At 39.8% G+C, this 245,541-nt stretch overlaps 8 protein-coding genes and 1 long non-coding RNA gene across 10 annotated transcripts; 7 read left to right on the top strand and 2 right to left on the bottom strand.

The window, feature by feature from the left end:
• The first annotated feature begins 880 nt into the window (after nt 1-880).
• On the top strand, nt 881-2,219 carry LOC134214741 (uncharacterized). Its single transcript, XM_062694065.1, has 3 exons — nt 881-1,660; nt 1,741-1,890; nt 1,983-2,219. Exons 1-3 carry the CDS (start codon nt 1,606-1,608, stop codon nt 2,111-2,113), a joined length of 336 nt encoding a protein of 111 aa, XP_062550049.1. The 5' UTR covers nt 881-1,605; the 3' UTR covers nt 2,114-2,219.
• Nucleotides 2,220-2,939: 720 nt separating this feature from the next.
• LOC134210144 (aspartate--tRNA ligase, cytoplasmic) lies at nt 2,940-22,497 on the top strand. Its single transcript, XM_062686168.1, has 6 exons — nt 2,940-3,151; nt 6,008-6,116; nt 6,177-6,912; nt 21,064-21,298; nt 21,364-21,746; nt 21,811-22,497. The coding sequence occupies exons 2-6, from the start codon at nt 6,030-6,032 to the stop codon at nt 21,972-21,974; spliced, it is 1,605 nt and encodes a 534-aa protein (XP_062542152.1). The 5' UTR covers nt 2,940-3,151; nt 6,008-6,029; the 3' UTR covers nt 21,975-22,497.
• Nucleotides 22,498-24,890: 2,393 nt separating this feature from the next.
• On the bottom strand, nt 24,891-87,043 carry LOC134209090 (zinc finger protein 808-like). The gene is made up of 9 exons (XM_062685068.1): nt 86,755-87,043; nt 68,176-69,098; nt 67,910-68,117; nt 67,162-67,616; nt 54,469-54,646; nt 27,993-28,190; nt 25,925-26,892; nt 25,520-25,727; nt 24,891-25,449 (listed from the first exon to the last, which is right to left on the bottom strand). The coding sequence occupies exons 1-9, from the start codon at nt 86,905-86,907 to the stop codon at nt 25,033-25,035; spliced, it is 3,708 nt and encodes a 1,235-aa protein (XP_062541052.1). The 5' UTR covers nt 86,908-87,043; the 3' UTR covers nt 24,891-25,032.
• Nucleotides 35,663-36,758, top strand: LOC134210147 (uncharacterized). 2 transcript variants are annotated; one of them, XR_009978806.1, is made up of 3 exons: nt 35,663-35,778; nt 35,834-36,400; nt 36,466-36,758. It is a non-coding gene; the product is annotated as an uncharacterized LOC134210147 (long non-coding RNA). The 2 variants fall into 2 exon arrangements; XR_009978807.1 differs by having other exon boundaries at nt 35,670-35,778; nt 36,160-36,400.
• On the top strand, nt 43,966-46,966 carry LOC134210146 (zinc finger protein draculin-like). Its single transcript, XM_062686171.1, has 4 exons — nt 43,966-44,294; nt 44,573-45,540; nt 45,603-45,810; nt 45,867-46,966. The coding sequence occupies exons 1-4, from the start codon at nt 44,139-44,141 to the stop codon at nt 46,287-46,289; spliced, it is 1,755 nt and encodes a 584-aa protein (XP_062542155.1). The 5' UTR covers nt 43,966-44,138; the 3' UTR covers nt 46,290-46,966.
• Nucleotides 87,044-87,446: 403 nt separating the features above from the next.
• On the top strand, nt 87,447-94,073 carry LOC134210148 (zinc finger protein 62 homolog). Its single transcript, XM_062686172.1, has 4 exons — nt 87,447-87,704; nt 89,383-90,332; nt 90,388-90,595; nt 90,656-94,073. The coding sequence occupies exons 1-4, from the start codon at nt 87,552-87,554 to the stop codon at nt 91,127-91,129; spliced, it is 1,785 nt and encodes a 594-aa protein (XP_062542156.1). The 5' UTR covers nt 87,447-87,551; the 3' UTR covers nt 91,130-94,073.
• Nucleotides 94,074-94,851: 778 nt separating this feature from the next.
• Nucleotides 94,852-97,080, top strand: LOC134210174 (zinc finger and BTB domain-containing protein 14-like). Its single transcript, XM_062686196.1, has 4 exons — nt 94,852-95,175; nt 95,231-96,186; nt 96,281-96,488; nt 96,555-97,080. Exons 1-4 carry the CDS (start codon nt 95,023-95,025, stop codon nt 97,011-97,013), a joined length of 1,776 nt encoding a protein of 591 aa, XP_062542180.1. The 5' UTR covers nt 94,852-95,022; the 3' UTR covers nt 97,014-97,080.
• Nucleotides 97,081-109,408: 12,328 nt separating this feature from the next.
• LOC134210175 (WD repeat, SAM and U-box domain-containing protein 1-like) lies at nt 109,409-176,822 on the top strand. The gene is made up of 8 exons (XM_062686197.1): nt 109,409-109,855; nt 119,902-120,016; nt 147,459-147,658; nt 148,189-148,310; nt 160,972-161,061; nt 168,872-169,109; nt 169,287-169,618; nt 176,546-176,822. Exons 1-8 carry the CDS (start codon nt 109,752-109,754, stop codon nt 176,716-176,718), a joined length of 1,374 nt encoding a protein of 457 aa, XP_062542181.1. The 5' UTR covers nt 109,409-109,751; the 3' UTR covers nt 176,719-176,822.
• LOC134210173 (anaphase-promoting complex subunit 5) lies at nt 119,984-122,655 on the bottom strand. Its single transcript, XM_062686195.1, has 2 exons — nt 122,093-122,655; nt 119,984-121,985 (listed from the first exon to the last, which is right to left on the bottom strand). The coding sequence occupies exons 1-2, from the start codon at nt 122,432-122,434 to the stop codon at nt 120,105-120,107; spliced, it is 2,223 nt and encodes a 740-aa protein (XP_062542179.1). The 5' UTR covers nt 122,435-122,655; the 3' UTR covers nt 119,984-120,104.
• Nucleotides 176,823-245,541: the final 68,719 nt, after the last annotated feature.

Below are 245,541 nucleotides of genomic sequence, written 5' to 3' on the forward strand. Positions count from 1 at the left end.
TATTTATTACATCAAGCGAATTGATCAATTGCGAAATAGGCTTCTGTTGTGTATTTTTTGGCGATAATACGACTGTCGAAATAGATTAGATTACAACAGATTGAGGCAGCTCCTCCAGCTTATTGGGCCAGTCTAAACAAATGGTGCGGCATAAAGAAACAGGGTTGACTTAGCTATGGATTCCTTCGATATCATTCCGGAGTACCCTGTGATTGAACGTGATGGATTGTTGATGTCGGTAAAAGATGTGGCCGTTAGGCCAGTGTTCGCGATATCGTGCGAGTGCTGAACGGCTGGCGAACTTCACTTCGTTGAAGTGATGGTCGATGGTAATTTCTCTAGTGTTACGTCTGTTTGTCTGTGTATTCACTATTAACTATTCACGAACAAAACATTGAAACTCGCTTGAACACATCCGAAATTGTCTTAAATACGTTGATGCGAGCAAATCCCGCAGGGGATTGGCTCGGTGATTGGTTCCCAAGTTTCCTCCAAAATATTCCAAAAGTGATTTTTCCATCTCGATTGTGTCGATCCTCCTTGGTGCAGGTACCGCTGATCGAGTCGGTAGTAATGGAATGGAGTGATTTTTCCATGCACAACATGCCTACGCAAAATTGTACTTTATGTCGTATTGACGGATTGTCGGTGTATTGATGAATTATTTCGAATTAAAGTTCCAAAAAGAATTTTTGTATTTTTCAGGTATTTTTTTACGTATTTTTAGATGCACGTATTTACAATTCAACTGATTTATCGAGTTGCTCGCCCCTCGCACATACTTAATTGCATACAAACTCACACATGGATACTATGACCCACATGGATAGTATGTGTGAACACTCATGTAATGCATGCGGGCGCATGGAATATATACACTGATAAAAATATACACGTTCGATTCATGTGTTTCGGAATATGGATGATTTCAATCGGCTTACACCATCAACTCTAGTGGATTTCACATCACTGAGATGTACTTCACACACGCAGTTCAAATGCCAATGTTTATGTCGTATTCCATACTTGTTACACCACGAATTGATGTGCATACCAATGGATACTCAAAACAAATACAAATATGACCCATGTGTTTCAAAATGTATCAATTTCAATTCTACTACACCATGAAATCTAATGCATTTCATATCACTGAGATGTTCTTCACAAACTCAGTTCAAATGACAATGTTTATAGCCAATTCCATACTTGATACACCGCGATCTCATATATTTATCTAACAAATGTTATGAACTGATTCAAACAAACTTGAGTAGGCATTCGAACCATCTAATTGTGTCACTCTTTCGAAGAGAAAGCACATGTTTCGTATAAACTAACTTTTTTCAGCTGATATTTTGTAGTAATTTAATGTTTTGCTAAAATTCTGGTTAAAAACAAGAAAAATATTAGAATTAAGTCGAGACACTGTAGCCAACGAAATTCATATTGGTTACGGTGGTTGAATTTGATGGGTTAGTACTAAATTATGTTATGGCAATAAGTGAAGCCATTTAACTAAAAAGATCCAAATTACATTCTTATAAAGAATAATCTAGGTACTTGATTATTTATGAAAAGTCTTTATATTCAGCATATGTCTATATGGTAATTCATAGGCAGAAACATCGGATTAGAAAATGTGTTCCTATTGACAGAGGTAAGCTGATTCTACTTTCTCCATGAAAAATATTTTTAAAACCGTGCTTATGAAAAATATTTCCCTTTCCATATAAACAGCCCGAGTTCTGCAAAGAGAGTACACCAATATCGCAGCAATCCAACAAATCACAATTCAACAATTTTTATCAGAAGACTCGAGATCTCGGAACATCGAACAATTCAATGGTCAGAAGCTCACCGATACAATAACCACCATGTTATTACCAGGTAAGTTATTAATGAAACACGACTTTAGAAAATGCCATACTTCTATTATGTCAATAACAAGTATTTTCCTTCATTTAACATCCGTGTAACAGAATGCCTCATCAAAACGTTTAATTATTCCTTCGAAGAGACATGCATACCGGCAAGCTGGAATCAACATATCATGGCCAGCACATACTTCTTGACATTGTGGATGACAATGGAATCGATCGTAGGACAGTAATGAAGCTTTTTGGTCCACTGAAGATGGAGACGGCAAGGATCTGTTCGAGTGTAAATATGCCAACGACAATGACACATGCTATACAAACCCAATGATTCAACTTTATAAATTAGAAACTTTATTTAGCGATGGTGAAGATATTTTATACATTTGTACAAAATTTGTTTTTATTTCATTTCATCCGTCCGGAATTCGATTTACGTTAGAGAATTGAAAACCAATGAAAGATTGTTTTTTTATGTACCTCCACCGTTGATTCGTTGAATGTTATAGCAAAACAATGCTTCTTGAATTTGGTTTCGATCCGATGACAGAAATCGGATTCCGGATGGAAATTGCATTCCTGTATCATTGTAAACATATGAAAGAAAACACGAAATACATTCATTAACAAATAGAATTCAACACGATTATACATCAAATTCATTTAGAAAACAAGCGAACATGTCAAGCCATTCAATCCAAATCCATTTGTTTTACACGTTAATGCCGTGTGGATGGTTCATGGACGGATGATGAGTTTTGATTGAGCGAAGTCGTAAGTTTTACACATGACATTGATTTGTTTTGACAATTTGCGCAAATGTATGTGTAAAACACACGGTCCTCTTGTGTATTTTTTTATAGTGTATGTCGAAAATATGGAATCCATTTCGCTTCCCCCATTGCAAAAATCCATGTGTAGACTCATGAATATAATGCGGAGTTTTTTGTCAGTGTACTGTATTTTCAGTGTACACCGCTACACCGCACAGCAAAATGACCACACCCCTGCGATTGCAAAACACGCATTGATGACAGCTGACACCACTGTCACTCCTCAGCAGTGTCGTCTCCTTCGTCGTCCGGATGCAATTTTCAATCCAAATCCAAAATCCGCGACGTGTAGTTGCACAGAGGGTGCAATCCGGCCGACTTTTTTTTAATGGGAAGTGAAAAGTGATTATTATGCGATAAAAACTCCGGAAAATATCAGTTATCTGTGCACAAGTCTGAGAGGAAAGTTTGTATACTAACTGCGGATCGTTATTTATACAGGTAAATTGTAGATCTGGCCATGAGTCACGCAAACTAGGTTAAGTGTATTTTTGTAGGAAGGTGTTTTTCGTTCGCCGTCTGCTTGAACAGTCTGGCGGATTTTTCCAACCTGAAGTGCATAATTTGGATTTATGGATACTTTCACCAATGGTTTGTTATTATAATACTGATAACTAAAACCTAGAAGTTTCTTAAATAATTTTGTATGAACCAACCAATGTATATTGGAACTGGAACTTATTTTTAACATATATGCTTATACATACTAGCTTATACTTATAGTTTTAAAAATGTTATCTTTATCGCCTAATGCAAGTTATTATCTTTATCGAATGATAACATGCTTTATTATTTTACATAGATTGTATTAACTTGAAATGATGCAATGCCTAATGCAAGTTTAGAAATGCCGTAGAACCGAGTACAGGTATATGCTTTCTCTGATTAGAGTGTTCCAAACTGATAAACAATATGAAAAAAAAAACAGTTGCAAAATTTTGTAATAAAAATTTTTGTGCAATTTTTGTCCCGATAAAATAAAAAATTACAACTACAATTTTTCAAATGATAGAAATTACACTTTGTTGTTTACCGGTTTCCGTTATTGAGTTTTTAGTATATGTATTACGCTGCCGTTCTACGCATAATTGTCCCATGTTACCTTTGATGAAAAAATCCAAACTCGAATCAATTTGTCCCACTGAAATAAAAATGAAGTGATCGTTTGATAATAATGGGGATTGAAAAACGTCGTCATAAGTAGTGATCCGTATTATGTTCTGAAAAAGTATTGCCTAAGCTCGTTACATTCCAAAAATGTTGATAAAATTTTCAGATCTAATCGATCCATTGCGAGGGGACAAATTGACTGGAGTTTGGATTTTTACATCAAAGCTAACGTGGGATAATTATGCGTAGAATGGCAGTACGTATTATTGATAGAAGGCTGAGGCAATTGATTAAATTAGACGAATTGATAATATGTGTTGTGTTACTTTTATGTTAAACATTTTTTATACGTTTGCAATCAACCAACATCGAGTTGTATCTTTATCTTTACTGTCGATTGATGGTTCAAATAAAAGCCTTTTGAAAGTAATAAAATGCAAATAGGTATGTATAATATTGTTTAATGCTATTTATATTTCTAAAATCAGTACATAATTCTACGACATAATTTTTTCAAGAATGATTGTGGGGCACCCTATTGTTCATGTCATGTTCGTAGAGCTTAATCTCTGATGAGAGTTGAATCATTCCGTTCAGTTTGTACATCTGGCAACATACCAACACATCCGTATTATTATGTAAGGCTGAATACTGCTCGAGAGTAGAGATGTCGTAAAATCCCAATTAATCGATTAGTTACTAATCGATTACTCTTGATTCTTGTCGATTATTGAATCGATTAATCATTGTATAGTAATCGATTCAAAATTAATCGATTATCACAACGATGAATCGATTAATCGAAATAATCAATTAATTTTCGACATCTTTGTCGTAACATTCTGATTAATCGATTAGTAACTAATCGATTACTCACGATTCCTCTCGATTATTGAATCGATTAATCGTTGGGTAATAATCGATTCAACATTAATCGATTATCACAACGATGAATCGATTAATCGAAGTAATCGATTAATTTGCGACATCTCTACTCGAGAGCTCTTATCGTTCTTATCAAATTGTGTTATTCGTCGTTTTATTTGAAAGACCTATTATAAGAAATCAATCTAACAGCGTATTTGATGGTTATTATTTTACAATCAATAATGGTTAGGCTTCGCGTGGCAATCATTCTGTTCAGACTAGCTATGTCAAACGCTTTTCTCTCTCGTAGCACACAACGGTGAGGATTAGAAAAAGCCGGTATACTATCCCACAGAGTCATGTGTTGCGTTGTGACGCAGATGGTTTTTCTCTTTCTCCTGGCCCGCGGTGTTCTGAAAGGCTATTTATTCACTCCAAAACAAACTTTATTAGTATTAGTTTCCGGGCCCAAAGTCGTTCATTGGTAGATTCAACTAATCATGAAAATGTGTGTATGAAGATAAATATTTTTTGGTGGAGAATCTGATTATGTCCTTAATTCCAAAATGATTAATTGTTGAATTATTTAAAAAAAAAATCACCCAAATTTTATTAGTATTACAACTTGTCGCAAAACGGGCTTCGGGGCAAAATAATTTGATCCGATTCGTTTCACATCATAATTCTAAACAATGCACTGTTGGGAAAGATAACCTCACTGTAAGATGGCTTAATCCGTTTTTCTTTCGCTTCTCAAAAATTGCGTGGGAGCTACGGTGTGACTCCTTGGCTACGGCAACGAACTACACAGCCGCGTGTATTAATGAACGTTAGTACCTATATAGCGTGCTGTATCTGTTCTACAGACTAGATGGATGCTGTAAAAAATGCATTCATTCGTAGTGAAAACGACGACCCTGACAGTGAAACTGCTTGCTGTTTTGTGTGATGCCGTCATGTAGAGAATGCAGACATGTTTACCAGGCGTAATAACTGATAGGGTAAATGATCCGATAGTTGTTGGTGTGCTTAGTTGCGGTAGTGACTTCCACGCAGATTATATGAATTGAACCCAGTTTCCATTGTCGATCTTATATTAGTTTCGTTCTGTCCCACCAAACGCTTTAAAATGAAGAATAGAAATATTAATTTGTTATCAGTTCAGAAGCAGGGCACATTTCTTATCTTTTTGAAGCTGTTATGAAATAGTGGATGAGTGGCAGCATGGGTCAACTTAAAAAATATCACTAAATGCAATAAAATCGTTAATCATTAAACAAAACTTTATTATTCTGATCTGTTCTGTATTGTCTATTTTAGGAAACTAACCTAATCTGCAATAATGGTTGAAGAAACAATTAAAGAAGAGCAAGAACAGTCGAAGAAAGCTGCAAAGAAGGCAGCAAAAGATGCCGTGAAGGCCGCCAAGGTAATCATAGCAAATTAATACACCTCGATCACCAATTACATATTCGTACTCAATTTGTAGAAAGCTGAACACAAGGCGGTCGCAGCCGCCGAAAAGGGTCAGCAGGAGACGACCGGAGACGAGAGCAAAGATTACTCGGTCGGCCTGTATGGTGTGACCAAAATGATTCAGAGCACGGGCAAACACGCTGACCGAAATTTCGTAATGGTTCACGATTTGTCCGCCTGCACGAAGGACGCTCTGGTGTGGGTTCGGGGGCGAGTCCACACGTCGCGTGCTAAGGGCAAACAATGCTTCCTGGTGCTGCGACAGCAGAGCAGCACCGTTCAGTGCGTGCTGGCTGTAAACGATAGCACCGTCTCCAAGCAGATGGTTAAATTTTCAGGAAGCGTACCACGCGAAAGCATAATCGACATCAAGGCCAAAGTGGTCCAAGTGGAAAGCAAAATCGAATCCTGCACCGAACAGAACCTAGAGCTTCATGTACTGGAGATTTATCTTGTTTCGGCGGCGAAGGCTCAGCTACCGTTGCAAATCGAGGACGCAGCGCGCCCGGAGAAGTCCGACGATCCGGAAGCGTTGAAAATTCGCGTCAATCAAGATACTCGATTGGACAACCGTGTGCTTGATTTGAGAACTCCTGCCAATCAGGCTATTTTCCGTCTAGAAGCGGGCGTGTGCAAACTGTTTCGTGACATTCTGACAGACAAAGGATTTACGGAAATTCACACACCGAAGATTATTTCCGCTGCTAGCGAGGGTGGCGCCAACGTGTTTACGGTCAGCTATTTCAAGGGTAAGTCTCTAAAGACAACATTTTAATAATTGATGCTTAAGGTTCAAGTAGTATTGGACCATAGAAAGAGGTTTCCAATCAAACTATCATCAGTGGTGTGTTGTTTGTCTTTTTCCGTCTCCCGTCAAATTATAACTGTGGTATTGCAACACTGAATAACTCATAAAACACGTCGTTGTTGGTTTACTTCTTAAGGCTCAAATTACCGTCATCCAGTTATTGACGAGAAAGACAGCCACGTGCTCGTACCACCCCCCAGTAATAAAACCACCCACCGAGGAGAAAAAGCAGTCTCCAGCTGGATGGGGGAAGTATTTTTGTTTCAAAACTACATCATCCAATATCAAATACATAATTATATCCGGTGGATGCTTCATTTGGTTGTATTTCGTTTTAGTTTTCAATAAAACTGCCTTCAGCAACATTTTTTCCCAAGAGGGGAAATCGACGATTTACTCTTACGCTCTCTCATGTATAAGAGGGACCGTTGATTTCCCTGTTCTATTTCAACGATGTGAATTCTGTTATCGAAGGTCCACGATTGTCCTATGCAGACGACCTTAAAATTTATCTATAGATCCCTTCATACACAGATTGCGTACAGCTTTAACGCCAACTCGATGCCGTCGCCAACTGGTTTTCATTGAATCGGATGGTGATCAATCCTTCGATTCGCTCTTCGTAGGCTGCCCTAGAGTGACCCTTTTCGGTTACCAAGCTACGAGGGCCGCTGTCGCCTGATCAACCTCGAGAAGGGACGTCACCAGAGCATTGACCATCGCTGATGTCCTACAAGGCAGGGTTGATTCACAGGTTCTTCTTGAGCTTATTAACCTGAACGCCAGTGTTCGATTTCCATTTGTCCCGAGAGGCAATCCGGCGTAAATTTTATTCAGTTCAATCAAAGTTAATTGGCTATATTTCGGGTATTAAACCACTCGACTTGGACATTAATTTACAATGTTCTGAAAACTCATATGTGAATATGTACATTATGTGGCAGATATTGATTTAAAAATGTATTGGAGGTAACCACTTTCCGTGGTTCGGGTCGTGGGTTCGAGTTCCTTCGAAGGGAAGGTGGTTACCTCCAATACATTTTTCAAATCAATATCTTCCACATAATGTACATTAGACCTATTCATGTGTTCAAAAAGTATCAAAAATTCAACCGGTTAGGCCAGTATACAAAATTCATATGCTAAGATAGGCCTTCTGTCAAATTTTCAGCTAATTCGGATAAAATTTCGAGGTGGCTCAAGATGTTTTAGTGTTTTTGGGCTATTTTCAACTTCTTAAAAAAGCTCACAAGAGATATAAACGCCGAAATGTATCGCATCAATCTCTAAACGGAAACTTTTGGTGTGCTCTACAAGTCTTGTGAACATTGCGATTCGTTTACGTTTTGACTATGTTAAAGTGATTTTCAAGTTTTTAAGTGCACAAAAAAACACTGTTTTTCCTTAAAGTCGATGTTCTACAAAATTCTTGAATTTATTTCTAATCATTGCAAATTTATTATATTATTATTCCTCTTTTTTCCTTGGACATTTCAGTATTATAATTGCCAATGTGCGATTCATCGTTAAATTCTTAAACATCAGAAGCTGGACATCTGTCATAAATTTCAAACAATTTCTAACAAAGGGGGGTTTTGTCGTTTTCTTACGCACCATATTAGAGATGGGCAAAACAGCTCATTGCAGTGAGCGGATCTGATCCGTTCAGCTCATTGAAAAGAGTCAGCTCCTTAGATCAGCTCTTCAGTTCTTCAATGCTACATATATTAAAAAATATTTTTTAATATTATTATTTTGATTTTAATTATTGTTCAAAAATTTGAAAAATGTATGTTATTCATCATCCATTTCATCTATTTGCCTCACTTTGAAATTTTTAAAATGTTAAGCTATAGTGAGGTATTAATTTCGTTTGAAAAACCGACAATTTTGAACTAATAACATTTATTACGCTTTTTCTGTCCGTCTAGTTCTATACAAAAACTAACTCAACATTATTTTCTATTCATAATTCTAAGTTACATTTTGTTGGTTACCTTGATAACGTTTCTCAAATCGTTAATTTGAATAATTCAGTCCCTAGTCTCTGATATGTATATGAACCATATCACGTGTCATAAGTTTTCTCTTCATACTGGGTGCAGTAAATCAATGCCTTGTTTGCGCGCGCTTCTAACCATGCGTAGTTGACATTTTCATACAAGCGAGCCCATTCATCTATATTGGTTCCCGAAATGCGAGAGAACTAAAAACAAGAGAGTAAAAAATACAGAGCACGGTGCTACAAACAAACAGAGTGCACATGTAGCAGTATGCTGGCGGGAAAACCCGTCGCAAGCAAAAGATCCGCTCCGTGCAAGACACAGCTCCCAGTTCGGTTCGTTTGAACCACACGGTTCGCTAGAATCGGTCGCGACTGATCCGAATCGAGATCCGTGTCGCACGGATCTGAGCTAGTAGCTCTCGCTTCCATGTCACAGCAATTTCGAGCTGGACGACGACATGAGCGGAACTGAGAGTTGTTCGGATCTTCGGATCTTTTGCTTGGTACGGTTCGTTCGCTACTGCACTACTATGTATCTTTTGTGTGTCCGTTCGTAGCGTCGAGTATGTGGGTATGGGTTTAGAAATAGACGGCAAGCTAGATTATTTTTGCTTGTGTGTTTCTTATTCCTTTCTGCAGCAGAAATGATTTCTGTTGCTTGGCTAGAAAGTACTGTCGCTTGGCTTGATGGTGCTTGAGGTGCAAATAATAAACGATCAGCACGTGCGCGATACTGGGCTGGAGTGCTCATACAAGCTCGCTTGTGTTGTGTACCGCAAGCGCGGTATTTTCGTTCGTGTTGTACAAAATACAACAGCGCGCGTACTCGAGTGCGTATGCTCGAGGGAGTTTCTCTAAGCGCGTGGTTGACAATGATTTCATCAATTTAAAGTGAGCCGCTGAGCTGGGGTTCTTTAAAAAAGATGCATGGCTCATCAGCTCAATATAAGGAAGCGAATCTTTCGAACAGCTCCTGAGCGGAGCGCCCATCTCTACACCATATGAATAAAGAATTAGGTCGATATAAATATTTAAAAACAATATTTTGAGGGGGCAACAACAAAAAATTATGGCAATTTTGAGGATTTTCATTCTTTAACAAATCCGAGAAGTTTTATTGATTTTTTTCCATTTTAATATTTATTTTTTATGGCCTCCCTCCCCCTTGACCTTTCGGAGACCAGCAGGACATAATTTAAATTTGTTAGTAATCAAGTAATCCATGATGTGTCTCTTTTTTTTTTTTTTTTCCTCGTTTGTCGGGTGAAGATCATTGCGTCCAGATTTTAGGACTATTGTGATATACCCTTTTGCTGTGAAATACGCAAGTTATCTCAGTAACATGTTTGTCACTGAGATACATACCTTGGTATCGACTGAACTCAAGACCATCTATTATTGATGAATAGAGATCCTGAGTTACAGTATGTGACTCCCCCATTCTGGCGAGACTAGCTTTATGAAGCCAACCACGTCCTTGGGGGATAAGATCCATATGTCAGCAGACCCTAAAAAGGGCTTGCTGAGAACTTTGAACCTACGTTGGGTGAGTGCACTGCAATAGCAGAGGATGTGTTCTGATGTTTCTCTCTCCTCGTCACAGAAGCGGCAATTTGAGGTTTGGATTGCTCCGATCTTTTGTAGATGGTATCTGCAGGGGCAGTGTCCAGTTATTAGACCGGTGTAGATGTTGAGATCCCTTTTGTTGAGACCTAATAGTTGTTGGGTTTTCTTGGGGTTAATCGTTACGAGCTTTTTGGATTGGCTCGTATGGGGAAGTGCATTCCAGTTTGATGTGATTTGACTGACCATATATTTGTTCAGTTCCATTTTTACAGAGCAGTCTGAGATCCCGCAGAAGGGCTCAGGGCCAATGAACCTTTCATTAGATCCATTCCTGGCTAGCTCATCAGCAATCTCGTTTCCCTCTAGACCCGTATGTCCTGGGATCCAATATAGGTAGACTCGATTGCGTATGGATAAGTTTTTCAAAGCCAGAATGCATTCCCACACTAGCTTTGAGTTACAAGTGTAGTTATTAAGCGACTTAAGTGCCGCTTGGCTGTCAGAGAAAATACATATTTTTGCAAATCTATACTTTCTCCTCAGGCATAATAACACGCATTCTAATATTGCATATATTTCCGCCTGAAATACTGTGGGCCACTGGCCTAAGTGGACAGAAATTTTTGTTGTAGGGCCATAGATTCCGGATCCTGTCAGATTATTCATTTTCGAAGCATCTGTGAAGAAATTTATAGAGCCTGTTGGAACGTTGGTCCACCTCCTTCCACTCCTGGCGGGAAGGAATGAACACATCGTAAGGTAAGTCATAATTGACTACCGTTTCCATCCAGTCACTACAAATTCCTATTGCGGGATTTATGGCAAATTCATTTAATATGCTGAGGTGACCCGTAGAGTAGAGTGGGGCAAGAGTACGCACTTAGTTTTCAATCGATCATGTGGCCCTTATGAAGCAAGCTTCTGCATATCAAATCAGTGTCGATGATTCATATACTCTTCCCTTATGTTACCCAGCGGAAAAAATATTGAAATTATTGAGATTCGTTTTAGTAGAACCCTTATTGCAAGACAAGTGAAAAACGCACTCTTACCCCACCGGTGGGGTAAAAGTGCGCATCGGGTGGGGTAAGAGTACGCATTTATCCAATCATGTGCTTTGAGTATGTATTAACACAAATAAGAGTTAATAACATTTAATTGATGTTTAATAAGCATATATTAGGGAATGTTTAAAGATTACGTAACTCTTAAAGGGGGAGGGGGTCCTAAAAATGTGCACTTTCATACGAAAAACCATTGTTTTTTATATATACAAAAAACTACAGAGGTAAAAGTATACCAGGTTTCGTGTGGCGTAAACAAAGGCATTTTCCTTAAAGAAAGTCCACCAATCACGTAACGTACAATTTGGCTATATCATCACCCCTCGCCCCCCCCCTCCCTATCTTACACTATTTGTATGAATCCTCTAAAAATTATATAGATCGTCACACATCTCGCAACCCTCCCAGCTAAACCTTGCGTAATTTATGAATGTTTCTTTTGATTAAATGAAATTATCATTTAGATGGTGTTTAGAAATTGTGTTTTCGTACTATTTTTAGGTGTACAACTAGTCCTAATACAATTTCATTATTTCGCTTCAGTGCTTTGTTCGCTAATTCCTTTCTAACACCGAATTACTTCAACTTATCCTAAAAACTTGTGATAATTTCGAATTCTGTCCCTTTTTTCTTAGTTGTGGATCTTTACGCTTTGGAAGAAGTCTTATTTCGGCCGGAGATACGGGTTTGACGTCATAACTTGAAGATTCATATGCGTACTCTTGCCCCACCGGTTCCTGCGTACTTTTACCCCACAGTCCCAAAAATTATTCAAGTAATGGTTTTGACTTCTTGGAAAACCAACCGGATTGGTATTCTGTACCATAAAGTACTCTATACAATAGGTTATCGAAATGGTATAATGTTCACCTGATTGAAAGTATATATGGTAATGAAACACTAGTTGCGGAAATCAAATTATTTTTAGCAAAATGACAGAAAAGTTATCTAACTCCATATCTCCCTTGTTGTTTATTCAAATCGTTTACAATTACACTTGATAATAGTTGGCCAGAATACCTGTCAAACTGATGCAGTGCTGCTAGTTTATCTTTTTTTATTACTTCAAAAAATCGAAAACGTACTCTTACCCCACGCGCACTCTTGCCCCACTCTACTCTAAGGTCTCCCGACAGCAGTGTTTTTGTTCTCTTTAACCTTAGAGCACTTTTTTCCGCTTCCAGCTTTATGAATTGATCTAACCGGGGCAGGTGAAGCATTGCGTCTAGGGCCAAAGTGGGTGTACTACGAACTGCACCAGTGATGGCTATGCAAGCGGTGCGTTGGATTTTGTTGAGCTTAGCCCTTGCAGCAGCCTCATTAGTTTTAGGCCACCAGACAAGGGAAGCGTAAGTTGTCCTGGGACGGACAATGGTTTTATATATCCACATGATCATACTTGGTTTTAGGCCCCATCTTTTACCAAGGGTTTTGAACAAACCCAAAGTGTATTGAGACCTTTCTGCACAACTGATTGGAGATGAGAGTTCCAATTAAGCTTTGCGTCGAGTATGACACCTAGATATTTTACTTCACTTGAATAAACTAATTGTGTTTGATTCAAGAAAAGGGGTTTCAGTTGTACCTTTCTCCGTTTGGTGAAAGGGATAATGGAAGTTTTGTAGGATTTATGCCTAGTTGATACTTTTGACACCAGGAAAAAGTGTGATTTAGGGCAGATTGCATTCTTTCCACGATAACACTTTCGAATTTGCCTCGTACAATAATGACAACGTCATCAGCATATCCAACCACTTCGAAGCCTCTTCTCTCTAAGCTGTCTAGAAGCTCATCCACCACCAGTGACCACAACAAAGGAGAAAGCACTCCGCCTTGAGGACACCCTCTTGTTGCTTTAACAGTGATGTATGAACCGCTAAGCTCAGAGGAGATTCTCCGATTAGCTAGCATAGCATGTACCCAGGTAACAATGCATGGGTCGAATTTTCTCCTCAACATTGCTGACCCTATAGACGAATAAGAAGCGTTATCGAATGCGCCCTCAATATCAAGAAATGCTACAAGAGCAATTTCTTTTGCATTAAGTGTTTTTTCGATTTTTTAACTACCGTATGTAGTGCCGAGATCGTAGATTTTCCACTTTGATAAGCGAATTGGTTTTTTGACAAAGGCATTGCTTTCATAAATTTGTGATTTATGTACTCGCATAGTACCTTTTCCATAATTTTGAGCATTACAGAGGATAAACTTATCGGCCTGAATGCTTTGGGGTTGGTTTTATCTCTTGCCTGCCTTCGGAATGAAGACAGCCCGGATTTGACGCCAATCGTTAGGTATGTGCCCCAAAATCAGACTCGCCTTAAAAATCTCAACCAGGTGGAACCAGTGTTTTCTCCTCTTTTGGATCAACACTGGGAATATTCCATCCATGCCAGGAGACTTAAATGGCTCGAAAGATCTCACAGCCCTCTCAACCCTGGCCCGAGTGAAAGCTTCCTTTGCAACCTTTATTGCGTCTTTTTAGATCCAGAAACCCATGATTGGATCTCTTGTGGATCTGAGACAGCAATTCCAGTGCCTTGGTCGCCGATGCTCGACTCAGGGATTGAATCAGGAAGTGGATCTTTAACAATTCGCTCAGTGTATCGCTAGGCTCTACAGTGAGCGAACCATCCGTCTTTCGGAGGCTACCCACACCATTGGAGTGGTCTTTTGAAAGAGTTTTTTGGAGTCTGGCCACTGCGGTTGTATTCTCTATGCTTCAACACATTAGAATCCACGATTTCCGTTTGGCTGACCTTATTTCTTTGTTGTAGTTCGTCAGGGCCTTTCTGTATAGGCTCCAATCGCCGGTTCGCTTAGCACGGTTGAACTCACTACGCGCAGTTTTCCTAAGCTTCTCAAGAGTTTTATTCCACCATGGAACGTCTCTACTCGAACTAGTTGATTTAGTTGGACAGCTCTCTTGGTAGGCGTTAAGGATTTTGTTTTTAATGGATTCGGACGCATCTTCCAATTGTGTTATGGACTTGATGTGACTTTCTATGATGTACTCTTCGGATCGTAGGATAGCTGAGTAGGATTTCCAATCAGTTTTCTTAGGATCTTTAAACGTTTTTTCCATCGTTAGACCCCCTTCCCATTCGAAGATGATGTGTTTATGGTCTGACATTGATATTTCTTAAGAAACATGCCAGTTTTTTATTTTATCAGAGATAGACTGACTACATAGAGTCAAGTCCAAAACTTCCTGACGAATGGAGTTTTCAAACGTGGGCTTGTCACCAACATTACAAATGTCAATGTTCTTGGAAGAGAGAAACTGTAACAGGTACTCACCTCTGGTGTTTATATTGGTACTTCCCCATACGGTGTGATGTGCATTTGCGTCGCACCCTATGACGAAGGGGATGTTGTGTCGGTGGCTGTAGGCTACGAGCGCAGCTATTTCTGGAGGAGGGATTTCGTCCACGTCACCTGGGAAGTATGCCGAGACCACCAAGATCTCTCTACTCCCTCTGGCGGAAGGTACCTCCATCCTGACCGCTACGATGTCCCTTTTATGAATTCTGAAATTGGAAAGTATTTACAGTTGTTATGTAATAAAATAGCCGCTCTAGGAGAAAGCTGGCTGTCATCATATACCAACTTACATGAGTGTTGTGGAATACCTTGTATTCTGGATTTATTGACCCATGGCTCTTGAATGAGGGCCACGGTTAAATTCTCTTTGGTGAACCTCCGACAGAGCACACACGTGGCGCTCTCAGCATGGTGGAGGTTCACTTGCAGAACTTTAGTCGCCATTTCCGGGTTCCTGCTTTTTCCGGACGACGACTGTCCGGCTTTGGATGTTGCGGATCATCAGGATGTCGTTTGATGTTACAGTTTGGGTTTTTCTCTTCCTGTAGCAACCTGGCCCGCCAGTTTCGCCTCTGTGGTCAAACTGTTGCTTTTTGCACCCCTTTGCCCTGTTTAGATACCTTTGGTTTGGTACCACTAGAGCAGGGGTCGCATGTAAGCTTCGAGCTTTTCCTTTAGAGGCGGACAGACTAGCCTTTATGGTGCTTTTGGGGTGAGATTTACTAACCTCGCCCGAACCGGAGGTTTCCTTAGATTTCTCTTGGGTCGGCCTTCCAGTTAGCCGAACCTCGCTTGAACAGGAGGCCTCCTCAGATTGCTCTTGGGTCGGCCTTCCAGTCGGATTGGCGGTAGCGGCAGTCGGTTGATCTGTAATCTTCCTTAGTTGGATTTCACCAAATCGGTAGTTGAGGGTGTATTTGGACTTCTTCAACTTTTCCATCGACGCACCCTCTACTGTGAAGATCCATTCAACATGAATATCTTTCAGAATGGATCGTTTCACAATACGCCAATTAGTTGTTGTGATGTCATTTTGGCTTTCTATGAGAGCCCTTATTCGGTCGTCATCATAGCTGGAGCTTTGTGGGAAGAATGCTCGGATCATCTCTGGACGTGGAATCGCCACTTCGTCCATTGCCATCAGCTCTGCACCTTCCCAGGGTTTCATGGATGGGGATATTCTCTTTAACCACTCAGCAGTCTCTTGATCCTTACAGATTAGAACCATGTAACCGGACTTGTAGATGAGGTTGTTGAATTTGGGTTTTATTGGCTCGTTTCGCTGTTGAACTACTCTGAGCAGGAGTGTTTCTTGTAGAAGGTCTAGCTAGGCTGTAGTGAGTTGGACGGTGGGAAAGTCTTTGGGTATTATCCCGACCTTCACGCTTTTGGCCATATCACTGTAGCTGATACCAGCTGTTTTCCTCATGGGTGGGTTTTGTTGTCCAGACACGTTTTTCTGAGGCGCGCGATTTGAGGACTGTTGGGCGCGCTCTCTCGGATCTAGATGGTGCTTCACCCTTTTTTGTTTGGGGTCCTCTGTGGCGGATTTGTCTAGGTCGTTTCTCGAGCGTTTTGAGGAAGTGGGCTCGCTCTCCTTATTCAGGATTATGGACAAGGCCTCATTCCGGTCTTTTCCCTTCTCCCGGAGAGTTCTAAGCTGCTTCCTCTGCGAGCGTGTGAGTGTGGGGATTTTCTTTCTCGGAGCACCCTTGGCTTCCGTAGAACCCTTGTTATCTTCGGATCCTTTGCTACTTGCTAAAGATTTTTGGGGGTTGATGACGATCCTTATACCATCATCTTCGTTATCTTCCATGTCCAGCAGGTTGGAGTCGGTCGATGGGGGGGGTTGTAGATCTGGATCAGCTTTGTCGAAACATGTGCTGCTCCGGGAGATAGGATGATGTGTCTTAGAAACGGAAGTTTGTTATATTGTTAAATAAAATTTTCATTCCACTACCAATGTTCAAACCTATCAGACGTATTTCATTACAACAGGTTATGTGCCCAGGACAAATGTTATAACGGAAGAAGTCCTGAGGAAGAATCATTTCAAGGTAATGAATAATTTTTATGAAACTTTTGTATAAAGATGAATTCGGTCGCTGGAAGCACAGGATGGGGGGATGCTGAAGCGGTGCAGTACCATCTGGATCAAGCGCAGGAAGTACTTTTCGATTCAAGATTGGTCGTGCAGCCGGCAACAGCAACATCTATTGAGAAACTGAAGAGCCGAGAAAACTACGTACCATGGGCGTTCGCTATGAAAATGACCCTGATACGAGAAGGTTCCTGGTGTGCTGTAGAACCAAAGACAGGTCAAGTGGTCGACGAAGCTATTCAAATGCGAGCCTTGTCGACGATCTGTTTAAGTCTTGAGAAAATCAACTATAGTCTGGTTATGGATGCCAAAAATGCTCAAGAAGCCTGGATCAAATTGAAAATCCCCTTCCAAGATGATGGCATATACCTACAAGTCACAAGCTAGCTGAAATCAAATTTCCAGTACCTGACGAGTGGTTGGCTTCACTTTAGCTGATAGGATTGCCGAAGTATTATACTCCGATGGTAATGAGGTTGGAAGCGTCAGGTCAAGCTTTGAAGGCAGATGCCGTACAATCGAAAATACTGCACGATGTTAAAATGAAACAAGGTCCACGGAGCGGAAGAGATGAAGGAGCATTCTATAGTGGAGTGGAACGTGAACAACAACGACGACGGAAGAATTTTAGCTCGGAGAAAAACAAAAATGATCGCACGTGTTACAAGTTACAATTATTGTCAAAAAGTGGGACATTATGCAGCAAATTGTCCTGAAAAGCTCAATTCAAAGAGCAGCAAGGGAAGAGCTATGTGTGCGGTTCTAGCAGTTGGCAATGTAGACCAAGACGAATGGTACTTCGATTCTGGTGCCACCACGCATATGGCAAGACCTGGATGGAATCTTCAAGAGAAGCAGGAGATCTCGTGTCAAGCTGGAACTGCAAACGAGAGTAATATGACGGAAGTGATGCGACTAGGAAGGTTTTTGTTTATACATTGCAATCCAAAGATCAAGTATTTGAAGTATATGAGGTTTTCAAAGTAATGGCTGAACGATTTTTGGCTCTTCCGACATGATGCATGAAGTCGAGATGTAAAGATAATTAATGAAGGACAATTTGATGGACACATCGTTTTCGGATGTAGTGAACGAATCGGGAGAACTGACACCGGATGTAGAACAGGTTAGTGAAGTTCAGGAGATAACAAATTGCTACACGATGATTACAACTGCAGTTCGGTAAGTGATTATGAAGACGCCGTAGAAATCGCGCTCCTACCACAAATAATTAGACCAGCTTCTCCAGAGCATGAGTTTAAGCGCAGTGGTCGGGAGCACCGCCACTCAGGCAAGTACTCAGATTTCGAAACTTATAGTACGTTTACTGGCCAATTTGTATCGCTCAACAGCTAAAACCGAAAAGCTCTGGAAGTGCTAAAAACTTGAAGTTAGATGAAAATGTATCGTTGAGTGACCCAACCACTTACAAAGAAGCTTTAAGTAGACCCGATCGGGAACAATGGATACAAGCGATGACAAGACAGATACTTGACAGAGATGGTATCGTTGAAGTCCAATGAAACATGGGTGTTGGAAAATTTACCAGACGGTGGCAAAACTATCAAAAGTAAATGGGTGTTTAAGACCAAGCGCGGATTAGTTGGAAAGATTGAACGTTACAAAGCACGATTGGTAGTGAAAGGATGCTCGCAGAGACCGGTTATAGATTATGACGAAGTGTACGCCTCAGTTGTACGATACTCGACGTTACGATATCTAAAGGCATTGGCAGTGAAGTTCGGTTTAGAAATTGATCAAATGGATGCGGTAACAGCATTTTTGCAAAGTAAGATCAATGGTATGCCGGCTTCAAAGGTCACTTTACGGTTTTAAGCAATCCAGTAGAGTCTGGAATCAACAACTGGACAAAACGTTGCGCAAATTCGGATTATAGCAATCAAAGACAGATTCCTGTTTGTATTTCAAGATAAATGGCAATAAAATGTGAACGATTTTCTCTTATTTACCAATGACGCAAAAATAAAGAAAAAGTTAAAGAAATTCTTGTGCAGCGGTTTCAAATGAAAGATTTAGGCCAAGCAAGATATTGCCTAGGACTTCAAATAGAAAGAAAGAGCACGGAGAATTATTACTGGACCAACGAAAATACATTGAAGAAGTATTGCACAGATTCAATTTATCAAACAGTCATCCCGTTTCAACACCATATGAACCCAGCGATCAATGGAACCACAATCGGTAGAAGAAAAAAAATAAATGAAAAATATCCCATATAAAGAAGCTGTCGGATGTCTGCAGTACATAGCCCAAGCCACTCGTCCAGATATATGCTTATGTTATATGTTAGTCAGTTTAGCAGTGATCCTGGCTGTAAGCATTGGGAAGCCGTGAAACGAATTTTCTAGAACATTAGGATTCATCTTTCGCGTCGCCAAGGGTTTCACCGATGTTTATTGCTTGAAATCACTGTACAGTTCGCTGGTTCGATCTACGCTGGAATATTGTTCCGCTGTATGGCATCCTAATTACCAGAACGGATCAGTAAGAATTGAATCTGTTCAACGCCGCTTCATTCGTTTTGCTCTTCGGTTGCTTCCATGGCGAGCAGCCGTTATAGCAGTTAGTTGTTATAGCAGCCGTTGTCAATTAATTAATCTTGAAAGCCTACAATTGCGGAGGCACATTGCACGGGCCATGGTCGTTGCTGATACGCTCCAAGGCAGAATCGACTGCCCTGAAATTCTGGAATCAGTAAACTTGAACGTTCGACCTAGGGCACTGCGAAATAACGGAATGCTGAGGATACCTTTTCGAAGAACGAATTACGGACAACGTGGAGCGATGGTGGGTCTACAGCGGGAATTCAACGAAGTTGCCCCATGTTTTGATTTTAATCTATCCCGACAGACGATTCGTCGTAATTTTACAAGGGCTTATTCTGCCATGTTTCATAATTAACGATGATTTTATTATAATTACTTTTATTAGTATTAATTAGGATAAGCATCATTAGGACCTAAGTTGTCTGTTGATGAATCAAACAATAAAGACTAAAGAATAAAGGCAATCAACGGTAGCTTTGTCATCATGCGACGCAGAATATATGGCCGTATCGCGAACCATTCAAGAAGCACTTTGGTGGCAGACATGCTGAAGCAAATTTTTGAAAAAATTCGTATCCAGATTCTATGTGATAATCAATCTGCCATCGCCATAGCCTGTGGATATACGCCAAAACATGTGGATATACGTTACCATTTTGTTCACGAATCTATCGAAAGCGGATCAGCGACGGTCAGCTATGTAAACACTAAAGACCAAGCAGCAGATAGATTTACAAAGCCTCTCGTTCAATCTGGGATTGCTCATATGAAGCGAATCATCGGAATCAAGGATTAGGGAGGAGTGTTAGTAATCAAGTAATCCATGATGTGTCTTAGAAACGGAAATTTGTTATATTGTTAAATAAAATTTTCATTCCACTACCAATGTTCAAACTTATCAGACGTATTTCATTACAATAAAATTAAATATTTGTAACAGCCTTTTTTCATACAAAAAAAATCTGACATGGGGGAGGATGAACGAAAAAGCCAGAAAAATTGCTCATCTTGCAAGTTAATGTCTAATTTTTGATTAAATTTATTTATTTCAACATAGTACAACATTACCTACATTACTTATGATACTTTCACTATAATACTAAAAATATTTAACTTTCACATTTTTCGACGAGATTACACGTTTTATAGAAAGTGTGTTTCGGATAAGAAACAATGCTGAAAAATATTTAACCTTGCCATACTCTACCAAAATAATATTTAATCATCAAATCGAGTGACAATAACGTAGAGCCAAATTATTCCTACAACAAAGTCATAATCTCCACATTTCAATGTATACGATGCTCAAAAACGGCCCTGACCCACCTTACCCCGTGACCCATCTTGCCCCATCTTACCATACGTAATAAATGTACGACCAGAACTAAAACATATCGAATAATCTCGTTTGATATGAAACGTGTTTGCCTAATTTTAACGATTTGGCTTTGTCAATTTTCCGCAGACTCGGCATATTTGGCCCAATCTCCACAGCTCTACAAACAGATGGCGATCGCAGCCGACTTCGACAAAGTGTTCACGGTTGGCGCGGTGTTTCGCGCGGAGGATTCCAATACGCACCGGCATTTAACCGAGTTCGTTGGTCTCGATCTGGAAATGGCCTTCAAATATCACTACCATGAGGTTTTGGACACCATCGGCAACACCTTCACGGAAATATTCAAAGGACTGCGCGATAAGTACGAAGAATTTGAATATATTAAAAAAAAAAACTGGTTAATTAATTGACATTATCTATATTCAGTTACGCTCGTGAAATAACGGCTGTTGGTCAGCAGTACAACGTTGAACCTTTTAAATTTCTGGAACCTCCACTGAAGCTAGAATTCGCCGATGCTGTCACTATGTTACGGGAAGCCGGCGTCAGTATGGATGACGAAGAGGATCTTTCGACGCCAAGTGAAAAGCTGCTCGGTAGATTGGTGAAGGCAAAGTACGACACCGACTTCTACATTCTGGACAAATTCCCTCTGGCGGTGCGACCCTTCTACACGATGCCCGACCCAAACAATCCCAAGTACTCTAATTCGTATGACATGTTCATGCGAGGCGAAGAGATCCTGTCCGGTGCACAACGTATCCACGATCCGGAATATCTAGTTGAACGCGCCAAACACCACGCGATAGGTAATATTTGAAAAGTTGTCTTCCATTTGAGTCAACCAATTCATTAACAAGAATCGTTTTCCAGATATTTCAAAAATAGCCGCCTACATCGAAGCGTTCCGTTTCGGTTGTCCACCACATGCCGGCGGTGGAATCGGTATGGAGCGCGTCGTCATGCTGTACCTGGGCCTCGACAACATCCGGAAAACGTCGATGTTCCCACGCGACCCGAAACGACTTACGCCCTAAGCATGATGACTATGGCTAATATCGACAGCACAGTTCCCAGTTCATCGTTTTGTTTGTGTTCACCTATCGTTCCATTCCCCGTATAGGTATTTTGTTTTCGAAGAATTCCAGATAGTTTCAGGTTTGTTCCGCCACGTACATAGAGTGTCCGTTGGAACGTTTTTGAATGCGCGAGCGCACATCCGTTTTATTATTTATTGCTTATGAGGGAATCGAAAATGTCACAGACTGCGTCGATCACATACGAACAGTAGAATAAAAAAGACTTCAGATTTTCTTTGAAAACTGATATTTAACATCGGCTATTAGACAACAAATCAGAGGAAATCGGTACGAACTGAATGGATACTTAACCGGAACCTGAAATGCAAGAGAATGAAACAGCTTCCCTTAGAATAGTGATTGTGAGCAATAGCATGCCGGCAGAAGAGCGATCAAACTTGCAAGAACTTTTCCAATGTCTGAGGTGAACGTGATCTAAATAATAGATAATAAATGATAAATACAAAATAATTGCTACTTAGATTTTGGTGTATCGCTGCTTGAAAAGAACATCCAATTCTACTTGACATATCGGTTCAACTTGGTTACCTCTCATAAGACGTCACTTTTCCACCTTTACGTATCTTGCGTATTTCGTTCTCAACAATAAAGCATTGAAGTGTCTGTTAGGTTAGTATTAGTTCAAAGTTGTGGAATTGAAAGGAACGGTACTATCTTTTAGGCACTGCACAGCGATGCCAACGAGTGCCACTACCAGCAAGTGTCGGTTTAGAAAAATTCTGGCAGTATTCGGATGCTATAGCTATAACTATAGTTGCCAATATGGTATCAGAACGTCGGCTCCAGGGGCACGTTCACCTCAATTTGGGAGATTTGTGCCATAGCAGTCTTCAGTGAAAGGATCCGAAACAAATACCAAGACGCGGAGATTCGGTACTCTGACGGATCTAAGGCTAATGGTTCGGTGGGGATCGGTGCCTTCGGTTCAGATCTGCAGATACACCTGAGACTTCCCGACCAGTGTACGGTCTACTCAGCCGAAGCAGCGGCCTTATCCAAGGCAGCATCTGATACAAATGCGGCATCCACTTTGATTGTTTCAGACTCAGCGAGCGCCCTGTTGGCTCTGGAAACACCCAGAATAAAACACCCGTGGATCCAGGCCACACAGGAGCTCGTGCAAGCAGCTGACAGCAACATCACCTTTCTATGGGTACCCGGCCACGCCGGAATCCGCGGAAACGAGGAGGCGGATAAGCTGGTCAACCTGGGAAGAAGCAGCGCCTACCTCACGCGAGAGGTTTCTGGGCCCGATACCAGAAACAAAATAAGGAGGACAGTGAAAGATTCATGGGAAACAGAGTGGTGGGCCCACCTTAGCCCTGCGGTAAGACGCGCGGCTACAAAGCAAGACCATGCTGAGGGTGGCTGGGTTCGAGTCCCGGTGCCGGTCTAGGCAATTTTCGGATTGGAAATTGTCTCGACTTCCCTGGGCATAAAAGTATCATCGTGTTAGCCTCATGATATATGAATGCAAAAATGGTAACTTGGCTTAGAAACCTCGCAGTTAATAACTGTGGAAGTGCTTAATGAATGGGAATGTAATGCCAATAAGAAGAAGAAGAAGAAGAGTGGTGGGGAAACCGCTCCTTGTTCCTGCGGAAAATTAAGGGAGATACCAGAGCATGGGAGGATCGAGCGGACTGGAGAGAACAACGCGCATTGTCCCGGCTTCGGACGGGCCACTCCAGGCTGAGCAAGGACTTCTCCGTCTAGGGTCCATTCCACCGGATGTGTGCCCCCTCTATGAGGCCCCTAGGTCGCGTTACCCGATAGGTAGTATAAGGGATGCACTATCCAACGAACCGGCATCTGAGACAGCAACCATCCGTTTCTTGAAAGATGCAGACATCTACAAGGACATCTAACAAGAAACCCGGATCACACACATGACCCACGCTAACGAAAAAAGGACATCGATATACACTGGAAACAACGAAGTTACTACAATTGTACACCGAACAAAGCAAACGAACTAGGACAATGGCACGGAAAAAGATAAACACCTAACATGGACCCACCACGGATTAAAAGATATTGACAAGGCACGAAACCACGGACTAGCTGAAAATGATAGTGACTGACAGCGAAGGTTGAGCCCTTCTGGCCCCTCCTTTTTTTCCTCTCCTTTTTCAGAGGTGAACCAGCCAAGAGCTGAAAGCCTCTTTAATAAAGAAGAAAAAAAACTTTCATTATGCTTATAGTCAGTTTAGATTACGAGATTTATAACTTGATATAATGTTAAACGACAACTTTGACCATAAATGAATATGTACAGGATACCGATTTTCAACATGTTTGGCAAATTTTGTCTACCCCTGATTTCGTCTACTCTCGACCATATGACAGTTTTGATATGAAAGAAAGTTTTTAATTCAATAAGAATTTTTTTCAAAAATCCACAGGAAATACATATTTAGGTATGTCCTCCAAAATTATACAATTTCCTCAGGAAATTCTTTCAAGTTTTTTCAGATATTCTTTGGATTTCAACGAATGATTTCAGGGGAAATTGTTCTCATTATTACGGATAATTTTCAAAATTTTAACAAGATATCACGTGGAATTTCCAAGGAAATCATCGAAATTTTCACCAGGATTCTTTGGAATACCAACATGCAGTGTTAAAAAGTCGATAACGTGACAGATTTTAAAATGCGTCTGATGTTTTTTTTTGTAGTAAAATAGTTTAGAATAAATGAATAACTCAACACGTGATCCATACCAGATTATTTCGCATACCATATAGAAGCTTCTTTCACTACGAGTGCTACCACAACTGTTAGGTAAATAATCTCATAGAATGCTTTAAAGGATTTTTCGAATTCAGAAAATATTTGCTATAGATAAAAATTCTCATCAAAAATCATATACATTCGATTCCGATGTAAAGCAGAATATATGCAATGATGTATTTGAAACATAATTAGGCTTATATGTATATGCATATTATTTCTAGTACGTACCTATCTAATCCACATAAAACACAACAATATTAGGACTGCGATGCCGACAGTCGATTGCATTCGATCATGTGCTGTACTTTCTGCGCCTTGGAAGTGAAAGCAATGTCGCACTTGCGACACTGTACCAGACGTTTGCGAGTCTTTCTCAGCTGTCCCATCAAAACCCCAGGAATAAGCTTCACCCGAAAATTGGTCGTGAGACCATGTTTGGTCAGCATGTGCCGATTGTACTGGACATGATTCCGCAGGTCCTTGTTGCAACATAGATAATCCTCCCGGTAGGTAATACACAGATGCCCATCGAAAGTTTCCTGGTTGGGGTGTATCGAAAGGCATACCCCACATTCCAAAGGTTTGGGACTTTCGTGTCGCTGCATGTGAACATCCAGCTTCTCTTGACTGTCGTACGTAAGCAAGCAAATTGGGCACGGGAAGTTGCATTGAATCTAAAAATAGGAAAAGCAGAAAGTCGCAATGATGTTAATTTTCAAAAATAGGTAGAGCTAAAATGATTACATTATGAACACGTTCGACGTGATCCCGTAGTGTCAGTTTTTGGTCGAACCTCTTCTCACAATAATCACACGGATAACGAATGACCAAATGGACGCATTTCCGATGACTTCTAAGGGCATTAGTGGTGTTGAACCGCGCCGGACATTGATCACAACCGTATTTGCGCTCATTGGTATGAGTCTCCATGTGACGCTTCAGAACAGTAGCACTGGGAATTGAATCATAGAATTTAGTATTAGGTATACTAAAATAGTTCTATAGTTTAGCTGTTTGCAAAAATATAAAGCTGTCATATTACAGAAATACAGGCTAAAAACATTCTAAGCTTGATAGGTACCACAAAAATATATCGCAAAGCGTAGAAGAGCAAATTACATTCCGTAAATTTTATGTTTGAAAACTTACTTTCGCAGTATGGCGCTGCAAAGCTCGCACTGCTTTAGTTCGTCCGTTGAGTGCACTTTCATGTGCGCCTTCATGTAATGCGGGAATGCCGTACTATAGTCGCAGTACTCGCAAGTTTGCTTCTCCGCTTCTTGATGTCTTTCCATGTGTACCTTCAAGGAATAGGCATTTCTGAGCGAAGTACCGCATACCTCGCACATGAACTGGTTCTCCGGATGCGATGAACTATGGGTTCGCATTTGTCGCCTATTCTTGAATGTCATTCCACAGATTGTGCAAGGTAAGCAGCGGTTTTCCTTTCTCTCGTGAACTGCTTTATGACGCTCGACAGAGCGCCGTATTTTCGTTACGAATTTGCACTTCTCGCATGACCACGGTTCCGGCAACATTTTTCCAAACGGATGAATTCTTGGACGACCCGGTCCCTTACGTTCGCGATTTTTCGCTGTGCAAGACTCTTCAGTTTTTGGACATTTTGGTTTGACTTTTTTTCTTCTTGCGAGTGGTTCATCATCACTGGAGAGTTCGTTTGTTTCCGATTTTGCGTCGATTAATTCACTCAGAACTATTTCTGGAAATGGTTTTGTATCCGTTTCTGGACCATCCGGGCTATCGCTATCTGCTTCGTTGCCATGTGTATCGTCATACTCTGGCTCTGAGAACTCTATTTTTTCTACTTTTAAAACCGTTGCGTCATCCTTTGAATCGTTTAATTCCAATTCTTGAAGGATATCTTCGACATGGATCTCTAACTTACTAGAATGTGAAATGTCCCTAAATAGAATATTGAGTTCACTTTTGCTGTCTTTGAAAAGATTGATAAGCGGTTTAGAATTGGATAGTTTGACATCGACTAAAGCTTCCATCAATCTTAACGTCAGTATCATTTTGTCACGGTACGTGGCGAAGTTAGTCAGCTGTTCCAAACAAGTGTCACATATCTTTTTTGGGATGTGTTGTAATTTATCCTGGAATAAACAATTTTAAGATGTAACTCGAACTTTGGATTTGTGTTAACCTTATCTTCATTAAATATTAGACACTATAGGAATAAGTAGAAGGTGTGCTGCATATAATAGACCCTTAATTTTCTTCATGTATAAAATGATCGATGATTATAAAGTTTTCCAAGTCATTCTTAGCAAGAATTTGCACTACATATATATGGACAAATATGTTCTGCAGAATGCAGTGTAAAATCAGGACGGGCCGGTTCAAGTGAATTGAATGTGCAAACATCTCTATACAACTTAGTTGATTTGAACTCGTAATTGAAATCAAATGCAGTGGAGCAAATGTGAAGTGGAATAAGCGATGTCTTATTACGGATTTTCCACTATCCACCTCTATTCTTGTTTAACAAAATACATTTTAGGCACTTCGCTTTACGTGGAAACGGCTATAGGTAAAAAAATGTGAAGTAATCTTTGGGATTAGTAAAAGTGAATGTGGAATCCGCAATTTTGACACTTATGTGGAATTAATAAAACATCGTTCATTCCATTCTACATATGCTATATCTGGGAAAGTCGAGACAATTTTGAACCCGACCCCTTGACGAAATAGGTAATCAAATTCAGATCAAATTTCATGATATTTAGCATGGTTTCGATTTACCATTTTCATTTTGCAAGTTTTACCGCTAGGCTTAAAAAGTATACATAAATTTATGTAGCATACAATTTTTGATAAACATATTTTCATAGTAATTCGTGTGATTCTAAGTTCAGGCGGCTATTCATTATATTTTGAGTGAGTCAAGAAGTTCGTAAATTAGACATAAAATGATGAAAATATGTAGGTAAATGAACAAAACTTTTTCCAGTAAGCAACATCAAACTTGTCATCGGGAATAGATGATCCTTTCCTTCAGTACAAATCTATACACGAAAAAGGTAAAAATCTTATTCTCAAATCTAGAATTAGTATTAAGTTGTTGCAATTGTAACACAATTAATGGTTCTCCCTTAACCCAAAGAATGTTGTTATAACTACATACTAAGTTTTCGTTTATTTACCACTCATAAATTAAAAAAAAACAATTATATACCTATTCTTAGATGCTTACCTCGTTGATCCGAAAAGTAATTTCGTCCATGAATGTTTGGATTTTCAACAATCGAATAGCATCGAGACATTCATCTGTGGAATGCATTTCGGCTTCCGATCCTACCTTGAAACACAAACGGCACACATCGGGGAAATGTTCCAAATTGAGGACAGTCATTGCTGAACACCTTCTTTTGTCACAATTATTATTGATCGCACGTCACTGAAAATGTTACATTGATTCAAACTTTATTCATTACAGAAGAAATTTTACCAATTTCAGTAAGCAGTTTGTTTGAAAACATTCAGTTTCAACATCAGCAGCGACCAACAACCCGAACAACCCTGCATCAGTCCAGGGATGCCAGATTTGAAGACATGTCTTCAATTTGAAGACATTTGAATCTCTGTGAAGACATTTATTTCATGAAGACATTTTGAAGACTTTTCAAAATATTTGAAGACTTATCTTCTGATTTAAAGGTACTTGAAGACAATCAATAAGTTAGTGATGAACTTAATTTTAAAATAAAAAATCACTTAAATAAAGGAGAAAAAAGAATAAGCCAGTGAATAGAAAATATAATTTGAATACTAACTTATAAATTCTGCGACTTCTATATGCAGAGTATATAAATATTACAAAAGTTGTACATAATAATTAAATTTCGTTTTCGACGTGTCTGTTAAAAAGGACTTCGATCATTGCATCTGAACCATTGCGTTCTGAACCAACCGAACTTATTTAATCTAAACGGCAAAAAAGACAGAATTCTACAATTACTTGATTAAATCTATATTTAACTTATAAGGAGGTCCTTCGTAGCTTAGTTGGTTAAAGCACCAGTCTAGCGTACTGTAGGGTCATGGGTTCGAGTCCCATCGAAGGGAAAGTGGTTACCTCCAATACATTTTCCAAATCAATATCTTCCACATAACGTACATATTCACATATGAGTTTTCATAACATTGTAAATTAACGTCCAAGTCGGGTGGCTTAATCCCCGGAAATAGGCAATTACCTTTGATTGAACTATATTTAACTGTTGGACTAGAACCATGTTTTTTATTTCTTCATAATTCATCTGATCTTTTCGTATGGGCAAATAAAGGAATTCCTCCAAAATTTAAACGGGAGATTCGTGTCAATTTCCAAAAGATTTTGTCAAAGTTCTTACGGGGAAATCATCAGAACTACCACTACGAATTCTTTTTCATTTCCACAAGAAATTTGTCTAAATTTTCGTGGGATGTACTCCGGATTTGTATATTTCAAATTTTAGGGATGTCTCTTCGGATTTTCCATATACCACATTTTCACAGAAAGTTCTAAATTTCAACAGGAATTTTTTTTAAATTTTCTCAGTAAATTTTCTTTAGTACCCATGAAACGAACGTCGACAAGAAATTGAAATTGTTCTGGTGTTGGATGGCTATTTTTCACAATTGCCACGGTAAATAATTTGATGAATAAAATCAGAGAAATTTCATAAACAAATCCGCCAGTGTTTTTAAAGACTCAGTAGAATGTTCAGAGAACACTCGTTACACTTACACACGTTACACGTACACACGTTACACTCTCGTTGAATTCTTCCTTGAATTCCTTTGGTATATTTTCTAGAAATATCATTGGACCCATTGGATTTTTATCTGGGGATCCTTCCAAGAATTTCTCCAGTAAATCCCTCTCTGGAATTATTTCTGAAATTCCTCCAGGAATTCGTCCGCAAATTTCTTCAGATATTTTTCCGAAAATTTCTCCAGAAATTCGTTTAGAAGTATTTCTAGGAGCTTCTCCATAAGTTCGTCCAGAAATTTCTCCTCGAAGAATTCCGTCGGAAATACCTCCAGTCGTTTCTCCACAAATTGTTTCTTTCACGACTTCCTCCACCGGTTCTTCCTAGAATGCCTCTCGAAACTCCTGCCGGCATTCGTTCGGAAATTCTTCCAAAAATGCCTTCGGAAGTTTCTCCAGGAATTCCTCTTGATGATTCTCCAAGTATATTGCCGAAAGATTCTCCAATAGTACCTCTGAAATATATTCCGAAATTTCTCTGTTATTTCCTCCAGCAATTCTTTCGGAAATTCCTGCAGCAATACCTCAGGAAGTTCCTCCAAAAAGTTATCCAGAAGTTCCTCCGGAAGTTACTTCAGAAATTCAAATTATTCTTCTTCAATTCCTCCGCAAGTTCCATGCTAATGGAACAAGCATATCACCCGGAAGTTCCTTTAGAAATTTATCTGGAAGTACCTTCAGAAAATCCTTTAGATGTTCTAACAGCAATTCCTCCATACCTTTTAGGAGTTTCTTTAAGAATTCTTCCAAAAAATCCATCAGGCAGAAATTTCTTCAGAAAATCTTGTGGAAATTCTTCCGAATACCTTCAAGGAATTCTTAAGAAAGAAACTCAGAGGAATTCCACATGGAAATTCAGTTAGAAAAATCCGTTAGATTCATTAGAAAATCCAAGGGAAATTCACTGCCCTTATTCGTGAAGATTTGAAGGAATATTCTCTTGAATTCTAACAATTTGAGTGTTAATGCTACAAAAAACAAGGAGATGCTTGATATTTCAAACCTGTTGGATTTTGAAATTTCTCATTGATAATCGTAATTTTGATATTGAAGACATTTGAAGACATTTTTACTCGACTGTGAAGACATTTGAAAATATCCCCTGGCATCCCTGCATCAGTCATCATTTTACGACAGAGTTGGACTCATGCTGTTTTGATCGTAAAATAAATTAAAACTGACAGCAATTGCATGCACTGTAAAAAACGTTATGTATGTACAGTATCCCCCCGCTTATCCGGACCTAACTAATCCGATGACTCCGTTAGGTTGGTACGTGCTCAAAAGAAATTTCTTTTTCTATCTCAATCACATGTTAATTCCGTTCACTGAATCGGAAAAGTAAAGAAACGACAAAACAAAATTCTTACAACAGTATCCACATGCAGGGTTGGTCATTTCTCACACTTCTTCTTGAAATGTGTAGAGATTTTACAAATAAAGAGAAGTGTATTGATTCACACTCGAGAGCGTTCACACGTACGTGTGATTGAAGCCAAGAGAAACATGATCGATAAAGAGTGAGAATATTTTCGGTCGCGTGTGTTTTGATATTGTGTACAAAATGGTCTATGTTTAGGCGCTCACAACAGCGTATTCACATGGAAGATTTAGAATATAGCCTAAATGTATGCATTTTGGTAAACAGCAAATTACCATTTTCCTGTACTCTTTACACTTGTGGACTTGTGCGACGAAGAGTGGATACTACGCACGCTCCTTCATACAAAGATGAAGTGTATTTCTGCACAATACAGTCGGATAACAGATCGAGAAAAGAGAAGTTTTTACGCCTTCTCTTAAATACTCTTGAATACAAAACAATTGACATTTGTAAGGTTCCCACGCAAAGTAATGGGAGCTGTCACTATACTTTCGGAAAAATATTCTGCGCGATTATTCCGTAAGAGTAAAAGTGACAATTTGATCCATGCAGATCAGTTGTCAAAATTCCTCTTTGTAACAGTATACCCCCGCTGATCCGACAAATGTATGGCCGGACTATCTGAGCTCTCGTTAATCCAACTGTCAAATCCATACAAATGAACCAAAGTTCAAAACCAAAAACTAAAACAAAATCACAGCACAAATTTGAAAACTGACAGCATAATGTGTTTAAATGGGTGTTGATACTTCCCGCATAAGGTGCCCGCCAGAATAGACGCGACGTGCGATGCGACGCGACTCACGTAAAAGAATAACAATCATTATCAACAGGCTGTCAAATTGCACTGTCGCGTCGCGTCGCATCGCACGTAGCGTTTATTCTGGCTTCGCCCTAAATGTGAACCGTACATGGACCTTCGCCATTAATTTCTATAACCATTAGTAAATACATCTCAACATTGCCACAAAACGTTGTTCGCAACTATAAGTCCACACTACCATTAATAGTTTTGACATCATATGAAATGGTTATTAGCCGAATGACAATATAGGGAACGGGTTGTTAAGTTAGGTTACCATACAAAAATGACCATTTTCGCGAACAAAATTTTCGCCTCATTCTTTGACAAATGGTTGAGATACAATCCATTTTTTGAAACTCGAACCATATGACTTATGTATTTGTTACGCATAGTTGAAGTATATACAAGGGTCGAGCAGACTATCCCCCTTCCAGATTAGACAAATTGAAGAAAAAAACAAAACAAAACAACAACAATATCAAGAGTTTAGTCTTTGAAACAATATTTATTTGAACATAAATTGATTATTTTTGAAAACAAATTTAATATTCGTCCTGTGAAACATTGATTGGGAAAAGGTATTCATGCGGACTCCGTCCAGATACGAAAATAATCTCTCCTGGCAGAGCGATGGAAGCAACTGAAGATTTGCAGCACATATGATTTTTATTCAGGAATGATTATGTTAATGCATTATGGAAAGGATCATTTTCTAGAAATGCATTTAAAAAACAATGTTTAAAGTTACGCGAAACATAATTGTAGCTACTCACTGCTCATGAAGAAAACTCCGGTGTGTCTACGGTGCGCGGTGAATTTCAGCATCTTTACCTGAAATATGAAAACAAGAATAAGGTGTAAGCTAATTTTACTTTTTTTTAGTTTTTATACGATAATTACCTTTTAGCTAGTTCAGTCAATAGGTCAGCTCTTCCTCAGCACGATTTTTTTGTTTGCCAGAATAAAGCGATGCAAAGTTTACTTGCACGAATACCCCCAAACACAACTGTAACAGTTAAATTTCTTCAGATGTTAAACTATAAAATGTGTGTGATTGTGTGCGTGGTATGATGAAATTTGTTTTCAACTGAAACGATAATCAAGACAAAATTTTCAAAACGACTTATCTGCTTTTATAAACAAAGATTCAAACGACGATTTGACGAATCTGATAGCTCTCCCACGCAAACCAACACCATAAACAGGTAGCGGAAACCTTCACCTACCTATTGATGGTGTTGGTTTGCGTGGGAGAGCTATCAGATTCGTCAAATCGTCGTTTGAATCTTTGTTAACAAAAGCAGATAAGTCGTGTTGAAAATTTTGTTACATATTATGTAACCTTGTGTGGAACATATATTGAATCGTTAACATTATGTTATATATGTCACATATATGTTACTATAGTTTGACACTGAGACTGGGTTTACGTTTATATGAAGTAGATGCTAGACAGACATTTATACTGCCACGCTAAAATACAGATATCACAAATATTTAAGATGTGAGTTTAACATAGTTTAATGTTGTAACAATACAGTGAAGGGTTTTTTTTCTATGCGGGTTTTTAATCCGGAAAATTCTGAATTAGCGAGATCCGGACTAACGAGTCGTCAGACTAGCAAGGTCCGGATAAGCGGGAGGATACTGTATTAAAAAGAAAAGAGGAGTTGCCATGTTGACTTTAACGTCGCAATTCAATTCAAAATTCAAAAAGCTAATGTATTCACACCACAAACTTAAGTGATTTAAAACTTTGGTTCACCTTGATTTGCAATGAATGGGATGGTACAAAAATTCCTCAAAGCTTCAAACCCTTTCTTAAATATACTCGCATTACAAATAACTATACCCACCTGTTTCTAAAAAAAACTCACCAGATTTAAAAATATTTGTATATTGCTAAAACAAGTAATTATTTTAGCTCTATATACTTCAAGTTTAAGGTTGGAGCCTTTAGCTGAAAGCAACCGTTCGCCAATCAGCCCGTCGAATTTGACTGGCAAAATGACGAACGGACGACATGCACTTCAGCCATAGAGCAACAGACGTCGCACTTAGAGCAAAATGCAATCAAAATCAAAATCATGGAAACATTATCGCCCAAAGCTAAATACACTGTGAGTGAACAAGCGGCAATCAGATGGCGGTAGTGTGCAACCGAAAAACACAAGCAAAATCGATGGAAGCTCCATCAGTGGCCAATCGACCACCTACAAAAAAATGAATGCACCGTTGAAAAGGGGAACGATGTTACACATATCGGGACCGCTTTGCGATTTGGGCGTAACTTATTTTGTAAACAAACATTGGAAGGCGAATTCCTGCTAAAACAAGCATTTCATGAGGAAATCACGGTATGGATCCGATAGATGAAGCTTTCCTCTACCAGATAAGGGAATTAGTTTAGGATGAAAACGCTTGCATTCTCCGGAATTCATGAAGCAATGTTTGTTTACAAAATAAGTTAAGCCCAAATCGCAAATCAGTCCCGATATGTGGTCGGGGTTTTGCCAAATCGCACCAAGCTTCAACAAAAAATTAACCATTTTTCTGTCAAAGCATTCGGCCAGCAGATTTAACTGATCGCAAATAGTATCGGATATTCCTCAAACCTGAGGATATACTACAACAAATGTATGTATGAATTGATATGAAATGAGTTGCATGTTCCTTGTAGAAACAAAATATTACAGTTCATTACTCCCAAGTAACCATAAGCTTCATAAGCTTGACTTACATTAGCTTTATATTCAGTTAAAATACTGTCTTTTAAAGCTAACTAGCCTTATGTGCTAATATAATGCAAACTTAATGCTGCAAAAGGCGAAATAGCGTGCAAAAATAATGCAATGGTGAAAGCACTTATTTTGCACCTCTGATGCTATTTTAATGCAGCAAAATGATTCTGTCTCGTCTAGCGGCTCGTTTGTAGCACTGCTAATGCTATTAGGAAGCATTTGTGTTTTCCATGGTCATCATGATTTTTTTTTTATTTTAAACGTTTTCGTTTTTAGTAGAAATACAGAAGCAAAAAAATGATGTTGAAGATTTGTAAAAACCTTCGCGTCATTGGGGTTCACTATTTTTTCTCTACTTGTATACGAATTAGCTGAATCCTAAATTTTAGAAATGAAAATTCTTCGGGGCTCGAACTGAAGTCCTTATGGGCGTTTTCGTCATTCTTCACTGGAGTGCTCCTTTGCTGCCTGGGCCATACTGGATATGTATGAATGCAATGAAAAGTGATCAATATTAACTATACACTGTTAGAAAAAAGTACCTAATATTAAGTACTTTTCACTCAAATCGGGGGTTCAGTGTGAGGACCCAAAATTAGGCATTTTTTCCTTGAAATTAAGTAAAATTCACCTATTATTAAGTAAAATAAACTTAATTTTAAATACAAACTAACCAAAAGTTAGGTAAATTTCACTCAACTTTTGTAAACATGAGATTACCCAACGTTGGGTTCCCACACTTTAATGCCCTTGTTGAGTGGTTTTGCTCTTCATTTTATGACAACAAAGGGAAGAGGGAGGGAGATGCAAGAGAAAAAAAGTACCTAAAATTAGGTACTTTTTTCTAACCGTGTAGGTTCATTTCAGTCATGCTCGAATAAACAGAGGTGCCAGTATGCATGTTATTCTGACTATATAATGAACGTAAACGATTACATTACTTTGTGAACACTTATAAGAGTTGTACATATGATTACGTAAGTATAAACCCACGTGTGTTAACGTTATTATATCAGCACCCTGGTAAGCTATTTATTCATAAATTCTATCCCTATTATATTTTTAGTAAATTTCATAATTTGAATAATATTTATATAATGATTGGATTTTATACCGAATATACCGTAAAACTGGCAGCTCTGCCCTAAAAAGTCGATAAGTGAAACGTCAAATCCAACTTCATAATAAAACAATAATCGTATAATTTTGGTAGCTTTTCATATTCTTAAACTTTTGGCTCTTTATGATTTATTTCTGATTAACTTTGTGATAATTTTGATTGTTTTTGCGTTATTGGTAAGTTATTCACAACGGAATAAAATATTGTGTAATACATTTTTATTTCGTACAGGTACAATGAGTGGCCCTCCTTAGCCGTGCGGTAAGACGCGCGGCTATAAAGCAAGACCATGCTGAGGGTGGCTGGGTTCGATTCCCGGTGCTGGTCTAGGTAATTTTCGGATTGGAAATTGTCTCGACTTCCCTGGGCATAAAAGTATCATCGTGTTAGCCTCATGATATACGAATGCAAAAATGGTAACCTGGCTTAGAAACCTCGCAGTTTAATAACTGTGGAAGTGCTTAAAGAACACTAAGCTGCGAGGCGGCTCTGTCCCAGTGTGGGGATGTAATGCCAATAAGAAGAAGAAGAAGAAGAACAATGAGTGGCCTGATCAGCTTTCGCCGTAGGTTGCACTTCTGGTCGCACGAAGCGAATGGAGAACGAAAGCCTTGGTCCTGGACGTTGCGCGTGATTTGTGTAGGAAAAGAGCATATTTTTTTCAGCTCTCGAATTAAGGAAATGATGGTCCCAATCGAGGTTCCAATCATACCAGCAAATACCAAAAGGCTGAGCACCTACCGGCGTAAATTGAAACGCAACACAACAATCTTGATATAATTCGACCGCCTCGACTAAGTAAGTTTAGAATACTTTTTAACGTGTTATTGTGTTATTAAATATATTGTTTTGCATTTCCACAGACAATATGTGAGAGAAAACTTATGGCGAATTGAGTCACATATAGGGAATTATTCCCATATAATTTCCAAGATGGCAGGACTTCGACACATCTCAATTACAGACAAGAATCAAAATGTGGCGGAGCATCATCACGGGCTGTGGAAATACTTTTCTATTATGAGGATGGAAGTAAACCACAGAAGAAGGAATGATGAAATCCACAGCAGCAAAGCCGATATGAAAATCATCAGCTTCATCCTAAGCTAACAGCATATTTATGGAATGTTCAAGATAAATTGAAAGAAACCTGTGATCTGAACGAGTTTTATTATTTTTTCCGAAACTTGAAATTTATGATGAGCCAGATTTCAAAAGTGTTACCTTCCCGACTTTCCCAGTTTTTAGAAGAAGAAACTTGTGGAATTTTGGGGTGAAACTTGTGAAATTGTGGGGTGGAATTTTGCATATATTATAATGTTTTCTGCTCTTTCAAGTCCATGCTATTAATACAATTGCGACAAAGGCTGCGGCTGATTGTCAATTAGGTCCACTAAAGACACTATATACAAAGACGGGAAGTCTGATCCCTGAACAAATAAATCACCAGACAACTCTGCGTGCGCAACACTGCTGATGCTGGATATACTTTCCACATTGGCCTACACGAATTTCATAATTCAAAAATATTTGATTTGTATCGTGTTCAACCACCCAATAAAAAACCACAATTCACTATAAACATGCTTAATTGATTTTCAACCACATACGAACACTTTTTAACCTAAATTCATCAAAAAATATTCAAATAATAATATAAACAAATTGATTCGTGCCTGTTCAAATGAACCCTTGCCAAATGTTGCGCGCGATATTTTGGAATGACAGGTCTCTTGCTCGATTGGAATGACACTGACAGTAAATTTGGAATTCCAATTGGAACATTTCCCGTCTTTGTTTATAGTGTCTTTAAGGTCCACAATATCTAAAAATAGATTTGACAATTGCAGTCTTAATGCAGATTTACGGCAAATATGCCCTTGAAATGTCCAGTGCGAGGTCCAGTGTTTCAATGCACTAAATGAGCACTATAGACGAATGTAATGCTAATATTGATGCCAAATTTGTCTGTGCTACAGTGCATTAGAGATGCTAGTATAAGACATGTACGCTTCACGATTGCTATTATCAAGCTTTTATGCAGCTCAAATGCCAATATAAGGCCATTAGTATGCAGTGGATTAATGCTTACGGTTACTTGGGCTATGTCTGAAACTTGATTATGCATATGTACAACATGTGATAGATTTAGTTCGGAAAAGGTATTGGAGGGTAACCGCCCCTTCGGTGGGGTTTGATCCCACGACCCCAGTTCGCATGACAGGTGCTTTCCCTACTAAGCTACGAATGACCTCCGTCGTCCACCGCAGCTTAGCGGGTACTGATGAAACCAAATTCCCAGCACCAGGTACCAGCCGATCTCTCGCAATACATTTTCAGAACTAACTCTCTCAAATGTATTTTTATACACATGTCAACCAAGTAGGATGAGTATTTAGTATTGTCCGGCACCTACACACTTGCTTCATCAGCAACGGCGCTCAATGAAGTAGGGTTGTGTGAGGTTGTGCCAGTTTGGTCGTCAGATCCCAACCCGACCACACAAGCGAAGAGAGATCGCCACTCGAGTTCAGCACATTCAGAGTTAATTGCCTATATGCCGGGTATTAAGCCACCCGGTGTGGAAATTAATTACTATGTCTGAAACTTGCCACCGAAGGGGCGGTTACCCTCCAATACCTTTTCCGAACTAAATCTATCACATGTTGTACATATGCATAATCAAGTTTCAGACATAGTAATTAATTTCCACACCGGGTGGCTTAATACCCGGCATATAGGCAATTAACTTTGAATGTGCTGAACTCGAGTGGCGATCTCTCTTCGCTTGTGTGGTCGGGTTGGGATCTGACGACCAAACTGGCACAACCTCACACAACCCTACTTCATTGAGCGCCGTTGCTGATGAAGCAAGTGTGTAGGTGCCGGACAATACTAAATACTCATCCTACTTGGTTGACATGTGTATAAAAATACATTTGAGAGAGTTAGTTCTGAAAATGTATTGCGAGAGATCGGCTGGTACCTGGTGCTGGGAATTTGGTTTCATCAGTACCCGCTAAGCTGCGGTGGACGACGGAGGTCATTCGTAGCTTAGTAGGGAAAGCACCTGTCATGCGAACTGGGGTCGTGGGATCAAACCCCACCGAAGGGGCGGTTACCCTCCAATACCTTTTCCGAACTAAATCTATCACATGTTGTACATATGCATAATCAAGTTTCAGACATAGTAATTAATTTCCACACCGGGTGGCTTAATACCCGGCATATAGGAAATTAACTTTGAATGTGCTGATTACAGTTCAGTCAAAAAGATGCTTGGTTCGGTTTGGTAGAACCCCGACCATGTGTTAGGTGAGACATCTGTTTCTCTGTGCATCAGCCCCAAGTAACCATGAAGCTATATATGCTTGTAAAAAACACAGCCCTAAAAGTTGACTTAAAGTGGAAAAGGGCAATTATAAGATCGAATTAATGGCTCATTACTTTGACATGTTGAAATAAAGCATCAGTAATGCATCGCTGCATTTGTAATGATGATTTAGTGTATCGTTGTCTGACAGTTGATGAATAAATGCAACTTCGCATCGTTAAAACTGATCTAATGCAATTAGCATTTAGCATGCTGATTTGTGATTGATATATGTGCAATATTGTAATGCTTGGTGTTACTTGGGGCCTTCACTACATCATGATTTTTTCAAGATTGTTTGCTCACAAATAAAGATGAAAAAGATTTTTACGCCTGAAAATAAAGGTGAGGTTCGAAAAATATGTGGCAACACTGATCGATGGAGTCTATAGACTGAAATCTCACCTTCCGTGTGCCCAGCGTGTTAGGTAACAGTATTGTTGGGTAGATGATTCGTACTACAGTATACCCCCGCTGATCCGACAAATGTATGGCCGGACTATCGGGGTTTCTCTCGTTAATCCGACTGTCAAATCCATACAAATGAACCAAAACAAAATCACAGCACAAATTTGAAGAATAGGGATCCTATATTAGGAGATGTGCGAATACTTTTCTAGACGATTTAGCAACGCTGTTACTTTCGTAAACAAACGCCGCAGTGAAAAATGTTTAGGCTTGCACATGACTTTACATTCGAAGACACTTTTTGATTATTTTGTCTATCCTTTAGCAGTGCAATTTCGCTAAAATTAAAGAGCAATATGAATGAACATGATAATAAGGCATCAACTGGACTACTTTTACTTACGAAAACAAAACAAATTGTTTATTCGATAAAACATTTCATAAAATCTATTTCACCAAAATCGCAATACCATTCGATCTGCAACAATAACGATGTTCATTTGGCTCAGATTTTGACAGTTCTCAATGCTTGATTGGCTCAAGATGGCCACTTTCGCATATCTCTGAATGTAGGATCCCTAGTCCAGAACTATTTATGCGGGTTTTAGGAATGCCAGATATAGACATGTCTGTATTTATACAGACTTTTGGTCTTGCATACAGACATCATGCAGATTAGAGACATTATACAGACTTTTGATTGATGTTACAGACTTTTACAGACATTTGTTATCTTTAGAGGAAAACCGAATCAGAAAATATCATGAAAACCAGAGAATCTTCGATGATGATTTCAGTATAAATTAAAACCTAATGTTGCTTCTGAAAACATTACGTAGGGAATCCTGAGAGAACAACACTAAAGTAAATCTAATCAATTTTTCTGAGGACCCCGTAATTTCGTTCGGAATTCTTGAAGTAAGCCTGGAATATGCTTAAATGCATATTCTTTAGAATAATTGTACAAACTTCATAAAGATGTTATAAGTAATTCGAAGGTGAACTTGGACACTTGAATAGAAGAACTTGAGTTTACACGCATCCGCTGACAAAATGCTCCACAGAGTTGCTAACGTCACAGACATTGCAGATAATACAGAAAGGGCTACTGCCGAAATTATGCAAGGGCCGCCTGTGTCCGATTCGAAGCCGGGAGATGATCTGCTGTTCTTTAAAATAGGGAACCTATGTCCACGACGATGTGGTCCCTTTAATTTTCCGGAGGTAAACGGATGTAGTTGTCCAGTTTTTCCCAGTTTTCTCAAATGATTTTTTTCATGCAGGTTTTGACACCACCAAACGGGACGGATGTCCTGAAATGTTGGCCCTGATGTCCTACTTCGACAAGAAGATCCGCCTTGTTGTTGCCAGGCACTCCACAGTGCTCCAGGATCCAAGAGAAGGTCGTGTTCGAGAGCATGTTCGCTAAGATGCTTTGGATTCTGTTGTGCTTAGGCTTATCACTCTGGAATGTGGAGATGGCGCTGGCAGAGTCTAAAAGTATGAGGATGGGTCCCCTGGACGGGTAGATGATGGCACCGTGGCTGCTTCAGCCGAAAAAATGCAGCTCATATCTGGGAGGCGGTCTGAGATAGTGAAACCGGTCCCAGTGACCCCAATACCGCCTCTCCCATCCGTAAACCTGTATTCATACATAGTTATGGAATTATCTGTGGCTCAACCACCGCTCTTCTAAAAGCCACGGAATTGGCAACCCTTTTAAATTGCAAACTATTTATATTCGCCGCAGGTCGTAGTGTGTCGATTCCGGCCCCCTTCAGCTAGTAGAGGGATCTTGTATTCTCCAGCAGTGGCTGCAGCGAACGAGCTGGCTAGCGGCAAATGGCGCCAGCGTATGGTGGCAGGATGGCAGAATGCCATCCTCGGCACAGGCAGACTCGGCTGGTGTTGCGAGTTACAATTCTGAGGCGGCTCGAACGTAGGAATTGAAGGACCTCCTGTTGTTGGTTCGATGAGGATGAGACAAGGTCCAAACCACGCTGTCTCTGGTCCGACAATTTACTTAGAGTTCGCGGAAGTGCGAAAGGAAAGAGAGTCTCCGATCAATGGAGACTCCGAGAACTTCCACAATATTTTTGTTGGAGATGGGTTAGTCACCCAACTCACCAGCGAATGCAGAACCTATTATCGACTTCTGATTTACCGCTGCTGATTTACAAACCTTTCCACGGCTTTGAAGACCTCTTTTGTCAGAGACATAGGCCGGTACATTGTGACATCTCGAGAGGAAATGTTGTTTTTGTGGATGGGTACAACTAGGGTTTTCCGCCATTCATCCGGAAAGATTCGATCAGACCATGCTTGGTTGACCAACCCCAGAACCAGATTTTGGAGGAGGGAAAAGTTTTTGATGATAAAATAACCAACCATATCGAGACCTGATGATTTTCCATTACTCATTGAGAGAGTGAAGGCAGCTCTGAGGCAGAAAACGCAGAATTGAAATTGGCATTTTGTGAATCCGTGGGGACACGAAAGATGGAGAGTGGCCGCTGCATCTCAGCTGGATAATCGCTAACGGAAACTAAATGAATTACAATTACATATTTTTATTATACATTAGGTATTGCTTTTTGCATTGAAACTTTTCGTTTCGTCACTGAAACCATTGACACTTGTCTTCAGCGACTGCTTCCGCGATAGAGCATTTGCACATTTTATTCACTCATACATCTATATTGATGTCAAAATGTGCATTTGACAATTAAATTTTCAGCTAAAAGCTCTATTTTTTGACACCGATGCACTCACACAACCAATCTACATCAGTTGTCAAAAAATCAGGAGTACCAACTTGACCACTATCTCCTTGTCGCCGAGTCTGGCGCTGAGTGCTCGGCGCGGAAACCCAAAGGTTGGAATAAAATTTTGGGGCTTATGCGCAATATTAATTATTTCATGCAACGAAATCTTATTTCGAATTTCAGATTATTGAAGCCTTGATATTCGATGATATCAAAAACTCGATCAAAAATGTATGGTTTTGAGTAATTTTCTATTACCAGTATAGACGAATCCAAGTAAAAATAAGAAGAAGACACACGACGGTGTTAACTTTGACAGATCCTACAGCACAGCATAGGAAGATAATTTTTAAATGCTTATTATAAATTCTAGACAAATTGTAATTAAAATCTGATTGAGGTACGATACGGAAAAAGTTCTGAATTACATGTTCGGAAGCTTATCTCAATTTTTTGAATATTTTCCAAAAATGTATCTATCATATAGTTCGGAACTTTTTCCTTATCATACTTCAATCAGATTTTAATTACAATTTGTCTAGAATTTATAATAAGCATTTAAAAATGATCTTCCTATGCTGTGCTGTAGGATCTGTCAAAGTTAACACCGTCGTGTGTCTTCTTCTTATTTTTACTTGGATTCGTCTATACCTCTGCAGCGCCATACAGACAAATACACACGAAAAAAAAACTTCATAACGAATGTATTCGGCAAAACACATACATTTTTGCCATTGCGATTTCACAATGAAAAATATATCTGATTAGAATAAATGCCATGCGATACTGCATACGATAATCATAACATGAAACTTATACATTTCATGTCATATGTGCATATACATGATTAGGGTTGATAAATAACCTGCATACATAAATTTTATGGTCGTCATTTGAAAAACAATAACGAAACGATTAGATTCATAAATTAATTTTCAGTCCGGTGATTCCCTCGTTGTTTTCTTTCATTTTTAGGTCGCTTGATTTTTTTTTAAACACTTGTATTGTAGAATAAACATTTGCCTTTATTCAAAAGTTTTTTCATTACAGACTTATTTAAGAAAGCCTCACACCTCGGGAAATATTCCCGCCGGATTTTTGTCACCATTTGTTTAAGTGGAGCCGCGCATTTGATTTTTCGTAACCGAATCCCGAAAACATCACATAATCAGAAATACATAGGGAAAAATTCGCGGATTGAATTCCCGAGGTGTGAGATTACCATTAATTTAAAACCTCGTATATAACAAATTACAGGCCGACGCAATCACTATCGTAGATGCAGGTTGATGTTGATTTTTCCGGCGCGGGATCCTCCATCAATCACTGAAACTTGAAAATTTTATTAGCATGGTCGTGAATAATCATATAATTATGTTACGTACCTGTTTTTCTCTCGGACAGTATAAACTGAAATAATGGAAAAAAAAAATGGAAACACACGCGAGCTAAATATATTTCTAAATATATATTTCTAATGAAATGTATAAGTTTAGACTTATACATTTTTGCCATTAGGCAAAACTTATACTTTTCATATCGAAGCGAAATATGATACATGAACACGCTAAATGCATTGTATGCAAATTTGTTATGAAGATTATATCCAGTGAAATGAAATGTATATTGCTATAAATAATGAAGGATATAAATCAAATAAAATAAATAAAATAATTACTTTTTTTTACGTGCAGACATTTTACTGAGATTAACACAGACATTTAAAAATTGTATCTGACATCCCTGGCACCCGATGTGCAGATTTTGGGATCAGATTTCGCATCTTGTTTTAAAGTGTCTTTAATGCTGTCAGTGTCCCTTTTACTCTTGTTTGCAGAAACCGGGTGCTGTCAAATGGACTTGAAATTTTCAAAGTTCATAATAAAACAACTTTCTTTTATTTAATCTGGAAATAAGGGAAATAATTCTTGTTGAATGTGATATTTTTAGTATTTCCGACAAATTGAAGTGCAAGCTGTAGTTCTCAATCATGGTTATGCTCAATTTGGAACATTTCCCTGATGTATGTCGATTGTGCTTCAAACCAGGATCAAGCAGAAAGATGCATTCCACAGATGGAAGCTTTGGTGCAATCCAATTGAAAATTCAAACATTCCTGGATGAAGTTACTTACCGGATAACAGAGGTAAGTTTCTATGTATCTACTGAACATTTTAAAGAATAGAATGGAATATGTATAAGTAAAAGACTGTTCAGACTATCACCGGTATTCTTGTTACCATACGAAAGCACTTTCGAATGAAAGTTATCGATTTAAATACAATGGATTTGCTCCAAATTTCTGTCGTTCATAAACAATAAGGCGGGAACATAAGTCCGGGAATCCAACAAAAATGAAAATGATATGCAATAATATGCAGGCTTCTAACATTTTCGTCTGAATCGTATTTCTTTTTCTTCCAGGGTAAGGAACAATATGTTCCGAAGATGGTATGTGACACTTGTTTGGAACAGCTCACAAATTTTGCAGTATACCGTAACAAATTGATATTGACTTTCCGATTCATGGAAGCTTTCATAGATGCCAAACATTCCAACCCCAAGCCGCTCATCAATCTTTTTCAAGATAGCCAAAGTGAACTGAACGTACTTTTTAAGGAGCTTTCGCTTTGCAGTATGCCGGATGCACAGGTCGAAGATATTTTACAGGAGTTTAAATTGGACAATATAACGAATCGTGAAAAGGTTGTAAAGGTAGAAAAAATCGAGCCATCTGAATCTGAAGATGATGCTATGCAAGGGAACGATCCCGACAGCGATTACCAAGACGGTATTGAAAATGAAACTAAACACTTGCCGGAAATAGTTTTGACTGAGTGGATTGAAACAAAACGTGAAACAAGCGAAGTTTCCGAAGACGATGAACCACTATCAAAAAGGAGAAAAACAAAGCCTAAATGTTCAAAAACAGCGAAATCTCGGCCAGCGCCGAAACGAGAACCTAAGCCACCAGGACGGCCAAGGATTCATCCGTTTGGGAAAAAGTTGGCAGAACCATGGTCTTGTGATAAATGCAAATTCACAACTAAGTTACGGCTCTCCGTTGACCGACACAAAGAAGTTCACGAAAGAAAGGAGAACCGCAGCATTCCCTGTACTATATGTGAGCTGACGTTCAAGTCAAAAACCGAAATGCGAGCCCATAGTTCAACACACCCGGAGAACCAGTTCATGTGCGAGGTATGCGGCACTTCGCTTAGGAATGCCCATTCTTTGAAGGCACACATGGAAAGGCACAAAGTAGGGGAAAAGCAAAAATGCGAGTATTGCGACTATACCACACCCTTTCCGCATTATCTGAAGGCTCACATGAAAAGTCACACATCCGAAGCGATCAAGCGATGTGAAATCTGTGGCGCGACACTTCGAAAGTAACTAAATTCATATTTTCTTTATACGATTAGCAATTTGTAAGTTAATCATTTTTTTACAGCGGAAGTCTACTGAAACGTCACATGGAAACCCATGGTAACGAACGCAAATACCATTGTGACCAATGTCCGGCTAGATTCAATACCTCCAATGCCCTCCGAAGCCATCGCAATTGTGTTCATTTGGTCATTCGTTATCCGTGCGAATATTGCGAGAAAAGATTCGACCAGAAGTTGACTCTTCGAGATCACGTCGAACGTGTTCATAATGTAATACCTTCAGCCTTACTTAAGTAGGTACCATAATTATTATTCATTCTTTTCAGATACAATGCAATTTTCCGTGTCCCATTTGCCTACTCACATACGACACTCAAGAGAAGTTGGATGTTCACGGGCAGCGTCATGAGAACCCGAAGACTCTGGAATGCGGAGTTTGTCTCACGATACATCCCAATCAGGAAGCTTTCGACGGGCATCTGTGCATTACCTACCGAGAAGATTATACGTGTTGCAACAAGGATTTGCGAAACCACGCTCAATACAATCGGCACATGTTGACAAAACATGGCCTCAAGACTAATTTCCGGGTGAAACCCATTCCTGGAGTTCTAGTTGGACAGCTGAGGAGAACCCGGAAACGTTTATTACAGTGCCGAAAGTGCGATATTGCGTTCACTACCAAGGCACAGAAAGTACAACATATGATAGAGTGCAATGGATTGGCGGGATTGCAGCAATCCTGTTAAGAAATACCGATCTTAGTTGTTGTCAGATCCTGTAGAAGTGATACTCGGTGCGACTGTGGTAATGTTTCCGAAACTTCACGCGGCGGATATGAAATGCCGCGTTTGAAGGAATATTGCAATGCTCTTCACACGTTCCTGAAGGGAACGCTTCGTGAATTTTGAGCAAATCAGATAAGTAGAAACAATTTCAATTGAGCATTAATTTACTCTAATTTGAGCTTAACCATAAATTGTCTTCTTGAATTCAATACATAGGTATCAATTGTATATCACTTGTCAAAGAATTTGGTACCAGCCGAGTTCTATTGCCAATTAGCATATTAGATTGATAATAGGTTGCAAGTTTCTCAGATTTTAATGGTGATTCGTCATCTGGACGTTCTTTTCTTCAATTTACGAACAACACATTCCTTTGAATCAAAGGCATTGATAGAGTTACTGTTCAATTGATATGGTTTCATCATATAAATTTACTGTTCAATTTAATGTTCAAATGTATGAGGTAAAATTTGGACAACATTTGATTAGTCATTAGTAACATCGTACATGCTGTTCAGAATGATACTTTTTTGTCCAAAATGAATTTGTTTGTCCTTTATGTTAGACATTGATTGTCACATTATTTATCATTGTAAACATCATTATTTGTAAATAAATAACTATGAAATCTAATGGAACTTTATATGTATCACTTTCCTAAGCCAAACAGACCTCCCAGAGATTGTTGAAATAGGTACAATTTTGATTTTCTCAAACAACTCTTTTGGGCAGATGTATACCTAGGTGGGGTAAGATGAGGCAAGATAGACAACGGGGTAAGATTGGCCAGTGCCGTTTTCGAACATAGTATACATTTTAATGCAAAGATTGTGCCTTTGTAAGAAGAATAATTTGATTCTACTTTATTGTCACTCGATTTGAGAATACAATTTCATTTTTTAGAGGGAAGGTAAAGTATTTTTAGCTATGTTTCTTATGTAAAACACACTTCCTATAAAACGAGTAATCTCGTCGAACAATGTGAAATTTAAACATTTTTAGTATTATGTAATATAGTAAAAGTATCATTTGTAATGTAAGGAATACTGACTGCCATGAAGTAAATAAATTTGATCGGAAATTGGGCATTCGAGCATGGACATGCAAACGGGGCAAGATTGGTCAGCACATACTGAACGGCATAGTTCGTATTAAAAAATATGTTTCATTGCTGATTTAATCATTTTTAAGTTATCTTTGAGCATGTTGGTGTGATTTTTTTCATTGAAAAGGTATAATTTTTGTCTTTAGGGAAGCATTACACGGACGGCTTGTTTTCATAAGAAATTGCATATTTGAAAGCGTATTTTTTCATCAAAAGCTTGAATATCATTGTTATCTATGTGTAAAATTAATTGTAGAGCTCAAAACTGACCCAGTTTGCCCCGCTGTGTTATCTTACCCCGGCATTTTTTGATTCACAGAAAAATAGACTTTAACTTCAATGACTCAAAATAAAATAAAAGTGGATTTTTCGTTATATAATTCCCTTGGCATACATATTATGAGTCTTATTTAAAGGTCCAAAGGTTGGAAAGGTTAATTCAAATGTTTTTGTTTTGAGTGCAATGAGCGTTTGCCTTAGGCGACCCATTCTGCCACATTTTACCCTTCACGTGTTTAAGGGTATGCGATAAAACCATTTTTCCTGACGAAACGAAACGAAATTAGAAATGCTCCTGTAGGATCGAAGCGAAACGAAATTTAAATTTATTTAGGAGACCTCGGAACGAAACGGAATCCGGGTCCAATTGATTCGAAATTATACGAAACGAAACGAAATTAATGTTTTTTTTCAGCGGAATTTTTATTAACCCTTAAATTCGCAATGTTGTTTTAAAACAACAAACCGAAAATACGTTTAATGTTAATAATTTCAATGGTTATTTACGTTAAAAATATTTCCGACGATTTCTAAAAAAATCGCCTTGCGCCTTTAAGGGTTAAATAGTTTTTTGAGCATAATATAGGGTAACCGGCGGTAATGATGGCCCTGGATGTAACATTGGCTCATCATGCAAATTAATCAATATTTCAGGGATAATACGTCGATTTGTAGAGAGATATTAACCACTGCATCTTTAGAAAAGTGTATCAAACATATATCTGCTTCATAACTCTAGATTTATACACTTCTTAAACTATTAAAAGCAATTATCTTGCGTGAAAAAACACTTTGACTCGGTTTTTTAGCAGCCATGTTTCGTTGACTTATGCAGGCTGGCTGTGTTAGAGTTTTTCTTTTGCCCAATAAAAGAGTTTTCTGAATGAACATACCTGCTTTCGCACATCAGATGAATGGATAACAACCTCACCATGTCAGCTATCATTTTTATTTCACAATTTCCATTAGTATAGCGACATAATTAACCAAAACTTGTTTGGACAATACTGGGGACACCCGTAGCCAAATGGTGGCATGCGCTTTCGATTTGTAGCACTACGTTAGTATAGGTGAAACTCTGAAATCAAAACATTCTCACCAATAACCCGTACTGGAGAAAATAACCGAAAGCTGCAGATAAAATATCCGATGCTTGCGATTAGGTTGCTAAGATTTTTTGTAAAAACAGGTTAAGTTTCATTCGCAAATTACATAACGCTAAACTCAACCCACACCAAGCCTCTAGTAATGCTTCATGTATGGTAGGGTTCTAAAATTTATAAAGTCCTTAACGCTCAGACAAGAACCTTCCCACAACCTAAAACGTCATGTAGTAAATGGGCCCTCATGATGTTTTTCTCGAATCACGATATAATCGCTTCCATTCGCAGAACATACCAATAATAATTGCCTACCTTACGGCTTCCAAACACGATTCAAGCAAAAGCGATTCAAGCAAAAGCGATTCAAGCATCAACCTTTCGTGGTTCGATACACCATTTTCTTCATAATTTCGCAAATAAATGATTTAATTTGTGTAAGAATATTTATTTTTATCATCTTTCGCACGAATCCTTCAAACATTTTATCATTTAATAATGGAAAGATACAATGGATCGTATATTTCATTAGATAAACTTTACTTTCAACGTCATTTCATGGGAATAATTTAGATTTATTATTGCTTGCAAAAAGTATTTTGATCTGTTAAATGATACCGAAAAAGTATTCTTTCAACTCGGGAAGTTGAAACACGTGAGAGTTTTGAGAGGATTCACTACAGCTGATCGATATAGAGAGGAGTGGAATCAAACGCACGTACCAATCATAAAATTTCAATGCAGGCAGAGTTAAAAACAAGCATCCAATAATTGTATTTATGAATAATTGTGTAATAATTGTAGTATCCGCCCCTAGCTACACCACTGGCTGTCTGGTACAGCAGTGGCAATCGAAGAAATAAAAGATCAGTTTTATCACTGACTGCACACCCGAGCAGACGCGCGTATACTCTATCATTTCTAATATCACTTAGTCTCGATAGTAATTAGTTTATATCGTTTAAGAACCCAATCTCCCACGAGTATATTACAGTGGCGACGAGGTGGAGATTTTGTTTTCGCGTCCCGGGAAGTGCTAATTAGTGCAAGTAGTCCGGTTTCCCAGTGAAATTTTGGTGTTTTTCACTGCTGTTTGGACGAACCTGCGAGCGAGCCATTCATCCGTTTGGCGATTGATTGGTTTATTGCCTACGGAGGAGCAACAGTTTGCGCTGCGCGGTAGCAGTACCTACACTGCAGGAGTTGGTTTGTTTTGCTGTTTCACACAGGTTTGCTGCAAAGTAATATTGAAAAGTGGAAATAAACAGAGAAAATCGTGTTTTACTTTGCATGCGTTAAAGTGTTGAAATCAGTTTATGAGCCATTTTCTTGTGCCTAGCAAGCAAAGAAATTGTGTTTCATTTTGTTTCCGTACAGTGATCCGGCTTTGTGTACATAAATAATAGCTAATTAGAACTTGTTTCGTCACAGCCGAAGAGTTTGTCACGTACGAGAGTTTGTTTCAACAACAGTGTAGTGCAACGCACAGTGTATATCAGTTTGTTTGCAACTTGTTTCGCAACGCTGATACTGTTGTATTGGTTTATGCTCATGTTTAATAGCAACTACAGTTTATGCTTGTGTTGAGCAACACCATCGTTTTTGTTTGTTTGTGTTTCACGTTTGGTTTGTTTCGTTGATAAAGTTTGTCGTTGAATACGATTGATCCGAAACGGTTGAAGTTTGTTTGGTTTGACACAGAAAGCAGTTTATGTTTTGCACTGTGGAGCAAATCGTTTAAAAAGTTGAACAAAAAGGTTTACAAAATAGTTTTGAAAATTTTGTTTTAAATTTGTCAACTGTTTGTTTCGATCAAGTTTATTGGATTATTACTCTGAAAAAAAGTTTTTAGTTTTGTTTTGTGTGATAATTTAACTAATCGTTTTTCACAGTTTTCGTCGTTTTCATCGCTGTCAGTATGCCGTTAGTGAATCACGTTGAGCCGTACATACCCGGTACGATTCCGTTTAGCCAGTATCTGGAGCAGATGGACTGGATTTTCATCGATAACAAGATGTCGGATGCGAATGAACAGAAGGCATCGTTTCTGGCGGCATGCGGAAAGGACGTTTATAGCGAGTTGAAGCTTCTGTTTCCTGGAAAGGATTTGAAATTGGTGTCGTTTAAGGAGATTACCGATGCGTTGAAGAAGCGATACGACAAAACTGAAAGCGACATGATCCAGCGTTACAAGTTTTATCAACGAATGCAAGGTTCTACCGAAAGTGCGGAGGATTTCATTCTCGCGGTGAAGTTACAAGCGGAGATGTGTGAGTTTGGCGAATTTAAGGACATCGCAATCCGCGACAAGCTTGTGTGTGGCATTCGCGACCCGGATGTTCAACAACGTTTGTTTGATGAGGAAGGTCTGACGCTAGCCAAGGCGGAGAAGATCATCATCAACAGGGAGCTAGCTGGAGTGAATCGAAAGCTGGTTTCTCGAGAGTCCGGTCGTGTGAGTGTGTTGAACAGGCTTGGTAAGCGAGAAGAGCGTGTTGTTTCACGTAGTAGATCCCGTGGTAGAAGTCGTGGACCAAATAAGCGTTTTAGGAGCCGTAGTCGTTCTGGTTCGTTTGATCGTGGACATCGTTCTTCATCCCGATCGCAGAAGTTTCACTGCAGTTACTGTGGCAGAGATGGTCACACACGTCGCTTCTGCTATGACTTGAAGGATAAGGTTAAGAAATCTGTGAAGTTTGTGGATTCTCCAGCAGCAAAGCCGAAGTTGACAGAGTACCAGAAGAGTTTGCGTCGTCGGTTGAACAGATCTATCTCGGATGATGAGGAGATGGATTGTATGTTGATCTCTTCCATCGGAAAAATCAACGAACCGTGTTTCCGTACAGTTTTGGTTGAAGGAGTACGAGTAGATATGGAGATAGATTGTGGAGCTGCAGTTTCCGTCGTCAGTAGAGAGACGTACGAGGGGGAATTCGCCGATATTCCGTTGCAAAAGTGTACGAAGAAGTTGGCAGTGATCAATGGAAGTCGTTTGGTTGTTGAAGGACAGATTCCGGTAACGGTTGAGCTTAACGGACGACGAAAGGTCGTTAAACTGGTTGTTTTACGCTGTGGAAGCTCGTTTACACCGTTGTTAGGACGAGATTGGCTAGATATCTTCTTCCCTGAATGGAGGAAAACGTTTGGCAGTGATGTAAACCTGAACCAGCTGTCTTTGCCGACTTCAGAGGAACGTGTCGTGGAAGATATTAAAAGTAAGTTTGCCAATGTGTTTTGTAAATCTATGTTTACTCCCATCAAAGGTTTTGAGGCAGATCTAGTGTTGAAAAAAGGAGCAGCACCGATTTTCAAGCGTGCCTATGACGTTCCATTACGTTTAAAAGACAAAGTAGTCGAACATTTAGAGAGTTTACAGAAAGATGGCGTCATAACACCGATCGATGCAAGTGAGTGGGCATCACCGGTGATTGTTGTAGTGAAGAAGGATGGCGGAATCAGGATGGTGATCGACTGTAAGGTTTCGATCAACAAGGTGATCATTCCAAACACCTATCCGCTGCCGTTGGCACAAGATATGTTTGCTTCACTAGCTGGTGCTAAAGTGTTTTGTTCCTTGGATCTGACCGGAGCGTATACACAGTTGTTGTTGTCGGAAAAGTCGAGAAAAATTATGGTGATTAATACAATCAAAGGTTTGTTTTTGTATAATCGTTTACCACAAGGTGCTTCTTCAAGTGCTGCTATATTTCAGCGAGTCATGGATCAAGTTTTGAAAGGCATTGACGGAGTTTATTGCTACTTAGACGATGTTTTGCTAGCTGGTGAGGATTTTGAAGACTGTTTAAGAAAGCTTAATTTGGTTTTAGAGAGACTTTCTAAATTCAACATTAAAGTCAACTTGCAAAAATGCAAATGGTTTGTGACTAGTTTGCCATTTCTGGGTCACGTGTTGACTGATAAAGGTTTGTTGCCGTGTCCAGAAAAGGTGGAGACAATTCGTAGAGCCAAGGTTCCGAATAATGTCACCGAGTTGAAGGCGTTTTTGGGTTTGATAAATTACTACGGTAAGTTTATACCCAATTTATCCTCACGTTTAAGCTGCTTATATGGTTTACTCAAAAGACGTTAAGTTTGTCTGGACTGATGAGTGTCGTCATGTGTTTGAAGAAAGTACGAAAATAAGCACTCGTTGTTGTCTTCAAAACTTCTGGAGTTTTTGATCCGCAAAAGCCTGTCGTTGTTGTGACAGATGCTAGCAGTTATGGGTTAGGTGGTGTGATTGCTCACGAAATCAAAGGAGAGGAGAGGCCTATTAGTTTTACCTCTTTCAGTTTAACTAACTCGCAAAAATCCTACCCAATATTGCACTTGGAAGCGTTGGCCGTTGTGAGTACCATAAAGAAGTTCCACAAGTTTTGTTTGGAAAGAAATTCACTGTGTATACCGACCACAAACCGTTGATAGGCATATTTGGTAAAGAAGGCAAGAATTCGTTGTTCGTGACGCGTCTGCAAAGATATGTAATGGAACTAAACATATACGACTTTGACATTGTTTACAGACCGTCATCGAAAATGGGCAATGCAGATTTTTGCTCAAGGTTTCCTTTGCCTGATGAAGTGCCAGTTTCGTTGCAACGGGAGTTTATCAAGAGTTTGAACGTTTACGATGAGTTTCCTTTGGACCATGTTTTGATTGCATCTGAAACAGAGCAAGATGAGTTTATTCAAAGAATCGTTTCCTACATGAAGCATGGTTGGCCAAAGAAGTTAGAGCGTAGTTTGTTGGATGTTTATGCTCAGCATCAAGATCTTGAACTGGTCGATGGTTGTTTATTGTACCAGGATCGTGTGTTTATTCCTGCTAGTTTACAAAAGCAGATGTTGAAGTTGTTGCACAGGAATCATTCAGGAATCACCAAGATTAAGCATATGGCAAGGAGGACAGTTTACTGGTATGGCATGAACAGTGACATCGAGAGTTTCGTCATGTCATGCAGTGTTTGTTGCCAGTTGAATGCAGTTACGAAGCCAGTTTCAAATTCTAGTTGGATTCCTACTACAAAACCGTTTACACGAATTCATGCAGACTTCTTCTACTTCGACAAGAAGGTCTTCCTGGTCATTGTGGACAGTTTTTCAAAATGGATTGAAGTTGAATACATGAAGTTCGGAACAGATGCCAGGAAAGTCAAGACCAAGTTTTTGAACGTTTTCGCAAGGTTTGGGTTACCTGACGTAGTTGTTACGGATGGCGGACCACCGTTTAGCTCGAAAGAGTTGATTGATTTCTTCGAGAAACATGGAGTCAAGGTGATGAAGAGTCCACCGTATAATCCATCGAGCAATGGTCAAGCGGAACGTATGGTCAGGGTTGTGAAGGAAGGTTTGAAGAAATTTCTGTTAGATCCGGATTTGGCTGGTTTAAGTACTGAGGATATGGTGTCGTACTTCTTGTTTGGCTACCGGAATACTTGTTTGGAGGATGGATATACGTTTCCTTCCGAAAGGTTGTTTAGTTTTAAGCCGAAGACGCTGTTGGATTTACTCCATCCAAAGAATAGTTTTAAGCATCATTCGACGAAACCAAAGGAAGTGGATAAATGTATTGTAAATAGTCCTAGTCCCAAGAAACATGACTGGATTGACAAGTTGCGTTCTGGAGATATTGTTTACTATAAGAATTTCAGACCTACGGATATTCGTAGATGGTTAGAAGCCAAATTTCTCAGACGTATCTCCTCACGTGTTTTCAGGTTTCCGTTGGAGGGAGAGTTTACTCCGCTCATCGAAATCAGCTGAAGCTGGTGGGCACCCCAAAGCGCCGAGGTTTGTTCTTGGGGAGGAGCGAGAGGGTCCAGCGAAGAAAGCGTGCTAGAGAGGACGATGACGAAGACGTTAGGTTAAGCGACGACGAAGACGACTTTTATGGTTTTCCTTCGGATTCTTTCATCTACGGTGACGGGGATGGTCGTAACGGGGTCACGGGTCGTGGTCCTGAGGCGAGGTTTGGTGTTTCGCGCCGTCGAAGTGAGTCGTCAGTGGACGATGATCAGCGAGGGTCGTCGAGTTTGCCGCCTGAGCAGGTTGATCCGCAGGCTGGCCCATCGAAGCGAGTGAAGAACCGATCGTCACCATCGAAGAACCGTGTGGAAAGTGTCCGACGTTCGGAGCGACTAAAGCGTCTCAAGAAAGATGTCGAATTTAAATATTATTGAACTATTGTGTGTTTTAAAAAAGTTTAACTGCCACAGAGGCGGTCAAAAGTGGACTAGTTTATCGGTAGTCATGTTTTGCCGAGTTCAGAGTTTGTTTAGCGGCAGTTATGTTTTGCCGTTTGTTGAAATGTTTACGGCAGTCGAGTTTTGCCGATTGTTTTATGTTTAAGCAGTAGTGAAGTTTTGCTGCAATCGATTGTAAATATGTTCAAACTAAAAGGGGGAGAACTGTAGTATCCGCCCCTAGCTACACCACTGGCTGTCTGGTACAGCAGTGGCAATCGAAGAAATAAAAGATCAGTTTTATCACTGACTGCACACCCGAGCAGACGCGCGTATACTCTATCATTTCTAATATCACTTAGTCTCGATAGTAATTAGTTTATATCGTTTAAGAACCCAATCTCCCACGAGAATATTACAATAATATCAGGTAGTTGGCATAGTTACAACTGTTTATGCACAGTACAAAGCAAAGAATTGCCTAGAATAAGTTTTACAATTGGCTTTCTTCAATAGTGCGTTATGCATCATCCCCACCTAAAGCATTGTTTACGATTTGGAAAAAAGTTTCTTTGAGAGTATCGCGAGAGCGAGAGCAACACAACTGCCATGATTTCAACTAGCAGTAAATCTCAAAATTATGCGGCAGCCAATAATTAACGTATGCAATTTGTTTGATGGCACAACATGAGGGCTAGAACATGTAGCCTTTTTGCAATTGCAGTTTTTAATACAGTTTTAATTTTCTAAACTTCTTCACTTGCAAATATGGTAAATATTTGGGAAATAAATGATTCATATAATAGTATTTTCGTTAGCATGTCCTTAGTAAGCGTGCTATTGGGGGATTCTGAAACGCACTCTCACAATCAGTGTGGTAGTATTTTACATGCAACCAATAAGAATTCACGCTCAATAAAAGATGATTTGATTTTCTCTATTTGTTTGCATGCTGCCTTTATTCAACGCAAGCAAAATGACTGATACTATAAACAGCAACCCATCTTTATCTCTCGTATGTTCGAAATCAACAATCACTCGTCCCAAGTGGGCTGAAAAATTATCCACCTGATAGGGACAAGGATGCCGACATTTTGTTCATTTCTCTCGAGACTTTCGCTGGTTTTAATGAGATATTGCGGACATTCATCGTCATTTTTTGCTATTTGGCGTCAAAACCAAATGTAAGCAAGCCGGCTGGTGGAATAATTCTGGTTGGAAATGCAATATATAAATATTTATAACGATAAATGTGCTCAACCGTAGCATAATGGGCCAAGGTTTGAGCCGTTACCCCTACGTAATGCAAAAAACGAATAAAAAAATCCACGGGGAAAATAATTTTGTTTAATATTTTTAGAGTCAAATAAGGTCGATACAAATAAATTTTGAAGCGGCAAAAAAAATCGAAAAATTATAAGGATTTTCAAAACATTCTTTAACAAATCCGCAAAGGATTTTGATTTTTTTTTCATTCTTATAAGAATATATATATATATTTATATATTTATCTCTTATAACCCCCTCCCCTTTGACATTTCCGGCATCAGAAGGACAATTTTTTTATTAAATGTAACTCTTAGGCGTAAAATCAGCAGTGATTCAAATCGTTCGGGGCTGTCAGTTTGAATATGAATCTTAAACATTCATTTTCCCAGCAGCTGTTCTATATTCATTTTTTATACCAGTCAAATGTCAAAAAAATAAAACTGGTATTACGCTCCGTTCTTTTTTCTGCAGATTTGAACCACGATTGAATCACGAGATTAAAATATTTTCCAATTGTTTTGGTGTATGAATGAGTCATTTTATCTACGGATTAATCCACTTTGCAATTACGGCACCTTTCTTGGCGCCAACATGATGATTTCATTTAATTGAAAATTTGAAAAACATGGGGAACATGCTGGGGAAACCAGCGAGTTTGTTCTATTTGGCTCCAGATTCAAACTAGAATAGTGGTGGTCGAAAATTTGGAATGAAACTGAATCACTCCTGATTTCACTCTAAGAGCAAAATCAGAGCAATGCTCATTTTGAATATGAATCCGTAACATTTATTTGCCCAGCAGCTGTTCAGCATGAATCACAAGTTTCAAATATTTTGGTGTATGAATGCGTCATTTTATCTACGAATCAATCCATTTTGCAATTACGGCGCCTTTCTTGGCAGCAACATCATTATTTAATTTAATTGAAAATTTTAAAAACATGTGTTGTACACCGCTGGGGAAACCAGCGAGTTCGTTCTATGTTGTTCCAGATTCAAACTAGAATAGTGATCAAAAATTTGAAATGAAACTGAATCACTACTGATTTCATTCTACATAATTGTTACCCAAATGACATAGGGAAAATCTAGCTTAATTTTACAAAAGGACATGGGTAAGTAACAGATCATTTTGGATCTATTCACCATTTTCAAAAGTATGCCCCTTACCATAAACAACGTGAAAATACTCATCGCCTAATATTTCCAACAGACCTCAGTGAAAATTAAAAAGCTGATTTTTTAACTGCAATCAACAGATTTCATATTGATAAGATCTGTTCACCATTTTGAAAAGTATTACAGATTCAAAGTGCCACCCCTCCAATTTGCCAATTTTTGACTTTTTCATGAAGATTAATTTTTTGACTAAATTCATGAAGATTAATTTAATCAGTTAAACTATTTAAAATGGTCATTTCAACGGATTTAAGCAGTATAAAAGCTGTTGATTGCAATACAAAACCCGACTTTTTTCTTTTTTTTTTACTAAGGTGTGTTGGAAATATTAGGCGAGTAATTTTTTATACGTTGTGAGTTTTTCTATGATGAATTTTTCATCCATCACTTTTTTTTATGGAGTTTGCCTTGGAAAACAAACGAAAATCGTGACTGTTAGATGAAAACCTTTTTCCGTTTCATCACTTTTTCACAATTTCTGTGGTGGGAGTTATCCCTTAACAATAATATCCGTGGGGGGTCTCCAGTTAGCCTTGCGTGCAAAGGCGTAGGATTGCCAATCTGGAGATGGCGAGTTCGATTCTCGGTCCGGTCCAGGATGTTTTTGGGTGGGAAGGCATCGTAGGCATTAGCTTATGTAAGAGAAGCGAAAGATTAAACACAAAATATTTCATTGGAAAAATATGACCGTTTGATAAAAAAAATTACAAAAAATTAATATAATTCTTAAAATCAACTGTTAGAAATCTTTTCAGACCTTGCGAATAATGTATAAGCCTTTGTCTATTGAATATAAACTAATTTAATGCCAACAACTCGAACTCAGACATTGACGATTATTGCTAAATATTAACTGTTAAAACCAGCAGCAAGTCCAAACTAACAACAAAGTGCCCCATACGGAAAACGCACTGCACCGGCACGATCTGGATCTGAAGAATCTAGAAAATGTGACAAAATTATAGATTTCAATGATAGTCGTCATGATCTCAATCGGAAAGATATGAATCAGTTCCAGAATCCGAAATAAATGAGATATCGGATAATGCCCCAAATCTGGAGCATTCTTAAATCTGCAAAGATCTAACAATCTACTAATTCAGAAAAACTTCTGGAACGTCTCCATCTCCATTTCATTACTTTCAAACAATGGTTGTTCAAACCGAATACTTTCAAAAGACAATGGAAAACTGACAATACTAGGTAGACCAGTGAGGATTGTTTCGCTTATCGAAGAGTTTCCACAACTAGAAGAACACAAATTGAACAATCGCCTCATAAATACATTACATATTACATACTTATTTATTTATTATTATTTAATCAGACTAAGGCCGAAGTGGCCTGTGCGGTATATAAGAGTCTTCTCCATTCGGCTCGGTCCATGGCTACACGTCGCCAACCACGCAGTCTACGGAGGGTCCGCAAGTCATCTTCCACCTGATCGATCCACCTTGCCCGCTGCGCACCTCGCCTTCTTGTGCCCGTCGGATCGTTGTCGAGAACCATTTTCACCGGGTTACTGTCCGACATTCTGGCTACGTGCCCGGCCCATCGCAGTCGTCCGATTTTCGCGGTGTGAACGATGGATGGTTCTCCCAACAGCTGATGCAATTCGTGGTTCATTCGCCTCCTCCACGTACCGTCCGCCATCTGCACCCCACCATAGATGGTACGCAGCACTTTCCTTTCGAAAACTCCAAGTGCGCGTTGGTCCTCCACGAGCATCGTCCAGGTCTCGTGTCCGTAGAGGACTACCGGTCTAATTAGCGTTTTGTAGATTGTCAGTTTGGTACGGCGGCGAACTCTATTCGATCGGAGCGTCTTGCGGAGTCCAAAGTACGTACGATTTCCAGCCACTATGCGTCTCCGAATTTCTCTGCTGGTGTCATTTTCGGCAGTCACCAGTGAGCCCAAGTACACAAATTCTTCAACCACCTCGATTTCGTCACCACCGATGCAAACTCGCGGTGGGTGGCTCACATCGTCTTCTCTTGAACCTCTTCCGATCATGTACTTCGTCTTCGACGTGTTGATGACTAGTCCGATCCGCTTAGCTTCCCTCTTCAGTCTGATGTAGGCTTCCTCCATCTTCTCAAAGTTACGTGCCATAATATCTATGTCGTCGGCGAAACCAAATAGCTGGACGGACTTATTGAAAATTGTACCACTCGTGTTAATCCCTGCTCTTCGTATTACCCCTTCCAAAGCGATGTTGAATAGCAGACACGAAAGACCATCACCTTGCCGTAACCCTCTGCGGGTTTCGAAGGGACTCGAGAATGCCCCTGAAACTCGAACTACGCACATCACCCGATCCATCGTCGCTTTGATCAACCGTGTCAGTTTATCCGGAAAACCGTGTTCGTGCATTAGCTGCCATAGCTGGTCCCGATCGATTGTATCTTATGCTTTGAAGTCGATGAATAGATGATGTGTGGGCACGTTGTATTCGCGGCATTTCTGCAGTACTTGGCGAATGGCGAACACCTGGTCCGTGGTGGAGCGTTCGCCCATAAAACCCGCCTGGTACTGCCCCACGAACTCCCTTGCAGTTGGTGCTAGTCGACGGCATAAAATTTGGGAGATTACCTTGTAGGCGGCGTTCAGCAATGTGATTGCGCGGTAGTTGCTACAATCCAGCTTATCGCCCTTTTTGTAGATGGGACACACGACACCTTCCATCCACTCCTGCGGCAAAACTTCCTCCTCCCAAATCTTGGTAATGACCCAGTGCAGCGCTCTAGCCAGTGCCTCACCACCGTGTTTAAATAGCTCTCCTGGTAGTTGGTCAACCCCAGGGGCTTTGTTGTTCTTCAGCCGGCCAATCTCCTCCTGGATTTCCTGGAGATCCGGAGCCGGTAGAATTATGTCCTGCGCGCGTTCTCCCAGGTCCATCACCATACCGCCATCTTCGTCTGCCACATCGCCATTCAGGTGTTCTTCGTAGTGCTGCCGCCACCTTTGGATCACCTCACGCTCGTTCGTAAGAAGGTTCCCGTTTATATCCTTACACATATCAGGCTGTGGCACGTGGCCCTTACGTGAACGGTTTAACTTCTCATAGAACTTTCGTGTGTTATTAGCGCGGTACAGTTGCTCCGTTTCTTCACGGTCTCGATCTTCCTGCTGGCGCTTTTTCCTCCGGAAAATCGAGTTTTGTCTGTTCCGCGCCTGTTTATATCGTGCCTCGTTCGCCCTCGTGCGGTGTTGCAGCAATCTCGCCCATGCTGCATTCTTCTCTTCCACTAACTGCTCACATTCGCCGTCATACCAGTCGTTTCTCTGATCCGGGGGCACCGTGCCAAGTGCAGCGGTTGCGGTGCTACCAATGGCGGATCGAATATCTCTCCAGCCATCTTCAAGAGACGCTGCGCCTAGCTGCTCTTCCGTTGGAAGTGCCACTTCCAGCTGCTGCGCGTATTCTTGGGCTAGTCTACCATCTTGTAGCCGCCCAATGTTAAGCCGCGGCGTCCGACTTCGACCCGTGTTGTACACCGTCGAGAGTTTTGAGCGCAGGCATACTGCAACGAGGTAGTGGTCGGATTCAATATTCGCACTGCGGTAAGTGCGGACGTTCGTGATGTCGGAGAAGAATTTACCGTCGATTAGAACGTGGTCGATTTGGTTTTCCGTTTCTTGGTTAGGTGATCTCCATGTGGCCTTGTGGATATTTTTGCGGGGAAAGAAGGTGCTTCGGACTACCATTCCGCGGGAGGCTGCGAAGTTTATGCATCGTTGGCCGTTGTCATTCGATACGGTGTGCAGACTATCCGGTCCGATGACCGGTCTATACATTTCCTCCTTCCTACCTGTGCGTTCATGTCACCGATGACGATTTTGACGTCCCGCAGTGGGCATCCATCGTATGTCTGCTCCAGCTGTGCGTAGAACGCTTCTTTCTCGTCGTCGGGTCTCCCTTCGTGTGGGCAGTGCACGTTGATGATGCTATAGTTGAAGAAACGGCCTTTAATCCTCAGCTTGCACATCCTTGCGTTGATTGGCTGCCACCCAATCACGCGTTGGCGCATCTTACCCAGCACTATGAAGCCGGTTCCCAGCTCGTTGGTGGTGCCACAGCTTTGGTAGAAGGTAGCCGCTCGATGCCCGCTTTTCCACACTTTCTGTCCTGTCCAGCAAATCTCCTGCAGCGCCACGACGTCGAAGTTGCGGGGATGTAATTCATCGTAGATCATCCTGTCGCAACCTGCGAAACCTAGCGACTTGCAATTCCATGTTCCAAGCTTCCAATCGTGATCCTGTATTCGTCGCCTAGGTCTTTGCCGATTATATCGAGTCGCATTATCTCTTATATTGTTCGTAATGATTGGTTTTCTAGGCGGCTTATTGGGCCTGCGCAAACCTCCTGTCTCGTCGGAGGGCCGTCGTGTCAGGGCTGTTTAGCGTCCCACCTAACACCAGGACTTGGGCTTGTGCGCTTTGAGCGGCACACGGTCGCTTTGGTGGGGCCTACTTGCGGATACATGCAGCTTTTTATAAAGGTTTAACAGGGCCCACTGTCAAACCCCACCACATCCTAGGCAAGCCCCACAACTCGCAGATGGCCTGGGGAGGGATCGTCAAGCCCTTGGACATAGTCCCTGCTGCCCGAACATACATATTACATACACAACTTAGTTAACTTAAATAAAAATATAGCATACCAAAACGATAAGATCTACAAATTATTTTCACTTGACTGAACAATATTATTTAAATTAACAAATATGCATTACGTTTTATACTTGAACACTTCTAACAAACATCGAAGAAATTTCCAAGTGGAAAGCTAAATGCGTTTGGGAAGATCCATTAATTACGTAACGCGAAAATTGAACATTTTCAACCCCCCCTCCCCCCTATGTCACATTTTTTGTATGAATCATTCGAAAATTTTGTATGGATCGTCACACTTTGCTCAACCCCCCCTCCCCCTCTAGGCGTGACGTAGTTTGTGGACGCTCCCTTTCTGTTAAAGATACAAAATTGTATTATGTAGTGAGATTTAGTGAAAGAATTGTATAAAATTTTGAGTAGAGTTTGAATGGCTTTATTCAGCGGCGCAGCCGAATTTTTTTTATGATATGGAATTTCGTTAAAAGTATGATTTTTCTAAATTAATGATTTTGTGTGTGTTACTTCTACGTGAAGTTAAACGATTTACAATGATATGGAAATGCTAATATCATCTTCCAAACCTAGACGTACATGTTCATGATAGAATTAGAGGCGAAAGTATAGAATTGATAGTTCCGTTAGGATACGGCAGGATGAAGAATGTTTTTATAAAAGTCGATTTGAAAGCGAGCGGAGGGCAATATTTGTGGTGGCACATATCACACGACCTTCCTTCTGCCAAGCTCCCGTATGAAGGGGGAGGGAAGAATATCAGTGTGGAAGCTGATATATCTCCACTGGCAATGATGGGTTGGCACTGCACTTGTCGTAAACTGTTTAGGGAGACTCAGTTAGAGTTATATGCTACTCAGATCTAAACATACTTACAATAATTTTAGTTCGATAGTATACGGTCGAGATGCGAGTTGCCTATTGATAAGTACCGTGTGATAGACCTAGCACTAGATATAAGTTCAAATCAGTAATTTTAAGAGCACATAGTTAAGTTATTTTACCTTTACTGTATAGTTCAGTTCACTAATAGATAATAGTTGCGTAGGTTTTAATTTAATAGTAGTTTTAGATTTAGTTCAACGATTTATAGTTCGATTCAATGTCTCGTGTAGTTCGATATTCCCAACACGACTTTAGATTTCAATCATCTAACAATACCCTATTGTAATGCCCTACTCCTATCGCCTGTTTTGTTTACGTCTATCTTTCGTTCCTCAACACAATCGTTCGAGCCGTTGTATGCGATGATTTCACTCTCCATCTACGTTCGCGAGACGATGTATTTCCTCACTGATCTGATCGATGCGGTGGCAGTGGTTCTCACCGTGACAGTAGGCAATTAACTTTGTACTAGCTATTAATATCTACCAAAGATTCAAGTTATTCTGGAGGTGATTACCTCCGTTACCTCCGCTTTTTTCCAATATCTACAAAAAATGTAGGCAATTACTTTGTGTAAATATACATAACTAATGTTGTTATAATTTTTATATGAAGTAAAACTGGCTGAAGGCACATTTTTATCTAATTATAACACACGTTGTTCTAAATAACAACCATTGATAGAGTTGAGTTATAATTTTGGCTCAAAATATTTTTTTAATCAGGTCTTACATGCTCCTTTCGGTTCTGCGAATGACCTTGACATCATTGGTGTAGATCGAAGAGCAATGGAAGGGATTTTCGTGCTTTAAACGGGAAACTGAAAGAATAGGGCTGATCGTAAGCTCAGTCTAAACTAAGTAGGGTTTCTTACCCCATTCCCGGCCTAACATGCGTACGACTGCATTATTTAATTGATATTTATGACAGGAAGCAACCTTTTCTGAAATTTGTAGGCTGTATAATACTGCATTGGGGTTCACTTCTGCTTAAAAAATAGCTTTTCGTGCTAAATATCGTTCAAAGAAGCTTTTATTTGATTTAAATTAACGAGGTGCAGCACTCATTTCAGTCATAGCGATTCCCAATCCGGCATACAAAAAACCAGTTCCCGGCCTAAGCAAAATTTCACTCAATCTCTCAACGTTTTACTCTCATTCTCTCTCGGGATGGTAGAAAATGCGATGTAAACAAAAATATGCACGTTCCACGACAACAAGATGCCAGATGGTATTATTCATAATCATTTTTATTTGGTTGAGAAGATATATAAACTCATCCGAATTTCTTCCAAATACTTTAAAACAATATTTATTCCACCTTTTATTATGCATCCCATGATAAACACTCGGATCGTGATCATCTCATTCAGCCTCCGTTGAATCGCGCCGGAGTGCGCCCATTTATTTTACACACGGCGGCTATTCAGCTATGGCAACCCCATTCGGCGGCTTAAAAATCAAACAGCTCAGACTCGCACCCTGTGGAAAAGCTTATGAGCGCGCTGCTGCGCAATCTTTGCTTGCGCGTTACCACCGCGAAGATCTGAGCGTTTGAGAAGAGCGCGACAATAAAATCGAGAGAACTATAAATAACATGATAACGTCAACATATTAGACAATTTACCTATTAACGATGAAAGATCATTTTTATAATCCTGGCCTTTTGGCAGCACGGTGCGGCTAGAAGTTCTTGGGCCGAGGTGAATTTTTGTTCGGTTTGTGAATACATTTTAAAATGTATTCTACACTCTAAATAATCATCACGTCATATTCACGTGAAAAATCACGTAACTGATGTGTCTTGAACAAACGACGATTGTTACGTGATGTTAGTAATGTTCACCTGAAATTCACGTAACTTTTACTAAAAATCTTGGTGAATATGTTTGTATGTACTCGTAAACAATTAAAGTGAAATTGTGTTAGTGTGATTGCAGCTTCGATATTTGCGGAAAACTAGCATTGTAAACAATCTTCACGTCAGATTTACCTGAAAACAAATATGGTTCTCATCCACCATACTTTTCACGTGAGAGTGACTTGATACTCACGTAAGAATAAAAGACACATAACCTAAACATAATTAGAAGATTTGCAGAGGTAAGCGATATTTCATGTGCAACTAAGCGGGATTTTCCGAACCTGCATGTTCCCTCCTTGGAAAAAAATCTGCGGAAGTCGGATAAAATTTATAAGATTCGTAGAAAGTAATATGGAAGAAGATGAAGCTACATGAAGCCTATAACTACCGTTTTCGGTAGCGTTAGTAGAACATTTATATTCCAGATTTCAACTGCCAAGACTGAACTACTTTTTGCTTGATTTAACAGCGGAAAAGGCAGCAATTTTGAGAAAGAAACTAGTTTCACCCTTTTCTACAAATCTAATAAATTTTATTCGACATTTTTCAGTAACTGATTTGTTCTCCAACAGTGTTTTCCCGAAGCGCAATGGCCGAATGACAGCATTTTCTGTCTAATGATAAAAACATCATTCTGCATCAAATGCAGTTCAACGCATCAAGTGCATCAACAATGCGAAGAAGTCTCCTGTTTACGGCTGCAGGCAGTCACTATAGCTTATTTTGCATTCATTAAAAAAACAATTTTGCAATATATTTCAAACCATGTAGTGGTTACCTGATGGCATATAGCTTTTACTGAAATTTCACGTAACCAGTACGTAGAAATCACGTAAAGTTCACCTGATCAAACACGTAACTACTTTCAAACTTCACGTCATTAGTACTGGAAAATCCAGTCAGATTCACCTGATAAATCACGTAACTCAACGAGGTAAAATTTTGTTCAGGTTACATGCCATTCAGGTCACTCTTACGTGAAAAGTATGGTGGATGAGAACCACATTTGTTTTCAGGTAAATATGACATGAAGATTTTTCAGAGTGTAGTATGTTTAAATAAGTTCTAGTGAAACGAACAAATAAGAATAATTGAAGTGCGGGTGTTTAGAAATATGGTGTGGTGATTAACAGCTTCATGCAATGGTTGTATCGAGCACTGTGACGATTTTCAGGTAGGTGTTTATTCGATAATACCGTTTTGTAAAAGTGGAAAGAATCACTCCGGCTCAGTGGTGTGGCATCGGAGAGTGAAATTTTGAATTCTACATTTTTATTTTCTACAATTGAATCAATTAGGAGTAAAACAAGTGATAGAAAAGTATTGAGTATTGTGAAAAATAAATGGGAGACTTTTTAAAAATTATCAACCATAAACCTACGACTTCCAAACAGTTTAAATCATTAGTTTTCTGTGCAGTGAGCCGGGAACCGGGTCCATAGGCCCAAGTAGTGATTTACCCTATCTGGTGGCTAGCAGTGAACGGGGCAGTGCAAACAGTGTTTTTCTCGATGTGGAAATGGATGGGATGCGATTCAAGATTGTCGATGAATTAATATAGGTATCTTGTAACAATCGTTACAAACATGTGATAATGATGTAAGCCGCGAGATGAAAAGACATGTTACGACTGCAAATAGGACTTTCTACGAATTGCGTTGCCAACTAAATCTCGCAGCTTCCCGACTCGGACAAAACTAGCTCAGTACACTTCGTTAATTCATCCAGTCTAGTATCAAATTCTCGGAGTGTTTAAGGGGGTATTACTGCGTTCTATACTTGGTGGCGAATGGGGCAGGGGCATGAATCACAAGTTGTACAAAAATGCAGACATCGGCAGGCTGATCAAATACGACAGATTACAGTGAGCTGGACAAGTAGTGCGTATGCCAAAAAAAGACCAGAAAAAGTGATGTTTAGTAGAGGATCTGGAAGTGGACGTCCGCTCCGTGGTAGACCATGCCCTCGCTGGCAGTGTGCAATCGAGGAAGATGGGCAGTGGGCATGCGGTGCGCAGGTAGACGGTTCATTCGGTTTTATTCCGAACAACGCGGAGTGTGCGACTGGTGCGACTATCATAGAGGTGCAGATAGGAACGCCACTTTGCTTTCATTACCATACCAAGTCGCAGTATACTAGGTATTTTGCAGGCTGTACTATTTCGCGGTTAATGTAAATGGTATCAACCGCGAAATGGTACATGGCAAAAATGTTTACATTTTTGCCGTACAACCATTTAAAAAAGGATGTTCGGATCTCTAATAATTTTTTTTATCAAAACCGAATATTGAACGCATATCAATCACTTTTCATCAATCAATAAAATTCTCATTCATGTTTTACTAGTAATCAGTTTGCATTGTCACGTTACTTTCCGTACTAACCGATTGCGCTGCAGACGACTGGTTGCATTCGATCATATGTTGCAATTTCAATGCTCTGGAGGGAAAAGCAATGTCGCACTTGCGACACTGCTCCAACCGCTTCCGAGTGCCTCTCAAGTTCCCCAACAACATACCTGGGATGGGTTTTACCCGATCGTTGGTTTTAAGACCGTGTTTCACCCACATGTGCCGATTGTACTGCGCATGGTTGCGCAGATCCTTGTTGCAGCACTGATAGTTGTCCCGGTAAGTGATGCAAAGATGAGCATCGAAGGCTTCCTGTGTGGCGTATATCGTAAGACAGACGCTACATTCCAGTGGTTTTGGATTTTCATGTCGCTGCCGATGCTGATCTAACTTTTCCTGGCTATCGAACGTGACCACACATACATCACAAATAAACTGGCATTGAATCTAAAATAGGGTTAAATATATTAAAAATTAATTGGATGAACCATTCAAAAAAATGCCTCAATAGCTTTCTTCCTGTTAAACAAATTCGTTCACTTTTGTTCAAAATTTGTGGTTTTTGCTCTAGATCCTGGTTAGGTTATTTTAGTAAGGTTGATTCAACTATACTGTCGTATGGTCATATAGAAATGCATAAAGGCTTTTTACTGATTAAAAACATTGAACGTTTAACAGGAACGAATTTGAAGGGAACTATTGAGAGTTCGAGACACTATATTAAATCGCTGATACTTTACATGATGAACACGCTCGATGTGATCTCGCAGGATAATTTTCTGATCGAATGTCTTATCACAATATTCGCAAGGGTGGCGAATAGCTAAATGCACGCGGTTGCGATGGTTTCTGAGGGCATTGTTGGTATTGAACCGTGCTGGACATTGCTCACAGGCGTACTTCCGTTCATTGCTGTGCCCCTCCATGTGACGCTTCAGAAGACTTCCGCTGGAAAAAGAAACCAACATTAGGAACAAAATCGAACAATGCATTTATGACAACTTACGTTTTAAAAACTGCACCACATACTTCACATCGTTTTTTACCATCAACATTAGTGTGGACACTCATGTGCGCTTTCAGAGAGAGTTGAGTATGAGAAGCGTAATCGCAGTATTCACAAGCGTATTTGCGTTTATCATCATGCCGTTCCATGTGAGCTTTCAAAGAATTCGGATTTTTTAGGGAGGTGCCGCAAACTTCGCAAACGATTTGATTCTCCAGATGGTTCATGCTATGCGTCCGCAGTTCATCCTTCGTCTTAAAAACCTCTGCACATAACGAACACGAGAAGATGCGATTTTCTCGTCTCTCGTGGACAGCTTTGTGACGGTCAACTGCTATTCGATACTTGGTGGTAAACTTACACTTTCCGCACGACCAAGGTTCTTGTAGAATTTTTCCTTCGGGATGTATCCTGGGACGCCCTGGTCGTCTGGGAGCGCTGCTTTTGTTTTGACGCGAGGCCGATGTAGAAGCAGTTTTCAGTTTAGATATTTTTCTTGTCCGAAGCGGTTTATTATCGTCACTAGAAAAATCGTCTGATTCCGATTTTACCTGGCATTCATCTTCGCGTATACTGTCATAACGTGCATCGAAGGAAGTGTCTTCCTCATCTGAATCTGCATGTTCTTCTTTTTCCACTTTAATATTGCAGTTTTCGAAATTATAAGACTCAAATTCCTGTATAATGTCTTCAACCTGTGGTTCTAATTTACTGCATAAGGAAAGCTCTTTGAATAGTACGTCCAGTTCATTCTTGCTTGTTTCAAAGAGAGTAGTTATCGTTTGAGAGTTGGAATGCTTCAAATCCACTAAAGCTTCCATAAACTGGAGCGTCAGCACCAATCGATTGCGGTAAATGGCGAAGTCGGTTAACTGTGTCAAACATGCATCACACACTAACGTAGGTAGCTGTTGGGCCTTTACCTGAAAATATGGATTGATAATTAGGTGGGTTCTCTCAAAGCTAGTTTCAATCAATATTTAAAAAGAAGGCATCGTTTAGCATTGTTGGTGGTGGCTGGCCCAATTTCTACTTCCGGTCTTTTACTATACTTAGTATAGTAATAGTCAAGCATTCGTTCTACATATTACTAATATGGGGGTAAGCGTGGTCAATTGTTATAGAATTTAAAAAGAAAACGAATGCTAAGACCAAGTGCCACCGGATGACTCCAAACGGGCCAGTATAATGTGGGGTAGTCAGGGTTTAACTAAATTAGCTAATAGTATAACTTATTTTGCCACGCACCAATTTCAGTATAATTTGTTTCTACGAATCAAATTCCTAGAAGTTAGGTTTTCAGCATTACTTAGCGCAAGAGAGGGTTTTAAACTCTGCGTTAAACTGCATTTTATTCGCCGATTCGGGGCGTTATGGGCGAGTGATCAGCACTAATGGAACACATTGTTTAACGCGAATGTCAGCCGGGTTCGATCAAAAGTGTAATATTTAGAGTAATTAGTTTAATTATTTTTATTTTTTAGCATCAAACGTTAGGAGCATGTTTTAAGCGTCGCACAGCCCAGGAGAGGGTGTAAGCTCACAAAGGTATAGTGTAGGCCGTCCTCGATTGGGGTCCTGTGGGTCGCATGTAGTGGCTGTGCTCGGGGCAGTTATGTGTTGAAAGCGGTTTCGGGGCAATTAGGATTGAGTTCTAATATAAACAGATGTAGGATTGAACAAAATTATAACCTTCAGGGTTCATATTGTGGATACTATTGACAGCCAAAGCGTTGAGGATAAGCTTTTAGTTAGGAACTGAATTAATTTATCCGATTTGGAATCCTAGATGGAATAGTAGGTATATATGGACAATAATAGAAACTATATACAGTTATCGTTTTATTAAGTATTGAGGATATGTTTTAGTTAAGTTAAATATCAGATATGCATGTATGATAACCATTAATAAGACAGAATTATTAGAACTGTATTTTTGTCTTTGTAGTAAGATTAATTACTTACTAATGTTTTGCGGGCCGGCGAGTGAAAGCGGCCCAATTCTTTTATCTCCCTCTTTCCAGATGACCAATGATGAAGAAAATCTCATAGTTCCGGTATCAACAGTGGTATTCATATTCATAACAACCACCGTCAATACAGGAAGTCTGTGTTCACAACGTGATTACTTCAAGGATAATCCCAACATCTTCTGTGAATTGCAGATAAGTATTGCGTTTATATTTTAATTGCACTGAGCTCGTTCTAATCTGATCGATGAATGAATTTACTTGTCACATATTTAGATACATCGTGAATAATCAATATCATTAGTAAATTTAAATACTCCCGTAGATTAGAAAAGCAAGTGCATAAATTTATATTTTATGGCAACATATCACAACGAAACGGGACCCTTCGGAGCCTTAAGTATGATCTCGGTCCGGTTGCATCTAAGGAGATCTTAGTGCAGTGCACACCGGACGTGTTGCCCGGTAGACGTATCGCTCAGCGGTATTTAAATACAACGCAGATAGGCTATGGTCAGAGGGTGCGTTGATATTACAAGATTACAAGATTACAAGAAGGCATCGTTTAGCATTGTTAAGGTATACTTCGTTTATTGGACACTGATGATCTACTCATGTGTCGTTAGAAATTCCCGCTCAGACTGCTATCATATATCAAGGCGGTTTTAAAATAGATTTGAAATTCTAGATTTCGAATAAGGTCCAACATTATAAAAGTATGATGATTTCTGTTACAGGCTGTTCGGCGCCGCACCGTAGAGTTGCCCCCACAGACGACGACAAACTGGAACGCCACTGATTATTGATGACGTTCACAGTCAGCTAACTTGAGACAGCGGAAATAGAGCAGCGCGACACCACTCTCAAGCTATGAAAGAGCGCGAACAGGACGTTGGTTTCAGTTTCTACGCGACTACCAACCGATCAACACGCAGCAGCAAGTAGATGATCCTAAGAAGAAGAAAGTGAAATTATTAATTACAATAAACGAAAGTGAGATTGAAAGTTGAACTTCACGTTTTTCTATGTGCATTAATTCCGACCTTATCTATACAGTCCACTAACAGTCCGAGTCCGAACATAAATTGGTCCGAAACGAACTGGATCGAAGACTACTTGTGCTGTAGCCTCCATCGCGACGTGTTCGATCGTGTCCATCTCTGTGCGCAACGTGCTAAGGCGGAATCTATTCGACGCGTGTGTGTTTGTGTGCCAAAAAAGCGTTGAAAATTACTCGATAATGTCGGTTTACGGTTCTTTGGAAGGAAACGAAAACGCGAGTGACAAAGGGAGTAATGAAAATGATCGAGTTTCTGACAAATCCAACGACCAACTATTCAAGGGCTTTTCCGAGTCCGATTTAGAGGGAGCTCCAGTGTCAAGTGAACTGGCCGGAGTGTTTCGCCAGCGAGAACAAGTGAGACAACGCATTATCAGCATTCAACGTAACTTGCTTGACCAGAGATTGCCGTCACTAGGGCTGCTGACAGTTATGAAGCACAAGTTGACCGCGGCATATCAGGGATACAATGGATTTCACAGTACGGTAATGGCGCTCATCCCAGAAGCAGCAATGCACAAACAAGCAGAAGTATATCAAGATTTCGAGGATATTTTCGACCTGGTATCAACGAATGTAGAAGAGCTGATATTGGTGGCCAAAGACCGAGCCGCTCCAGCAACGACACCCCAAGTAATTGTGCAACAACAACCCCTAAAAGCACCAATCCCCACATTCGACGGCAACTACGCCAGTTGGCCGAAATTCAAGGCGATTTTTTTGGACCTGATGGCCAACTCAGGGGATACTGAGGCAATGAAATTGTATCACCTCGAAAAGGCACTCGTCGGGGAAGCGGCACCCCGGATGCCAAAGTGTTGAGTGAAGGAAATTATAAACAAGCCTGGAACATTCTCACCGACCGATTCGAAAACAAACGAGTGATTGTGGAATCCCACCTCCAGGGTTTGCAGTCGCTCAGGAGAATGACGACCGAATCGCATAAGGAGCTACGATCCCTACTGAATGAGGTAACAAGGCATGTGGAAGGCTTGCGCTATCTCAAGCAGGAGATGACTGGCGTTTCGGAACACATGGTCGTGTTTCTAATCGCAAATGCCCTCGACAAATCCACACGAAAGGCGTGGGAGTCCACACAACGAAAGGGAGAACTTCCAAAGTACGAACCGACCATCAAGTTCTTGACGTCCAGAGCTCAAATTCTGGAAAACTGCGAGATGGCATTCCAAACTCAAGCCTTGTCAACAAGCAAACCAAGGCCAACAACTAACATGACGAAACCAGTGCAGAAGAGTCATGCGGCCTCAGCCAACCCGATGGCCACCGAGATAGCCTGTGACTTTTGTGGTGGTTCCCATCGCAACTACCAGTGCTCAACTTTTACCTCTTTACCCACATCCCAGAAGAGGGAGAAGGTGCGATCCGCTGGACTTTGCTACAATTGTCTCCGGAAAGGACACCTTACCAGAAGCTGTTCTTCTTCAAAGTCGTGTCGCAAATGTAACGCTCGCCATCATACGATACTGCATGAGGATGTCGCACCACTTCGAGAACCTGTCATCCAACCCAAAGCGTCAGTAATGACCAATGCCTCAACGCGACAAGGCCCATCGATCGATGTACCGGAAACACATCTCCCGGTAGACCACCAAGTGTCTACATCCTGCTCAAGCTATTTACCTACCAGCGCGAAGACCGTACTGCTGCTCACCGCAGTGGTAGATGCCTTTGACAAGCATGGCCAACCTCATTCCTGCCGCGTCCTCCTTGATAGTGGCTCCCAAGTGAATTTTGTAACGGAGGAAATGGCCAACTGCTTGGGTGTCAAGAAGCAGCGAGCAAATGTTCCTATTACTGGGATCAACGAGTTGCGAAGCCACGCTCGCGACAAGGTGTTGGTAAAGATCCGATCCAAAGTGACTAAGTTCTACTGCAGTCTCGAGTGTCTGGTCACACCAAAGGTAACTGGAAAAATCCCAACCAGCAAAATAGACGTCAATGGATGGCGTATTCCAGAAGGAGTAGTGCTAGCCGATCCAGCGTTCCACACACCGGATAAGGTGGACATGCTGATCGGTGGAGAATTGTTTTCGACATACTGAAGCCAAGACATCTAAGCCTGTCCGACAAGTTACCGCAGCTGCGAGAAACCCACCTGGGATGGATCGTAGCAGGTGTCATCAAGGAGCCATACGTTTCCAACACGTCGATACAGCACTCCAATGTGGCAACCATAGAAAAGATTGAATCCGAAATGCAACGTTTCTGGCAAATCGAGGAGCTGCCAAATATTCCTAAACTATCCAGGGAAGAAGTAGCCTGTGAATCCCACTTTCTCTCAACCTACAAACGTAATTCGACTGGCAGATTCGTAGTGCAACAGTCGTTTAAACCAACCGTCACTCAACTGGACGACTGCCGAGACTTAGCATTGAAAAGGTTTCTGATGCTAGAAAAAAGATTACTGCGCAATCCATCTCTCCAGGCGCAGTACGTGAGTTTCATCAGAGAGTACGAAGAACTCAATCACTGCCATCAAGTGAGTGAATCGAATGACCCACCAAACCAGCAGAACTACTATCTACCGCATCATGCTGTTTTGCGCCCCTCCAGCTCAAGCACAAAATGTCGGGTGGTATTTGATGCCAGCGCTAAATCTTATCCATCCAACCTGTCTCTCAATGACGTTCTCTTTGTCGGTCCGGTGGTGCAAAGCGAATTATTCTCTATAATGCTTCGCTTCCACACTCATAAGATTGCATTCACGGCGGACATCTCCAAAATGTATCGACAGATCCTGATAACTCCAGAGCACCAACACTATCAGCGAATATTTTGGCGAGAGCAAGTATCAGATTTGTTGCGAGTACTGGAACTTGACACCGTTACGTACGGTACTGCATCGGCCCCGTACCAAGCTACGCGATGCCTCGCTCAACTGGCCGAGGAAGAAAGAGATGAATACCCAATTGCAGCTCGAATAATCACTCGCGAGGTATACATGGACGACATGCTTTCTGGTGCCGAGACGGTATCGGAAGCTATTGAAGCACAACGTCAACTGAAGCAACTGTTGGCACGCGGTGGCTTCCCAATCCACAAGTGGTGCTCCAATTCGTTGGAATTCCTCCAGCAAGTCCCACCAGAAGAACGGGAAACCCAAGTATCGAAAACAGAATATGAAGCAAACAAGACCATAAAGGTTCTGGGTCTGCTTTGGGATCCAGATGCAGATACATTACTCCTCGCCAACCAGATCGAATATACTTCGATTGCGCCGATTACCAAACGGGTAATGTATGCCGAAATCGCAAAATTTTATGATCCTCTTGGTTTGTTCTCTCCATCCATCGTCCTTGCCAAGCTACACGCACAGAATCTGTGGAAAATTAAGGTAGGATGGGACGATCAAGTCGACGAACAATGTGCACAACAATGGCAAGAACTCCAAAAGGCATTATCGTACCTTCACAAGGTTCAAGTTCCCAGATGTGTAATCAGCTCCAACGTTATGTTCTATGAATTACATGGATTTTCTGATGCTTCCTCCGTGGCGTACGGAACCTGTGTGTACATTCGAAGCATTTTTCCAGACGATGTCGCTGTTGACCAGCAAGTTCAAATTGGCCCCACTACACGACTTATCAATTCCTCGAAAGGAGTTATGCGGCGCACTTTTGCTAACGCGCTTGATGAAAAAGGTGATAGCCGAGCTCAAAATGGAATTTCAAGAAATCGTGCTGTGGTGCGACAGTACTATAGTGCTAGCCTGGATCAAGAAGCCGCTCAACGAGCTCAAGCTTTTCGTGCGAAATCGTATCACCGTGATCCAAGACGAAACCAACAATTTCCGTTGGGAATACATCAGTTCTGAAAACAACCCTGCTGACATCGTTTCACGCGGCCAAATACCAAGGGTTCTAGAAGCCAACCGACTCTGGTGGCAAGGCCCTGATTTCCTTGCCAATGGCGAATATGTGGTACTTCGTCCCGAAGCCATTCCTGATGACGACTTACCAGACATGAATGCGGTTGTTTCTGCAACGATTGTGAGTATGGAATTACTTTACTCAATATAGTAGCTTCCGAAAACTGCAACGAATCGTCGGCTACGTTTTACGGTTCGTAACCAACTGTCGCAAGAATAATGTGAATAACCGTAGAATCGGACGCATCTTGACAGTTCCCGAGATACGCTATTCAACCGAGACTATACTCAAGGTGATCCAGCATGTTCATCTAGGCGACGAGATCCAGCGTGTCATACGAAACGAGCCTTGCAAAAGGATCGGGAACCTCCGGCCAATATTTCATGATGGGCTACTTCGAGTGGGTGGTCGTCTGGATCGCTCTATACTGCCATTCGAAAGCCGTCACCCAATCATCTTGCCTGATAAGGATCCTATCGTGCGGATAATGATTCTTGAAATGCAAATCGAGTTACTTCACATCGGTTAGACAGGTCTGATAAACGCTTTGCGTCAGCGATATTGGCTGCTTAATGCTCGTTCAACTATACGACAGATTACTCGGCGATGTGTGAAATGCTTTAGAAGCAATCCAAGTGACGCGACCCAGCTAATGGGTAACCTTCCCACATCCAGAGTTGTGCCGTCACCACCTTTTGCTGTAACCGGTGTGGACTATGCCGGTCCGTTCTGGATTAAGCAAGGTTTACGACGACCCGCGCTCGTTAAGGCATACATAGCTGTATAGGGGAAAGTGGGGTAAGATGGCCATATGGGGCAAGACAGCCAACGTTAATTATGACTTAAGTGAGCATTATATTCACATTATTATTACAAGGGATGGTTCACAATAATGTAAAAGGGCTATACAACTGAAAAATGCACTTTGACAACCTCACTTGTTCTTGTAATATTGATTTGAAGATGGTTTAGTTGAAATTCGAATTTTCTTATAATTTTCTAGTTACATAATTTAACAATTGAAGCCTAAATTACTCATTTTTCAGGACAAATTGATATTTACCGAAGCTTTTATATAACTATAGCATATATACAATAATAATTTGAGGAGATTCACAGTAATTAGGTTTGATAGGATATAAATCTTTGGATATACGTCGGCTTGGGGTGGTATTGCCAACTGTATAGGAACAGGTCATCTCCAGGATTAAGAGTCGCCTAACACTTAAATGCATTTAAAAAATGATCAAAATAGTTTCTGCGTGAATCAGAGATGATTTAAAACAAAGGATATGGTTTTAACAGAAAAAATTAGTTTTAGGCAAATTCTGATATTGTCGTAGTGCCAGTTGTCAAGAAATCAACATGAAATACGACATTTTCAAACGAAGCATCATTTGAACATAATCCATAGAAGTGCAAGAAATGTGTCCCCTATTCTAAATAAATTTAGCACACTTTCGATATAGTTTTTGGTCCAGGCTCGTCTTGCCCCGAGGGGGTGGTCATATTGCCCCATATGGTAAATATAGGCATCATAAAAACAGCCTTTTTAAAACCAGTTTATAAGATACTGAAACTTTATTAATCAGTGTTTATTGATACTTATGGTAAAGACGGGTCATCATAAAGGTGTTTCATGGAGAAATCAGCAGAATTTGAAGTAGTGTCACTATTTTACAAGGGTTACCGCTTAGTATGGCCATCTTGCCCCACTTTCCCCTATGTCTGTATGGCCACCAAGGCCGTACATTTGGAGGCAGTTTCGGAGCTCAGTACCGACGCCTTTCTGGCGTGTTTGAGGAGATTCATTAGTCGCAGAGGGTGTATTCAACAATTGCACTCAGACAACGCTACCAATTTCAAGGGTGCCAACAACGAAATGCATGAGCTCTACAATCAGTTTCGTTCCCAGCAAGCAGTACAGCGTATCGAGCAGTTTTGTCATGCACGAGAAATCGAGTGGCATTTCATACCAGCTGACGCTCCTGAATTCGGAGGACTTTGGGAAGCGGCGGTTAAGTCCGCCAAGACGCATCTTAAACGCATAGTAGGTAACGTCAAGTTGACATTTGAAGAGTTCGCTACAGTACTAGCCGAAATTGAAGCCGTGCTGAATTCACGCCCGTTGTTCGTCGTATCCAATGATCCCGCCGATCCGTTGGTTATAACTCCAGCGCATTACCTTATTGGCCGTCCACTTACCGCAATGGCGGAACCATCACTGGAAGATCTAAACGCCAATCGTTTGGATAGATGGCAGCACTTGCAGCTCTTACGTGAACACTTTTGGCGTGCTTGGAGCCGAGACTATCTTAACACGCTTCAGCCGCGAAAGAAGAATCTTCGAACCATGCCAAACATCCGTACCGATATGGTAGTCCTGCTCCACGATAGGAATCAGCCTCCTCTCTACTGGAAGTAAGGGGGAATTTCGGCGGTATATCCTGGCGACGATGGACTTGTGCGAGCGGTCGATGTGGTCGCTGATGGTTCAACTTATCGACGTCCAATAACCAAAATATCCGTCCTTCCCATCGAAGACAACCACTCAGATCCAGTTCCAGTTGTTGAGGTAACTCAACCGGGGGGAAGATGTTCGGCGCCGCACCGTAGAGTTGCCCCCACAGACGACGACAAACTGGAACGCCACTGATTATTGATGACGTTCACAGTCAGCTAACTTGAGACAGCGGAAATAGAGCAGCGCGACACCACTCTCAAGCTATGAAAGAGCGCGAACAGGACGTTGGTTTCAGTTTCTACGCGACTACCAACCGATCAACACGCAGCAGCAAGTAGATGATCCTAAGAAGAAGAAAGTGAAATTATTAATTACAATAAACGAAAGTGAGATTGAAAGTTGAACTTCACGTTTTTCTATGTGCATTAATTCCGACCCTATCTATACAGTCCGCTAACAGTCCGAGTCCGAACACAGGCTTAATTCTCCTTTAAACCAGAAATCAGAAAAAAAGTGTTTCTGTTGTCCTTACTGAGTCGTGGACCTGACTCAGGGATATCCTTATAAGTACAGCGTTTGATATTTTGATTTTCATATTACAGCGTTTGGTGGGGTAATGAGAGCGCAAGTTAATCCAAAGCAGATGATAGAGAGGGTAATGCCAGAAGAGTCCTTAAAGACGACTTGAACGCCATAGGGTAAAATAAGGATGGGTTGGAGTGAGATGAGGTTCGGATTTTGAATCGACACGCTCAGTCGCTGCTGGGAACCTATTGTTCCCGAAACATCAATTTGTTCGAGAATCCGATAATGAAAGAATACGGACTGATTTTACGGTGACGACTCATAGCGCAAAACAACGGACACGAATAGGAACATGGAACGTATTAACCCTAGCCTAGCAGGGTAAATTGGCACAACTTGCCAATGATGCACGCCGCATGAAGCTTGAGATCCTGAAACTGAATGAAGTCCGTTGGCAAAACTTTAGAGAACATAGAATGCCGTCGGGACAAATTCTGCTATACTCTGCATGATACCATGGTTTACGAGGCACACTCTGCGCTTATGAAGTGGGAACCTATAAGTGAAAGGATAATCGTTACCGATGCTGCCGATCTGCAAGACAAAGAGAACTTCTACAGTCAAATCAATGCCGTCGTAGATAGAATTCCAAAGGGTGATATCAAGATCTGTGTAGGCGACTTCAATGCGAAAATCGGATCCGACAACTCGAACCATGAACGCATTATGGGACGCCATGGTCTCGGAGAAATGAGTGAACTCGGAGAGCTGTTCGCAAAATTCTGTGGTAATAACACCATGATGATCAGGCGATCGCTCTTCCCTCATCGACCGGTTCACAAGGTCACGTGGGTCTTGCGTGACGGCTTTACAGAAAATCAAATCGACCACATCTGCATCAGCCGAAAATGGAAACGGAGCCTTCTTGATGTGCGGAATAAACGCCCCGACTGGAAGATGCCACGGTGAAACGGTCCTTCGTTGAAGAACTGGAAACGCGTGCCTTCCGGAACGGTGGCAGCGTGGAGGACCAATGGACCGCCAACAAGAATGCCTCCATCGTCACCAGCGAGAATAATCTGGGCGAACTGCGCACACAGAGAAAACAATGGATCACCGATGAGACCTGGATGAAGATAAAGGAGCGAAGAGAAGCCAAAGCCTCGTGAGAGTGATCAAAAACCAGAGGAGCCAAAATCTTACCCCGTCAACAATACTCGGCTCTGGAGAAGGAAGTAAAACGCTCATGTCGACGGGTCAAGCAAGCGTGGTCGAACTCTCTGGCCGACGAAGGAGAGAGAGCCGCAGCAACCGGGTACATTCACCTCCTCTACGATATCTCACGACGCTTAAAGGCCACCTTAAACCTCGGGAAAATTTTCCGCCGGATTTTGGTCCCCGTGCATTTTAAATGGGGCCGGGATTTTGATTTTCCGTGCCCAAATCCCGAAAACATCGCATATGTAAAAATGCATGGGGAAAAAATCCACGGACCGAATTCCCGAGGTTTGAGGCTGCCTTAAGCGGGGAGAAGATGAATGCAACGATGCCTGGGAAAGACGCGAATGGTCAATTATTGACCGACGCAACTGACCAGCTGAAACGCTGGTTCGAGCTCTTCGAACAAATTTTTCAAGTGCCTGCCAGGCTACCACCACCTCGGCATGATCTGCCTACGATCCGACGTATAAAACATTGACCGAAACTCCATCAATGCTAGAAATTCAAAAAACTATACAAAACATGAAATCTAATAATGCCCCAGGGGTCGATCGCATATCAGCCGAGATGCTCAAAGCTGACCCCATGACATCCGCTCAACTACTGCATCGTTTAATTCGTAATATCTTAGTGAAGGTTCCCAAAAAGGTTGACCTGACTGTATTCGACTCTCCGGATTCCGTGCCGGAAGATCCTGTGTGGACCATATTATCACGCTTCGTATCATTCTGGAGCAGGTCAACGAATTCCAAGAGTCCCTTTACTTGGTATTCATTGACTACGAAAAAGCTTTCGATCGTCTCAATCACAAGGATATGTGGGGCGCCCTAAGACGCAAGGGGGTTCCTGAGAGGCACAGTACGAGGTCTTTTCGTGTAGAGTGCTGCACAATGGGGTCTTTCCTACCCTATACGGGTCGTAGCTGGCGCAATCGACGAGATTCTGGTAGATGCGATTGACCGTGAACCGAACCGCGGGCTGCTATGGCAGCCTATAACCATGGAGCACCTAAACGACTTAGAATTGGCTGATGACGTTGCATTCCTCGCTCAACGGCTCTCTGATATGCATAGTAAGCTCAACGACCTTGCCGAGCGCTCCTTTTCGGCAGGTTTAGTCATCAACGTCAACAAAACCAAATCGTTGGATGTAAACACGGTGACTCCTTCCAGTTTCACAGTACCCGTGCAAACAGTGGAGAATGTTGAAAGCTTCCAATATCTCGGTAGCCAAATGGCGTCAGACGGCGGTACCAAGATTGACATAGGCGCACGGACCAAGAAAGCACGGGCTGCCTTTGCGAGTTTAAGAAATATCTGGAAAAACAGGCAGATAAGTGAACGCACCAAAATACAATTTTTCAACTCTAAGGACGTTTTCACTGGTCGCGTTCTATTCCAAATTTTGACAGTAGAATAGACCAAATCTAAATTTCCCATTTTCATCGGGGCGGTCCAAATCTGTTTTTCGAACAGTTTCGTTTCAAATAAATGAATCTGTCATACACTTATGTTTCAATTTTGTTCTCATTTGGACCAGAATTCAGCCTGCGCTCCAAATTTTTCAAAACAAAAATAATACAAAGAAGAATGTTGTTTGTTTTGATTATGAAGCTTTTTAAACGTCAAATCCAGCGGTATGCCGGCACAAGGAGAAGGATTTCGCGGTAGAGATCCGGAATTCCCGCGGATCCGAAGACAATTCGCGAGTGTCGTTGCTGGAAGTGTTCGAACCGGGACTGTGTAGCAACCGGAGCAGTTCGGACGATTGTAGCGAAAACAGAAAGTCCAGCGCCTACGGCTTCGAAGAGCTGGAGTGCCAAGAGAGTGAATCTCCGACGTTACTTCCGAGAAAAATCGCTTTGTATTAACCGGAAGCGGTGGAAGAACTGCGAGTAATCAAGGTCCCGGTAGCAACTATGAGCACATACAGAATCTTATACCTTGCAACGACAACGTTATTTAAAAAGATGAAACAGTGAGAGCGTAATTTCCCAGAAACTAACGAAGAGAATACTTCCGTGATTCCGATGGAAATTTTTTGGTATTGCGACGAGATTCCTACGGAAATCATTTGGGATTCCGACGTGAATCTTTAAGGAATTAATCTTTAGGGAATTCCGATAATAGATTTTGAGGATTCTGACGGGGAGCTTCTGGGTATTTTGACGGGCGTTCTTTGGAGGAATACTTTTTCTTTGGGGAAGGGAATACATTATCATTGGGGATTCCGATAGGAATCCATTAATAATCTTTTTGGATTCCGACGGGAAACATTTAGAGATGACGACGAGAATCTTTTCTGGATTCAGACAGGAATTCTTTCGGGATTCCGAAGAGAGCCCTTTCAGGATTCCGATGGGAACCCTTTCGGGAATCCTTTTGGTATTCCAACGGAAATCCCTTTAGGATTCCGAGGGAAATTCTTTTGAGATTCAGACGGGAGACCTTTCAGGATACCGACGGGAATACTTTCGCGATTCCGGATTTTTGGGAAATCACACAAGAATTCGTTAGAATTCTGACGGAAATTATCAGAGGATTCCGACGGGAAGCTTCTGGGAATTCTCTTGGTATTCCTCCAGGAATTTCTCTTGGAATTCCTCTAGAAATGGATTTCTTCAGGAATTCCTCCTGAAGTTCCTTCACAAATTCTTCCTGCAGTTCCTACAGGAATTGCTCCTGGAGTTCCTTTAGAAAGTTCCAGGAATTCTTCCTGAAGTTCCTTCAAGAATTCCTACTGGAGTTCCTTCAGGAATTCCTCCTGGAGCTCCTTCAGAAATTTTTCCTGGAGTTTTTCCGGGGATTCTTCTTTTGAGTTCAGCCAGAAATTGCTCAGAGTTCTTCAGGAACTCCTCCTGGAGTTCCTTAAGGAATTCCTCCTAGAGTTCCTTCAGGAGTTCCTCTTGGAGTTCCGTCAGGAATTCCTCCTGGAGTTCCTTCAGGAATTCCTCCTGGAGTTCCTTCAGGAATTCCTTCAGCAGTTCCTTAAGGAATTCCTTCTGGAGTTGCTTCAGGAATTCTTCCTAGAGTTCTTCCGGGGATTCCTCATTTGAGTTCCTCCAGGTTGCTCTCTGAGTTGTTCAGGAAATCATCCTAGAATTTCTTCAGGAATTCCTCCTGGAGTTCCTTCAGGAATTCCTCCTGGAGTTCCTTCAGGAATTCCTCCTGGAGTTCCTTAAGAAATTCGTTCTGGAGTTCTTCCTGGAGTTGTTCTGGGGATTCTTCATTTGAGTTCCTCCAGGCTGCTCTCTGAGTTCCTTCAGAAATTCCTCCTGGAGTTCCTTGAGGAATTCCTCCGGGAGTTTTTTCAGGAATTCCTCCTGGAGTACTTTCAGGAATTCCTCCTGGAGTACTTTCAGGAATTCCTCCTGGGCTTGCTTCAGGAATTCCTCCTGGAGTTTCTTCAGGAATTCTTCCTGGAGTTCTTCCGGTGATTCCTCATTTGAGCTTCTCCAGAAATTGCTCTATGAGTTCTTCAGGAATTCCTCCTGAAGTTCCTTGAGGAATTCCTCCGGAAGTTTTTTCATAAATTCCTCCTGGAGTGCTTTCAGGATTTCCTCCTGGAGTTCCTTCAGGAATTCCTCCTGGAGTTCCTTCATGAATTCCTCCTGGAGTTCCTTCGAGAATTCCTCCTGGAGAAAAATTAGGAGTGGAAATTCCTCCTGGAGTTCCTTCAGGAATTACTCCTGGAGTTCCTTCAGGAATTCCTTCAGCAGTTCCTTAAGGAATTCCTTCTGGAGCTCCTTCAGGAATTCTACCTAGAGCTCTTGCGGAGATTCCTCATTTGAGTTCCTCCAGGTTGCTCTCTGAGTTCCTTAAAGAATTTCTCCGAGACTTTTTTTATAATTTCCTCCTGGAGTACTTTCAGGAATTCCTCCTGGAGTTTCTTCATGAATTCCTCCTGGAGTTTCTTCATGAATTCTTCCTGGAGTTCTTACAGTAATTCTTCCTGGAGTTGAGGACATTTGAGCTTCTCCAGGAATTGCTCCTGGAGTTCCTTTAGAAAGTTCCAGGAATTCTTCCTGGAATTCCTTCAAGAATTCCTACTGGAGTTCCTTCAGGAATTCCTACTAGAGTTCCTTCAGGAATTCCTACTGGAGTTCCTTCAGGAATTCCTACTGGAGTTCCTTCAGGAATTCCTACTGGAGTTCCTTCAGGAATTCCTACTGGAGTTCCTTCAGGAATTCCTCCTGGAGCTCCTTCAGGAATTTTCCCTGGAGTTCTTCCGGGGATTCCTCCTTTGAGTTCAGCCAGAAATTGCTGCTGGAGTTCTTCCTTGAATTACTCATAGGGTTACTCCAAGAATTGATCTCAGAGTTCTTCAGGAACTCCTCCTGGAGTTCCTTAAGGAATTCCTCCTGGAGTTCCTTCAAGAGAAAAGTTACTTAGCTCTTTTTTAGTGAAATCTCGCTTAACTTTTAAAAAGGTCCTAAGTAACATTTTTTTCATGAATTAATTTGAATAGCGCAATCAACAGAACAACATGAAAGCTTTTGATTGCAATACTCAAATTAATTCATGAAAAACATGTTACTTAGGACCTTTTGAAAAGTTAAGCGAGAAATGTTTTCACTGGAGGAATTCCTCTTGGAGTTCCTTCAGGAATTCTTCCTGGAGTTCTTACAGGAATTCTTCCTGAAGTTCCTACAGGAATTCCTCTTGGAGTTCCTACAGAAATTCCTCCTAGAGTTCCTACAGAAATTTCTCCTGGAGTTCCTGTAGGAATTTCCCTTGGCGTTCCTTCTAGAATGCTTCCAGCAGTTCATCCAAATGTTCCTCTTGAAGTTTTTTTGACCTGAACGAGCTCCATAAGAAACTCTTAGAGGAATTCCCGGAGGAACTCCAGGAGGAGTTTTCGGAGTAACTCCAGGAGGGATTCCCAGAGGAACGCCAAGATTAACTCCAGGTCAAATTCCCGGATTACCGTCAAGAGATATTCCCGAAAGAACTTCAGAAGAAACCTGAACAAACTCCAGGAGAAATTTCCAGAGAAATTTGAGGAATTGGAGTAACTGAAGAAGGAAATCCCGTGAGAACTTCAGGAGAATTGCCCGGAGGAATTCCAAGAACAATTCCCGGAGAAACTCCACGAAAAATTCCCGGATTATCTCCACGAGGGATTCCCGGAAAAACTCCAGAAGGAATTCACGAAGGAGCTCCAAGTGGGATTTCCGGAGAAACTCTTAGAGGAATTCCCGGAGGAGTTTCCGGAGGAACGCCAAGATTAACTCCAGGTAAAATTCCCGGATTACCTTCAAGAGATATTCCCGGAGGAACTCCTGGAGATACCTGATCAAACTCCAGGAGAAATTTCCAGATGAATTTTTGAAGTAACTGAAGGAAGAGCTCCGGGAAGAATTCTTAGACCAACTCCAGGAGTAATTCCCGGAGGATTTCCTAGAAGAATCCCCGGTGGAATTTCAGGAGGAATTCCCGGAGTACTTCTAGGAAGATTTCCTGGAGTAACTTCTGGAGGAATTATCAAAGCAACTTAAGGAGGAATTCTCGGTGGAACTCCATGAGAAACCTGAAGGAATTCCCGACTGAACTTCAAGAGAAATTCCCAGCGGTCTATTCAATATATGTTGCTTCGCCTTGGTTGTGGTTTTTTGTTTTTTTTTTGTTTCTCGGAAGCATGAGAACAAAAACATTCATTTTAAAACAACACCGGTGAAAATGGCAAATATTTGGTTTATTTTTGATGGTCTATATTTTTGAAACTGTCATAAAATTAGACCAAAAAAATAGAGCAGCGGTGAAAACGTCCTAACGTGAAATCTGTGCTGTTATACGCTCGCGAAACATGGTGTATATCAGTGGAGAACACTCAACGGCTGCAGCTGTTCAACAACAGATGCCTGCGGTATATAATTCGGGCCTGGTGGCCTCACAACTGGATCTCAAACAACGAGCTCCATCGTCGTTGTCACCAGAGGCCGATAGCGACAGAAATTCAGAATCGGAAGTGGGGCTGGGTCGGCCACACTCTACGTAGGGGCGGAAACGAAATCTGTTAACAAGCATTAGACTGGAACCCCAGCGGGACATCTCAGTAGAGGCAGACCCAGAGGATCATGGCGGCGAAGCCTCAATAAAGAAATAAAAGAAGTCGACCGAAATCCAACCTGGCAACAGGTTAAAGTGATAGCTGGACATCGGTCAGGATGGAGATCTTTCAAGTCGGCCCTTTGCACCACCGAAGGTGTACAGAACCCATAAATAAGCTCAGTCGCTGCGCGAACCAAACTAGTGTGTTATAAAAGCAATCACGCTATTACACCCAGCATTGCAACGCGTAGGACCTGCCAGAATACAGTCCTTTTGTCAGGTAAGATACGAATGTCATGCCATCTTAGAAAGATGAGCCGAGCCCTAAATTGTAAGCCCTTCCCGATTCATGTAAATCAAGCAAATTTGAACCGATCGAGGTTAACTACCAGATTTGGAAGGGTGCTATTATATTAGTACCGTGCACGCACCATACTTTGCGCAGTCATGTAGACTGATAGGCAAAAGCATTTAAACACATTTCAAAACAAATTTAACCCTAATGTGGTCAACAGAAAACAGACGTGAATGGCAGAAAAGGTACCTGTGTACCCAGATATTGACATTTTCATAACGTTTACAATTAATTTTCAACCTATTTCAATAATTCAGGCCATTTTGGAGAAGGGAACTTATAATTTTTGTCCGCTGCCGAGGTTTACAGCTTTTTGTGCAGATTCATGCCGGATTACCTAATAGCCGAAATGTAGGCAATTTACTGAAAAAGTAAAATTTCAGCACTACCCAACGAAACCGAATTTTTCAACAGTGAAATGCCATTTTGTTAAGAAAATTATTTTGAGCTTTTTAGCGGAATGACTTCACTTGTCATAAGACGAGTTTGTACAATCCCATTGAATTCCACCACTTAATTGTACCTTGACAGATACGTATTTCGACCTCAACAGTAAGTATTCAGTGTCTCGTACTTGACTCGACAAGTGAAATGCGTTGAATCAATTCTTGATTGAAATCTTAGAGAATTTACTGATCGATTCATACCAAAATCTCCAGAATCCGTTCAAAACCGCTGAGCTATTGGCTTTTACATTATACGTCAAAAGAGGATTCGCTGCTTCCATCAGTGGTGTTGGATTGCGAAGGTGGGCTCTAAATTAGACCTCCAGTGACGTGGGGAGCTCTTGTTTACGAAACCAGATTCGCCCTTGAAATGTTGGTGCCGAAATATGTACGAGAAAGGCAAAAAATATTGTTAATTTCAATTTTATCGATCAATATTGTTATAAAAATAAATCAAGCGTCAAGTAAATTAATGTTTCTTAAACTATATTTTGGCCATTTTCGACTTGCATTTGCGCATAGTGCACTGCTGTTTTTATGAACAGATTTTCTAATAGAAACTCAATCCTCGTTAGTTAACATTAAGTTAGTTCCTTACCTCAGATAACCGGTACGTAACATCGTCCAGGAAGGATTTAATTTGCATCTGAATCGTTCTAAACTGCTGATCGATTGATTGAAATCCACTTAAAGCCGGCTTCAAACACAGCCGACACACATTAGGAAAATGTTCCAAATTGAATACAGTCATGTTTGAACGGTAAGTTAGTACAATTTTCTTCAATAAACAATTAGTTAATAACAATTAAAACCGATTTATTCCATGAAGAACTTTTACGATGAACCACTGTTTTTAGACGCCATGGCGTTCAGTTTGTAAACAAAACTGACAGCATCTCTCGTGTAACTTTCCAAAAGGACGTCATCTCCGCATCATTTGGCTCGCAACGCAACGCCGGGTAATCCATTATTGCCCCTTCAGTTCTGGACTACATATTTGAGACGTACATAATCTGAACTGACCATTTTGTCATTCGCGAAGTCGAAGCAAATTCTGCTCTGCTCTCCTATGGGAAACCCCATTGCTATCTGTCAGAATTTAAGTGAAACTGGCCGCCATATCGTCCTCTCTGTTGCTCTACTGTAAAAACCCATAAAGAACTGTCATTGTTTGTGTGAAGAATTTTGCTTCGACTTCGCGAATTATTTCTGAGCGATTCAAAAACTTGAGTTGAATCAGAATAGCGTGCACGTCTTTTGTCATCAAGCGATGCTGTGAGCACGCAGCCAATGTTTATTAGTAAACAGTTTTCTATAATTTTCTGTAAATCATTACAGTCCGCCGATATTTTTTAGTGATTTCGCCAATTTTTGAGGGAAAACCGACTTCAAACCATGACTGTGTTCAATTTGGAACATTTCCCCAACGTGTGTCGTTTGTGCTTAAAGTCAGACTCGGAAAAATTACACTCGGTGAAGGATAACATGGAAGCGGTCCAAATGCAGATCGAAACATTCGTGGCAGAAGTTACGTACGAATTATCCGAGGTAGGGGCATTTCATGCATTAAAATTTAATTAATTTAGTGGGATTTAGATTTAAGAAATCTCCGACATCATACAGATGTGAGTACTACCTAATTTTAAGTGTTCAAATCAAGTCGAATAGATTTTAAATGCAGTACACAGCGAGCATTGAACTCAGCCATTGCAGGAATAAGGGCGAAATATGCAAAAGAGATTTTTCACAGCCGATTTGTTTTTATTGTCTATTAGGAGACTTTCAACCCTAGGTCGATTTCTTTTTTAAATATAAAAGATAAGCTTTTATTTTGTCCTATGTATACATTAGAAAGAGCATTTCCACAGTCATCAACTTCAAGGTTTCTATTATCAAGTTACCATTTTTGCATTCGTATATGATGAGATGAGACATGCACGATGGCGCAGGAAAGTCGAGAAAATTTCCGATACCGGACCGGTAATCAAACCCAAACATTTTCAGCATGGTCTTACCTTACTTTGTAGCCGCGCATCTTATCGCAAGACTAAGGAAGGCGCCGAAACGGCAATATCTCTTTTGGGAATGTGTTGTAAGCGAAGAAAAAGACTTGTAAACTGCAATTGGTAAAATGGGAAGCGATATATCACGCTAGAGAGTGCGCTTTCGGCAGAATTTTTATTTAAAATAGTTCATGTAATTTATATTTCGTTAATCGAACACTATTGATCTGACATCTACGCTTTTGTTTTTAATTATTGAATTGAACACAAATTTAAAGACATATTTAATGAGCTACTATATACCATACATTGGAACTGCAACAATAAAAATGTCCTCACTTCTTCTTCTTCTTCAATTGCTCTACATTCCTACTGGAACTTGGCCTGCTTTTCAACTTAGTAATCTATTAGCATTTCCACAGTTATTAGTTGAAAGCTTTCTATGCCCACCATTGCATGAGTATGTATCTTGTGTGGCAAGTACAATGGATACACTATGCCCAGGGTGTCGAGAAAGTTTCCAACCCGAAAACATCCTAGACCGGACCGAGAATCAAACACGCCATCTCCGGATTGGCAATCCTACGCCTTTGCTCGCAAGGCTATTGGAGACCCCTCACTATGCTGTACAAAATCGAATGATTTCAAATGGAATTCATTTCTGCCTGAATATATTATCATTATTACTGCCGTGAATCGCATATCTGTCCCATCTTTGCTGGGTTTCCTATTCATATGGGACAAATCTAGACCAACATTTGAAAAGGGCGTAACAGCCAAATTTTATTCCTTCTGATTCTTCGTCTGCATATGTAGTTATTTATGTGGACAAAGAATCAGAAGGAATAAATTTTGGCTGTTACGCCCTTTTCAAATGTTGGTTTAGAAAAATGCTTAATGTTCGTTTAGTAAATATGTATATGTATATATGCTAACTGCGCAACTGCAGTTGAATTTTCCTATGGGCTTTTCGGGACTGATTTGCTATTTGGGCCTAACTTATTTTGTAAACAAACATTGTAAGGCAAACTTATGGTACGTATCCGACAGAATAAGCTTTCCTTTATCAGATAAGGGAATCAGAATTGGAGAATTGCATTCCGATTACATTCTACGGAATCGATAAATAAATGTTTGTTTACAAAATAAGTTACGCCCAAATCGCAATCAGTCCCGTTTTGTCAAAATGTAGCAAAAAAAACTGATATACTTTTTGTTTCTAGGAAAAACTTAATCAGCTTCCCAAGTTTGTGTGCGAAACGTGTTTGAAGCAGCTAACTGATTTTGCAATTTACCGGAATAAAGTAATTCTGACCCATCGGTTTATGGAAGCTTTGGTTGATTTGAAACATTCCAATTCTGCACCGATGACTACTCTCTTCGGGGAACGTAAGCAGGAGCTAGACGTACTTTTCAAAGACCTTTCGATCTGCACCAAACCGGAACCACATATTGAGGACATACTACAAGAATATGAATCGTACAACTTTGTAAACTGCGAGATGCCGGTTAAAGTAAAAATGGAAGAGCAATCTGAGCCGGACGATATGCCAGATGATGATGATTCTGATTTTGAATTATCCGAGAAATCGGAGAATGAAACACGGTCGGGTAAAAAGTCGCTAAAGATTTCCAAGATAAAGATAAAATCAGATGACTCTTCGAGCGACAATGAACCGCTTATTACGAAAAGGAGAAAGATATCTAAAACAAAGTCGAGTCCCAAGGCTTCAAATAATGGCCCTAAAAAAGTAGGACGTCCAAGGATTCACCCGGAAGGAAGGCATCTTCAGGAACCATGGTCATGCGATAAATGTAAATTCAAAACAAAATACCGTGTAGCCGTTAATCGGCACAAGGAAGTGCACGAGAGACGAGAGAACCGAACTTATCCTTGTTCGTCCTGTGATTTGGTGTTCAAGACTAACGAAGAAATGCGAACTCATGGCTTGTCGCATCTGGAGAACCGAATTGTATGCGAAGTGTGTGGTGCATCGCTCAAGAGTGGCTATGCATTGAAAATACACATGGAAAGGCACGAAAACAAGAGAAAATACTCTTGTGACTATTGCGACTATGCTTCCTTTACTAAACTTACCTTGAGAGCGCACATAAAGACGCACACCGCTGAGAACAAGGAAAGCTGTACATTGTGTGGTGCTACGTTCAAAAAGTAAGTTCTTTACAAACTATTGAGCAGTAAGTTTCAAATTTATTTTTATTAACAGATCAGGTCATTTGAAGCGTCACATGGAGGGTCACAACAATGAAAGGAAACATGCTTGTGAGCAGTGTGAAGCGCGATTTAATACAAGAAATGCACTCCGGAATCATTACCAACGCGTTCATTTGGGTATTCGTCACAATTGCGACTACTGTGACAAAAACTTTGATCAAAGAATCATTCTGCGGGATCACATTGAACGAGTCCATCAGGTATTATATTTTAACAAGTTCTGTATTCAAGTGACTCGATTAATAATCCTCAAATTTCAGATTCAATGTCAATTCGTATGTGACATTTGTGTCATCACATTGGACAGCCAAGAGCGATTGGATGCCCATAAACATCGGCATGACAATCCTAAACCAAGAGAATGCAGTGTGTGTCTAACGATACATCCGTCTCCGGAAGCGCTGGCGAACCATTTGTGCATCACCTACCAGGATGACTACATGTGCTGCAACATTGATTTGCGAAATCACTCGAAATATAATCGACACATGTTGATGAAACATGGTCTCAAAACAAATGTTCGGGTGAAACCAATTCCCGGAGTGCTTTTGGGCAATTTGAGGGGAACCCGTAAGCGGCTGGAGCTGTGTCGCAAGTGCGACATTGCTTTCCCAACAAAAGCACTGAAAGTGCAACATATGATCGAGTGCAACCGATCGACGGCACCCGTTCCGGCACCGCAGATAGAGATTCCTCCTGCGGAAAGTGATGTTCCGATGCATCTTAATTACTAGACGACAGTTAAGTGGTAACAACAGCCTACTTCCCGATGAAGTATTTCATTTTGTTGAACGTACATTGTTATAGGGCAAGGGTAAGAGTACTATTTTTATTTTAAGATGGGAAATATGATGAACTGGTAGCACAACGTCGTTTTGACGATTCTATAACATTCCCCAGAAAACCATACCCCAGAAAACCATTCCCCAGAAAACCGTTCCCCAGAAAACCACTCCCCAGAATGCACCATTCCCCAGAAAACCATTTCCCAGAATGAAACTTTCCCCCGAAAACCATTCCCCAGAATGCACCATATCCCAGAATTTTTTTCATACCTTCAAAAAGACTCCTGCAATGAAAAAAAAAAAGATTTTCTAACAGGTGCCAACTAAAAAACCGGAATAAAAGAATGGCTCGGGAAAAAAACACTCATTTGGCTTTTCCGAGCAAATGCGTATTTTAAAAGAAGGAATCATCCATTCTTCTTCTTCTTCTTCTTCTTCTTATTGGCATTACATCCCCACACTGGCACTTCCACAGTTATTAACTGCGAGATTTCTAAGCCAGGTTACCATTTTTGCATTCGTATATCATGAGGCTAGCACGGTGATACTTTTATGCCCAGGGAAGTCGAGACAATTTCCAATCCGAAAATTGCCTAGCCGGCACCGGGAATCGAACCCAGCCACCGGGAATCCGGGAATCGAACCCAGCTACCCTCATTGTAGCCGCACGTCTTACCGCACGGCTAAGGGGGCCCCTATTCGTTAACCTTATTTCGGGCAAAGTCGTGCTTTTCAAGAAGGAATTATTTACTCATTTTTCTATTCGTGTGCCTTATTTTGGACAAACGCGTGTGTGGCACAAAAAATAGACTTATTTGCCCTATTCAGGAAAAATGCACGCTTTAAAAGAAGGAATCATCGACTTAATTGCCTTATTCCGGGCAAATGCGTGGATCCCTATTGGTTTCCTCAATCAAGGCGTGTTTTTTGTTTGTGGTGAAGCCAGAATAGATCGGACCACGTGATACGACGTGACACGACAGTGCAGTTTGACATTTGGATAAATATGTTATTCCTTTGCGTGAGCCGCGTCACGTCGCATCGCACGTCGCGTTTACTCTGGCGGACACCTTCTGGTCATTATGCCAAAAGACACATGTATTTGAAACTAATAGCTTCCAACAATTACCACAGTGGTCCTTACACATCCAACTCATCACAATAAATAATTTTTGTATGGTCTTGCGATGATGTTTGTAAGAAAACAAGAAAATTAAATCATTTTCATCTATGTATTCTGTTTTCTGGGGAACGGTACATTCTGGGGATTGGTTTTCTGGGGAATGGTACATTCTGGCGATTGGTTTTCTGGGGAATGGTACATTCTGGGGAATGGAATTCTGGGGTATGGTTTTCTGGGGAACGGTTTTCTGGGGAATAGTATAGAACCGTTTTGACAGTTTTCAAGACCCTACTTTAATCTAGCTTCAGGTCCTGAAGTTCAGTAATGTAACTGTTTAATGCAGACGGACAATCACGTGATGCAATCGGTTCAATATTCTCAAACCTGCAATGCTTGCAGTGGTGTCCCATTAAATTACTGTTGCAGGTTCTGCTAATGGTCATTTAGCTACAATTTTGCGACTAAAAGGTCGAAACTGTCAAATCATATAATAGTTCTGAGCTTTTTCCGCATCGTGCAGCATTCAAATTTTAATCCATTTTGTCCAGAATGTTTTTGCAAGTATTTTAGGATGATCATTCCAGGCCGTAAAAGCTGTAAAAATTAACACTTCCGGTTGTTTTCTATTGACGTTGAACAACATCTTATTGGGTATCAAATTAAAATTTAGATTTCTTAAAAGCGTCGTAAGATTTTGAGTCATAATTGCGCTTACATTCTATAATGAATTTGAGATTCGTTCAATTTGAAAATCATAATTATTGACAAGACCAATTAAAATCTCGGGAATTTGCCATCCGACTTGGCATTTTGTACAACGTCTTACTTATGCTTGTTTTTATTTGTACACAACCGTTCTGATTTTGTTTACACTAGAATTAGTCTATAGGTGCTTCCAAGGTAAAAAAGTTTCATAGGTTTCAAACAGAAAAGCAAAACAGTCATGTGGCCGAAACCGAAATTTATCTAAGTATGGACACTATACAGTACGATATCATTGAAATACTGTCTGTGTACATTTACGATGAGTCTGTGCTCTTACCCAACAAAACTTATCACTTATCAAGTATTGTTTAAATAATGAATTACCTTTAAGAATCTCAACATGTAAGTACGAACAACCTATTTGTATGATATGTTGATTCCAAGATGATGTGTCTTTCTATCTATGTTAAGTACATCAAAAGAAATAATTGGAATAATGCTTGTTTTATAGTTTAAAGATATGTCCACATTGATTCTTTTATTGGACTGCTGAAAAGGGAAGCCTGATACCACATATGTGCGTTTTTATCGAAATTGAAAAAAATGGGAAAACATCACTTTGTTAGGAGGCAAATTTTATTTGAATGCAATCAACAATTTATAGAGACAAGTATGACAGTCATTGTTCTATGACTACAGTTGAGCTTCACACTTCAGGCTACGATCTAATTTGGCGCCGGCAAACTTAAAACTTGGCAGCTCTGAACTTTCATTGGTAATCGAACATGTGAAAAAAAAATCGTCTGGGTCGATTGCTATATAACTCTCCGGGCCTGCTATAAAAAGTGTGTTTTGTGCAACTTACAAAAATGCATTACTGTGTTAGTTACGTGCTTATTCAATTGAAGCACGTGCTTCATGAACATCAATGCTTAGCCCAACTAGCGAAAGCTGATCATATACATACAATTTTAGAAGGAGCATGAACACGATTATTTTGTCATTTGCGCGTAATTAATTTTTCGACATGTCATTTAATTTAAAATAAACATCAATAAGTCTTTATATCCTAATTAAAATAATTCAACTGATGACTGCCCTTTTTGGTTCGAGAACATTGGAATATCAGTTTAAATTGAGCAACAAGGTAAAACTACTAGCTGTAATACTTGATATAAAATATAATAATCAGTGTTGGGTGAAACGAATCCCGGCGGCTGACGCATATACACCACCTCGTCCAGCTTCCCGAACAAATACGTCAACTCTATGTCCAAGTGTTTCACGTGCATCCGACGATGGCCTGCTACAGTCAGCAGCACTCGAAATGTTGAGCACATTGCTACAGGAGCTGATGAAATAAATACAAGAGTGCATGACCAAATTTGCCCGCACATTTGTGAGAGATGTTGTGTAAACCATCGCACAGATGGAGCTAGGTAATGAAAGGAGAGTAATTGCCAAGAAATTTGAAGAATTGTATATGGGAAGGCCCGTCGGTTTGTCGGTGGAAGAATTGTCAATTGAAAGTAAAATCAGCTGATTTTAAACGTCTCGTGAAAATGCCTATAGAGGACGATTATCGCTGCGGTTCCCTTTGTTATCGTTACCAAACATGTTGGGTACCTATCTGTCAAAACGTGCTTCGTTGACATTTAGTGCTATTGTTTTTCGTGATGCTGATTTTGGGAGAACTTAATGACTTAATTTTACAGCCCCTAATCTAAATAGACTATAAGGGTTATCTTACCTTATAGTTTTTGGTGTGATAGAACATGATTTTTTTTTCTAGGGTCGTAGTACGCAGCCACCATGAAAAAGTATTTTGTCAGAAATGCTGTCAATATTTGTTTATGTTTGTTTGTAAATTATTCCTGTAAAATAAGTTTTCAAATTTCAGGATTTTATTCGCAATTTCAGCTCTATCTTGTAATTAAAACAATTTGTATTTGTACTAAGTATTTTGTCAAATAAGAATATTGCTTTACAAGGAAACGCGAAATAGTGCTTAACCATGACAGTGTTTAATTTGGAACATTTTCCCAAAGTGTGTCGACTGTGTTTGAAACCGGAATCGAGTCGAATGTATTCCATCGGAGGTAACTTCGAAAGAATTCGTATGCGTATTGGACAATTTTTAGATGAAATTACATTCGGACCATCAGAGGTAAGAATTGTTAAGTTCTGAGCTTCGTTTTACCTAATCAATGATTCTTTACCAGGATAAGGTTCAGGAGCTTCCTAATCTTGTGTGTGAAGTTTGCCTCAATCAGCTGACAGATTTTGCTATGTACCGGAGCCGACTGTTCCTAACGTTACGATTTATGGAAGCTTTGGTTGATCTAAAGCGGTCGGACTCTGAACCACTCACAAATTTATTCCGCGACAGCAAAGATGAACTGGATGTTCTATTCAAGGATCTCTCTTTGTGTAGTAAGCCTGAGCCTCAGATTGAAGACATTCTACAGGACTTTGAGTCGTACAGTATGGCAAAATGCGAAATAACAGTCAAGGAGGAAAACGAATATCATCTTGACCGGCAAGATGACACACATGATGATCCCGATTATGACGGTCCCGATGATAGTGACATGGATATGAAACCAGAAATAGCTCTGTGTGAGCAATCTTCTCCGAAACGAGAAGATAATGAATCATCCAGTGAGGATGATAAACCGCTTCGACGGAGAAAAAAGTCTAAACCTAAAAAGAAATCCGCTTCTACGTCTGTATCAAGCGAGGGTCCCAGACGCCGTGGTCGTCCGAGGATTCATCCAGATGGAACTTTCCTCAAGGTGCCATGGTCCTGCGACAAATGCAAATTTACAACCAAATACCGCCTGGCCATCGATCGACACAAGGGCGTACATGAGAAACGCGAAAACAGAGCTTACCCGTGTGCCAGTTGCGATCAGGTTTTTAAAACTTACGAAGAGATGCGTTCGCACAGTTTTACGCACCCGGAAAACCAAGTGGTGTGTGAAATATGCGGATTGTCGCTGAAGAATTCATATTCCCTGAAGGCGCATATGGAGCGGCACGAGGACGATCGGAAATACACTTGCGAGTACTGTGACTACACTACTCAGACGAAACTTTCACTGAAGGCGCATATGCTCATTCACACCAACAACATTCTAAAAATGCGATGCGAAGTTTGTGGTGTTTCGTTCAGAACGTAGGTTCCTATTTGTGTATATGTCAAGATGGTCCATCCTGTCTTATTATTGCGTATGCTTCGTTAATCCTAACTTATTTGGTTTATTTTATAGTGCAAGTCGTCTGAAGCGTCACATGGAGGGTCACGACAACGAACGCAAATATCCATGTGAACAGTGTCCAGCACGTTTCAACACTACCAATGCGCTTCGAAATCATCGTACTCGCGTACATTTAGCGATTCGACATCTTTGCGAATATTGCGAAAAAACATACGATCAAAAAATTGCGTTACGGGATCACATTGAGCGGGTTCACAATGTACTAATGTACACAATGTTAATAGATTTCAGATTATGATGTTCCATTTTTTTTTTGTAATTGTAGATTCAATGCAATTTTATATGCGACATATGTGTGGTCACGTATGACAGCCAAGAGAGACTGGATCTCCACAAGCAGCGGCATGAAAACCCCAAACCTATGGAGTGTAGACTGTGTTTGACGCTTTATGCCAGCCAGGAAGATTTCGACAATCACCTGTGCATTACGTACAGAGATGACTACTTGTGCTGTAACAAGGATCTGCGCAATCACGCGCAGTACAATCGGCACATGCTGGTGAAACATGGTCTGAAAACCAATGATCGGGTTAAACCCGTCCCGGGAATGTTACTAGGACAGTTAAGAGGAGCTCGAAAGCGACTGGAACAATGCCGCAAGTGTGACATTGCCTTCCCATCTAGGGCATTGAAACTGCAGCATATGATCGAGTGCACCCGAACGTCGGGATCTCAAGTGAACTATTCTAATGCAGATGGTAACGTAGATGTCCAAGATTACTAGAATTTAAAATTTTAGCATATTTATTGTAACCAAATATTGACATACACACAATTCTGTTTTTACACGATTTGAATTTTCTCAGATGAGCGTCAACATCAACTATCTATATTTCCGTATACATTGCATCCCATCTGATTTTTCTTTGAATATTTATTATTTTTTGGAACATGCTGCAAAGCTATTCTTAGAAAAAAGAGTCGCGCGAACGAAAAAATTGGGTAAAAACAGAATTCTGTGTACTGTTTGCCATCTCATTAGTGATCCGAACAATTCTAACGTAAACTCGACAGGTAGGGCGCAATAATACTGAGAAATCATCTATTGGGGTTTTCGTGTCAGCATTTCTCGATAATATGTGTTTCCAATTGATTTTCGAGTATCCATTGACCAAAAAGTCATGTGATCCAAACATCATGACATGACTTTTATGTACTATCTAATATCGAATTAGGCTTACACAATCTTCTTATATGGCTCTACATTCCAACTAGTACTTGGCCTGCTTTTCAAATAGGTATTCTATTAGCACTCCCTCAGTTATTAATTAGAAGCTCTTCTATGCCCGCCATTGCATGTATCAAATAAACAATTAATAATAAACAAATATCTATTTTGGGCATACAATAGATACACTATGCCTAGGGAGTCAAGAATGTTTCCAACCCCCCCAAAACATCCTAGACCAGACGGAGCATCAAATCAATTGCATCTTAAGATTGGCAATCCTAGGCCTTTGCTCGCAAGGCTAACTGCAGCCCCAAAATATTTTTTTTTTAACCTTACCCTTGGACCCAGAATTTGATAAGGAAACCACTTGATAGATGTTCATAGTTATAGTGAAGAATTATGAATTGTTTGAGCATTGATCCCAAAATCTATGGGCTAGTGCATAGTTTCCCAAAGTAGTGGGTCGCGACCCCCCAGCCTGTGTAAATCTTATGAAAGGGGGTCGCGATCCCCCAACCTTGGGAAGCTATGGGCTAGTGCGAAACGCCAAAACTGCAAAAGAAGCTTGGGACAATCTGCGCGATACGCACGAGCATAGTGGTTCCACTAGGAAGATTGATCTGCTGAGGAAGCTGACTGGAATCCGATTAGTCGCTGAAATCATTTGAAATCAAAAAGAAATCATTTGCCAGACGCCCGGAGTGGCCTGTGCTTCTCCATTCAGCTCGGTCCATGGCTGCACTTCGCCAACCACGCAGTCTGCAGAGGGTCCGCAAATCGTCCTCCACCTGATCGATCCACCTTGCCCGCTGTGCACCTCGCCTTCTTGTTCCCGTCGGATCGTTGTCGAGAACCATTTTTACCGGATTACTGTCCGACATTCTGGCTACGTGCCCGGCCCTCCGCAGTCTTCCGATTTTCGTGGTGTGAACGATGGAGGGTTCTCCCAACATCCGATGCAACCCACCATAGATGGTACGCAACACTTTCCTTTCGAAATCTCCCAGTGCGCTTTGGTCCTCCACGAGCATCGTCCAGGTCTCGTGTTCGTAGAGAACTACCGGTCTAATAAGCGTTTTGTAGATAGTCAGTTTGGTGCGGCGGCGAACTCTATTCGATCGGAGCGTCTCGTAGCATCCAAAGTACGTACGATTTCCAGCCACTATGCGTCTCCGAATTTCTCTGCTGGTATCGTTATCGGAGGTCATCAATGAGCCCAAGTACACGAATTCTTCAAACACCTCGATTTCGTCATCACCGATAGACACTCGTGGTGTGTGGCTTACATTGACTTCTGATGAGCCTCTTCCTATCATGTACTTCGCCTTCGACGTGTTGATGACTAGTTCAATCCGTATAGCTTTGCTTTTCAGTCTGATGTAGGCTTCCTCCATCCTCTCAAAGTTACGTGCCATAATATCAATGTCGTCGGCGACACCAAATAACTGGACGGACTTCGTGAAAATCGTACCACTCGTGTAAATCCCTGCCCTTCGTATTACTCCAAAGCGATGTTGAATAGCAGGCACGAAAGACCATCACTTTGCCGAAGCCCTCTGCGCGTTTCGAAGGGATTCGAGAATGCCCCTAAAACTCGAACTATGCATATCACCCGATCCATCGTCGCCTTGATCAACCGCATCAGTTTATCCGGAAATTCGTTTTCGTGCATAAGCTGCCATAGCTGGTCCCGATCGATTGTATCATATGCGGCTTTGAAGTCGATAAATAGATGATGTGTGCGCACGTTGTATTCGAGCAATACCTGACGTACGACGAACACCTGATCTGTGGTAGAGCGCTCACCCATAGATCCCGCCTGGTACTGCCCCACTGCCCCAAACTCTCTTGCAATTGGTGTTAGTCGGCGGCATAAAATTTGGGAGAGTACGGCGGCGTTCAGCAATAAGATTGCGCGGTAGTTGCTACAATCCAGCTTATCGCCCTTTTCGTAGATGAATGAGCCGGCCGATTTCCTCCTGGATTTCCTGAAGATTCGGAGCCGGAAGTCGCATGTCCTGCGCTCGAGCTCCTTGGTTCATTTCCATATCGCCACCGTTGTCTGCAACATCGCCATTCAGCTGCTCTTCGTTTGCTGCCGTCACCTTCGGAGCACCTTACGCTTGTTCGTAAGAAGGTTCCCGTTTATGTCCCTACACATAAGAACGGTTCCTGGCTTTACTGAAACCTGGCTTGATTCTCGAACTATTTCGAGCTACGTTTTTGGAGCCGGCTACGAAGTTTTTCGCTGTGATCGCAACAGGGAGAATAGCAGGAAAACTACCGGAGGTGGCGTACTTGTTGCAGTTAACTCCAGCTTGAAAGCAAAAATGGTTGAGAACGGTTCTGACGGTTGAGAACGGGAACACCGTTGAGCAAGTATGGGTTGTTCAGTTCATTCAGCTTGGTGACAGGCAACTATTCCACTGTGCTGTGTACATCCCTCCGGATCGGACTTGCGACTTGGATCTCATTGACACGCCGATTTGTATCTTGTGCTTCAGATGTGGCCGCGCCTTGTGATGAGGTTGTGATTTTTGGCGACTTCAACTTTACGAGCATTACATGGACTCCTATTCACAGCGGCTTCTTCCGTCCGAATCTTGAAAGCTCCACGTTCCACGCAGGTGCCGGTAAATTTCTGGATAACTACAGTATCGCAACGCTATCTCAAATCAATGGCGAGGTTAACGAGAATAATCGCTCTCTGGACCTCTGCTTCGTGAGTGGTCGTACCACGGCACCTTCCATCTGTTTGGCTCCTGCACCCTTAGTTAAGATGTTGCTCATCACCGCCCTCTAGTGATTGCCGTCGAAGATAATGTTATGCGTGATTTCTTCAATCCCCCAGCCGTGGTGTCGTACGATTTCCATAGGGCGGACCATCGCAGTATTACTGAAGTGCTATCAAATATGGATTGGGATCACTTTCTTGATCCAGTAGACAATAATTCTGCTGCAGAAACTTTTTCTCACATCATGGTGTACAAGAAAGCTGCACTCAGAAGTTACACGAAACACCGTACGTTGCCACTCAAATTCCACTGTCAGACTCAACAACGGAGCGGATCAGTCGTTATCATTTCCTACGCTAGCAGAGGGATACAACGACGACTAAGATATCACCCAAAGTCCTTTTGGAGCTACGTAAATGAACAGCGCAAAGAGACTGGATTTCCATCGTCCATGGTATTCAATAGTGAATCTGCAAGCACCCAACAAGGTATATGCAACCTGTTCTCAGCTAAATTCGCCAGTGTGTTTGAAGACGAACAACTACCTGTTGATGTTTGATGTCGCGACCACCGCTGCCAGCAACGTCCCATTAGCTAATCAATCGCTCGGTGATATCGAGGTGAATGTTGAAGCCATCTCAATAGCGATGTCTAAGCTTAAGACATCATCTAAGCCTGGTCCTGACGGTGTTCCATCGATGATTCTCAAAAAGAATATTACCTGTCTGCTGGAACCCCTTCTCCAGTTAATCCAACTCTCTCTATCCAGCGGCACATTCCCATCTTGCTGGAAGACTGCAGATATGTTACCGGTCTACAAAAAGGGGAGCAATGTGATGTGAACAATTATCGGGGTATCACATCGCTTAGTGCAATAGCGAAGCTTTTTGAACTGGTTGTCATGGACCCGCTGAATGCCCACTGTAAACAATATCTTTGCGCTGACCAACATGGTTTTACAGCTGGCCGTTCAACAACTACTAACTTGTTGTGCCTAACGTCGTACGTCACGGATAGCAAGATTGCACGCACTCAAACGGACGTGATTTACACGGATCTTTCTGCAGCATTCGATAAGCTGAACCATACAATTGCAATCGCCAAGCTTGACAGACTTGGAGTCGGTGCAAATCTTCTCGATTGGTTTCGATCATATCTGACCGGGCGCCAGCTTGTGGTTGCTTTAGGCGATTGTCGCTCAGATAGTTTCCGCGCTTCGTCTGGTATACCGCAGGGCAGCCACTTGGGGCCTTTAATTCTCCTGCTTTACTTTAACGATGTTCACCATGTAATCGATGAACCACGATTATCCTTTGCGGACGATCTGAAGATATTTCTTCGCATCTGCTCAATAGCCGATTGCCAATCCCTCCAAAACCAGATCACTGTGTTTGCCAACTGGTGTACTCTGAACCGACTTGTGGTCAATCCGGCGAAATGTTCGGTAATTACTTTTTCACGAAAGAAGGAGCCGATCCGCTTTAGTTACTCTCTTCTCGACACGACCATTAACCGAGTGCATTGCGTGAAAGATTTGGGAGTTCTTCTGGATTCGCAACTTACAGCTTGGTACCCAACATGTTCCGGACAGCAAAACAAAGGGAACCGTAGCGACAATCTTTATCTAGTAACTAAAATATCTTTTGCTTGAAGGCACTCTACTGCTCTCTCGTCCGGTCGACGTTCGGCCTCGTGCAGTGTTGCAGCAATCTCGCCCATGCTGTTTTCTTCTCCTCAACTAACTGCTCACATTCGCCGTTATACCAGTCGTTTCTTTGATCGGAGGGAACCGTACCTAGTGCAGGGGTTGCCGTGCTTCCAATGGCGGATCGAATATCTCTCTAGCCATCTTCAAGAAATGCTGCGCGTGCCACTTCCAGCTGCTGCGCGTAGTATTGGACTTGTCCACCGTCTTGTAGCCGCCCAATGTTTAGCCGTGGCAGACGACTCCGACGCGTGTTGTACACCGTCGAGAGTTTTGAGTGCAGACATACTGCAACGAGGTGGTGGTCGGATTCATTATTCGCACTGCGGTAAGTGCGTACGTTCGAGATGTCGGAGAAGAATTTACCGTCGATTAGAACGTGGTCGATTTGGTTTTCCGTTTCTTGATTAGGTGATTTCCATGTGGCCTTGTGGATATTCTTGCGGAGGAAGAAAGGGCTTCGGACTACTATTCCGCTGGAGTCTGAAAAGTTTATGCATCGTTGGCCGTTGTCGTTCGAAGCAGTATGAAGACTATCTGATCCGATGACCGGTCTACACATTTCCTCCCTTCCTACCTGAGCGTTCATATTGCCGATGACGATTTTGACGTCCCGCAGTGCACGTCGATGATGCTATAGTTGAAGAAACGGCTTCTTGCTCAAAACCATCTTGTTGGTGGTGCCACAGCTTTAGTAGAGGGTAGCCGCTCGATGCCCGCTTTTCCACACTTTCTGTCATGTCCATCAGATTTACTGCAGCGCTACGGCGTCGAAGTGGCGGGGATGTAATTCATCGTAGATTATCCTGTAGCAACCTGCGAAGCCTAGCGACTTGCACTTCCATGTTCAATCGTGATTCTTTATTCGTCGCCTAGGTCGTTGCCGATTGTATCGAGTTGTATTATCTTCTATGTCGTTCGTAATGGTCGTTTTTAAAGGGGGCTTATTGAGCCTGCGCAAACTTCCTGTCTCGTCGGAGGGCCGTTGTGTCAGGTCTGTTTAGCGTCCCACCTAACACCAGGACTTGGGCGTGTGCGCTTTGAGTGGCTTTTTTTAAAGAAGTTTAACATAGCCCACTGTCAAACCTCACTACATCCTTGGCAGGCACCACAATTCGCAGATGACCTGGGGAGGAATCGTCAAGCCCTTGGACATAGTCTATGCTGCCCCCAATGCTAATGCTAATGATCCTCCACGAGCATTGTTCGGATGGGTATATCCCGTTAGGCATAATAGACTTTAGGCTTGAAATTACCCGAAGAACGACCCTCTAGGCAAATGACCCGATCGGTAGCTCTCTACGGACATGAGACCTGGAGGATGCTCGTGGAGGACCAACGCGCACTTGGAGTTTTCAAAAGGAAGATGCTGCGTACCACCTACATATGTTAGGGTGCAAATGGCGGACGGTACGCGGAGCAGGCGAATGAACCACGAAGTGCATCAATCAGCTGCTGGGAGAACCATCCATCGTTCACCCGCGACAATCGGACGACTGCGGTGGGTCTGGCACGTAGCCAGAATGTCAGATAGTAATCCGGTGAAAATGATTCTCGCGACGATCCGACGGAACAAAAAGGCGAGCTGTGCAGCGAACAAGGCGGATCGATCAAGTGGAAGACGATTTGCGGGCCCTCTGCAGACTGCGTGATTAGCGATTCGATCGGAGCATCTTGCGGAGACCAAGGTACGTACGATTCTGTACGATGAAATGGTCTGTGTTCGTATCCGCATAACTTGAAAACGGCTGGATGGATTTTCTTCATTCCTTCGGCAAATATGTTCGTTACCGTTTCCGACGGGTTTATGATATGATACTTCCTCATAAGAAAAATCCGAGTAAGGTTGTGCAAATCGTGAAAAACTAAAATCAGGATTTGGAAATTTCACATAAGCATTTTCGCCTACTATGCAACGTCTGCCGGGTCGACTAGTTTTCAATAGTTTTGCACCTTTATTCAGTTGTTTTTAATAGTAGTGCAAAACCTTAAAGAGTTTGTCGATCGATTGATATAAAAATCATCAAAATCGGTTGGAAGATGGCTGTGTTATTAGCCCATACTTTCTGATCACTTATCGTGACGGTCTCAAATTTGATTCTGCAGAATGACCCCCTATGTTTTCCCGAAGGACGTATACTACGTCAAAAACTACAAAGAAGTACAGTTCAATCTGAAATAAAATATTATGTTATACAAAGAGTTGTCCTTAGTCTCCTAACTTAAACTATTGAGTATTAGAATACAGTCACTCTCAAAATTGAGCGTACATCATGGATTAGATGAATATATTCGAAAATTCAAAAGGAAATTAAATTGTTGGCTCGGTTGTTTTTAATGCATATTCATCAATATTCATCCCTTCTTTCAATGTATGCGTACATAAAATGGTTGAAATTTTTTCTCTAAAGTTCATTTATTTGAAAATAATCTCAAAATACGCCTATTAGATGTGACAAAATTGAGCGTACAGCAAATTTTTTTCTATAAAATTCTTATTATATTATTCTTATTACATCTGTTTTCATCATTTACCGACTGATTTTTCCCAAATTAATCGTATGTCTCGCTCGATTTCGAATATCTATCATATATAAGACACGATGCCGGTGAAATCCATATCTTAAAGCATCTATTTTGCCCAGCAGCATTGAATTGTTAAATAGCAATGTTTATACCTCTCACTTGTTCGCCATTTTGACCAAAACATGGTTTAATTTCAAAACATTGAATGTTTAAGTAGCGGATGTTTATTATTATAAATATAATCATGAAAAAACAATATTAAAATACATTAATCGTGTTTATAATAAGAAATTTTATAGAAAAAAAATCACTGTACGCTCAATTTTGTCACATCTAATAGGCGTATTTTGAGATTATTCTCAAATAAATGAACTTCAGAGAAAAAATTTCAACCATTTTATGTACGCATACATTGAAAGAAGGGATGAATATTGAAATGCATTAAAAACATCCGAGCCAACAATTAAATTTCCTTTGGAATTTTCGAATATATTCATGTAATCCATGGTGTACGCTCAATTTTGAGAGTGACTGTATGGTCCATGGTTTCGCTGTGCGGCGCAGCTTTTATAGCCTATTCAGATTGGGCTATTTATGACTTTGTTAAGTGAGAGGGTATCCAATTATTACGAGGTGTTCAGACTGCAGCAAGATAATATATCTTGACGTTTCCATGCTTCCTCATTTGCACGCTAATACAGGGTTGAATTCAAGGAGAGTTTTAAAATTTAATTTGCGAAATCAAGCATTTGTGTGGCGACCGTGGCGACAATCGAACTTTTTTTTTCTGAACAAAGTTTCTACGAAAAAAAATATTAAAAAAAATATGAAAAGGGATTTTCGAAGAATATTTGAAGCTCTCATTAAGGATAATGAGCGAAGCTACATTCATTAGTTGGGTGTGCCGTTCTTCGGGGAATCAGACTATTCCTCAATTTATGTTTAAGTTTAAAAATATTTTGATTCTGTACTATGATCGAACGGAGATTTGATAGAAAAATTTAGATACTTTTGGGAATTCTCACAAATAAATAAAAAAAAGACGATTGGACCAATTTTCAAGAAATATTATCGAACTAAAATGCATTTCCACCAGTATCTCCATGTATGAAGGGCAACTCAGCAATTTATTTTTTTTTTCAAAAATGGAAACTGAACCATTGCGTTCTACTCGACAATCAATGATACAGCTTCTAACAAAATCGAATCGTGTCAATGTGATATAATTTAAACTGGATGTTGGATGAATATGTATAAATTATATGTATAAACCCATTCAAATCGTACAGTTGTCCCACGTGAAAAATGTTGAAATCCAAAGTATATTAAGCCATTCAAGGAGCAGAATTGAAACAATTTATGAAATCATGTTTATTCATGAAATATATTCGTTTTACAACCATTCCTACGGCCCTTGAACTTTGAAAATTTATTCGATTTGTTCTATTAAATCTAGGTTTAAGTTAAATACTTCATGTTAATTCTAGAGAGCATCTGTTTTTTAAACAATTCATGTTGAATAAGTGGAGAATAAATAATTATCATCATTATTTTTCATCATATGAAATGCTTTCCACAAAACCATCACAATCCGAGTTATTCTTCAGCGCTCAGAAGATTTCTCGCTTAACTTTTCAAAAGGTCCTAAGTAACATTTTTTTCATGAATTAATTTGAATAGCGCAATCAACAGAACAACATGAAAGCTTTTGATTGCGCTATTCAAATTAATTCATGAAAAAATGTTACTTAGGTCCTTTTGAAAAGTTAAGCGAGATTTCCATCTAACATGCATTCGACCCTGGTGCGACAGAAAGAGCATGACTGTCAACTACGAAACGAAATGAAAACAGAGAGAATTTTCTCTCTGGTAAAGAGAGCGTGACGCTTGTCAGTTTTGTTTTGTTGAATTTCTCCCTGCATTCCAGTTAGAACGGAAGCTCTCTCGTAATAATTGTTCGTAATAAATTCTTTTTAGAGGGTATCTTTTGACAGCGCAAAATGTATGGAATATTACGTAAATAATGACATCATAAAGCGTATTTACCCTGAAACGCCAATTATCATGTCATTAATGGCGTAATCTGAATAGGCTATTAGTCTTGCTGTAAAAAGTAAGTTTGAGCAATGTGTGTGCTTTTCTAGAAGCGTTCAATTATGATGGCAAATGCCTATAGTAACCTTTATGTGGATTCTCCTATGCTGCCATCATACGTATATTTAGCCCATCTTTGATGGGATTACTATTTACATAAGACAGTTATGCGTGTAAAGGCAGTATTTGTAAATTTGATTTAATTTTATCCAATGATGTGGATTTTTATTATTGTGGGTAAATTCATATTTCAAAAGTTCCTACTCCGGGTAAACGGGTGATATGCAAGAAGGCGTATTTTAGGAAAATGTGTGAGTCAAAAGAATGTATCACTCATTTGCCTTTTTTCCGAGCAAATGCGTATTTTAAAAGAGGAAATCCTTCGTTAACCTTATTTCGTGCAAATTCGTGCCTTTCAAGAAGGAATTTATTTGCTAATTTTTATATGTGCCTTATTTTGGACAAACGCGTGCGTAGCACACAAACATTATAGACTTATTTGCCCTATTCAGGGAAATGCGCGTTTTAAAAGAAGGAATCATCGACTTAATTGCCTTATTCCGGGCAAATGCGTGGGGCCCTATTTGTTTACTCAATCAAGGCTTCAAAATAAGATTATTTTTTCTGTTTTGGCTAAGCCAGAATAGCCGTGACCATGCGATGCACCGTGACGGTTCATTGATAATAATTGTTATACTTTTCCGTGAGTCGCGTCGCTTCGCATCGCACGTCGCGTCGCTTCGCATCGCACGTCGTTTACTCTGGCGGGCACCTTTCCGAGCAGCACCTATGCTTCAAATCAGTGGCGTAGCCAGAAAATTGGTCTGGGGGGGGGGTTTTCTGAATTTTTTTTTTCGAAAAAAAAATTCTACCAAAAATTTTGTCTTTGTCTTTGTCGCTTCAAATAGATCACTGCAACATCTATACGACCAGATTCAGTTGCAATTAAGTCGCAGCAACTGAATTTGCAACAATTTTGCTATTTGGGTTATGGTCATTATGCCAAAAGGTACTTTGGATTTGAAACTATAGTGCCACAATGGCCCTTGCACATCCAACTCATCAAGACAAATTATTTTATGTATGGTCTTGCGATGATGTTTGTAAGAAAACAAGAATATGAAATCATGCACATCTATATATTCTGTTTTCTGGGGAATAGTATAGAACCAAATTTACGTGATCATTTTCCAAGGCTCTTATAGATGTGCAAAAATTATCCGCAGTACAAAAAGCACGTGCTTTCAAGGCATTCACCATCAGAATCCACAACGTGGCGGCCAAATTTTCAAAAATATCAAAGTAGCTCTGGCGCTTATTTTACGTTCCGACTAAAAAATAAGCGGAGGAGTAGATTTTTTATGAGCGGTACAATATTGTTTAAACGGTCATAAAAATATCTAATCCTCCACTTATTTTTAGTTGCAACGAAAAATAAACGCGTCGCCTAAAAAAACATACCTTCAGAAAAAGCTGCTTTGATATTTTTGAAACATTTGGCCGCCACGTGGTGGATTCTGGCGGTCAATGCTTTGATAGCACGTGCTATTTTAGCAGCGGATAAATTTTACACATCTATGAAAGCCTAAACAAATTTCACGAGAGTTGTAATTTTGTTGCAAGGCACAATGCAATAACATCGATGAGAGACACAATCGTACACATCGCCTACTCCACTCAAACTTTCAACCAGATACGGAACTAGAATGTCGGACAAAATTCCGGTAAACAAAATTGTCTCCATTGATCCGACGGGTACGATCATATAGACATAAAGATGCATTTCGAACCCTGCGGAGAATGGCCAAATTGGGGGTATGTTAAGCTTATGTTAAGTCAATGAAGGTATTGAATCATTTTGGGTGGAGTATTGCAAATGTTTCTCAAAAATAAAATCATGTACCTACCAATCAGAAATATAACTCTGATGTGAAACGGAAGTAAGACTTCTCACCGGATATAACAGGCAGAACATTGCGTGTGTATATTAAATTGACCCGCTCACATTACAGCGCATGTTCTTCAAAACCACGTGCAAGGGGGTGTGTCATATGACACTCATACATTTGCACACCTATATACAACATCTGTAACAGCCAGGTAGTAGCATGAAAAATTGTAAACAGAAATGGTTACTAGGTTACCAACGGTCAACAGGTGTACTTTGTTTATTGAGTAGAAGCAGAAATACCAGAACGCTAGTAGTATTTTCAACAACAATCTAACTTAGCTGCTGCTTATTATGCATCATGTTGTAGCGCCAAGCTAACTAAATATTGGTCACGCAAACATTAATGACATTTGCAATCTTAAACCACAGCATAATATGTATCTGTCAAAGGTACAACAAATTAGTGGAATTAAATGGAATAGAACAAACTCGTCTTATGACAAATCAACTGTCTATTGGCGCCATTTATCTATATTGTACTTATTTAATTTTTGTGTTATGGTCCTATATTAAGTACATAATTTGAATGCATCGCCGCAAAGACATGTTGTAGCGAAAGTCTGGGTAATTAATCTTATTAATTCGCTCTGAGTTTTGTTCAATACCAATTGTGTCTGCCATAATGACCATGTGATGCATACCCAGCACAGATGTTTTCGATTCTCCCCCTTCAATGCCGACGTCATAAATATCCATAACGTGTACTGCTGCTTGTGGTACTCCCAGACACTGCATATATATAGTTTATGACAAAAGTCTATAAGTATTATCGTTAATTTTTGTATAGGTGTATAATACTACTGGCAATTACCGTATGATTGTGGTTTCTTCTATGTAGTACGACAGTGCCACACTTATTGCGTTTGATATGCAATGTCTCTCATCGTGGATGTGATGTCATGTAGATTTTTTGCTGCAGTTCGGCCCTTGTCTTGGGACGAGAACAGTCGTGTTTCGTTAGATTAGTCAAACCGGGTTCACAACTGCATACGATAGCTACTAATAAATGTTTATCACCTGAACCGTAGCGTATTGCTCGTTTGTCCTATAGCGACATCGGTACGTTAATGCAGCTGACTCATTTCATCTTGTTAATGCAATTGCGAGACCGAACTGTTTGGTTTTGAACCTGATGTGCTGTTATCAATAGTTGCTTGCTATCGTGATAAGACTGAGAGTATCGTTGATTTTCATGCGCAACACGTCATTGTGGTCTGCAGAAATTTTGAATCTACCAAAGTGCTCGTGCGCGATCAGTGAATTTGAACAAGCCTATCAGAATGAGTGGTTCCAGAACGAAGATATTGCAAAAGCTATGCGTGCATAATAGCGATGTCACGTCTGTCGACTTTTTTGGGAATTCGTTACTGGCCACAGGGTCAAGGTAATACCACTAGTTACAAGGTCACATATGCCTAAATGTATAAAATATGGATTAGCTTGCTGCTATCACGGGAACATTATCATCTATAATGCAGAGAACCCTCACCGACCAATTCAATCCTACCATCATATCCAATCGATTTGTTCAGACACTTTTCCTTTCGTTTTTCACCTGCCGCAGATCCCATACCGAGAAAATCAAATACCATTCAGAACCGGTGATACTGTGGGTACATCCATTCTACCGCGAATAATTGCTTCTCACTAGCTCCCGAAAGGTGTAGTGTTGAGTTTAACATAAACGTGAAGGATCGATATTAATCTGCTATCTACATTTGGTTCTATTTTTAAACCCATCACCAGCGGAACCGTTGATGGATTGTGTATAGGTGCTTTATTGGATGGATTACAATAATGTCCCTTGTCGCTTTAATATGCTGTCACACCGTTCCATAAGATTATAGGGCGATAAAGCTTGATGTCAGCGATGATTTGTTTATAAATGCTTGCCCCTGTGGTGCCCTGTACGTGCATTATTGATGCCACGAATATGAAATAACTTTATTAGCCTTATGGATGGCACTAATCGAACATGATTTATTCGGTGGACTACCTTTTGGACAACAAAAATTGCCGGTGATAGTATACCGTCGACCCTGAAATAAACCAATTTGAACGAAAACCTGAACATTGTCATGAACTTTCAAATCAAGTGCGAAAGATATCGTCCATGGTTTAGTCAAAGTTCATTGGTCAATAATTCATATCACAGGATCCATTAAAAAATATTTGGTATGGTGGACTCTCTGCGCAATGTTTTTGCTACAACTTCCTTTTATAGTGCATTGCTCGAATTCTCGCTTAACTTTTCAGAATTACCTAAGTTACATTTTTCATGATTTAATTTGAGCACTGCAACCAAAAGCTTTCATAATGATCTGTTGATTGCAATATTCAAATTAAGTCATGAAAAAAATGTTAGTTAGGTCCTTTTGAAAAGTTAAGCGAGAATTGTAACATTTACAGCGTGACAACGCTAGTACAGACCCCATTCGATTTTGGGAACACGTTCGGAACATTGATGTTGCCAAAACTTCAACATTTATTCACTTTTTGTGACGCTAGACACACTATATGACCCTTTTTTACACGAATTTTGAAATCTAAACGTTTAAACTAAAAAATGTTTTACCCGGATTTAAAAAGAAAAATTCGTCGTTTTCGGAGTCTAATCTATATTTCTTTAGACCTGTGCGCCGCCGCGCCACGCCGCCGCCGCCGGTGGTTTTACTCGCGCCGCCGCCGCCGACGATTTTGGGTCGGCACGCCGCCGATCATAATTTTGCCACGCCGGTGACTAATCGCAATAAAAAAATAATTTTTCACATCCAAAGGAATTCCTTAAAAAAATCCATCCGTTCTTTTCAGAATTTCTTTGGAATTTTTTGAGAATTCCTTCGGAAATTCTTCCTTTTGAAATTGTTTCGGCATTTATTTCATGAATCACTGGAAAAAGTTATTCTAGATTTCCATAAGGAATGCATTCAAAATTTGCCTAAGGAATTTCTTCGGAACTTGTTCCAGCAATTCCTTTATAACATTTTTCGGGAATTATTCCGGAACTTCCTGTAGGAATTTCTTCGAAAATGTCTTCATTTTTCCTAAAGTATTTGTTTGTTTGTTGCTTATCTTTGGATTTTTTTTTTCGATAATTTAATAAGTAACTATACATCGGAAACAGCTTCATTTTTAATAAATTACAAAGGATCTCCTGGAAGATCTACCGCAAAAAAATCTGGAGAAGTATCCGAAGGAAATCTCGGAGGTTTTACGAATAATCTTTTAAAGAAGTCCATGGAGGAATATCCGAATGAATTCCGGGCAGTATTTTTTTATTATTTAAGAAATAAAATTATGGAGGAGTTCCCAAACAAATTTTTGGAGGCGTTTTTAAAGAAATTTGTGTTGGGTTTAGTGTAGGAATTTTTAAATAAACTTTTGAAGGGAGAACTTGAATTGATTTTCGAAAATAATTCCTAAAGGAACTTCTAAAAGATTTTTTGAAAGTTAAATACTTTCCTAGCGAATTTCTAGAGGAATCGATAAAGGTATTTTTGAAGGATTTTATGATGGAATTTCCGAAGGAATTCTCAAAGGAAGTTACGAAGTAAATCCTAATAGAATTTCAGAGAAAATGCATACTGTTTTTTTTTATATAATAACTAGGAATCCTCAAGAATTCCTTTGGAATTTTTCCAAGTAATTTATTCGCAATTTCCTCCATAGATTCCTTTGAAGATTCGTCCAGGAATTCCTTAGGAAATTGCTTTAGGAATTGCTTCATAAAATCCTTTAGGAATTCTTTCGTAATTCCCTTAGAAATTCTTTCGGATATACCCTCCGAAAATCACACGCAATTTTTTTTTGAAATAACGACGGAAAATATTATAGAATTCCTCTAAAATTCCTTCAGTAATTCATTTACAGATTCCTTCGAGTCATTAAAAGTTTGCTTAGGGATTTCTTCGGAAATTAATACGTAGGATTATTTTAGGACTTCCGTCGGATTTTTTTAAGAAAAAAAAACGTTGGAAATTTTATAGAAATTCCTCTAGGGATTCCTTAGCATGTTCTTTGACAACTTTTCCTGAAATTCTCATATGAATACTTTCAGAACTACCTTAAACAATTCCTTGGGAATTTCTACGGGTAATCCTTTGAAAATTCTTTGCTAACTTTAGGAAGAAGTTCTTGGACATTTTCCTCAATAATTCCGTCACAACATTCTCCATTGCTTTTGATTTTTTTCGGGAATCTCTTCAGAAATTAATTCAAAGAAATATCTTCGGAAATTGCTTTTGGGAACCATTCGGAAATTCTTCTAGGAATTCCCTAGAACATTTTTTTTCGAAATTTACTAAAACGATTCTTTCTGATTTGCATAATTTTCCATAGCTCTACGCGGTCTATACTGTCGTATGCCGCCTTGAAATCAATGAATAGATGATGCGTTGGGACCTGGTATTCACGGCATTTTTGAAGGATTTGCCGTACAGTAAAGATCTGGTCCGTTGTCGTAGAACGGCAATATAAGCAATATCAAAAATTGAAAAAAATTAAACAAAAATTTGTGTTGCCAAAATCGAATGGGGTCTGTATCACAGAGTGTATTGAATTTCAATTTTTTTTTTTGTGCATTAAAACCAAGGAATGTAATTGTCGCTGAAAAATGCAAAAAACAAGCGACAAAAGAGAATAGCGATAACTCTTTGTCCCCATCTGCAGGCAGAGGATAAAGACATTGTTGCGTTCCATTTTATTTGCAACAAACATGGAGAGATAATTGTTGTGAACTTTTCAAACTGCGATAACTTGTATATTTCAGAAGTTAACAAATCATGTCAACAGACGGTTAAGTCTATGTCTAATCTATGATAACTGATACTAATTTAACCAAAAACATCATCGGAAACCGACTACTTCTCAAAATGCGTGGCAGGCGATCATTGTCCTATTCTGTTGCAGTTTGGGACAAACGCTTATTGCGAGTTGAGTTTGTCCCAATATTTACAAGAGAGGATAATGTTGTTGTCATTGGCAATGTTGTTATTTTACTTTCCTTGATTAAAACTGGTTATAAAATATGGTCAAAATATGAAAATTGTTGGATAATAAATAACTGCAAGTCATTTAACTGCAATGCTTTTTTTAACTGCAATTCGATAGTTGCAACAGTTTTGCAGTTATCGGACCGCTAAACTTCAAACTGATGTCAGACTCAATGACAGCTGCATTATGCTGCACATTTATATGCACTTTTATTGCATCTGACGTCGATTGACAACCGTTTGAAGTCTAGAATGCGTTGCAGTTATCGAACGGCATTCGTTAACTGAAAAGTAAACATTTTGCAGTTATCGAACGGCTAGTGTACGAGATATGTGACATTCTCTGTGGAAGATATCAGTTTTTTTTTATAAATTGAAAATTTGAAAATTTTGGAAAATGGTTCATTGCTAAATTCCAAAAAAATGGGTCTATAAAATGTTCATACATACTCACATACACACGAATATACACACAGTTCATCGTGTTGCAATATACTGTTGGCCTATTGGCCATCTATCAAAGGTTAACTTTTATTTAAATCTTATAATAGCATGTACATAAACTTAGTGTACACGTAGAGCAGACATTTGGGACATTTGAAATCTATATAACTCACGTGTAATTTCGTGTAAACACAAGCTTCAACCACGGGATAAGAGTAGACATACAGCAGTTTCGTGTACTAAAAAGTTGTGTGCGCCATTTTGCGCCGGAACAAGTTACACGATTCTAAAACACTCCTAAAAAAACCATTTTCTCAAATAACTTTTCAATTTTAAGAGATAGAGCTTCGCAATGATCTACAAAAACGTGTATTTTTGTTAGCCAAACAACTTTGTAGAAGGTGATAAAGATACCTGAAACATAGAAAAAAAGTTATTTTCAAGAAACTGATTTCAGGTACCTTCCACAGAAAATGTCACATATCTCGTACTATATAAGTCATAGGTATGGGGTCTCATTGGCAAAGGAGACACTAAGCTCCTATTTGGTTTCGATTGTTAAGCAAAATTTTTATCTCACTTTTAGGTGGATTAATCATTTTTCAGATTTTCTCATTAAATGGCACTTTTCATATCTAACGTCTTCTCCGAACAAACTACAGCGAAAAACAACCAACACACAATAAACAGAAACGATGCTAAAGCGCACGAAATCGGCAAAAAGCAACACTGTGCAATGGTCGGATTCGTCAAATTTCACGACATAAATCGATAACTCAAAAACCATTAGTGCTAGCGACCCCGTCGAGTCAAGTACGAGACACTGAAGACGACCACACAGTTGTGGTCGAAATACGTATCTGCAAAGATAACTAAAATTAACTGGTGGAATTAAATGGAGAGTACTTAATTCGTCTTAGACGGTTGATTAGTGCTAGAGTTCAGAAGAAAAGATCTGCAAGAAAAGATCTATTTTTGGTGTGAGTTGCCATTATGGTGGCCCTTTTGTGATGCGTTTTTTTAATCTTTTGAGTTATTTATTTATTTATTAACAGACTAAGGCCGGAGTGGCCTGTGCTGCACATAAAAGTCTTCTCCATTCAGCTCGGTCCATGGCTGTACTTCGCCAACCACGCAGTCTGCGGAGGGTCCGCAAATCGTCCTCCACCTGATCAATCCACCTTGCCCGCTGTGCATCTTGCCTTCTTGTTCCCATTGGATCGTTGTCGAGAACCATTTTCACCGGATTACTGTCCGACATTCTGGCTACGTGCCCGGCCCACCGCAGTCTTCCGATTTTCGCGGTGTGAACGATGGATGGTTCTCCCAACAGCTGATGCAACTCGTGGTTCATTCGCCTCCTCCACGTACCGTCCGCCATCTGCACCCCACCATAGATGGTACGCAACACTTTCCTTTCGAAAACTCCCAGTGCGCGTTGGTCCTCCACGAGCATCGTCCAGGTCTTCAGGTCCAGATGATGTGTGGGCACGTTGTATTCGCGGCATTTTAGCAATACCTGACGTATGGCGAACACCTGGTCTGTGGTAGAGCGTTCACCCATAAATCCCGCCTGGTACTGCCCCACGAACTCTCTTGCAATTGGTGTTAGTCGGCGGCAAATCCTTTATTCGTCGCCTAGGTCGTTGCCGATTGTATCGAGTCGTATTATCTTCTATGTCGTTCGTAATGGTTGTTTTTAAAGGCGGCTTAATGGGCCTGCGCAAACCTCCTGTCTTGTCGGAGGGCTGTCGTGTCAGGGCTGTTTAGCGTCCCACCTAACACCAGGACTTGGGCTTGTGCGCTTTGAGCGGCACACGGTCGCTTTGGCGGAGCCTACTTGCGGATACATGCAGCTTTTTATAGAGGTTTAACAGGGCCCTCCTTAGCCGTGCGGTAAGACGCGCGGCTACAAAGCAAGACCATGCTGAGGGTGGCTGGGTTCGATCCCCGGTGCCAGTCTAGACAATTTTCGGATTGGAAATTGTTTAGACTTCCCTGGGCAATAACAGGAGTCTAAGAATATTTCCATAACTAAGGAAGGGCCAAAATCTCACTGTTGGTGGATTAATCTGGGTTTTATTATATCGCTTTACCATATATTTTTGAATTATTTGATTCTTTTCAAAACATTACGAATCCTCCTTCTTCTTGAACAATTCTGAAAAAATTGAAATCATTCACTACAAAAAACCACGGAATGAATAAAAATATTTACGAAAAGAATATAAAAATTGATGAATCTAACTAAACAAAATCGAGCCTCAAACCTCGAAAATTTTCTGTCGCATTTTGGTCTTTGTGTATTTAACGGCTCGTATACATATTGGGAAGCTTGCCAACGGATTTCGCTCCCATGTGATTTCAAAGGGGCGAAATTCACGGGATCTCGTTATGGAAAATTGAAATATCGGCCCCATTGGTAACGTTGGGAATAAAATCCGGCAGCGAGCTGTAGACTAAAGCTAATGGCTCGTTTACACATGAGTTGTAGCGGACAATGCACTGTCCGACAATACTAGCACGATATTAGCATCATGTTAACAGGAATTGTCCTAGCTAATAAGCTAACCGCGGTAATACCAAAACGATTTTCTTGGCAAAAAAATGATTTTATAATATCTTGGTAACTTGGCCCCTGGCCTCCTTATACATCAATAAAATAAAACAAATAAATAAAGTTTATTGCTTCTTGAATGAGTCCTTTGGAGGGCCATATCCAAAGCAGGAATCGCTCCCGATGTGCAAATGATATCAAAAACTAAAAATAGATTATTCTATGAAGTACTCGCTAACTTTTTACCTTTCTCGTACAACAAAGTTGTACCACGCAGTATCATACATAATGACATAATTGGTTTGATTAATATGAATATGTATTCTGACTTTTTTCCCTGTCTTTTTTTTCACAAACTTTGTTTTTCTTTTTTTTATATCGTTGTAATCAGAAGTTTTATAAACGTGATAAGTACAAAAAACCTATATTTTGGACTGTGGTGCGCTGGTTATTCAAGAAAAATGGACAGTAATTCTGCAGTAATCTAATAAGTGCAAGAGTACATACGTGCCACGCATTGCATTTGAAATACAGTCAAATTTCACTTGGGCGCCCGTTAGTTGGGCTGTAGCCCACTTAAAACGAAGGTGGACGTCAAATTATGACATCAACGGCAGTTTTTTTTTCTTTTTCGCAGTTGGCAGCTCTGAATTTCTATTGTATTTGCTGATTTGACAGATGAAATCTCAGCCCAACTAACGAAAGTCTTTCACTAGATGGGCTACGAGTTTAGCTCAACGACCGAAAGTTGACTGTACATTTCTCGCTTAACTTTTCAGAAGGACCTAAGTAAAATATTTTTCTTGAATTAATTTGAATACAGAAATCAATAGCTTTCATGTTGTTCAATTCAAATTAATTCATGGAAAAAATGTTACTTAGGTCCTTTTGAAAAGTTAAGCGAGAAATTTTCTTCTCTACACATCATATAAAATGACAAAAAATCAAGATATTACAGTACCAAAAAACTCTGTAGAAGACAGGACAGCACAAAATTCGAAATGTTCTTTTCATTGAATACTAATTGGCCCAGCAGACGTTGTCCTGCATAGTAGGCAAAAATGCGCGTAGTGAAATGGCTATGCAAAATTTTCTTACGAACCTTAATTCTCGGGTACTTATTCAAAAGGACGTATGTGATTTTGTAAACAAAGATTCAAACGTCGATTTGTCCAATCTGATTGCACTCCCACGCAAACCAACACCACCAACAGGTAGCCGAAGCCTCCTCCTATCTGTCTATGGTGATGGTTTTCGTGGGAGGGCTATCAGCTTGGACAAATCGACGTTTACATCTTTGTTTACGAAATCACATACGTCCTTTTGAATAAGTACCTGAGAATTTTATTTTTTCACGATTTACCTACTCAACTTAACTAATGATTTTAGACTGATGAAATATCATATAAACCCGTCGGAAACTAACGAACGTAACTGCTGAAGAAATGAGGAAAATCCATCCAACCGTTATGCGGATACGAACACAGACCAATTCATTTTTATTATATAGAATTCCATTGCTTCCAGTTCCAAGTAAACCTCTCAAATTGAACATTCTGGAGATAACTTCAACCACTAGCCGAATCAGCTGGCAGGAACCAAAGCGCAAACATTGCGTAATCCATTGATGCGATTGATGCCGAGTGTGTGTAGGGGAAGTAGGGGTAGCACGCCCATAGGGGTTAAAACGCGCCACCCCTGAATAAGGTTAAATATTCCCATTTTGATTATTTTCAATAGTCTATACGATAAAGCAATGAAAAATATTGCCATTGGATACATATATTTCATGATTTTTCTCTAGTTATACATGAAAACTCGAAAAACGATTTTTGCGTGTTTTGATGCAATTCTAGCTCGGTGGAATTTAGTCTTTCTGTCGCTGTTATACATTGATAAATTAATAATTGAGCCATGAGCCATGCTGCTTACTCGTGTTCTTTATGTTCCACACGAAATCGTCGTCAAAAATGGTTTTAAAACGATTTTATGGGCCTTCAAACTTCTGAGGTCGGTGTGGGGCATTACGCCCATGCTCATTTCGTATGACCGAAACAGCTGAAACATTCGGTTAATTGCCTTAATGTAGGCAATTAAAATGAAAATCAGTACGATAAGCACATGCGCGTTTTAACCCATCCACTGGCGCATCTCACCCCGCATGGTTTCAAAATCATTTTTTTCGGGTGCTTTTTAAAAATCAAATTTCTGTGCAATAAAATGGACAATTGGATATCTGTTATCGGTAGTCAGTCGCAGATATGCTGTTCTTCAGTATGCGCTGATGAAAACTGGCTGAAATGGTGGTTTTCATTGATAAAAATGGCATTTTCCTTAACGTGGGCGTCCTACCCCCAGTTCCCCTACTATGTGTATCAGAATAAAACCCTTCTGCATCTTCGCATGCTGAAAAGTGATGCCATTCAGAACTCGATATCCAGCTTCCAGCGGTCCAGCTTTAGTAAAAATGTACATGTGTCAGAAAAACTTAAAGAAAATGTAGGTAGATGGCAGAATGAAATGAAAGCAAGTTTTTTTTGGAGCACCACATTCTCTAACTGGTTTCACAATATGTAGGTATTCAACCAAAGATGGTTTGCTTAACCAGAAATCCGGGCTCGTTCACCCAGTAAGCCGTCAACAACTGATCTCAGAGGCCAAAAATCAAAAAGTGTTGTTCCCACAGCTCTGCTTTACAGATCCAGCTTTAGTAAAAATGTACATGTGTCAGAAAAACTTAAAGAAAATGTAGGTAGATGTCATAATGAAATGAAAGCAAGTTTTTTTGGAGCACCACATTCTCTAAGTGGTTAGAGGTATTCAACCAAAGATGGTTTGCTTAACTAGAAATCCGGGCTCGTTCACCCAGTAAGCCGTCAACAACTGATCTCAGAGGCCAAAAATCAAAAAGTGTTGTTCCCACAGCTCTGCTTTACAGTTTGTAGTGTGAACTCCACCAGTTACGAAGTAAGTAACTTATACTAAATGATTGGAATCCTGTTGTCAAACAATATATCAAAAGATACTAGGGTTCAAACTAACTGTTAGATGTAAAGCAACGTTGTAATCGTGCAAACAAAGTCACGCAATCGACAAATAATCGAACCCAAACCAGAGAAATGAGAAATATTTGTGGGGAGATCACTGGAATGTGTCAAAGGGAGTGATCCTGTACAGTTTCAAAACTTGTTTTCATTGAGCCTAGTTTTGGCTTCAGAGTTAACGATGCAGTTGCAGGCCTTTGGTGTCCACTTGCCGTGGCAGTAAACAGGCACTTAAAATACCACATTAGCGGGTTAAAAAAGCAAATCATTAAGTTTTCATGTGTATTTCATTAAAGAGCGGACTAGGAGGCTCTTAGTCCCGTTCAGTATGAATCAATCCCATTTTTGTCACATTTAAACTCTATTTAAGTAAATATTTATTTCTCATTTTCAGTGACAAGACGGTGCGCGTCTGGCGTTGGGTAGCCGGTAACGGATTCTGCGAAGAACCATTCTCACCGCTGTTAGGCCACAAGTATGGAGTGACGAGTGTTCGCGTTTCGCCCAAGGTGAGCAAAAAAAAAAAGAAAAATGGTGTGTTCGGACTAAATAACCTCTGACCCAGTTCTTGTAAGGAAATCATTTTTGTACATTATATTAGAAAAACAGTCCCAAATACTCACGTGCAGTCGGGTACTGCTCCTCGACTTGCCGAAACTTGTAGGCGTACTTGTTGCGTTCCTCGTGCATGTCCATTTCATTGTAGAACGTGGCCAGAAATATGTAGACATCCTTCACCTTGACGTAGCATTCCAACTTCTGGAAATGTTGAACCGCTTGCTCCAGCATGGGTAGACATTTGCCTATTTTTGCAAGCTTGTTCGCCGGTGTCTGCTCTACCGCCAGAATACATTTTACGAAAAGGAACAGCACTTTTGCCCTATCATAGATGCCACCATTGGCGAGGATGTTCTCCAGACATGTGCGGATTGATTTGAGGGCTTGGTGTGGCAGCTTCATTGTCAGCAGAATGTGCGTGAAGTGCATTTCGATGATCGCTTTTTCGTAATCCAAGTAATTTTTGTTGGCAATGGCGAGGGCTTCATTTAGAACGTTGACAACCTCCATTTTGGTCGTAGCTGTGGATATAGTAAGGAGGTGGGCATTCAAGATAAGAGCCCTAGTACGGGTTAGCGGCTCAATAGTCTCATCATTCAACAGCTTACGGAGCAGCAGATCAGCAGAATTTACGTTCAGACGAGCTAATGCTAAACGTGCCCGCTGTAGCAGAGACAAGTGCTTATCTAAGGTATACAGTTGGTAGCAAGCATTACTGGCATCAGTCCACTCTCCTCGAAAGATTGCCTGCATCGAACTGATGTAGTGATCCACGATCATCCATGATCTGGACAATGGATATCGAGGGAATCTCCCTCTAGTATGTTTTAATACGATCAGTGCAAGATGAAACTCGCCTTGAAGGGCCAACCAGATAATCAAGGAGCAAAGGCTCTGGCAGATTCCTTCTCCATTATACGTTTTTCCCAAAGATTTCAGGTCTGAATTTAGCAACAACTGCGAGCAAAGCGAAGATACTTCATTTTTGCCGTACATGGCCCAGAGGGCAGCACGCTCCGATATTCCGTTGGCGATCAGATCTATCATAGATGTTTGACAATTGAGGATGTCACTTTTAAGAAGTACTTCAAACAATTTGGCCGGAGTGTATCCCGTTGCAGCAGATGATTTGACCAATGATTGGATTCCTAGCGAAATAGAATGTACCAACGTGATCAGTTCCTTATTGGCTATATTTTTCTCGGAGAAATGAGGTTTGCTGGAATCTAGAAGACAAAGCCAGGCATGCGCTAACTGCAGACAGATTTTATCGCTATTCTCCTGGGCAAGCATAATACACTCTCGAAGGCTTGCAAGAGCTTCCTCGTTATGATTAAACTGCGCATGAAGAATTGCCAAGTTCAACGCGGAGTACTGATATTCCTTGCTGTCCTGAGCTAGAGCCATCGAGTTCAATGTACTCCTATCGAACGAACGATGAAGGGCATCGACGGCATTGAAGAAATCCCTTACACGGGTACTGTTCAAATAACTAAGGAAGTATGCTTGCGAATACAACGGATGGTCATGGACGATCTCGTTCAGTCTTGTTTGCATTTCCTTGGGTTGCAGAGCATCCATCTCATTGCTCTGTAGCAGCGTACTTTGCTGCGCAACAAACAGCTCTGCTTGCTTCGTGGACCACTTGGAACTCGAATTCCGATCCTTGTAAACTGCTTGAGCTTCCAGTTTCATGAAACTTTCACTATTTGAGAACGCACTGCTAGAAATCTGCACTGCCCTCACGCCTTTTTCGTAATAGGCAACTGCATTCCGATAAAGAGCCATAAATTCCGGGAAATTCATCTTGTCCAGCGTGACGAAAACACGACGCAAATAAAGTCCAACAATTCCAATCTGGTAACTATTTGCATTGTCCGTAGTTAGTTTTTCTATTACGGTGTACAAATCAAACAGAATCTGAAAATGTATGAGAAGTTTCTGATCACGGTCCGCCCATAAAGATATGTGCAATTCATTAAGCATGAAATTTCCCATCGATTAATTAGGTTATCACATATACTAACCTCGATTCCAACGGTCTTCAACATCCTCATCAGCTTCTCAAACTCCTCCAAATGGGCCCGATGGATTCCGTACTGCGGCGAGGTGAGCAACCCATACAAGTCTTTGTACGCCATGTCTGGGTACTGAATCAGTTTGAGCAGTAGGAGGCAGAACTTTCGCCGGTCGCGGGCCGTAAAGTCCGGCTTCGGAGCTTTCTCTGCCGGCTTTTTCAACGACAAATATTCCTGGATCAAAAATACCACAGCCAGCTTGTGCGGCGTCAGAATATCCATCTTTGGGGCGGTGCTGCACTGGTTCGGCAACCAGAAACCGACCGTCTCTGGCTCTTTCTTGGCACTCATTGTTGTGGACTGTTTTCACAAGCGGGAATAACTACCAGCCACAGTCATCAATTATTCACTAGAAAATCGATGGCGAATGTGAATTACACAGGAAAATCCGTATGAAAACCACAGAAAAGCCAGAAAAGCGGAAAATATCGTGTCTGTTGTGTTCTACAGAATTAAAATTTCTTTTGATGTTTGTATTTGACTTGATTTTGACATTTCTTTGCCGGCTGATATCTACGCCGAGGGAGTGCACGTTTGCTCATCGTTGCAAGATACCGTACAGTGTCGATATTCACACATTAAACAAAAAATCATTTCGACAAATTCACATTGCTTTTGCTATTTAAATATTTTCGTCATATAAATATTTTATTACAATAAATAAATTGTAATAAAAATTGATAATTTTATCGGAACTGAATTTTTGTGTATACAATGTAATGTATTGTATCGGCCTTAAAAATATTTAAAAACTGTTAATTCTGTCCCCACCTGTCCCCACCAATATTTTTTTGAGACCCCCGGGAGCAACAAAATAAAATTCGGATAATTTTGAGAATTTTCAAAACATTTTTAACAAATCCGAGGTTGTTTTTTCAATATTTAGTTTCTACTAGTCGACCCGGCAGACGTTGTCCTGCATAGTAGGCGAAAATGCGCGCTGTGAACTTCCCATGGGAAATTTGCATACAATTCTAGTTTTTCACGATTTACTCAACTTTACATATGATTTTCACATAAGAAAATAACATATAAACCCGTCGGAAACGATAACCAACATATCTGCTGAAGAAATGGAGAAAATCCATCCAGCCGTTTCCACGTTATGCGGATACGAACACAGACCATTTCATTTTTATATATAAGATTATCCCCCCCCCCCTTTGACCTTCCGGAGACCAATAGGACAAAATTAAATATTTGTAACGGCCTAAGGCTCTTTTAAAATATCTTTCTTTTTTTCATGTAGATATGTATACATTTATTTATAAAAAATAATTTAATAATATAATTAAGGGTCTGTTCAAATATTACGTAACGCGAAAAATGTTGTTTTTAAGAACCCCCCACCCCCTCGTAACAATCTGTAACAAAATTTAGAACTACCCCCATCCCTATGCGTAACGCGTAACAAATACATTTTTTTTTGAAAACATCTTGTTATTGGTAGAATTTGAATCACGATACGATAAATTATTATTTTTTGTGTGTTTTATGCTACACTGCCAAAAATATCTATATAAGATATATGTGTCGCCGTTATAAATTTTTGCAATAGCTTCACCCTAATATAATCGATATAGACCCGGATAAAAATGTACTATTGGTTCAATAGTGTAAACAATTGAATTACCATACAATGTACGGTATACAATAGGATATATTGTTTCTTGATGGTTGCACAGATTGAATCAACACTGAGGATACAATACATCAACATATTTCTCTAATGTAACAATACTTGCAATTGTTTCTGAAACGTTTTCGTACATAAGATTCATACATTGATAATTTTTTAAATGTTTCTTCACATTGCATATAACCTATATAACAATATTTGCCTCATAGCGCCAAATATGCATATTTTCCCTTTAAATTGCATTGTTGAACAGTAAAGCTGTCACAACTGAGAAATCAAAAATCGTATTGTTTTACTATACAAATACAATACAATCCATTGTATTTTGAACAGTTTTGTTCGGATATTTCAACAATATATTAACCATACACTCTATTGTGTGACTAAAAAAAATGTATGGAAAAATCTCAGATTTTGTATAGTTACGATACTTAACAACCCGTACATTCTATTGCGAAAACTTCATTTACATTTGAGTAAATGGTTCATAACAATGCATTCTAATGTATTTCTATGGTTTCAATTACAATATAATCTATTGCCAATTTAATGTTATTAATAGTAGTGTTACAATAAATTGTATTGTTATTCTACTGTATTTTTTATTCGGGGAACCACACATAAATTAAATAATTGCTAATTCGAGATCACACATAAAGTTTATTTGGATATATATTTTATAAGTAGTTCGCGTGGAGAATGGTTATGTGTGCGCTGATAAACATAATAAGTTAAATCTATGGATTTTTGCCAATAAATATGTGTGGATTTTTAGTAGTGTATTTTGATGACAATAACTATTTTTTGAGAAATTTAAATATTTTTTCTCAATTGTTACGCGTAAGGGAAGATCCATTAATTACGTAACGCAAAAATTGGGCATTTTCAACCCACCCTCCCCCCTATGTAACACTTTTTGTATGAAACGTCTGAAAATTTTGTATAGATCGTCAAACTTAGGCCACCCCCCCTCAAAGCGTTACGTAATTTGTGGACGCTCCCTAATTAAAATTAATTAATTTCGTAAAAATTAATTTCTCGAAGGATCCCCACCCCCTATATTTTGCGTAACAAATCGTAACAAAAATAAAACAACCCCCCACCCCCTAATGCGTTACGTAATATTTGAACAGACCCTAAATAATTAAATTCAAGACAAAATTTTCAAAACGACTTATCTGCTTTTGTAAACAAAGATTCAAACGACGATTTGACGAATCTGATAGCTCTCCCACTCCCACGCAAACCAACACCATCAACAGGTAGCGGAATCCTTCACCTACCTATTGATGGTGTTGGTTTGCGTGGGAGAGCTATCAGATTCGTCAAATCGTCGTTTGAATCTTTGTTTACAAAAGCAGATAAGTCGTTTTGAAAATTTTGTCTTGAATTTATAAATATTGGAAAAAAATAAATACCCTCCTTTAAATAAAACTTGAAATTTTTAAATTAAAGTTCTGGATGAACTCTCGGAATTGACCACCTTTAAGGATGTTCCGGATTTCTCATTGAACACGTTCTTCACTATTGTGGATGGTCACGAAAAAGCGAAGCATTGTTCTTTTTTTTAAATGTGGGTTTCGTGCAGTCATGTGCTGGGACGTCATGTCATGTGTATTCGCCCAGTGCACGTTGAGGAAACCGAGGAAACCCGATTTCAAAGGTGGAACAAATTAATAACACTAGAATTGAGCCGCATTGAACATTGTGTTGGAATATCAGGTAGTGTGCGACGCTTCGCTATAGATCGAAGATGGTAAGGAAGCAGGCGCCAGTTGGTTGTAGTTGCTCTTGGGTAGATTAAGGAATATTGTTATGGTTGTATTGTATATACCTATTGCTGAATAAGGAGAACTGCAACTGCACAGAGAAAAAAAAAGTTGGGATTCCAACATTTTATACTTTTTATTTTAAAAGTAAGGATAATCTGGTAATTTTAAGTGCTAAAATAATTAAATTAAATGTAAAATATTTGAAATGAAAGTTTTTTTCTCGGTGTAGAACTGTGATTTTCACAGTGATCTCAATCATAACAAAAATTATAAAATAATCAAAACAGCTTAGATATTTCATATTTCTGGCAACCATGCCAACATAAAATAATATAACTGGCAGCTAAAGATAATCTGTCAGAACAGCAACAGAAATATTTGAGAAAAAAGTTGTGCACCATCAGCAGGATTTTTTCTATGGGCGAAAAGGTTAACAGAACCTGAGTTACGGAACGATCGTGACACACAAGAGGGAATCGGCCCGACTACAACAACGGCGAAATAATCTACCGGACAAAGTACATCTGGCTGCTGATGAAACATCCAAGCTCGGAAACACCCAAAACGGAATCGCTCCACCGGTGGGTGCGGAAGAGGCAAACGCTGAGCAGAAAATATTGATATAGTTCCTCCGACGATGATGACTTTGACGGAGAGGTTCAGTCTATATGGGTATCCTGGATTCAATCAGCTGCACATGAAAGCAGAAATAGGACTAAAGGGTGATTATGGGAATCCACTTTCGGAGGAGGCACTGTCCGATAATATGGCTTTACGGGTAAGCTTGCAATTTTTGTAATTCTCTTTATTTTTTTTATTTTCTCATCCATTTATACATGCCAAAACTATGTTTTGCTTTCAGAAGGCTCTCAGACCCTCTATACCGCAAACACAGCAACGGCTGGATCACTACGCTTCAGCGAAAGTTCGACCCAGCTGATTCGCAACGTCTTCATCGTCTAATATTCATCGAGAATCGCCACCTTCTGAGCAACGATGGAAATGGACGTGGTGGCGGTGACAAATTCTACATGCATCGCCGTAATGAAGGCAAACCAAATCACCATTAGCACAACTATCGCAACAATCAAAACGGTGGTCAGAACCGAGACGGAATAAATAAGCACAATTCAACCAACTAAAGTCGAGGCGACGGCGTTATTCTGATTACAATGCTTCTAGAGTATAGGCATAAAAATAATGGCATATCTGTAATAATGATTACAATAAATAAAAATGAAAATAAATAACTTTGCAAATGTAACATTTGATTATGACGACTCAAATTGAAAGCGCACACTACTTGTTGTTTTAAAAGTATCACTCGTTCATTCAAGTATAAAATACGCATTTAGTTTTAAGAGAAAAATGTTATTTCAAAAAGTCGACCCTTGTTAAAGTTCTTCCCGATGTGACATTTTTGCAATTGTAGATTTAACAGTTCAATACTTTCTACTGAAAATCACTAACGAATTTTCTTAATTTTACTAACGATTCTTTGGATTTTACCAACGATTTTTTTTGTGTGTGTTACTTCGGGAGTTCAGTGGTCTAAATAAAAACTTTTTATTTATTTATTATCATGCTAAGGCCGGAGTGGCCTGTGCTGCACATAAAAGTCTTCTCCATTCAGCTCGGTCCAAGGCTGCACTTCGCCAACCACGCAGTCTGCGGAGGGTCCGCAAATCGTCCTCCACCTGATCGATCCACCTTACCCGCTGTGCACCTCGCCTTCTTGTTCCCGTCGGATCGTTGTCGAGAACCATTTTCACCGGATTACTGTCCGGCATTCTGGCTACGTTTCCGGCCCACCGCAGTCTTCCGATTTTCGCGGTGTGAACGATGGATGGTTCTCCCAACAGCTGATACAACTCGTGGCTCATTCGCCTCCTCCACGTACCGTCCGCCATCTGCACCCCACCATAGATGGTACGCAACACTTTCCTTGCCAAAACTCCCAGTGCGCGTTGGTCCTCCACGAGCATCGTCCAGGTCTCGTGTCCGTAGAGAACTATCGGTCGCCTTGATCAACCGTATCAGTTTATCCGGAAATCCGTTTTCGTGCATTAGCTGCCATTGTATCATATGCGGCTTTGAAGTCGATAAATAGATGATGTGTGGGCACGTTGTATTCGCGGCATTTCTGCAATACCTGACGTATGGCGAATACCTGGTCTGTGGTAGAGCGTTCACCCATAAATCCAGCCTGGTACTGCCCCACGAACTCTCTTGCAATTGGTGTTAGTCGGCGGCATAAAATTTGGGAGAGTACCTTGTAGGCGGCGTTCAGCAATGTGATTGCGCGGTAGTTGCTACAATCCAGCTTATCGCCCTTTTTGTACATGGGACACACGACACCTTCCATCCACTCCTGCGGCAGAACCTCATCCTCCCAAACCTTGGTAATCACCCAGTGCAGCGCTCTAGCCAGTGCCTCACCACCGTGTTTAAACAGCTCTCCTGGTAGTTGGTCAACTCCAGGGGCTTTGTTGGTTTTCAGCCGGCCGATCTCCTTCCGGATTTCCTGGAGATGCGGAGGCGGAAGTCGCATGTCCTGCGCGCGTGCTCCTAGGTTCATTACCATACCGCCACCGTTGTCTGCCATATCGCCATTCAGGTGCTCTTCGTGGTGCTGCCGCCACCTTTGGATCACCTCATGCTCGTTTGTAAGAAGGTTCCCGTTTATGTCCTTACACATATCGGGCTGTGGCACGTGGCCCTTACGTGAACGGTTCAACTTCTCATAGAACTTTCGTGCGTTATTAGCGCGGTACAGTTCCTCCGTCTCTTCACGGTCTCGATCTTCTTGCTGGCGCTTTTTCCTCCGGAAAATCGAGTTTTGTCTGTTCCGCGCCCGTTTGTATCGTGCCTCGTTCGCCCTCGTGCGGTGTTGCAGCAATCTCGCCCATGCTGCATTCTTCTCCTCAACTAACTGCTCACATTCGCCGTCATACCAGTCGTTTCTCTGATCCGGAGCCACCGTGCCTAGGGCAGCGGTTGCGGTATGGCGGATCGAATATCTCTCCAGCCATATTCAAGAGATGCTGCGCCTAGCTGCTCTTCCGTTGGGAGTGCCACTTCCAGCTGCTGCGCGTAGTCTTGGGCTAGTCTACCGTCTTGTAGCCGCCCAATATTTAGCCGCGGCGGACGCCTCCGACGCGTATTGATCACCATCGAGAGTTTTGAGCGAGTTAACACATAGCGACGAACGACATTAAACTCTACAAGCAGCATCAGCACTTCTCAAGTGGGTCACGAACGCCGGGACAACGAACGCCGATAAAAACAATCACAACATTGTCGAGGGCACCGATCGATCTATGCTGAGTGGGCTCAACCGCCGCGGGACCGTCATTGCTGAAATTACATTTTGAGTTTTGAACCTTGAATAAAGTCTGTTCTGTTTTTACCATCGACCGACTCGGATCATTCTTTTAAAAGAACCTCCCCGGTAAAAAAGTTAACTGGCGCCCGAATAGGGACCTTGCCAAAAGTGGGAATTGTATAAGTTACAAGTGGTGAAAATCGTTAATTGTTAACAAGTGGAAAAAATCCTAAGTGGATATCACAAAATCCGAAAGTGGTTCAAGGAGCCAGTTCACCTGTTACAATCCGGTTCAACGAGCCCCATCACGACAACGAAAGCGAGAGCCAGGACACCGAAGCTGAGAAGCTCGATCGCTACTAGGACCCCAGTAGCAGCACTGCAGCGGCAAAAGGAATCACCCGAAGTAGCTGCCTGGTTTTCCCCACCGAGCGAGGCCGCCCTAAGTTACAACCCAAAAGTCCAGGAATTTCATCATGGTACTGGCATTAATGTAAGTAATTTTATCATTATTATCTAAAAGTGTAAGTGACAAACCAATTGAAACCAAGAAAAAAACATTTTTCTCCATCGTCATTACCCATAAGTGAATATCTTTATCCGATCAATTGTGACAAAATTTCGTTCTACTGAGTGGAAACAAAACAGTGCGACGGTCGAAAACAGTGCGACGGTTTTGATTTTTTACCTTTTGCTTTCATATGAGCAAGAAAATCCAAGTAGAAGCATAAAAGTGTTACTGTGACGAGTAGATTTTATTTCACTCTTCCTAATTGCTAGCCTCACTAATTGATTAACCATCAGTGAATACAGCTAATTTGCTTTTCGAAATATAATTGATTAAAGATCATACAGAATTCCTTCAAAAACCTAGGGTGGACATTTACTTCAGAAACATAATGGCCACGAACAACGTAGTAAATAATAACATGACTGCAGACGACTTTATCGCTATTGGTAGAGTCCCCGAATTTGTACGGTCAGTCAACTCATTCAGCGGTAATCCTACTGAAATAGTGGACTGGTTGGCCGATGTAGATTCCATTTTCGCACTTATAATGCCAGGAACGCTACAGCTGATCAAATCAATCTCCTTCAGAGAGTGATACGGCGAAAAATTACAGGCGAAGCAGCCGACATCCTAAACGCAAATAATATTACGTGTGATTGGGATGAAATTAAAACGACACTTGTTCTCTATTATAGAGACAAACGTGACGTAAAAACTCTAGATTTTGAAATGACTACAATTAAAAACTTCCCAACGAAAACATTAGCACTTATTATAGCAGAGTAAATGATGTTTTGACCCACATAATTGCTCAAATTCATACTGATGATAAATTGAAACTTAATGCAGCAGTACACATAACATACTTTCGGGACAAAGCTCTCGACGCTTTTATTAGAGGATTGGAAAATCCTTTGAATATTTTATTAAAAGTACAAATCCGACATCGCTCGGACAAGCATACCAATTTTGCATGGACTATTATAATATGAACTTTAGGTCTGCACCTTTCAGAAACGAGTTGGGCAACCAACCAACACCTAAACCTAATGAGCCACCAAAGATAAATATTTCCAACGCCCGATCAGGTTTACCACCTCCGCTCCCGCCAAAGTATTTCTTCAAACCAAACCAGCCTCAACCAAATCGTTTCAGATTCATGCCACCGCCGCAAAGAACATTTACTTTCGCCCCACCGCAAAGACCATTTCCCTTTGCTTCACAGCAAAGAACATACCCTTTTGCTCCGCCACAAAGAACATTTCCCCCACCAGAACCAATGGAAGTCGATCAAAGCCTACGATCGCGAAATTTAAATTATGGAAATCGCCCTCCAATGAACATGAAACGTCCTCACCCTCCTTCCCAACAACATACAAATTTCAAAAGACAAGCATATCCACTTGAGGATACATACCAAACGTTTGAAGAACAGTATGACTACTACGATTACGACCCATACTATAATTATGACACTGGATACGACTCATATTACAACGAAGAAACACAGCAAGAAACAGAAACCCAAAACATACTCGACGCCAACGTTCCGTTAAGTGACGAAAATAGTGCTGTTCCAAATGATAGTAACCTTGCATCTACCAATTTTTTAGAATGGACCCCAGAGTGGTAAGTATGCCATATATAATGCTGAAAACCACTATCGGAAATTTTCCTTTTTTAATTGATACAGGCGCTAATATTAATATTATTAGTCCCAAATTAGCTTACACTTTCAAAAATGCGAAACCATATAAACTACATGCAAGAAATATTTCTAGTGCAAATGGCAACTTCAATACTTCTTCAGCAATTAATATTAATTTTTTTTCACCAAAAATTGACCATACGGCACAATTCATACTTCACAATTTTCATAACTTTTTCGAAGGAATCGTCGGAACCGGCATACTAAATACATTAGGTGCAATTGTTGACTTGGCAAACAAAATTTAACATTACAATTAGGTGAACAAAAACTGACCATACCCTCCTGTCCTACATTCCCCAACGACAAGCATCGAATAGCTTAACTGTGACGACACCCGACACCTTTTACGGCGACAAAATTGAACTCGAACGTACTGACTGCAACGCGGATATACAAAGCAATAATGCATTAGACCCAACTTCATTCAGAACAGCTCATCTTTCAGAGAACCAAAACAAAGCATTGCTAAATGTACTCCAAAAGCATGACTACGCTTTTCATAAGCCTGATAATAAACTTACATGCAGCACGGTAGTTGAATGCTCTATCAACACCATCGACGATATCGCGGTTCACCAAAAGGTTTATCCATATCCAGCAGCGTATGTTGACGAAGTCAATATACAAATAAATAAACTTTTAAATGATGGGATCATTCGTCCCTCACGCTCTTCTTGGACGTCACCCGTTTGGATTGTTCCAAAGAAAACGGATGCATCGGGGATAAAAAAATTTCGTATGGTAATCGATTATCGTAAGTTAAACGAAAAAACCATATCATACCGTTATCCCATGCCGGAAATTAATTATGTATTGGACCAATTGAAAGGCCAAAAATTTTTTACAACTCTTGATTTGGCATCTGGTTTCCACCAGATCAGAATGAAAGAGAGCGACATCGAAAAACAGCGTTATCAATCAACCAAGGCAAATCTGAATTCACAAGAATGCTATTTGGATTAAAGAATGAGCCGGTTATTTTTCAAAGAGCCATTGATGATGTGCTCCGTAAACACAATGGAAAAATCTGATACGTATACATGGATGATGTAATTGTATTTGGCAGAAATTTTGAAGAAGCCTTGACAAACCTTGAAACTATTGTCAAAGCATTGAACGATGCAAATCTAAAAATTCAGCTAGATAAGTCTGAATTTTTGCATCAAGAAATCGAATTTTTGGGATATGTGATTGGATCCACAGGAATCAAGGCCAATCCCCAAAAATCGAAGTAATTCGAAGATACCCAATTCCTAATTCGATAAAGGAATTGAGATCTTTCCTTGGCATGATGAGTTACTACAGAAGATTCGTAAAGGATTTTGCAAAATTGCTAAACCCCTCACGAACCTTCTAAGGGGAGAAGAACATGAGTTCAACAAAAAAATCAAACTCGACGAAGCTGAGACAAATTGCTTCGAAAAATGAAATCAATACTATCATCTTCTGATGTGTTGGCATATCCAGACCATTCAAAGCCCTATATATTGACCACAGATGCATCAGATTTTGCGATAGGCGCTGTACTTTCACAAGGTGAAATTGGGAAAGACAGACCGATCCATTTCGCGTCACGGTCTTTAACAAGAGCAGAAGAAAAACATTCTGTTCCTGAGAAAGAAATGTTGGCCATATTTTGGGCTCTTAAAGTATTCCGAAACTATTTATACGGAGCCAAATTTAAAATTTTTACAGATCATCAGCCTTTGACATTTGCATTATCACCTAAAAATACAAACACCAAATTAAAAATATGAAATCTTATCTTGAGGAACACGATTACGAGATTGCCTATAAACCAGGTAAATCGAATGTCGTTGCGGATGCTCTTAGTCGCATCGCATGCTCTATGACTTGTACCCAACATTCAGCTGACGATAGTGATGATATGTTCATCATATCTACGGAAGCACCCATTAATGCCTTTAAACACCATCAGGTAATAATAAAAAGAGGTCCAGACAAAATAGAAACTACTCATCCTTTCCCTAACTATACACGAATTTTAATTCATATAAACGATATTAATGAAAACTCTATATTTCAGGTTCTGAAAGAATACGTTGATCCGACCAAGTTAAACGGATTATTAACTGAGGAAAAAATCATGGGTCAAATACAAGAAGTGTATAAAAACACTTTACTCAAGAAAACATGTTAAAAATCCGTTTTTCTCAAAAATTCCTCATCGACGTACCGGAAGAAGATGTTCAATGGAGAATTATTGAAAAAGAGCACTATAGAGCACACCGCGGTTTAGAGGAAAACAAAGCCCAAATCCTCAGGAAATATTATTTTCCACAATTGAATAGTAAGCTTCGAGAATTCACGAAGAACTGTCAATTGTGTCAAGAAAATAAATATGACCGTAATCCTATTCATTATCCACTTCAAAGAACCCCTATCCCGAATACACCTTTCCAAATTGTACACATTGACATAATGTTTTTAGAAAAATTAATGTTCCTAACGTGCGTCGATAAATTTTCCAAGTTCGCTCAAGTCCAGCTAGTAGAATCAAGAGCAACCGTTGACATAATGCCTGCTGTAAAAGAAGTTCTCACTAAATTTAAATTACCGGAAATTGTCGTAATGGACAATGAAAAATCGTTTATTTCTGGCGAATTAACAAATTTCTTTAATGAAAACAAAATCGCTTCTTATATAGCAGCAACTGGACGAAGTGAGATGAATGGAGTAGTCGAAAGATTTCACTCCACTTTACAAGAAATTTACCGAATCACGAAGGCAGAAAATCCACGAAAAAAACCAAAACAGCTTGTCGAAATGTCTTTGATTAAGTACAATTCCACTATCCATTCTTGTACTAAATTCACACCCTTTGAAATCATTATTCCAAGCTCCCAAAGTTCCAAAATTATCGAAAACGTTTACCAAAATCTGCAGAAAAAACAAAATCGAGACCTAGAATACCATAACAAAAAGCTGACTCCAAAACACATAAACGAAAACCAGGAAGCCTTTGAAAAGACAAGAAGACGGATAAAACCGTCCCACGTTATAAAAAATAAAAATCAAAATGTTCACAATAGCACTATAACAACTTCTGATAACAGACGAGTCCACAAAAATGACTTAAAAATTCGATACACTTAATTTCGTTTTAGATTTTTACTGTTACAACTCTTTGGAGGCGGTACTCAACAGACGATCGCCATACATAAAACGGACAAATTACCTCTTTTCCTATATGATAAAGGCCCTGGACGTATTCAAATAAGTTCTCATTACTACATCCACCACTTTAATTTGGAGTCATTCAAAATTCACATACAAGATTTAAAATTAAAATTCAAACAAATAGAAGAAAATCAGTTTACTAGTCTCATATTAGATGAATTTAACGAGTTAGATACCAACTTAAAAAATTTGTTACCAATCAGAAGCAGAAAACGATGGAATCAGTTAGGAACAGTATGGAAGTATATCGCTGGAAGCCCTGATGCTACAGATCTTAAAAATATCAATCGTTCGATTAATGGCCTTGTTAGCAAACAATAATGAACAGATTAGAATAAATAGGGAAATTTCATTGCAAATGAAGGAAATAGTGTATAAAACAAAAGAATCCATTGACTTGCTTAACTCAAAATCATCTGAACTATATTCTGTAAACATATTTTTGAATCTTAAATTCCTGAATGATAAACTAGATCACATTATTCAAACAATTGCTTTAGCCAAAGTAGGGATACTTAATGAAAGGGTATTGAGTCAGACAGAAGTCGAATTACTTGTTAAAGATTTAAGCAAAGAAAACTTGACTGTTTGGAACAGTGTTTCAAGAGCATCCTTAAATTCTCAGATTTAAAAAAGCATGCTCTGAAACCATCTCCATTTTCCAGATCATTTCAAATCTTGAAATTTTCCAATCTCAGCATGCACGATTGATGCAAGGATACAATCCTTGATTGGTTTTTGTAATCAGCACTCATAATCAATTGTTCACCAATATGTACCTACCCACTATTATTAAAATGAATTAAACATTGAAAGATGATTAATTTATGTTGCAAGAATTTAAAGCATAAAGAAGCTTTTACCAAATCCCAGTTTTAGGAGAGAAAGATCCTGATTTTGAAAGTCGTTCGTCAATGGATACTGTTCGGAAAGTGATTCCGAACACAATTTCTCAAAATTATTCCGAACAGGTACCTTTGTATAGAGCTGAACTATTTTTCTTCTAATGAATATTAAAACTTTATGTAATCGCTTGAACAATATATTTTTTAAATATTTCACATCGCACTTTTTCAAGAAGGTTTAGGAAGAACATAAGACACATTTTTAGATGGTAAATGCACATTTATCCACGAAACGAAGTGACAATTAGGACATGCGGGGGCAAAATTCACATATTATGTACAAATTTCAACATTTCTGATTGATCCTGAAATAATCTCAAAAACAGTGGACAAAGTGAAATAAGCTGTATAAGGATAGAAGGACTGAATTTTTACGATCTTGAGCAATATTAATCCGTTTGCAAGTAGAAATTGTGGGTAAGGATGAAACAGCATTGATCGATTTTTCTTCATCAATTTTATGGTTCTTTAACAACTCTATTGGATCATAAGTTACAGTTGTGATTATTGCTTTCTATATTACACAAAAGTATAAACTATTCGGGAAAATGCCGCAATAAGCTACATTCATAAGGATAGAACAATAGTGCTCTAATGATTCTAATCGCGAAAAATAAACTACTAGAAGTATGAAAAAACGGCAAAGCAATATGTAAAAAAATCTTATTCAGTATTACTGGAATCATTCCACGCATATGGATTGAACAAAATCCACAAGAAACTAACAACCATTGTTGTATTTCTTATTGATGTCATATTTCGAACAAAAATATTCTTCTGTATTCCTGTGTAATGAAACAAGATTTTTGCTAGCTTTGGATTCGGTCAAACCAAATTTTGAAATTTTTTCTCTCATAAAATATCCATGTATTGAACAATAGAAGTTTTGTCGCTGTGCTATGGAAGGACTAGTTATTTTTAAATTACGCTTAAAAGGATTGGCTGTAATAACACCGTGTTTATGTAATAAAATAAGTGCAATAAAAACATAATTTCACATTTTTTGTAAATTTATTTCCTGTTTTCTTTAATCATTTTCACCTGTCGCTAGTGTATTTAACTGACTTTACACTCGACGTTCAATTTAAGTTTAAACTCGTTATCACTATAGATAGTAGAATCTATAGATGAGCGAAAGCATGGCTGAGTCGATTTTTTTGCCCGTGCACACGCGCATATGACGTCACAGTATAGATAGTGGAATATATAGATGAGCGAAGATAAATCCTCTGTCTCCAAACGAACTGTCAAGCGTGTCTCCAAACGAGCATGACGTCACGATTTCAATGGAAACGTTAAGGGCTGTGACGTCATATGCGCGTGTGCACGGGCAAAAAAATCGACTCAGCCATGCTTTCGCTCATCTATAGATTCTACTATCTATACGTCACAGCCCTTAACGTTTCCATTGAAATCGTGACGTCATGCTCGTTTGGAGACACGCTTGACAGTTCGTTTGGAGACAGAGGATTTATCTTCGCTCATCTATATATTCCACTATCTATAGTTATCACCAGCCATCGACGATGTATTTGAATTAACGCGCTTTAGGATCCCATGTGAAGAAGTTTTTAAATGTGTGTGCTTCTCGCTGCTTATACCTGCAATAAACAATGATTGTAATCCCTTATGATATAGATATCGGGACCGCTTTGCGATTTGGGCGTAACTTATTTTGTAAACAAACATTGTTTCATGGATTCAGCAGAATGCAAGCGATTTTCCCCAAAACTAGTTCCCCTATCTGATAGAGGAAAGCCTACTCTGTTGAATACATACCGTGGTTTTCTCGGGAAATGCCTCCTGGAGCAGGAATTCGCCTTCCAATGTTTGTTTACAAAATAAGTTACGCCCAAATCGCAAAGCGGTCCCGATGTGGCATTGCATATTTCATCTGAGTACCAATAGACTTATGCAGGGGTTCATCGAATTCACTCACCCGATGGATTTTGACATTTGAGCGGGTCGTTTTCTCGAACAAAAGTTCATTTGGCGTTCATTATGCGACCCGCTCAAACGTCATAATTTCTTGGGGGAGTTCATTTTGCGTTAGTCTATACGTAAGTATTCATTAAAATGCAATACTAAACCAATTATATGTAGCTGCAAAACAACACACTTCGTAAAGAAAAGACTATCCTGAGGTGGAAAAACTTTTATTGACAGAAGTACATTTAGACAAAAAGTGTTATTCAAGCATAGATAACTAGATTGAATACCGTTTTTTAAATTTATTTAGGATTGGATCCCAGGATTCAATCCTCCCAAAGAAAATGGAAAAATATAATGCATGCCTGGATGCAGATCGTTTGCGGGATTTGAATCGATCCTTAATCTATTGGGTTTGATCTCAGCAGCTCTTGGAGTGGGATTATTTAAAGACTGGTTTGGAACACCGCCGAAGCACTTACCTACGTCACCACATCAATAGTCACCAACGAACTCGACATCGCCCTTTTACTTAAATTGCCCAAACTAGACCCGAGAGTTTTTAGAAAAATCTTCGTTCTACCAACTTGGTTTAATCGTCAACAAATCCATATTTCCAACCACAATTATCTACACCATGGAACTCAATACTACGTCGTAAACAGCCTACAGCCAAAGATCTTTGACGCTAAGGACGCTACACTAGATTCTACAGCCTGTGTGTCCAACTTGTTAGATGGGAAACCAGCCAAATGCGATTATCTAGCCAACCCGACGGAAGAAATCGTAGCAATCGACAACCAACCCCTGATCACTAATGTGTTAGGGAATTTCAACCTGCAAACCAACTGTGGCTTATCAGAGAGGAACCTGTCCGGGACTTATCTGATTTCGTTCAACAACTGTAAGGTAACAATCAATAACCAAACGTTTATAAACTTAAACCAGAATATAACAGGTAAACCGATCCATGTACCGATGTATGGCATTCCCATCGAAAAACAACGTATTGTTGTTAATTTGAGCCTACATCACCTGCACAACCTGCATCTAGAAGCTAGGAAGGAGATGGAGCAAATCCGTTTGAACACTACAAGTATTCAATGGCCACATTGGACAATCTTTGGGGGATTATCATTCTCTCCCGTCATCATATGTGCTGTTCTCTTTTGTATATCTTTCGTAACAGAAAACCAGAGGTGGAAATTCAAATGAACCAACAGAAGACGACGCCGGAGGAAACAAGGACATTTCAAATTTTGCCGCTGAGTGAAATTGTTCGTACGGAGCCTCACACTGAAGGGGACAAGTTAACACATAGCGACGAACGACATTAAACTCTACAAGCAGCATCAGCACTTCTCAAGTGGGTCACGAACGCCGGGACAACGAACGCCGATAAAAACAATCACAACATTGTCGAGGGCACCGATCGATCTATGCTGAGTGGGCTCAACCGCCGCGGGACCGTCATCGCTGAAATTACATTTTGAGTTTTGAACCTTGAATAAAGTCTGTTCTGTTTTTACCATCGACCGACTCGGATCATTCTTTTAAAAGAACCTCCCCGGTAAAAAAGTTAACTAGCGCAGACATACTGCAACGAGGTAATGGTCGGATTCAATATTCGCACTGCGGTAAGTGCGTACGTTCGTGATGTCGGAGAAGAATTTACCGTCGATTAGAACGTGGTCGATTTGGTTTTCCGTTACTTGATTAGGTGATTTCCATGTGGCCTTGTGAATATTCTTGCGGGGGAAGAAGGTGCTTCGGCTACCATTCCGCGGGAGGCTGCAAAGTTTATGCATCGTAGGCCGTTGTCGTTCGATACGGTGTGCAGACTATCCGGTCCGATGACCGGTCTATACATTTCCTCCCTTCCTACCTGAGCGTTCATGTCACCGATGACGATTTTGACGTCCCGCAGTGGGCATCCATCGTATGTCTGCTCCAGCTGTGCATAGAACGCTTCTTTCTCGTCGTCGGATCTCCCTTCGTGTGGGCAATGCACGTTGATGATGCTATAGTTGAAGAAACGGCCTTTAATCCTCAGCTTGCACATCCTTGCGTTGATTGGCTGCCACCCAATCACGCGTTGGCGCATCTTTCCCAGCACTATGAAGCCGGTTCCCAGCTCGTTGGTGGTGCCACAGCTTTGGTAGAAAGTAGCCCGCTCGATGCCCGCTTTTCCACACTTTCTGTCCTGTCCAGCAGATTTCCTGCAGCGCTACGACATCGAAGTTGCGTGGATGTAATTCATCGTAGATTATCCTGTCGCAACCTGCGAAGCCTAGCGACTTGCAGTTCCATGTTCCAAGCTTCCAATCGTGATCCTTTATTCGTCGCCTAGGTCGTTGCCGATTGTATCGAGTCGTATTATCTTCTATGTCGTTCGTAATAGTTGTTTTTAAAGGCGGCTTATTGGGCCTGCGCAAACCTCCTGTCTCTTCGGAGGGCCGTCTTGTCAGGGCTGTTTAGCGTCCCACCTAACACCAGGACTTGGGTTTGTGCGCTTTGAGCGGCACACGGTCGCTTTGGCGGAGCCTACTTGCGGATTCATGCCGCTTCTTATAGAGGTTTAACAGGGCCCACTGTCAAACCCCACCACATCCTAGGCAGGCGCCACAACTCACAGATGGCCTGGGGAAGGATCGTCAAGCCCTTGGACATAGTCCCTGCTGCCCCCGAATAAAAATAAATAAAAACTTAATAAAAACTTAATGGACTGTAATTTTCAGATAACTCTACATCCGTACTTCACAACGCACAATAATGGTCGGATTCGTCAAATTTCACGACATAAATCGATAACTCGAAAACCATCAGTGCTAGAGTTTTGACGTCTTCAGAAGAAATGATCTACAAGAAGAGATCTATTTTTGGTGTATGTTGTCATTAGGGTGGCCCTTCGGTGAAATTTTTTTGGAAATGTTTTTTTTAACCCTTTTGAGTTAGGAGTTCATATAATTCTACAAAGTTGTAGAGAATTTAATTCTAAGCATTTTTGCTTAATAAATATTTATTTTATCTCATATAGGTAATGTTTTATGACAAAATTGCTAAATTTAGATAGGGTGGTCCCGGAAAATATAGTTTTTAGCTTCCACTTTCATCAATTCAGAATATTTTCAAAAACTGTCTTAGCATCGTTTCACGGTCTTTGGATGGCGCATCTTTTCATGGAAAAGTGATATTTTTCTGAGCTTTCTACTGCAGCTAGTAGCAAATATTAGCAAAAATTTCAATCGTAATCTGGAAGTATACATGTATACAAGTATACATGTCCATGTTTGTCCGCTTTTGTTGGTCATCCCAGCCGATGCCGGAGCGCCACACTTCCTGAAGCAGTATTTTCAAATACATTAGAAATTGGTCAATTAGCCCCAGCGGATCGAACACGGACATAAGTACACGCAGCATTTGTCGTTTTGTTAGCCGGTATTGGCCCTCCAGTAGCGCCTTGCGCCAACCTTGTAGGTAAAGGTGTCCACGTCGGTGTACCACCACATACGAAGCACCCTTTCCGTGGCTAATTCCGGTGAAAGGTCGAGGTTCTTTTCTAAAGTGTTGTTCTCCTCTAAGGCCTCAGCGATGCGTTTGGAGTTGCTGATCCAATTATGGATTTCGAAGCCGCCAGCTGCGTGTACCTCCTTCACTTGTAATGCGAGTTCAACAGCTTCTTTCTCTGTTGCCACACTCACCAGCGTGTCGTCAACGTAGTGCCGTTTCTGGATCTCTCCAACAGCCGCTGGATAGTTCCCCTTGAAGCGTTTGGCGTTTTGATTTTTCAAGAACTGGGCGCTGCTAGGGGAGCAGCAGGCCCCGAATGTCATCAGAGGGTCCCATCTTCATCATAACAGAGGAACCTTTGACATTGCTGGTATTCCGGACGCATGAGCACTTGCAGAAACATTTCGCGCACATCTCCAGTTAGAGCGACCCGGCATTCACGGTATGAACCAGTATGGTAAACAGCTCGCTGAGTTGATCCGGTCCTTTGAGTAGCGCGGAGTTTAGGGATATTCCGTGGGCTACTGCAGCGGCGTCCCACACCATTCTGATCTTGCCTGGCTTATTGGCGTTCGTTAATATAGGTAGATACCACGTCCGGAGGAAGTTTTGGGAACGTTCTTCATCGGTGAGCTTCCTCGCATAACCCATTTCGACGAAATCGAAAAACTCTACCTGAATAAGGCAACTGTGCCATGGAAACCCGTCGCGAAGGTTCAACCCTTGGGATCGGTTGATACTGTTCCAGTAATGGAGCTTGACTTGTTGTGCCGAGAGCTAATTGTTGCATTCCGGTGCTCAATGCCGGTGGATCTACGTCGTAGTTCAGCATGGACTCCGGTGCTGGGAATGGATCAGGGGGGTTGGGCTCTGGTAGCGATGAGCGAGTACTACCAATCCGTGCAACTGCTGGGTTCCATAGTTGCATTTTACCAGCGTGCATGGTCGGTTCGACCTGGCTCTCAATATTAGAGGCGATAGGCACACCGCGGGCCGCGTTCGTAGATGCGATCCAGTTCTGCGTTCTGCTCAATGATCCAGGTAGCTGCTCAATGCTCGTAGTCCCGATTATATGGGAAAAATGGAAAACTGCCTAAACCATTTTCCTTGTCAGCTGCGAACGCATTGATCAATCTTGATCAAATTAAATAGCATGAAATAAGAAGAGTGGCTCTACGAAATGCAACTTGTTGCGATAAAATCAGTTAAGTCTAAGTACATGAAAATCGTGTGAGTTTTTGAGGTTGAAAAAGTGACCATACAGACACACAAACATACACACACACAGACATCACCTCGATTCATCAAACTGAGTCGAATGGTATAAGAAACTTTACTATCAGATGTTCCTGTAAAAAGTTCGTTTTCAGAGTGAAATGATAGCCTTTCGGTACAACTTTGTTGTACGAGGAAGGCAGAATCACATTTAGGCTCGCTTGACTCCAAAATCCTCTATAATTCATTTTTTCAATAAAATACATGAAAATTATGCTGGTGTCAGCCCCTGAAAAACAGCAACGAACATTCAACGTGAGGATACGAACCGGAACAATCAGCGAAGACCACAGCGACGAAAAGGGACTAGCGATTGGAAACTCGGTACGTGTAACTGAAAATCTCTCAACTTCATCACCGATGTGCTTAAGAACCATGGATTCGACATCGTAGCACTAAAGAAGGTTTGTTGGAAGGGATCAATGATGCAAAGGTTTAGAGGTAATCGTACCATCTACCAGAGCTGCGGCAACACACACGAGCTGGGAACAGCTTTCATAGTGATGGCCGATCAATGAGAGAATGGGCAGATTGATGATCAAAGGTCAGTTCTTCAAATTCAGCATTATCAACATCCATATCCCACACTCCGGAAGCACTGATGATGATAACTATGCATTCTGCGCGCAGCTGGAACGTGACAGCTGCCCAAGCCACGAGGTCAAAATCATCATAGGAGTTTTGAAAACTCAGGTTGGTCAAGAGGAGGAGTTCAGACCGGTTATTAGACAGTTCAGCGCCCACCGGCTGACGAACGTAAACGGCTCGCGATTTATTCATTTCGCCGCCTCCAAGAACATGACTATTCATAGCACCTACTTCCAGCAGATACAGAAACACAAATCGACCGAGTTCTGTTTGATGCACTTCTCCGACATTGTCGACGTCAGGACATATCGTGGCGCAGACATCGACTCTGACCACGACTTCCTACCACGATCCGAATTTCTTTGCTGGTATCGTTATCGGATGGCACCAGTGAGCCAAGTACACGAATTCTTCAACCCCCTCGTTTCGTCACCACCGATACAAAGTCGTGTTAGAAAGCTAATGTGGATCTCTCTTAAGCCTCTTCCTACCATGTATTTCGTCTTCGACGTGTTTTTATGACAAGCTGCTTTACTTTCCTCTAGTCTTTCATCTTTCTTTTTTTTTCTTTCGCCCTCGTGCGATGTTGCAGCAATCTCGCCCATGCTGCATTGTTCTCCTCCACTAACTGTTCACATTCGTTGTAATACCAGCCGTTTATCTGATCCGGGGACACCAAACCTAGTGTAGCGGTTTTGGTGCTTCCTGGGGCTAGTCTACCGTCTTGTAGCTTCTCAATGTTTAGCCGTGGCCTTCGACTTCGACGCGTGTTGTACGCAGGCATACAGCAACGAGGTAGTGGTTGGATTCGTGATGTCGGAAGAGAAATTATCATCGATTAGAACGTTGTTCACATCTGGTGCTAGCCTTGTTTCACAGCAAAAACATCGCATTTACAATGTTAACCAGCTGCCTTAGTCACATTTCGGTGCCGTCTTGCACGCGCTATCCACATGCTTCTTTCCGCACGGAACATAGCGAGGTTTGTTGCCGCAGGTGTGGCCCAGCTGCTTGCAATTAACACAGTTTATCACCTTCGGTACATGCAGTTGAAGTTTGCCAATCACTATACATGGCCGAATAGTGCTGACCCGGAGAAGGTCACACAGAAAGACTCCAAAGACGAATAGATTCGTTTACCTCCCTCCGCAAAGCTGAATGCATTTGTTTGCATTCCAACCGCAAGGTGAAGAAGCGTTCCTGAAACGGCGGAAACCTTGTTTTACTTAATGGCACGTTAATACTTCCTTCTGTTACCACCCCTGAGATCTGGACTAAAACTGATGCCAGATAAACGTGATATTGCAACACTGAAAAGCTCCCATCTAGAGAGTAGGAGGTTGAGGGTTCGAGTCCCTCCAAGACACGTGGATTCTTTTTCGCAAATTTCATATCAATTTGTCCATTTCGAAACATATGCTGTGCATATGCACAGCCAAGATATTTAACAAAAAAATGGTTTTCGTACGGCCGAGTTGCCGAATAATATGCAATTAATTGAAGCTCCCATTTGTCAGTTTTAGTTTGTATCTGATATTCAACATAGCTTTGGATGCGGTAATAAGAAGAGCTGGGATTGACACTAGTTGTGTAATTTTTACTAGTTTCAATCAACTTCTCCATCTAACCGCAATGACATTGATATTATGCGACGTAGAATCAACTGGTTACCTGCGTTAGTTGATTGTTTGGGAAAACTCCAAAATTATTTGGTCACAAAATTGGAGAAGGTTCGTCGCTTTTATGAAGTTAAAATACTAAGTTGATACGCTAATCTAAGTTATTACGATATCTGTATGTCCTTAAGTGTTTTTCAGGCAAAAATTGGCATCCCAGGGGAAACGGTAGGTAGCGATCTTGAAAACTGTTCAGCAGCATATAAGCATAACATCATACGTAGACACATGGTACTTCTGTGCAATGATTCGCCTTTTTATGCAATTTTCACCTAATCCGTTTAATTAAATAAAATGTACAAGTGTGTGCATTGCTTTTGTATGGCAACTTGTATTAAGAGAAACCTGAACCTTATTACTTGTTGGGAACTACATGTTCTTGGTTAACATGTCGAATAGTGCGATCAAGACTTCATGGGAATCATGATTTCAAACATCTAATTCCCGGTCGTCTTCTAACCGATTCTCGCAATCGTTTTATGGTTGTCTTATCCAACTCATCTGGTAGAGACATAGAGAATGTACAAATATTCGATTTACCAATTTCAATGAGAGCAAAATTTTCAGATTCACAAGTACCTCATAAGGAAAATCAAGCTAGCATGTTCCTGCAAGTCCCTAGAGCTCTTGCGTGTTATATGCAGTTCAAACAAGTGCAATGCAGATGTTCTAGGTTCTAAAAATTGTTGTGGAGTACAGATCAAAAGGTCTACCAGGACAACCGCCCTTGGTATCCAACCGAAATTAACCGAGCATGCCCAAACAAGTCGGGGCTCAGCGAAACTGCACCAAGCTCAGGGGCTCTAGGGACTTGTATGGACATGCTGAGTTGTTTTCGGTTTGATACCAACTGCGGTTGCTCTGATAGACCAATTGAACTGTACTCCAGAACAATTTGGAGAACCTAGCACATCTGCATTGAAATTGTTTGAAGTGCATATAATACACAAGGACTCTGAGGACTTGTATCGATACGCTGCACTAAGGAGTATTTCAGCCCAAATCCTGGCCAAAAGTCAAAAACAATATTTTTAGATATCTCCATATTATTTTTCGGTTTTGTACTCTCAAATAGTAATACTAACTTGCCCTGGGGTTTTTGGATCAATATTGATTACTTGTGAGCAATGCTGGCTGTCAAAACTTCACCATAATTTACATTCTAGTTTTATCGCAATTGTCCATGAAAAAATGTTCAAGCTTTATCGTGTTTTCCTGGGTTTTTATTGATTTTTAAGATGAAAATCAATATAGGTACCAATAATGAGGGTATGTAAAATTGTTTCCAAGCATGATTCGATCTGAAATTGTCTTTAGATGATCCATAATGATGACATTAATTGCTAGCTTTTTTTACCTTTTTTACAATAATATGTTTTACAAAATTAAACTTTTGATTAGGTTCCAAACCCGATCAAGCAACAAAATTGTCAGCGTTGGAAAGATTGGAGTTTCCTCAATAGGCTCCACGAAAAACATTTCACGCATCCTCACGCAATCGTGATTTGTTTTTATTTGAATATAGTGAAATTTTAGAAGAAAAGCCAGGCGAAAAAAAATAATATTTATGATTTTGAACGACTAAGCTCATAAAGTGGTTCGCTTTCAAAACAGAGCTGGATTTTCATCAAAGTCATAAGCATTTTTCGGATGTAAAAGATTGTTAAGAAATAAAGCGGTTGAAGTGCAACGAATTTATCTGATCTGCTCCATTGATTGTAATATCAATACATTATCCAGAGACTTTAACATTATCCGATGACAAATTTATATAGTCGAAGTGAACAAACGAAGCACGTTTTCGGAAATCTCAGTAAGTAATAATTAAAGAATGAAAATTAACATAAAAATCATACTCATTGACAGAGTCAGAGTCAGAGAGAACTCGTTGCAAGCACGCTGTAGTTCCCAAAGGCAGCGTTCTTACGCCAAGCGGTGCTCTACCTAATAACAACAACTGAGGCCGCCGGTGGCCATACTTCACTACTGGTTTAATACAAAGAGCACAAAAACAAAAAAATACGCTTTCTTGTTAATTGAATGCATTTACAGCCGACAAAATGATTGGCATAGTTTTGACCACGCTTTTACACTGCGTACTCCTATGTGCGCTGGGTTGATTTCGGTTTGATACATGGGGTGGTTGATTTGATAAACCAATTGATCTATACTCCAGAACAATTTGGAGAACCTAGATAATCTGCATTGAACTAATTTGAACTGCATATAACACGCAAGGGCTCTGAGGACTTGTATGGACATGCTGGGTTGATTTCGGTTTGATACCAACTGCGGTTGATCTGGTAGACCAATTGATCTGTACTCCAGAACAATTTGGAGAACCTAGAACATCTGCATTGAACTTATTTGAACTGCATATAATACGCAAGGGCTCTAGAGCATGCATATGAGGTACTTCTGAATCTGTAAATTTTACTCTCATTGAAGTTGGTAAATCGAAAATTTGTACATTCTCTATGACAGCATCCGTTATATGTTGCTGAGTGCTGAACAGTTTTCAACATGAAAAACACTTATGGGGACATACAGATATCGTAATAACTTAGATTACGTATCAACTTAGTATTTTAACTTCTATGAATATGCAATCATGCAAACATAAAAATGACTTCAACGCCATTAAAGCGACGAACCTTCTCCAATTTTGTGACCAAATAATCTCGGAATTTTCCCAATCAATCAACTAACGCCGGTAACCAGTCGATTCTAGAGGTCGAAAACTACAAATGCAACACATAAGCGTCGCGAATACAAATTTACTGTCGACCAGTGATATTCTATCGTGAAACTTTCCACATGGGCCAATAAAAAGAAATCTCCCCCTCGAATATTTCGTTCAAAATATTCAAAATATCTATTTTCAAATATTCGTTAACAAATCCACAGAATCAACAAATCCTAGGAGTCTTTTTATTTTATTCATTTTATTATTTATGTACTTTTTATGAAATATTTGTGACGCTTTACTGTATAATTTTCAAGGATTTTGACTGGATTTGTTGCTAATAATTAGGATTTTCGGCTTTCAGTGACATGAAAATGTTGATAATTTCTAATCATTGCCAACGTTTCGATCTAAACTTCTGGATCGGAACGTTGGCAATGATTTAAAATGATCCTTTATCTGTATAGTTTGCAAATTCCTTTTAGTTGCAACACAATTAATGATTAGAGGAGAGTGGCTCATTTATCCTGTACTAATCAGATTTCACATAATTCCAAAAGTGCTTTCTTTTTATTTGTATAATTCAGGGTGCAGTACTGGCATCGGCCTCGGTGGACGGCACCGTGATGCTGTGGAATCTTGCGACCGGAGAGGAAACGAACGTGCTTACACAGGAAGCCGGTGAGGCAATACGGGCGTGCATCTTCAGCCCAAACGGCGCCTCGATCGTTAGTTCCGATGACAGTGGCTGCATTTGCGTTTGGGGTCAGGATAAAAGTCTCAAAAGGTAAACTGTTTGACGGTCAAGCGTTAGTTGCAAGTTGCTTATTGATCTCTCCGATCGCTGGGTTCACGTGATGGCCCATATTATCGGCGCTACGATGTGTGTCGAAGGTTTTGTCACACCAATGATCGCACAATAGGAAAACTTTGGTCAAAATTTCGCCTATGTCGATAAGCTGGTAAGACACCATGCGTTCATTGGATGATGCGTATTAGTAACGTAGACAAATTCACGATCAAATTAATAACACAGGAAACACGAGTCATGATAAACGAAAAAAATTCAAAGTTAAAAACAAGAATAGATCAGATTAGACGAAACGCCTCGGAGGTTTTGACCAGGTTTTTCCAGGACGGTTCCATTGTCGCGAGCATGCTCTAATAATACATCGAAGATAGCTGCATGCAACCGATCCACTCATGTTGGCATGTTTGTAATTCATGTTAGCACATCTCGAGAAACCAATAAGGTTCGCGGTTTTGTGACTCCATGATCATTTTTTGTATCTTTTTTTCGCGCCCATACCACCGCAGACACATGAAGATTCATGACGAAGCAATTCACACCATTGCTTTCTCCAGCGATTCGAGCATCTTGCTAACTGCCTGCACGCTCGGGAACATTCGATTTTACGCCGTGGAAGACGATTTCGAGGGTACGTAAAAACTCGAGGGCACTAATTGATCGACTAGTTCGAAATGGATCAGCTTTAAGTGACTGTTTTGAAACTTTTTTTTTAGAAACCTGAATTTGGTATTATAGAATATAGTCGAGTCAAGTACGAGACACTGACGAGACGACCTTACTGTTGAGGTCGAAATACGTATCTGTCAAGGTACAATTAAGTGGTGGAATTAAATGGGATTGTACAAACTCTCGTCTTATGACAAGTGATTATAGAATAAATGAGTTTCACATACACATAAGACTTTCTCTAATAGACAATAAAGTTATTCAAGTTTTTACAAACGAATTCGTTGATTCATTGTTTATAAATATTTTATTATAGGAAAAAGTAATTACATTTTAACAGCACATTTTTAATAATATTTAATCATAATCTATAGTTTGGTTTAAAGTTTTCCTGGGTAAATATATATTTTACTAAATTTGTAGCAGTTTTTATCTCCAACACACAAAGGGCTGAGGATCAAAAGGTACGTTAGGCCTGAAATGCGCCAAAAACAGCTCATGCCATAAATATGGAAAAATCATACGCAACTGCCTCGATGGTGTGTAATAGATCTTTACTCATTTGAAAAATTGTCTGGAAATCGACTGGATAACACTGGATGACAAAATTTAAAAAAAGTTTGTTTTCGCGATGCTCATGTGTTGCATTTGTAGTTCTTGACCTCTAAAATCGACTGGTTCCTGGCGTTTGTTTTCTGATCTCAAGCAAGTAGAGGGATATTTTGAAATCATTCCCATGAGCAAAATTATTTTACAGTTAGGGTTAAGGCAGGTATTTTCGTCTTATCGTCATAGTCTCAAATATCAATTAAATAGAAGCTTTTTTGCCAAATTCATCCGTACCCAATCGTAAGCTTAGGCGAAACGTTCTGCTATAGTAGAGTTCTAGCAAAATGACGTTGCTTTCATTGATTTTAGCCCCTATGACGATGGACGGAAATACCTGCCGTGTCCCTACAGGGGATGGACAAAATAAGTAGGATAAACAAATTTTTGGTAAAATTAGATGTGTTGTAACTATGTCAGTAATCATCCGATTTTGATTCAGGCATGTCTGAACTATAAAATTAATGCAGTTTCAAGGTATGTCCATGGAAGCGACTATGGCCACCGGATTCCAGAGATATTCCGGGTTTTTCGGAGGTAGGTTCAAAACCGTTAATTTGAGATGAATATTAGGAGAAGTTGTGGTTAAAAATTGAATAATATTATTAACCACAAATGAAGTAGGGCTCTTGCTGATTGGAACCATATATGGAGATTTGGAATCGGACCACAATCAAGTGAGATATGGCCATTTCTTTAAAATCGGTTCTGATCGATACTTAACAAAGGTGTAAGGCCACAACTTCAATTGAATCTCGCTCTTTGATAGATCGTCCACTATGATTTTATTCTAGAAGGGCTCTAATGTGTCCAGAATGAAAAACCAATTGAATAAACGAATCCTGGAGTCGCTGGGATGTCCCCGGGGAACCTGTGAATGGGGACATTTAAGTTTTAGCACCAAAATCAGTCATTCGACGGCTCTTTTTTCATGGTTTTCGATCAGGAAGCGAAGTATGAATAGAAAATGGTCCATTGATGGCTCTGACCGCTTCCAGGATCTACGGATTGGCCCCGGGGAACCTGTGGAAGGGGACATTTTAGTTTTACCACCAAAACCAGTCATTCGACGGCTCTTTTTATGGTTTTCGATCAGGAAGCGAAGTATGAATATAAACTAGTCCATTGACGGCTCTGATTGCTTCCAGGACCTACTGGTTGCCTCCGAGGAACCTGTGGAAGAGGACATTTAATTTTTAGCACCAAAACCAGTCATTCGACGGCTCTTTTTTCATGGTTTTCGATCAGAAAGCAAAGTATGAATATAAAATGGTCCATGGTCGGCTCTGACCTCTTCCAGGACCTACGGATTGGACCCCGGGGAACCTGTTGAAGGGAATATTTTAGTTTTAGCATCAAACCCAGTCATTCGAAGGCTCTTTTTTCATGGATTTCGACCAGGAAGCGAAATATGAATTTAATATGACCATTGACGGCTCTGACCGCTTCCAGGACCTACTGATTGCCTTCGAGTATTCTGTGAATGAGGACATTTTAGTTTTAGCACTAAAGCCAGTCATTCGATTTTTGATCAGGAAGCGAAGTATGAATATAAAATGGTCCATTGACGGCTCTGACTGCTTCCAAGACCCACGGATTGCTCCTGGAAAATCTGTGTAAGGGGACATTTTATTTTAAGCATCATAACCAGTCATTCGACGTCTCTTTTCTAGTGGTTTCGATTAGGAATCGAGAAATGAATATAAAAGGGACCATTGAGGGCTTTCTGGACCTACAGATTGGCCCAGGAAACCTGTGGAAGGGGACATTTTAGTTTTAGCACCAAAACTAGTCATACAACGGTTCTGTTTTCATGGCTTTGGATCAGGAAGCGAAGTATGAAGTAGGCAGGTTCCCCGTGAGCTATCCGTAGGTCCAGAAAACGGTCAGAGCCGTCAATGGTCCATTTCTTATTCATACTTCACATTCTGATTGAAATCCATGAAGAAAGAGCCGTCCATTGTTTGTTTTTTGTGCTGAAACTAAAATGTCCCCTTCCACAGTTCTCCGGGAGCAATCCGTAAGTCCTGGAAGCGGTCAGATCCATTGATGATCCAATTTATACTCATACTTCGCTTTCTGATCAAAAATCACGAAAAAAAAGCCGTCGATATATTGGTTTTGGTGCTGCAACTTAAATGTTCCTTTCTACTGGTTTTCCGGGGGGAATCTGTAGGTCCTGAGAGCGGTCAGAGTCATCAATGGTCAATTTTATATTAATACTTTGCTTATATTAAAAAAGAACTGTCGAATGATTGGTTTTGGTGTAAAAACTAAAATGTCCCCTTCCACAGGTTCCTCGTGGGCAACCAGTAGGTCCTGGAAGCGGTCAAAGCTGTCAATGGTCCTTTTATATTTATACTTTGCTTCCTGATCGAAAACCTATAAAAAGAGCCGTCGAATAACTGATTTTAGTGCTAAAACTTATATGTTCCCTTCCACAGGTTCCCCGGGGGCAATCCTTGTGTCCTGAAAGCGGTCAGAGCCGTCAATGATCCATTTTATTTTCGTACTTCGCTTCCTGATCGATAACCATGAATGAAAAGCTGTCGAATGGCTGGTTTTGGTGCTAAAACTAAAATGTCCCCTTCCACAGGTTCCCCCGGGCCAATCCGTAGATCGTGAAAGCGGTCAGAGCCGACAATGGACCATTTTATATTCATGCTTCGCTTCCTGATCGAAAACCATGAAAAAAGAGCCGACGAACGACCGGTTTTGGTGGTAAAACTAAAATATCCCCTTCAACAGGTTCCCCGGGGCCAATCCGTAGATCCTGGAAGCGGTCAGAGCCGACAATGGACCATTTTATATTCATACTTCGCTTCCTGATCGAAAACCATGAAAAAAGAGCCGTCGAACGACCGGTTTTGGTGGTAAAACTAAAATGTCCGCTTCCACAGGTTCCCCGGGGCCAATCCGTAGATCCTGAAAGCGGTCAGAGCCGACAATGGACCATTTTATATTCATGCTTCGCTTCCTGATCGAAAACCATGAAAAAAGAGCCGACGAACGACCGGTTTTGGTGGTAAAACTAAAATGTCCGCTTCCACAGGTTCCCCGGGGCCAATCCGTAGATCCTGGAAGCGGTCAGAGTCGACAATGGACCATTTTATATTCATACTTCGCTTCCTGACCGAAAACCATGAAAAAAGAGCCGTCGAATGTCTGATTTTGGTGCTAAAACTTAAATGTCCCCATTCACAGGTTCCCCGGGGACATCCCAGCGACTCCAGGATCCGTTTATTCAATTGGTTTTTCATTCTGGACACATTAGAGCCCTTCTAGAATAAAATTATAGTAACTGATCTATCAACAACCGAGATTCAAATGAAGTTGTGGCCTGACCCCTTTGATAAGTATCGATCAGAACCGATTTTAAAGAAATGGCCATATCTCACTTGATTGTGGTCCGATTCCAAATCTCAATATATGGTTCCAATCAGCAAGAGCCCTACTTCATTTGTGGTTAATAATATTATTCAATTTTTAACCACAACTTCTCCTAATATTCACCTCAAATTAACGGTTTTGAACCTACCTCCGAAAAACCCGGAATATCTCCGGAATCCGGTGGCCATAGTCGGTTCCATGGACATACCGTCAAACTGCATTAATTTTCTAGTTCGGGCATGCCTGAATTGTCAAAATCGGATGATAACTAAGATAGTTACAACACATCTAATTTTACCCAAAATTTGCCTATCCTAATTATTTTGTCCATCCTGTACTTAGCTGTCAAACATTTCCCGCTCTTCGTATTTCTCTTTCCATGCTGCATGAGGGCGCACAAATGCGCGAGACTCTACATGACTTCACGATAATTTACATACATTCCTGCTCCAATCAGCTGTTGAATCTCGTGAAACTTCGTAACGAGTTTTTTGGTTTTGTTTTAATTGCATTTCTACTAATTTTCCACTCGTGGAAATATTTGTTACAAAGAATACAATAATTGAACTAAGTTTGTTTTTATTTTTTCTCAAAAAATAACAATACTTCTCAATATAAGATCTGAAACGAACATAATTACAATCTTCAATGTTTGGCTCCGGCAGAATAGAAATTTTTGGCTTCAGTTTGACAACCAAATCGATTCTATTCGAACCACCCAGGTCACAAGGTAGGAAAATGATCATCGCTTCAACGGCGTTGAAGTCACTTGCATGTTTGCATGATTGCATGTTCAGATAAGTTAAAAAAACTAAGTCATTACGATATCTGAATGTCCCCAAGAGTGTTTTCAGGCAGAAAAGGTAAAACGATAGGAAAGAAGTTTGAAAAAATTTGAAAACTGTTGAGCAGCATATAAGCATAAAATAATATGGAGACACATGGTCATTTGTGCCATGATTTATCTTTTGACTAAACTTTTTAGGTCAATTTTATCTCATCCGTTTTATTAAATTAATGAACAACTGTGCAAGCATTTGTATGGAACTTGTATTATTGGAAACCTGAACCTAATTGCATGTTGGTAAGTCTATGTTCTTGGTTAACATCTCGAATACTGTGATCATGAAATCATTGGAATCATAATTTCCAACAGCCGGTTTCCGGGCGTCTTTTAAGCGCTTTTCACTATTCTTTCACGATGGTCTTCTCCACATCATCTACTTTACTGTAGTTTGCTGTTTTGTTTTGTTTCTAGGGATCCTCATTTTTTGCTAGATCAGCTGGATGCTGTCATTGAAAATGTTAAAAAAATCAAATTTACAAAATTCAATATAAGTTAAATTTACCGATTCAGAAGTTTATAACAGAAATCAACTTAACTGCAAACCCTGCAAACCCCGAAAGCCATTGCGTATTATATTAGACCGATGCAGATGTTCTAGGTTTACCTAATTGTCCTGGAGATTAGATCAATTAGTCTACAAAGTCAACTACGCCTGGCATCCAATCGAAACCAACCCAGCATACAAGTCCCTTGAGTCCTTGCGTATTATGTGCAGTTCAAATTGCTTAATGCAGATGTTCTAGACCCTCCAAATCGTTCTGGAATTCAGATCAATTAGACTTTGGTCAATCCCCATGGTTTAGTAATCAATCCAGCATGTCCACATAAGTCCCTAGAGCCTAGAGCGTATTATGTGCAGTCCAATTTCTTTTGTTGCGGATGTTCTAGGTTCTCCAAATTGTTATGGAATTCAGATCAATTGGTCTACAAAGTCAACTACGCCTTGCATGCAATCGGAATCTACCCAGCATGTCCATGCAAGTTTCTAGAGCCCTTGCATATTATGTGCAAATTAGTTCAATACAGATCTTCTAGACTCTCCAAATTGTTCTGAAGTTAAGATCAAATAGTCTCCCAGGTGAAATCCTTCTTCCCACGAACTCTATTGGTCACTATTGGTGACATACCGCGGAAGATGATCTGGGATATTACTTTGTAGGCGGCATTAAGAATGGTAATCGCTCGAAAGTTCTCACACTCCAGCTCGTTGCCTTTCTTGTAGATGGGGCATATGACCCCTTTCATTCCTCCGGCAGTTGCTCCGTTTCCCAGATTTTGAGAATCAGTTTATGCAGGCAAGTGACTAGCTCCGATACCATTCTTACCAGCTGGTTTATTGGTCTTTAGCTGATAGGTGGCATCCTTAACCTTCCTCAAGGTGGGGGCGGGTTGGCTTCCATAGTCCGCTGAACTGGCGTAGTCATCTCCTCCGCTGCTTTGACTTTCACTATTAATTGCATATTATTCGGTAACTCGGCCGTACGAAAACCATTTTTTTGTTAAATATCTTGGCTGTGCATATGCACAGCTCATGTTTCGAAATGGACAAATTGATATGAAATTTGCGAAAATGAATCCACGTGTCTTGTAGGGACTCGAACCTTCAACCTCATACTCTCTAGATAGGCGTGATAACCCCTACACAACAAGACCACTTAAAGGTCACGTTTGCGGAAAAGCCAGCAGAATCCGAGTACCAACCTCCACCGCGGTTAGCTCGTTTTTGCAAATTGAATATCTTTCGGATGCTTGATTTGTCCAATCTTCTCGAGGGTTCGAGTCCCTTCAAGACACGTGGATTCTTTTTCGCAAATTTCATATCAATGTGTCCATTTCGAAACATGTGCTGTGCATATGCACAGCGAAGATATTTGCCTGTTTCACTGCCTGTACTCTCAGCGCCATGTTCCTCGTAGTGCTGCTCCCACTTTCCGATCACCACCCCAGTCAACGCAAGATCGTATATGATGCCGTATAAGATGTTAAAGTGGAGGAAATTTAGGTACTCCCATATACAACATGTACGTATATCGCCTCCACTTTGGCATCTTATGTTGCATCATATACGATTTTGTGTTGACTAGGACACGTTCGTTCGTCAAGATGCTCCCATCCTATCCATGCACTGCACATCTCGTCTCGCGGCATGAAGCTTTTGCGGGATGTGTTGAGCTTCTGATAAAACTTGCGTGTTTCTTGAAAACGGCATAGCTGTTCCATCTTCTCGCACTCCGCTTCGTCCAGGCGGCGTTTATTCATCTGAAGACGGGTCTGCTGTCTCCACTTTCGTCTATAATAGCGTTCCACGTTCTGCCGGGTCACTTGCTGCAGCGAGACTGCCCGTGCTGCGTCCTTCTTTTCCATAATCTGCCTGCACTCTTCGGTGAACCAATCGTTCCGTCGACTTCGTCATGCATACTTGACGTTGTTCTGCGCTGCGTCGTAAATGGCTGCTTCAACTGTATTCTAGCAGTTCCAGCCCTGTCGTCCTTCTTAGTCACACTTGGTCGACAACTAAGAAGCTTTGCCCAAATCCAAAAATTTCTATTAGTCTCTTTAGGCTATACAAAAATGTACAAAAAATAGTGTGCCGTACGGCCGAACACCTTTACAGTCTCTTTGAAATGCTCCCGCAGGTTCGGATTCGCTTCGCACTGCTTCCGCCCACATGGGTCTCAATTATGCACTGTTGGTTACTATCAACTCCCCCCAAAGCCAACGTTCTGCGCTCCCACTGGTGCGGATTCGCTATACCAGCACCCAGACTGGTCCCAGTTTCGTGTTGGAAGTATTGATTTGGTCCCCTAAAATCCCATTTTCACACCGCATGAAAAAATATTTTATTTTGGGATACTTGGGTCATTCAGTTCTCAAGAGGGGCCCCATCGAGCACACCCTCTTCCGGCAACGCTGCCTCGAGATGCTGCGCGTATACAGTGGCGACATCAGGTTGCTTCAGTCGCTCTAGGTCGTACAGCGGCGGTCGTCGGTACCGAACATTGTTGATGACGGATAGTTTTGGGCGCAGTTTAACCATCACCAGTTAGTGGTCAGAGTCGATGTTATCGCCACGATATGTCCTGACGACGATAATGTCGGAGGAGTGCCGTCCATCAATTAGAACGTGGTCGATTTATGATTCTGTCTGCAGTGGTGATCTCCAGGTGTACCGATAAGGAAGGCTGTGCTGGAAGTAGGTGCTGCGAATGGCCATGCTCTTGGAGGCGACGAAATCAATTAGTCGTAGGTCGTTTTCGTTCGTCAGCCGGTGGCGCTGTACTTTCCAATAGTCGGTCTAAACTCCATCTCTTGGCCAACCTAGGTGTCCTTATCATCATCAGTGCTTCCAGTGTGTTGGCTATGGACATTGATTATGCTGAAGTTGAAGAACCGGCCTTTGGTCCTCAACCTGCACATTCTCTCATTCTCTCTCTCTCATCTCACGCGCTTTTGCTTATCGCCCATCACTATGTAAGCTATTCCCAGCTCGTGTGTGTTGCCGCAGCTCTGGTAGATGGTATGATTATCTCTAAACGTACGCACCAACAAACCTCCTGCAGCACTACAATGCCGAATCCACGGTCGATGAGCACATCGGCGAGTATGTATGGGCTCCCGATGAAGTTGAGATTTCTCGCTTAACTTTTCTAAAGGACCTAAGTAACATTTTTCATGAACTAATTTGAGGGTACTGCAATCAAAAGCTTTCATGTTTTTCTGTTGATTGCGCTATTCAAATTAATTCATGAAAAAAATGTTACTTAGGTCCTTTTGAAAAGTGAAGCGAGATTTGCAGTTCCACGAACCAATCGCTTCCAATCGCTAGTCCCTATTCGTCGCTGTGGTATTTGCCAAATATTCCGGTCCGTATTCTCTCGCTGATTATTCGTTGCTGTTTTTTAAGCTGACTTGCTTGGCCTGACACCAACCCCATAAATTTCCTGGAGGACTATTCCGCCTAAATTCCCGTTGGACCATGGTGCACAATTTTGCTTAGAGTCCCTCGCTGGCACTCGGACGATGATTACCCGCCTCTAACATGAAGAATGAGCTATGAGCCGCTCCTAACAGAGGCTCGATCCCTAAGGTTGCTCGCCGGCCAGGCATTGAAAGCGTGAGTGAAGCGGACGAGCATTGATCCAATTCAATCATAGCATCCTATGCTAGTGAGTGAACAGCCTTGCTCAGATGGATACCAAACAACGATTATGAGCGATCGTTGCTGCGTAAACAACGAGCAACAGAGTTCGCCAAGCCAAACTTGGTATGGTATCCAGGGAAGCTACGACTGGAGCATTTGTGTTACGCTTGCTCTACTAGAATAAACTCAAAACACATCAGGTGTACTGCTTTATTCACTCTGCTTTCAAGTTGCTGGGATGGAGGAGAGAGAGAGTATCAAAACCTCATATGCAGTGTATCAGAGTTCTATTCTCATAGCGGACTTAATTTTCCTAATGTCTTAAAAGCAGGGTTCGTAATGCTCACTCAATCTCAGGAGCACATGATGCTCCCTCACGAACATTTTCGGGGAGAAATCGCATTTCGGGAAAGAAAACCAGCCTGGAGAGTGATAACAATTTTTCGCTCACTTCGATTGCCGCCAAACGTTGGTTTGCTCTTTTTCCTTCATATTCGAGTCTTTTCATGGCATCATAAATGCAAATGATAGTAGCTTATGTGGAACAAATAACTTAACGCTTTTATACAGATAGCGTGGTGGTGTGGCTAGAGTAGACGCATCCCCACAGCTATTATTCTTACTATTATTATTTATTATTTATTCAGACTAAGGCCGAAGTGGCCTGTGCGGTATATAAGAGTCTTCTCCATTCGGCTCGGTCCATGGCTACACGTCGCCAACCACGCAGTCTACGGAGGGTCCGCAAGTCATCTTCCACCTGATCGATCCACCTTGCCCGCTGCGCACCTCGCCTTCTTGTGCCCGTCGGATCGTTGTCGAGAACCGTTTTCACCGGGTTACTGTCCGACATTCTGGCTACGTGCCCGGCCCATCGCAGTCGTCCGATTTTCGCGGTGTGAACGATGGATGGTTCTCCCAACAGCTGATGCAATTCGTGGTTCATTCGCCTCCTCCACGTACCGTCCGCCATCTGCACCCCACCATAGATGGTACGCAGCACTTTCCTTTCGAAAACTCCAAGTGCGCGTTGGTCCTCCACGAGCATCGTCCAGGTCTCGTGTCTGTAAAGGACTACCGGTCTAATTAGCGTTTTGTAGATTGTCAGTTTGGTACGGCGGCGAACTCTATTCGATCGGAGCGTCTTGCGGAGTCCAAAGTACGTACGATTTCCAGCCACTATGCGTCTCCGAATTTCTCTGCTGGTGTCATTTTCGGCAGTCACCAGTGAGCCCAAGTACACAAATTCTTCTACCACCTCGATTTCGTCACCACCGATGCAAACTCGCGGTGGGTGGCTCACATTGTCTTCTCTTGAACCTCTGCCTATCATGTACTTCGTCTTCGACGTGTTGATGACTAGTCCGATCCGCTTAGCTTCCCTCTTCAGTCTGATGTAGGCTTCCTCCATCTTCTCAAAGTTACGTGCCATAATATCTATGTCGTCGGCGAAACCAAATAGCTGGACGGACTTATTGAAAATTGTACCACTCGTGTTAATCCCTGCTCTTCGTATTACCCTTCCAAAGCGATGTTGAATAGCAAACACGAAAGACCATCACCTTGCCGTAACCCTCTGCGGGTTTCGAAGGGACTCGAGAATGCCCTGAAACTCGAACTACGCACATCACCCGATCCATCGTCGCTTTGATCAACCGTGTCAGTTTATCCGGAAAACCGTGTTCGTGCATTAGCTGCCATAGCTGGTCCCGATCGATTGTATCATATGCGGCTTTGAAGTCGATGAATAGATGATGTGTGGGCACGTTGTATTCGCGGCATTTCTGCAGTACTTGGCGAATGGCGAACACCTGGTCTGTGGTGGAGCGTTCGCCCATAAACCCGCCTGGTACTGCCCCACGAACTCCCTTGCAGTTGGTGCTAGTCGACGGCATAAAATTTGGGAGAGTACCTTGTAGGCGGCGTTCAGCAATGTGATTGCGCGGTAGTTGCTACAATCCAGCTTATCGCCCTTTTTGTAGATGGGACACACGACACCTTCCATCCACTCCTGCGGCAAAACTTCCTCCTCCCAAATCTTGGTAATGACCCAGTGCAGCGCTCTAGCCAGTGCCTCACCACCGTGTTTAAATAGCTCTCCTGGTAGTTGGTCAACCCCAGGGGCTTTGTTGTTCTTCAGCCGGCCAATCTCCTCCTGGATTTCCTGGAGATCCGGAGCCGGTAGAATTATGTCCTGCGCGCGTTCTCCCAGGTCCATCACCATTATTCTTACTGTTCTGGGTTCGATTCCCGGCGCGGCCAAACAATTTTGTAATTGTTCTGCGATAATTCTCGCGAAAAGTGAGTGAGAGGTGAAAAGTGATGAAACGAAAAAGGATTTTCATTGAATATGCAAGGTTTTCGTTTATCTTCTAAGGTAAGTCTAAGAAAAGGTTGATGGGTGAAAGATGATTCTCAACATAAACAACGAAAAAAGATTTTTTGCAATTCCTGATCATAATATGTGGTTTACAGTTCGTCTTTGAGTGATAAAACGGCCTACTTTTCCATACCAACGAAATGGGTGCTTTAATGAACATTATGCAACTCAAATTGGTTGCATAATATTCATTATAGCACTCATTTGGGTGCTATAATGAAAAACCATCGTCGGAATAGTAGTTACATGACTACATTTTGCTGAATTAGCTTGGGTAAGTGTTCAAATAGTGTATTCTCTGCGTCGCGTGATAATTGAAATAGTTTGACGGACATGACGTTAAAAATTTTCAAAGGCAAGTACATCTATCGTTTCACGGCTTGTCGAACTATGCAATGTGGTACCTTAACATGGAATCTGATTGTTCTCTGCAGCAACATAATTTATTGCCAAGAATGATCATGTGGAGTAAATTAGACTACAATTTTGGTACAGATTTATTAAATTAAAGTCCAATTTTCGTCATTGCAAAAAATAGCGTGTGCAACTCGTTGCACAACTCGATTTTTTCAGCACTCGTAGTATTTATCCAACTCGGCAAGCCTCGTTGGATAAACGTACAACTCGTGCTGAAAAAATCATCTTTTTGCAACTTGTTGCACAAACTACTATTCCCTTGGCCCGAAAAACGCTTGCTTTGGTTTCATTGAAACGAAAAGTCGAAACCCTGCTTAAAAGATTTTTCTAACAGCGTGTGGTAACAACACTCATTGTTAGGTTACCAATTGATTTACCTCGCTCAGTTGTGTCTCCCATTGGTGAGCGATGAAGATCTTTAAACATTGAATCAACGAACGTCAAATTTCAACGATCTAGAAAGCATCAGCGATTAGGCCGCAGTGGAGCATCAAGTTGGCATGAATTTAGACGATTTTTACTCATGATCTGATTTTATTCAATGCCTGATCCCGGCCAGCACCACGTGGAGGTACCAAGGGATAGGAGACTAGAATGACTAATGAAAAAAATGTAATCTTGTTTGAAAATAATGAATTGGAATTTATTTATTATTTTGTTTATTAACTTCTATTATGAATACGAGTACAAAGTTATAAGCGCTAAAATATACTAATTTTATTTATGATGTAACATTTTTGAAATTTCTTATTAAATAATAATAGTCGATTAATTGCTGATCCATTCGAAATGACAAAAAGGATAGTAGGTATGTATAATAATGTTTATATTTTTTTTTCTAGCCGAGATTTCGAAAGCTGATTGCTCTATCGATGCTGCTCACGACATGGGTGTACTTTCAGCTGACTTTTGCAAAATAGTACATACTGACCGTAAGTACACGTGTTGATGAATCACACATTAGACTGGCTCTGGAAACAAATAGTTATCAAATTCTACGGGGAACCTTGGGTGTGAAGACCACTCTCTAAACATTTCAGATCACTTGATTGTTGCATAAGTTGGTGCTCCAAATTTGAAATTAATATGAGGTCAAAAAACATTTCTAAATTATATCAACCTTTCAGCAAAATAGTTTGAAGGCCTAATTGAACCCAGAAGTATAAGCTAGAACATGACAAATATTTTCACAGAGTATTGTATTATGTTTAATTGAACTTTAAACTAATTTTCAGCTGTTTAATTAAGAGTTGCGTTGTGTATTTTGGAATTCATCACTGCAGGAGACTTATTGTTGCTCAGAAACATTGATATTGAAAGAGTCCTCATAGCACCCTCTCCAGAGGCAAAACGCTTTTTGGGATTCTCTCATATTTATCGTGTTTTAGATGAACGTAACAAAAGTAGAACTTAGGATTTAAAAAAAATGTCAACATAATAGACACGAGACCGAGATTTTCCACATTTAACTTTTACGGCGAAGCAAAACATTCGTCATTAAAATACGATGTACAATGCGCCTCCACGCACTGCTCATACTCAGGGTGGCCACTCAAATTCCGTTTTCAAATTCCCGGTTTTTTTTCCCGGTTCAAATTTTGAAATTTTCCCGGCTGAGGAGTATCGATATAGGAAATGATCCACGAATGGTGCATGTTAGGATTTATTCAAAAAATCCAACACTGTGGAAAAATATAGCAGAAACAAAGCTACCATAAAAGCTTGTCATAAGACGAGTTTGTACAATCCCATTGAATTCCACCACTTAATTGTATCTTGATAGATACGTATTTCGACCTCAACAGTAAGGCCGTCTTCAGTGTCTCGTACTTGACTTCGACTACGAGACACTGAAGACGGCCTTACTGTTGAGGTCGAAATACGTATCTGTCAAGATACAATTAAGTGGTGAAATTCAATGGGATTGTACAAACTCGTCTTATGACAAGTGAAGACATTCCACTAAAAAGCTCAAAATAATTTTATAACCATAAAAGATTTTTCTCAATATTTACATGATGGCGTTTATGAAACATTCTAATAATGCCCTGTAAATGAGATAGCTCTTCGTTCTAGATTAAATTCCAGAGTTTCAAAAACTTGGAGGACCAGGACAAGACGAGAAATGTTTAACACAAAACTATTTCCAAAGCTCGTTTCACGTAATCCGCTCAAAAATAAGCCCCAGCGTGTATACATCCACATCCACTTGAGCTTACATTCTTGAATTTTGCAGCCTGTCGCCGCAGCTGCTAGTTTTAAGAAAAAAAATATTTTAGTAAAAATACTGCAAAAGCTGTGTTTAAAAAAATGGTTTGGGAGCTATTAATGTAGTGCAAGTCTTGTCCAATAGCATATTTTCCCAAGGTCTCTGATGTCCACTTTTTAAATTTGATTGAATTGGTTACGAAGGAGTCTATTCTTGAAAATTTTCAGTAAGTTTCAAAATCAAGAAACAGAAAAAGAAAGACAGGTTTACCCTTTGAAAGAGCAAATATAAAGGCCCAAATGTCGAAAAAACGTAACTACCGTCGTGCGTTCTTCTGACTCCGGGGGCTACTTTGGATTTTTGATTTTCTAAAAAAATCTAATTTAAAAACAGAAAATTGCTTCAACTATTAACAAGACAGTCGAATGGTGATCATGGCAATTGGATAGTAATTTACGTCATAGTTCTTGTTCCAAAATGTCCAAATCAGCTCTCGATTTGTGAAAAGAAACCCCGCTCGACGGTAATCGTTTTGACAAATATTGAAAAAGAGAAGCCAAAAATTCTACAAAAAAATGCTCGAATTGATTTTTTTTGGGATATTTGTATATAGTAGTGGAATGTTGATTGATGTTTCATGGGCTTTTATCGGTGAGACAAACTAGCTGAGCTCAAAGTGGAAGGGAGCATTTTTTTTACAAAAAACAATGATGTACAGAATCAAAAGTTATCGCAAGCGAGAGACAAATATGAAATCTTATTATATTAATCTATACTATATATAATAGCCCTGTTTGTCTATCCGGCGACTAGCCAACCAGACGCAGCTCACGGGGAAATTCTCACAGAAAATAAAATATTTTACACTTCAATTCTTTTTTACTATCAGATGCAAAAAAAAAACAAAACCAGTGACAACCTTAGACAACCAGATACAGCATTTGATGAAAAAAAAATCACAGATAACATACATTGAAAATTTTGATTTTTTTTAATGCAACCGTTTATATTAAAACAAAGGCTTGCCACGGGCGCTACTGCGTCCACAAATAAACCAATAAAATATTATTAATTAACGACTGGAAATATTGTTGCTGCAAGGATATGGAATTTTCAGTCTCTGGGTTGATCAAATCAGCCATAATTTGAATTACTCGACGTTTCGGTAGGATTTATTTTGCCTTTTCAGAGGAGAATTAACAGTCAACCGTTTTTCGTTTTATACACGTATTTTACAAAACCAAAAACGTTAGACTGATAATTCTCTCTTGAAAAAGGCAGAATACATCTTGCCGAAACGTTGGATAATACAAAATATAGCCGTTTTGATCAACCCAGAGACAGGAAGCCATATCCTTGAAGCAATATTATTCTACAATAGAAGTGAGCAGAGGGCCATTGAATAACACAACACGAAATTGAAATGCTATTTCACCTAACGTCTACCCAGGAGCGACTAGGCTGATAGTACTTGTGATCATCCCGTGCATTTGGAGTGCGTTGGTATGAAAATCATTTTTAATTTTGTGTTACTGTAGGCTTATAAAACAAATGAAGTTTCTTTCTTCATCAACTCAAGGGTACAAAATTTTGTTTGGTCAAAAATGAACACTTCATATAAGTAGCTCCAAAGGTTTACGTTAAGGTAAAGTAAATATCACTGCATAATACTATCTAGAACATATATTCTGTAATTTGCAATCTCTACTGCATATGCTTGAATCAAAAATTTTTACTGTGCGTTACATTTTGGAAAACACTTTCTTAAGTCCTTGCCAGTATTTTTCCAGAGCCAAAAATTACTGATATACAGCGGATTTCAATCATATCTTCTTCTTCTTCTTCTTCTTGGCATTACATCCCCACACTGGGACAGAGCCGCCTCGCAGCTTAGTGTTCATTAAGCACTTCCACAGTTATTAACTACGAGGTTTCTAAGGCAGGTTACCATTTTTGCTTTCGTATATCATGAGGCTAGCACGATGATACTTTTATGCCCAGGGAAGTCGAGACAATTTCCAATCCGAAAATTGCCTAGACCGGCACCGGGAATCGAACCCAGCCACCCTAAGCATGGTCTTGCTTTATAGCCGCGCGTCTTACCGCACGGCTAAGGAGGGCCCCCCAATCATATCGTTCAACAAATTACTTTCCATTTTTCGTGGAACCTCCAAACAATCGTAAGCCCGTTAAGAGATTTTTTGAGATTTAAAGGTTTTTTTTATAACTTTTCTTAATAATCGAAACATAGATTTCTCATATTCTTACAGACGTACAAAATTAACAAAGTGATCAATGCACTACCATATTTTTCCCTACATTTTCAAAGGATTATTACAAACAATCGAGAATCTTTAAAAACTATCAGAAAATTTCAGGGAATTTCCCACCCTTCAAACATTCCTAATTTTGCTATTTTATGGAAATATTTAAATTGGCACGCTGGACATTTTGAATTTAATTAATAATTTTAAATTCAACCGAATTCCCGGCTATTTCCCGGTTTTTCCCGGTTCTCCCGGTTTTCCCGGTTCAATGGCCACCCTGAATACTAGAATGTCTATTTGCCGACGCACTGAGCGTTGTTTCATAAGTGCTATACTGCCGTCATACGCATATTTGTCCCATGTTTGCTGGGATTCCTATGCACATGGGACAATTATGCGTATAACGGCAGTATACCAGCTAAAGGCGTTTTGCTTCCATGAATTTTTCCGGCAACAGAATGTCACCACTTTTTAGAAATGTGAATATTATTAATTTTTACTTAGATTTTCTACAATTTTAACTAGTGTCATAGTTAGCTATGATTTTGAAATGTTGTAAAAATACCTATGAAAAATATTACAACAGAGATATTAAACTGCCGTTATATGCATAACTGTCCCATGTATATAGAGAATCCCAGCAAACATGGGACAAATATGCGTATGACGGCAATATAGCAGTAGGTACATATCCCAACAAACAATTTTAGCTGAGTATGGCTAGTTTTTGAGCCGAAGAAGACTATTTTCTGTCATATAAGAGATTCAACCACCTCCAATGTTTGTTGGGATATCTGTCCCCTATACTGCCGTGAATCGCAAGTCAGTCCCATCTGTAAATGGCATCCATATACAGATGGGACTGACTAGCGATTCACGGCAGTATACATATTCCCCATATGATGAAAAACACAAACATATTTTCAATGAAAAGGCTCGTCAAAAGTACGTTAGGCTAACATAATAAAATCTATATAATAAAAATGAAATGGTCTGTGTTCGTATCCGCATAACTCGAAAACGGCTAAATAGATTTTCCACATTCCTTCAGCAAATATGTCCGTTATCGTTTCCGACGGGTTTTTATGATATTTTCTCATTCGAAAATCACGAGTAAGGGTGGAGAAATTATGAAAAACTTAAATTAAGATATTTCGCATGGGCAGCTCAGAACGCGCATTTTCGCCTACTATGCAGGACAACGTCTGCCGGGTCGACTAGTTCTTTATATTTTGGCTGACAATCTTATATACAGGTATACCTCGATTATATGGACTTTTTCGATGCAAAAAAGTCCATATAATCGAATTTTCCATATAATCGAAGCAAATTTTTTTTTCTCGAAATTTGTGTTACACGATGAAATAAGTCTTGAAAGTTGAAAGAAAATATCCATATATTGCCTTACAGTCTAATCCCCATGTTTGGGCTCATTTTATGATAACTCAGTAGATTATGATTTTCTATAAGAACGTAACCTTTTTTCCAGCCGCTTGTTTCTAAGATTACATTAGTAATGAAGACTTCGCCCAGTTCAATGTAAGCAATATACTATATAGAATTTGAATCAATGTAAATAAGGGGCTCTATCCACGTATCAGTGTCATTTTTACAAGAACCAATTGACATTTCCCGCCAAAAAATGTATCTCGTTTTATTGTCTCAGTCAATTCTTTGACTTATTTAAGTTCAACTTTTTCACGGAATTCATATTTTAGAATAAAAAAAAATCGGAAAAGTGCCGCACGTTTGAAGAATTGGAATTGGCCTTATTTTAATTCAAAATCGGGCGAATGTTAGGTCAAGCTTGGAAACCAGCACTATTCGTCAAAAAGTATGGGTTCTTTGGGAAAGTTGTCCTCAAAAAATTGAAGAATCGATTGAGCGGATAAAAATTGTTGACGGGAAAGGTCAATTGCACAGTGCACCTACACCTGCTAAGTGGAATATATAAATAAATTGTTATGGCTATTTTGGACTATGTTCGTATTTTAAAGCAGGGCTGTATTTTGCAACGGGTTTTAAAATTCAAAACGACGCACAGTGGCGGGCCCTCATAAAAATTCCGGACAAAACTTGAGATTGCATTCAAAATTTCACCACCGCGCGCTGTTGTATTTTGTACAACACTAACGAAAAACACATCGCTTACATTACACAGCATGAACGAGTTTACATGAGCGTTTCAGGATCACGCTTTGCTGAACGGTTTAGCAGCAATTGATTTAAGAACTGCTAACAAGAACATTCTAAAAATATTCAATTTCTTTTCCTACCGTTGAGCGTCAGTATAATCCTTAAGCCTTGTGCTGAACAAATGCGAATACCAGGATATTCAACAACATTTATTTAAACATAAAGACTGCTCGAAGAGTTTTCAGTTTTTTACATTCAAATAATTATCAAGTCCGTCCAGAAAAAATAATGCCAGGTTTGAAAACCATTTGGAGCTTTATATATCACATATTGAAATAAACTCTTCCTGTTTCGTGGATATACCTAAAAAATCAGTCTGAGTGGGTCCGGTTTGCTAAATGTTAATGCATCATCCGTCCTTCTATACTTAATTCCATGCACCAAAAGCAGAAAAAGGTTGGAAGCAAAGATCTAACAGCTAAATATGACAATCTCATCTTATCACTTGCTCCGCATACTGTCAGTCTGATAATTCACTTCACGTTTTCGTATGGCAGAGATCACCAAAAATACGCATTATTTTTCACCACATATTTGTAAGGACGTGGCCGTGGCTGTTGCAGATTAAAGAATTGTATGTTTATCACTATATACAATGAAATTTTCCAACGCGAAAATGGTAAATCAATCAAGTCTATCGAACATATGACTCAGAGTGTATCTCCATATATAACATCACAACATGCCTTACGGGCCTTTATTTGCCAGAATGTACCACAATAAATATAGAATCAATGTAAAATATGACTTACAATATTCAACATCTTTTTAAAACCCAAAAAAATCAAAAAACAATGAATCGCCTGCTTTGAGCGTGCTTACAGCGGCACACTAGGAGTTAACTTTCTGAAATCAGTATGGCGAAAGGCATCTAAGGCTCGATTTCTCAAAAATAAGCACTTTCATCAAAAAAATATTTGGTAGGCATGGTAGCGGACACCTTCCTGCACAATCGGTACCAAATAGTTTTTCATGAAAAGTTTCTTATTTTGAGAAAACTCGCGTTAGATGACTTTCGCCATACAAATTTCTGGCGGTTAACTCTTGCTGGCTGTTTTGCGCATATACTATAGCGCCTGGATGTGACAGCGGCGAGTAGAAAATCAGCCACTGCCAATAATTCATTGAGCTTAAAAAAAATGTCCATATAATCGAGGTAAAAAGTCCATATAATCGAGGGTCCATATAATCGAGGTAAACCTGTACATTGCGAATGTTAAGTTATGTAACAACCGATTGATCTGATATTTTTAGAGAATGATTTTCTTATTCGAAGACGAAATTCATACTAGGCTGAGCCAGACTAATATACATAAAACATTTATCGTTTGTTGGTTAGCAAATACAGCATCAAGTGCTATTGCAATGAATCGCCTGCTTTGAGCGTGCTTACAGCGGCACACTAGGAGTTCACTTTCTGAAATCAGTATGGCGAAAGGCATCTAAGGCTCGATTTCTCAAAAATACGCACTTTCATCAAAAAAATATTTGGTAGGCATGGTAGCGGACACCTTCCTGCATAATCGGTACCAAATAGTTTTTCATGAAAAGTTTCTTATTTTGAGAAAACCCGCGTTAGATGACTTTCGCCATACACATTTCTGGCGGTTAACTCTTGCTGGCTGTTTTGCGCATATACTATAGCGCCTGGATGTGACGGCGGCGAGTAGAAAATCAGCCACTGCCAATAATTCATTGGAAAAACAGTTTAAATTTAATGTAACGTCAAAGCGCAACAACCTGTTGAGAATATCTGTCAGTTTCTTAGTTATTTAGTTCATCTTCAAAATATGTTTTAAGCTCCTCAAGTCTCTTTTCATATTATCAATTCAGTGCAAAACCGAATTATAGCCGCTAACGAAGTGGGATTTTTTTCACAATCCATATGTTAAACCTAACTTCGGAAGTGGTGCGCTGTTTTCATTTGGTGATGTGCTATACAGCTCACCACTTCCAAAATTAGGTTTAACGTATGGATTGTGAGAAAAATTCAATTTCGTTAGCGGCTATAATTCAGTTTTCTACTGAATATAATAAGACAAACATTCTCTTTCAACTATTTTTTTCCAGCTACCGATAACTTTTCAAATATCTACACGGTGGCCACCTGCGGAACGGATCATTACATCAAAATTTGGCGCCTTTTCTACATCCCTGCCAACGTGGACCGCACTAGAAAATCTCGACTAATTCCGACTACACCTCAGGAGCATTTTTCCGGCCAATCGTCCATCTACAGCACGGAGGTGATGAACGCCAGCTGTGTCCAAACGATTGCCGCCCACGGCAGTTCGGTTACATGTGTGAGGTAGGCAAATACCACTGGCTCATACCGATAGCGCTCCTTATCAGCAACAATACAGACGGTTACTTGTTGCATTCAATCGATTCGATCTTCACTCATTGAATTGATTGAGCCTGTTCATTGTCTAATGGTGGCGGTGTGGTGACCTAAATTTTCCTTTCGCTCCCCTTTCGTTGGCAGGTTCAACAGCACCGGCACGCTGCTGATATCGTGCAGCCTCGATAAGACCATTAAGATTTGGAACCAACAAGGAACGTGCATCAAAACACTTGGCGAGCACTCGCGCTATGTCAACTGTTTGGCCATTAACAGCGACTCGACGGTTATTGCATCTGGTTCAAACGATCGTTCCGTGGTCGTGTGGGATTTAACCAACAATATGACCATTGATTCGCACATTACCGGAATTCGGTCGCTACTGTTCACGCTGGCGTCAAAGGCCATGGACATTCCGTTGGAGTTTATTTGTCCGATCACGCACGAGATTATGAAGGATCCGGTCTATGCGGAAGGTAGGTTAAATGGGTGGCATACGGGAAGGGGTTGCGGAGTCTTTTTAGTCCCTTGCCAATGTTTACGTTAAAAGAAATTCATAAATAAAAAGCATACATTATTTAATGCATATGCCCTTGAAATAGCGGAAAAGGGGTATTAAGGACTTGAATGTTACGAAAACTAAACTCTATGACTCATCTCATCATACAATAGTTTAATTCTATAAACAAGTTCTAGGAAAAAACCGTGATCGCTGACATTCTCTGTCCATTTATTAGTTGATATTCATCCTCGGTTGCGCTCTACACTCGCCAAGTCGTTATATGCGGCAATATGTTGACATAGTTTGTACGTTGTTTATAAAAAATATGAAAATTCATAGACAGTTTGTATATTTTTTAACCTTCGTACATCCTACACGTGGCGGAGAAGCACGACCTAATTGTACTTAACGATGGAAGCACTACTTTTTTCCGCGGATCATGCAATTCTTGCATTGACGTCTCTCTTGTCTCTAGTGAAATAGTCAACGTTCTCCAATGGTTTATCCACGATGATCCAATGGGTAGTGATCACCACCCCATAGAAATCCAGAGCAGTGGCTCACCTCCAGGTACAACGAGGCGACCTAGATGGCGTTTTGATGAGTGTAATTGGAACAATTTTGAACTAGGCGTTCTTAACTTGGTCAAACCAGATATTTCATATCGTCCCGAAGAACTGGGCGAACTTATACACAACGCCGCCAAATCCACCATACCAATGACAAGTAGCAAACCGGGCATAAAAGCGCTGCATTGGTGGAACGATACAACGAAGAAGGCAGTGAAAGCTCGTCGGAGAGCGCTTAGAAAATGTAAACGCACACCTAGAACTCACCCCGACTGGGAACAAATTCATCAACAGTTTCAACGGTCGAGAAATGAATGCAGAGACGTTATCAGAAAGGCTAAAACCAAAGCGTGGGAAACATTTCTCGAAGGATTTGACGGAAGCCAATCCACAACCAGGATGTGGCAAAAGGTGAATTCTATAAGTGGCAAAGAAGGTCACAAGGTTTCGGAATTCGCCACAACGATGTCATTTCCCGTGACCCCATAATCGTCGCCAATGCTATGGGAGAATACTTTTCGGAACTATCATCCTCCTCAACGTACACCCAGCCTTTTTTAACCGCACAAGCTAAAGCCGATTGCACTTCAACATTATTTGCAATACCGAATGACTTCGGTAAATGTGACTTCAATGAACCTTTCACCTTTGCAGAACTGCTATTTGCACTCGATTCGGCAAAAGGAAAAACCGCCGGGCCGGATGATATCAGCTACCCTTTACTAAAACATCTTCCGTTACGCGTTAAAACCTCCTTCTTGGAAAGCCTTAACCAAATGTGGTCAAACGGTACATTTCCGACAACATGGAGGCATAGTTTAGTTATTCCCATACCAAAGAAAAAAACAGGATCATTCAACCCCTGCGATTACCGTCCCATTGCACTCACTAGCTGTATGTCGAAAATTATGGAACGCATGGTCAACCGGCGTCTTGTGACTGTACTTCGGGAACGCAACCTTTTGGATCAACGACAACATGCATTCCTCAAAGGGAAAGGAACCGGATCCTACCTTGCGTCCCTAGGTCAAATAATTGATGATGCTCTAACGAACGACCTACACGTCGACATTGCTGCACTTGACCTCTCAAAGGCGTATAATAGGGTGTGGAGACCTGGGGTCCTGCGAAAACTTGTCGATTGGGGTTTTATAGGCAACATAGGACAGTTTATCCAAGGATATTTAAATGACCGAACGTTCCAAGTATTAATCGGAAACACGCGCTCCAGAGTATTCCAAGAAGAAACCGGTGTACCACAGGGTTCTGTGCTCGCTGTAACATTATTTCTAATAACGATGAACTCGGCTTTTGACAATCTCCCAGAAGGAATCTTTATCTTTATTTATGCTGACGACATCATTTTGATTGTGGTTTGTAAGAAACCAAAACTCATTAGAAGAAACTCACAAGCTGCTGTTAGATCAATCCATAAATAGGCGGAACAGAATTGCTTCACTATGGCTGCTGAGAAATGTTCGATCTCACATTGCTGTATGCTCCATCATAGGCCGTGGACAACCCCGTTATCGTCGCCGGAAAATCTATCAACTACAAAAAAGAGTTACGCATCTTTGGAATAACAATCGACCGTAAATGTAGCTTCAAATCCCATTTTTCCTATACGAAGAAAGAAGCAGAATGCAGAACACGGTTGCTGAGAGTAGAATTGTAGACAAAAAACGAACAATCGCAAGTTGTTATACAACGTGGGTTGCAGTATCGTATTGAGCAAACTACTGTACGGACTAGAAATTACCGTCAGAGCATCAAAAGACATGATCAATGCTTTCAGCCCTATCTACAATAAAATGATACGGATTACATCTGGACTACTTCCAAGCACTCCCAGCCTTGCTACGTGTACTGAAGCCGGATTACTTCCTTTCCCTTATGTATTGACCTCTGCTGCTGCTTCTAGGGCCATAAGCTACTTGGAGAAAACTCATGGTGATTGCGAGAACGTCTTCGTCCTAGAACAAGCCATAAAACGTGTCAGAGAATACGCTCAAATAGATTTCCCTCGGATAGCAGAAGTTTATCGGATCGGAGATCGCCGATGGGATCATATGGGACCAAAAGTCGACTGGTCAATTAAGCATCTAGTGCGAGCCGGAGATCCTCCCTCCAAAGTCTCAGCAGTTCTCAATAATTTGTTGAATACCAAATACAGGACGCACTTGAAAATATTCACGGATGGATCCAAAGCGAATGGAACTGTCGGGATTGGCATACACAGCTCCACACTTCAGATCGCACGCAAAGTCCCCAATGTATTCTCCGTTTTCTCTAGTGAAGCTGCAGCGATTCAAATGGCTATAAAAACCATCGATGTCGCTAACTTACCAACGATAATTCTTTCGGACTCGGCGAGTGTTTTATCTGCTTTAGAAAACTCGCGGCAAACTCATCCACTGATACAAGAGATCGAAGCGGAAATCCCTGCAAATACTACCTTATGTTGGATACCAGCACACTGTGGTATAACTGGAAACGAAGCCGCAGACCGTTTGGCGTGCCTTGGCAGAAGCTCCAGAATGTGGAATCTACCAACACCCGGAGCTGATGCACGCAGACAAATTATACATGCAGTTCACCGGACATGGCAACTACAATGGTACTCCAACCGAGACGCTTTTCTAAGGAAAATCAAAGGTGACACTGGAAGATGGAACGATCGTAAAGACTATAAGGAACAACAAGTTTTGTCACGTTTGAGAGTTGGACACACCAGGATAACCCATCCACACTACGTATCATCAGCTTCCAGACCAGTTTGTCCAATCTGCAATGAACCTTTAACCGTCGAACATCTTCTGGCAAACTGTCCTCAGTTTGAAGCAACGAGAATCAACTTGGATCTTCAGTCAAGTATACGAAATATTTTGCAAAATGATCCTACCGAAGAAGCAAAAGTTCTTAGTTTCCTTAAAATCAATAATATGTATTCTAAAATATAATATTTTGTTAATATATTTCCAAGAGGTGAACCAGCCTTAGGCTGAAAACCTCTTTAAACCAGAAAAAAAAAAAAAAACCTTCGTACAATTTGTATGAATCGAAAAAATATTTAACCCATCTTTTTCAAAAAAAAAAAAAAAATTGTTACTTACAACCCTATGCGTTTGACACCCTCAATACTAATAATAACTTATTAATAAAGTTTTATTTTTTTAATTCTAATACTTTGTATTGTACATAATATGCATAGCTATCAGTAAATCAAAGATTTTTGAATTCCATCCCAACCAGTACATTATGTGAAGGGCTGGGAGGAAAAAGATCAAAATGATTTTTTTTTAATTCTTCTGAATTAAAATCTAGGATCGACAGGTTCGGAAGCCTCTGTTTGAGAGACATGAAGGCCTTTTTCTCGAAATTCAGAAGTCTCCTTCCGAAGCAGCTCGTAAGTCTCCTTCCGAAGCAGCTCGTAAGTCTCCTTACAAGAGGCTTGGAAGCCTCCTTTCAAGAGGCTCGGAAGGCTCCTTTCAAGAGGCTCGGAAACCTCCTTTCAAGAGGCTCGAAAACCTCCTTTCAAGTGGCTCGGAAGCCTCCTTTCAAGTGGCTCGGAAGCCTTTTTTCAAGAGGCTCGGAAGCCTCCTTTCAAGAGGCTCGGAAGCCTCCTTTCAAGAGGCTCGGAAGCCTCCTTTCAAGAGGCTCGGAAGCCTCCTTTCAAGAGGCTCGGAAGCCTCCTTTCAAGAGGCTCGAAGCCTCCTTCAAGAGGCTCAAGCCTCCTTTCAAAGGCTCAAGCCTCCTTCAAGAGGCTCAGAAGCCTCCTTTCAAGAGGCTCAGAAGCCTCCTTTCAAGAGGCCTCGAAGTCTCCTTTCTAGAGGCTCAGAAGCCTCCTTCAAGAGGCTCTGCAAGCCTCATTTCAAGAGGCTCAGAAGCCTCCTTTCAAGAGGCTCAGAAGCCTCCTTCAAGAGGCCCAGAAGCCTCCTTTCAAGAGGCTCAGAAGCCTCCTTCAAGAGGCCTGGAAGCCTCCTTCGAGAGGCTTGAAGCCTCCTTTCGAGAGGCTTGAAGCCTTCTTTCGAGAGGCCTCGAAGCCTCCTTTCAAGAGGCTCAGAAGCCTTTTTCAAGAGGCTCTCGGAAGCCTTTTTCAAGAGGCCTGAAGCCTCCTTTCAAGAGGCTCAGAAGCCTCCTTCAAGAGGCCTCGGGAGCCTCCTTGCAAGAGGCTCGGGGGGCTCCTTTCAAGAGGCTCGGAAGCCTCCTTTCAAGAGGCTCGGAAGCCTCCTTTCAAGAGGCTCGGAAGCCTCCTTTCAAGAGGCTCGGAAGCCTCCTTTCGAGAGGCTCGGAAGCCTCCTTTCGAGAGGCTTGGAAGCCTCCTTTCGAGAGGCTTGGAAGCCTCCTTTCGAGAGGCTCGGAAGCCTCCTTTCAAGAGGCTCGGAAGCCTCCTTTCAAGAGGCTCGGAAGCCTCCTTTCAAGAGGCTCGGAAGCCTCCTTTCAAGATGTTTAGAAGTCTCTTTTTAAAGAGCTGAAAGAGTGTGTTGCTATGGTAATGCATGATATTCCTCAAAATATACAACAGTTATTTATTAATGTTCTCTTAACAATAACTGTTGAACCAAACAGTTTTGTGATTTATTGGGTAATGAACGATGCCAAACAATTCCAAACCATAACCAATAACATAACTGAATAAGAATAGTCATACTATTCGAGTGTCGATGTGGGTATAGTATAATTTTTTCTTGCCTTTTTGTCCAAATTCCCCTTTGAAATAATATTGTTCAAAGACTATGAACTAGTAAAGCAAAGTATAATAATATAACACCATCATTTCTTAGCTCAGTAATAATTTTTCATAGGGGAATTTTGATAAAAAGCAGAAAAAAGACTATTTCCTATCACCTCCTATTAGAGTTATGGTACCGGTGGTGCCGATACCGAAAATCTCGGTTCTATCGCAATACTGGTGTTGAACACCAATGAGAATCGGTATTTTCGGTACTGAAAAAAAGCGTGTACCTATATTTGATTTGAAGAAAGTTTAAACATAGGCCGATGAATTTAATAGAAATGCTTCAAATTATGCGTTTTTTTTTTCAAATAAAAAACTTTCAGATATAATGATTAAATATTCTTCTTTAAATACTTGGAAATCAGAAAAGACAATGTCTTAAGTTAATGGAGTAATAAAAACTAAATGAATAAATACCATAATCCGGAGGAACAATGATCAGCGATGTAATATTGATCAGTTTCACCATTTTCAAGAAATGAATAAAATATGTTTTCCTGTTGAATCTCTTGGCTGTGCATATGCACAGCACATGTTTCGAAATGGACAAATTGATATGAAATTTGCGAAAAAGAATCCATGTGTCTTGGAGGGACTCGAACCCTCAACCTCATACTCTCTAGATAGGCGTGATAAACTCTACACAACAAGACCACTTAAAGGTCACGTTTGCGGAAAAGCCATCAGAATCCGAGTACCAACCTCCACCGCGGTTAGTTCTCTGTTTTTGCAAATTGAATATCTTTCGGATGCTTGATTTGTCCAATCTCCACATGTGCTTTACTGTTGTATATCCACACCCACAGTTAACTGGATATCTAATATTTTTATATACTTATTTCGGCGAATTTTACATAACATTATTTTCAACTTGAAACATGTTTTTTATTAATTATAAGGCAATAGACTTTTAACTCCAGGTAAAATGGAAGTTTTCAAGAATGGTGAAGAAAATCCAGAAAATTCTCTAAATGATATATGCTCGAACCCGAAGTTGACGTCATGAAGAAGGTGTGCTTTAATAGATGTTGTAAGTTGATGAAAGCACAATTGTGAAATACAGCTCAAATTTCGACATCAATAGAAAATTCTCGATACTGGACTTCTCAGTACCGTAGCACCGGTTTTACAAAAAAAGGGGTCGGTACTAGGAACCATACCTTCTATCTGTTATTACATCGGCTCTCAAATAATATGACTATTCTTGTCCAGTTGTGCTGTCGGTTATGGTTTGAAAATGTTTGGCATCGGCGCTATTCAGAGGCGATTAAAAGAATTCTCGCTTAAATTTTCAAAAGGACCTAAGTAACATTTTTTATGAATTAATTTGAATAGCGCAATCAACAGAACAGCATGAAAGCTATTGATTGCAGTATTCAAATTAATTCATGAAAAAAATGTTACTTAGATCCTAAGTTAAGCGAGAATTGTTTCTCCAAACTTCATCAGTTATTATTATGCAAATATTTATCAATATTTGTTCAACATTTTGGCTCTCACGCTGCACGGTTTCAGATTTAAAGCTGCTCTGCTAGATAAAGTTCTATGTAGGATCCCTAAAACCAAATTGCTAATGACAATTGTTTTTCCTCAGACGGATTCACGTACGAACGATCGGCAATTGAGGAGTGGTTCAGCCGCGAAAAGATTGTCTCCCCAATGACCAACGTGGAGCTATCAACCGATGAGTTAGTGGAAAACGGAAAACTTAAGCAGAAAATCGACGAGTACATCAAATCACAGGATCTGGATGACTTTGAATCGTAGGATGCATCCAGTAGCTATAAGAGTTCCTTTGAATGGAGTGGTGTTTTGCATTTTTATCGTGTAATGATACTTGGCAGAAATATTTTATCAATTTTTTTTATTCACATATCCATGCATGTTGTGATTATTCGCAGAACTATATTATTCCACTCTTGTGATAATTAGGTGAATCAACAATTTTGATAAACTTTCAGCGGGTATATATTCTTGGCTCAGCTCAACAGAACTTCTACACAATGCGTAGCTTCAGGTGCTAATCAAACAATCACATAAAACTTTGCTCATATGCAGTGAGATGGCGAGAATTAGTTGGGGTTTTGATTGTATTTTTCAACTCATTTAGCTGTTTTTGTCTGTAACTGTTCAATGCATACGTTGATGGAATGATAACAAGAAATGAAGAGAATGGCTTAGTCAGAGCGAAAAACGCGCTGAATATTTGGGCAAGGATGATCGCCAGACACCGCACGATAGGTGAGTGTAGACAATACCTCAATACCAATTAAACGATACGGTTTTCCCCTGATTGAGAAATAGCTTTATGATTATTAGGCTGGTCGAATAACTGCTCACGCGCCTCAGCGTCTCGTTTCGGAAAACAAAGACCGGTCTGCTGTCGCATATTAGTCCAATATGGGATACATTTGAGATTGAGGGCACTATATTAACCATAAAACCAAATAAATTTTCCGTCGAATAGGGACATGGCAAGTATTTCCGTCCATCGTCGTAGGGGATAAAACTAACGAAAGCAACGTCCATTTACTAGAACTCCACTATAGCAGAACGATTTTCCTGAGCTTACGATTTGGTACGGATGATTTGGCCAAAAAATTATATGTTTTAAAGACCATGACGAAAAGACGAAAATGTCTGCCTTAACACTACGTCTACAAAAAGTTCGTTATTGGAATGATTCCATAGTTTTCGCGTACATTTTTGGAGGACATCTTATCATAAGAAAAGAAACTTGTCAAAAAAAGAAAGCAAAACATGGTGCGCTTTTCTTTCGATAAACTCTCATTCCCACTCATAGGTATAGATCAGAAAAATGCAGATTGGGACAATGATTGAACCATACGTTTTAGGCTAATGGCTCGTGAGCTGCAGAAGCTCTACGTAAGCGTAATTCAAGAAATACGTTATCCCAAAACCGGAGAACGTGAATTCCGATCGGTTGATCCTATCGCAAACACTTTACTGCACACTATCATATCTACTTTAGCTTCGGAGATTCAGCAGATGTTGGAGTGGTGATCGCGAAGCAGATAAAGGGTTGTACACTTATAACTTGAGCAATTTTCCTGGGTATTTTGACCCCCTTCCCCAAAAAAATTTCTAGTGAAGCTAGTGAAGAGAGATCAGTTTCCCCGCTGATACTCTTCCCTTCTTCTTCAAATGGAAGTATTCATGTAAGCCACACACATTCAAATGCAATGTCAATGAAACATAAAACGGTACTTTATTGGTTAATGCACAGGTGTTACAGCGGCATTATTGTGTCGTATATTTCAACACTATCGCAAAGATAGGACGTACCGCAACGGTGAGTCGTTTTCTCCTAAACCATATTTGCTTCAATGCGGACAAAGATAACAGGAAGTAGACATCGATATTAGCAGGGCTTCTGCTATTAATCTAAAACTTAATCATCCATTGGGGTAAAAGCGATATGGTTGATTTGTTTGAGCAGAATAAAAAGTGAGAAACTCCGTTGCAGCGCCGTTATCCGAAGGCGAATAAAGCCTGTCCAAGTTATATTTCGGTAATGTCCAATTGATTTTTCGCCATTTCATCAATTTGGACGTCAGCTAAAACATGCTGAAAGAAGCACATGAAGCGAATTGATTTAGCTGTCATGTAATGTCCGGTGTCCGAAATTTAACGTGAACAGGCTTAATATTATTTTTGAAAGGCTTCGTCAAAAAATGCGAAGTATTGAATATCAACAATACACCCAGGTTTTTTTTTACGCGTCTGGAATTCATTAATTTCTCGGTTAACATGAACTTTCACAGCTTTTTCAATACCCCCTGAATTTTCTTTGATTTTATGTGAATTTTTTCGTGGGGTTACCTCATTGTTTCATTGACGCTGAAGGTGGCTGAAGGTCTTAAACGACTAAAACCAAATCGTGTAAAAAAAAACCTGGGTGTAATTCTTCAAAACCAGTGTATTTCCTATCTTTATCGATCAATTATAATCAAACCGATTCCAAACATATGATCAAATTCCGCCAGATATCGGCAGAGATGTACTTAAAGGGCACTCCATGATACATTCCTTCTAAATTAGAACATGTGCCTAAACATATTTTTATATGAATAATGGAACAAACTACTTTGGCGTGATGATGTATTTCTCTTGTTCCTTAAAATGTATTTAGAAATACAATGAGCAAATGACAAAATAACACCTTTTAGAGATACATCCCACTATTTTTATCAATTCACATATATTTTCATTCATTGCATTGCAGAAATTTCTAAAAAAAAATCCAAAACAAATATATTTTTATTCATAACACATAATTTTGCCATGATCATCCTCTTCCTTAAAATCTATTACAGTGATATCCTGATTGTATCATCTGGTGAACTTGGGGGTAATAAAACAGGAAGTAATAAAATCGGAAAAAAATTATGTTCATTTTTTTATTTTGTTTCACAAATATAAATCAGTTTATGTCTTGGAAAGGCAGAATACGTCGAAAAGGTTTACAAAACTATTGACAGGCACTCAGAAATGATTTATGATAAACCACAGGCGGTGATTTCATGAAAATCATTGCTGTTTGCGGTATTATTTACAAAAATTAGAGTTTCCATCCTGGGACATCCTGGGACGAAAAATCCTGGATTTAGGAAAATTCAGGATTTCCTGATTCCAGGATATGCTTTTGAAATCCTGAAAATCCCTGGATACCTGGGCAAAAATGTTTTTTACTTCAGGCTTACTAATAGTGTTTATGCTCACAATCTTTTATTGCATTGAACGCCCAACGCCAAGGGGAACTCCCTCTCAAAGAAAACACAAGACTAGACTGTTCTTTACCCTATAGCGGTTTTCTGACTGATACTTCTGCCAGCAACTGCAGTTCTCTTATATTTAAACAACAAGTATCTACAATATTTCACTAGCTAACAATATTCCTTGATATTACAAAAGAGTAGATACATCTAACTGGCGCATGATTCCTACTTATCTTCCGTCTACAACGAGGAGTCGCACACTTTCCGATACATATTTTAGCATTTCTCTACACAGTCTGAAATGTTTTGTAAATTTACTTCATTTTGATGCGCATATTTTGAACATAAAAAAAGATGCAAAAGTAAACGTTTTAAATTTAAATCTAAATTGATTTAATTCATTGATTGATGTGAAAAAAGTTTTAATACATCAAATAAAGTTTATATTTGCATTTCTATTTTATTTTATTTTCAAATTCTATTTTATGCGTAATTTATTTTTCATTACATAGTGTACAGGCCTCGTTAATCTCCTCGGCCCTCCCAACACCGAGCTAGTCATCCTCAGCTCTTCGTCCCCTATGTTTATGTTCTGGTCCGAGTTCCTTCAGGACTTCTGCTGACCAGCTTCTGAATGTTTTGGATTAAAGCTCTTCTTAGACTTTTGCTGACCTGCCCCGATAAATTCGGTACGACGCTACCCATGATTAACGCAGTCAATTTATGATCCCAAAGCCACGCGACTTATACAACCAATTCATGGATCCCGTACTGCGGTTACGACAAAGATTAGTTCCTTAATTGGTTGGTTTTTGATAAAGTCTTTGGGACTAGTTTATTGACACTAAGTTGTACAACTAGAACAATTCCTGGGACTATAACCTATTGATGAATAGGTGGAGCTGTAACTGCCAGTAGAAGTATCAGTCAGTAACCTGCAATGGAGTATCTACTATTGTGTTTTCGTTGTGACTCGTGAGCTTATGGACCCAGTGCGATTCCACTGCGCATCTTCCGTCTACAGCGAGGTGTCTGACACTACCTAGTATTGCCACATAAAATACGCTGCTTGAATGAAAACTCAGAAATCAACCGTCTAAGACGAATTAAGTACTTAGACGGTTGAATACATTCCACTAAAAGAGCTTTATATATTTTTCTGAATTTAGAAATGGTCTAAACCCAATATATAATACAAACAATCAAGCCTTCTTCGACGTACAGCGAACGCGTCTTTTCGAACTCGGCGAACATTTGTTCAAGAAACCCTACTTTCCTATACAAACGCAAATACTATTTGATTTTTGAAGTCAAACCAAGGGTCGATTTAAATTGAAATTGAATGTAGTTTCAATTTGAATTATATATCATCTGGCCTTTCTAAAATATGAACTTTACCCCTAAAATTCGAAAAAAACTTTTTCAAAACAAAAATATAATGTTTTTAAAAACAAAAATTCCCGGGATCCCGAATCCCGGGACAGCAAAAATGGCCGGGAAATGGAAACTCTAACAAAAATACAAAGAACGACCAAAATTTTCAAAATTTTTTTAGTTGATAAAATCGGAACTTGATAAAATCTGGTCAAAAAATCAGAAGGGTAATGTACAAGGCTCTACCGTCCGACGTAAACTAGTTTGGTGCATCGACGAATGTAGTGTCATCATGCTTGAATATTATAAGATATTTTTTTGATTTCTTATGTCACTTCTTCTTCTTCTTATTGGCATTACGTCCCCACACTGGGACAGAGCCGCCTCGCAGCTTAGTGTTCATTAAGCACTTCCACAGTTATTAACTGCGAGGTTTCTAAGCCAGGTTACCATTTTTGCATTCGTATATCATGAGGCTAACACGATGATACTTTTATGCCCAGGGAAGTCGAGACAATTTCCAATCCGAAAATTGCCTAGACCGGCACCGGGAATCGAACCCAGCCACCCTCAGCATGGTCTTGCTTTGTAGCCGCGCGTCTTACCACACGGCTAAGGAGGGCCCCTAGTCACTAGTTTCGAATTAATCTGGCGTAACTAAAAATATGAAAATTGTGGAATACATTAATTAAAAAAAAATTCCCAATGGTAATGATGCCTTTTTCGATGCCCTGTTAGATTCGACTTAATGTGATTAACACGCCGAATACCGTGATCAGAAAATCATGGGAACTAAATTTTCAAACAGCTGGTTCTCAGCCGTCTTTGGACCGATTTTCACAATTCTTTTACGGATGTCTTACCCATCGCATCTAGTTTCACCATGGTGAGTTATCTTTCCAGGGATGCTCATTTTTTCCCTAGAGGGAGCGTGAGTAAGGATGGTTTTCCCAAAATATAGTAAAATTTACTTTACATGACATATTTCAGTGTGAACAACACTTACAGATTCCAAAAATGTTTTATAACACTATTCTAGCATTGACTACTATACTATGTGTGAACAATATGTTTCTTCTGGACACCCCTAGCAACTCCAAAACGACCTCTACCCGACTAGAAGGTCATAACAAAATTATATCATCCTATGTTATTATGTTATACTAAATTTTTATAACAAAATTTGTTGGAAACATGGTGCAGGATGTTGTTAAAATATCTAAATTTCTATCAAAAACTACACTACTGGAAACAAAAAACTATCAAATTTTGTTACAATTTTATCATAAAAATAACATATTTTGTTAGAAATTTATAACAGAATCAGATACAAAATATATTGTTTCAGTGCAGTTGGAATTTTTACAGGTCGTGATAGGTCTCCAGATTGTGATCAACAATCATAGTTTTTTGCTTTTGTTTGAACAAGAATATTTTTCGAGCACATGAAATTAACAACATTACAAATAAGGCAACCTTTTCAAATTACATCAGCATTGTGATATCTATGGCTGGGAGACTTTGCTACATCTATTTTAATTGCCTACTGTTGGGCAATTCTGTGTTAAGCATTTTTCAAATCATATTATGATATAATCCTGTTACAACATTTGAAAGATAATGGCTACTGAGAACAAAATTGTATCAAAATAAGTTATAAATATCACAATATGTTAAAATTGAGTTCAATTTTTGTTATGCTCTTCTAGTCGGGTATAACTGATGAAAGATGATATGCAAATTTTGCCGAAGAAAACTACGGAAACCCGTGCCAATGGAAACCCGTCATTTCCATGCCAGTTCATAGAGGCCATATGTACGATATTTCACTCAGTTTTGCCTAAGATAGATGTTCTCGGTTTTCCAAAGTTTTGATCCATTGGTCTACCAGGTCAACTACGCTCGATAGCTATCTGAAATCGACCAGTCATGTCCATACAAGTTCGTAGTGCCCACGCGTATGATATGCGACTCAGTTATATCCTAACCAGATGTTCTATGTTTTCCAAACTGTTCTGGAGTTTGGATCAATTGGTCTACCATGCCAACTACGCTCGATAGCTATCCGAAATCGACCAGTCACGTCCATACAAGTCCGTAGGGCCCACGCGTAAGATTTGCAGCTCAGATATACCCAAACCAGATGTTCTAGACTCTCCAAACTGTTCTGGAGTTTGAACAAATTGGTCTACCATGTCAACTACGCTCGATAGCTAACCGGAATCGACCAATCATGTCCATACAAGTTCGTGGAGCCCACGGGTATGATTTGCAGCTCAGCTATACCCAAACCAGATGTTATAGGCTCTCCAAACTGTTTTGGAGTTTGGATTATTTGGTTTACCAGGTCAACTGCGGTCGATAACTATCCGAAATCTTCCAGTCATGCCCATACAAGTCCGTAGAGCCTACGCGTATGATTTGCTGCTCAGATAAACCCAAATCACATGTTCTAGGCTCTCCAATGTGCTCTGGAGTTTGGATCAAATGGTCTAGCATGTCAACTGCGTTCGATAGCTATCTGAATTCGACCAGTCAAGCCCATACAAGTCTTTAGAGCCCACGAGTATGATTTGCATCTCAGATATACCCAAACCAGATGTTCTAGGCTTTACAATCTGTTCTGGAGTTTGAATTATTTGGTCTACCAGGTCAACTGCGCTCGATAACTATCCGAAATCGACCAGTCATGTCCATACAAGTCAGTAGAGCCTACGTGTATGTTATGCGATTCAGTTATATCCTAACCAGATGTTCTATGTTTTCCTAACTGTTCCGGAGTCAGCAGCGCGCGACGACTATCTCAAATCAATAAGTCAAGTCCATACAAAACCGAAGATTCCACGCGTAAGATTTGAAACTTAGATATTCGCACACCAGATGTTCCAGAGGTTCATGTTCAATTGGTCTACCAGGTCAACTGTACTCGATAGCTATCTGAGATCAACCAGTCATGGCCATACAAGTCGTAGAGCCCATGCGTTCGATATTCCACTCAGTTTTTCTCAAACCACATTCATATTCATTCAAATCCTGGAAGTACACATGTATAATTTGAAACTCAGTAATACCCGAACCAAATGTTCCAGGTTTTTCAACTGTTCTGAAGTTTGGATCAATTGATCGCAAGTTCCTCCAGGAATTCCTCCGGAAGTTTTTCCGAGAATTCTTCTCGATGTTCCTGCGGAAGATCCTCCTGGAATTCCTCTGGAAATTCCTCCGGAAGTTCCTCTAGGAGTTCATCCGAAAGTTACTCCAGGAATACCTCCCGAAAGTCCTCCAGGAATTCCTCCGGAAGTTCATCCAGGGAGTCTTTCGGAAGTTACTCCAGGAGGCGGATGAATTTCAATTGTAAATTTTGTAGTTCAATTTTTGAAGTGGCTTTCAGTCGTGAATAGCCAAAATTTCATCATTGCTCAATGGATGGCGAAGACTTTCGATAGGAGAGCTCCTGCAACCCAAACTATTAGGGATGATGCAATGGGGAAAAAAAAAATATTTATTCAATATGTCTTCTTTATTGCACAATGTAATAATGCTATAGACATAGGAGCTCTAGAATTTTAAATTCAACACGCTGTAGTAATAATTTTGTAAATTAATTTTTATCTTATGCACAAATAAACAAATTTTACAAAAAATAATAATAATTATAATGATAATGGCGTTGATAATTTTATTTCATCACCGACGTTTCGATCCGGGAATGGGATCTTCTTCACGGCTCGATGGCAGTCAATTTGTTAATTACCGCTATATTCGTAAACAGTTTTGTTACTTGATAAGTGGAAATTGTTTTTGGCCTCATTGGACAAAATATAGCTCACTTCGAACACTTTTCGACACTAATTTTGTCACACACTATAGAGGACCTTTTGCAGCTAGAGGATGGGTGATTTCATCCCCTCCCAGGATCGAAATAAAATTGTCAAAGCTATTATTTACGGCTGAAAGCCACACCGAAAACTGAGTTACTCTAGGAATTCCTCCGGAAATTTCACCAGGAATTCCTCCGGAAATTTCACCAGGAATTCCTCCGGAAGATCCTTTAGGAATTCTTCTGGAAGTTCCTTTTGGAATTCCTCCGGAAGTTCCTCCATAAATTCCTACAGAAGTTCCTCCAGGAATTACTCCGGAAGTTCCTCCCAAAATATCTCCGGAAATTCCTCTAGAAATTCTTCCGAAAGTTCCTCCAGGAAGTCTTCTGGAAGATTTTTCTGGAATTCCTCCGAAAGCTCCTCCAAGAATTCCTCCCGAAGTTCTTCCAGGAATTCCTCCCGATGAAAAATCACATGGTAATTAATATGCGTTGAACATTTAGGATGGGTGTAAAATTGAGAAAGTGTACATCGTGTAAAACAGAATTAAGTGTACATATACGGCTCAATCATGACATCCGCTCCGATTAGTACTTGACAATCTTTCAAAATATATTCTGATGATTTACAATTGATTAAACTTTAAAGATTCCAATCCAAAGAATTTTCAAAGATTTGTTAATGTTGAATTCAAGTTACCGTTTGGAATTTCAAAGAGAGTTTGGAAACCTGAACAAATGTAGTTTAAAAATGATTATTGAGTTTCTGGATGGGCAAATCCAATTTTTTACCAAACTTAATCAAAATTATTATTATTAAAAAAATATTCGTACTATGGAGTCTTTTTTACGCAGAAGATTGGCGTAACCCGAATAAAAAGCTTGTGTAACTGATGTGGAATATAACCTGGATTGAAAACGGCTCAGCCGAGATTCGAAGGAAAAAGTACGCGATAACATTCGCGTAGAAGTGAATCATAGGGTAGCTTTAGCTCAGCGGTTCTCAACTTTTTTCATGTGTGGTATCCCTTCACACCTTTGCATAGGTTGAGGAACCCCTTAGATTTTTCTTCTAATAGGAGAACTAAAAGCTCAAATGGCTTCTATAAAACAGTACCATTCAAATCGTTTAAAATTTAAAAAATTTACTACGGGTTTTTTTAGACGAAACATCAAGGATTTATATACAGTATCCCCCCGCTTATCCGGACCTCGCTAGTCCGACGACTCGCTAGTCCGACGACTCGCTAGTCCGGATCTCGCTAATTCGGAATTTTCCGGATTAAAAAGCATCAACACCCATTTAAACATATTATACTGTCAGTTTTCAAATTTGTGCTGTGATTTTGTTTTGGTTCATTTGTTTGGATTTGACAGTCGGATTAACGAGAGAAACCCCGATAGTCCGGCCATACATTTGTCGGATCAGCGGGGGTTTAGGGCAAAGGGGGGCAATATGCCCTAGCTAAGCAAACACTGCTTTATTGTCTTATTTGTAACGCTATTCATGGGTATTTTTACATTATGCAACAGTTAAACAAGATAGCTAGTTGATGCCATTCAAAAATTATCAAAAATCTCAATCATATTGATAATATTAACATTTCAAAAAAGTGGTGATATTCTGTTGCCGGAAAACTCATGAGGCAAAACGCCTTTTAGCTGGCAGCTCCTAGGGAACAAAGCACCACGCGTCGGCGAATCAGCATTCTGGTATGGATAGTGCGTGGAGACGCAAGTACATTGTAGGTTAGTGCCACTAGGGCGTTTTGCCTCGCCAAAATGTTAGATGTTTCTTCAAAATGTGGAAATTTTCGGTTTTCCGACCTTCCCATACACTATTTTGAAACTTTTTTCGCCTAACCTACATAATTTTAGATCTAGTTTTGTTACGGCCATCTTAATGACGGAAAATATGAGGGAAACCACAAAAGGCGTTTTGCAATGGGGGGGGTGTTTGGTCGTTTTGGGGCCTCTTCCCCTACTGTACATTATATACAGGCAGGGCCGGATTTAGCCGGAAGGGGGCCCCGGGGCCGACAGCTTGTGGGGGCCCCAAAATGTACAAAAAAGGTTGGTTTTTGTACATAAGATTTGTGGGAGCCCGGGGCCACGGATTCCGGCACTGCATACAGATATGTTCCGTTTTTATCGACACGGTTCGTGAGTTTCAGTTGATGAAGTCGATTTACACAATGCTCCAGCATAAGAAGGAAGCGGACAGCCCTTCATCTACTTCGTCAAGATTGACCAATTTGAATGGTCATTGTCATCAACACTCAGCACTACAGTTGTTACTTCAGCTCTTTTCGTCGCAACGTTAGCTTCTGAATCAACAGTAGCCGAGCCCGCAATGACATCAGATGAATCTCCATAGAAATCCGAAGGCGGACAGCACCATCTTCGACCAATGCACTCAAGCAGCGAAAATATTCATTCAACAATTCAAGATTCCCAACTATAGACATCTTTTGATTGGAAATTATTGAGTATAATTTTATTTATTTATCACCTTATATTAGAAACATTTTTTTAAATATCAATCTATACCTTAAATAGCCACAGCTTTAATTTGTTTCTACAGAACGCACTAAGAATGGCTAGTTTTCACGAGAGTTTTTACCAAAAAGTGAAATATTGTTGCTATTACTAAATGCTCATCCTTTCCACGGAATGAAATCCCGTCAAATTACTCTGTGACAAATAGAATTATATTAGCACTTTATAATATACTTTTATCTTTATCATCGGTGACTTGGTATAATTAAATACGATAGCTTTATTTATTGTTTTAGAAGTTCTACAGACTACAAAGAACATGAAATTGTATTCCTCATGCTTTCTTACTTCACCGATTTTGATTGATTGTGTTCACCGATTTGATTAGCATGACTTTTGAAATACTCTCTTTGCATTTATTGCAATATTTCCACCAAAACACGCTAAACAAAGCTATTTTCTTCAGATCTCTGTTTAAAAATACGATGTCCGATTAGTATGGCTTCGTAATTCAAAGAGAAAGTAAACAAAGAGAGCCTTTCTTTTGGACTTACGACGTTTTCAAAAATCACGCAGGAAATTGTTTTTATTTTTTTCTACCAAGGTAATTTTCTAATACATAGCTTCATTTATCTTAAAAAATATCTCAAATTTTTGTACTTAACCAATATAAAATGAAAATAAAAATAATTTACATTAATATTCTTAGTAATTCGAATATATGCACTAAGTGATTTGTGCAAATTGCTTTAAAATTGATGAATAACGATCGTTTCAGCTGACTGCAATAGAGATTCATATATTGCCGAAATACGTTTCTTTAAAAAAAATACAGAAATAAACAACAATCAGCATCTGATGTCTTATTGGGCAGTTATTAGGTTTTTTTATTTTCTTAACATTTTCCCTTTTCAACAATATTTGAACATACTTAAGAAGATCGAAATGAAAATTGGATAGTAATTCAGATCATATTGTTAATTCACTTTTAATGTGTTAAAGCCAAATAGAAAACAAATTAATCATCGTCGTCTAGACCGATTCTAACAAAATATCTTGATATTTAACTAAATCTGCTTAAAAGCCTTGCAAAAACGATACTGGAACCCATAGAAAACTTAGAAATTGTAGGTATAGCTTTTTATTTCTCGTATAATTCCAAATTTTAGACAAATGATTTTTTTTAGTTAAATGAACAATCACTCACATTGAACAACTGATGAATAAAAATTTTGGATGCTTTGCAGTGGCTCTCGGTGAAGCAAAGAATTGTGTATTTGACAATGGTGTTCATTTTTAAAGTAATTAACGGATTGCTGCCTCGATATTTGAGTGATCGAATTGAAAGAGGAAGTGACATTCATAGATATAACACTAGAAACGCGGAAGATATAAGAACACCGTACTTTTTGCATGGAGCTTCACAAAATTCTTTGTTTTTTAAAGGTATCAATTATTTCAATTCGATGCCTACACATATCAAACGTGCAACTACACTATCACAGTTTAAGAGACTTTGTGTTTCACACGTAAAAGCTGCCTTTTAAGCAGCTACTTAGTTGACTTTTTATAGGGTATATGTTCCTATATCCATCTCATTAAGCAAGCAAACATATTATAATTGAAAACTATGTAATAAACTCCAATTTATTGCTTAAATAAATATCAAAACCGTGCTTGCTCACAATCGATGATTTATCTGCAATTAGAAAATTATGCAGTTTCCTTCCCCAATTGAACTAATAACCGTTTGAAACTAGTAGCGAATTGAACATATATCCATCTCACCGTAAGATTTTCATCTCAAGTGAATCGCGACTAGAGAACCGATATTCGTCTTATTTTTTACTGCCAAAAATTTACTTCACACTACTGTAGCTCTTCAATAGTCTCATATAGATCTATTCGTATAACTCACACCTGAGCGGCTACCTTGAATAGCAAATGACATTATCAATTGATTTGTTTATTTTATTCCAAAGGAAAAACCGACAACAACAAATTGCGCAAAGTAATTCACAAATATGTCTATTCTCAACAAGCTCGCACACATTGACAGTTTGCGCATGCGCATCGTGATGCCGCGCAAGCATGCTGGCCGTGATGCCAAAGTTAAAAAATTAACTATGCATATAATTTACTTCGAAATTGACCGCATACATTTTGAGCGAAATTATGTCAAAAAGCTTATGATTATGTGCTTCTAGTGTTTGAAAAAAATATTCAAATCTAAATTTAACAAAATATCATCGTTATACACAGCGTATCACGGTATTTTTTTTTTCTCTGGTACCGTACCATAGCCTTGAGAACTGGCACCTCTGTGCTGCTAGGAAAATAGTAAAATGAGATGCATATACGAACAAAACAGATTTTCTTCGATAACAAAATTCATCTCATAGTTTTCAAGCATTATGTGGCTATTTTTTAACTAAAAATTAGTAAATTCGTGAATTTATACTTCGAAGTATGTTGTGCGTGGTGGTTTTTCGAGGAAAGTATTGTGAATAAATTATAAAAATGTGAAAAAGTTCAGTGGTGTCAAGTGGAATTGCACTAGTACTGATTGACTAGTAAGACGAATAACTTTTTATGAAGGTAAGTTTTTCATCCTACATGGAAGATGATCGACTTTTTATTAAAAATTACGGTTTGGAAATGTGATTCTCGCTCATATTTGTTAGAAAAAATGTAATTTGAACCCGTAAAAATGTGCCTAATTGGTTTTTTGTTTCGATCAGTGATTATTTTGACTGGTATGCTTAATTTAAATTTGATGAGTACCGAATGAGATGGATATAGGGGCTGAGATGGACATGGGAACAGATACCCTAATTCAATAATTTTGTATCTTGACGAAGTTTGACCTACGGATTGTTTGTTTGGACAATTATATTTTTTTTTATTTATTGAGGCACTGATAAACTACTTTGTTCGCCTCGATGATGATGATGGATTTTATATATATTGACGTAATTGTAATTTGACCTTTTTTTGTGTAAGTCTACAAAAGTTTGAGTCTCGCGCGCGCAAAGCAGATATGAATGATTTTTATTAAATTTATGTACAGACTTGCGCATTTTCAACTGTTTGAATGATTCTTCGGATTAGTAATGGGCTATCTGGTAGAGTTTTGTTCCCGTGGTTGATACCGAAACTTTTGATATCGACGGAGCGGTAACACAAGTTTTAGTTTTGTTGACGACTTAGATTATTAATTTTATTGATGCTTATGAGTGACAAACGTTAAGTGGGCTTGTATAAACATGAAACGCGATTCTTGGTGGAACTTTTGAAATCTGTGCGAGAGGTATCACAAGTTTTGCATTTTAGTATAAACTCGAAGTATCACTACCGATGCTTATGAGAATCTGTAGATGAAAACAACAGTTTTTTCTTAATTTACATTTTTTGCTGGATAGTAATGGAAAGTTATGTAATTCATATCTGTGATGGTAATCAGATCGTTTTTGTTTTTTTGCAAATCTGATTAAATTGTTATATCAAATTCAATTAATTATCTTAAAGATAAATCGTCTAGCTCAAACCTTTGTAGGGGTATGTGGCGGGACCATAAAAAAAAATGAATAATTGGACACCATAAAAAGTTTTACTTGGATATAATAACTGTGATTGTATAATAATTGTTCGTGCTATTGTTACATTGCCTAATCAGAATCAGATCCGAAATGTGAGGTTTCGTTTAATTTCATTGAAAACGTAGAAAATGGAAAGTTAGAAAAATAGTTGTTAAGAAAAATGTTAATTTGTTTGAAACTGCTTTCCTTCTTTTAATCTCATCTTTTCAGAATTCAAGAATTTTATTTTACAATACTTGAACTCTCGAGCATTTCAAGATAAGGACTCAATACTATGAACGCACTTGATACAATTTCAAAGAGTCAGCAGCCACGATACTAAAAGGAACTTCCACGTGAACAAACGCAGCCTTCGAATCAGCCATAGTTCGGCATTGCGATCACGTCTTTATTGGAAACAAAAAAGGATGCAGAACTCTGGATGAACTAAATTGGTGAGCACGTTCCAATTATTTAATCTTTTTTTCTCTCAATGCTTCACCAAACTACGAATTTATAAAATACTCATCTAAATACTGTGTAACCTGCTACCGCGCCAGGAAATCACCCATTACGCACTATTGCACTCGGCGGAGGGTTCGCCTTGCTCGGGTCACTGTTGACATCTGACTGAGGGATAACGGTGCTTGACTGCTTGCTCATCATCAACACCAAGACGACATAAACAGTTTATAATCTAGAGAGGTATACATCAGGGCTGGCTCGCCCCACACATCCCCCTTTCTCTCCGGATTGTTTTTAGTGTTAGTGTTTTTGTTCGGTGTTATGCAATAATAACTTGTTTTTTTCTTTATTATTTAAATTCTCTTCCATCGTCTTCGACGTGTTCAGGTTTCCTCCATCGCGTTCTTGTCAAATTTACGTATCAAAGTATCAACGTCGTCGGCTTTGCCGATATGCTTGTCGTTACTCTCTGCCTTGAGTATCGATCGTCGCCTTAAGTTATCTTGTAGTTTATCTTAGAATTCAGTTGAAAAAAAAAAGAAAACCTCGAAATCCTCAAATCAAGCGTGAGTCGAGATATGCCGGACTTCTACTTTTTCAATGGCACTACACTCTAACTGGGACTTGGTCCCAACTCCCTTGTTATACCCGACATTCCATGAATATGTATCTTGTCTGGCAAGAACAATGGATACACTATGCTCAGGAAGCCGAAAATGCTTCCCACCCGATAACACTTTAGTGCGGACCGAGAAACGAACTCGCCATTTCCGGATTGGCAATCCTAAGCCTTTGCTTACAAGACTACTGGAGACCCGGTCTTATTAACAAAAACTATTAGTGAACGGCATGACTCATCCCTTTAAATCATTGCATAATTTTCTATATTCTACATTGTTAAATGCAATGCTCTTCTCATAAACAAGAGACAATCTTGAACACCTGGCTGATCATAGAGCATGTGTTAGAATTGGCTCAACATTTTCTGCACCTTTTTCGGTACACTCCGCAGTTCCTCAATGTAGCCATATAGGGTCACTACTGTTCGTGCTCTTCGTCAACGATCTGCCCTCCGTAACGTAAGCAGGTGACTTGAAATTTTATCGAGTAGTGAAATCTCTACTGGACTGCTGTGCTCTTCAGATGGACATGGATGCTTTGCTTATCTGGTGCGTAACACACAAAACGAAAGTAAACGCCAAAAAAACTGCAGCGTAATTACCTTTTCTAGCTTACCCTATTCATCTAATGTTTAATACACGATAGGGAATATCGTTAAGAGTTGCATTCGTCAAGGACTTGGGTATGACACTTGATAGTATGCTCAGTTTTCCTGAGAACTTCGCATTTGTTATTGCCGAAGCTACTTTGGGAATGATAAGGCGTAATACGAGGACTTTCACTGACGCTTATTGTCTTAAATCGTTATACGTTTCGATTGCTCAAAATATTTTGGAATATGGTATTACTATCTGGGCTCCGTATCATGCCGTACAAAATGCCCGCCTGGAACGATTACAGAAAGCTTTTATACGATGTGCACTTCGTTACCTTCCATGGCGCAGACGTAAGTTTCTTCCACCGTACCAACAAAGATACTCACTCACTCCCTCATGTGTCCTGAGTACCCCTAGGGGTGTATAGGTTCAACGCAAAAGATCTCGAGCGGCTGCTCGCTTATGCCTTGACATAAGCCCAGGTTAGATTCGTATCGACTTCCTTTATTTCTTTATTGAGGCTACGTCGTCGCGAGCCCCTGGGTCTGCCTCTGCTGGAATGTCCTGTAGGATTCCAGTCCAACACTTGCTTGCTTGTACATTTCGTCTCCGGTATTTCGTAATGTGTGGCAGACCCACCTCCATTTCCACTCTCGAATTTCAGTTAATATCGGTTTTGATAGCAACATCGATGGAGCTCAGCATTCCAGATCCAGTTATAAGGCCACCAGGCCCGAATCATAAAACGTAGGCATCGGTTAATGAATATTTGTAGTTTCTGTGTGATCTCTGCTGTTACGCACCAAGTCTCACTGGCGTATAGCAACACAGATTTCACGTTAAAATTCAATATTCAAAATTTAGTGCGTTGACAAATCTGATTGAATCTCCATACATTTCGTGAACTTTCAGAAGCAGCCCTAGCTTTCTTGATCAGTGCTCCTGGGTCAATCTTGGTTCCGCCGTCCGGTGCTAACTGGCTGCTAAGTTATTGAAAGTTTTCGACCTTTTCCACTGCTTGCCCGGCTACTGTAAAGTTGGAGCGTTTGTTCATGTTAATATCCAATGAATTGGCCTTGTTGATGTTGATGGTGAGACTCGCCGTAGATGAGCGTTCGGCCATGTCGTTCAGCTGACTCTGCATGTCAGAGCGCCGTTGCGCTAGTAGAGCAAAATCATCAGCCAAATCGAAGTCGTTTAGATGCTCCATAGTAATAGGCTCCCAGAGCAGCCCACGGTTTGGTACACGGTCAATCGTACCCACGATTACGATGAGGAACAGCAGCGAAGATAGAATATATCTTTGCCTCACTCCAGCGACTACCCGGGTGGAATCAGACAAAGATCCGTTATGCAGGACTCTGCACGTAAAAGCTTCGTACTGCGATTCGATGAGCCCGACGATTTTGTCTGGAACACCATTGCGTCTAAAGGCGTGGGTTTTCGTGGTTCAGCTTTTTCGTAGTCAATGAATACCAAATGACTCTTGGCATTCGTTGATCTACTTCAGGATGATACGGAGCGTGACAATATGGTCCACATATGATCTTGCGGGGCGGAATCCTGCCTGCCGCCGTCAGAGAGTCGTGTCTATCTTCTCGTGTATCCGATTTAGGATAACTTTGCACAGAACTTTGAGAACAATGCGCAGTAACATGATGCCTGCCCAAATGTCGCAAAGTCAAATCCCTTTTTTAGGAACCTTCACTCAGATGAGTCATCCAGTCGGCCGGAAAAGTCGCGGTGTCCCAGATATTTCAGAATGCATCATTTGCACGGATAGCATGGAGTCAGCTTAGAGCATCTCTACTGAAATGCGATCGACCCTGGGAGCCTTGTTGGAATTTATGCTTCGGATAGCCGCTTCAATCTCCTGCAATGATGGAGCTTCGGAGTTGATGCGAGTAATGCGTCGCACCCTTAACGGCTCATGATGGGATGTTGATGCTTGATCTGGCGTCGAAACTTGAAGAAGTTGTTCGAAGTGCACCGGTATCCCGGATTCATGCTTGCTCCACTCAGGCGTCGTGATTAATCGTAGAGTAAGCGCATATCACCAGTTGTTATAGCTTTTTCCCCTTCGTCGGCCAGGGAGGTCACCCACGCTCGCTTGTCTTGTCTGCAGCAACGTTTAACATTCTTCTCTAAAGCCGAATACCGTTGACGGGACTCGTACTTGGATGCTCTGGTTCTTGCCCGCTCTATCGCGACTTTTGCTTCTCTGCGCTCTTCAATCTTCCGCCAGGTTGCATCTGTGATCCAACATTTTTCGCTAAGTGCGCAGCTCAACAAGGGTTTTCCTCGCATGTTTCGATAAAGGCATTTTTTATTGCCATCCACTCCTCTTATTTATATGCTGCCACCTTCCGGAACATCCGCTGCTCGAATTCCTAGTTCTTCAAAGAATGATCTCTTCTCAATCTTCTAGTCGGCGTGTGGGAATCGCCGTCCACCCTAGCAGCACACATGATACATATAGATCGCAGTAACTTATATATGACTAAATTCAGTCACAATTAAGTTGCAATCACATGGCTTGTGCTGCTTGGACGAATCTCTTCTCCAGCCGCTTCAACAGTGACGTGAGCTTCTCCAACGTTTGCTGATTAATGACCTGCTTCAAAGCCATCTCAACTGTTTTGAGCAAGTAGTTTGACTTGTAGTTGAATTTAACGTTTAAACTCCGTCTTTCAACTCATCTCTTCTCCAGCCGCTACAACAGTGACGTGAGCTTCTCCAACGTTTGCTGATTTATGACCTGCTTCAAAGCCATCTCAACTGTTTTGAGCAAGTAGTTTGACTTGTAGTTGAATTTAACGTTTAAACTCCGTCTTTCAACTCATTTGAACGAAAAGAAAGTTACAGTTTGAACCTCTGGCAAGTTAAATGAATTCAACTTAATTGATCAATTCACTCGCCCTGTTAAAACGTAGCATTATACTTTGCATCAACTGGCAATGCATTCAACATGGCATTGTTGCTCCCCCTATTTTCAAAAACTTTTTTCGAGCTTCCTAGAGATTCTTTTAACGCATAATTGCAATTTTCATGATTTGTAAACCATTTCAACTATGTACGATTGCTCTTTCAACACGTTCACGCCATGACGTGCACTGCATTCCAACTCGCAAACCTTTTTTCCAATATATCTAGTGGATTATCATAACCCGCATATCATACCAACCTTACTTGGCAGTCTTCCAAATACGCTCCTGCGGTCCTCAAAACACGCAAATCCTTCCAACTTGGCGGTCCTCTAAACACGCCACTGCGGTCCTCAAAACACGCAAATCATTCCAACTTGGCGGTCCTCCAAACACGCCACTGCGGTCCTCAAAACACGCAAATCATTCCAACTTGGCGGTCCTCCAAACACGCCCCTGCGGTCCTCAAAACACGCAAATCATTCCAACTTGGCGGTCCTCCAAACACGCCACTGCGGTCCTCAAAACACGCAAATCATTCCAGCTTGACGGTTTTCCAAACACGCCACTGCGGTCCTCAAAACACGCAAATCATTCCAGCTTGGTGGTTTTCTAAACTCACCACAGCGGTCCTCAAAACACGCAAATCATTCCAGCTTCCGCAATATATGATTTGTGCACATTTTTTATTCATACATATATAATACTAGCATTTGACAATACAAATCTTCAGCTAAAAGCTCTATTTTTTGACATCGGTGCACTCACATAACTAATCGACATCAGTTGCCAAAAAATCAGGGATACCAATTCGACAACTATCCCCATGTCTCCGAATCTGACGCTGAGTGCTCGGCGCGAGAGCCCAAAGGTGGGAATATGATTTTGGAATAACGATGCACAATATACTCCGTGTTTACTTACCAACACACTAAATTGCGATTCTGCCAATTCGTGAAATCTTTTCCTGCGTAAACACGGCAGAATGTAAACAACTGGTCCTATAGGAACTTATATTGTTTCCCATGGCTGCGTAGTGGGTGATTTCCATGATACAGTATTGTTAGTAAACAATTTGATACTAAAATAATGAGCAGTAAAACCTGCCACTGTCGCCAAATGTGTAACCTGCTACTGCGCCAGGAAATCACCCATTACGCACTATTGCACTCGGCGGAGGGTTCGCCTTGCTCGGGTCACTGTTGACATCTGACTGAGGGATAACGGTGCTTGACTGCTTGCTCATCATCAACACCAAGACGGCATAAACAGTATATAATATAGAGAGGCATACATCAGGGCTGTCTCGCCCCACACAAATACGTACAGGGCATCGTTTGCTTCTATTGCCGCGGATATTGTGGGAGTCCCAGATATCCGGTTCAAGCTTTAGCTAGCAACGGTGGCTCTTCTCGACCTTCTATTCCCTGAGTAGCTAGTACGAATAAGGGCGTCCTTGTGATGTTTTGCTGTACCTGTTATGAACAACTAGTACATCCCATTCCCTACACTCACAAGAAACTTGCCTTGCTTCAGAAGTGAATCCTACTAGTACTAGTCTTCGTAACAAAAAGGGCACCATTACGGAGCATGAGATCTGATCAAATTATTTGTAGTACTACTTGACCAACACCCCCAGCCGGGTGAGGGGTAGAGGATGACTCACACACACACGGTTCGCGAGTTTCAGTTGATAAAATCGGAACAGTGACAAAATCGGAATAATTTTCTTTGACGATTTTTTTAGCTAAAATTTGAGTAAAAATTATATATTGCTGAGAAAATATTAGATTTTCAGGTTCTAACATTTTTAAATGCTAAGGGGCTGTCCATAAACCACGTGAACATGCTAGTGGGAGACAAGGGTAAGTGAAAAGAGACCAAAATTATTATTCATAGGAAATGTATATTGATGGTGACTGGTTGAGGTTCCTGGCAAGTAAATAATGTCACCTTAAATTATGTCACAAAAAAATTAACCATTTTCAGTGTCGCACTTTTTGTATGGAATTTCCTAAAAATTGATATGAGTAGTCACACTTTTAGAAACCCTCTACCTCCCACTAAAACGTGACGTCATTTATAGACGTTCCCTAAGATAAGATGGCATCCGTTGATAACATAACAATAAATTTGAAAAAATGTTGACCTCCTTAACCCTTTTAGGACGGATGGATCATATTCTTCTTCTTCTTATTGGCATTACATCCCCACACTGGGACAGAGCCGCCTCGCAGCTTAGTGTTCATTAAGCACTTCCACAGTTATTAACTGCGAGGTTTCTAAGCCATGTTACCATTTTTGCATGAGGTATATCATTGTATATCATGAGGCTAGCACGATGATACTTTTATGCCCAGGGATGTCAAGACAATTTCCAATCCGAAAATTGCCTAGACCGGCACCGGGATTCGAACCCAGCCACCATCAGCATGGTCTTTCTTTGTAGCCGCGCGTCATACCGCACGGCTAAGGAGGGACCCGGATGGGTCGTATATGCCCAGAGTCTTAGATTGGCTGTGAAAAATCACAGAAGTGAGCTAGGCCCCCAGTTTCTTCAGCATTGTTCAATAAACCTGAACACTCAATCAAGCTTAGTCATCTTGATCGTTGAGACAATGGTCAATTTTCTCACAATTTCAGCCCGCGATATCTATCAGATCAGCCTAGGCAACCTAGGCCAGTCCAATAGGCACATGCGCATCATGTAAATCCAATATTCTCGAATACGTGATGTTATCCAAACGTTCCCAAGTTCAACCCAAAGTATCTACCGAACAACCAAGGTTTTTTGCAATGTCCTCAACATCGATATGCACCCAGTATGGTTCAATAAGCATATGCGCACCATGCAAACCCAATTTTCTTGAATTCGAGATGTTCAAGGTACTTCAAAACATTCTCGAGTTCAGCTCAAGGTATCTACAGGTTAATCAATCAAGGTGTTTGTAATATTCTAATCTTTGGCATATACTCAATATATCCAATAGAAATAATGTAAACCCAATTTTTTGGAATACGAGGTGTTCATGGTACTTCAACACGTTTTCGTTTCGAGTTCAATTCTAGGTATCTAAATCGGAACATATCTGTACCATTTTAAATTTGGATCTTTTCTTTTGGATCTAGAAAAATGCAGATGTTTTCGAAAAATGAAATAATTCCTGAAAGTTTTAGTCTTTTGCTGCAAGACCATGATGATGTAAATGAAGATGGCTGGGCTCGATTCCCGATTTGGTTTAGGAAGTTTCCTGGCCATAAGAGTTTCATCGTGTCAGCCACAAGATATATGAAAGCAGAAGAAATAGGCACGCAGTTATTTATCACTGAAGTGCCTTATGAAAATGCCTCGGGGGAAAATGTTGTGCCACCGAAAAAGAAAAAGAATTTTCGGAATTCTGATATTTTTTATTAGTTTCCAGAAAATATTTTGAGAATATGCGATTCCGAGTGGAACTTTGGAAATCTGATCATAATTATAAAAACTAAAAGGTGCAGCCCAATTGAGTTGTACGCAAAAGTGACGTAGGACTACGTAGCTATTCGAAATGGATGGTATTTGCCATCATTTTGTGTCTCTTTATCAACATTGATATTCCACTCTTCCGAAAATCTCAGTATAAGCTCTTTCTTCCTCATCAAAGATTGGTGGCCCTGATATGAGCCGTTTGTTTAAGTGGGTGCCACCGAAACAGTCCATTTTCGCAATTAACTCTTTCTTTCTATAAAATGTTGGTCCTGAGAAGAACCGATTTTCTTTTCCCAATGAGTCTTTCCAATAACTAACTGCATCCAAACGCTTGTCGGCACCTTGCGTTGAAACTGTCCGGCCGCCACTTGATGATTTTTTGCAAAGCCTCCACCATTTGGAATAAATTTTCAGCATTGCCACTGCTACCCACGCCTTCGTGCTGCTGTGTCCGTTCCGCTGCATCAAATGTCGAACCGCTCCTTGTAGAATCCCGATAAAAATGGCTCGCGAGCTTCGGAAAGCAACTTTCTTGTATTCAATAAATTAAGCCCATTAGCCCTGCCCCTTGGTGATCTGTTATGGAAGTAAATAGAATGTGCACTCGTAACGATTAATGAAGGGGCGGGGCTAATGGAATTACTTTATTAGATATAAGAAAGCTGCTTTCCGGCGTGCGCGAGCCATTTTGATCGGGATTACGCAGACAACGAACCATTCGGAGAATGTTATTTGCCACTGCCTTGCAAACGGGAGAAAATGCTACAAAAATAAATAAAAGTTTTTCAAAAATTAGGTTTTATTTAAAACAAATCAGAACAAGGCACGTTACATTTTTTGGCAAAAAGTCCTAGTTGGAAAACGCATCATAAGTGAAACAAGTTTTGTTTTGTACTTTTTTTCCCAAGCCATTTCATCAAAAATCCAAAAACCAAATATACAAGAAAGATAAAGCATTTTTCACGCTAAAGATAATCTAACACATGAGATTTAAAATAATTATTACCAATGGGAAAAAGTATATCTATGTCGTCATATTTCAACGAATTATAACTGAAAATCCATCTTCTACTCGAAACTTACGATCTGTTCGTAAAAAAAACCGTAATAAATGGTTAAACTACTCTTTGTGGAATCCCGATCAAAATGAGTCGCGCGCCGGAAAGCAACTTTCTTGTATTCAATAAATTAAGCCCGTAAATTTGAATGGACATAATCACTAGCAGAAACCAAACTTCCACGCCAAACGACGATGCCACCGAAACAGTCCATTTTCGCAATTAAACCTTTCTGAACAGAAAATGCTAGTCCTGAGAAGAACCAATTTTCTTTCTCCAATACGTTTTTCCAACAATTAGCTGACAGCACAATTTGTAATAAATGTAATGTAATAAAAGCATCGCCACTGGTGGCACGGGATCGCAACAGTGCTATTTTTGTAGTCAACCCTTTCTTCATATAAAATGCTGATTCGTTGAGGTCGAATGATCTGCAGCAACACACCGTGGACCACCACCAATGCGATGGATTTCCGTTGAAAATGTTACCAGCGCCTTTGTGATGCTGTGTCCGTTCCGCTGCGACCGCTTTGATGCGTCCGCTCTGCGTGAAATCTTGTTCAAATCTAGATCCAAACCCGCAAGTGATTGATTTTTGATGTCTGTGCTAGTGATGCATGTACGTGATTGGTTGGTTTACCTATTTCTAAACTTTTTATCAATTTTCGATAATAAATAGTTAAAAATCAGTATTTTCAAATAAATACAGAAGTGTTGACTCATCCTTGATCGAATGGTCCAAAAAAGTTGAAAATCAATCGAGAAACGGCTAATATATTAAAATTTAAAGTCTATCATTTTTTCGTGACGGTACCCGATTTTCGCAATCGTAAAGTGTACCCCAATATAGAAAAGACAGACGTAGTCCTACGTCAAAAGGATATGTACTAGGTGTCCAATTCTGAGAAATCAGATTTTTTTTTTCAACGATTAAAATTTGTCTCTTATTTTAAATTTTTAAGAGACTTTGGAAAATTCTTTGAATTTTAATTGAAATTATATAAAAATGCGATGTGCATCCTGGTTTTCCTGGTTCATGCCTAGAGAAGTCTAGAATGCCTACACAGTAAAATATTATGAAAATTTGCTACAACGTTATGTAAAATTTGGTACAACAGAATGTGTATCAGATCATAATTTTAAGTTTCTGTGATGTAAATGACAAAATCATTAACATTTCAATTAAAAATATCTTTATTTTACACGATTCCATTGGAAAGCTTGGTAAGCGAGCACGTGGCTGTTAAAACAAATCAAAACAAACTTCACTGTATTTCATGCAAACCGCCGCTGGCACCTATTTTATTCATATTAGCATTAATCAAAATGGATATCTTCGCATATGAAAACAAAGCAGGCTTTATGACGCTGCATTTCACCGCTAAAACTCTAAAAGTTTTCTGCTTCTTCCGACGAGAAATCTGTGATGCTTTCACAGTAAACTAACTACTAAAAAAACTAAAACAGGCAGATAAGTGAACGCACCAAAATACGAATTTTCAACTCTAACGTGAAATCTGTGCTGTTTATACGCTAGCTAAACATGGTGTGTATCAGTGGAGAACACCCAACGGCTGCAGGTGTTCATTAACAGCTGCCTGCGGTATATAATTCGGGCCTGGTGGCCTCACAACTGGATCTCAAACAACGAGCTCCATCGTCGTCACCAGAGGCCGATAGCAACAGAAATTCGGGATGGGAAGAGGGGCTGGGTCGGCCACACTCTACGTAGGGGCGGAAACGAAATCTGTAGACAAGCATTAGACAGGAACCCAGCGGGACATCGCAGCAGAGGCAGACTCAGAGGCTCATGGCGGCGAAGCCTCAATAAAGAAATAAAAGAAGTCGACCGAAATCTAACCTGGCAACAGGTTAAAGCGATAGCCGGGCAAGGCTCAGGATGGAGATCTTTCAAGTCGGCCCTTTGCACCACCGGAGGTGTACAGGATCCATAAGTAAAGTAAGTTTCAGTAAACTCAACCTCCAACAGTTCGGTCTCGAAAAATCTTCTGTGTCATGTAAATTAAAGCTCCCGTTTAGTCTAATGAAGCTCGATTGGCTAACGAAATTGCCTCTCACTCTGCGGACCGAGGCGTGTTGGGCCTATTTTTTATTTTCCATTAAAAATATGAACCATGAAATTACAGCATGTGTGAATTTAAATCAACCTATAACTTTACTTTACTTTTACATTTGTTACATCGACTTGAACGGAGATTTACAAGATTTGTTGGAACTTTGTTGAAAAACAAAAACGTTCGAAAGTTTTATGTTGTTTTTAAATGGGTGCTCATTCCTTTGCCAATAAGGGACCGACTGTTTACTTCGATGACATTTACTTCCAGGGTGCAGCAGCCGTAAAAAGTGTAGACAACAATCTTCCGTGCACCATGTTTACGGTACTCGTCACTGAGTGGCGATACCGGCGTTTCTATCTGTGTTGTTAAGCCTGCTACTCTATGTTCTGAGATTTTCACAATTTTCACCATGAGCTCATGGAAGAATGGTAGTTGGAAATCGATAAAATGTATGGGAAAATCTAGTATTTTGCAAATTTATGGAAAATGGTGGTGTTTTAGAAGAAAGTAGTGATAAGGAATGAAGTATGAGGTGAAAAGATTATCTCCTGCACTTAGTTTGCACTGATTAGTAGTTTAATAGTGATGTTTTTGCGATTTTACTACCATTGAAAAAACGCCATCTCTTGCATTAATCATTTTGACTGGTACCTTATTATGAATTACTAGCAGACCCGACGAACTTCGTTTCGCCTAAAATTGATGTATTCTCTGATGGATTCTCGTGTTATGAAGAAATTGATGTTTTATTTGTATGGGAGCCCCCCTTTGCAAAGGGGGGAGGGGTCTCGAACCATCTTAAGAACCTTCCCCAGTCCCAAAAACCTCTGCATACTAATTTTCACGCCGATCGGTTCTGTAGTTTCTGAGTCTATAAGGTTCAGACAGACAGAAATTCATTTTTATGTATATAGAAGAAGATGAAAGATGAATGACGATTCAACATATGTCCTAGTAATGGCACTCCTCTTCCCAGTCAACACAAAATCGTATATGATGCAACATAAGATGCTAAAGTGGAGGCGATTTACGTACATGTTGTATGGAGAAGTATCTATATCGCCTCCACTTTCGCATCTAATATGTCATCATATACGATCTTAATGAGTTGACTGTGTTGAAGGCACTCCACTGATTCGAAAAATGTGCTTCTCGACATCTATTGAAATATTTCCTGCATTACGTGATTCACATCTGTAGGTGAAGCATCACGCATAAGTTTTTCGTGCAAAATCACCTAGTTCAATTAATTCACCGAAAAATCATATGGTGAGTCAATAAGATGATTTGGGGAACGCAAGATTTCGCTTGATTTAATTCGTACTGAGATTTGAATTTTTCTCAACATGGATTGAGAGTCACTATTGGGCCACTTTTTCTGCGACTGAAAGTCACTTTTTGGTCACTTTTTTCGTCAACGATGGTCATACCCGTAATGCTGGGTAGACAGACACCTTTACGTGGTGTGTTACGGGGTAAGATCTACCACGGTTACATTGCCAGGTACAGGCAAATCCTGACCCAACGAATACCTTCCTCGTTAAGTAAGTGCTACATCAACACTTCCTTCCTCTCCCTAGTTACGGTGAAGATGGGCGTGGCCAGGAGTAGTAATCCTCATGCTATTGATTTCTGATAGCATTCTAGATAAGGATCTCAAAAGTAAAACATGAGTATCACTAGTGTCCAATCTACGAATTACACCGTAACAATGCTAATGCTAATGCTTTTTTCGTCAACGATGGTCACTAAAGTCACTATTTTAAGCCGCTATCGCTACCAGCCCTGTAGTAATATGCTTCTGTTAAGTGTTTTTTTATTGACTCTTCATAGAAGTTCTGTACGTTCAACCCGTTTATGGAAAGTTGAAATAAGCTATGCGTTATCTAAAATGACTGGAATCTACCGTGGAAAGGAGTAATTTTGAAGCCTTTTAGTAATTACATTTGTGTTTACCGTTAAATTGAAAACATTATGAAAACGTGATAGAATAAGCTGTGATCCGGCAATGCCCTAGTTGATCAAACATCATGATTACAAATAGCATTTTTAATTGTAAGCAAATCAATTGATAAAGAATGTAGAGAAGATTCACGGAGTAAAGGTGCGTAGTGAACAGAGTGCGAAATCACATGACCGAAGAAGAATAAGAAAGTGATTCAAGCTATCCACAATATTTGGTGATTGCTGAGAAAATTGTTATTTTGCACACCAGTGTAACCGCACCATAAAAGAGCATTACAATGATGATAACAAAAGAGTAGCTGTATGACGAAATCCAGCACGGTATTAGGGTAAGTGGGTGCGCGATACCGAGTGCAACAGGTTGTACCAATATACGAGACGATGACGCTAATGGCAAATAGAGAGAATGATGACACCGCACTGTGTGTTCACTTATCACTGTAGGAATGGTGGAACAAAAAATATGGTACGTGTTACAGCAATAAAAAAGATCAATCTACAAGTGCCTAAACATTTAACTTAATAATGTTCATTGCCGTATAGAGGAGCATACAATTATTGGAGAAAAAACTAGTTGTTAACAGATTTTTGTCGTGCTATTTGTGAGATTTGTTTACGATAAAAATATACATACCGGTTTCTACTTATCGTAGTGATTTGGCAAAATAGAATTCACCGACAGGTTTTTATTTCGATCCCAAAGGTGTGATATATCAGCTGATGACAGCCCCTGGCCATCACGTGAACGGTGCAAATGTAAGATGCCCATAATGTTGAATATCGAATTGTACATAAAGAGAGCAATTCCATGACAGTGAATCATATCCCTACTGTCGACGGATAGCTCTCTTTATTTTCATATTCGAAAACTGCGATACAGATTAGAAACAGAAAAAGTCCCACGTCGGCGCAACCAGAACGTGGCGACCCACCCCGGCTGGGTGACAACGTGGAGATGCGCTCTCCCCAATCGAATATGAATGCTGGACTGCGCATCCGCATCCGCTCGCGTCTAGTCGTGAACTGGCGCAAACTGCCGGCGTGGTTGACTTTATCGCATGCGGTGAGACATTTTCAGCTTTATCATAGTGTTATCACATGTTTATCGCACTTTTAGCTCCCGCTCGTCCTCCCCTTCCCTGCCTGTTCAGTTGCAACCTGTGCTCTCCAAATACCTTCTAACCGTGCCGCTTATCATTCGGTCAGGCCAATCGCTGTAAAGTACCTGTGCGTGGTACTTGTTCCAACAGAACGTATTTCCGCTCCCTGCACTCCTATTCTTTGCACACTGGGCTAGGAATTGAAATAAATTTAGTCGAATATATGAACTGATCAAAGTGACGTTTATGAGAAAAAATCAGCTCATAACGTGTACTAATTAATGGTTTTATTTTGAATTTATTTTTTTTCAAATTGTTGTGAGTATTGACGACAGTTCTGTTCTGAGTATAAGTTTTGTAATAAGCATTTCTGGCTCTTGCCATAACATTAAGGCATTAGTCGACACTTTCCTCAATGCTTTAACTTAATAAAACATGTCAGCCTATCCCTCACCTCGTATTTTGATGGCGCAAATATGAATAACTGAAAATCATGTTTTTAATCAATCTCATATAAGGTGGTTTCCATTGTTTTTTCTTCTTCTGAGATTTGCGCTTCTGAATTTCTGATGTAATTTTGATTTTGGAGTTCAATGTGATTCACCATAAAATCATGGATTCTCATGGATTATGTATTCGTTTCCTGTCCCAGTGTGTATTGCGGTAACTTTCGATGGAGTAAATTATTCCCCTCTGACCATCATCGTGGGTCGAGCCGCTTTACCGGATGAACAAACAAACTCCACCGAAAACGAGCCCAACAACGTGGTGCCCGCGCTCTTCCCCATGTGTGTACACATTGTGCTTTCGGAACGGTAGGCTTATGTGAATATTGAATGTTTGCCGAGACGATCTCACACTCGCGGTTAAAAATCTTACACTGACTCTGAAACCATTTCACTATGACTATTCCGTCTTCGATTTTAATGAGAAAAAATCACCTCACGGGACCACAGAATCCACATCACTCAACTGAATCTTCTCCGCACTCGAACTTCTAGTGTGGAGACACATCTCGAATGCTCCACGTTTCGAAAACGAATGAGCTGCCAGATTCGATCAGGAGCGCTCTATAGAGGTGCTTCCTCTGCAGGTGGAAGCCCTGGAAACCTCCGTGATCCCCAACATGCTCCATCTACAATCTGTGGTTACTGCCGCTGCAGAGACACTTGTGAAATAAACAAATATGTGATAATTGATAAGATATCCTCAGCGACGGCGATTTCGACGTCGGAGCAGCGCAGCACGGTGTTGGCTGTACACAATTACAACAATACCTGTATCGGGGTTGTCGAATGGTACACCCCGGAGCACTCTACCTGTTCCGTTTCGGAACATAATTTTAAAAAGTTGCTAGCTTGTAACGCTGTGTGTATTGCTTTACGAGACATACGTGTTACGGATTAAATGGTGTGCCCTTGGGTCAAACAAGCATATGTGTGAATCGTTCTACTTTTTATTAAAAAATCAAATCAGTTACTATTTAATTCATATACAGAATGCAAAGCAAATACGCACTCAAGCTTCCGTTTTTGCAAATGCGCATAGCCAGGCATTTCAGTTGACTCCTCCCATCACACTTTGGTGCACATCCTTATTGGTTACACTCCTTGCCGCAGAACGCCATGGCCCTTTTCCGTTATACCAATAGGTATGCTAAACCACCTTCTTTTTGCCAGTTGCTATATAATATAACTGCCTAGGAGGCTGTTGTTTAACACTACAAGTATCGAACCAAGATTTGTAACGTAAAGTATCAAGGCCGTTTCAAAAAACAGATCTTCATACATAAACAGGTCTTATAACAGGCTATTGCCCGAGCCGATATCACTTGAAGCTGTTAGGAAAAATTCAAAATGATGTATGTCATTTCTGCGGCATATATGTAGAGGACTCAGAACATCTGTTATGCCATTATCCGGCAATTTTTAGAAACAAAAGATTACAGTTCTTTAACAGGGGCTGATAGAACCCTCTGAACAGAGGCGCATCCACGTTCCGAGTCATGGGTAGGACAAATATGAAATGTCGATTTGGGTCGATTTCTGGTATTAGCATTAGCTTAAATCAGTGGTGCTCAGCATTTTGGGCGTTTTTCCCATTAATTTGCTTGTCACACAATGAAAAAGAGCTTTCTTTCAACTAGTTAGTACTTGGACGAAAGCTTCCAAACACATATATCAGCTGAGGGTATTAAAACGAATATTGGTCTTGAAATCACTCCGTACGACTTGATCAAAGTGAAATTACACTGCGGCCCGCGGGCCGCACCTTTGGTTTGCTTCAATCGTTTCGTACGAAGTGAATTTAACCCTTATGCGGCCAACAAAAAAAACACACGTCGATGGCCGACAGATATTCTCATAACTTCAACAATTTTCAACCGATTTGGATAATTTTGACAGTTTTGGAAACAGAAACTCATATACTTTTAGCCTATTGTCAAGGTTTACAGCTTATGCCCATGGTTATACAAGAAATTTTTGAAGACAAGGCTTAAGAGTCTACACGCGTAACCAAAGGCCATTCAGCCAGTTTCAAATATGCTACAAGCTCTTTGCGCTTCTTAGAATTGAAGGTGTTTACAGTATATGCTTCGGGTAATGCAAAAATCCCTGAAATGAAGTCTTAGTCATCCGAGAAATCCCTGGAGTAAAGCTTAAAGATCTACTCGCGTAACCAAAGGCCTATTATGCAAATTCAAACACGGTACATGCTCTTTGTGGTACTTAGCATAGAATGCGTTCACAGTATATGTTCCGAGTCATCCAAGAAATCTCTGGAGTAAGGCCTTAAGGTCTACACTCGTAACCATGGGTCTATGGACTTGTGGCGCCTTCATTGCATATAATCATGGTCATCCAAGAAAACCCTGGAAAAGGCCTTCAGGTCTACACGCGTAACCAGAGATCTTTTAGATTGTTTCAAAACTGGTACATATCCTTTGTGGTGCGTAGAATAGAACGCCTTTATTGCATATGTTCATGGTCATCCAAGAAAACCCTGGAAAAGGCCTTAAGATCTACACGCGTAACTAAAGATGTTTCAGATTTTTTCAAAAGTGTTACATGCCCTTTGTGGTACATAGAATAGATTGCGTCCATTGCATAGATTCATGGTCATCCAAGAAAACCCTGGAATAGGACTTTAAATCTGCATGGGTACCCAGAGATCTTTTGGCTTGTTTCAAAAGTGGTACATGCCCTTTGTGGTACATAGAAAAGAATACGTCCATTGCATATGTTTATGGTCTTCCAAGAAAATGCTAAAATAGGCCTCAGGATCTTCACACGTAACCTTTCGGATTGTTTCAAAAGTGGCATATGCCCTTTTTAGTACATTGAATATACCTTTCAATGCATATGTTCATGGGTATCCAAGAGAACACTTGAACAATCAGCAAGAACTTCACGCGTAACCAGAGTTCCTTCGGCCTAGTTAAATAGTTATACATGCCTTTTATAGTACGTAGAATAGAATGCACCCATTTTAAATGTTCATGGTCATCCAAGAAACCCCTGAAGTAAGGCATTAGGATCTACACCAGAGATATATCAGCCTGTTTTAAATTTGGTACATGCCTTTGGGGCCCATGAATAAAATGCGTTCATGGCACATGCTAATGGCATATGCTAAGGCATTAAGGTCACTCCTTACGGAATCCAAGTTTCAAAGTGCTCGCGTTTTCGGGGGCACACCACTCGATATGGAAGCAACGCACAACTGTCATTTTTATTATTTCACGCATGCTGCGACACAGCAAAGCTAAATCATCAAAAATACAATTGTGCGCCGCCTCCGTATCGATTGGTGTGCCCCCGAAAACGCGAGCACTTTGAAACTTGGATTCCGTGGGGAGTGTCCTTAATCTAATTTTAATATGGTACATGATCTTTGCGATATTAGCCCGTTTTTTCCCTCACGTGAAGTTGTATCGTTCCAATTTATTTACATTTTGCATTTCCAAAGCATAGACTTCATATTAGTGATATCAATGAAGTTTGTATACTACCTGGAACCAACAACAACAAGACAACAATAACTACTTGGAATGCTAATATATCAAGATGAGGTTTCACATCTTGTTTATTCTTCAATAACTGCCCAGAGCTAATGACAACAACTTGAACTACTTGAAATGCAAACATATATCAATAGCCTTCCGTTCGTGGGTTGATCTACAGATCATTCCTATATGGAGTTCATAGACTACCTAGTACTATGGCAAAAGCAAAACTACAGAAGACGTTCGATAACTGCAAGTCATTTAACTGCAATTCGATAGTTGCAACAGTTTTACAGTTATCGGACCGCTAAACTTCAAACCGATGTCAGACTCAATGACAGCTGCATTGCGCTGCACATTTAGATGCACTTTTCTTGTATTTGACGTTCGATTGACAACCGTTTGACGTCTAGAAGGCGTTGCAGTTATCGAACGGCATTCGATAACTGAAAAGTAAACATTTTGCAGTTATCGAACGGCTACTGTACTAGGAATGCGTATATTTACTCAGATGAGGTTGACCCGATTTTGTCACTCCCAGATTTTGTCTACCCCGCCGAACTCTCGCAATACATTCTCAGAACTAACTCTCTCATATATGTTGTTGTACAATGCCAACCAAGTAGGATGAGTATTTAGTGTTATCTGGCTCCTACACACTTGCTTCATCACCAACGGCGCTCGATGAAGTAGGGTTGTGTGAGATTGGGCCAGTTGGTCGTCAGATCCCAACTCGACCACATAAGCGAAGAAAGATCGCCTTTCGAGCTCAGCACATTCAAAGTTAATTGCCTATGTTCCGGGTATTGAGCCACCCGGAGTGGAAATTAATTACTATGTCTGAAACTCGATTATGCATATGCACAACATGTAATAGATTAAGTTCGGAAAAGGTATTGGAGGAAAACCGCTACCTTCCGTCCCTCCCAGTTGTTCTTCAATAACTGCATCCGTTACGGAGGTTGATCTACCGACCTTGACTCTAAGGAGTTCGTAGACTACCTGGAGCCCACGACAACAACAAGAACTACATGGAATACAAACATATACCAAGAAAGGGCACGCTACTTGTTTATTCTTCGATAACTGCCTCCATTACGGAGATTGATCCGAAGATCTTGACTGTATGGAGTTCGTAGACTACCTGGAACTCACAACAACAACAAGAAATACATGAAATGCAAACATATACCAAGAAGAGGTCACAAAACATGTTTATTCTTCAATAACTGCCTCCATTACGAAGATTGATCCACAGACCTTGACTCTATGGAGTTCGTAGACTACCTGGAACCAATGACAACAAGAACTACTTAGAATACAAACAAATACCATGAAGGCGTGACACAACTTGTTTATTCTTCAATAACTGCCTCCGTTACCAATGTCGAGCCCCATACCTTGACTCTATGGAGTTCGTAGACTACCTGGAGTCCTCGACAACAACAAGAATTACTTGGAATACACACATGTACCAAGAAGGGGTCACGCAACTTGTTTATTCTTCGATTACTGCCTCCATTATGGAGATAGATCCGAAGATCTTGACTGTATGGAGTTCGTAGACTACCTGGAACTCACGACAACAACAAGAACTACATGAAATACAAACATATACCAAGAAGGGGTCACACAACTTGTTTTTTCTTCAATAACTGCCTCCATTACGGAGGTTGATCAACCGACCTTGAATCTATGGAGTTCGTAGACTACCTGGAGCCAACGACAACAACAAGAACTACTTGGAATACAAACATATATCAAGAAGGGGTCACAAAACTTTTTTATTCTTCAAACGCTGCCTTCGTTACCGAGGTCGATCCCCAGACCTTGACTCTATGGAGTTCGTAGACTACCTGGAGTCCTCGACAACAACAAGAACAACTTGGGATATACACATATACCAAGAAGGGGTCACGCAACTTGTTTATTCATCGATAACTGCCTCCATTACGGAGATTGATCCGAAGACCTTGACTGTATGGAGTTCGTAGACTACCTGGAACTGACGACAACAACAAGAACTGCATTAAACCAAACATATGCCAAGAAGGGGTCACAAAACATGTTTATTCTTCAATAACTGCCTCCATTACGGAGGTTGATCCACCGACCTTGAATCTATGAAGTTCGTAGACTACCTAGAGCCCACGACAACAACCAGAACTACTTGGAATACAAACATATGCCAAGAAGGGGTCACACAACTTGTTTATTCTTCGATAACTGCCTCCATTACGGAGATTGATCCACAGATCTTGACTCTATGGAGTTCGTAGACTACCTGGAGCCCACGACAACAACAAGAACTACTTTGAATACAAACATATACCAAGAAGGGGTCACGCAACTTGTTTATTCTTCGTTAACTGCCTCCATCACGGAGATTTAACCGAAGACCTTGACTGTATGGAGTTCGTACACTACCTGGAATCAATGACAGCAACAAGAACTACTTGGAATGCAAACATGTTTTAAGAAAAGGTCATTGGATGACCCGGAACATATACTGCTTTCACAGCTAAGCACCATAAAGAGCATGTACCGTTTTTGAATTTACACGATAGACCTTTGGTTACGTTAGCAGACCATAAGATCTTATTCCAGGGATTTTTTGGGTGACTTAGGCCTTACTCCAGGGGTTTTTGGAGACCCAGAATGTATAGTGTGAACACCGACTATTCTAAGAAGCGCAATGAGCATGATATATATTCGAAACTGGTTGATAGTCCTTCGGTTACGTGTGTAGACTCTTAAGTCTTAATTCAAAGATTTCTTGTTTAACCATGAACAAAAGCTGTAAACCTTGACTATGGGCAAAAAGTATATGAGTTTCTGTTTCCAAAAATGTCAAAATTATCTAAATCGGTTGAAAATTGTTAAAGTTATGAAAATATCAATTTAGTGGAACACGGGTACCCTGTCGGCCATCCACGTGGTAAAAAAAATCAGATGCCCCTCCCCACGTCCCTCTTCACTGTATCAACGTGATTTTCTCACAGATGCTACATTTTATGGAGTTCTTAGATGTCACCGAGTTTCAGCTTTCAGCTATAAAAATTCATTGAAATATCACCACTTGAATTTGAAAAAGGAACACGGGTACCCCGTCGGCCGCATAAGGGTTAACACCAATATCCGTTTTATTACCCTCAGCAGATAGATATATTTGAAAGCTTTCGACCAAGTGCTAATTTGTATGGTCAAAGCTCATTTTCATTGTGTGAGAAGGAAATTGAGGAAAAAATCGCCCAAACTGCTGAGCACCACTGGCTTAAATCAATTCAAACAAATTCGTGAGTGTTACACGCCTAGACTTTGGTATGATCGATTCCATCCATTTTCACAGAGAACTGCATCCGTTATCACCTCTCATAGGTGCCACAGGAGATTTTGGAGTTGTTAGTATGGAAGATATAAAAATAGGAATCGTTTTGATATAACGTGAAACACAGAAATAACTAAGACATGCAGATTAGGCAAGCCACGAGCTTGCGATCCACGATCCACGACATCCTGCTTATAGGCAGTAGCGGTTGCCACAAGATCACTGAGCTTGTCTCCGAAATTGATGCATTTTAGCAATATAGGCGCTAAAAGCATAACAGTTACTGTCCCATGTTCATCCATATCAATATGAGACAGATATGCTTGCCCCAACAGACTATTTGAGCTGAATAAGCTAGTTTTGAGTTGAAGAAGACTATTTTTGGTTGAATAAGCGCTCTATGAGAATATAGAAAATATTGCTGTGGACCCGAAGGCCCATGGCATACTGCGTTCTGATGTCCGTGTTAGGAACGCACGGGATCGGTTCTATATGAAATTTATATTGGCTTTGACAAGAATTGAAAAGTTCAATAGCTTATCATTAATAATCTTAAGTTTCGATGAAATTGACAAATTTGTGGAGAGTGTCCGAGTCGATTGATATATAAATCTTCAAAATCCATCAAAAGATAAAGGCGCTAGTAACGTTCGAAATCTTCCCTTCCAGCTTAACGCTCTCGATTTCAAAGAATTTAAATGACACCCAGTATAGTAAAGTTTGACGTAAGTCCTACGTCAAAAGGGTTTGGGGTCATTTGGCCGAATGCCATTTGGCCGAATAGTTAAAATTTGTTTCCTTATCAAGTGAAGTGAAAAGTAAGATTTTCGAAGGAAGACGGAAAAAGTAAGAAGAAAGGAGGAAAAAGGACAAAGGAAGAAGAAAAAAGGAAGAAGGAACAAGGAAAAAGGAAGAAGGAAGAAGGAACAAGGAAGAAGGAAGAAAGGAGAAGGAAGAAGGAAAAAGGAAGAAAGAAGAAGGAAGAAGGAAGAAAGAAAAAGGAAGAAAGAAGAAGGAAGAAGAAAGAAGGAAGAAGGAAAAAGAAAGAAGGAAGAAAGGAGAAGGAAAAAGGAAGAAATAGGAAGGAAGAAGGAAGAAGGAAAAAGGCAAAAAAGGAGAAGGAAGAAGGAAGAAAGAAGAAGAATGAAGGAAGAAGGAAGAAAGAAGGAAGAAAGAAAAAGAAAAAAAGAAGAAGGAAATAGGAAGAAGGAAGAGGGAAGAAGAAAGAAGGAAGAAGGAAAAAGAAAGAAAGAAGGAAGAAAGAAGAAGGAAGAAGGAAGAAGGAAAAAATAAAAAGGAAGAAGGGGGAGGGAAGAAGGAAGAAGGAAGAAAGAAGAAGGAAAAAGGATGAAGGAAGAAGGATGAAGGAAGAAGAAAGAAAGTGAGAAGGAAGAAGGGAAAAGGATGGATGATAAAGGAAGGAAGAAGGAAAAAGGAAGAAGAAAGAAGGAAGGAAGAAAGAAGAAAGAAAAAGAAAAAAAGAAGGAAGAAGGAAGAAAGAAAAAGAAAGAAAGAAAAAGTAAGAAGGAAGAAGAAAGAAGGAAGAAGGAAAAAGAAAGAAAGAAGGAAGAAAGAAGAAGGAAGAAGGAAGAAGTAAGTATGAAGAAGGATGAAGGAAGAAGGAAGAAGGAAGAAAGAAGGAAGAAGCAAGAAAGAAGAAGAAAGAAGAAAGAAGGAAAAAAGAAAAAGGAAGAAGGAAGAGGGAAGAAGGAAGAAGGAAGAAGGAAGAAGGAAGGAAGAAGAAGGAAAAAGGATGAAGGAAGAAGAAAGAAAGAAGTGAGAAGGAAGAAGGGAAAAGGATGGATGATGAAGGAAGAAGGAAGCAGGAAGAAGCAATAATAAGGAAAGAAGAAGTAAGAAGTAAGGAAAAAGAAGGAAGAAAGAAGGAAGAAGGAAAACAGAAGGAAGAAGAAAGAAAGAAGAAAAAATAATTAAGAAAGAAAAAGGAAGAAGGAAGAAAAAAAGGAAGAAAGAAGGAAGAAAAAAAGGAAGAAGAAGATGGAAGGAAGCAGAAAGAAGAAAGAAGAAGGAAAGAAGAAGTAAGAAATAAGGAAAAAGAAGGAAGAAGGAAGAGAAAAGAAGGAGAAAGAATGAAATAAGGAATAATTCCACAATTTTCACTTCTCACTTCTCGCTTCTCAATTCTCAGTTCTTATCACTCACTTTTCTTTACTCACAATCTAAGGATTTTTTTTCAACAATTCGGCCAAATGGCATTCGGCCAAATGACCCGTTCGGCCAAACGGCATTCGGCCAAATGGCGTTCGGCCAAACGACATTCGGCCAAATGGCATTCGGCCAAATGGCCCGACACCTTTGAAAGATGCTGCGCGTGCTGCTTGGAAGTAGCAGACTTAAAAACCTACTAAAATTTTAATATTGTAAATTTCACTTGACTATCCATACGAATAATTTTCTGCTGCGTCTTTCTCTGACGCGCGCTCGTGATTCTGCTTCCGACGGAAACTATCTGTCATCACCAAGCGATTAATTTGTACTTTGATCAAAATTCGTCTAGCCTCAAGTTGTGGCTTAAGAGCTGCTTTCACTGATGGTAGCTAATCGTTAGTATTTCAAACAAGAATATTTAATCTGAGCGCTGTGGATGCTGACGACGACGACGACCTCACGACCCAATCCCAGCAGGAATTCTGCCGATGCCGATGGTTGGACGACGGTCTGCTCTTCGCGGCATCTCGAATGAAATGGCTCGCGCGCGCGGTAAAACTTCTTTCTTGTAATCGATAAAGCTAACCATGTAGCCACGCCCCTTTGGTGAGTGTTACGGTTACACAATATTTGCACTCATACCAATCAACAAAGAGGCGGGTATAATGAAAATTATAATCGCTTGGCGAAGGCAGTTTTTTTTCGTCGGTAATAAAATCATGAGCGCGTGTCAAAAGGAGAAGCTGCAAAAATAAATATAAATATTTCCATTCAAATAAAACCTGTGATTCAAGTGATGATGATCGGCAATAATTCTTTTTACTAGAATAGGTTCGAACAATGAATAAAAAGCAAGTCGGTAATATCCCCCTTCCAGTGATTATTGTATCCCTGAAAAGGGCCATTTGGTTTAATAGATCAGTTCTAATCCGCTTCATTTCCTCAGCGACAGCAAGCTAAATGTTACTCGGATTCTGTTGGCATGTGAGGAAATCAATCTATATAGGTAGATGTACTTTGATTTCCTCCGCCTCTGCTCCTCCTTGCTGTTCTCTACAACTACTGCTAGCTTCTTCCACTTTTCCTGCTTACGGCCAGCCATTTCGCAAGAAGAAAATGCGTCTGATCGCTTTGAAATGTTCAACAAATCAACAAGCGAGCAGGAAAACGCTTTGTAAGTATTCAATAAATAATATCCTTACGCTGTCCAACCTAGCGGTCGTGCCTTGTACACAACCCTTCTGATTTTTTCTCAAAACTAAGTTTTTGTCACTTACACCCCTTTGCGTTTGACCCCCTCATTTATAAAAGTAGATTTTCTTCATGGACTTTTAATTTTATGTAACCAATTCTTCACTTTGTAAAAGAAGAATTTTCCATCAAAAAATCAAAATTTCCCAAAAAAAAAAAACAAAATTTCCATTAATAAATCAATGTTAGTAATAACAAATTACAAAACTTTCCACAAAATGAATATTTTTTTGGTCCACAAAAAATTAAAAACTAAAATATGAATATATATAATGAATTTCCACCAAAAAATATGAATATATAATAAAAAAAATATTTATTTTGTGGAAAATTTTTCAATTGTTTATTGCTAATATTGATTTACTTATGGAAATTTTGTAATTTTCTTCAATGGACAGTTTTAACTATTTGGGGAAATTTTATAGTTATTTTTTGCTTCTACACTGATTTCTTTATTGGCAATTTCCATTTTTTTTTATTACTTTATTTCGCTGCCAATGGTTTCGTGTCAATATTCGCAGGAAAAACATCAGTTTTGTCTTATTTTAGTCAAATGCGTGCATAAAAAGAAAAAAAAAGTCCTATTTCAGCGAACATTTCAAGGTATGGGTCACCCTAATCTAGGAGAACATACACCTCAAGGTATATCACCTCACCCTAGTAACATTTTGATTTTATGCTGGTTTTACAACACCCTTGTAGAGTAAATTATGGTTTTCAAGAGCGTCATAAAACTTAAAATGTTACTTGGGCATGCTTTGCTACTATCCGGAATCCCAAATGTGGCTTAATAATATTTGTACAGTGGTCTAATTAAAGTCGATTAATTGGATATTATAATATGCAATGCAATATAATATGCAATATAATAATTATTCGTCAACTAGGCCGTACGAACATCATTTTTTGATAAATATCTTGGCTGTGCATATGCACAGCACATGATTCGAAATGGACAAATTGATATGAAATTTGCGAAAAAGAATTCACGTGTCTTAGAGAGACTCGAACCCTCAACCTCCTACTTTCTAGATAGGCATGATAACCCCTACACAACAAACCCACTTTGAGGTCACGTTTGCGGAAAAGCCATCAGAATCCGAGTACCAACCTCCACCGTGGTTAGCTCTTTTTTGCAAATTGAATAGGTACCTATCTTTCGGATGCTTGATTTGTCCAATCATCACACGTGCTTTACTGTTGTATATCCACACTCAAGCGAGCCCACTTTGTGTATTATTCGAGAAACATTGGTCATCTGAGTTCACGCGACCGCATGCGTAGAAAACAATCACACTCATTGAATGCTTCTGCCAAGCAAGCCTTTGGCACAGCAGAGTGTGATTGATTCGCACTCTATACAAATCCGCCTGCCCGTTGCTGCATAGAGTGTGATGTTTATCGAATAAAAAAAAGTGGGCTCGCTTGACTGTGGATATACAACAGTAAAGCACATGTGACGATTGAACAAATCAAGCATCTGAAAGATATTTATTTGCAAAAAAGAGCTAACCGCGGTGGAGATTGGTACTCGGATTCTGATGGCTTTTGATGGCTTATGGCATATGCACAGCCAAGACATTCAACAAAAAAAAGTCGATTGCTCAGCATAAGCAAGCAAATGATCTACGAATATTTTTACCCCTATGCGCGTTATGGTTCTCTCATCTCGTGCTCTTGAAAAATTACTGTGAAAAGCACGTGGTTTCCAAAATGGCCGAAATGTGGCTTCATTGTATAGTCACCTTGTATGTATGATGTATGATTTTCCGCTTATGCCTGGCCTATGGTTGGTACAGCTTGTAAACCATATGTCTGCGCCAAACTCCATTTTCTAAATTTCCACCAAGTAGGGTAATCAACTTGATTTGGACCTCTATACATTTTGAACCCTCCATGAACGTTTTTTTTAATTTCTGGACTAAAATCAATGCCGCTGCTAATTCCACCACTGGCTTCAGGAATATAATATTGTTTTGCTTCTGTTTTACTAGTTTCCCGAGCGAAAATAATAATATTAGGATAAAATTTTAATGAAATTTGTTTGTTCAAGAAAGTGAGCATTACAATGCGTTACGTTTCACAGCTTACATCACTGAAAATCTCATAACGCACGCAATAAGTCATGTCGAAATCGTGAGTTTAAAACTCAGGAATCTTTTAATTGAAGCAGTCTAATCGGTCCAATAACGTAGCGTAAATTGGAAATTCGACTTTGAACAGACTAAATACGAGGTGTTCAAAATGCGTACATCCAAAACATGATGCACTATCCAAAACGACGAATATTTGCGTTTCAGAAAGTTACAAATCTTAGCGATTCATCAACACTTGATGCCAATTTCTAATTTCTATTTCATAAAAGGGACTTCCGTCTGGTCGGGGCTCAGCGAAATCACACCGAGCGTCTTTTTGACTGTCTTGTGATATTTATAAAAAAAAATTAATGGAGATAAATTTATATATGATACATGTGTTGTTGGATATCCTCAGTTAAAAGGTGGAATTGTGATGAATTGGATCTGCTACGCGAAAATTTGTACATGAAAATGGATTATTTTTTATTGACGCTTTGTGCGATTTGGCTGAACCCCGACCATATATGATATCCGTTTATATCAAACGTGTCATTTGATAGATATAAGCAGATATCTTTAAGCACTTCTTCTAGAAGTCCAATCGCGGACAAAGCATTCTTGATTCCGATGATGAAATTAAATGTCACAATGTTAAAAACACTCCTTATCTGTATGGAAGCTCCGTCATTCAAAAGAGCTGAAAACGCCTAAACCATGCTTTCTGACCTGTAAGTGGCAAGAGCCTTATTTGAGAGTAGCGTGCCACCCTTTGGATTTCAGTGTTTTGTGAACCAGATTCCGAAATGTGTAACGGTTTACAGTATACATATTGCACGGAACCCGTTTCTAGCTGGATGATCAACAACGGCATATTTATTACTAATCCAAACAGTACTTCACCAGACATCACAAGGGATTGTAAATTTCCGTTAACATTCGTGTAGCTGTCTCTCGTTGTCAAGGATGATAAATTTTAGACTGACGGATGATAATAAGATGTGGCGAAGGATGCAATGGAAAGTGTTGCATTTTATCACTTGAAAAAGCCAAGAAGCATCTCGAAACTCAAATACCTAGCACCTAGTCAGCGCGAGGCATCACAATCAAAGTTTGTTTTCTCGTCATACCTTCGAGATCTAGCTCGAGATTAATTACTCATTTGATCAACAATGGAATTACGCGTCCTGTTGTAGCAGTTGAAGAAATCTTCGAAATTGTATTTTCCATCCGGAGATAATGTTAAAAGTATGGGACATTCCTTAGATGCGGTATAGTCCATGCTGAATCCTACAACAAATGTACGCATGAATTCATTTGAAATGAGTCTAAATCGAGTCAAAGAACATCGACTCATGGAAGTTTGTCTGTAATGGTAAAAGATAATTTTGTATTTCTGAATACAATATTGCAACGACGTACTTGATATATTGGATTACGAATTATCTAGAGCTTCAGATATGTTTTAGAAATATCTAAAAATTTATATATCAATCCATCCAAAATACTAATCAAATTCTCAAAAATTCCTTTTAAAATTTCTAAATCTGTGAAACTGAAAGCTGCACGCCGTGTGATTTTTTTACAGCATGCGTATCTTTATCGAGAACCATTTTCACTGGATTGTTGTCTAATGTTCTAGCTATAAGTGAGGCCCTCCATAGTCGTCCAGTTTTCTCGAAATGTGGGAGGTTACCTCAACATTTATGGCTTATTCACATATTTCACGTGCCGCCCTTAACCTTCTTTCCACCATATGATGGTACATAACCAGATCAATTATTTATTTAAGAAAAGTATTGTAGCAAAATTGTTATAAATTTGGCTGGTTAGTTGTTAAAACAACAAAAAATATATAAAAAATCCCTCTAGCCCTAACAAAATTAAATTAAATGCTGATACCTTCATATCAACATTAAAGCCTGTCCACGTTAAATTTCGGACACCCATCGTCCAATGCGATTTTTAAACATTTTTATTAACCACTGAGACGATCTATTTACATTACAGCTCAATATCTTCGCTTTTCTGCTGCTTTTGGCATGTTTTAGCTATCGTCCAAATTGATGAAATGGGGACAAATCAATTGTACATTATCTTACTGTCCGAAATTTAACGTGGACAGGCTTTATAAAAAACGTTGATATAATTATTCTGCACAAAAATCTACTTTCAAGGTAATTGTCATCACGGTTTAAAATATGATACGCTACAACGATGATTTTCCAGAATTGAGTTATAATTTCGTTATGCATTCTTGATCGGGAATACTTTTCTTTCCCAACATTAGTCAATACATAGTCAGTCAATTTTGTGCGACAGAGAACTCTTTTCCATCAGCTTGACTTGCGTTGCGCCTCTAAACTTCAATGGCAGTAACGTGGTCGGCGGTCACTATTAGTGAGCATTGCGTTTTAAAAACGTTATCTGTTTCAGTTTCTACAATTTCCAAGAATGAACTGATGACGTACGTAGCTTTCATTGGCACACTTCTGGTTTGTGGAGATATAGAAAAACGCATTCTTTAATTTTTCATCGTGTATTTTGACAATAGTTTGTTGTAAAGAAAGTTCAAATTTTTAAATGTACTAGATTGGTTAACAGCATCACAAAACAACTTTATTTCTTTTGAAGGAGAAAATTACATTTCTAAATGTACATGTGTCTGTGTATTTGACCTCCGGTTTCGTTTCACAGGTTTCCATTGCAAAACTTTATCGATCTACATATTGAAACTTTTTTTATGACTGTGGTCATAGAAGACTACACACTCCGACTATAGTTTATATATGTCCCATCAATAGAAATCGAAGTGTTTGCTCAATAACTTAACATGACTTACTTCACATATATGTATGCGGCGTTTTGCATATAGACCGATAGGCTAGCAGAGTGTGTCTTTTTCCTTGTGATTTTTCTCTGTTTGAAAGCCAGTCATGTAACCTTGGTACGGATACAAGTATTTAAGAAAATCTGGTTCAAGATATAAATTCCATAACAATTTAACAGTATACGCCAATTGATAAAAGCTCGCTTCATAATTAATAAGGAGAAAAATGATTTCGTTACTAGGTATATGCATGAAATGTATGTGTATGAAGTATGAGAGTAAGAAGTTGTGCAGAGAGGGAAATCATCCGTCTGTTTCAGAGCTTCATGAGCAGTCGAGCAATGGGCAAGGAATATTTTGCAGAACATTTGCTTCGTTAGAACAAAAACCAAATCGGACAGCACATGCAATTGTTCGTTAACCTGCGTCCGACACCCTTAATTCATCCGAATTTCATGAACAGACGACCAATATTGGATTAGAAATGATCATCCGGTGGCCACCGAACAACTTCTAAACCTCATTCCTACGACACTTTCATTTATTCATTATTTTATTTCTTTTTCAGTATTTCTGATATTTCATCTACGAATGCAACAAGTCTTCCGGTGCTCTTCTAACAAGTTCCGGAACAATCTTTATTCGGGTAGATCTATTTGAACAGAAAAGAAAATATTCGTCCGATTGATAAACTTAGAATAATATGACAAAGCATATGGCCTTTTGGTTGACAAAACCCAAATGAAAGTTTCGTTTAAAAATGAATTTGGTCTTTCAGTGACCATAGCACAGGGCAGGTTTAGGAACATCTAGGATCTCTGGCATGAGCGTTTCAAATTCCGACACCCCAGTATCTTCAAAATTACATTAGAAATCCACAAATGTTAATATGGATTTGTTATTGCCACGCAACAAGTGTTATGAGCCTAGTTGTTTCTATTATGAAATTTAAGTGGGCTTCGTGACTGCGTGCGGTTAGCGACATCATACTTTTAGACACATGTGCTGACGAAGGCTTACATTCGAGTTGCGGCAAAATAACTTTCTTTTAATTGATCTTCGAGCCCTGCCCGGAATACGTGCGAATGTTTACCCTATTATCATTTACCGGGCGATGTAGTACATGTGTACCAGCTAATGGAAATTTATTGGACAATCGCGTTCATGACTGGTTCAATATTTGACTTTCGGTTGCTGGAATACTGGCATACAGTAGTGGTGAGAAACTCATATATGGTCGGGGTTCTACCAAACCGCAGCAAGCGGCTTTTTTACGGACATATGATATTTTGTTCGTAAAAGGAAAACGGAAATCATTGCACATCAATTAATACATACATTTGTTGTACGATATCCTCAGTTATGGAATTAAGAGATAGGGGGAAAGACGGCCTTTTCAGGTTTTGTTCTATTATTGGCAGGGGGGTTTTTGTCTATCAAATTTTATGAAATTTGGCCACAATATTTTTTGATATGCGAAGAATGTTTAGGCCAAATTTGAGCCTAGTCAGTCATAAAAAACCCCCCTGCCAATAATAGAACAAACCTACCAAAGCCGTCATTCCCTCTATCTGCTCAATTAAATTTGCTACACGAAAGTTTGGCCTGAAAAATGGGTAAATTTGTTAAGGCGCTTGGTGTGATTTGGCAGAACCCCGACCATATGTAGAGTAGAGTGGGGCAAGAGTGCACGTGGGTTGAGAGTACGTATTTGAATTTTTTTTTCAAAGTAGAAACAAAAGATGAACTAGCAGCACTGCATCAGTTTGACACCTATTCTGACCAACTATTGTGCGTAATTGTAAACGATTTGAATAATTAGCAGCAGAGATATTAAGTAATATAATGTTCTGGCCATTTTGCTAAAAAAAAATGTGTTTTCGCAACCAGTATTTCATTACCACATATATCTTCAATAAGGCCCTCCTTAGCCTAGCGGTAAGAGGCGCGGCTATAAAGCAAAACCATACTGAGGGTGGCTGGGTTCGATTCCCGGTGCTGGTCTAGGCAATTTTCGGTTTGTAAATGATCTCGACTTTCCTGGGCATAAAAGTATCATCGTGTTACCCTCATGAGAAGAAGATAATGTTCAATTAGGTGGACATTATACCATTTGGGAACCCATTGTATAGAGTACTTCAAGGTACGGAACACTAATCCGATTGGTTTTCCAAGAGGTCAAGGCCATTAACTGAATATATTTGTAGCTGTTAGGCAAAAGTACGCAGGAATAGTTGGGACAAGCGTACGCATGTCTGCAGAGATGTCATGCATTAAGAGGAATTCTTCCAGAGCGCATTGTGCTCTTCTGCCCATGATTTCATAGTTGACGTATCAAATATTCGAAATTTCAGCGAATTTGACATATAATGCGTTTTTTAGAGTAATTTTACCGCTGCAACATCGATATGATGCTTGTTCCAAACCTTATCTAAGTGCTTGCAGGTTGAAACGATTTTAATTTGCGATGTTTGTCCCTAAATTATACGAAATTCAAACGAAAGTGCAATGGTTGTTACACAGACAAACAGACATAACACATTGAACATTTACTCATCAAATTCATCGTCGTGCAAACACTAACGACATCTGTTGTTTTCAGTTAGTTGGGCAAATCACGAACCAGATGGCGATAGTGAGCAAACGTCAAACTCGAGCAAAAACGATGTGCGCGCCACGAGTGATCGATTGGCCAACTAATGATTATTTGAATTGACCAGTAAATCAGTGAACGATGGAAATTTGACGAGTGTTATGTCTGTTTGTCTGTGGTTGTTACGTCAACTATGAAATCATGGGCAGTCTTGTACTAAGCGGTTGTCTTTTCTCTTTGCTGAAGGAAGTTTTTAATACTACTCGTAGCTATTTTAATTTCCACAACGCTTCTCAGCGCTATTTGTACTTACTGTGCCCGTTATGATCTTCGCTTGGACGTTTAGCCTGTTTGCGGAAGTAAAATTCCGACAAGTGGTGGTGATTCTGTAAGGAAGACGTCTTAGAAGGTCACGTCTCCACGGTCAGCAATGAGCATTAACAAAAACAAGAGGAAAAATGTTTAAAAAATTAAAATTGATGTTACAAAAAAAACCTCACCTCAGAAATCGATGAAATTTTTTTTTGGAGATAGGTATTTGAATTATCTAACTTTTCTGGGAATAATGTTCCTGTGACATATTTAAGGAGAAAAAAGTTTTTCTAACAAAAACTTTTTTCATTTCCATATTAAGTGAAAATTTATCAGCGTGTTTTATGCCTACGGCGCCAATTATAGGTTCAGCAGCCTACCATCAATCAACGACACATTTTGGAAGTATACAAATTTGTTTAGGAAGCAATTTAGCATAATCTAACATTAATGTGGATCAACATTTGAAAAGGGTTAGTTAGATAATTAAAATACCCCCATAGAAGGGTTGGCGCGAAATTCGTCTACTATCGAACTGAGGAATCATTTCGATTTGATTCATGACGAAATTGAGCAAATCGAATCTACATCTAGCCCAGGTGATTCGATCCATGCGAAAAAGCAAAGGATTCCGCCAATTGTGGTATCTGTCACCGAGTTTTTTGGCTTTAGGAATGAGATTTTGAGTAACCTTCAGGGGATCAAGGTTTCATTTCAGATTGCCAGGAAGGGTGACTGCGCGTTTTGCCGGGATCCTTTGACGATCGCAAACGTCTTCTTCAGTATCTAACTGATTTAAGTGAGAAGCGGCATAAATTTTTCACGTACGATGACAAAAATGAGCGATTGATCAAAGTCGTCTTGAAAGGTATCTCCAGTGATGATAAATAAAGATAAACTAGATAAAACTAGATAAACTAGCAACAAGGGAGATATGGAGTTAGATAACATTTTGGTCATTTTGCTAAAAATAATTGGGTTTCCGCAACTAGTATTTCATTACTATATATACGTTCAATCAGGTGAACATTATACCATTTCGATAACCTTTTGTATAGAGTACTTTATGGTACAGAACACCAATCCGATTGGTTTTCCAAGAAGTCAAAACCATTACTTGAATAATATTTGGGACTGTGGGGTAAAAGTACGCAGGAACCGGTGGGGCAAGAGTACGCATATGAATTTTCAAGTTATGATGTCAAACCCGTATCTCCGGCCGAAATAAGACTTCTTCCAAAGCGTAAAGATCCACAACTAAGAAAAAAGGGACAGAATTCCAAATTATCACATGTTTTTAGGATAAGTTGAAGTAATTCGGTGTTAGAAAGGACTTAGCGATCAAAGCACTGAAGCGAAATAATGAAATTTCATTTGGACTTGTTAGGACTAAACATAGTACGAAAACACAATTTCATCTAAATGATAATTTAATTTAATCAAAAGAAACATCTATAAATTACGCAACGTTTAGCTGGGAGGGGTTGCGAGATGTATGACGATCCATATATTTTTTAGAGGATTCATACAAATAGTGTAAGATAGGGGGAGGGGTGATGAAATAGCCAAATTTTACGTTACGTGATTGGTGGACTTTCTTTAAGGAAAATGCCTTTGTATATGCCACGCGAAACCTGATATATATTTTTACCTCTGTAGTTTTTTGTATATATAAAAAAACAATGGTTTTTCGTATGAAAGCGCACGTTTTTAGGACCCCCTCCCCCTTACAGAGTTACGTAATCTTTAAACATTCCCTAATATATTCTCATTAAACATCAATTAAATGATATTAATTCTTATTTGTGTTAATATATACTTAAAGCACATGATTGGATAAATGCGTACTCTTACCCCACCCGATGCGCACTTTTACCCCACCGGTGGGGTAAGAGTGCGTTTTTCACTTGTCTTGCAATAAGGGTTCTACTAAAACGAATCTCAATAATTTCAATATTTTTTCCACTGGGTAACATAAAGGAAGAGTATATGAATAATCGACACTGATTTGATATGCAGAAGCTTGCTTCATAAGGGCCACATGATCGATTGAAAACTAAGTGCGTACTCTTGCCCCACTCTACTCTACGATATGTAGCATACCGCGAGAAACTTTTTTCGCAAGCTGTCATGATAGAGAACTGATTCGGGATGTTATACCTCATGATAAATTTCTCGCTTAACTTTTCAAAAGGAACCAAGTAACATTTTTTTTCATGAATTAATTTGAAAAGCGCAATCAACAGAACAACATGAAAGCTTTTGATTGCAGTACTCAATAGCGAGAATCACCATTTTTCTGTGGGGGCTGCCTATCCGATTCTGTTTTTTTCGCAGTTGTATACAAGTTTGATAAATTTGTTATCATGGCTTGTTATGATTCGGAACAGTTTTTGCCTCTCTTTTATCGTTGTTCGTTATCTATTGAGAGCGATTTCTGCAAACCCTGACTTTGATCGCTAATATCTCAGCCATTTCTCGATGGATTTTCAATTTTCTTGAATCCTTCGATCAACGCTTCATACCAGATGAATACTGAAGTCGTTTTTTTACGCGTTTTCACACAAATCGTATTTTATGCGATTTTTTTTTCACTCGAATTTCAGGATTTCGCTGGTTATTGAGACATTTTTTTGTGATTTAATTCCACCACTTGATTGTACCTTGACAGATACGTATTTCGACCACAACAGTAAGGTCGTCTTCAGTATCTCTTACTTGACTCGACTTTTACGTTGTTTTAATTTACGCGGCCCATATCCTCCGCGTAAAAACGTAAATATTTAGGTATGATAATATTTACAATTGAAAACTTGCTTACAGTTTAGCAATCGGTTTCGGTGAATCAGTCAATCTCGTAAGTGCAACGCTAGCTTCTTCTTCAATAGCACAGGGTGGCCACTCAATTTCCATTATCGAATTCCCGGTTTTTTCCCGGTTTCCCGGTTCAAATTTTGTAATGGGGTTTTGCATTAATTTGACAAATCATTCTGTGGAACAACCATGTTTGTTTTTCGCGACATTTCTTATATCGTATGTCTGGTCATGTGACTTAAAGTCACCATTAAAATCTATGGAATTGTATACATCTTAAATAAATCAAAGAAAACAACATGGTAATGTGTTAATAAAGCAAATTCCGCTGTGATGCTTTTCTCAGTAACAGGCATGGCAGTCATAAGGCCACCACTTGTTCCTGCTCTATACGAAAGAGGCCATGGGTTCGATTCCAGATCGTTTCCATTTCCTATCACATTGGCTATCACGTTGAGAAGCATTGCTATCAATTATTTTACACTGCAATTTTAATTCGAAAAACAAACGGGCTTATCCAATGAATTTGATCCAAATTGTGATTAAAATATCAAAAATTTCACAAGCAAAATATTTTTCTTGGAAAAACATTGAAGCGTTCTTCAGAAAAATAATAACAACTACCGAAAAGGTTAAACATGATAGGTGTATCAATATCATAAAGCACTACTATTCGATGTGAGTGCATGGTATTGATATTCCGTTGTTTGCTCAAAATAACGCCCAATCAAGTTTTAAAAAAAATAACATGCTTCAGAAACTTGAGATAGGATTGATTGTAAAAAATTTAGAGTAATTCTCGCTGAAACCGGGCCACTATTTGCACGAGGTTCTTAAAAATGCCTAAATTTATGTTCTTTCGAAAGCATTCTGCGAGTATATTAAGGATCCGAGTTAAATTCTTCAGAAAGATGAACCCCTCGTTAGTTATATACGAAATCATTTTAATGGACCCCTCGATTTTTGTCAATTCTTGACTCATCAAAACTGTCATAACTCCAACATTTCTCAACCGATCATAGAGATCAGCATATTGTTGGAAAGAGGAAGAGTGTATCCTCATTATTGGGGGGCTTGGAGATATGAAATTATTCAATTAAAGAAATGGAAACATTACAACGGTTTTTTTTTTTTTTTTTTTGTTAAATATCTTGGCTGTGCATATGCACAGCATATGTTTCGAAATGGACAAATTGATATGAAATTTGCGAAAAAGAATCCACGTGTCTTGGAGGGACTCGAACCCTCAACCTCCTACTCTCTAGATAGGCGTGATAACCCCTACACAACAAGACCACTTAAAGGTCACGTTTGCGGAAAAGCCATCAGAATCCGAGTACCAACCTCCACCGCGGTTAGCTCTCTTTTTGCAAATTGAATATCTTTCGGATGCTTGATTTGTCCAATCTCCACATGTGCTTGACTATTGTATACCCACAGCCAAGCGAGTGCACATTGTTTATTAAACGAGAGGATCGCACTCCATGCCCCCAGGAACTGTCTGGGCGGGACGGTATAGAATGCGAATTCAATCGCACTCTGCTGTGCCAAAGGCTTGCTTGGCTAAAGCATTTGATGAGTTTGATTGCCTTAACGTAAGCGGTCGCGTGTACTCAGACGACTAATGACGGTGAAAGACCGACACTTGATTACAATTAATTGCATATTATTCGGCAACTCGGCCGTACGAAAACTATTTTTTTGTTAAATATCTTGGCTGTGCATATGCACAGCATATGTTTCGAAATGGACAAATTGATATGAAATCGCAATGTACTAATTTTGCTGCCATCTATTGGGGTCAGTGTGATTTGAATGCCCAAAGTTTGTTATTTGGTGAGTTAGCTGATTATTTTTCATGGTGGATGTTTATTGACGATGTGTAAATGTGCGTGACTGTCCTTGAACAAGTTTAATCCGATTTAAGGTCACTCCTGACGGCATCCAAGTTTAAAAGTGCTCGCGTTTTCAGGGGCACACCACTCGATACAGAAGCAACGCACAACTGTCATTTTTATTAAGTATCTCACGCATGCTGCGACGCAGCAAAGCTAAATCAACAAAAATGGCAGTTTTGCGCCGCCTCTGAATCGAGTGATGTGCCCCCGAAAACGCGAGCACTTTGGAACTTGGATTCCGTCAGGAGTGACCTTAATGTGCATATTTATCAATTATGAAGTATGGTTCCCGAAACGTTGGTTAGACACCTTTACATGGTAGGTATCCCAAGCGGACGAGAAAATCCGAAGCGTGTCATATTTAGTTGTTACGAAATACCCTGCCCTTTGGTTCAGACAGGGGCGCGTTCTGCCAGGTTGGTCGAGGCAGATTTCTTGCGGGAACATGTTTTATATGGACGTTCGAAAGTGCCTGAATGAAATATAAAGCTTGTAAGGATCTCTCATCTGCACCCGTCGAACCATTCTGAATGGCCGTCGTGAGAATATCACCTTTGAAATACCGTTGATCGATGTTTTCTTCTATCTAATTTCATATACCTAAATTTTATCGAGGCCAATTTGAAAGCGGCCCAGAGCAATGAAATGGATTTTCGCCATCAATTGGAATGCCCGCTCTCTAAAGGGTAAGGAATATGAATTATTCATTTCCTAACAGTTCATAATGTAATTAATTGCATATTATTCGGCAACTCGGCCGTACGAAAACTATTTTTTTGTTAAATATCTTGGCTGTGCATATGCACCGCTTACGTTAAGGCAATCAAACTCATCAAATGCTTTAGCCAAGCAAGCCTTTGGCACAGCAGAGTGCGATTGAATTCGCATTCTATACCGTCCCGCCCAGACAGTTACTGGGGGGCATGGAGTGCGATCCTCTCGTTTAATAAACAATGTGCACTCGCTTGGCTGTGGGTATACAATAGTAAAGCACATGTGGAGATTGGACAAATCAAGCATCCGAAAGATATTCAATTTGCAAAAAAGAGAGCTAACCGCGGTGGAGGTTGGTACTCGGATTCTGATGGCTTTTCCGCAAACGTGACCTTTAAGTGGTCTTGTTGTGTAGGGGTTATCACGCCTATCTAGAGAGTAGGAGGTTGAGGGTTCGAGTCCCTCCAAGACACGTGGATTCTTTTTCGCAAATTTCATATCAATTTGTCCATTTCGAAACATATGCTGTGCATATGCACAGCCAAGATATTTAACAAAAAAATAGTTTTCGTACGGCCGAGTTGCCGAATAATATGCAATTAATTGTAATCAAGTGTCGGTCTTTCACCGTCATTAGTCGTCTGAGTACACGCGACCGCTTACGTTAAGGCAATCAAACTCATCAAATGCTTTAGCCAAGCAAGCCTTTGGCACAGCAGAGTGCGATTGAATTCGCATTCTATACCGTCCCGCCCAGACAGTTCCTGGGGGCATGGAGTGCGATCATCTCGTTTAATAAACAATGTGAACTCGCTTGGCTGTGGGTATACAATAGTCAAGCACATGTGGAGATTGGACAAACCAAGCATCCGAAAGATATTCAATTTGCAAAAAAGAGAGCTAACCGCGGTGGAGGTTGGTACTCGGATTCTGATGGCTTTTCCGCAAACGTGACCTTTAAGTGGTCTTGTTGTGTAGGGGTTATCACGCCTATCTAGAGAGTAGGAGGTTGAGGGTTCGAGTCCCTCCAAGACACGTGGATTCGTTTTCGCAAATTTCATATCAATTTGTCCATTTCGAAACATATGCTGTGCATATGCACAGCCAAGATATTTAACAAAAAATAGTTTTCGTACGGCCGAGTTGCCGAATAATATGCAATTAATTACAACGGTGTTGAACTTAATCTGTAGATTAAAAAAACACTTTAATAAAGTTAAAAAAAAAAACATTACAACAATCGATTTTTAAAAAGCTTAGGGCATCTTCAGTAGAGTTATAAACTGTATGGGAGTTAGGAAATGAAATTGAAACTGCAAGACTGGCATCTTCAACAGACGTTGTAGTTTTAAAAATTCGAACAGTTTTGTTAGAAAATTTAAAACTGGAATACAAAAGATATTGGAGGGTTACCAATTCCTTCGGTGGGTTTGATCCCACGAAAACACGGAGGTCCTTCGTAGTTTAGTAGGGAAAGCACCTGTCTAGCGTACTGGTTTCCACCGAAGGAAGTATTTACCCTCGAATACCTTTTCCGAATCAAATCTATCACATGTTGTGCATATGCGTAAATCGAGTTTCAGACTTTGACAGTTGTAAAATCTATAAATCAAGGAAAAAGTATAACTGGAACTGTAACATTACTAAAGATGCCCTGGCCCTGCTTATACATATTTTTTTATTCTCAGGCTATTTCTGGAAATAAATTGATTAACCACTTCATCTTCATTTATTGGCTATGTACTTGCAGAACTGCAGTAGATATTATTATTATTATTATTGTTTTCATTAACTCAACTCTCACAGCAATAGAGATATGAAATTCAGTCGCTGTTGTCCCATAATGGACCTCCTATAGGTTTAGGTACAACCTTCGGGGCCCAGAAAACGATCGCTCAGCAGCAGCAGCTGTCGGAATAGTGATGAATACCTTAACATACTTGACAAATTTTGGTGATCTATCAAATGTGATTGTTCCTGCAGATAGTTCACGGCATCTGAGACGCTTTCAGAAGTTTTGGTATCTTTAGATTCGGTACGTGTCGCCTGAAGCATCATTGTCAGACATAGTTGTGAATTCAACTAAACCAGAATAGTTCGCCAAGACAGACGACATCGAGTCATACTTTACAGTCCATCTTACTGGGGAAAGCGGTCCTAGATTGGTGGTATCATTTGATTCGAGAGCCTGAAACAGAGCCCCAGACCAAATCGATCCCTGAGAGACCGTTTTGGAGAATCCCTGACAAAATTGATCATATCCTCAACCATGGTTGGTGTATCACTACAGGCAGGAACAGTCTTGATGATATCTTGTGCAGCAAAGTTTAATGATTGAGCCAAACAATGAACAAATAAGCTCTCTTTTTGTCATCAAGGATTTTTATAGTTATAAACGCACACAGCAACGCAAGAATCAACTGCATATCCAATGTAAATAAAATAGTCTGGTAGCTATTTGAATGATGTTGCAACAGTATGATTATTTATGGATAATCTTCGAAAACTTGAATTTTTCAAGGCAAAATATATTGGGGAGGCAAAATGATAGATAATAATTGAGGGGGCAAAAAGTGTCTCGCCCCACAGCCGCGTTATTAATTCAATCTTGTTCTCCGAGTATTTTGTTGCCTCAAATTCAGCCATATGAGATGTTGTAGGGGGCCCTCCTTAGCCGTGCGGTAAGATGCGCGGCTACAAAGCAAGACCATGCTGAGGGTGGCTGGGTTCGATTCCCGGTGCCGGTCTAGGCAATTTTCGGATTGGAAATTGGCTCGACTTCCCTGGGCATAAGAGTATTATCGTGTTAGCCTCATGATATACGAATGCAAAAATGGTAACTTGGCTTAGAAACCTCGCAGTTAATAACTGTGGAAGTGCTTGATGAACACTAAGCTGCGAGGCGGCTCTGTCCCAGTGTGGGGATGTAATGCCAATGAGAAGAGAAGAAGAAAAAGATGTTGTAGAATCTCCAAATTGTACTGGAGTTCTTTTTTTCTCTTTTTTTATGGCTTTCATTTGCATCTCAAATCAAGGTATATGAGATTTTGTAAGATCTCCAAATTGTTCTGGAGTTTGAATCAAATTGTTTTCCGAATGAACCACGACTTTCATTATTTCCCAAGCCGCGAAGTTGACCCAATGTCCTTCTAGTATATGTCTTTTATTTGCGTATCAAATCCAGACAGAGAGATGTTGTAAGATCTGCAAATTGTCCTGGAATTCTATTCAAATTATCTACCAATTCAACCACGACTTCCATGATGTCGCAGGCCGCGGTATCAACCCAATTATGTCTTTTGAGTATTTGTCTTTCCGTTGCGTCTCAAATCCAGGTATATGAGATATTGTAAGAACTCCAAATTATTCTAGTCAAATAGTCTACCAAATCAACCACGAATTCTATAATGTACCAAGCCGCGAAGGCCACCCAATTATGTCCTCCTAGTATATGTATTTTCTTTGCGTATCAAATCAAGACATGTGAAATGTTCTAAGATCTCAAATTGTCCTGAAGTTTGAATCAAATAGTCTACCGAATCAACCTCGACTTCCATGAAGGCCCAGGCCTTGGTATCAACCCAATTATGTCTTCTGAGTATATGTTTTTAATTAGCGTCTCAAATCCAGGTACATGAGATGTTAGAGATGATGTTCTATCTGTGTGATAGAAAACTCGCTGTTTAAATAGGCTCTTCTGTTTCAGATTGGTTAAAAAACGGGTCTGGTGTTCCAAAGGGAAGCAACCATGGACCGTTGCTTCCTCTTCATCAACGATGTAGTCCACTACTTCATGTTACAGGCAGACGATATGAAAATATATCTTGTCGTCTATAAATCGTCAGTTTGCATCAAGCTGCAGGAACTCCTACCCAGCAAACCATATATCGTATAACAAATTGCAATTGGAACCGCATTTGCGTCTATAAAAAATCGAAATCGCTTCTACGGGAAGTAGGAGTACATGATTGCGTTGATACCGCGGCTAGGAACATCATGGAAGTCGTAGTTGATTCGGTAGATCATCTGATTAAAACTCCGGGACAATTTGTAGATCCTACAACATCTCATATTTATGCCAGGATTTGAGAGGCAAATGAAAGACAAATACTCGGAGGACATAATTGGGTAGATATCGGGACTTGGAAAATCATGTAAGTCGTGGTTGATTCGGTAGACCAATTTATTCAAATTCCAGGACAATTCGGAAATCCTAGAACATCATAGTTTATTATCATTTTAACAAGTTCACAGAGACAACATGCTTTTAAATATTTTTAGTGGTTTCATACACCCTGTAGTATGAGACGTTTTCATCAGGCACCGAATTTTCGCCGTATGCATAATCTCAATATATGTTCCAGGTAATGCTTTTCATATATTATGTCAATGTTTCCATCATCACTAGATGGATAAATATCATTTGCGTTAACAAATTATGAACATTTTAACAAAATTGCATTTTTATAAATCCGTTGCTTTACTCCCACAGCTCTAGCAAAAAATTGAACACTCCTAGACACAATATTTTTTAATGCCTTAGTGACCTAATGCCCTAATAACCTAGAAGAAGATGGTAAGATTGGAGATTGGTGAAAAACCACAGAAAATCGGTTGAAAAACGACTGAGATATAGCCATTTGAAAATTTAGTTACAACGATTTTCGGCACGAATGTGTCCGCGTAAGTTTTTTCAGCGAATGTTTCCAAAAAATTATGCAGTTTACATTTATTCTTCTCCATTACCAAGTTTTCAAAGCCAGGATCGAACTACAAAATTGTAATGGAAAAGGCAAAAGGACGAATTGGAGATTCAACCCGAGAATTCAAAGTGCTCTTAATCCTAGATAGCTTAGTAATTTACAACGATGTTGTACTTGTGACTGCATTTTCATCATCAAAGACGAAAAACGTGGTAATATTCGAATGATACTTTGCGCAGTGATAACATGGGTCTGCAATGCCAGATATGCAAATACAATTAGTAAAATCAACCATCCAAGTGACACAAGAACAATTTGTATGAATTAATTTATTGTTCCGGGCGACTCTGTGTTTGTAAGATAAGTTGAAGACAAACCTTTTCTTGACATATTGTCGCGCCATCATCACCAACAGAGATAATGGCGCTGGAGAAAAACTCACTCATCATCGACTGCGATGGGATGATATACTTTGGACTGATGTATGCGCGATGCTCGCCACATTTATACGACCTGTTGTACTAGCTGGGTTGACAAATTCCGTTGCGATAAGATAAGAATGAGTCTTTTAATAATCATCACATTTATACGAGAGAGGTTGTTTTTATATCACTCTGAAAAGGTAAGCGCAGACACCCGATTCTGATGAAACATCATGCTGCACTAGATGAACGCAATCATGTGCCCAACTTGGTGTCGAATCCTACCGGGTGGCAACAGAGCATTTAGTTTGAACAAATTTACTAGAAATTTCTTAGTCATATCTAGATATTTCAAGAGGCGGTCGATTCTTCGATATCGATTCATTGGTTGATATTTTGGATAGAATTTTTGTTAATTCTTCGTTTGGAACTCAGCTGTACTGCTTTAAATCGCATATTTGTCCCATATGTCCGTATCCATATGTCCTGCCTGAAATCCATATATCCGCATACATATCCTTATTGAAAAAAAAATCATCTCATTGATATTGATAATTTCAAATACGCATTATTGATAAAGGGCAAGGAGTAATTGGCATAGATGTAATAATTACATGCAATCAAGGGAGATGTTATGAAACGGCAATCCACTACCGTCTAAAATTGTTCCCATGTTCGACTTTGGTCACATATGCCGCCCAAATGCGTTAGAAAGTTATGAAAACCTTGTTGTTTTGAATAGGAGGATTATTGCGCAATGTAGCTGGTTTTGTAAAATTCATATCTACAGTATACTCCCGCTGATCCGACATATGCCGGACAAAAGATATTTTAGTTACTAGATAAAGATTCTCGCTGTCCGGAACATCTTTTGCTGGCGAGGATAGGGGAGCTAAATGTCAAAGAAGGAAAATCCATACGATTTGACAGGTATGTACCACACATGTTTCGGACAGCAGAACAAAGGGAACCGAAGCGACAATCTTTATCTAGTAACTAAAATATCTTTTGATCGGACTATCAAACTTTCTCTTGTTAATCCGACTGTCAAATCCATACAAATGAACTAAAACAAAATCACAGCACAAATTTGAAAACTGACAGCATAATGTGTTTAAATGGGTGTTGATACTTTTTATTACTTTTTAGTACTATTTTAATTTCAACAATGCTTCTCAGCGCTATTTGTACCCACCGACCCCGTTACGATCTTTGCAAGGACTCGTGCCTTCGTTTTACGTTGGACCCGTTTGCGAAAGTAAAATTCCGACAAGGGGTTTTAATCCTGCAGAGACACCGTTCTGAGAAAAAAAAAACATCTTACACGCTTAAAGTCATTCACACAATTTTGTGTTTCGTTCACACAAAACGGGCCTAACCTGGAACAACACATATTATGAGTAACTGCCATGTTACTCATTTTAGTATAATCGACGGCTAACGATTTTCGATGAGATCGTTTCACACAGTGAGAGAGCGGTCGGAAAACGGACCTAACCTCAATTATATTTTTTCATGTAAATTGAAAATTATCGCAACATTTTTATACTATTTCAGAGTCCCCATTTGTTTCGATATGACCAAACTAAAGTGCGATGTTTATAGTCGCACATTTTAGTTGTATCGTATCGAAACACAACGAAAATCCCCAGAAAAAGTCATTTTCGTTGCGGTGCATGCCGGACGTAATGGGTCAAACACAATTGATACGTTTGCGTGCGTTTTGACAGTTTTCCCATGTGTGTTTGACCCATAACCGCCATCATGGCGGTCAAAATGGACTTGACAGTTCGAAGCAAAGTTTCTAATTTTTCAAACACGCCCTCCTATGCAAGCATCGCTGCAGGCAGGCAAATTTTCATTTCTGAAAATTTACCGACAATGAATGATTTTCATACCCATTCTTCAACGGAAAATAAGGTTCGTTCTGACGACTCAGGTAGCATGTCTGCTTCCTACTTTGATTTTCTAAATGAACAATTGCATCACATGATTGATGTAATGTTCAAAGCAAAGCTGTTCAGGTTGGTATCAAGTACTCAAAAATTTTTTATTGGACTTCGTTTTAATGGATCCAAATAACTCCAAATTGACAGCGCCTGTGGTGGTGTCGCCATTGTCATTAATAGACGTATCAAACATAAATTATATTCTTCATTTGAAACCAAAGTTTTTGAAATCTTGGGAGTTTCTATTGAAATGTTGGACAATTCTCTTTTATTGCTGCCTTTGCCTTTCCAGTGCAATGGGCAGCACAGGAATTTGTTGCGAGCTGATCTTCAAATTCTAACACGCAACAAATCCAAATTTTCATAATTGATGACTTCAATGCCAAACACTGTTCATGGAATGATGCTCAAAGCAATTCCAATGATAAAATTTTATTTGAAGATTGTTCTGCGGGATATTATACTATTCAATATCCTAATGGACCAACTTGTTTTTCTCCCAGTCGAAATTCTTGATTTTAGTCAGCTGTGTGGCCAATTGGTAACTCATGCTGACTTTGACTCTGATCACCTTCCTGTGACGTTTGAAATCTCACAGGAAGCCATTAATAATCCAATCAGCTCTACTTTTGATCATCATAGAGCTGATTTAGATTTATATAAAAGGTATATCGACAGCAATTTTGATGCTGACATTCCTCTCGATACTAAAAGGGATATTGATGATAATACTCTCGTATCTTTTTTTTATTTTATTTATTTTTTTTTTTTTTTTAATGGCCCACCACTTCCCCCACACCAAGAAACTCGCGCAGAGAGCTTCCTGGCAATGGACGCATCTAATTTCTAAACAATGAAGACTAACATAGAAATACAAAAATAAATTTAAATGCTTAGGTATGTGGGATGAACAATTACAACAATCAGTTAATCAGGGTGTACCCAGTGGAAACTAAATTCTTGTTAAGGGATCCCTATAAACACTAAAAGTAAACATATATAGTTGGAAATATGACGAAGAATTATAATAAAAGTACTTTAAGGATAGTTCATGGTTAAATGATCAGTTCAAAGATATTCACATATTTTATGTTTTAGATACAGTTTCAATCTGGCTTTAAATATGTTTCTATTCGAGACTTGTTTTAACTCGTTAGGTAATGTGTTGTACTTTTGAGGACCTATAAAAGTGATTCTTCTCTGTCCAAGATTAGTTTTAGCCTGGGTTCGGACTAAGTGATGTGCTTGTCGTGTATTCTGGAGTTGATTATTCAATGTAATTGGTAAGTTATTATGGATGCCTGTGTTATATATTATATCATGCACATAAGTACATGTTTGAAGCTCACAAAGACCACGAATAGGAAGAATTTTATGACTTTCATTATTATATAAGCTGATTGTGGGATACAAACGAGGAAGATTGAAAATATGTTTCAAACAACGATTCTGCAATGTCTGAAGCCCAGCGCCGTAGCGTATGGTTGGCCAGGTTGGCCCCCGCCAAGGGCGCCAGGCCTTTAGGGGGCGCCGAAATCCAGAATTAAATTATGGGAAATGATGACAAATCTCATCAAGATTTTCTTTAGGGGGTGGATGAATACCACTTGAATTTTCTTCGATTTGTTTGTTATTTGCTTGGTGAGGGTAACTCATTGTTTTATTGATGCTGAGGGTATCAATCGGCTAAAATCGATACGGAGGCGGCGCACAACTGTCATTTTTGTTGATTTAGCTTTGCTGCGTCGCAGCATGCGTGAAAAAATAAAAATGACAGTTGTGCGTTGCTTCCGTATCGAGTGGTGTGCCCCCGAAAACGCGAGCACTTTCCGTCAGGAGTGACCTTAACATACATTTCCCTCGGGGACTAACATCCGCAATCAACCGTTTGACTTATTTTCGAAAGGACTTTTTTCGTCAATAATTGATACAGGTAACAGAACGTAGGCTAAGGCGCTCAGGGAGCATCTTCACTGACTACTTTTTATAATTTACTTGATGAAAATGAAAATAGAAAGGAACAGGAAATATAAATTAAAAGAAGATTGGAACAAGTTTATGGGGAAGAAGCCCTAGATGAGGACTTCAACACGCCAAAGGCAAAACATAGAGTAGATTTTAAAAAACGCGTATAATTTTTGTTCGTGATTAAGAAATCTAAGCCCTTTCCAAGTAATAGATACTCGGATGTAGTGATAGGGGACTTTGTTTTAATTTGAGAAAAATTCGGACCATAACGATCGCATTTGATCCTGTGAAATTTTCGATTCATTTAAACAGACAATTGTATAAGGGTGAAAATTTATTGGCCTAACCAATTCAACCAATGCCACCAAACTACCGATAGGCCCACTCTAGGAATTGATATATTTTGATCCAAATAGGCCCAAAGTTGTCTTTTTTCATACGACTTGGTCAAATCGCTATTCTTACCTTACACTAATTCTCTCCAAGTTGAATTAACTATCTCAGTCTGAAGAATCAGGACGATGTTTTTTTACTTATCCGACGTTGCAGCTGTTGTATGTTAGAAAAGAAACCCAATCTTTAAATTACTTTTCAAAATTTCACAGAAAGCGAGCATAAAAGCACCCTCTCCACCACTGATCGAATGTGGTTTACAATTATTTACGATAGACGACAGACTATACTAACCTTCAAGAAACGTCGGACACATAAGAAGAATATCGTCCTGATTCTTTAGACTGAGAAAGCCAACTTCCGAGTATTACATCTTATCCAGTCATAAAATATCCTACCCTAACACTGTAAGTCCAGTAGAGTATTTCTTTCAAATTACCGACCAAGGTCTAATGGCCCTGTCCACGGATGATGGGGTCAACGTTGATAAGTCAAGTGTCTGCATATTGTTAAAATTGTGAAATAATTTGTTCGTTTATAGTACACATTGCTAGTATTATTAGTACTCAACACATTACCGTTAGACGAAAACGAGATGAATCCGAGTATGGTTACACTATTAAGCAATACTGAAGTACGTACTTTAAACCCGGTAACATTTCAATTCAACAGAAACGCGTCGAGTAATTTTTGCCAATATATAGAAAATAATTAAACACTTGATATATCATACCTCCATGCAAATACTTAGAGAAGGTGTCGCATGATCTAACAACATCTTCTTGAGTATATGCTGCGGAGGTTCCGGCAGGGTCTAGTACCAGTCTTAACTAACAAAATACTAACACAAAAGACTGGGAAGCAAACGATCATCCATTGCACCAATTTTAGTTCATAGTTCAGTATACAGTAAGTAGTGAAAGTAGATACTGTAGAAACAAACCTGTTTCGCTCTTCATTTTTTCGGGTTAGGAAAAAATAATACATACTCCAATGTAAAGAAAGATTGAAGGACATAGGAGACGTGACTAAGTGTATTCTGAAAGACATATAAAATTAGTTGACTACCTTATAACACAGTAAATGACCGATAGGGAATGAACACATGATCAGCGCTAGACGGTAAAACAAGAGATAGAGTCACGTTTAACTGAGACCTTAGCCACCTATGTGCATGAGAATAGACCATATGATGCTTTCATCCACTATCCTTTTCTCTACAGGACTAATAGTTTGACCACCTAAGGTCGTGAGGAGGATCAATCAATGTCTTTTTAAGCCCATCATCAAATGGAAGCTCACGGAATGATTTGAAATCTTCACTGACTGAATCTAGTTCCGAGACAATGACGATGCTATGCAAGGCCGTCATAAGTCCACAAAGATAGTATCTGGCGTTTTCTTGAAACATGGTTCTTCAAAATATGTAGTTGTTAAAATAGCAGGCTCAAATTTTTTAAGATTGTTTGGTGAACGGTTCTGAACTGTGGCCCATATTGGCTTTTCGATTCAGTTTCGACTGCTTTCACTAGATAATTTTCAAAACTTTGGACGATTATTGATATTTATCAAAATTGTTATATTTTAGTTTCAAAATACGTTTTCATCAAGGTGAAATATAGTCAACAATTCAAATTTATCGAGAGGTATCGCAATTCCTATACCATATACACATCAACATAATTGTATTAACACTGACTCGCTATTGAAAATTAGGATTTTGTACAAACTTTTAAAGCTTCTTTTGTTTGATGGGGACATTACTTAAACGCTATTGACGAGAAAACTATGTACTTCGAAAATTAAAAACTAAAATTTGTAACATCAGACAACTCTAACTGGAAGAATACAGATATCAACACGACATACTAACAAACACATTTGTTTAACCGCCTAAATATAAGGGAAGCTCTTTGTGATTTATAATTGGAATCAAAGTTAATGCATATAATCTAATATTATAACCGACATCTCTCCACAGCTTTAATATTCATCATAAAAATATCCCCAACCTGCCCAATCTCCTAAGGCAGTGATATACTAGCAGTATATCCCGCAAAACTTAAAACCCCATGGGTAAAGATGTTGTGAAGCCTTATCCTTTAGTCCCTGGTGTATCATGGACGATATGAATTTCAAATTCACATCGGTGACTTGGCCCCCGGCCCCCTTATACATCAATAAAATAAAATAAAATAAAATAAATTACCGACCAAGGTCTAATGGCGATTCCGAAGGTCTTTCAATCCACTCCAAAGTAGGGTTCTTCTTGTTGCGACTACGTCCGAAAGTGATCCAACCACTGAGCGCACAATTGAGATGGATTTTATTGGCCTAGCTAGATCCACTAGTGCATGAATTCACAACAAGGAAGTCTGGATTTTGTGTCGGTAACACAAGCACTACTGGATCTAGTATTTTTATTTGCGTAGATTTATTTAATCTTTAACCTTCCGGGACTCGCTTGGTCCTGGACCGCTCACGCAGTCCCGCTTCTGTTGTGAACGATAAGCGTGCTTTTTTCGAAAGTGTTGTACTTTTTACAACGGCGCGAGTCCCCGAAGGTTAAGAAAATCGTTGAAATTTCTATAAAAAGGATTTTTAGAAATGTTCTGTCCATTTTTATAATCCTTACACCTATTGGGACACATGCAAGTTATAGAGACTTGAGGAATTCATAAAGAAAACATGTATTAAATCCACCACGCAAAAATGTTAATAATGAAAGAAAAACAGCTCCTATCATGCTATTTGTTTTGAACATGCATGAAAGTAAGGGGCACCCAATAACGGTTTCGCCAAGGGCGCTGGGAGTCCACGCTACGGCTCTGCTGAAGGATTTACATGCATTTCCCCATACTATGTTCAGATACAGTAATATGGAGTGAATGCAAGCATAATAATAATTCAACAGAGCGGTCTGCGATACAAAGGACTTAACTTTCCTGATGACACCACATAATACTGATACTTTCTGCTCAACATTCGCGATGTGATTATTCCATGAAAAATTAGGGTCTAGGATAATACCAAGGTATTTGAATGCATTGACTTGTTCGATAGTTTTAGTTTACAAATTTAATTGTCAAAGCCAGAGGCGTGAAATTAAATTCAACTCTATTATTATTGACGACGATCTTCAGCTACTGATCCGTCTTAAAAAATGTGAGGCGAAGGCAATACCAAAGAACTCGCCATCCCGCGTTGAAAGTTATTTGGCGAGATTTGCAAAATGAAATTAAAAAACGTTTCGCTAGTCTGAGAAATACCAACTTTGAGAATAATGTCTCGAAGTTGGATCCCAGTTCGAAACCCTTTTGAAAATTAACAAAAAATCTTAAAAAACTTCAAAAGCCAATACCAGCGCTAAAAGAGGGAAATAAAATTTTATTGACAAATGGCGAAAAGGCTCAAAAACTTGCTCAGCAGTTCGAGAGTGCCCATAATTTTAGTCTAGGTCTCACTAGTCCAATTGAGGATCAGGTTACACGGAGCTTCGAAGACATTCTCAATCAAGAGAATGTTTTTGACCCTTCGTTGGGAACTAATTTGGATGAAGTGAGATCTATTACCAGAAAATTTAAAAATATGAAAGCCCCGGGTGATGATGGTATTTTCTACATACTTATCAAAAAACTTCCTGAGAGCTCTTTATCCTTTTTGGTTAATTTATTTAACAAATGTTTTCAATTGGCATACTTTCCAGATAAATGGAAAAACGCCAAAGTTGTTCCAATTTTGAAGCCGGACAAAAATCCAGCTGAGGCTTCTAGTTATCGCCCAATCAGTTTGCTTTCTTCAATAAGCAAACTGTTTGAAAAGATTATTTAAAATAGAATGATGGTTCATATTAATGACAATTCTATTTTTGCTGATGAGCAATTTGGTATTCGCCATGGGCATTCAACCACCCATCAGTTATTAAGAGTTACGAATTTAATTCGGCTCAACAAATCTGAAGGATATTCGACTGGAGTTGCTCTTCTTGATATAGAGAAAGCATTTGTCAGTGTTTGGCATGCAGGTTTGATTGTAAAATTGATGAATTTTAATTTTCCTCTGTACATTATTAAAATGATCCAAAATTATTTATCAGATCGCTCAGTGCAGGTAAACTATCAGAATTCTAAATCTGATAGATTACCTGTTAGAGCTGGTGTTCCCCAAGGCAGCATACTGGGGCCCATATTGTATAACATTTTTACTTCTGACTTACCTGATTTACCATCAGGGTGTCAAAAATCTTTGTTTGCAGATGACACAGGTCTCTCAGCCAAAGGGCGAAGCCTTCGTGTCATTTGTAGTATATTGCAAAAAAAAGTCTGGATATTTTATTCCACTTACATGCAAAAATGGAAAGTTTCCCCCGAATGCTTCCAAAACTCAGCTCATAATTTTCCCAATTAAGCCGAGAGCTTCTTCTTTTAATTTGAAACCTTTTAGCAGACATATTGTCACTATGAATGGGGAACCAATTAATTTATCTATCGAAGCTAAATATTTAGGACTTCTGCTGGATCAAAAATTAACTTTTAAAAGTCACATTGAAGGCATTCAAGCCAAATGTAACAAATATATTATGTGTCTATATCCACTTATAAACAGAAAATCAAAACTTTGTATTAAGAACAAACTTTTGATTTACAAACAAATTTTTAGACCAGCCATGTTGTATGCTGTGCCAATATGGACTAGTTGCTGCAATACCAGAAAGAAGGAGTGCCTTCTGGATTCTAAATAAAATTTTGAAAATGATTCTGAAGTTGTCTAGTAGTAGTACCAATGCACTTCATAGAATCTCTAATATTGAGACATTGCAGCAAATGTCGAACAAAAAAATTTCCAATTTTAGTTAGCGGGTCGTGACCACCTTCCATAAGATTTACACAGGCGACCCACCACTTTGAGAAACTATGTTTTATACTATTTGTATCATTATTACAGGAAGGTAAAACATTGTTTTGAGTGACTCACACTAGACATGTAATTTTCAAATGATAGTTATTTAACACATTACAAAAAACAGTTCATAACTTTGGTAATGTCTATGATTTAATCGATAGTTCAATTTCCCGATTGGTTTCATGATTTTCCGCATTTTTCCCGGTCGGCTTCAATTCCAAGTTTTTTTTCCGTTTTTCACGCAAATGGGCATGAGTTCCTGTGAGATCTCGCAAGCGCTATTGAGAATCCATTTTACTTGTAGTCTCAACATTTTAATTGAGTGTCGGCTCAGTTATGCTTGCTGGCACTTGATATGGAAAACATAATTGTAAATAACTTGTAATGAAAGTTATAATCAAATTAGTCCCATGACATCGAAGTGACATTTCCCGTCACTGATTAAGATGATCCTGAAAAAAAAATGATTAACTGGCCAGAGGACAGTGGAGAGATATCAGCTTCCACACTGATACTCTTCCCTCCCTCTTTATACGAGAGTTTGGCAAAAGGAAGGTCGTGAGATTTATACCATCACAAATATTGCCCTCCGTTCGCTTTCAAATCGACTTCTATAGATATAGATATATTCTTTACGCCTGCCGTATCCTAACGGAACTATCAAATATGTACTCTCGCCTCTAATTCAATCATTAACATGTACGTCTAAGATGATATTATCATTTCCTTATCGTTGTTAGCATTTCCATATCGTCCCCCCATATGACGGTACCTAATAATTTCATGGAGTTTTTCGGAACAAATGGGTTCTTAAATTTTAACAAAAAAAACCCTGATTGATCCACCTAGCGGTGTTTGTGCCTTTCTCGTACATTATATTTACTAAAAAAAATGAGTGGGAATTTCTTAGCTTGTAAATCGTATTTTTGCCATAACTTTTGATCACATTGTCCGATCTGGTCTATTTTCAATAGATTATATTAATTTTCAATAAAAAATGGGACAGGATTCCCCGTCGAATGCAACTTATTGCAAACAAATCGGATCAATATAAGTGGCTAAAATATGAGTGAGTTTTATTTTGCGCACATACATACACACATGCACTGCACACACATACACACAGACGGACATCATCTCAATTCGTTGAGCTGAGTCGATTGGTATACCGTGGACCCCCGATAATTTGAACGGTACCTCATTCAAATTAACGGGGCTCATTTTTAATTTGAACTTATGGTTACTCTATTTGCATCAGAAAAACTGGTTTCTGGCTGCTCTCTTGGCTGGTTTGTTTTGATTCTGCATTCCGTTTCACGATGTTCCTTTTTTTCTTTTCTCGATTCCACGTGTTAAATGACGTTTGAACCATTTTTAATTTGAACGATGTTCAAACGAACGGGGTTCAAATTAAAAAGTGTTCAGATTAAAAGCGGTCATATTACCGGGGGTCCACGGTATAACACTATAGGTCTCCGGACCTTCTATCACAAAATCGTCTTGGAAGTGAATATATAGCCTTTTCGTTACACCTTGGTGTACGAGAAAGGCAAAAATATAGCAAAGGAAAATCAATATCACATCCACTCAGACATATGAGACAGCGACAGACAATGGGAAGATCCATTGCATTCTTCTTCTTCTTATTGGCATTACATCTCCCACTGGGACATTGCCGCCTCGCTGCTTAGTGTTCATTTAGCACTTCCACAGTTATAAATCGCGAGGTTTCTAAGCCAGGTCACTTTTTTTATGCATTCGTACATCATGAGGCTAACACGATGATACTAAAATGCCCAGGGAAGTCGAGACAATTTCCAAACCGAATTGTCTAGACCGGCACCGGGAATCGAACCCAGCCACCCTCAGCATGGTCTTGCTTTATATCCGCGCATCTTACCGCTAGGCTAAGGAGGGCCCCATTGCATGGAGAACGGAAAAAAACTATTTCACATTGAGCACATCAACATAAACACGGTT

Source organism: Armigeres subalbatus, chromosome 2 (genome assembly GCF_024139115.2).
Source record: "Armigeres subalbatus isolate Guangzhou_Male chromosome 2, GZ_Asu_2, whole genome shotgun sequence".
Classification (NCBI taxonomy): Eukaryota; Metazoa; Arthropoda; class Insecta; order Diptera; family Culicidae; genus Armigeres; species Armigeres subalbatus.

Bases quoted from the DNA above. Each gene is read 5' to 3' on its own strand.
- LOC134214741 (XM_062694065.1), top strand. From the start codon at position 1,606: ATGGTAATTCATAGGCAGAAACATCGGATTAGAAAATGTGTTCCTATT. The intron at 1,661-1,740 runs GTAAGCTGATTC...CCATATAAACAG, and splicing joins ATGTGTTCCTATTGACAGAG to CCCGAGTTCTGCAAAGAGAG. The intron at 1,891-1,982 runs GTAAGTTATTAA...TCCGTGTAACAG, and splicing joins AACCACCATGTTATTACCAG to AATGCCTCATCAAAACGTTT.
- LOC134210144 (XM_062686168.1), top strand. From the start codon at position 6,030: ATGGTTGAAGAAACAATTAAAGAAGAGCAAGAACAGTCGAAGAAAGCT. The intron at 6,117-6,176 runs GTAATCATAGCA...CTCAATTTGTAG, and splicing joins ATGCCGTGAAGGCCGCCAAG to AAAGCTGAACACAAGGCGGT. The intron at 6,913-21,063 runs GTAAGTCTCTAA...AATTTTCCGCAG, and splicing joins TACGGTCAGCTATTTCAAGG to ACTCGGCATATTTGGCCCAA.
- LOC134210146 (XM_062686171.1), top strand. From the start codon at position 44,139: ATGGTTATGCTCAATTTGGAACATTTCCCTGATGTATGTCGATTGTGC. The intron at 45,541-45,602 runs GTAACTAAATTC...ATTTTTTTACAG, and splicing joins TGTGGCGCGACACTTCGAAA to CGGAAGTCTACTGAAACGTC. The intron at 45,811-45,866 runs GTAATACCTTCA...CATTCTTTTCAG, and splicing joins ACGTCGAACGTGTTCATAAT to ATACAATGCAATTTTCCGTG.
- LOC134209090 (XM_062685068.1), bottom strand. From the start codon at position 86,907: ATGACTGTATTCAATTTGGAACATTTTCCTAATGTGTGTCGGCTGTGT. The intron at 67,617-67,909 runs GTAAAGTATCAG...ACCCTATTTTAG, and splicing joins ACATCGAGCGTGTTCATCAT to ATTCAATGCCAGTTTATTTG. The intron at 54,647-67,161 runs GTAAAACATGAA...CGTCCTCTCTAG, and splicing joins ACAATGCAAACTGATTACTA to CACGCTTTCTTCGCTGGACC.
- LOC134210148 (XM_062686172.1), top strand. From the start codon at position 87,552: ATGACTGTGTTCAATTTGGAACATTTCCCCAACGTGTGTCGTTTGTGC. The intron at 90,333-90,387 runs GTAAGTTCTTTA...TTTTATTAACAG, and splicing joins TGTGGTGCTACGTTCAAAAA to ATCAGGTCATTTGAAGCGTC. The intron at 90,596-90,655 runs GTATTATATTTT...CTCAAATTTCAG, and splicing joins ACATTGAACGAGTCCATCAG to ATTCAATGTCAATTCGTATG.
- LOC134210174 (XM_062686196.1), top strand. From the start codon at position 95,023: ATGACAGTGTTTAATTTGGAACATTTTCCCAAAGTGTGTCGACTGTGT. The intron at 95,176-95,230 runs GTAAGAATTGTT...ATTCTTTACCAG, and splicing joins TTACATTCGGACCATCAGAG to GATAAGGTTCAGGAGCTTCC. The intron at 96,489-96,554 runs GTACTAATGTAC...TTGTAATTGTAG, and splicing joins ACATTGAGCGGGTTCACAAT to ATTCAATGCAATTTTATATG.
- LOC134210175 (XM_062686197.1), top strand. From the start codon at position 109,752: ATGAGTGGTTCCAGAACGAAGATATTGCAAAAGCTATGCGTGCATAAT. The intron at 109,856-119,901 runs GTAATACCACTA...TCTCATTTTCAG, and splicing joins TTACTGGCCACAGGGTCAAG to TGACAAGACGGTGCGCGTCT. The intron at 120,017-147,458 runs GTGAGCAAAAAA...TGTATAATTCAG, and splicing joins GTGTTCGCGTTTCGCCCAAG to GGTGCAGTACTGGCATCGGC.
- LOC134210173 (XM_062686195.1), bottom strand. From the start codon at position 122,434: ATGAGTGCCAAGAAAGAGCCAGAGACGGTCGGTTTCTGGTTGCCGAAC. The intron at 121,986-122,092 runs GTTAGTATATGT...ATACATTTTCAG, and splicing joins TGAAGACCGTTGGAATCGAG to ATTCTGTTTGATTTGTACAC.